The 273272-nt window shown below is 33.3% G+C and overlaps 6 protein-coding genes and 3 long non-coding RNA genes across 11 annotated transcripts; 3 read left to right on the forward strand and 6 right to left on the reverse strand.

The window, feature by feature from the left end:
* Positions 1–35253: 35253 nt before the first annotated feature.
* LOC145334704 (putative peptidoglycan muropeptide transporter SLC46) lies at positions 35254–95740 on the forward strand. Its single transcript, XM_080180278.1, has 21 exons — positions 35254–35366; positions 35818–35919; positions 37692–37754; positions 38490–38548; positions 40507–40624; positions 40958–41087; positions 41693–41802; positions 61667–61723; positions 62167–62285; positions 63790–63848; positions 65196–65246; positions 65882–65986; positions 71317–71376; positions 73518–73569; positions 81552–81575; positions 82602–82671; positions 90914–90983; positions 91585–91620; positions 92032–92147; positions 92560–92633; positions 94215–95740. The coding sequence occupies exons 1-21, from the start codon at positions 35268–35270 to the stop codon at positions 94252–94254; spliced, it is 1614 nt and encodes a 537-aa protein (XP_080036404.1). The 5' UTR covers positions 35254–35267; the 3' UTR covers positions 94255–95740.
* Positions 95635–143215, reverse strand: LOC145334705 (uncharacterized). 2 transcript variants are annotated; one of them, XM_080180280.1, is made up of 8 exons: positions 115574–115644; positions 114993–115095; positions 113103–113237; positions 111437–111505; positions 107885–107956; positions 107209–107276; positions 96640–96692; positions 95640–95788 (listed from the first exon to the last, which is right to left on the reverse strand). In XM_080180280.1, exons 3-8 carry the CDS (start codon positions 113215–113217, stop codon positions 95671–95673), a joined length of 495 nt encoding a protein of 164 aa, XP_080036406.1. In that variant the 5' UTR covers positions 113218–113237; positions 114993–115095; positions 115574–115644; the 3' UTR covers positions 95640–95670. The 2 variants fall into 2 exon arrangements, with proteins under 2 accessions (XP_080036405.1, XP_080036406.1); XM_080180279.1 differs by lacking the exons at positions 113103–113237; positions 114993–115095; positions 115574–115644 and adding exons at positions 141418–141555; positions 143111–143215 and having other exon boundaries at positions 95635–95788.
* LOC145334232 (uncharacterized) lies at positions 119453–123494 on the forward strand. The gene is made up of 4 exons (XR_013884773.1): positions 119453–119504; positions 119754–119826; positions 120887–120962; positions 122372–123494. It is a non-coding gene; the product is annotated as an uncharacterized LOC145334232 (long non-coding RNA).
* On the reverse strand, positions 126991–137432 carry LOC145334724 (alkaline serine exoprotease A-like). Its single transcript, XM_080180310.1, has 5 exons — positions 137293–137432; positions 130995–131079; positions 130637–130725; positions 128332–128409; positions 126991–127173 (listed from the first exon to the last, which is right to left on the reverse strand). Exons 3-5 carry the CDS (start codon positions 130693–130695, stop codon positions 127107–127109), a joined length of 204 nt encoding a protein of 67 aa, XP_080036436.1. The 5' UTR covers positions 130696–130725; positions 130995–131079; positions 137293–137432; the 3' UTR covers positions 126991–127106.
* Positions 143216–147816: 4601 nt separating the features above from the next.
* Positions 147817–150913, forward strand: LOC145334153 (uncharacterized). Its single transcript, XR_013884735.1, has 4 exons — positions 147817–147941; positions 148198–148258; positions 148613–148688; positions 150442–150913. It is a non-coding gene; the product is annotated as an uncharacterized LOC145334153 (long non-coding RNA).
* Positions 150914–153162: 2249 nt separating this feature from the next.
* LOC145334009 (alkaline serine exoprotease A-like) lies at positions 153163–159811 on the reverse strand. The gene is made up of 5 exons (XM_080179285.1): positions 159745–159811; positions 156110–156194; positions 155752–155840; positions 154454–154531; positions 153163–153787 (listed from the first exon to the last, which is right to left on the reverse strand). The coding sequence occupies exons 3-5, from the start codon at positions 155808–155810 to the stop codon at positions 153721–153723; spliced, it is 204 nt and encodes a 67-aa protein (XP_080035411.1). The 5' UTR covers positions 155811–155840; positions 156110–156194; positions 159745–159811; the 3' UTR covers positions 153163–153720.
* A 16566-nt stretch (positions 159812–176377) lies between these two features.
* Positions 176378–178465, reverse strand: LOC145334010 (uncharacterized). The gene is made up of 3 exons (XR_013884669.1): positions 178345–178465; positions 177547–177639; positions 176378–176472 (listed from the first exon to the last, which is right to left on the reverse strand). It is a non-coding gene; the product is annotated as an uncharacterized LOC145334010 (long non-coding RNA).
* A 7171-nt stretch (positions 178466–185636) lies between these two features.
* LOC145334706 (uncharacterized) lies at positions 185637–245917 on the reverse strand. Of its 2 annotated transcripts, none has more exons than XM_080180282.1 (20): positions 245857–245917; positions 227641–227729; positions 226958–227038; positions 224296–224316; positions 223536–223612; positions 215044–215094; positions 213715–213815; positions 212853–212929; positions 209084–209136; positions 206298–206361; positions 204743–204874; positions 203659–203852; positions 203124–203225; positions 199596–199662; positions 196217–196280; positions 195893–195962; positions 193435–193478; positions 187851–187923; positions 187167–187239; positions 185637–185740 (listed from the first exon to the last, which is right to left on the reverse strand). In XM_080180282.1, exons 1-20 carry the CDS (start codon positions 245884–245886, stop codon positions 185638–185640), a joined length of 1566 nt encoding a protein of 521 aa, XP_080036408.1. In that variant the 5' UTR covers positions 245887–245917; the 3' UTR covers position 185637. The 2 variants fall into 2 exon arrangements, with proteins under 2 accessions (XP_080036408.1, XP_080036409.1); XM_080180283.1 differs by lacking the exon at positions 245857–245917 and adding an exon at positions 228597–228705.
* Positions 245918–258495: 12578 nt separating this feature from the next.
* LOC145333507 (uncharacterized) lies at positions 258496–267806 on the reverse strand. Its single transcript, XM_080178662.1, has 9 exons — positions 267636–267806; positions 266522–266816; positions 264908–265060; positions 264281–264483; positions 263389–263477; positions 262922–262966; positions 260970–261114; positions 260471–260562; positions 258496–260239 (listed from the first exon to the last, which is right to left on the reverse strand). Exons 1-9 carry the CDS (start codon positions 267693–267695, stop codon positions 260122–260124), a joined length of 1200 nt encoding a protein of 399 aa, XP_080034788.1. The 5' UTR covers positions 267696–267806; the 3' UTR covers positions 258496–260121.
* Between the last annotated feature and the right edge of the window lie 5466 nt (positions 267807–273272).

Below are 273272 nucleotides of genomic sequence, written 5' to 3' on the forward strand. Positions count from 1 at the left end.
AGCAATATTTTACCGTGAACTGCAGTAGATCCCAAAATTAATATGTAAAGTTTTAATAATTAAAATATAATATTTAAATTAAAAATAAAAGCAAATTTTGTTATTAAATATAAAAAATACTAAAATTACAACATCTAAAAAAATATTTTTTTTACTTTTTACTATTAGATATTGACGTTTTAATTAAAAATTACAAAGAATTTATTTTTTATTTAAAAAAATTTGTGCATGAAAGATGAATCCTTTCATTTCTAAAAAGGGAAATTTTTTTCATAATAAACATTCAGCTGATTCTGACCGCTCTTTGCTAAATATCGCTTTTCTTTTTATTCACATTACTATTTATGATTGACATACAAAAAGCCCTGGGCGGCTTTTGATTTTTGTATGCTAAATTTTCTTTAAAAAATTAGGGATTGGGAAGTAGTATTTTACCATGAAAAGGGGGTGAGTATTCATCCTCTTATCCTTTTTCCTTATGTGCGGCCCGGAACATTTTTTTTTCGTAAAGATTACTTTGACAAATTACCTAGTCTAAAATTTGCTTTTTTAACAATGTTCTATGAGCTATTGTTACTTAATATTTTAGAGCTTTTTTAATTTTAATTTGCTTATGATTAGAAATTAATGATTAGGTATTACAAAAAAGATTTAACATTAGGAAGATGAAATTATGTAACTATCTCTGTATTTTTATGTTTTTAGATAAATTAGTATATCATTCTTATATGTGCCATAGTTTTTTTTTTAGTTATTTGTTAGTGTAATAATCAGGACTAGGCAGCCGCACACCAGCCGCCGCCTGTAAGCCTCAAGGAAGTCGACCTTTTTAATTTAAAAATCAGCGGTTTGTCGCGCTTGACTTGCGGCTGCCAAACCCTGTTATAAATTATTATATATTTATTTGTTTGTTTTCGAGACAAATGTCAGCGAATATTTAAATAAAGGGTGTGCAAAAAAAATGCGGACTTTTTAAAAATTGAAATTGCGCGGCTTGTGTTTATAGTAGAAATATGTTATGCATATCGTTAGAACCGGTATGAACTCTAGTTTTAGGAAATATAAGAACGGATCCTGTGCTACGTATAGTTTAGGAGCTACGTGAAAAACCAGAAAAATTTAAAAAGAATATTGAAAAAAAAATAAACCTATTCTTAAAGCTTTTTAATTATTTGTATTTATTTGTCATAAAAATCTTATGTATGGGCCATGATTAAAGCTAAGATAGCATCTAAAAAAAACAAATACACTTAAGGATCTAAGAAAAGAAATAATTTCCGCCAGGAAAGAAATTGATGCTGACAAAGATTTGTGCAAAAAGCTTATTCATTCTATGCCAGCAAGAGCAAAGGCCATAATACAGGAAAATGGAAATCAAATCTTTAAAAATGATTATTAGTTATTCATTACTTCTTTGTTTGTTGTTAGTTTGTTGATAATTTAGCTAATTTCATAATTTTTCTTGAATTTATTGTTTAAAAATAAAAAATAAACTCGTTTTGCTATTTTTTTATTCAATCTTTTTTATACTTCAATATTTGATAATTTACTCGCAATTCAAGTTTTAAGGCAATAGGGACATTTCACCACGTAGCTCCTAAACTATACGTAGCACAGGATCCGTTCTTATATTTCCAAAAACTAGAGTTCATACCGGTTCTAACGATATGCATAACATATTTCTACTATTAACACAAGTCGCGCAATTTCTATTTTTAAAAAGTCCGCATTTTTTTTGCACACCCTTTATAAACACCATTTATTGTTTCAATTAAGTTTTGTTGGTTTATATAAAAAAAATTATTCTTTTGTTATTATTTATAGTATTTATCCTTGCTTAATTAATTATAACTATTTCTGTTATCATTTGATCTGAAATAAAAATTTAAACTTTTGTTTAAATCATTGAAACCGGACTAACGAACGGATGAACATTTTAAAATTATAAAGTATCTGTTCTATTAAAAATTAGTATAATATTTTTGCTTGTTTATTTACAAATGCCTTTCATTTTAGATAACAGATTTAACATTACTATAGAGTGCTTATTTCATTTTTGTTAGTGTTGAAATGTCTGTGTTCTTTTCATCCTTTGAAAAAGATTTAAGAAGCCAAAAAACGTAACTTTTTATTGGGTGCCTATTTTATAGCATTTTAACTAGCCTAGAATAAGAAAAAATAAGGTTCCAGCTATGATTCTGCAGGCTTAGATCCTTCAGCTTTCCAGGATACGGGTTATCAAAAACGTATTTCTTTACAAATTTCTCAAAATATATTTTCTTCGAATATTTTGTTGCTGTTTAATATTTGATATAACCTTTATAAAAACATCTACTACCTTTAATAGGAGCTGAGATAATAAATAGCTTATCAAGCCATCTAACTCTATTTTTATCCAAGATAATAATTTGTTTTGAATTTTGCTCATTCTATGAAACTCTATTTATGTTGATATCAGGAACCATTAATAACATTGTCTTATCTAGTCTTGTCAATTAGATACAGTAAAATAGCAGTGAACCTTTTGGTGAATATTTCCCCGAGATTTTGAACTCATTACTGGATGTAAGCACAGGAATCTTAATGGATAAGACAATGAACGATAAATTGACATACATCCTCAATGATGATAAACAAAATTATCCCTTCTCCTTCAGTAGATTAAAACTGTTGGTTAAAAGGTTGGAATCTATTAGTTTAGAAGCAACTAATGTAAAAGTACCCAAAGTTTTTAAGCCAACGATTAAGATAAAACTGGTTACAAAACTACATTCCAATGTCCACGCTATCCCGATTTGAAAAGTAGTCACAAACCTTCAATAGACCTATAAGAAGCATCACCATTTTAGTCTTTTGGTTAGTGAGATCTTTCGCTGCAAACATACAAACAAACATCCTGTTACTTTTATACAAGGACAATTTAATCATCTAATATGTATCACTTGAAATTTCATTCCTTGGACGTTTAGACATATGTTTATAAACAGAGCACCTTTATGATAAGCCTTAAGATGTAAAAATGTCCTTTATGTATGTTTTCATTCTTGTTTCATAATAAATTTCATGCTATAACTCCCCCCCACCCCCCGACAAGCATATTTTTTTATATTTTTCTTCTTAGAATTTTACTGAAATGCTCATCAAAAAGTTCGAGCTATTTTCTGTATACAATAAAGAACTCTGTTTTAATTTTACCCAATGCTCTTTCTTATGGGAATGGTGTTTCTTTAATGCAATCATTTTTACATTTATGATTTTTTAAAAAACTATTGCTAGTTCAAATTATCCAATTTGCATATGTACGATACGATTTTTATATGCTAATAGAAAACATTTGGCTATTTAATAAAAATATATTTTATTAAGTAGCTCAATAACTTAAATAAATATTCTATTTAATATCCTATCTTTGTTGACTTTCAATTTGAATGGACTATATAGACTTTAGTAAAATTAGTTGTATATAATAAGTTGTGTGCAAAAATATGCGAATTTCTCGTAAAAAGGGATTGTTTCGATTTTAATTATCTTGCTTACGTTTTAGTCGACTATAACCTATTTAAAAGCATCACTTTTATTAGGATGTAATTTTAAGGGTAAACTTTTTTTGATTTTTTACTGATTTGTGTTTTGCTGACATATTGTCGATTTGTATAAAGTTTAGTTTCACATTTATTTATATTTCAAGAAAAAAATGCTATTCTAATTATGAAGTCATCCTATCAGGATGTAAAAACACCTTAGAATGCACATGCAAGGAGAAAGGGAGGGTACATACATTAGGAAGTTTATTACAAAAGTCCCCAAAGTTTTATAATTTTCATTATTGGCTTGAAATCTTTTAGGACTTTTATCTAATCTTTATTGATTGGTTAATTAAGTTGAGTGTCCAAATTCTGTAACCACTAATCATAATTTACAGGAGGGATAATTTTGGGTATCAAAAATGTGGATATTTATCAATTTATCTTATCCCCTTAGATCCCTGATGCACATGCCTATGTTTAGAGCATGGTGTACATTCACTGCCACATACATAGTTCTTTATATTTTTCAGAGAGGAAGGGGACATTGGACTGTAAATTATACTAGTAATCAAAGTTTTTTATAACATTTTGTAGACATAAAATCTGGTGGTTGAAACTAAAAGTGTCTGAAGGGATAATTTTGTATATAGGAAATGTACAAAGATTATAGTTTGCAGTTTGAATCCTTTTTTTATATATAAAGTAGTAAGCTTTTTTGTTAGTAGATAAGGATTTCTCTTACCGCTGAACTTATTTGGTCTTCCTTTACAGTGAAGCTTCGTATAGGTCCTTGTATTGTTTTAGTCTATTTTATTTCAATAGATCAAGTCTGGGTATGGTTTTAGGCTATTTTTCTGCCCTTCCATATACCTTTAATATAAATATAGGTGCTAGGGGCGCAGCCGCTAGTTATTTGATAACGTAATACATGTACGGAAGTGAATTCATACCACATTGATAATATAATCAGAGATGAAAGGGACATTAGGCTGTTTAGAACACTAGTTCCCAAAGTCTTATTCGTTGACTTAACATTCTTGGGGACTTTTTTTTAACTTTGATTGGTTGGTTAATTTAGTTGAGTGTCCAAATGCTCCACCAACTTATTGTAATCTACAGAAGGTGTAATTTTTTGTTTAATTATCATTGGGATGTTCACCAATTAATTGGCCATTGTAATATCCCTTTAGATCCTTGGGAGATAAGTCTTGTTTTATTTTATTAAAACACAAAGATAAAACTAGAGATTCATTAGTCATTTTCTTCAACATGCATGCCATTTCGTTTTATGTTATAGCATAGCTACTCTATAATTATTTGAAACCAACAGGATGTCCATTAGTCTATCTGTTCCCCCCAAAAAAAGAATTTCTTTACTTGTGCTTTTAAAAACTAAAATTAGAAGTTGATTTTCCCTTCCTCTACCATTCTCCAAAGTGCCCATAAAGGCCTCTAGTTGAAGCAGTGCTTTCCCTCATATTAACCAACGATCAACAAAACCCCTCTTTATTTTTTTTAATTGAAAATAAATTGGGGGGATTTTTATCATGCCTAGCCTAAAGCTGTCTCTAAAAATTGTTAAAAACATGATAACTTTGCAAACTTTTATTCTTGTTAATAAGCAAAGACATTTTTTCTCATGTTATCATTGATTTGGATCAAAATTTAGGTAATTTCCATCCAACTGAAAGTGGCCCACAAACAAACCTACTTAGCGGTTTTATTCCGCATGGGTTGCGTATTTTTTTGGCCATGGCAGAATTTATTTAAAATAACTTAAAAGAGTGGGGGGGGGGGAGGGGCAATAGTCAACTCTACTGTTCGAGGATTTAATAACATTGATAAGATTCAGAAAAATAGTCTAAAACCATCCTAAGAGAGAGAGAGAGAGAGAGAGAGAGAGAGAGAGAGAGAGAGAGAGAGAGAGAGAGAGAGGAGGAGAAGGAGAAAGAGAAAGAAAGAGAAAGAGGAGGAGAAGGAGAAGGACAAGGAGAAAGAAAGAGAAAGAGAGAGAGAAAAATAAAAAGGGATAAAAAGAAATTTTTTTAGACAATGATAAAAAGAAAGAAGAAAAATGTTTATCTTCTTAACCTCTTCCCCCCTCTCCCCAAATTTAAATAAATTATTTGTAAAAACCAGAAGGAATGTAAGAAATAGTGAGGTGGGGTTAGGAAAGTGTTTACTAAAACGCTCAAAGAATTTTGATTGGAGCAACTAATCTAAAATTGTGTAAGTGCTATTTTTGAATTATGTTCTCAAATTCAAAAAGATACAAGGTTATAAGCAAAGCATCTCTATAATCAAGTCCTCAAAAAGTAAGAATGTCCTTAAACATTATCCTGTATTTTATTAGTTTTTGCAACCAGTTTACTTATAATTTTGTTCCGACTTTTACATCTATATTCTGCTTATTTAGTATTGACACTCTACAAATGTTTATGTTTATTTGTCTTACCGTTTCTGAGCTTCGTTTTTATGGATGTTGTCATCCTTGTTCTTATAATGTTAGTCTGTTAATGCTTACATCCATCCCTTCCCTGATAACCAGATGTCTAGAGGGATAAGACAATGGACGAAAAATGTATGTACTTCCAGAATAATGATGATTATACACAGGTCTCCTTAACAAAACCTTAGATTAAAAAAAATCTCCAAAGAAACGGACAATGGGGCCTTCAAATAGGGTACAGTGGTGGTCAGAATCCGTTGGAGATTAAATCTTAGCTGCTCCTTCTTGCCAGATATTGCAATTTGAAGTTTTGTGGTAAAAATGCCTAAAATTACATGGATTCCAAGGATATATGCATAAGTGAACACCTTGATTCATCAAATAAAAAGGGCGAGTTTAACATTTGAGGAGTTTAGATATCTCTTCATATGTAAACTACACACTACATCCCCATTCAAAACAATTTTTACTTCTATAAATGTTATTTTCAACTTAAATAAGAGTAATAAATAAGGTACTATAAGTTTAAGGAGGTTTGTCCAATTTACAACTTTAACCTAAAAACTATTACCCTTAAGTTTACACATGGCCCAAGTTACTTTTAGTAATTCTGCTACCTCCCCCCCCCCCCCAAACTCTCACAACCTACAAACTTTAGGGTGGAGAGGGGGGGAAGCATAATGATACTATTATGTGTTTTTAAAAAACTAATTGAAGTATAGTGAGAAAAATTTTTATGTAAGGTTTTTAGGCCAAAAGTTTGTACAAATTATGTTGACCACCTTCTCCTCCTCCCCCTCCCATTCTTCCTAACCTAATTGAGAGGGGAAGGGGGGTGGCAAAAGATCATTCCAATGTGTTTTAAAAGACTATTAGATATATATATATAAGCTTTTGGATTTGTATTGTTGTAGGACCCAAAGCACTTTTTCATATATTGCTGACCTCTTCCCCTCCTCCCATAAATCAAAAACATAACATTTTGTAAAGAGAGAAAGGGGGGAGGGTTGCAGTTGATAGGGTACTACACTGTTGTGTTACTAAGAGACTGCTAGAATTATAGCAACAAAGCAAACCTTTGAGATATGCTTTGGTTGGCCAAAAGTAACTTTTACAAATTTTGCTGAAACCCCCCCTCCAAGCCCCCTTTCCCTCCATATTGCTTTACAATCTCCTTCCCCCCCCCCCCCTCCAATTAAGTAATAGAAGCGAGTATAGCAATACCCTTGTGATTTACTTGGAGATTACTCAAGATATAGTGTGCTTTTGGATTTAAACTTTAGTAAGTCCATAATTACTTCATACTTGAACAAATATTGCTGGCTTTTCCCCAACTTCAACCAACCCCAACCAGAAAAATTATATTGCTGCATACTCCACCCCCATAAAAAAGATATTAATTTATTGCTTGCCCTCCCCTCCCTCTACAGCTACCTTCCATACAATCTCACAACCTGTGTTATACTCAGGAACCACTAAAGTAATAAGGAGCAAACTTTGGAATAAATCTTTTAGATTTCCAAATTTATTTATATGTATTACTTATTCAATGTTTGGGGAAGGAGCAATGGGTTGACAATATTTCTTTTATAAGTCCAATAGGTTGGACTACATTATGCAGCAAAATAATTGTACTAAATTGGGAGGGTTGTAGTTGGAATAGATATTTATAAAAGTAAATATTGGCCTATATAAGTTGAAATATCTCTAGAGATTTCCAAATGATACACAATATTATTTACCTATGCCACTAGCCACTATTTCCAACAGATGGGGGGGGGGGGGGGTATTCAGTAATGTTTGTAAAAGTAATATTTGCAAGAGATTTTGATGCCTACTAAAGTTTAAGTACTAAAGCTTATATATTTCTTTAGTGATATCTAAAGAACTCTGGTCCTTCACCCCCTTCCTATTAGATTTCTTAGAGGGAGGGGGGAGGGGGGGGGGGGGTAGTCAACAATATTTCCAGAAACTTTGGGCCTAAGAAACTTACATATAAATTTTTCTCACAATACTTCAAGTAGTTTTGAGTAAAACATAATACTATTACTTTGCCCCCCCCCCCCGCCTCCTCCCCCCTTAAATTTATGGGCTGTAAGTGGTGGGGTTGTAGGGGGGGGGGGGGAGGAGGTTGTGAGTATTTTAAGAATTAACTTTAGCTATATGTAAACTTGAACTGAGGATTTTTCCTACTGTACCAGGGTAACAGCCTCTAGCTTAAAGTTATAATCTGGACAGGACATTGTACCTTTTTCATTACTCTTGTTAAAATAATTTCTTAAAAGTTTTAAAATTATCTAAATGGGGAGGAACTGTGTAGTTTACATATACAGAGACATCTAAACTCCTCAAATTTTAAACTTGCCTTTTTATTTGATGAAAAAATGGTGTTCATGTATGCATATATCCTTGGAATTCTTGTAATTTTAGGCATTTTTACCACAAAACTTCAAATTGCATTATCTGGCAAGAAGGAGCAGCTAAGATTTAATCTCCAACGGATTCTGACCACCACTGTGCCCTATTTGAAGGCCCCGTTGTCCGTTTCTTTGGAGATTTTTTTAAATCTAAGGTTTTGTTAAGGAGACCTGTGTATAATTAGTGGTGGAAAAGTTTGGACCAACCAATCAAGCTTTTATATAAGTAAGTACCCATAGCTTTAAGTCATTTATGGGGAAGCTGGATTATAAAATTTTGGGCAGCATAGTAATTTAAAATCCAATGTTCCCTCCCTCTCATCCAAAAATTGAAGCAAAAGAAAATGATTAAATTCCCTCCACAGATTATGACATCATACGATAGAATAGTCAATGAAAGGCCAGTATAAACTGTAATTGACCAATGGTCAAATTTACGCTGGCCTCTCATTGGTTGTTTAATTGTATGACGTCATAATCTGTGGAGGGACTTTAATCATCTTTAAGCTTAGAATTATATTGTTTTTGAAGAACACTGGTTATCAGTTGTATGGATGCAAAAAGCACCTAGAAGCATAATATTTTTCTGACCATGAAACCAAGGCATCTATAGGAATATAAAAGTAAATACATCTCATAAACATGATGATTAACAAAATTACCCCTCCTTGAGATTAAAATTATTGTTTGAAAAGTTACAATACTAGCTTGGAACTGAACAATCAAAATTCAAGTTTTTTTAGTCTTTTAATGGTCCTCCCTTCTTGATTATGTTTTCAGGAATATTGGATTAATAAAAATGTATTCTATGCTAAACCGATTATTGTTAATCTTATAAAACAGACAATAATCCAATTCGTGGCCACTTTCACACCTCAGTAAAAAACTAACCTAAACAAGAAATTACTCACAAATGTTTCTAACAATTGAGCAATTAAAAAATCAAATTTTTTTAAAATAAATTTTTTGTCTGCTAGCTAAAGGGTCCTTTTTATTTGGAGGAGGTAGTTGTCTAACTATACCTATAGATTTATTGTCTTGGCTTACCTTTTCTATAATTATACAAGTATATCTTTCATTACTTATTCCTTTATTCCTGCTACTGGTAGTTGGTTAATGTCTTAATTGACAGCATCGCGTCAAATGCTCATACCATTACAATTGGTGAACCAACGTAGAGTTTACACAATTATACGAGAGATAAGACTATTTCATACAAACTAGTTAATTTGTTCCTCTTAATAGTTATTTATCGCATCGTATTATAGACAGCCATCATTCGCGGTTGCAAATTATAAGATCACAACTTGTAATAATTTCGGTTCCATCGGGATTCCTCCCACACGGGATTCCTCCCACTGAATTCCTCCCACGGGATTCCTCCCAAACGGGATACCTCCCACACGGGATTCCTCCCACACGGGATCCCTCCCACAGGATTCCTCCCACAGGATTCCTCCCACACGGGATCCCTCCCACAGAATTCCTCCCCAACGGGATACCTCCCACGGTATTCCTCCCACACAGGATCCCTCCCACGGGATTCCTCCCAAATGGGATACCTCCCACGGTATTCCTCCCACACGGGATCCCTCCCACGGGATTACTCCCAAACGGGATACCTCCCACGGTATTCCTCCCACACGGGATCCCTCCCACGGAATTCCTCCCACACGGGATCCCTCCCACGGTATTCCTCCCACACGGGATCCCTCCCACGGAATTCCTCCCACACGGGATACCTCCCACGGTATTCCTCCCACACGGGATCCCTCCCACGGAATTCCTCCCACACGGGATACCTCCCACGGTATTCCTCCCACACGGGATCCCTCCCACGGAATTCCTCCCACACGGGATACCTCCCACGGTATTCCTCCCACACGGGATCCCTCCCACGGAATTCCTCCCACACGGGATACCTCCCACGGGATTCCTCCCAAACAGGATACCTCCCACGGTATTCCTCCCACACGGGATCCCTCCCACGGTATTCCTCCAACACGGGACTCCTTCTATAAATGTTTCAATTTTTTTTTCATTTTCAAATTTTTGGGGTTGAGGTGACCTCCCACACCTCCTTAAAAATTTTTTTTCAAATTTTTTTTTTTTTCATTTTAAGATTTTGAGGGGTGAGATGACCTTCCACCCCCCCCTAAAAAAAAAAAATTTACAAATTTTTTTTTTTTTTTTCCATTTTCAATTTTGTTGAGGGTGGGCTAGCCTCCCACACCCCCAAACAAAATTTTATTTAAATTTTTTTTTCTTTTCATTTTTAAATTTTCGGGGTTGGGGTGACCTTCCACACCCCCCTAAAAATTTCATTTTCTTTTTTTTTCATATTTTTATTTTTTTTTTTTTTCGGGGTAAGGTGACTTTCCACACCCCCCTAAAAATCATTTTTTCAAATTTTCTTTCTTTTCTGGATTTAAAATTTTTAGGGGTGGGGTGACCTCCAAAACCCCCTAAACTTTTTTTTTCAAATAATAAAAAAAATTTTAAATGGCAAAAAATATAAATTTGAAAAATTTTTCAGGGGAATGTGGGAGGTTATCCCATCCCCCTGAAAAGTTTAAAATTTAAAATGGAGGAAAAAAAAATTTTTAGGGGGGTGTGGAAGGTCAGCCCACCCCCGAAAATTTTAAAATGAAAAAAAAATTTGAAAAAAAAATTTTTATAGGGGTGTAGAAGGTCACATATTTTCATTCATAGTTTGTCCTCTTATATAAACATAGTGTGGTGGAGGAAGTCACATCTATAGTAAACTGTTATATCCATTCATTCAAATTTTAAGTACTTATGTTTTTATCCCACCTTTTTAAGATTATGGGGGGGAGGGGAGGGTTGGGTTGCAATTTACTTTTTTAGTGATTGGTAGAAGAAATAAAAACTACATTCTTCTTCAGGGGTACAAGGAGACATAAACAGACATTAAAATTTAGAGTTAAACATAATAACAGATAATTTTAAAAACAGTTTTATATTTAATTTCAAATTCTAAGAAGGTTTTGTTTTATAAAATTTTCTGTAAAACTAAAATTAGACGGACTTTAAAGACTGCTGTTGTTTTCTCAGTAAGTTAAAATAAATAATTTTTACTTCTTCAAATCTTAGAAGAAGAAGATAACATGCAAGGTGGAGATGCTCAATTTTCAGAGAGAGGAGGTGAAGTCCGAGTGGAAGGTGGATTCCAATATGTGTTGAGGAAAGATAGAATAGGAAGAAATGGTGAGAGGACATGGAGGTGCCGCATGCAGAGGCAACATAGATGCTCTGCATCTATCAAAACAAAAATGGCATACTTCAGGGAAATGAGGCACCTGTACACTCACACACTGGAGATCCAGTGAAAAATGATGTTGTGAGAGTGCAGTCCCTCATGAGGTCAAAGGCCTCTTCAACTCTTGACACAACAAGATCTGTTCTTGCAGATTGCCTTGCAGGTCTAAGTCAAGATACACTGCAAAGGCTACCTAAGCGCCCATCTTTAGATGATAACATCAGGGCTAAGAGAAGAGTGGGCAATCCTGTAGAGCCAAATCCTCAGAATTTAAGCTTTGAAATTCCTGAGAAATACAGGAATGTTCTTCTTCATGACACAGGTATTGCAGATCCTAACCGCATTTTAATGTTAGGCTCCAGGGAGCTTTTACATGTACTGGATGATGAGAATGTGTGGTTGGGTGATGGCACCTTTGCTGTTGTGCCATCAGTTTTCTACCAGCTTTACACAATTCATGCTAAGGTAGGCAACAACTATCCTCCAATTGTGTATTTTCTTTTGCCCAACAAAGAACAAAATACATACATCAGGATGCTAGATGCCCTAAAGGAACTTCTGCCTGATTCTGTTCCACAAATTATGTTGCTTGACTTTGAAAATGCTGCTCAAAATGCATTCAGACTGGCGTACCCAAATGCTTCAGTAAAAGGATGCCTTTTCCACCTTAGTCAGTCTGTAATAAGAAAAGTTGGAGAACTAGGTCTAAAGAGCCAATTTGAAAGCAACCCAGAGTTCAACATGGCAGTCAAATCCTTAATGGCATTATCATTTGTTCCATTAGATGATGTGTTACCAAGATTTCATGAACTAGCTGATTCATTTCCAGATATAGAGAGAGTCAATGAGCTGATTGCCTACTTTGAGGTCACTGTGGGCTACAATTGAATCAAGACAAAAGTAAGTGCCGAGCCCTGGGACCTATGTAGGGTGAAAATAGACATAAATCCTTGATGATTCCAGGTGGAGACAAAATATTTTAGCGGGGTCTTTTGGTTTTTTTTCAATTTAAAGTTCTGAAAAAAAATTGAAAAAAATATGAAAATCTTTAATAAAAAACAAACAAAAAATAATTTTCAATATTTTTTTTTACTAAAAGATACAAACAACTTATATAAATACTATAAGCTTTAAAAAAATCACAATTTTCAAATTTAGACTTTCAATATAAAGATTTGTAGAAAAAACCTAACAACAAATTCTAACATATTTCTGATCAACATAGCAATAAAACGTCTTTTGCAAAATCTTTATCATCAAAAATAAATAGCACTTACTAAAGACTTTTCTTCATTTAAACCTATACTTTTCACATTAATTAACTTTAAAGATTGATTTTTTCTAAAAGAAAGGTTGCGTGATTTTTTTATTCATAATTAATTGCCTAATTTTGAGATTTAGATAAAAAAACTTTACTACTTTATATTACTGGATAATCTTCTAGCAGCGGCTACGCCTCTAGAGGCATATAGGGACCCTTAGATTGGGGGGGAAGAGGAACCCCCCCTTACAATTACAGTTTTTTTTAATGAAAAAGTTAAAAACATTTATTTTGGAGAGTTAATTCTCTTGGGATAGTGGTGGTACCCTTTCCTAAAATAGTTATAAACCTTACCAGGACATATAAAAAGCTACCATGTAAAGGAGAACCATAGTTCACAAAGACTCACATAGAACCTGTTACTTTATTATAAAGATACATATATACACAGCAACTCTACAATCAGAGTATGTCTGTTTGTTCATCCGTCTGTATAAAAACAATACAGAACATATTTATTTTGCTTTAGCGGCTACGCCCTTAGAGGCCTTAGGGGCACTTAAGAGGCGAAGAAGGGGTTGAATTCAACAACTATATTTTTATTTTAGGCTTAAAAAGAAAAAAAAATTTTTGTGTGTTGTGGTCCTTTTTTAAGGGGCGATTTCTCTTCTCTTTCTCAAAAGAAGTTATAAACCTTCCAAGGACCAGTGAGAAGCTACATACCTAGTAAAGTAAAAAAAGAACCATATCAGTTCTTAAGCATCAGAAAGATGGACGAACAGACATCAATCTATTTTGTATCATAAATAGTGCTTTAAAGCAGGGAGAGAAATATCATCTGGAAAAAAAAAAATTTCCTATCGTTTAAAAGTTATATCCCTGTATAAAAAAGATAGGATGTCCGTGTGTTTTTTCTGTCTGTGCCTAAAGTTCTTGCTAACCGCCGCGCTGGACCAATTTGGTTCTTCTTTATTGACCTATCTTTTAGACTGATAATAGGATCAACATATTAAGGAGTAGTTTAGTGTCTATTAATCCTTATATAAAAGTAACAGTTTCTGTGTCTGTCTGTTTGTGTGTGTGTGTGTGTGAGGGTGTCTGTCGGTACCGAAGATTCTTTGTAACCGCTTAACTGATATAGTTCTTCTTGTTTCAAGTTTTTCATGGTCCTTAGAACGAAGTTTTGAGTTTAGAAAAAAATTAGTTCCTACCCAACATTTAAAAAAAACTTTTTCTTTTACATACTAAAACTGAAAGTAGGGGAGGGGTCAACTTCCCCCCACTTGTCAAGGGCCCCTAGATGCCTCTAGGGGCAAAACTGCTAGTGATAAAATAATTTTTATCTTGGATTATAATTTAATTGTTCTTTTTCCATTTAATAAAATATAATTGTAATTATCAACCTCAATACAAAAATATATTAATCAGAGCGAGGTGGGACAATGGGCTGTCTATTAGACTAGTCCCCATAGTTTAATATAGGAATTTGTTATTCGTTGGCTTAACTACTTAGGGGACCTGTTGCGATTTTTGTTTGGTTGGATTATTAAATTAAGTGCCCAACATTTCAACCATTAACTGAAACATACAGAAGGGTTATCCATGTATCATATTTGGGAATGTAAATCAATTTAGCGGTCATTGTCTTATCCCTTTAGATCCCTGAATAGTAATTAAAAATGATCAATGGTTCTTTTTTTCTATGTAGCTTCTCATTGGTTTTTGGAAGGTTTATAACTTATTTTTGGAGGGTACCTCCACCATCCAGGAGAAATCAACCCCTAAAAAAGGACCCCATTTCACACACAAAAAATAACTTTTTCTTTTTAAGTCTAAAATAAAAATCTAGTTGTAGAATTCAACCACTTCTTTCCCTCTCAAGTGCCCCTAAAGGCCTCTAGGGGCGTAGCCGCTAGTACCAAATAAATATATTCTGTAATGTTTTTATACAGACAGATGAACAAACAGACATACTCTGATTGTAGAGTTTCTGTGTATATATGTATCTTTATAATAAAGTAACATGTTCTATGTGAGTCTTTGTGCACCAAGGGATCTCACTAACCACTGAACCAATATGGTTCTCCTTTACATGGTAGCTTCTTATATGTCCTGGTAAGGTTTATAACTATTTTGGGGAAGGGTACCATCACTATCCCAAGAGAATTAACTCTCCAATATAAATGTTTTTAACTTTTTCATTAAAAAAAACTGTAATTGTAAGGGGGGGTTCCTCTTCCCCCCCAATCTAAGGGTCCCTATATGCCTCTAGAGGCGTAGCCGCTGCTAGTAGAGTATCCAATGATATAAAGCAGTAAGGTTTTTTATCTGAATCTCAAAATTAGGCAATTAATTATGAATAAAAAAAATCACGCAACCTTTCTTTTAGAAAAAATCAATCTTTAAAGTTAATTAATGTGAAAAGTATAAGTTTAAATGAAAAATAGTCTTTAGTAAGTGCTATTTATTTTTGATGATAAAGATTTTGCTAAAGACGTTTTATTGCTATGTTGATCAGAAATATGTTAGAATTTGTTGTTAGGTTTTTTCTACAAATCTTTATATTGAAAGTCTAAATTTGAAAATTGTGATTTTTTTAAAGCTTATAGTATTTATATAAGTTCTTTGTATCTTTTAGTAAAAAAAGATATTGAAAATTATTTTTTGTTTGTTTTTTATTAAAGATTTTCATATTTTTTTCAATTTTTTTTCAGAACTTTAAATTGAAAAAAAACCAAAAGACCCCGCTAAAATATTTTGTCTCCACCTGGAATCATCAAGGATTTATGTCTATTTTCACCCTACATAGGTCCCAGGGCTCGGCACTTACTTTTGTCTTGATTCAATTGTAGCCCACAGTGAGGTAACTTACATCCAGGGTAGAGATAGAGGTGAAGGCCTAGCAAGAAATCCTCCTAGGTATCCCCCTCAAGTTTGGAACCATTTTACAGATCCAGCTGATAATGTTCCCAGAACCACTAATGCTGTAGAAGGTTACCACAATGGATTAAATTCACTCTTTCTCTCTAAACATCCCAGTGTGTGGAAACTCTTAGATGGGCTTATAAAGGACATTGCACTCCAACATAAGGTTTATGCTGACAATCAGGCTGTCAACAATCCTGCAGTTAGACAAAAATACAAATTGTTGGCCCAAAGACTTGCTTCAAAAGTTAATACTTATGCAGCAAGCCCAAATAAGTTGATCTATCTCAGAGCAGTAGCTAACATTTTTAGCTCTGTCTGATCCTATGAGGAAACAATTTTTTATAAAAAAAAAATAAAATTAAAAAAAAAATATAAAAAATAAAAAAAATAAAAAGATTTAAAAAAAAAGAAAAGCAAAAAAAAATTTTTTAAATTAAAAACATCAAAAATGGCTTGCTATTATACTTGACCTCCTCGTGGTGCAAGCTGGATAAGACAGACAAAGTATAAAAATCAAATGAAACTTTTTCAGACATATAGTCAAAATAAAAAACCTATATTTTTAAAATCTTTAGAGGACAATTTATAGAAAAAATTTGGAAATAATTTGGAAAAAGAATTTTAAAAATAAAATCTTGGTTTTCTTTTAAATAAATAACTGAAAAAAAGGGAAAATGTTTTTTTGTAAAATGAACCCATGTGGGAGGAATACAGTAGAAGAGATCCCGTGTGGGAGGAATCCCGTGGGAGGGATCCTGTGTGGGAGAAATCCTGTTTGGGAGGAATACCATAGGAGGTATGTGACCTTCCACCCCCCCTTTAAAAAAATTTTTTTTTCTTCCTCCATTTTCAAATTTTAAACTTTTCATGGGGATGGGGTAACCTCCCACAACCCCCTGAAAAATATTTCAAATTTTTATTTTTTGCCATTTAAAATTTTTTTATATGAAAAAAAATTTTTAGGGGGTTGTTGGAGGTCACCCCACCCCAAAAAATTTTAAATCCAGAAAAGAAAAAAAAATTAAAAAGATTTTTTTTTAGGGGGGGTGGAAGGTCACCTTACCCCCGAAAAAGTGTGGGAGGTCACCCCAACCCCAAAAATTTAAAAATGAAAAAAAAAAAAAATTATGGAGGTGAGGGAGGTCACCCCAACGCCAAAAATTTAAAAATAAAAAAGAAAATTGAATGAAAATTTATTTGGGGGTGTGGGAGGTCACCCCACCCTCAACAAAATTGAAAATGGAAAAAAAAAAATTTGAAAAAAAAAATTTTTTTAGGGGGGTGTGGAAGGTTATCCCACCCCCAAAAATCTTAAAATGAAAAAAAAAAATTTGAAAAAAAAAATTTTGGGGGGGTGTGGAAGGTCACCCCCCCCCCATGAAAATTTTAAAATGAAAAAAAAAAAATTTGAAAATTTTTTTTTACGGGGGTGTGGAAGGACACCCCACCCTAACAAATTGAAAATTGGAAAAAATTGAAACATTGTTGGGAGGAGTCCCGTGTGGGAGGAATACCATGGGAGGGAACCCGTGTGGGAGGAATACCGTGGGAGGTATCCTGTTTGGGAGGAATCCCCTGGGAGGGATCCCGTGTGGGAGGAATTCCGTGGGAGGTATCCCGTGTGGGAGGAATCCCGTGGGAGGTATCCCGTGTGGGAGGAATACCGTGGGAGGGATCCCGTGTGGGAGGAATACCGTGGGAGGTATCCCGTTTGGGAGGAATCCCGTGGGAGGGATCCCGTGTGGGAGGAATACCGTGGGAGGTATCCCGTTTGGGAGGAATCCCGTGGGAGGGATCCCGTGTGGGAGGAATTCCGTGGGAGGGATCCCGTGTGGGAGGAATACCGTGGGAGGTATCCCGTTTGGGAGGAATCCCGTGGGAGGGATCCCGTGTGGGAGGAATACCGTGGGAGGTATCCCGTTTGGGAGGAATCCCGTGGGAGGGATCCCGGTTGGGAGAAATCCTGTGTGGGAGGAGTCCTGTGTGGGAGGAATACCGTGGGAGGGATCCCGTTGGGAGGAATCCAGTGGGAGGAATCCCGTGGGGAGGAATCCCGTGACTACCAATAATTTCATGATTTTTTTTATATTCGTGGGATACGATGCTATACATGACTTTTGAATATTGATGAGAAATGGTTCTAATCTAGCGGATTTAAATCGGATTCGAAGCCATACTGGAAATAACTTTCTACAATGAAAATGTAAGCATCAAAAACTTTATACAAAATTTTTGAGATAATCATTATATATATATTTTAACATTTTAATAAAGTTTTAATGCTAAACTTTTTTTTGTGAAATTTATGATCAAGTTTAATATTTTAGTAAAATTCGTTTAAAATCATCCATTATTACTTTGTTAAATGCACAAAGGGCCAAAAATAAAATGTAGGGAGGAAGGGCGAGGGGACATTGGACTGTTTATTACACTAGTCCCCAAAGTTTTAACATTTTTTGGTTGGCTCAATAACTTTGGGGACTTTCATTGAATTTTGATTGGTTGGTTCAACATGTTGAGTGTCTAAATGTACGTTTCAACCACTAATTTTTTTAACAGAAGGGTTAATTTTGATTATCATCATTGATGATGTACATAAACTTATCGGCCATTATCTTATCCCTTTAGGTAACTAAAGACAAAAAACAGCTGGTTTTGGTTATATCACTTTTAATACTGTTACCTCTCATAACGTTTTAAATATTTTTAACATAATAGTCAGAAAAGAAAGAATGCTCTAACCCATTAACGGATAAAACTAGTAAATATCATGCAATCAAAAAGTTGATTAATATTATATGTTTAAGTTCTAAAAATACATAATTTAAAACTTTTTTGTCCAATAAAAATTGTTGTTGTACCATAGTACTGAATAGTTTGGCTAGGTAGTTATGATTGAGTAATTGGTTACGACGTATAGGGTCTGCAGCCGTAGTACCATAGTATCATAGTACTGAATAATTTGGCTAGGAAGTTAAGGTTGAATAATTGGTTATGACCTATAGGGTCTGCAGCAGCTGACTCTGTACAATGTAGCATAGTGCCGCATAGTTTGGCTGGGAAGTTATGATTGAGTAATTGGTTACGACGTATAGTGTCTGTAGTTGCTAATATTTTGTTGTAGCATAGTGCCGAATAGTTTGGCTAGGAAGTTATGATTGAGTAATTGGTTACGACTTATAGGGTCTGCAGCCATAATACCATTGTTCTGAATAGTTTGGCTGGGTAGTTATGATTGAGTAATTGGTTACGACTTATAGGGTCTGCAGCAATAATACCATAGTACCATTGAACTGAATAGTTTGGCTAGGTAGTTATAATTTAGAAATTGGTTACGATGTATAGGGTCTGCAGCCATAGTAACATAGTACCATAATACTGAATAGTTTGGCTAGGAAGTTATGATTGAGTTATTGGTTACGACGTATAGAGTCTGCAGCCATAGTACCATAGTACTGAATAGTTTGGCTAGGTAGTTATGATTTAGTAATTTGTTAAGATGTATAGGGTATGTAACCGCTAATATTTTGTTGTAGCAAAGTGCCGAATAGTTTTTCTAGGTAGTTATGATTAAGTAATTGGTTACACTGTATAGGGTCTGCAGCCATAGTGCCATAGTACCACATTGTGGAATAGTTTGGCAAGGTAGTCATGATTTAGTAATTTGTTACGATGTATATGGTCTGCAGCCATAGTACCATAGTACTGAATAGTTTGGCTAGGTAGTTATGATTTAGTAATTTGTTATGATGTATAGGGTGTGTAGCCGGCAATATTTTGTTGTAGCATAGTGCCAAATGGTGGTTCTAGGTAGTTATAATTGAGTAATTGGTTATGACGTATAGGGTCTGCACCCATAGTGCAGAATAGTTTGGCTAGGTAGTTATGATTGAGTAATTGGTTATGACATATAGGGTCTGCATCTGCTAACTATGTCGACAAATTGTGTCGTTTTTATGTCAACATAAGTTTGTTGTTTATATATATAACTATGTCAATATTTAAGTCAGTCATAAACATAACATTCCAATGAAATATAGTGGACCTAAGTATTGTCTAAAAATTTATTTCAAACTTACACAATTTAGTAATTAGTCAACATAAACAATTTAAATGCAAATTAATTCTGGATTTTGCCAGGGGTTGCGCGAAGCACACTCAAAAAATATTTAAGAAGGTGTAGACCTTGGCCAAGTGGGGTGGTGGACACCTTAATTTTGCCAGGAGGGTGGGAGGGGGGGGGGGGATTTACATTCCCCTACATCTAACTTCTACTCGCCTCTGATCAAGATTAAACCACAAGCTGACATTTTACATCAATATAGGTAACGACTAGCATCTAGCGGCTTTGTATTTGAAATATTAGGAAAAGACATAAAAATAGCCTAAACCAATCTCAGGACCTTTAAGGAATTTCCCTTAAATGGAGAACCCAATCAGTTGAGTAGATAATTAAATTCTAAGCTACAGACAAAATAAACTTGCTACTTTATATAATAGGAAGACAAATGCGGCTAGCTATCCTTTGTAAAAATGATTGATTAACTATATCTGAACAATCATATGTAAAAAGTTATCTCTTTAATTCGAATATAAATGATGCGCTAATTTATTGGCCAATTATACAGAAGCAAAGCTAATGTGTAACCAAAGAAATTATGAGATCTAAAGGGATAACAATGGCCAATAAATTGTTTTAAATCCCCAATGTTGATACACAAAATCTAAACGAGAAATTTGTTTCTCTTCTCTGTGGATGTACATGTTTCAAGATATATCATAGTCAAAGGTTTGATTTATTTTGTTTACTATAAATTCATTGCCTTAGGGCCAACAGAAAACGAAATTTAGGATCTCGCTAACCTCTGTTGAACTGATTAAGTTCATCCATTTTAAAAGAGCTTCACATAGATTTTAGATTGGTTTTAAGATATTTAATTTTCAATGTTATAATTAGAGTACTGAAATGGTTATAGCCTTTTTAGACTCTGTGAATACCGAGCTCCTAGGGGCTAGGGGCGCCACCGGTAGCAATTTTCTATCCTTATAATAAAGTAACAGGATGTTTGTGTGTCTGTGTGTATGTGTGTTTGTGTGTTTGTATGTTTGTACCGAAGGATCTCGCAAACTGCTGAACCAATCGGGTTCTTCTTAACAGGGTAGCTTCTCATAGGTCCCGGGAAGGTTTATAACTATTTTCTTGGAGGGTGGGACACCCCCAACCACCCCAAAAAATGAAAAATCCCCCCCCCCCAAAAAAAAAAAAAAAAAAAAAAAATTTTCTTTAAAAATCTAAAATAAAAAATTGAATTATTAAATTCGACTCTCTCCTCCTCAAGTGCCCCTAGAGGCCTCTAGGGGCGTAGCCGCTAGTAGATCATATTTCAGCAACTTAATCCATGCGCTCGATTAAGACGTTTTTCAATGATGATCATAAATCAGGGATAAGGAATAGCAAAGATACACCGACAAACCTCCTAACAAGACAACTTCAAAACTGGTTTTAATCTTATAATTTTTCCATTTAATATCCGCGGAAAGCTTTTTATAATATATAGATTATTGAAGATCCGAAAATAGAACAAAAATCAAAACCATGAAACAACCTATAAGTGGTTTTAAATAAATGTGGTAACATTTTAAAATCCAACTTGCCCCTGGCCTAATAATGTATCTAAAGAGAATGACAATAATAAATAAATTGATGTACATCCACAAAATAACCCTTTTGTAGATTACAATTAGTAGTTGAAACGTTTGGACATTCAACTAAATGAACCAACCAATCATATTTCAATAAAAGTCCCTAAGGTTGTTAAGTTTCAGAATAAAAAATGTTATTAAAAAGACTTTGGGGACTAGTATAATGTCCCCTCCCTCCCTGCTAGCCAATACTTTCTGTCCTAAATTGTTTTCATAAAACTTATCTCGCTCTCTCTCTCTCTCTTTAACATTAAGAGTTAGAAATTCTTTGAGTGTTTTATCAGTTACGCGTATGTGATATAAATTAATGGCATGGACAGAGCTTTGACAGGAGGGGCGTTATTGGATTAATAAAGAGGAAGGCGAGCCTTCAAAAATTAAATTTAAGAGGGGCGTTGATTTGTAAGACTCCTAAGCAATTTAGATAAACTTGTTTTACATATATTCATAGATTTGCTTCTGACAGCTTTTGAAATTGCAGTTTTATGTATAATTTTTTCCCCTCTTCAGGGAAGGTGGGGGGGGGGGGCACTAACCCTGTGGGCCCCTTACCCTGTAGGTGTCTAAAATAACCTTACAAAGCCTGTTCTAAAGTTAAAGGCAAACATTCAAAAGCTATGGCCTCTCCCCACTTTAAAATAAGGTGGAGGTTGGGGTTCTGTGATCGACTATCAAAAAGACCTTTTCGTGAAAGTGATTGTACACCTCTATTTGGGCGGCAAGCGCAAATCGTGATCGTTTGCGCAAACATTAACTTTTCAAACCATATACTTCCAGAAATAAAAAGGAATAAGACTATGGCCGATAAATTGATGTACATCCACAATGATTAAACACAAAATTACCCCTTTGGTAGATTGAAATTGATGATTGAATCGTTTGAACACTCAACTTATTGAACAAACCAATCATAATTCAATCAAAGTCCCCAAAGTTGTTAAGTCAACGAATAAGAAAACATTATTATAAAATTTTAGGAACTAGTGTAATAAACAGCCCAATGCACCCTCTACCTGTCTCTCTGTCTGTCTCTCTTCCTCTGTCTCTCTGTCTCACTGTCTCTCTGTCTGATATACTTCACTAGGAGAGAGAAAGTGAAAAAAAAAAATGTTGTACTGCAACATATAGCATCTTCTGACGTAATTCGGGATTTTTCGGCCAAAAGTTTAAAAATTTAAATCTTTAAAGGGGCAAATTTTAAAAACTTTGAATTATTATAATAATGGACTATTCAATTATAACGTCAATTTTAAGATGCACATTAAAGAGCTTCAATTATGATTATGATTATACTAGCACTAAAGTAAGATATGTAACAGCCATTGTCACAGAAATCATGATCAAAGATCATTCAATTAAAGAGACTAAACAAGAATCAAAATATTCACAACTAGAAAGCATATGTTTAAACAATAAATGTATAAATTATTAAGTATAGATGTATATTCCAGAAAACTACCTGGCCCAAGTGGTGGATACCCTTTTCTTTTGCTAGCACACTGCTATCCGTTCTTTCGAGGGGAAAAGGCTGTTTTTATATTTCTGACGCTATTAGATTATTACAAAGGCCCAATACAAAATCGGGACAGGGGTTTTTACTTTAACCTGTCACTTGATCCTCAGGCTCAAACCCCACAAAATAACCTCCCTTATTTTTAATTTTTTTAAAATCATTCTAGGGCCGGTTTGGGTTTCTCACACAGCGGGTACTAACCCTGCTATACTCTCTTAAACATACATAACCCAACCTAACCTAAAATAAGTTTCAAACATAAGTTTTTTTCTTCAAAAACGTATGTTGTTAAGACGCTATATTAATGAAATCGACATCTAAAAAAGGATTTAATAATATTCAGAGACAGAAATATTGCATTACAGATATACAGACAAAACCGATCACTTATAGAGTAACTCTAATTATAAAATTAAACAATTAATCAAAGGTCTTTATGCCTTATCTGTAAAACAGGCAGAAACAAAACAATCATATAAAGAGTAGTTTTGCTGTTGATAGATAACCTATGATTTAGTGAGGCTATAGAAACAATAGTAGATTGTAAATATATAAATCATTATTTAAACTGAAGCTCTTCTATAATTTGAGTCTGCATGTCCATTCATACTTAACAGTTAGCTCTTTTCGTTAATTTAGGCATGTTATAAATGTTATATCGATTTAGAACTTTGGATGATGATTCCTCTAACAATTATGTATGATTTATAAAGCTTAGCAACTCTTTAATCGTTACCAGAAATTTATCTGATTTTTGGAACAAAGATTCTTAGGACAACAAAATACACAATGTTAAGCGAAGCATTTATATAATCTAGTCCTAAAAATAAAAGTATGTTCTCAAACAGAATCCTGTATTTACACAACTATGCAACAAGTTTATTATCAAGTTTTGACACTGTGCAAGTATTTATAATAAATTGCTCTATCAAAGCTTGCTATCAGAGTTTCGCTTTAATGGATGTTGTCATCCTTTTTTATATAAAAGCGCAGCTACTCCATGACTAAAATTATACATCTGTACGGAGAGCTTTTAAGGAGATGTGTTGACACCCCCTACACCCCCCTTAGCACGCTACTGATGCCTGATAATCACCCTACTGCTTATTTATCTGCTTTTGTATTGTAATTGTTAACTTGGATTCAGGGATAAATAGATATACAAATTTGTATGATTTATATACAATATTTTTGTACCGTAATGAAAAAGCATGTATAAAAAAGATATTTTAAATATAAAAAAGCATAGGGTTGATCATGATCAACTGTTTTTCTAAAGTGTTTTTATGTTGTTTTTGTTTGGGTAATAAAGGTATAAGTATATTGTAGACAACTACCTACCCCAAACAACAAGAAGCAGAAAAAAATTGATTCCATTAAACTTATAAGCGGATATTAAAATTAAAATATTAAAACAAGTTTTGTTAGACCCGATAAGCTTGATACGCCAACTCGATTAATCTAAACATCTTTCTCTCCCTTATTTTTAGAAACTGCAAAAGCAAAAAAAAAATTACATGTTAATTAAGGAAATAAATAATAATTTATTGTCTTCTCCCTTTATCCCAGAAATGCATCCCAAGCACGCCATAACCTCAGGGACGGAGGGGACATTGGGCTTTTTATTATACTATTATCCATAGTTTTATTATAATGTTTTCTTTTAGAGAAGCTTTATAATATACTGGCCTACCATTAGTCAATTAAAATGTATACTGCCCCGCCATTGGTAATTTAGTCTGTGTATTTGCTCATCATTGGTCATATTTATTGTATGACGTCATTTTTTGTATAAAACCTATAAAATATGACTGCATTCTGGCCAACCTTTAGTCAATTAAAATGTATACTGGCCTGCCATTGGCAATTTAGTCTGTTAATTGGCCTATCATTGGTCATTTGTATTGTATGACGTCATTTTGTTATAGGCACTAAAAATGGCTTTATCTAGTGTCTCTATCCCATCTATCCGTGGCTCAAAATTAAAAGAAATATAAGGCTGATATTTAACACATCCCTTCTATCCGTGGTTCTGAATTAAAAGAAATATGAGGCTCATATTTGACACATCTCTTATATCCGTGGTTCTGAATTGAAAGAAATATGAGGCTGATATTTGTCACATCCCTTTATCCGTGTGGTTCTGAATTAAAAGAAATATAAGGCTGATATTTGACACATCCCTTCTATCCGTGGTTCTGAATTAAAAGAAATATAAGGCTGATATCTGACACATCCCTTCTATCCGTGGTTCTGAATTTAGGAAATATGAGGCTGATATTTGACACATCCCTTCTATCCGTGGTTCTGAATTGAAAGAAATATGAGACTGATATTTGACACATCCCTTTATCCGTGGTTCTGAATTTAAAGAAATATGAGGCTGATATTTGACACATCCCTTCTATCCGTAATTCTGAATTAAAATAAATATGAGGCTGATATTTGACACATCCCTTCTATCCGTGGTTCTGAATTAAAAGAAATATAAGGCTGATATCTGACACATCCCTTCTATCCGTGGTTCTGAATTTAGGAAATATGAGGCTGATATTTGACACATCTCTTATATCCGTGGTTCTGAATTGAAAGAAATATGAGGCTGATATTTGACACATCCCTTCTATCCGTGGTTCTGAATTAAAAGAAATATAAGGCTGATATCTGACACATCCCTTCTATCCGTGGTTCTGAATTTAGGAAATATGAGGCTGATATTTGACACATCCCTTCTATCCGTGGTTCTGAATTGAAAGAAATATGAGGCTGATATTTGACACATCCCTTCTATCCGTGGTTCTGAATTGAAAGAAACATGAGGCTGATATTTGACACATTCCTTCTATCCGTGGTTCTGAATTTAGGAAATATGAGGCTGATATTTGACACATCCCTTCTATCCGTGGTTCTGAATTTAAGAAATAATATGAGGCTGATATTTGATACATCCAATCTATCCATGGTTCGGAATTGAGAGAAATATGAGGCTGATATTTGACACATCCCTTCTATCCGTGGTTCTGAATTGAAAGAAATATGAGGCTGATATTTGACACATCCCTTCTATCCGTGGTTCTGAATTGAAAGAAATATGAGGCTGATATTTGACACATCCCTTTATCCGTGGTTCTGAATTTAAAGAAATATGAGGCTGATATTTGACACATCCCTTTATCCGTGGTTCTGAATTTAAAGAAATATGAGGCTGATATTTGACACATCCCTTCTATCCGTGGTTCTGAATTAAAATAAATATGAGGCTGATATTTGACACATCCCTTCTATCCGTGGTTCTGAATTAAAATAAATATGAGGCTGATATTTGACACATCCCTTCTATCCGTGGTTCTGAATTAAAAGAAATATAAGGCTGATATTTGACACATCCCTTCTATCCGTGGTTCTGAATTAAAATAAATATGAGGCTGATATTTGACACATCCCTTCTACCCGTGGTTCTGAATTGAAAGAAATATAAGGCTGATATTTGACATATCCTTTCTATCCGTGGTTCTGAATTAAAAGAAATATAAGGCTGATATTTGACAAATCCCTTCTATCCATGGCTCTGAATTAAAAGAAATATAAGGCTGATATTTGACAAATCCCTTCTATCCATGGCTCTGAATTAAAAGAAATATAAGGCTGATATTTGACACATCCCTTCTATCCATGGCTCTGAATTAAAAGAAATATGAGGCTGATATTTGACACATCGACTGCTCAATCTATTCCTAGGCTTGTTGCAAAATTATTCAGAGATGGAGGGGACTTTGGGTTGGGTTGTTTATTACTCTAGTCCCCAAAGGTTTATAATAACGTTTTCTTTATCGTTGGGGACTTGTATCAACTTTTGATTGGTTTGTTTATTAAGTTGAGTGTCAAAACGTTATAACCATTGTTTGTATTCTACAGAAGGGTTAATTTTGTGTATCATTTTAAACATTGATAAGACATTTTAAGACTTGATTATAGAAAAGCTTAGCTTACTACATTGTACCCAATCGTTCCAGGAATCATCAGTCCAAAAATCAAGCCAATAGAATAAGCATATCATACAAAAAAATTAAATGGTACGGTCGTAACAAATAAAAAGTTGAATACACGGATATCCATCACAAAAATACTAAATAAGTATTTGAATCAGATATGTATAAGAGATGTATACATTTGCTTAATGCAAATATATCTTTACACCTTTTTTTTAGTAGCGTAACTACTCTATAATCATACAAGACTTGTTGGATTAGTTTGAAACAAGCGGCTGAGCTCCTAGCATCTAGGAGATTTTTAGGAGTAAGAAAAACAGCCTAAAACCAACGTTGGATATAAAAATTAGGTAGCCTAAAACCACCCAAGGACCTATAAAAAGATTCCATTAAATAGAGAACAGAATCGGTTCACTAGTTATCGAAATCTTAAGGTACAGACAAAAAAAATACTACTTTATATAATAGGAGTATGAAGATCGTCTTTAAATAATGTACCAATCCTTATTCAAAAGTATCAGAATGTCTGTCCATCTTTATGTCTTATTCTATTTTCAACGCTAGTACATACAAAAATAGTAAAGTCTTAGTAAATTAACTGAAATTGCAATATACAATAAACAAGCAGCTCGCAATAGATATTTTACAATAGATGCACATTTCTTAATTAAAGTTATGTTCAACACTTTATGTGCTTTTTATAAGTTTGTACCGAATTATATTTACTGTTCTTTTTCACCAATTTGTAATTTTACACTTATCTAAAGTCCCTTAGATTGTTACCCACAATATAAGATTTGTTATCTTTAAAATGTTTTAAATATCTACACAGTGGGATCTTTTGCCAAAAAACGGGACATTTAGAGTAGACAAAAGTAAACTTCAATAAATAAGCTTGTATTTGAAGAAATGATGTAATTTCTTTTGCTTTAACTCGGAAATAACTTAAATTTTGCCTCTGTTAACTTCTAATGTGCATTTGGTAAGTACGTCTTGCTGTTTTGGAGGAGCGAAGCTACCCTATTTTTAAAAAATCTATAAAACTTCATAACTTTAGTTAGGATAGGAATATTTTAACAAAATCAACGTCTATGTAAATATTTCTTCAATGCAAACAATGTTTATGAACAAGAATATAGCGTCAGGTGCACCCATTTTGAGTCCCGGCATTTTTAGGTAGGTCCAGTATAAGTAAAATAGGACACTTATAAGGCATGTTTTCAAATATTTTTTTTACAGATATGAACAACAATAACATAATTTTCAAAACACTTTTGATTTTGTGTTAATACCTTTATTCTAGGTCTAGCTATCTTCATTTAAAGTTTGTATAAGAATATAAGCATAATTACTTAAATTATCTCTCAAACGTATATTTCTTTCTCTCTCTCTGATGCGTATATAATGTTTTTGCAATATTATAATTAATCTCCAAATTTGAATTTCTGCTGAACCAAAACCAGTAAGAACTACAAATTTTTTTAGAACACATGAAATTTAGCAAATTTAATTGCTAAAACAAAAGTATTTCTAAGTCATCTTTATTTAACGACTCCTTTATCCCTTAAATGTCCATTAAAACCGCGAGAACGGCAAAAATCGTTAAAAATCACGCCAACGGCGGCAAATAACAGCGAAACGGTTCGCCAGAGGCAAATGATGCATAAGTCAAGAAAGATCCGCCTTAATAAGTTTGAAAATATTGCAGAGATGACTTTGGGCTCTAAAATGACTCCTTCCCCCTCTAACGGGGAAAATTTGAAATTAACAAGAACGAAATTGTTCAAACCATGCAATGTAAAATGCTCAATTACTCAAAAACGGACAAGAGGCCCCAGGTTGTGAAAACTGTTTTATACACAATACATGTTGTATATTAATATTATTATTGCAAAACCCGGGGCCTCCTGTCCGTTTTTGGGTAAAATGGAGAAAACTGATTTTTTGGGGTTAAAAATCTTAATATTTTTGGTGAAATTTTCTCACAAAATGTCAATTTACACCACCAAAAAAATATTTTTTTTAAATTTTTTCTTTAATTAGACATTGGTACAGGTATCTGAAAAGTACCTCAATAAATTTTTTTTTTCATAAGATGAACATAAATGTATTTTTTGTTGCCTTGAAAAAATTGTGTAAAAAAATCTGGAAAATCATCAAAACTGAAAAGAAATTTTTCACTACCTTTTTTAAAAATGGCATAAACCCGCCAAAAATGAATATATTTTAAAAATTTATTTTCTAGCTGTCTACTTACAGCCATTATTAGGTCCTAGGATAGATAAAAGTCGATTTTAGATTTTTTGGATGTCCCGATTTTTTTCAAAAGATCCCACTGTGATCTATTAAATCAATTAACTTTTTAATCTAAAGAGCCTACTAAGACAAAGCCCAAATTGTGTTAAAATTGTGTCAAAATTAATCCACGTGACGTAATAAAATGAAGGGATTATCCATCTCTTTTTTAGGGGTCTTCTTTACCACTTCTCCTCTCATCTCCCTTATTTTATTACGTCACATGGATCATTTTTGACACAATTTTAACACAATTTGTCGCCTAATAAGATAAATACATCAATTTATCGCCTATTGTCATATCATTTAAAAATAAAATTATAAAAATTGTCAGTCTAAGAGTTATAAATCTATTGTATCAAAATGCAAAAATTGTTTAAATGCAATTGTTATAGTGCGCTATCAATTCCCCGTAATCAAGTTTTATATATGAATAAAATTTAACAATCTTTTATAGAAGTATTATGATAACTGTGTGTCTCTCTGTTTGTCTGTACCGATTTATATGCTAATTGCTGAACCAATAAATAACAGTGAAGCTTGTAATAGGCCCTGAAAGTTTAAAAATTACCCCCCCCCCAAAAAAAAAATAAATATTTCTTTTTAAAATTAAGACTGGTGGTTTAAAATCAGAACGAAGTTGAGAAAAGGTGCGCTTTTGCTGTTGTAACAATAGAGTTCAATCGGCTACGCTTTAGGTATTTAGGTGTATTTGAGAAGGGAGAGGGAGTCAACCACCTCCCCCCAAATTTGAATTTTATTTTTTAGAGAAAAAGTAAAAAACAAGGTTTGTGGCAGGGTAATTTTTTTTCCGAATTTAATCTTCTCCAAAATGCTATTAAAACTTCCCTGGACCTAATTAGAAGCAGCACTGAAAAGGATATTGGTCCAGAGTTTAAACAAATGCGGAATTTGATGCACACTAATTTCTATATTCAATTTGATATCACAATTAAAATCTATAAAATGTTAAAGTTTAACAAAACTTTTAGACAGGGGGGAAAAGATTTGCAATAATGTTTTAATCAGCAACAAGGATAGATTTGTTTTTAAGTAGCGCAACAGTAACATTTTGTTGAAAAGTTAACCTTGAACTCAAAAGTAAGGAAATTACAACAGCTTAAATTTCTTAATTAAAAAAGAACCTAAAAACAAAGGTTATTTAATAAAAGGGTTAAAGAAGCAAATATGCCTTTGACTGACTTATAGTCGACTATTCATTAACAAACAGGGTACATGCAAATTTCTTTAGCCCTTTAGCTCTAATAGGAGCTGATTTAAGGTGCGGAAAGGGGCCTGACTTTTAATGGTTGAGAGAGATAAATTCTGAGAGGTCTATTATCATTTACTCTTATAGCGGTATACAGCGTTGCTTAGTCAGTCAGCTAGAGAAGCAGATACTTCTAGAGATGCTACACTTCTGAAAATAACAAACAGTTAAATATAAGTGGATATTATAACAGGGGAAAAATTGTCGTCAATTTAGCTTGCTAACATAGAACTCATTCATTGTTCAGTTCTTTCATCCAGTAGGAGTGGAGGCGATGAGTAGAGGGGGTAGAGGGGAAAATCGTCATTTTAGCCCGCTGCGTATGTCACTTCGTTAGAGAACATGAAAATCTGGTATAAGATCTATATAATTATACTAGCGGTTACTAGGGGAACTTGAGGAGGGGAGAGTCGAATTTGATTCATTTCTTATTTTAGATTTTAAAAGGAAAAGTAAAAAAAGTTTTTTTTGGGGGGGGGGGGTTGGGGGTATCCCACCTCCAAGAAAATAGTTATAAACCTTCCCGGGACCTATGAGAAGCTACCCTGTTAAGGAGAACCTGATCGGTTCAGCGGTTAGCGAGAGCCTTCGGTACAAACACACACACACAAACATCCTGTTACTTTAGTATAAGGATATCTATTCAGTAAAAGTGCGTGTAGTAAGAATCACCAAATTTTTTAAAAATATTTTGAAAAAGTTATATTTTTGGAATATAGAAAACAATATTAAACTATACTGAGCTTTATTATATAGGTATTTTGCTTTTGTATTTTCAAAACTTTCTCGTCTACTGGGCATCGTTGGTTCTTATATCTTATTTTAGGGTATTTTATGTATGTAGTAAAAAAAATTTATAACCGCTCAACCGATTAAGTTATTCATTTTAGAGTAGCTTTACATAGGTCATGCACTTACCTACTACTTCGAATACCGAGCGCCTAGATGCTAGGGGCACATCTGCTAGTTCAATATAAAATCACGAAACCTTATTGCATTAATTGAAAGGTTAAAATTCACGAAACCTAATTCTAAAAAAACTTACACTAAGATTGTAGTTATTCTATATATCATGTCAGGCATAATGTAATTTAAAAAATACTTTAAAGAACTTTATGTATTACTAGTGGCTACGCCCCTAGAGGCCTCTAGGGGCACTTGAGGAGGAGAGAGTCGAATTTAATAACCAAATTTCTAACTTTAGATTTGAAAAGAATAAGTAAAAAAAAATTTTGGGGGGGAGAGCGAAATTTTTTTTGGGGGGGGTGCCGCCCCCCTCTTTTTTAATTTTAGTTAAAATTTCAACAAAAAAAATCGGATGGGGGGATTTTTCATTTTTTTGGGGGGGTTGGGGGTGTCCTACCCCCGAAGAAAATAGTTTTAAACCTTCCCGGGACCTATGAGAAGCTACCCTGTTAAGGAGAACCCGATCGGTGCAGCGGTTAGCGAGATCCTTCGGTACAGACACACAAACACAAAGACATCCTGTTACTTTAGTATAAGGATGAATGCATAGTTGATACGCTACAAGCAAACATTATTTAAAGACAATTTTTTAAGTAATATTTGATATTATGGTGGCGAATTCCTTTAAATTTAATATCTGGACCCCCCCCCCCCCACCCTCATTTAACCACCCTTATACTTCAGATAAATAAATAAAAATATGGGGGGTTGGATTCTTTGTTCTAACACTGCAGGGCATCCAAGTAACCAAACAAAATTAGACATAAATTAATAAACATTCATGATTTCTTAAAAATGATAATTAAGGAGGGGGGTTTTGTGTTCAACTGGCAATTTACGGCAAATGTATAATATTCTTGTAAAGTAAAGATAAGAAAGTGTATCGCGATAAAGATTTTCTAAGATAATGTACACTAAATTCAAATATAGGATAACAGTATCTTAAAGTTTTCAACGTGTGTATAATTGTTTATAGATTTATTTAAAGGTTTATCATAAATGAAAGAGTTTTTTGATAATTTAAGATTCCTTTGAAATCATCTGTTCAAAGGAATAAACGATTAAGATTTTTCTAATAATTTCAAAAGATAAGTGAAGATTTTATAAGATAAAAAAGTCGATTTTTAATAATTGGTAACAAGGAAGTAGTTTTCTATCCAAACCATGCGGGAGTCTTTACCTGCGGTCATAGGCGAGCAGTTTAAGCGGTGTCCACCCCCCTACAATCTTCTACACATTTTCCTTAACCAGGGTCAATGCCCCCCTTGTGCACAGTTAAGGGAAATGACAAGCAAAGACGTTCAAAAAAATGGCGCACTTCGCGTGTAAATTTACCAACTTTTGAGTTTGTTAATAAGTAGAAAATGGACATCAAAGGAGGGGGGTGGGGGGGGGGGGGTGATTCACCCTCCTGACAGTGAAATTACTGTTGTTGTCTGAATTACAATCCCCTTGATTTTGGTTTAGGGAAATATCAACCCGTGATAAAACCCTGTGCACGAAACTGGCGGCACTTTACTAACCATACGGGCTACTCAGTACCCAATATAACCTAACTTAACCTGACTTAACCCTTAACAGTCGGGCCCCTTGCCGCACCTTAATCAGTCGGGGGGGGGGGGGGCGTTCAACGCCCCCCCCTCATTATCTCAGTTCCTATTAGAGCTAGAGGGCTAAATTTTTTTGTGCAAGTCCCCTGTGTTATGGTGAAATTCCGACCTTAAGTAAGTCAAGGTCAATTTCCGCTGCCTTCATCCTTTTATTTAACAACCTTTGTTTTTAGGTCCTTTTTTACTTAAAAATTTCAAACGGCTGTAATTTTTTTATTTTTAAAGCTAGAAGAAATTTTTTTTTTGCAGAAAATGTTTATTTTATTTAAATTTTATATTTGAAATATCAAAACATAAGTTTCAGCGGCCGCAGCTGTACATGGCAGCTGCCAGCCGCCGCAGTCGGCGGTCGGTGGGAAAACGGCGGTGGATCTTTATGAAATTTTAATACATTATGTAGACATGTAAGAAAAGCTTAATTTTAAAATTTGAAGTCTCTAAGTCAAAAATTACGGCCACAGGAGCATTTTAAAGATTTCTGGAGACCTGGAGGATCAGGACCTGCAGGATGATACCTGGAACCTGAAATTGACTTGAACACCTGTATTTAATATGAGAATGTACTACTAGAGGATATTTTAGTATTTTGGTAAGATAAAATGCTTTGTTTAAATCAAAAACAAATTTTTGTTCTTTACCTGGATGACCCTGCCAGGTTTGCTGGCATCCTGTGCCCGCAAGGATGGAGATATTCAAAAAATTCCAACTCTCAGTTATGTGTCATACCCATACTTAAAAAGTCAAGCAGTTTGGGCTCTTTATCTTTCACACACAGAAAATCAGGGATAAGGGATGGGAAACCTGACCGAAAATTAGGTCTCGGCCTCCTTTTTAAAGTGATGGGGCAACTTTTCTTTTTTGCCTATAAAATCAACTCATTTTCGCCAGTTCATTATTGGCTGTAGGCTAATATCCAATAGCCTGAAACTTGCTTTTAGCATTAACCAATTATTAATAACAAACGCGTCCCCCAGTTCATTATTGGCTAAATTAATTCAAGCAAACATAAATTTCTGCTATTAGAAAGACAACAATGGAAAGTTTCTGCTATCAGAAGGACAACAATATATATGACGTTCAATCACATCAACTTATTATTAAATCTACACATTAATAAATGTCCATATAGCAAAACATAAATTGAGAGATCGTTTTTTGAAGACTGAGTAGGATTCAACATTTTATACTTTAGAACAATGTGAAAAACTCATTGTCTTTAGACAATTTAAAAGTTACATTTCATGTGGAATTGATAACCCACCTAAATGATTACAAATACAAAACTAGTTCAATATGTAAATAAAAGTGTACTGTGTTTTGTTAAAAAAAAATTTTCATTAATTTTGGTAAAAATTATTGCACACTTAATTGAACTTTTCTGTTAATATTTAACGTAAAATAAATTTTTTTTAAAATTCTTAATTTATATGTATGCTATGGAACAATTAGTTGATAGAATGTTACCCATGTACTTATTCAAATCTACTTAATTTATTTATTAAAGCTGGGGGGCTAAAGCGGTGTTTATTTCTAAATACAAATTTTGGGGTGAAGTAGATCCCCCCTAAAATGTTTGAAAATAAATCAGATTTAACCATCTCAAAAAAAACTTTTTTTTTAAATGGGGGGGGGGGGGGGGTTGGCGAAGTAATAACGGGATTCTACTTAAAGCCACTAACATATTGGTTCTTTGGAAAGTTTTTATTATATTTTATGATTGGTGAAATCAACTACCTGAATTCTATTCTATACTTTTTTTCTTTGCATTCATATAATAGCTATTTCATCATTGTTCATAGTTTTCAAATCTAACTACTGCGTCATCCCGAAACTAGTTTTTTAGGCCTAGTTGGAAAATAGGCCTGGAATAATATTTTCTCACGTTTCCCATCCCTTATCCCTGCAGAAAATGAGATAGAAAAAACCGGATGTGGGGGCGTTCAACGCCCCCCCCCCCCGACCGTTAAGGGTTAAAGTAATAAAGAAACAAAACTAAAACTACAAAACTACCTCCTTCCTCCAACTATTTTTTTACAATTAGGGCCTTGCATTATTTCAGATGGGTTGCTGTGGGGAGGATGGTTTGTGCTCTAAAATAAAATATGTTATAAATAATATCACTATTGAACCATGCCTACTATTTTTCTCAATTTGTCAGGTATATTATCTATCTATCTGTTTATCTATCCATCTATCTATCTATCTATCTATTTATCTATCTGTATATCTATTTATCTCGAAAATAAAATATGTTATCAATAATACCACTATTAACCATTCCACATATTTTTCTCAATTTCATATTTTTAATATTTTCAGGTATACTTTCCTTGCGTTTATAATATATATTATTCAATAATGGACAGTCTTCTCGCAGTGCACATAAATGCGCGAAAAATTCTTGTTTTACTCGTTTTCTTATGCTGCTTAACATGGTGTGCGGGCATGTTGAAAATCTGTTAACTTTGTCTTTTACCTTTATTTATTATTACACATCTCGCTTAAAACTTATCAATGAATATCATTTAAATGTACAGAATGGTCTGTTTCCGTGTCTATCTATCTATATATATATATCCATATATATTTCTTCCTATTTATCTATCCAGGGATTGTATGTGCTAGTGGCTCAGAACCTGTATATCCAGAAAGTTTGTCAAGTAAATTTGAATATCAGTGAAGAAATCTGTCTCAACATCACAAATCATAAGGTAATTAGATTTGTGGCGGTTTCCCTCAAACTTTCTAGTCTTAGTTCCCAAACCCTTATGTAGGAATATATTTATAACCCCACTGAGTTATGGCACCGCAGATTTAGTAAAGGCAACTCATGTATAGGCCCCGTAGGGGTTATGTATTGGAAAAATAAAACTCCCCCAATTTATTTCAAATTCTCAACCCATTCCCTCAAGTCCCCCTAGAGGCTTCTATTGGCGTATCCGCTGGTACGCATGAAAGTAATAGGATGTGTGTCAAAAAAATCTATAGCTTCAATTCCCCAACGTTTTAGAAAAGTTTTGTTGGAAAGGTAATGGTACCCACCCTAATATAGGCAAAAACCTTCCCAAAGCTAGATCCTTCTTTACAAACAGATAGACAAAAAATAATCCTTTTACTTTTATATTTAGTATAAATTATAAATACATTTCTACGCATCTTTTGACCGTTTTTGTTCTTGTTAAAAGCAAAGCTTTTCTATAATTAGGGTCGGTCCGTCCGTCCGAAATAGATAGCTTTTATTCGTTAATTTAGGCACGTTAGAATTGTCCTATCGATTTCAAACTTTGCATGGTGATTCCTTTAGTAGTTAGGTACGGTTTAGAAAGCGTAGAAACTCTATAATCATTACCAGAATGTCCGTACATCCATTTTAAACATGTTGATTTTTCTACTTTTTTACCAACAAATATTTATGTGATCTAATTATCCGTTTGATCTGATTTTTGGTATATTGATTCCTGGGACAACAAAGTACAATATCATAAGCGAAGCAACTCTACAATCAAAAAATGTAAGTATGTCCATAAACATTATCCTGAATCAAGCAGTTTTCAACATATTTACTTACAATTTTGCTTCGACTCTTATATTTTTATATTCTGATTATTCAGTTCAGACACTATACAAGTGTTAATGTCCGTTTGTCCTATCGTTTCAGTGCTTCGCTTTTATGGATGTTGTCATACTTGTTTTTATAAAATTTATTTGAAAAAGTTATTTAAAAGGAAAATACGCCAATATGAGTAACATAGAGAGAGGGGACAATGGACCTGGATAATTATTACACTAGTCTCCAAAGTTTTATGATAACACTTTCTTATTCGTTGGCTTAATAACTTTGGGGACTTTTGTTAATTTTGAATAGTTGTTTCATTAAGTCGAGTGTTCAAACGTTTCAACTACTAAATTTAATCTACAAAAGGGGTATTTTTGTAAATCATCATGGGAGTTGTACATAAATTTATCAGTCATTGTCTTATCCCTTTAGATCCCTGAAAATATAGCATCCATAGAAACAATTTGCGTCTAGTTCAAACATTTCTCAATCTTTTAACCTAAATTAAAGATTATATGTATTATTACATGATTTTTATGTATATTCTTAATTTCAAGATAAGAAGTGATATTTATTTAAATATTAATATATTTTTTATTACAAATAATATAACAAAAAAATTATTATAATGTACAGCATGACCCTAAATAAAGTTTTATAGTCGATTCAAATTGAGCCAAAGAAAAACATTTTTTAAACATTATAATATTTTCAAACATCTTTTCTATGGTATTTTATAGATAAATAGTTAGCAGAAGGGTAAATTATGGTATTAGTGGTATTTATCAATGGTAGTTTTCATAGAATCTACTACCTAAAAAAAAAATAAGGTGAATGTTATAGTAAAACGTAAATTATTTCAGAAAAAAAAATTTATACAACATAAGAATAATTTTAAATGATCTTTATATTATCAATAAATTGCAGGATGAACAAATAGAAGTACAACAGTATGTGTCTGTGCTACAAGGTTATAATCAAGTTCTACAGGTACAATAATCAAAGCGGTTTCCCTTAAAGTGCTTAGTCGAGTACAGAACCACCCAATTTGAAATCAATTTAAATTAAGAGAGGTTTTCGTGTGTTTCTTTTTACTTTAGGTTATATTAGGTACAGGATGGATCCCAAAGTTTAGCTACCCCCCGCCCCCCCCCTCCCCCACCCTCTGGGGTTAGGCATAAAAAAAAATTATATCCTTGCCTAATTTTGCATTTATTTCAATAATAAGCTCTTTAGGGGGGGGGGGGGGAATCCTCGCCAGGTACTTTGAGGGAAAGTACCCAAATTGCAAATATTACTTATAAATAAACCAAGGATGACGACATCCAAAAGTAGCGGAATACAAATAAATGGATGGATAATGTAAGTTTTTGAGCAGATATTTAGTCATAGAAAAGACAAAAGACGCAGACGGGATAAAGTGATATTACAAAACCATATATATATTGTCTTTTGTTGACTAATTAAGTCAACAAGACGAATAGGAATAAATTATAGAGTAGCCTCCTACACAAATTCCTGAGAATACTATAATTTGATTACATTTGAACAGTCCGTCTGTCCGTAATGGATTGATCTTATCGTTAATTTAAGCATATTCAAATTGTCCTCTGGAGTTCAAACTTTGCATGATAATACCTGTATCTGTTAGCTATAATGTAGGTAACATAGCAACTCTATAATTAATATCAGAATGTTCGTATGTCTATTTTATTGTACTTGTAGGCTGTACCTGCAGTGGTGTATGCCCTCTTTGCTGGCCCCTGGTCTGATATTCATGGAAGGTATACATAATCAGTGATCTAAAGGAATAAGACAATGGCTGATGAATTGGTGTACATTAGGGCGGGTCGATTTGCTATCTTTTTTGGAATTACACATATGTTCACATTGGCAAGGGTTACTGGCCCAATATAAAACAATGTGAAACCTAAAAGAGGATTTCTAAACCAAAAACAACGGGCGCGCGGGGGGTATAAAAAGTGCCCACTCCCTAAAAACTAAAAATTGAAATTCCTTCTAACACAGGCATGTTGCATATCAAAATGACCGCATTGAAATGCTGATTACGAATCAAAAACCCGTTTTGAAAAATATTGCTCCTCACTGTGGGCTAGAATTGAATCAAGACAAAAGTAAGTGCCGAGCCCTGGGACCTATGTATGGTGAAAATAGACATAAAACCAAGATGATTCCAGGTAAAACCAAAATATTTCAGCGGGGGCTTTTTGAGAAAATTAGATTTGAAAATTTTAAGTTCAATTTTCACCCCCTAGGAGTTGCCGCATAATCATGACAAGAAAAGCAAATATTATTTATTTTCAATTTTGAACAACTTTGCTTTTATGAAGTCCTTCTTTAAACCTCTCTATATATGATTTATTTTAGGCTGAATTTGTGTGACCTTTGCAAAGCAAGTGATAGAAATGGCCATTTATTAACTCCCTTCAGAAGTGGTTTTATGAAGAACTTTATAAAAGCAAAGTTGTTCAAAATTTAAAATAAATAATATTTGCTTTTCTTGTCAAGATTATGCGGCAACTCCTAGGGGGTGAAAATTGAACTTAAAATTTTCAAATCTAATTTTCTCAAAAAGCCCCCGCTGAAATATTTTGGTTTTACCTGGAATTATCTTGGTTTTATGTCTATTTTCACCATACATAGGTCCCAGGACTCGGCACTTACTTTTGTCTTGATTCAATTCTAGCCCACAGTGTCCTAGTTCGAGTAAGATCTCATAAAGTACCTAAAATAGCTGATTTAGTCAAAATTGTTCATTTTGGTAGGTTATTTGAAAATTATTTCAGAATGAATAACCATTTTTCAAAACGGTTTTCAGATCTGTAATCAGCATTTCAATACGGTCATTTAATATGCAACATGCCGGTGTTTTAAGGAATTTAAATTTTTGGTTTTATAAGGGGGCGGGCACATTTTATACCCCCGCGCACCCGTTGTTTTTGGATTTAAAAACCTCTTTCAAGTTTCACAAGGTTTGATATTGGCCCAGTAACCCTTGCCAATGTGAACTAATGTGAAATTCCAAAATCGACCCACCCTAGTGTACATCCTTAATGATGATACACAAAATCATCCCTTTTTTTGGTTTCCAGATAGTGGTTGTTGAGCCCAGGAATAAGTAATTTATAGCAAGACAATTCTTGAAGATAAAGTATTCTGAAAGCTAGATTTATCCTAAAAAGTCAACTATTATAGCTAACTTATTACATAAGGAAAAAATGATACAATAAATGCCTTTTCGTTCTAACCAATGACATAGCCAGATTGTTCCTACTATGTGGTCTCATTGGTCCAATTCAAATTTCCATCTACATATATTGTATCAATCTCTTTGAGAAGAGTGTCTTTGGGTTAGACCGATCAGAGCAAGGTGAGAGTCTAGTCCAATAAGGGAGTTGTACCTTCAACCAAATGAGAAAATAGTTTTTATGTTTTGACCAAGAAGAGGATAAAATTAAGGAAAGACATATAGTCACTTACACAGTGAATGTTATTGGAAGCTTTTTACAGTTCCCATAAAAAATTAGGATATACTGGCCTACCATTGGTCAATTAAAATGTATACTGGCCTGCCATTGGTAATTAGTCTGTGTATTGGCCTATCATTGGTCATTTATATTGTATGACGTTTATTTTTATATACACTATGAAGAGCTTCGTGTTATTAATTAAAACTTTATTTATGAATATTTATTTAAGCAATATTACATTATTTTTTTAGGCGGATGTTAATCATCTTTTCAACCTTTGGTTATATATTCAACAATGGAGTCTTTATCATCAACACAATTTGGTTCAAGGAGTTGAAAGCTGAATATCTTCTTTTCGAATGTCTTCAGGTATAAAAGCTGTTAGAAACTAGTGAGGGAGGGGACATTGAGCTGATTATTACACTAGTTCCCAAAGTTTTATAATAAATTTCCTTATTTGTTGGCTTTGGCTATGAGGACCTTTATTGAATTTTGATTGGTTGGTTCATTAAGTTAAGTGTACAAACATTTCAATCACAAATTGTAATCTACAGAGGGGATAAATTTGTGTATCATTATTGGGGATGAACATCAATTTATCGGCTATTGTCTTATCCTTTTAGATCCCTGGGTCAATTTAATAATCTTAATGCTCTATTCATGCTCAGTTTGAAATACATATGATAATTCTACCATGTTTAGGATTGTACAGGGGGCTATGTGGTATTTTTCTTGGCTTGCTACTCCTACATATCTGATGTGTCCACTAAGCAGAAAAGAACAAAAAGACTGGCATTTGCTGATGGACTTTTCCCCGCTGGATTCTTTTTTGGTAAGTATTTATCCTTGATGACCTCTTGGGGGTTTGCAGACACTTCGAGATTTGCACCACCAACTTTTTATTTCCAAGACCTTTGTCAGGAAGTCCTAACTGTGCATGGTTGCGTCTTTTTTTATTTTTGGCTAAGGCATTCCCCATGCCATAACTATTATTGTTGTGCATCTGACATAGCAGCAATAGGAACCATTTTTAACGTCTTTAGTTTTGACAAGTTGTTGAACCATCACCTACCAGATGAGGAGCGGATGCGAAACGTGTTAAGCCACATTCGCGAATATTTATCTTTGTTTTAAAGTTTTTTTTCTAAACAAGCAAAGCTACTCTCATAATAAGCACAGCCATTATTTATAAAATTGATGTTTCTTAGCTAGCAACCTTCAAGTTCAACAAGATTTTTAAATTGTCTGATTGTATGATGCTCTATTTACATCTAAGGTAAATTATCTTTTTGATTCAAAATGGTCGTTCAAACCACTAAGATCATATGCCCCAAAAATAGACTAACAAAAAAGGAAAGTAAGGAATCAGTAAAAAAGCTATTTAAAAGAAATTTTCTGGAAATTTCGTTCTGTTTTTAAATCTTTAAATAATTTTAGGTATGGCACTCTCTGGACCTTTGAAGGCTAAATTTGGTTTTCTGCCCTGCTTTGCTTTGGGTATAGCCATGGCTATGTTGTGCATGTTTTATGCCATTTTTGTACTAAAGGTAAGTCTGTTGTTTTATATAGTAACTAGCAGCTATGCCCCCTAGAGGCATTTAGGGTTTCTTAAAGAAATGGAGGGAAAAGCGACCATCCACCTTTTAATTTTTAAAAAGAACAGATTTTTTTGTTGGGCATTTATTTTAGGAGGGTGAAGGTACCCTCAAAATAGGACCTACCAGAAGATTTACTGTAAAGGAAAACCATATTGGTCCAGTGGTTAGCGAGATCTAAAGCTACAGAAATACTGACAGACAAACACAAGACAACCTATTATTATTATATCAGGAAAACGTGAAGAAATCCATTTTTTTTATAAATACTTATTTTACGTGGATAATGTAACACGTATGGATTTATTATTACTTTGATTCTACACCAGATTTTCATGTTCTATAATAAAGTGAGCTCTGTAGCGGGCTAAAATAACGATATCTCCCGTAACCCTCCTTTACCCCATCCTCCCCCCTTCTATTTGATAAACGGCCCGACCAATAAAGGCGAGGGGATATTGCAACCTAATTTGACGACAATTTTTCTCCTGTCATAATATCCATGTATATTCTACATCCACAGTAACACGTGGAAATGACGTTTACAATATAATTATAATTAGTTTCCATATAAAAACAACCATTAACAAGTCAAATTAACAAGAATGACTATAAAGGAAGCACAAAAACGGACAGGCAATTTCTATTCAACAATTTCTCTTTTTTAAGTAAAGCTTAGAACCTAAAATTATTTTTTTTGTATTTATATTTAAGCCCTGGGATGGTTTTAGGATATTTTTTGACCTTATACCCCCTTTAAATTTAAGTTCTCTAGGTGCTAGGGACGCTGCTCCTAGTTCTCTAATAAAAACAACCATTAACAAGTTAAATTAACAAGGATGTCAACATCCAATAAAAGTGATGCACAAAAAATCGGACAGGCAAACGAATTTTGTCAGGGTTCGGAAGCCGCGCCTCAGCCGCGCATAAGCCTCAGTTTTAAACCTACTTGTGAGCAGAAAAAGAAATTTTTGAAAAAAGGATTGTCAAATAAGGGACAGTTTTATACATCCAGCTAAATTTTATAGTGATAAAATGACGATTTCACTGAGGCTTACACGCGGCTTACGCGCGGCTTCCGATCCCTGAATTTTGTCAAGTAACATTATGAATCATCATTCAACACTTTCTTATAGAAATCGATGTATTATTACTTGGATGTTGCACCATATTTCCATGTACTCTAATAAAGTTATACTCACAGCTTGCAAAATAACGCTAGCTTCATCCTTATACGACACGGTTGGACCCTCAGATGTCAAAACTTTATTTTAGTGTTTGGCCAAAATGACTTTGCAATTGTATCTGTAAGTACGTCTAATAACACCCTTTGCTATTTTTAAAATCCTAGAAAATTATTTTGCAAGAAAATTGCATAAATTCGCAACCTTTTTTAGAACCACTACATAACTCGAGTTTTAAAACTTTTTATATAAAATCCTTTTTACAAAAAATATCAATAATTACTTAAAATTAAACCTGAAAGAAAAAAAATCTCATTACACGTGTTAATTTGCATGTTTTAGGTCTTTTTTTGAGGAAAGTATAACTTCCACATTTTTGACAATAATTATATTTTTTTAACATTTCAAAGTAAAATATAATAAAACTTAAACGATTTTTCTTGAATTATCAGTTGAAAATTTCATCAAACATGCAATTTAAGTGATGAAAATTTAATAAAATCATTTTTTGAATGTTTAGAATTACCAATTTTCTACATTTAAAACAAAATGTTAACAAAATTTAAAAACATTTTAACATATAACTTCAAAAATCAATAACATTTTATAAAAAGATGTTTCAAAAAATAAATCATTAAAAGGTATTAAAATGCATTTCAAATTACTTAAAATTAAAACGAGAACATCTTTTTACACTGTATTCTGTGGAATAGAGTTTAAATGACATGATTAGTAAATGAAATATTTCCTAAACTCATTAAGCCTTTTTGTGACTATATTAAAAATAATTTATTTTGTTTCATATTGTTTTTTTATTCAAATATTTGACAAAATTTTCCCTACGTCAATAAAATAAAGTCAGTTTTTTACTGTTTCCAGGTTTTTCTTTATAATTATAACAATTAAATATAATATAAATCTTCATTATCTTTTATTTGAATTATCATACACATTAAAATTCCTCTTAAATATCACACAACATATGATTGGGAAGTATAGCCATTTCTTGGAGGTATAATATTTACAAAAATACCATTAATTCTGTTTTTATCAGAAGTTAAAAAAATTGAACAATTCTAAAACAATGGTTGGCTGTCTAGATATTGAGTACACTAAGACTACGGCTCTGTTCTATTGAAATAACGTTGCAAAAAGAGGGGTTCTGAAAGTAATCTACCTAATTATTTTTAAAGAACCAACAAGTACTGTCAGTATCTTTTTTCTTGTAATCTAGCAGACAATCAAATCATAACACAATTTTCATGATAAAATATTCAGGTTTCTACTTCACATTTTAAAAAATATACTGATCAATAAAATGTTCAAAATTTTACTTTGTACTATTTGAAAAAATATGTTGTAATTCTTATTTTAAAGTTACATTTTTATCCCTGACAAAATCATAGACGACTTTTAAAGGCATCTTATCTAAACTTTTTGAAGAAAAACTTAAAAACGTTAATTAAGTATTAAAACTATTTTCTTCGATTTTTCTGAAGTTATTATCGCATTCTATGGGTTTTTTATTATCATTTACTTATATCGAAAGTGCCAAACATTGTACCCTAACTTATTCATTTAATAAAAAACCAAGCGTGACGAGTATAGGTAAAGCTAACTCATTATGGGAATGAAATAAAATAAAAAATAACTGCTTTTTCATAACAAAATCTGTACACTTTTTAACCAATAGTATGACCGGCTTCTTCCTCCACTGTTTTTTTTCTGTTGGCTGATTTAGTACGTATCTAGATTATATCTTTTCTATGTAGTCATTTATTAATAAGATTAGTACAAGTCCAATTTAAACTAAATTACTCAATAATTTATTAATTTTCACAGTAGTGGAAAAATTATGTCATTATTAATAAATTTCCATTGGAAAAATATATTTTACATATATATTATTGATCATGGAAAGAAAACAAAGTATCGGGTTTTGTTGTATTTTCAACGTAGCTTTACTTCTATTTAGCTCCTGCGAGGGGCTCAAACCTTGCGGGGTAATCATTAACATTTACCTAACCTAACTTGAAATAACCTATCAAAGCTACTGTGAAAATACGACGAAACCTGCTACTTCGTTTTCTTTCCATGATCCGATATTATTTTAATGTAAACCATTTCTCTTTTATAAAAGCATAAAATTATTTAATTAAATATTATTTGGATTAAACTGGTTCAGCAACCTTAATTTTTTTATGCTTTGACAATTTATCAGCCCTGAAAAATGTATTTTTGATAAAATTGAAAGGTATCACTGCAATGTCATACAGCCCAAGAAAAGAAAGGTTTAGCCATAAACTAAAATTTCCACCAACTTCAGCAAACAACTCTAGGATGTTGAAACTGGATTTTTGTTCCGTTAAAGTTATCTAAATTTTAAAAAAATATATAAATATAGATGTATGACAAGACATATATCTGGATTCCCCTGTTGGGGACGTTTTTCGTCTGCTAGCAAATTGCTTTTTGCTCGGCTGTGTAAAAAACCTTTCACTGTTAGTTGATCTTAGATTGGTTATAAAATTACATTTGAACTTTAGTTGTAATCTTCTAAAGTTCTTAGAATATAAAGAGTTATTTATCGCATCATATAATGACAGCTTTGCGCGGATATAAAAATAAAACCTTCGACCCCTTGTGGCTAACAAAAGTGGTATTAATTTTATTATTTTTATTTTAATATTCTTGGAAAATGGCTGAGAACTGGTTCTAATCCAGAGGATTTAAATCGGTTTTGAAGCCATACTAGAAACTGAATTACTTTATCATTGATGAGTATTTTGATCCAATGCATGTTATTACTTCCTCCGTTATCTGCAACCATTGATATCTTATAGGTAGTAGATACACAGGGGGTAGGACATCCAATATGAAGATATCTACAAATATAAATATTATAGGTGTTAGATACACAGGGGGTAGGACATCCAATATGAAGATATCTACAAATATAAATATTATCTACTAATTATATATCCTACTATAGATATCTTATAGTTAGTAGATACACAGGGGGTAGGACATCCAATATGAAGATATCTACATATATAAATATTATCTACCAATTATATATCCCACTATAGATATCTTATAAGTAGTAGATACACAGGGGGTAGGACATCCAATATGAAGATATCTACAAAAATAAATATTATCTACTAATTATATATCCTACTATAGATATCTTATAGTTAGTAGATACACAGGGGGTAGGACATCCAATATGAAGATATCTACAAATATAAATATTATCTACTAATTATATATCCTACTCTTATAGGTAGTAGATACACAGGGGGTAGGACATCCAATATGAAGATATCTACAAATATAAATACATATTATCTACCAATTATATATCCTACCATAGATATCTTATAGGTAGTAAAAAACTCGATTTTCTAAAAGAGTAAGATAACAAATCTCATAACCATTTAATATGTATAATGGGGTCTTTGATCAATCAGTTGTGGTACTGATATTAAACTTTAGTCCCCACAAATATTCTTTAACTTTATTTGGACACTATTGATCAAAGACAGATAAAGATATCTACAATACAAATACTTAACATAAATAAGTGACATTCTTTTTTAAAAGCGAAGCTTTTCTATAATTAGGGTCGGTCCGTACATCCGTCCGTCCGTACGTCTGAGACAGATAGCTTTTTTCGTTAATTTAGGCATGTTAGAATTGTCCTATCGATTTCAAACTTTGCATGGTGATTCCTGTAGTAGTTAGGTATGATTTAGAAAGCGTAGCAACTCTATAATTATTACCAGAATGTCCGTACGTCCATTTTAAACATGTTGATTTTTAACTTTTTTAACAAAAATTTTTTATATGATATAATTATCCGAATGTTCTGATTTTTGGTATACTGATTCATGGGATAACAAAGTACAATATTATAAGCAAAGCAACTCTATAATCAAGCCCTAAAAATGTAAGTATGTCCATAAACATTATCCTGTATCAAGAAGTTTTTCAACAAATTTACTCACAATTTTGCTTTGACTCTTATTCATTTATATTTTGATTATTCAGTTCTGACACTATACAAGTGTTAAGTTCGTGTGTCCAATCGATTCAGAGCTTCGCTTATATGGATGTTGTCATCCTTGTTTATCTAAATATCTATAAATAATAATCTTAATCCCCCCCCCCCCCATTGTACAAATATTTTTGAAATATCTATTTAATTAAACTAAACTATTACCTTCCATTTGTAAAGTTTCTCCAAAAATAGAAAATCTCTTGCCTTAAAACAAAAGTTTTTATTAGTTTAGTAATGCAACTTCTTTACATTTGGATATGTTCTATCCGTCCCCGAAGTTAAGTTAAGTCCAAAAAATGGTCCTACGACAAACGTGGACAAACGTCGGAGTGGACACTTAACCTAGCCCAACCTATTTTAGACCATCTTATAGGTTTTTTAAATGCCTAACCCCTGCAGGGGGCTTATTTGTTCATTCATATCTTAACCTAACTTAATCTGTATAGAAATACTTAATAAAGTTAATATTTTAACACTCCTGCGTTTGTCTACTCCGACGTTTGGGACTCCTGCTTTTGTCCTGGAACCCAGAACATAAAAGAGTTCTAGGATCTATTGCTCTCAGGGCAATAGCTAACATTTTCCCTTAAAACTTTCCAGGATTTACATTGACCCCAAAGTTTTATAAATACAATATCGTATTCGTTGGCACAAAAACTTTGGGTGTTTGAATAGTGATAACCAAACTTTTCAACTGATATTTTCAATCTAAAGAAATGTTAATTTTATTTTTCATCATTGGAGATGTATATCAATTTATCTCCCATTGTCTTATCCCTAAATGTCCTTGTTATTATTATTGTAATCACCTGATATTTTCAGAAACATTTTGCATTGTTCCTGGACAGCTATTTTGAAATAGGACACTGTCTTGCGGTTCATTTATACCAACTATGGAGGGTCGGCAACCTAATAATATAAATAAAAAGATGACAACATCCATAAAAGCGAAGCTCAAAAATCAGATAGAAGGACAAATGAACAATTGAACTTGTAGATTGGCAAAACTTTAAAAAAACAGAATATTAATTTAAAGGTTTTAACAAAATTGTATAAACTTGTTGCAAAATTGTGTTTTTCTAAGAATCATTAATCATGAAATCAGATGAATATAATAATTATAACTTAATTTTTTTTTAAATGAACGTACGGACTTTCTGCTAACCATTGACGAGCTGCTACGCTTTCTAAATCGAACCTAACTGTTATAGGAATCATCCAACAAAGTTTGAAATCGCTAGGACAATTTTAACATGTCTAAATTAACAAAAGGAGCTAAATGTTACGGACGTACAGACGGACCGACCCTAAAAATATTAGCTCATAGATTACAAGTAGCCGGTTCAGGAACAACTACCCCGCCCCACACAACCCCTTCTTTATTAGTACCGTTTAAACTTTTAAATAAATCCTTACCAAGAAGATTTAAACATTTATTGACAATGATGTTTTGAAAACATTGTTTGTAAGACTGGTTTTCATTATATTCAGTGCAATCTTTATTTGTCTCAGATCTGGTTTGTTTAATACACTTTAGTGAACTAATGGCTGTGACTTTAGCATCTAGGGGGAAGGAAGGGGTATTGGGACAAAGTGTCTCAAAAATCAGCACTCTGTCCACTGCAGGAAGGGCAGCAAACTAGCTTAAAACCGTCATGAGACTAAGGTTTAAAAGTGCAATAGCTTAAAAAGATTCCGTAACCTATGTGAAGCTACTTAAATTAGTATTCATATAGGATTAACATGGAATGCATCAAAAGCTTTGTTTAGGTCAAACTATCTAAAATTACATAAAAATACACAAATAATGAGGCCAGGGTAGTGTTAGGTGTTATAGTAACAAGGATGACAACATCCATAAAAGCGAAGCACTGAAACGGTAGGACAAACGGACATTAACACTTGTATAGTGTCTGAACTGAATAATCAGAATATAAAAGAAACGAAACAGTCGAAGCAAAATTGTAAGTAAATTTGCTCAAAAACTGCTTGATACGGGATAATGTTTCTGGACATACTTACATTTTTAGGACTTGATTATAGAGTTGCTTCGCTTATACTATTGTTCTTTGTTGTCCCATGAATCAATATACAAAAAATCAGATCAAACGGATAACTAGATCACATAAAAATTTGTTGTTAAAAAAGTAGAAAAATCAACATGTTTTAAATGGACGTACGGACATTCTGGTAATGATTATAGAGTTGCTACACTTTCTAAATCGTACCTAACTACTACAGGAATCATCATGCAAAATTGGAAATCGATAGGACAATTCTAACCTGCCTAAATTAACGAATAAAAGCTATCTATCTCGGACGGACGGACGTACGGACGGACCGACCCTAATTATAGAAAAGCTTCGCTTTTAATAATCCTAAAACACACGCGCATCCAACTAAATTTGAACATATTCTGAGTACATTTAAAAATGTTTTACCAATGTATCTCAAAACTTTTGGGGTCTGGATCGTCCATCCCTATTTAAAAGCAACAGAATGTATCTTAGTATTAAGTCTGATACCTCGCCCATTTTCTGGACCGATATGGTTCTTCTTTAAAGCCTATAACTATTTTTGGAAATAATTAAATAATTTCTTTTTAAAACTAAAATTGAAAGTTTGTGTTCGAATCACCCCCTTCCCTCCGTCAAGTGTCCCTAGAAGCCTCTATGGGCGCAGCTGCTGGTGTATAAATAAAAAGAGTATTATTTCCTGAATTGATTGACGGTGGCTTGATAAGTGCTTGAACCATAGCTTTTAGTCTTTATCAGTTTAATTTTCTCGCCTAATAAAAAGTACCAGTTTGTTTCTAAATAGCACAGGAACTTTCTATAATACAAAGTAGAACGATGTTTGTCCGTCTGTCACTTAAGATCTTGGTAACCACTGAACCGATCGGATTCTACTCTTCAGGGAATATACCTACTGGTCGTGTGGTGGTTTTAGGCTATTTTCTTGAGGGTTGGGACACCCCTAACTCCCCCAAAAATCAAAAATAACCCCCCCCCCAATTTTTTTCTTGCGTAGGTACCTATTTTTCCAAAAAAAAAATTCTTATGGGGAAGTTTTTTTTTTAATTTCCTCTTGGGGCAAAGCCCCTAGAGGCTAGTGGCAAAGCCTCTAGTATTAATATAAAGTGTCCGTCCGTCCGTATGTCTGCATGTATGACATTGTAAGTTAACAAATGAGAATTTCTCATTGGCTATTACTGATTGAGGTCTGAATTTTGATATGTAGATTCCCCTAAGTACTGTTGTTTATATTTGTGATTTCAAAATAGTTTAAAAATTTCTTCCAAGTCTTGGAGTTTTATATTATAACTTTAAAAATAAAGTCTTAATTTGAAATGTGTTACCTTCTTGAATTTGAAGATCAATCATTTGTATAGAAGGATCAACAAAAAAAACATCAACGTCTAATTTAATTGTAACTTTTCAAATTTTTATTGTAAAGTTAAATAGTTAGGTAATGAAGAGCCATCATCTGTTTGTCGACCTGTCTATGTATGAAAAAACGCCTAACTTTACAAAGTGTCTAAATAATCAGCCGTCATTTGACGTCATATAAATGAGGGATATGAGAGGAGAATTAGGGAAAAAAATTGACCTAAAGCTATCCTGGGACATATGTAAAGTTTTTCCTTTGAAGAACTGAACGTAATTATCGAATTCATAAGTTAAATACAAAAAATCTCACTACTTTACATACAAGAATGATTTGAAAATAATTTCAAACTAATTTTAACTAAAAATGGCTGAATGAATAAAATAATAATTTAAGCTAATATAAATAAATATTCAAAAATACTTATTAACATTCATCTAAGTAAATAACAATATATGAAATTAGTTTGAACTATTTTCATATATTTGCATTGTGTATAAAATATTATTTAAATAAAACTTTGGCGTATTTTCCCAAAGTGCTTTGCATGACCCCCCCCCCCCCTTAATTTTGAAATACGTTAAAAATTGCATTTGTTAAAAGCAGTTTAGGTAATCCTATAGGGTTATAGCACCGCAGGGCCCCCCTACAAAGGTTTTTTTTACAAAAAATTCTCGTTTTTTTTTGTATTTCAAAAGTGGGGGGATATTCAATGCTCAACATGAACTTTGTTGGAAAGCACCAAAAGTTGTACTAGAAAAAAATATGAATATATTTGAGTACTTTTGAAGAGTACTTTATACTTGTGCACACAGTACACAATGAATGTACAGACAAGGATGACAACATCAATATGCAGCAAAACACAAGAAAAAAATAATAAATTGACATATTGATATAGTAATTTAAATGCTCAGTGGTCATATATCTGATATGATTACATAGAAAATTACGATTTTTTATGTATAATAATGATGTTTTTGTAGTATGATCAACATACCAAATACATTGTATAAAAAGATACTTATTGGCAAAGGGAATCTGTATAAAAAAAACCATTAATCTTAAATATTAGTCGAGAAATTCACGTGTCTGCGTTACAGGTGAACATACAGACAGAGTTAGGGATTCAAAGTTTTAATATATAGTAGACTATAAAAGTTTTTTTTAATTTTTAATCAATATAATAGATTTGAAATCTGCAGGGGCGTCCAAGCTTTTTTTTTTGGGGGGGGTAAAAAATTTTAGGGGGGGGGGTAATTCGTGTTTGGGGGGGGTAAAATGGCGCGCGAAGCGCGACGAAATTTTTTTTTACCCCCCCCAAAATTTTTACCCCGGGGGTAAAATTTGATTGGGGGGGGTAATTACCCCCCCTAAAGTCTGTTGGGGGGGGTAAATACTCCCCCCAAATCTGTTGGGGGGGGTAATTACCCCCCCCCAAACTAATTTACCCCGGGGGTAAAATTTTTGGGGGGGGTAATTTAATTATGTAAAAAAAGCACCTACCTAATCTATTAAGTTAATAAGTACTATCTTATAACATAAAGTAGTAAGTAAGGTTTATTTGACTATAGCTTCAGATTTCATTACTTTTAATACTGAGTTCTCCTTTTTAGGAAAGCTTCACATAGATCCCATGATGGTTCCACACTATTATAGGTCAATCCTTTGAGTGGTTTTAGGCTATTTTAGAAAACACGAGTTCTTAGATGCTAAGGGCGCCACTACTATTCAAATATATAGTAGTATCTCATTCTTTAGAACATAAAAATACAATAATTAACTCACTAACCAATGAACCAATATGATTTTACTTTAAAGTGAAGCGTCTTATAGGTCCTGGTAAGTTTTATAACTAGTTTTGAGACACCCTGACATCCTCCCAAAAGAAATCGCCTATAGAAATTCTTTTTCATTATTTAATGAAATATTTAATTTAGTTAGGTATCTATTTTATGGAATCTTCAGTGCTTTACAATTACATCATAGATCCCCGGGATGGTTTTAGCCCTTATAAAGGCCCAAGCAAATAAAACATGATCAAACTATTAAATTTTTTGTTATCATGGTTAAGAACTGTTTTAACCGGTTGGACAGTAAAATTTTTATTTTAAGAACATTCAATTTGGGGGGGGTAAATACCCCCCCCAAAAAAATTTTTTTAAAGAACATTTATTTTGGGGGGGGTAATTACCCCCCCAAAATGGTTTGGGGGGGGTAAATACCCCCCCCAAAATCGTTGGGGGTGCCGTAGGCACCCCCAAGGAGGGGGTAATTTTTTTTTGGGGGGGGTATTGTTCACAAAATTTTGGGGGTGCCTACGGCACCCCCAAAATCGTTTGGGGGTGCCAATTGGCCCATTACCCCCCCCCTTGGACGCCTATGGAAATCTGCATAAAATTTTAGGGATTTTTTATAAAATTAGTTTTTTATATAATTCTTTATTTAAAGGCGCAAATACAAATTAAGTTAAATAATTTTGAGATCTGTGATTGGTGGATTGAAAACTACCTACGCTCTAATTGGTTGAATGATGTACGTCACTTAAGCTTCTCCAATCAGAGCGCAGATAGTTTTCAATCCACCAATCACAGATCTCAAAATTATTTAACTTAATTTGTATTTGCGCCTTTAAATAAAGAATTATATAAAAAACTAATTTTATAAAAAATCCCTAAAATTTTATGCAGATTTCAAATCTATTATATTGATTAAAAATTAAAAAAAACTTTTATAGTCTAATATATAGTTCTAAAAGTGTTAACAAGAGGGGGGAATACTTAACTGTAATCTGTATTATATATGTTTGATTATTGTCACAGCTAGCTACTCTATAGTAAAGATAAGTATGTACGTCAGTCTGTTAAAGATTGTTACATTTGTAAATGAAAAAGTGTCCCACGACCACAAAAGCTAGCGCTTCCGCTCGTCGTGGGTTAGATGACATTGCGTCATAACTAAAGACGATAAAAGTTGTTTCTACTACTGCTAGGTTAGGTGCGCGACATTAATGGTTATAGTAGGGTAGATGTTTGGCTCTAAAACAGGCGCCAATTTATCACCATGCAAAGTTAGGACTTCTCAGGCAAAGTCGATCAATTAAAAGGTTGTCTTTTGAATGTTACTTTACCTAAATATCCTTGGGTCTTTGAGGAAGATGACGTCATACAATAGAATAGCCAATGAGAGGACAGTATACACTGTAATTGACCAATGGTAAAATTGATGCTGGCCTCTCATTGGTTATTCTATCGTAAGACGTCATAATCTGTGGAGGGACTTTAATCGTCTTCGTGTTTGAGTATCGCATCCCATTAAAAGTGGATGATGCTCTGGATTCTCTGGATGATCACTTAAAGAATCTGAAGAGAAATCCGCCCTTAAGAGGTAAATAAAAAGTTACATTCCTGTGCTGGACTTGATGGTGACAGAATCCTGGTAACCAGAAACCTCGTAACATTTGCCTTTTGGGTGCCCAATCACATTCGTAAATTTAACATTGGCAAAATGATCAGGGAATTTAAGGGATAAGACTTCCCCTAAGATTAAAAACAAAAATACCCCGAGTGTAGAAAGAAATTACTGGTTCAAAAGTTTTGAAAAAGATAATTTGGAACCAAGGATTAACATTTGAATAAAAGTACCCATAGAAGTTTTTAACTCAAAAAATATAAAAAACATTGATAACAATTTTTGTTATAAAGTCAAAATTTCTACTCCCTATCACACAAAATTTTTGTTTCACCCAAATGTACCAATAAGGATCGAAAAGATAAAATTTTAAAATACATTATTAGAATTGCTTAATAACTTCAGATTAATCCTGTTACTTTATTATAGGGATTCTTTCTGTATAGATATATGTATAATCTAGAAAACTACCTGGATCCAGTGTTGGGGATCTTTTTTACCTGCTAGCTAATATTCCCAACGCTATTGGGTTGTATTAAAATACCCAATTGAAAGTCGGCACGAGGTCGGGACATACAGTTATTTAACCCCTTCCCCCTCTATTGTTTTTCTTTGATGACGTGATTGAGGACCTTCCTTTGTCCCAGGCATAGGTTTCATTTACTATTCCAGGATAAATCTAAAAAAAAGAATCTTTATAATTAGGCAACAGGATGTCTGTCTGTTTGTACCGGAGGATCTCGCTAACCGCTGAATTGAAATGTTTCTCTTTTACAAGGTAGCTTCTCATAGGTCCTGGGAAGGTTTTTAACTATTTTGAATGAGGGTACCACAGCACTCCAAAAATCGCCCATAGAAAAAAATGCTTCCCCTCCAAAAAAAATATTTACATTTACATTTTTAAATACTAAAATAAGAAGTGGGGTGGTTTTAAGATACTTTTTATTTTAGATAATTGTTGCAGTACTCATTTCTGTTAAAATTCAATAAAAAAATCTTTTTTACGGTTTTCCAGAATGGCTTTGAAACAGATTAGAACTGGTTCTCGGCCATAATGAGAATTTCTGTTTAGCATCGTATTACAGAATATTTCTCACGAAAATTAAATTATAAATCATAAAGTTAATACCTTTTTTGTTAGCCCGTGCCATCGGCAAATCGGGACTAAAAAACTGGGTCAAATATTATAATTGATCATTTTTATATCCGCAGAAGGCTGTCTATAATACGATGCGATACGTAACTATTCGTACCTTCAAATCTGAAGCATTATGTGGTTTCAGCAGATTTTTGAAAGATTCTATTGGACTCAAAATTGTGTTATTAGATGTTGTCTCCCAGCTAATTACATTAGTTCTGCTTATTTTTCCTGTTTTCAAAAGGATATTTTTTTTTAATTCTGCGAATCAATTTTATACTTAGATATTTATGTATAAATTGGTCTTTAATAGTCTTTTAGGGAAACTTTCTTTAAAAAAGGGAAAGTTTTAAAGCTAAAAAATCTACATTTATAACCTTACCTGTATTAAAATAGTCTTAGATTTGAAAATAATGATGATATTCATTATCGAAAAAATATTAATCATATAAGCGAAGCTACTCTATAATTTGCTCTGCTTGTCTGGCTGTCCGTAACACTAGAGGGAATTTGCAATTTTTTGGCTGTTATTTAAGATGGACAGCTGAAATATTTTGTGATGATTCCCTGTACCAATGAGCCTCTAGTATATAATTTACACGGTCCGTTGTTTGGTCGGTCATGCTTCAAAGACATAGACAGTTTTTTATTAAATTTTCGTGACTTTTTTATTCTACAATTTTGTTTATGTCAACTAATTATCTGCATTATAGCATACTTTAGCTGGTTGTTCCACGGCATGATTTCATTTAAAAATTACTGGCTACGCCCCTAGATGCCTCTAGAAACATTTTAGAAAATGGGGGAGGTCTACTCCTAACTTTTAACATTAGTTTTAAAAGGGAAAATATGGTTATATTATTTATTTTTTAAGGGGGGGGGGGGGGTGTTAATTTTTTCATGGAGTTAATGGAGCTATAAGAAGCTAAACTGTAAATGATAATCATTTCGGCTCAGCGGTTGGCGAGATACTTAGCTGCAGGCAAAAAAAAGCGTACTACTTTATTATTTAACAAGGATGACAACATCCATAAAAGCGAAGCTCTGAAACGATAGGACACACAGACATTAACACTTGTATAGTGTCAGAACTGAATAATCAGAATATAAATAAATAAGAGTCAAAGCAAAATTGTGAGTAAATTTGTTGAAAAACTTCTTTATACAGGATAATGTTTATGGACATACTTACATTTTTAGGACTTGATTATAGAGTTGCTTTGCTTATAATATTGTAGTTTGTTGTCCCATGAATCAGTATACCAAAAATCAGAACATTCGGATAATTAGATCACATAAAAAAATTTTGTTAAAAAAGTAAAAAATCAACATGTTTAAAATGGACGTACGGACATTCTGGTAATGATTATAGAGTTGCTACGCTTTGTAAATCATACCTAACTACTACAGGAATCACCATGCAAAGTTTGAAATCGATAGGACAATTCAACATGCCTAAATTAACGAAAAAAGCTATCTGTCTCAGACGTACGGACGGACGGACCGACCCTAATTATAGAAAAGCTTCGCTTTTAAAAATATTATTTTGATATCCTTTTCCTGCAAGAAAGTTAGCGAGTCCAGTAAAACCAAAATTACTGGCTGCATCATAGTTGAACTGTTGCGGCATACATACAAATATTCTTTAACAAAGCATTTAATGAACTTTTTTGGCGCTTCAGAAGCGCTGAAAAGTGTCACGTGTGACGTCATAAGAAACGTCTAAAAAGGAGGGATGAGAGAAGAAGTGAAAAAGGAATCCCCCCAAAAATGATGTCACACCTGACACTTTCTAGTGTTTCTGCGCTTGGAACCCAACCCCCTATCTTATTTCTTAAAAACGTTAACAATAAGAGAGGTAATTTTCTGTTTGTTTGTTTATTACTTTAGGTAAGGTTAGGTTTTCTTAAATTGGGTACAGTTTAGCCACGCAGGGTTAGGCAAAGGCATAGGAAAATAAATCCTCCCGAAGCTAGTAAAAGTGGCGGCATAGATTATGACTTTTTTAACAAAAAAATTTTATGTGATCTAATATTTCGATTGATCTGATTTTTGATATACTACTTCCTGGAACAACAAAGTATAATATTAAAAGCGAAGCAACTCTATAAGCAAGTCCTGAAAATGTAAGTATGTACATAAACATTATTCTGTATCAAGCGGTTTTTAAACTATTTTATTTACAATTTTTATATTCTGATTATTCAGTTCTGACACTATACAAGTATTTATGTCCGTTTGTCCTACCGTTTCAGTGCTTCGCTTTTATGGATGTTGTCAACCTTGTTATATAAAAAAGTTATTGATTTTCAAACTAGTAAATCCTAGGACAATTGGGAATAATGTAAAGAAAGTAGCTTCTTTTTAAAGCAACCTGAATTTTAAGTAATTACGATGGATCATCATTGAATTTATGTTCACATTTACAAAAAAAAAGAAAGAATTAATATTTCTTGAATATTAATCAGCACTTTATAGTTATTAACTAATTTATTTAGTAATTTTTATTTGTCCAACTGTCTAATTAATTGAACTTTGCTTTTAAAGATGTTGTCATTCTTGTTTTTTTTATTATATTTTGTCAAAAATACAACTAAAAAAACAATAATGTTTATAAATAACAGACAGAAAGTTAGTCAGTTGCTAGTTATAGCGTAGCTGCGCTACTTGAAATAATAAAAGCTTTGTTCCTTGGTTTTTCATAATCCAGCAGGTTTCTACTAGACATAACATTTACTTGCGGATTTTTAGAGATTTTTACTAAAATATTTCTAAGCTAAATATTTTGTAACTTTTTGGCGGATTTAATTTTCATGTGGCAAAAGTACGTTACATATAATTGAGTGACGCAAAAGCACAGCAATTCGTTTAGGGAGGGAGGGGATATTACAATGTAAATTACACTGGTACCCAAAGATTCATAAACACGATCTTTCATGGTTTGGCATGAAAATCTTTGGGCACTTGTAATAAATCTTGATTATGTGTTAAATTAAACCTGTAGTGGTTAAACTTTTCTATTATTAATTTTAATCTAGAGGGCAACTTTATAAAACGCTATTGGGGGATCATCAATTCATCGGTCATTGTCTTATAAGGTGGTGTGATAAATTCCACCCAAAAAAGTCCAACAGACCGACGTAAAACACCTATTTATCTAGTAAATGTGCTGTCGAAACTTGGCAATCTAATTTTACATTGTTTTTTTTGTTTTTATCAGGGATTTTCAGGGATAAGACAATGAACAATAAACTGATTTACAATCCAACCAAAATGCCCCTTCTGTACGATAAAAGTGTAAACACTACTAGTTTGAAAGCCACCAAAAAAAGATTTTAACAAAGAAACCAATTTTTTTTAGCTAACAAAAATATGAAAATATAGTTATAAAACTTTGGGGACAGCATAATTTTCAGTCCAATGTCCCCTCCCTGACTTGTAATTATATATAGCTTTCCTATAGTATTGTGTAGAGTAAAAATAAAAACAATAAGGAACATTAACTGGAGAAATTTTCTAAAACCAGAGCCCTTAATTAATACCAGGGATAGAGGGCTAGGACAATGCATTATACAATTTAAAGAAATAATGAAAAGAGTAATGTAAATTTAAATAGTTATTTAACGCATTTTTTTGGCTCCGAGGGGCCGAATTACCTGGGCGAATGCAACGGTGTTTAGTACTTTTTTTCATTTTTTTTGTGGAAAATTTGCTATACTAATGGTAAAAGAAAAGAAAAAGTTTTCTTTTTTAGCAAATATCTTAAATTCTTATGGCGAAACCTCTTGATATTTAAGAAGAAAAATGGCTTTTTTAACCAATCTTTAAGAATTCCATATGAAGATGATTAAAGTCCCTCAACATATTATAACGTCATACGATAAAATAACCAATGAGAGGCCAGCATAAATTTAGCCTATTGGTCAATTAAAGTGTATACTGGCCTCTCATTAGCTATTCTATCGTAGAACGTCATAATCTGTTGAGGGACTTTAATCATCTTCATTTCATATGCCCTAAAATCTTTCATTTAATCTAGTTAAAAAAACAAAAAAGTTTTGAACCAATGTATTACACTAAAACTTCATCTATACCCATTTAAGTTTTATTTTTATCGAAATCAACAAAGTACTAAATTATAATTTTTCATTGTCTTCTCCCAGTTTCCCTGCCTCCATAATAATAATAAATGAATGAAGTGTTTATTGGATAATAGTGCAGCCCAAACTGACTCATAATTTGATAATTTGTATAATATTAACTATTTCTAGTAAATAAACACTATTCAACCCAGGGAGTTAAATGGATAAGACATTGGCCGATAAATGGATGTACAGCCCCAATGATGATACACAAAATTACTCCATCTGTAGATTACAAATAGTGGTTGAAACGTTTGGACTCTCTACTAAATGAACCAACAAATTAAATTTCAATAAAAGTGCCCAACGAGTATGTAATATTACTATAAAACTTTGGGGACTAGTGTAATAAGTATAATAAACAGCACTATGTCCCCTCACTCCCCGACTATTTCTGGTAAATAACGAAACCACTCTTTAACTAATACTATAGTGTGTCCGTTCTTCCAACATATCCATAGTATAGATGTATATACAGACAACTACCTCCCCTCATTTTTTCAAAGACCTCTTTCGTCTGATTCTAGATTATTTTCTGCTACTTGGCTGTGTTAATACAGTTGGTTAATTTTAAATGACCCAATAGGAAGGTTGCACAAGACTGTTGCGATGGGGAGATACAGTTATTTAACCCTTTCTCCCTTTAGTGTTTTACTCTAATGTTCTTCCATAAAAAGCTAATCAGTAAAAAAGGGAAACATTTTTTTTCTTCAAGAAAAAACGAAACAGCATAAAGTGCCTCCAAAAAAGTGTCGTCATATAATACAAAGTACCCAGGGAATAAGGTAGGGGAGTCTCAGACTTTGGGTACTGGCTTGAAGGGAATATGCAAGAATTAAGCAGGTTCTGACTGACTTTGGGTACTAGCGAATCAAATGCCGCTAACTCAAATGTTAGTTTTGAATATAACAGACGAGTATCAATAAACTTAATTTGTTAAGAGATGGCTGGTTTTAACAATTTTTTTTCTCCAGAAAATATCATTTCATAGATAAAAACTTTATTGTGATATTTGTGTAATAAACAATCTAAGAACCCTTACAATTTGTGGTTATGGTGCTATGGGGTTGAGCGGGTTCCAGGGACGATTTTTCTAGTAATCAATTACAGAATGGTTACGTCAGTCTTATGCGCTGGAAATCTAATTTTTAAATGCATGTTTTTTTCTTGGAACTTTTTTCTTATTTTATAATTTTCTAAATTTTGATAAAACACCCTTTAAAATTTTCTTAACATATTCTGGATAAATCTGGTCTTTCAGCAAAAACTCTTACTGCCTTACTCCCTGCAAAGTACCAATGATAGAACAGTACAAATTGTAATTGACCAGTGGTAAAATTTATACTGGCCTCTCATTAGTCACTTTTATTGTATGACGTCATTTTTGGCGGTTCTTTACGCTGTTTCAGTAAAAACGTGTAAATTCATTGACGTTATATGCAAGAAAACACATATATTTATTTTGGAAAGTAAAGCTTTATGATTAAATTTTGTCCTTTTTAAAACTTTTTAAATTGCTTTTTTTGTTTTTCTTTCTTTTTTTAAAAAGGTGTTAATTGTACAATTCTTGAATTAGCATCCTTTTTTAATAACGTGGCAAAAACATGTTTTTGATATTTTTGAATACTTCTAATTATATCATATACTGTACAAAATAATATACATATAATATTTTAAAAATTTTAAAATTAAACATTTAATACTTTTAATTCTAATGGTGATTGAGACCCTAGCATCTATACGAAGGGGATTATGAAATACGTATTCTAAAATCGTCTCTAAAACTTAACCTATGTAAAGTTTTATTCTATACCTATATGAGCGATTACTTTTTCTGTTTTTTACCTTATGAATTATTTTCGACAGATTTTTTTAAATAAAAATAATGACGGAAGGAAAGGAAAGTGAGAGAGAGGGATATTTAATCTTTAAAAAATGATAAAAAAATGAAACTAGAGTCGTAGTAATCTTTATGTGTAGTAACTTTTTTTGTAGTTGGGTTGATATTCAGGGATTGGACAATTAGAGAAAAAATTAATATTCAATCTAGCCAATAGCGGGAAAATTTTAGAACGCCGCCTCTAGTTATTTAAACGAATATGTAATTTTTGAAAATTAGATTTTAACAAAGCATTTGATATTTTACTCGGAGTTTTTATAATTTGACAATATTTGTCGTCAATTTAGTATGGTAATAGACCTAATTACTTGGTCAGTTCGTTCATCCAGTATGAGGGGTGGGGGTGAGAGGGAAAAGTTGTTTTTGCCTGCTGCATGTATTACTTTATCAGAGTACATAAAAATCTGGTGCAACTTCCAAGTAATAATATATCGATTCTTAACACATACCTAATACATTGCCATTATTTAAACTTTACAGAAAAGTATACATAATGAGTTTGCAACTTTTTAGTATATTCTTTTATCTTAAAGAAGAAAACAGCAGTTTTTAAGATCTTTTAGTGCAAATATAAGTATTTCTAAATTTTAGGATTCAAGAAAACTGAGGCCTCCTGAAATCCTACAAGAAATGGAAATAATGAAAAAGGTATAAAATAAAAAAAAACAAATTGTTTAATTTAAAAATTATAAATCTTTTGAAACACTTTTAATCTAAATTTTAAAAAGAAAAAGAAACAAAATTTAAAGAGGATTTTTTTCTAGTGGCGATTTATCTAAAGAGGGCATTGGTACCCTCCCACAAAAAAAGTTATAAAACGTACAAGAACCATGAGAAACTTTACTGTAAGGGAGAATCATATCAGTTTAGCAGTTAGCGAAATATTTCAGTACAAACAGACAGAACTATAGACATCCTGTTACTTTTAAACAACTTAATGGAACCTCGTTATTGCTGCTCATATTTTTTTAACTAAATGAAGGAGATACGGAAAGTGTCATGTGTGACGTCATAAAAATATGTTTAAATTCCCACTTCTCCTATTATCCTTCCTTTATAGACATATTTTATCACTTTTCTTATCTCCCTAGATGAACCCTGAAAAGACTGAAGGCCCTGAGAAGAGTAAATGTGCCTCTCTGTTTGATGTGAACAATGTTATTGATGGATTCACTACAGTCTTCAAGAAGAGACCAAATAATATGAGAGCGTAAGTGCATTATGTTATAACTAGCAGCTGCGCCCCTGGCATCTAGGGGCTATATGGGTTGAAAAATAGCCTAAAACCATAATCAGACTTATTTAATTTATAAAGATAAAATAGCCTAAATCGTTCTCAAGACTTAAAACAAGCTTCACTGTACAGGAGAACCATAAATATGACCTAATTTTTCTCTTTAAAGATTCTCTTTAAACACCTCCCCCTTTTATATAAAGATGATAATTCCCCCCCCCCCCCCCCCCAACCCTAAGAGGATATAAGAAGTAAAAAACCCCGCAGGGGGTACAATTTTCTAACACTTCTTTCTTATTTAGTCTTTTAAAAGGATTCAAAATGCATGGACATATATTTTTGTAACCCTTATTTTATACATCCTAATTGGAACTGATGATCTATTTTTATAGTGAAACATATGTATTCCACCAATAAAAAGTTAAAGAAATAAACTGTGTTTGTACATGTAATAATACTTTATACAATAGATGTCTCTTTGTCAAATTGCAACTTATCAGGGATCTGAAGGGATAAGATAATAGCCGATTAATTGATGTATATCCCCAATGACGATACACAAAATTAATCCTTCTGTAGATTATAATTAGTGGTTGAAACGTTTGGCCACTCAACTTAATGCAAAATGAATGAAAGTCCCCAAATTTGTTAAGCAAACGAATAAGTAAATATTATTATTATCTTTATAGCGGCAAATTTAGGAAATGTAAAGTTGTTTGCTCAAATTTTTTGTCTGTAACCTAAGATCTCAAAAACTACTGAATCAATTTGGTTCTCTATTTTAGGTAAGCTTCACATAGGTCCTGTGATGGTTTAGGCTATTTTATTTTCAGGGTTAGGGCAACGCATGTGTAGTAGGCCCGGCATGGTTACAGATCCGGCTCTCTCAGTGATTAAAGTATCAATAACACCTCCACCCCCCCCCCCCTCCCATTAATCAAAGTGAAAAATAAGAACTTTAAGGGGGGAATCTAGGGTTGAGCCGGATATCCGGTGTGGCCGGATATCCGGCCATTTTCAATATCCGGCCGGATACCGGATATTGAAATTATCCGGCCGGATATACGACTATAACTTTTTTTATATTTTACACCAAAAATCTCTGCTTTTTAAAATTTTATATGGCTATAATTTTCTTATTATTGTAGCTAGAAGAACATTTTTGAATATGTTTATCTTTATGGAAATTTTATATATGAAATCTCAAAAGTTTATTAATAAATTTTTTTTGCTCCTTTAATATCTGGTAATTTAGCCGGTTATCCGGCCGGATATCCGGTAATTTGGCCGGATAACCGGATATTTGCCGGATATCCGGCGTTGGCCGGATATCCGGCCGGATACCGGATATCCGGCATTTGAAATCAGCCGGATATCCGGTATCCGGTATCCGGCCAAAAAAGTATCCGGCCCAACCCTAGGGGAAACACCAAGAAACTTATTTGTTGTGCTACATTTGGAAATATTGTTTCTGTTTTAGTTATATCATTATGCTGGCCTCGTGTTTTGTTCTCGAAATATTTCTAATCAATGGAAAAGGTAATAGTTATTCTAGGCATCGTATTATAGACAGCTGTCCGTGGATATTAAAATTTCTGTCATAAGATGCTGTACATGATTTTTCACTATGGTCGTGAACTGCACCAGATCCAGCAATTTTACTAAATGTACACATCGATAATAATTGTTGTACTTATCGCATCGTATTATAGACAGCCTTCCGCGGATATTGAAATGGAAAGTTCAAGGCCTGGGTAAACAAAACTGGTATTATTTTATCATTTTCATTTAAATATCATGGAAAACTGTCTGTAATTCAAACCTAAAAATGATTTTTCATTATACCTAAGAACCGTTTCTAATCCACCTGATATTAATCGGTTCCAAAGCCAAATTGGAAAAAAAACATTTTTTTCGATAATCAATTATAAAATACCTCCAATAACAGAAAATTTATAATGTATATGTACCTACGTCAATTGTAAATTGTAAATATTGGTTCGAAATGCTTTAATGACCTTACTTTAGAATTTAAAAAAAACTATAGAATTGATTAAAGAATAAGCTATTCAATATATTTTTTCAAAATTGTATTGAATAAATTATTTTCTAAACCGATTAATTTTGTATATTTACAAGAACGATATTTCCTAAGGTTGCGCAGCATTACCAAGAATAGAAGCAATGTAATAGATAACTAACATTCTACCTAGATCTATTATATAATTTACTGTGTTTGGCTATCCCAATAATTTTGAAACATTAAATAACCGAGGTGGTTGTACCAACAACGAATTTTTTTTTTTTTTTTTAAACATAAAACATATACATAATTTTCAGCTGCAGTTGAGGGGCAACTCTTAGTAGAATTGCTGACCTTGTTATGTGTTCCCTAAATATTTTTTTAGTTTTATTTCACTTGTTGGCTGTACCTTATACCTGGTTTGGAAGATTTTAATTTAACATTGACTATCCTAAATTTTTCTAAAACTTCCCTAAAATGGAAAACTTTATAGGCTATGAGACATAGCGAGATCTTAATTGACAAACAATAAGAAAATTTCTTCTTTATATAAGATTAGAGACCTCAAAGGGCCCTGGAGGAAAAAGAGGAAGGGGGAAATAGACCCCACCCCTGAGGTTGTAGATTTAAAAAGAAATAGTTTTAGCACCCTACAGTGACACTGCTTGGCAGGACTTTACTGTTGGTGTTTCTTTTCTAAGGGCGATTTCTCTTGGGAGGGTACCCTCCTCCATAAAACCTATAAACCATTCTAGCGCTTATGAAAAGTTACACTGCAAAACAAACCATGTCAGTTTAGAGGTTAGCAAGATCCTTTGGTACAGACAGACAGAGATCATGTTACTTAATTATATAATGTTTAGGTCCCACTCAGTACCTGTACTTTAGAAGGAAGTTTAGCTGGAATATGACCAAGGAAATAAACAATATAAATAAAAAAACTTATTGAAAGTAAAATAGTATGAAGATATTTGTATACTCTTTCAAGTTATAGTAAAACAAGAAAGACAACATTTATCAAAGGAAAGCTCTGAAATAGAACGACAAACGAACATTAACACATGAAGAGTGTCAGTAATGGAATAAGCTGAATGTATAAGTTTAAACTAAATTTTACATAAATTTGTTGCAAAATTTGTTTTAAATGGTTGTACGGACTTTCGGTAACGTTTATATAATTATTACACTTCCTAAATCATACCTTACTGTTATAGGAATCATCATGCAAAGTTTGAAATTGATAGGGCAATTCTAACATGTAGAAATTAAGGAAAAGAGCTAATAGTTACAGATGGATGAACTGACATACCTTAATTTTGGAAAACGCGACTTTTTAAAAAATAGAGGGGCTTTTTTTTCTTTGTATAATTTCTCTTGGGTGGGTGGACGTACCTTATCCCAGAATAGTTATAAACCTTCCCTGAACCTGAATAGAAAAATACACTTTACAGGAGAATTTCATGGGTTCAGCAGTTCGCAACACACTTAAATGATATAGAACCATAAATTTTCATATTTATTTGGAGATGATTTTAATATTGTTAATTTTAGTTCAGTTCCTATATTGGTATATTCGGATTTGTTGGAATTTTTGCTCAATACGTTGCTGTTCCATTCATGTCACAGAGGCTGAAAATGCATGATACAACGATAGGTATATCTTTAGAAGCGATGCTACTCTATAAGTAATAGTGTACAACATAGACGTCCAAGGGGGGGGGGGGGGTAATGGGGCGATTACCCTCCCCATTTAAAATTTACCCATACCCTGGGGGTGCCATAGGCACCCCCAACCATTTAGGACGGGGTATTTACCCCCCCAAAATAAAAAATCTCTAATAAAAAATATTTTTGCGTGATTCGCGCGCATTTTTAATACTATATATTTAATAAAATTTAAATTACCCCCCCCCAAAAAAAAAAATTTACCCTAGGGGTAATTTTTTTGGGGGGTAAACTAAATTTACCCCTGCCAACAGATTTCAGGGGGGGTAATTACCCCCCCCCCCCCCTAAGGAAATTTTTCCCCGGGGTAAAATTTTGTGGGAGGGGTAAAAAAAATTTGCGGCGCGATTCGCGCGCCATTTTACCCCCCCCCCCAAAAAAAAAAAAACGAATTACCCCCCCTTAAAAAAATGTTACCCCCCCCCCCAAAAAAAAAAAGAAGCTTGGACGCCCCTGGTGTACAACTCACTTTCATCATTGGTCTGTAATGCTCTCGAGAACATTACATTTCTGGGGAGGAAAGGTAGAAGGCAAGTTTTTACATGTGTAACTTCACATTAGATCTGTCATGAATCTTGATGCAATGAAGCAAGCCTTTTTGTAATTGTTGAAAATTATGAGTTTTTTTGTAGTAAAAGTTGTCACAAATATAGGTATTATTATTATCATGTACATTATTTGTTTGGTGGTATAATGTCCAATATATCTTTTTTTTCAATTTAAATCGCAGATACTTAAAATAATACAATCATACAGGGTCATTCAAGAAAAATGATTTTTTAAAAAACTTAATTATGCATAGAAAATAAAACAATTATGTAAAATGCTTTTTATATTTGAAAACCTATTATGAGACATTTATGTTACAAATATTTAAAAATTATTATTTCAACAAATTATGCCCAAAAAACTTTTTTTTCGAAGATTTATGGATTTAAAGGGTGTGCAAAAAATACACACATTTTTAAATTTCAAATTGCGTGACTTATGTTAATAGTAGAAAAATGCATACCGTTGGAATCGTCATAAGCTCTAGTTTTTGAAAATATAAGACCCGTTTTTGTGCTATTTGTAGTTTAGGAGCTACATTGAAATATGTGAGAAAAAGGTTGAAAAGTTTTAAGTAATTGGAACATTTTACCTCGTAGCTCTTATACTATACGTAGCACAGGAATGGTTTTTATATATTAAAAAACTAGAGATTATGACGATTCTAACAATATGCATAACATTTTTATACTATTAATACAAGCTGCGCAATTAAAATTTCAAAAAGGTGCGCATTTTTTTACAACTCTAAAATCAATAAATCTTCAAAAAAAAGGCCTTTGGAAAAACCGGTTTTTAGGGCATAATTTGTTGAAATAATCATTTTCAAATATTTGAAACATAAATGTCTCATAATAGGTTTTCCAAATATCTAAAGGATTTTACATTATTGTTTTATTTTCTATGCATAATTAAGTTTTTAAAAAAATCATTTCTCTTGAATGACCCTGTATATTAGATTTATTATTTTATTTTAAAGTATAATTATAGATACACATAGAAAGAATATACAGGGTGTTTCAAATAAAACTGCGTTTTCCGGTTTTGGGAAAAACCAGTAGGAGTATGAAATAAATAATTATATATTATCTATAAAAATATGGATCAATTTTGTAAAAGGTGTTTTTTAATGTCTGTAGGTATATCTTTAGAATCGAAGCTACTCCTAGTCTACAACTCACTTTGTTCATTGGTCTGTAATGCTCTCGAGAACATTAAATTTCTGGGGAGGAACGGTAGAAGGCTAGTTTTTACATGTGTAACTTCTCATTAAATATGTCATGAATCTTGGTGCAATGAAGCAAGCCTTTTTTTTGTAATTTTTGAAAATTATAAGTTTTTTTTATAGTAAAATTTGTCACAAATATAGGTATTATTATTATCATGTACATTATTTGTTTGGTGGTATAATGTCCAATATATCTTTTTTTTCAATTTAAATCGCAGATACTTAAAATGATACAACCATAGGTATATCTAAAGAATCGAAGCTACTCCTTTAAAGGACGCCTGCAAGAAATAACACGCTTTTACTGCTGAAAGACTGCCACAAGAAGACCCAATACCCCAAATTTAAAGCCTTCAGCTTCAATAACAAAAAAGTTCTAGGCATTTCAAAATAGCATTTTATGTACAATGGAATTTTTGAAAGATTTCCAATGCTCATAAAAGAAAAAACAATATTAAATTACGTCGCCTAGACACAAAATTGTAACCTTATCTTTGTCAGAAACTTAGATTGCCTGTAACTGATTACATTTTTACAATAAAAACACCACATTTCATTGTCAAAATCTATGAAAAAAATTCGATTTAAATTTCATTTTTAAACAAAAATCATAGCAGAAACAAAGGGGTAAACTAATACAAGCTTAGCTGTGATTGGTTGTTAAGCTGATTCAGCCTTCTGATTGGCTACAGTACATTCGGTACAACGCAAGTAAAACTTAATTTTTTTTAATGATTTTGACTATAAAAATGGGTATTTTTATTTAAAAATATAATTAGTTACTGGAAACCTAAATTTATGACAAAAATAAGCTTATAATTTTGTTTCTAGGCCACGTAGTTTAATTTCAAAGTTTTCAACATGAACATTGCAATTCTTTCAAAATTTTCATTGTTCATAAAATGTCATTTTAAAATGCCTAGAACTTTTTTGTTATAGAAGCTAAAGGCTTCAAATTTTGGGTATTTAGTCTACTTATGGCAGTCTTTCAGCAGTTAAAGCGTGGTATTTCTTGCAGGCTTCCTTTAAGTACTAGTCTACAACTCACTTTGATCATTGGTCTTAAATGCTCTCAAGAACAATAAATCTCTGTGGAGGAAAGTTATAAGGCTAGTTTTTAGTTTTTACATGTGTAACTTCTTATAAGATCTGTCATAAGTCTTGATACATTAACCCATTAGTGCCGAACCGGGCATCAAAACCCGGTTCCGAAAAATGGAAAAAAAAACGGTTTCCGGCTTCATAATTGCATCATTCTCAGAATGAATCCCCCCTCTACTACCCTGACTTTCATTTCCCCCTGGAGCAGGCAGTTTAGCTTACTTCCGTTTGCTGGTATAGCTCAACAAAATTTGAAAATCATGAAAATTCAAAATACCCCTTCTAACTTTTTTGTTTTTATAGTAAAGTCGCTGATTTTTTTTGTGAAATCTAATGTTTATTGACAAGTACATCTATTTGTGAATTCGTTTTATTCAAATTATAATTTTTTATGTGATTTTTTTATCGTTTTTTTACGCCCTATTATGACCCGGTTCGGCTTGGCCATAAATACCCGAAAATTTTAAAACCCGGCTCGGTTTCGGTTTTTATTACCCGGTTTTAACTTTTCAACCAATAAAAATAACAGTTTACGTCATTAGTAAGGGTTTGAGCCACCCTAATAACCCTAGTAATCTCTATAGGTGTCACCCAATAGTTTTATGCTCGTTTTCTGATATGTAACACCCAAATTTTATATGTTCTTTTTTTTGTAGTGTGTGTCTTTTAAAACTTCGAGCAACGTTTTTTTTTACCCGAAAACGGCGGCACCTATAGCCGAAACACTAAATTTGAAATAAATCGCTTCGTATTATACTTGTAGCTCTTTAGATTACATGAGGTTGTGTAGTTTTCAATTACGGATCGTATCAAAGTTCTACAAAGTGTTCATCTCACTTTTGGCGTTCAAAAATTACATTTTTCGATTTTTGGTCAAAATAACCGGGTTTATACAGGTCAACCGGGTTTTAAAACTGGGGGAAAGCACCAAAAACGGGTGTTAATGCCTGGTTGGTATTTATGGCCAAGCCGAACCGGGTTTTTTTGCAACTTTCCTGTGCACGCCACTAGAGCAAAACAAAAAAATACGAATTCCGTTTTGACCATTATAAAGCTTCCCTGAAACTTACAGCTCGATCGGCCCATAAAAGTGGCGCTCGGCACTAATGGGTTAAAGCAAGCCTTTTTGTAATTTTTGAAAACTATAAGTTTTTGTGTAATAAAGTTGTCGCAAATATAGGTCGATTCTTCACTTTATTGTTTTCTAGAGGCAATTTCACTAGGAAGGGCGGGTGTACACTCTCAATAGACGTTTAAAAGATTCGTTGTAAAGGAGACCCATAGAGGTTCAGCGTTTTTTGAGGTCCTTTAATACAGACAGACAGAAAGGTATCCTGTTACTTTTATATAAGAATAAACAATTCTTTTGTGATATCCATCAAAGCAATTTTTCTCTGGTTCTGATTTTAAATGTCTTCTTCCAATGACTTAAAACTGAAGCAGTTTAGATTTAATTTTTAAAAGCGAAGCTTTTCTATAACTAGGGTCGGTCCGTACGTCGGTCCGTCCGTCCGTACGTCCGTCCGTACGTCCGTCCGTATGTCCGTCCGAGATAGATAGCTTTTATTTGTTAATTTCGGCATGTTAGAATTGTCCTATCGATTTCAAATTTTGCATGATGATTCCTGTAGTAGTTAGGTACGATTTAGAAACCGTAGCAACTCTATAATCATTACCAGAATGTCCGTACGTCCATTTTAAACATGCTGATTTTTCTACTTTTTTAACTTCAAATTTTTATGTGATCTAATTATCCGTTTGATCTGATTTTTGGTATATTGATTCCTGGGACAACAAAGAACAATAGTATAAGCGAATCAACTCTATAATCAAGTCCTAAAAATGTAAGTATGTCCATATGTCCATAAACAATATCCTGTATCAAGCAGTTTTTCAACAAATTTACTTAAATTTTGCTTCGACTCTTTCGATACTTTTATATTCTGATTATTCAGTTCAGACACTATACAAGTGTTAATGTTCGTTTGTCCTACCGTTTCAGTATTCTAAAAATTATTCTAAAATTTTCATTAGCGTCTACGCCCCCTAGAAGCCTCTACGGGCACGTAAGGGTGGTGAAGGGTCGACACAACTCCCCCCCCCCCCCCCCACCATTTTTAATTAGTTTTTGATTGGGCGAGGAGTCTTTCTTCAAGGGGTGATTTCTCTTGTAAAAGGTTCTGGAACCCTACTCCAAAATAGTTATACACCTTTCTAAATGTGAGAAGCTACATTGTAAACGAATCATATAGGTCCAGTGGTTAGAGAGATCTTTCGTTACATACAAAATAGAAACTACTTTATATAAAAGGATTATTAACTAGTCTATTTGACATATTGCTGGTTCTATGTCCTTTTCTACAAAAGTGTTCTTTTTGTAGGTTTGATTGCCATTTCTACCTGCATGATCCAACAAATAATTGTCTGCTTCACACCTGAAGGTAAACATCAGGGCTCAGCAGCCGCGCGTCAGCCGCGACCTAGCCTCAAATTCACACCAGTTTAGGATGATTTGAATTTTTTTTTGGAAAAGAGGGATTGCCAAATTTGGATCAGGTATAGACTTCTAATTGATTTTGAAAATTATTGGAGGTTGATTTTCCTGAGGCTTACAGGTGCTGATTCGCAGATACCGAACCCTGGCAAATATTACATCAATAATAGGTTTATTAACACCTAAATGGTTAATCAAACACACCAATCAGTGATAAAACAATGGACGATAAGTTAATGTACATCCCGATTAAGGATACACAAAATTACCCCTTCTGTAGGTTACAATTAAAACTTGAAAAGCTTCGACAATCAACGTAATAAACCAACCTAATATAATTCAATAAAAGTCCCCAAAGTTGTTAATCTAACGAATAAGAAAATATTATTATAAAACTTTGGGGACTTGTGTAATACACAGCTCAATGCATAAAAATCCATCTAAAGTCAATCTCGAAATGGGGATTTTGTAAAGGTACCCAAAGTTTTATTAACATGTTTTCTCATTTGTCGGATCAAAATCTTTGGGTACTTTTATTGAATCTTGATTGGTTAGTACACACTTTTCTAGCAATACTTTTAATCTACAGTTTTTATTTTTTACTCTTAAAGTTTTTGTCAAATTTAAATAAATATTTTCTTTTAAAATAATTTTTTTATCTAATCAAATTAAAAAGTTTAAAAGGAAAAATGTTACGAAACGAAGAAAAGTTTAATCAAGATTTATAAAAAGGAACATCTAAAAGAATTTTTTTATAAAATTTAATCCGTTTGGCTTATTCTTAAAAATCATCATTTTCCAAAAGTTTGGCTTCGAAACCGTTTAACATCCGCTGGATTAGAACCGGTTATCAGCGATATTAAAAATTCATGCAAAGCATCGCATTAAAGACAATTTTTTTTAATATAAAAATCATAAGAATAATACCAGTTTTTTTAGCTGGGGCCTTCGGCTACTCAGGGCTAACAGAACTGGTTTTAATCTTATCTTTTTTCATTTTATTATTCGCGGAAAGCTGTCTATAATATGATGCGATGAATAACTAATATTCGTTTGACTCAACAATAAAAAATGGAGCTTTGCAGCGGTATTAATCCTTAACAGTTTTGAATCTTTCCAGTCCTAAATAATTTAATCTTCAAAAAGTTACATAGTTATAGCCCTTTATCTTTCACATACAAAACACGAGATAGAAAATAAACGAGTACAATTATTCGAATGTACAATATCGAACAGAAGTTAAGCGAACAAAATACCATTCCATAGATAAACATTAGTTTGGCGTATATTGTGCCTGTATAAAAACAGCTTTACTACTTTTGGAAATAATCGTCTATGTTTTAGATACCGAATATGAATGGTTGATCTATGATGGTGGAATTATTTCTAATCTATTTTAAGGTACAGAATATGAGTGGTTGATCTATGTTGGTGGAATTATTTCTTATCTATGTTAAGGTACAGAATATGAATGGTTGATCTATGTTGGTGGAATTATTTCTTATCTATGTTTAGGTACTGAATATGAATGGTTGATCTATGTTGTTAAAATTATTTCTTATCTATGTTTAGGCACAGAATATGCATGGTTGATCTATGTTGGTGGAATTATTTCTTATCTATGTTTAGGCACAGAATATAAATGGTTGATCTATGTTGGTGGAATTATTTCTTATCTATGTTTAGGTACTGAATATGAATGGTTGATCTATGTTGGTGGAATTATTTCTTATCTATGTTTAGGTACAGAATATAAATGGTTGATCTAAGCTGGTGGAATTATATATGTATATCTATGTTTAGGCACAGATCATGAATGGTTGATCTATGTTGGTGGAATTATTTCTTATCTATGTTTAGGTACAGAATATGAATGGTTGATCTATGTTGGTGGAATTATTTCTTATCTATGTTTAGGTACAGAATATGAATGGTTGATCTATGTTGGTGGAATTATTTCTTATCTATGTTTAGGTACTGAATATGAATGGTTGATCTATGTTGGTGGAATTATTTCTTATCTATGTTTAGGTACAGAATATGAATGGTTGATCTATGTTGGTGGAATTATTTCTTATCTATGTTTAGGTACAGAATATGAATGGTTGATCTATGTTGGTGGAATTATTTCATTTCTCAGGCAAAATTAATAATATTCTTTTATCATCATTTCATCTTCAGACCAGAAAAATGTTCACTCAAAATAGCATACACGTCTTAGGGTGGGGTAAAGGCAGGGATATAAAGGGATAAGACAGTGGTTGTATAGTCCTATTATGTAAAGTAGTAAGGTTTTTTTATGTGACTTAAGATTTCAATAACTGCTGATCTGATTAAGCTATTAATGGTAATCTCCCCTTTCCCATTCCTTAGAATACAAGGCCCATGGATACTAGTTAACTGTAAATGTAAAAAATTAAATATTTAATTTATACATTTCGGCTTTTGAAAGACATTTTAGCACTGAGTAGTATATCAACAAAGGTTTTTGTTATACCTATTTAAGATTAAATATTTTTTGTTTACTCTATTAAAAATATTTTTTATTTTATTTTGAGATTTATCTATATATATCGTATTTACACTAATTATTTAATATTCTTTTTAATTTTGAAATATTACTAGATTAATAAAACATAAAAGACGTTTAGAAATTGTTTAGTTAACCCTTACAGATCGGGGGGGGGGGGGGGCTCCCAGAGCCCCCCCCCCCCCCTCTAGTTTTGTCAATCTCATTTTTTTGTAGGTAATATGGAGAGCTGCGACTTCATGACTTTTTAAGTTTAGTAATTATACGTCGGCAAGAGTTGATTTTATTAGGATATCTGGTCTATGTCGGTCGTGGTGTCCGGTCAAAGTCGGTTGGGTAGCACCAAAATTAGAAAAAATTCAAAATAAATCTTAACCCTTACAGATCGGGGGGGGGGTCATATTGACCCCCCCCTCTAGTTTTTTCAATGTCATTTTTTTTGTAGGTAAGATGGAGAGCTGTGACTTCATGACTTTTTAAGTTTAGTAATTATGCGTCGGCAAGAGTTGATTTTATTAGGATATCTGGTCTGTGTCGGTCGTGGTGTCCGGTCAAAGTCGGTTGGGTAGCACCAAAATTTTAAAAAAATTCTAAATAAATCTTAATTTCTACATTATGACTTTTGAAACCTAATTTTTTTTTGGTGAATACTAAGATATCAATGACCTTATGAGAAAAGTGGTGTTATGACCGTTTGACCGCACCCTGACCGACTTTATGGCCGATTTTTGTCCGGCTTTTACTACAGACATATATCATGAATATCGTGGCTTCTATTACAGCTAGAGACCTATAATTTTTTTTGGTAAATTCTTGAGCAACAATAAACAGATAAAAATATTAATAGGCGCCGCCAACCGCCGTTTTACCGCCGTAACCGCCGAAAATAACGGTTTCCGTTATTTGCCGTTTTTCGGCGATGATCAGAAAAAGTAATTTTTTTGTTATGAAAAATAAAAGTTCGTCCTAAAATTTGATCATCCTAGCTGCAAAATTGGCCGCTCTACAGCTGTTTTAAAATTTAGCGGCTGGCCGCTAAAAAGCGGCTAAGGAGCGGCCTGACCGCTATGACTAGAAAAAGTAATTTTCTCTAAAAATACACATGAACCACCAGAAAAAAATTTTACGTCTTTATCTGTAACAGAAGCCGAGATAGAGGGGGGGGTCAATATGACCCCCCCCCCGATCTATTAACCCATTAATGACAATAGGGTCTTAAACGACGCACAAATTCAAACCTATACTATCACTCTATTTTTTTATGCTGTCCTTTTTAAATGTGTGTAAATAACTGAATAGAGCTTCAAGTTTTGTCCTCTACATTGCTTGGCCTCTCACTTAATTCGATGGCCAGATGAAATCATATTTTCATGGCAGAGGTGGAAAAAATAGGAAAAAATTTCCACACCAGGTCTAACTTTTTTCTTTTAAAGAATTAAAACATACTTTTTTATAATTAATTATAGCATTTGTTATATATTTTTAGTTTCTGCTAAGTTTTCTTTAATTTTAGTTAGTTTACATACTTTTTTTGGATAAATTGTTGTGCGTCGTATTCGACGCATTCGGACTAATCATTTTAGCCATTGCGTCCTTTTTGACCTTATAGGACTAATCATTTTAGGATTTTACTGTATAATCTCCTATAATCTACTAGTTGCTACGCCCCTAACCTCTAGGACGTGTGGGGGATGTCAGGAAAATAGCTTAAAACCATCCCAAGGTATTTATAAAGCTTCCCTGATAAGTAAAACCAATTCAGACCTTCAATTTCTGTAATCTTTGGCTTGAGCCAAAAAACCTTACTACTTTATAGTATGGAATACAAACAAGCAGCGGCTACGCCCCTAGAGGCATCTAGGGCCCCTTAGATTGCAGGGGGAGTCAAATCCCCTCTTTCAATTACAATTTTTAAAAGAAAAAGTTTTTTTTTAATTTTGGGTTTTTTTATTTTCTAGGGATGATTTCTCTTAAGGGATGGTGGTGGTACCCTCCTTCAAAATAGTTATAAACCTTACCAGGACCTAGTAGAAGCTACCATGTAACGGAGCACCATATAGGTTCAGTGGTTAGCAAGGTCCTTTGGTACACACACAAAGACATACAATAACATGTTACTTTATTTTAAGAATATAAAAGTAGTAGCCCAGATAATCTACAACTAGGGTCTGTCTGTACGTCCACCTGTCTGTATTTCCATAATTGCATCCAAATAAATAATAGCTACCTTACAACTAGTGAATGTATGTATGTCTGTCTATATATCCATAATTACAGCCAATTAAAGACTGTAAATATGTTTATACCTCCGTAATTTTTATTGCAGCCTAGCTGTTAATATATTCATAAAAATAGCGCAAATACTCTACAATTATGGTCTGTCTGTACATCCGTCCGTCTGTACATATATAATTGCATCCAAATAATTAACAACTACGCTACAACTAAGAAATGTATTGGTTAGGGATCTAAAATAGTAAGTCAATGGCCGATAAATTGATGTACTTTCTCAGGGATATTATACCATAAAATCTTTCTGTAGATTACATTTAGTGGTTGAAACATTTGGACACTTAAAAAACCAACCAATCAAAATACAAATACAATTCCCCACAGTTGGTAAGACAACAAATAAGAAAAAGTTATTATAAAACTTTAAGGATTAACAGGGGCTGGGGGGGGGGGGGTGGGTTGTCATGTATTGGGTTGTTCAATATAATTGTCGACAAAATCATATTTCTTTGCTAAACATTGTAATAAAGTGAAAGGGTATCTATCTGTGTATCTGCTTAACTGATATGCTTCTTTTTTTTCTTTGTAGCTTCTCATAGGTCCTAAGAAGGTTTACAACTATTTTTGGGGAGGTTACCTCCACCCTCCAAAGAGAAATCGCCCCTTGAAAAAGACCCCCCAACACAAGAAAAAATAGAATTAACTTAATGAAATTAATTCTTTTTAAATAAAAAATATTGCTGTTGAATTCAATGACCTCTCCCCATCTCAAGTGCTCCTAAAGGCCTCTAGGGGCGTAGCCACTAGTACTAAATAATTATATTCTGAATTGTTTCATACAGACGAATGGACGTACAGACAGACACTGATTGTAGAGTATCTGTGTTATGTATCCTTTTAATAAAGTAACAGGATATACTTTCTACATGTGTCTGTGTGTTGTGTACCAAGGGAACTCACTAACCACTGAACCGATATGGTTCTCCTTTACATGGTAGCTTCTCATAGAACCTGGTAAGGTTTATAAATATTTTGGGGGAGAGTACCACCACCCTCCAAAGAGAAATCGCCACTTAAAAAAGACCCCCAACACAAGAAAAAATAGAATGAACTTAATGAAATTAATTCTTTTTAAATCTAAAATAAAAAATATTGTTGTAGAATTCAATGACCTCTCCCCATCTCAAGTGCCCCTACAGGCCTCTAGGGGCGTAGCCACTAGTACCAAATAATTATATTCTGAATTGTTTTATACAGACGAATGGACGTACAGACAGACACTGATTGTAGAGTATCTGTGTTATGTATCCTTTTAATAAATTAACAGGATCTAAATACATTCTACATACATGTGTCTGTGTGTACTAAGGGATCTCACTAACCACTGAACCGATATGGTTCTCCTTTACATTTTAGCTTCTCATAGGACCTGGTAAGGTTTATAACTATTTTGGGGGAGAGTACCACAACCGCTCTAGGAGAAATCACCCCTAGAAAATAATAAACCCCTCTCATTATTATTTAAAAATTTTTCTTTAAAAACTGTAATTGAAAGAGGGGGTTTGACTCCCCCCAAACCCAAGGGTCCCTGGATGCCTCTAGGGGCGAAGCGGCTGCTAGTATAGTGTTCCATACTATAAAGTAGTAAGGTTTTTGTCTGAAGCTAAAGATTATAGAAATTTCGGGTCTGAACTGGTTTTACTTATCAGGAAAGCTTTATAAATATCTTGGGATGGTTTTATGCTATTTTTCTGACATTCCCCACCCAACCTAAGGTTAGGGGCGAAGCAACTAATAGATTATACAGTAAAAGCCTAAGATGATTAGTCCGATATGGTACATAATAGACGCATGGGAAAAATGATTAGTCCGAATGCGTCGGAAACGACGCAAAAAAAAAACTTCTTTGGTATGCCACAAATCAAAAAATCTAAAAATACAAATGTCTTACAATCCCTTAAGGAAGCTGTGTTTAAAATTTCAAGTGATTCTGACGACAGGGGGGAAGTTCGGCACTAATGGGTTAAGGTGGGAATTGGGGCCCGATCTGTAAGGGTTAATTTCTACATTATGACTTTTGAGTATAAGGTAGAAACCTAATTTTTTTTTTGGGTGGGGGGGAATACTTAGATATCAATGACCTTCTGAGAAAAGTGGTGTTATGACCGTTTGACCGCTCCCTGCCCGACTCTATGACCGATTTTTTTTTCCGGCTTTTACTACAGACATATATCATGAATATCGTGGCTTCTACTACAGCTATACATTGTTTTGGTAAATCCTTGAGCAACAATAAACAGATAAAATATTAATTGGCGCCGCCAACCGCCGTTTTACCGCCGTAATCGCCGAAAATGGCGGTTTCCGTTATTTGCCATTTTTCGGCGATGATCAGAAAAAAGTATTTTTTTGTTATGAAAAATAAAAGTTCGTCCTAAAATTTAGTCATCCTAGCTGCAAAATTGGCCGCTCTACAGCTGTTTTAAAATTTAGCGGCCTGACTGCTATGACTAGAAAAAGTAATTTTCTCTAAAAATACACATGAACCACCAGAAAAATTTTTTACGTCTTTATCTGTAACAGGAGCCGAGATAGAGGGGGGGGGCTCTTGGAGCCCCCCCCCCCCCGATCTATTAAGGCGGGAATTGGGACCCGATCTGTAAGGGTTAAATATTTTGGAAGAACGTGTTAAGTAACTATTATAGATTTAAATATTATGTGAAGAATGTTGAGTGGAAGAAAAAAGGAATGTCATCACAGATTATTCGGTCTTTTGTGCAGGGAGAGGCAAATAGAGAATAAAATGGCCGTTGCTACAAAAGACCAACTCTACAAAAGACCTACACCTACAAAAGACCAACTTTACATAAGACCAACACCTAAAAAAGACGAACACCTACATAAGACCAACAACTACAAAAGGGTCGATTTGTTAAAAGAAAGGTTGTATCAGGTTCGGAACTATTCCGTTACGTAGCCAACACAGACTTTGGACAAACTGTCGGACGGAATTTGAATTTTGTCTTTGTGTTTTTATCGCCATATATATACCATTAAAATAGGAAGATTTTTTCTTTAAAATTGTGAATATTTTTATACAACTATTTCATTACATTGCATTGATACAAAAAAAATAATTTTCTGTTTTTTCTCGTAATTGTGTCGTTTATAATCTATTTATAGCATTCATGTTATTAATTTGATCAACACAGATATAATGGTAGACCATTTGTAGTTTTAGACCTTCCATCATTACGATTTTAGTAGGTGTTGGTCTTTTGTAGGTGTTAGTCTTTTGTAGTGTTGGTCTTTTGTAGGTGTTGGTCTTTTTTAGTGTTTGTCTTTTGTAGTGTTGGTCTTTTGTAGAGTTGGTCTTTTGTAGCAACGCCATAAAATGATCTACACAACATTGTATTATTTTTTTTAAAGTAAATAATTATAAATATAACCAGGACAAAAACAATCATGTCTTGGCCAAATTTCAGTTTTGTTGGCCCCGATGGGCGAAGAGCCGGGCTAACAAAACTAGTAAGTAATAATAATTTAGTTTGGATTTTAATTCTTCGTGAAAATTGTCTATAATACGATTTGCGATGCATAATATTTCAGTATGGCCAAGAACCTGAAGCCATACTGGAAGAATAACATTTGTCAAACTTTATGTTCTTTGTTAGTTTTTTTTTTGCATTTATGACACAGTACATGATAGTCATTGACAACAGGCAGTTAGGGGATATTGGGCTGTTTATTACATTGGGTCACAAAGTCAATAACGTTTGCTTATTTATTGGCTGTACAACCTTGGAGCTTTTATTGAATTTTGATAGGTTGGTTAATTTACTTCATGTCCAATCGTTTCATCAAAAAATCGTAATCTAGAGAAGAGACAATTTTGTGTATCATTATTGGGGATGAACATCAATGTATCGGCTATTGTCTTATCTCTTTGGATCCCTGCATTGACAAAGGTACATAAAGGAAATAAAAGTTTCTAAAAAAAAGTTTATAGAATGTGAAAAGTTCTTTGTCATGGCTATATGAATAATTATACAATGCATATTCCACTCTGGCTTTCAAACCGATCAAGTAGCGGGACAAAGTGTCCTAACAAATCAGCCATGTGACGTCATAAAAATGAGGGACATAATAGGAGAAGTGGGAAAGAAAACCCCTTAAAAAGAGATGGATAATCACATGGATGATTTGTAAGACACTTTGTCCCGCTACACCGATCAATATCATCTGGATTAGAACCGGTTCTCAGCCATACTGAAAAATCATGTATAGCATCGAATTACAGACAATTTTTCACCAATATTTAAATAGAAATTTGCACTAACCCGGTCCTTTCTTGAAAAGGAAGACTTAATCAGTTTTTACTTATTGAAATCATAAGCTCGAAACAAAACAAAAAACGTGCTACTTTTTAAGGAATTAGTTTAGCAACGCCTCTAGTATTTAAGAGCTTTGTATTCGAAGTGATAGGAAAAGCAGTAAATAGCCTAAAACCAAACCAAAACTTATCTAGAAAAATAGACTAAAACTATTTAGGCACCTATTTCAAGCCTCCATTTAATGGAGAACTCAATCAGTTCAGTAGTTATCGAAATCTAAAGCTACAGATTAAAAAACCGTATCACTTTATATAATACTAGCGGCTTCGCCCCTAGAAGCCTCTAGGGGCACTTGAGGAGGAGAGAGTCGAATTTAATAATTCAACTTCTTATTTTAGATTTTAAAAGAAAAAGTAAAAAAAAAATTTTTTTTTTTTGGGGGGGGTTCATTTTTTGGGGGGGTTGGGGGTGTCCCACCCCCCAAGAAAATAGTTATAAACCTTCCCGGGACATATGAGAAGCTACCCTGTAAAGGAGAAACCGATCGGTTCAGCGGTTAGCGAGATCCTTCGGTACAAACAAACACACAAACACACACACACACAAACATACAAACACACAAACACACACACACACATCCTGTTACTTTATTATAAGGATGATAACGATTATTTTCTCTATCTTTTAGAAGCACTTTTTTATCCTTTTTTGTCTGTTCTTTTTACCTATGCTATGAATTGCACATGTAGCACAACCAGAGAGGGATGGGACATAAGGCCGTTTATTACAATAGTCCCCAATTTTATATCAAAACGTTTTCTTATTTGTTAGCTCATCAACTTTACATACTTTTCATTGAATTTTGATTGGTTGGTTCGTTATATTGAGTGTCCAAACGTTAAAACCATAAAATTTCACAGAAGGGGTAAATTTGTGTATCATCATTGAAGATGTACATCAATTTATAGGTCTTTTTCATATCCCTTTAGATCCCTGAATATAAAAGAATATTGTTTAATATTTTAGTGTCACAATTACAACAGTAACAAGGTCAGTTTTTATTATTAGCAGCGCAGCTATTATTTAATTCTTACTAAAGGGACAAAGGTGTTAAATTGCCATCTCTTAAGTATAAACGTCTAATTATGAAAAAAAAAATCTTCCAAAATTTAAGAACAAATTCCACTAACAGTAAAACAATTAAACAACTTCATCCATAGGATAAATTTTAAAAAACAATAATCGACGTTTGTCCTTTTAAAATGTTTTACCTAATATTCTTATAGCCATCGCTTTTCTATAAAATTTTTAAACCAGTAACTCTCACCCTCCAGAATATGGCTTTAAACCCACTTATGGAAAGTTTCTAGAAAAAAAAACATTTATACTTTATCATTTCTGGATAAAGCTCATAAAAGATTATTTATTGCAAGAAAAAAGAGGTATATTGATATATAGTATTTCTCCAATATAAATATTTGTTTTAAGTCTTATTATTATTTACCTTTTTTATATAAAGAAATATTATATTATAATATACTAAAAAGGATGTAGCAATCAGTTTTATTTCTCTTTATATGCAACGTTAGAAGGTTTCTATGTTCTAGTTTTCAAATAGCTAAATAACTTTTTTGTGCTATTTTTGGTTTCGGTGCTATGTGTAGCTATTACTAGTTCGTAAGAATGGAGGGGGCAGTGATTGTTTCACATTCAAGTCCTCACTCAATGTCTAGTCGAGTACAGAGGTTGTTTAGGTTGGGTTTATGTAATACAGGGAAGCCCTGCATCATTAAGGCAGATCAGGTATAGGTCCTCGAAAGGTTAGGGTTACCCACATTGGTTAGACAATAGGGACAAAGAATAACTCCACTCACCCTTGATTTCATTTCAAATGGGCACTTTGAGGGAAATCACCAAGTCATGTCCCTACCTAATCCCATATTCACCAGTTACCAAAGACAGAATTTAACACACCATCGAAAGATGGAATTGGGTGGGACAGGAGAATACTTTCTGCGACCTCCATGAATTCTTGGTAGTGAATGAATTTTCACTGATTCCTATAACAATTTAAAGATCCTTGGTGACCAAATGTGTTGGTCCTCTGGAGGTTGGCAAGGTTTTCAGTATCATGGCAGCTTTCCAGGTATGTATTTATTTCAATCCTGTTGAACGAAGCAACTTATAGTGCCTATAAAAAAAGACGTCATACCATACAAATGACAAATGATAGGCAAGTATACATGGCTATTACCAATCATAAAATTTATACTGGCCTATCATTGGTAATTGTATAGTATAAGGTCATTTATTGTAGACATTATAAGCTGCTTCCTTTTTAACATTGTTGGTGATCTGCATATTTACCTAACAAATCAATCATAATGTATACTCCACCGTCAAAATTAAGGGGTTATTATACCACCTCTAGGATCCTATGTCTATTCTTAAAAAGTCTCGCCCTTCCCTGGTGGAACACTGTGCACGCCACTGGTTATAATGGTTAATTGGGTATAGTCCCATTCGTGGCAACGCACCTTAAGGGGCGATTCTTCGTATTTTTTACTCAACCTTTATCCTATTTCTAGCCCATGCGGGAGGCTCTAACCCTGCGGGTCCAATTATCTAACCCTGTGGGGCAATCACCTAACCCAATATCACCTAACCTAACCTAAAATTACCTATAAAAGCTATTTTTAAAATACGACGAATCGCGCCTTAAGAGACTAAAGGGACTATTCCCGGTTAAATTATTACTTGGATCTTACATCAGATTTTTATGTTCTATCAATAAAGTGAAACACGCAGCGGGCTTTATTAACGATTTCCTCCTTCCACCCCCTTTACCACATTCCCTCCTCTCCTACTAGATGAACGAACTGATCAATAAATAAATTTCATTTTAGCAAGCTAAATTGACAACAATTTTCCCCCCTGCCATAATATCCACGGATATTCTGCATTAATTATGGTTATGATTCGGTATTAATAATTCGGATCATGGAAAGAAAACAAAGTCATTCCTTAATTAGGACAGAAGTCACCTTCCTAGGAAGGACATAAGTAGCTTCCCTTATGTGAGAATTTGTTAGATGAAGGGCATAACTTGTCTCCCTTAACAAAGATTTTGCAAGATGAAGGACATAAGTAGCCTCCCTTCACCACACAGAACCTAGCTTTTTGGTCCTTCACATAGCAAAATCTTGCATAAAATAGTTTATCTGTCCTTCACATAGCAAATTCTTGCAAAACATAGCAAATTCTTGCAAAACATAGCAAATTCTTGCAAAACATAGCAAATTCTTGCAAAACATAGCAAATTCTTGCAAAACATAGCAAATTCTTGCAAAACATAGCAAATTCTTGCAAAAAATAGCAAATTCTTGCAAAATATAGCAAATTCTTGCAAAACATAGCAAATTCTTGGAAAACTTAGCTTTTCTGTCCTTCACATAGCAAATTCTTGCAAAACATAGCAAATTCTGGCAAAACATTGCAAATTCTTGGAAAACTTAGCTTTTCTGTCCTTCACATAGCTAATTCTTGCAAAACATAGCAAATTCTGGCAAAACATTGCAAATTCTTGGAAAACTTAGCTTTTCTGTCCTTTACATAGCTAATTCTTGCAAAAAATAGCAAATTCTGGCAAAACATTGCAAATTCTTGGAAAACTTAGCTTTTCTGTCCTTTACATAGCTAATTCTTGCAAAACATAGCAAAATCTTACAAAACATAGCAAATTCTTACAAAACATAGCAAATTCTGGCAAACCATAGCAAATTCTTGCAAAACATAGCAAATTCTGGCAAAACATAGCAAATTCTTGGAAAACTTAGCATTTCTGTCCAACACATAGCAAATTCTTGCAAAACATAGCAAATTCTTGCAAAACATAGCAAATTCTTGCAAAACATAGCAAATTCTTACAAAACATAGCAAATTCTGGCAAAACATTGCAAATTCTTGGAAAACTTAGCTTTTCTGTCCTTCACAGAGCTAATTCTTGCAAAAAATAGCAAAATCTTACAAAACATAGCAAATTCTTGCAAAACATAGCAAATTCTGGCAAAACATAGCAAATTCTTGCAAAACATAGCAAATTCTTGCAAAATATAGCAAATTCTTGCAAAACATAGCAAATTCTTGCAAAACTTAGCTTTTCTGTCCTTCACATAGCTAATTCTTGCAAAAAATAGCAAAATCTTACAAAACATAGCAAATTCTTGCAAAACATAGCAAATTCTGGCAAAACATTGCAAATACTTGGAAAACTTAGCTTTTCTGTCCTTCACATAGCTAATTCTTGCAAAACATAGCAAATTCTGGCAAAACATTGCAAATTCTTGGAAAACTTAGCTTTTCTGTCCTTTACATAGCTAATTCTTGCAAAACATAGCAAAATCTTACAAAACATAGCAAATTCTTACAAAACATAGCAAATTCTGGCAAACCATAGCAAATTCTTGCAAAACATAGCAAATTCTGGCAAAACATAGCAAATTCTTGGAAAACTTAGCATTTCTGTCCAACACATAGCAAATTCTTGCAAAACATAGCAAATTCTTGCAAAACATAGCAAATTCTTGCAAAACATAGCAAATTCTTACAAAACATAGCAAATTCTGGCAAAACATTGCAAATTCTTGGAAAACTTAGCTTTTCTGTCCTTCACAGAGCTAATTCTTGCAAAAAATAGCAAAATCTTACAAAACATAGCAAATTCTTGCAAAACATAGCAAATTCTGGCAAAACATAGCAAATTCTTGCAAAACATAGCAAATCCTTGGAAAACTTAGCATTTCTGTCCTTCACATAGCAAATTCTTGCATAAAATAGCATTTCTGTCCTTTCAATTTATGAGATCTTAAGCTACAGACAGAAAAACTTTGCTTTTTTGTTTTCAATAAACCAGGATATCATAACACTAATGGAGTAACAATGTTGTTTGCAAAGTACAGTTGAAGCTTTCTGACTGCCCTTGTACTATGTGTGTTAGTGTCTGTGTATGTTCTCACAGCTTTAGTGGCCAGGTGGAAATATTGAGAGCCAAAATTATCAATTTAAAATTTAGAAATGTAGATTCTCAACAAAAATGTAGTCTCTTGATTTTTTTACTAGGCTCATTACATATTTTTTTTTATTTTTTAGAATATATATTTTTTTTTGGCCACTTGTACATTATTAACTTTCTCCCGTTCCTTGACTGGCTATCTATCTATCAAACTTATTTCATAATCCTTTACAGTAGCCAACACATAAAATATTAGACCATAAGTATTTAATATGAATCTAATATTTCTACATATTTATTTTTGATTATTATATCAAACTATTTTTTTCTTCATAAAATATACCTATACAATTATCAATGCTTATATAAAAGAAACAGGAGAAATTGCCCAAGAAAAAAAAAATTAACTAACCCTCTCAAAGATAAAAATTTGGACATTTGTATTTGATGAAAAGTACACACCTCTCTACATAGAGCATAGGCATATTAGTGTCATAGCTGTTAATCTCATCTAATGCAATTCTCCATTTATCTGGTACAAACTCTAAAGATGGTTGACAACTTCATTTTCAGCGGTTCAAATAAATCAGCTGATAAATTATGTAACGATTGCAAGGGCTTACTTTGAACTTTTAGGAAAGCGGATAGAAAGTTAGATTTTTTTCTCCCCATAAATATTTAGAATTGAATAAATAAGAGTTTTTTTTTATTTTTGTAATACAAAATAAAACTAATTTACCATTCCATGAAAAATCATCCCTGAAAAAATACTTGGTTTAATTATTAGAGTTGTTGTTTAATCTTTTATCTTTATATAAACCCAGGGAGGGAGGGTACATTAGACTTTAAATAAGTAAAGTATTGAAAGGGGTATTTTAAATTAATTATACTGGGAATGTACACAAATTTACCGGCCATTTTCCCTAGAGATCCCTGAAACTTCTGTTCAAAACGAAGCTTTTCTATAATTAGGTTGGTTCTTTCTATATGAAACAGTTACCTCTTTTCGTAAATTTAGACATGATATAATTGTCTTATCAATTTCAAACTTTGCATGATGATTCCTATAACAGACCCTACTGATTTTAGAGCTACGCTTTTATGGATGTTGTCATCCTTGTTTAATTTTGTTTATACTTATACATGTTAGTATATAAATAATTTAAATTTAGATTATTTAGATAGAGAGTAGACATTGGTCTGTTTATTACACGTTAGTCCCAAAAGTTTTATAATAACGTTTTCTTATTCGTAGATTAACCAACTTTTGGAACGTTGATTTTTGAATTGGTTGGTTAGTTTAGTTATGTGTTTAAATGTTCAACCACTAATTTTGATCTTAGAAAGGATAATTTTGTGCATCATCATTGGGGATGTATATCAATTTTCGGCCATTTTCTTTCCCTTTAGATCCCTAATTAGATCATAAGATTATTCGGGAATAGTCCCTTTTGTGGCAACGCTTTAAGGGGCGATTCGTCGTATTTTTAAAATGGCATTTTAGAGGTTATTTAGGTTAGGTTAAGTTATATTGGGTTAGGTGATTGCCCCACAGGATATTTTATCTCCAATAATTTTATGATTCATAGTTCAGGAATATACGACGCATCGTATTATATTTAGCTTTCCGCGGCCATAAAAATGTACATATTATGCTTTATATAATTTTTCAGTATTGCAGAGAACCGGCTCTAATCCACTGCATATTGCTAGCAGACAATATTTAAATAATATTAATTTACAATCGACGCAATGTAATAGTACATTATTAACAAGAGGAAAAGGGGGGAACGTTTAATTAAAACAGTGGAAAAAAAACATTGTAAAATAAAAAAAAATCAAATCAAAATTCTATATTTTCAATAATAGAAAAATGAGGAATAGTCCCTTTTGTGGCAACACCCCTTAAGGGGCGATTCGTCTTATATATTTTAAATGGCTTTTGATGGGTTATTTTAGTTTAGGTTAGGTTATATTAGTTAGTGATTGCCTCACAGGGTGAAAAAAATAAAGAATCGCCCCTTAAGGAGCGTTGTCAGGAAAGGGACTATACCCGAAAAATTAATTAGAATTAAACTACTCCTTAAGATCTACCAATTGGAACTGTCACATGAAAAATAATTAATCTTCTTAAATATATTACATAAATTCTTTAATTCAATGCTAGGACAATGGATTTAAATTTTTCTTCTCCAGTGTTCCAGTTACATGAAATTGTGGAATAAAGATTTAATTTTATTGGTTATTTTAAATAAACACTGAATAAGATAATATAAAAATGTACTCTTTAAACCTTATTTACTATTGTTAGGTAAGTTCTCATCTTCTGTTAGATAGAAGTTTAAACAGTACATTACTTTCTTCCTTCTATACTATTATGAAATTCCTAGGTGGCCAAAAAAATATATTTTAAAAAATACAAAAAAAATATGTAATGAGCCTAGTAAAAAAATCAAGAGACTACATTTTTGTAGAGAATCTACATTTCTAAATTTTAAATTGATAATTTTGGCTCTCAATATTTCCACCTGGCCACTAAAGCTGTGAGAACATACACAGACACTAACACACATAGTACAAGGGCAGTCAGAAAGCTTCAACTGTACTTTGCAAACAACATTGTTACTCCATTAGTGTTATGATATCCTGGTTTATTGAAAACAAAAAAGCAAAGTTTTTCTGTCTGTAGCTTAAGATCTCATAAATTGAAAGGACAGAAATGCTATTTTATGCAAGAATTTGCTATGTGAAGGACAGAAATGCTAAGTTTTCCAAGGATTTGCTATGTTTTGCAAGAATTTGCTATGTTTTGCCAGAATTTGCTATGTTTTGCAAGAATTTGCTATGTTTTGCCAAAATTTGCTATGTTTTGTAAGAATTTGCTATGTTTTGTAAGATTTTGCTATGTTTTGCAAGAATTAGCTGTGTGAAGGACAGAAAAGCTAAGTTTTCCAAGAATTTGCAATGTTTTGCCAGAATTTGCTATGTTTTGCAAGAATTTGCTATGTTTTGCAAGAATTAGCTATGTGAAGGACAGAAAAGCTAAGTTTTCCAAGAATTTGCAATGTTTTGCCAGAATTTGCTATGTTTTGTAAGAATTTGCTATGTTTTGCAAGAATTAGCTATGTGAAGGACAGAAAAGCTAAGTTTTCCAAGAATATGCAATGTTTTGCCAGAATTTGCTATGTTTTGCAAGAATTTGATATGTTTTGCCAGAATTTGCTCTGTTTTGCAAGAATTAGCTATGTGAAGGACAGAAAAGCTAAGTTTTGCAAGAATTTGCTATGTTTTGCAAGAATTAGCTATGTGAAGGACAGAAAAGCTAAGTTTTCCAAGAATTTGCTATGTTTTGCAAGAATTTGCTATGTTTTGCAAGAATTTGCTATGTTTTGCCAGAATTTGCTATGTTTTGCCAGAATTTGCTATGTTTTGCAAGAATTTGCTATGTTTTGCCAGAATTTGCTATGTTTTGCAAGAATTTGCTATGTTTTGTAAGATTTTGCTATGTTTTGCAAGAATTAGCTATGTGAAGGACAGAAAAGCTAAGTTTTCCAAGAATTTGCAATGTTTTGCCAGAATTTGCTATGTTTTGCAAGAATTTACTATGTTTTGTAAGAATTTGCTATGTTTAGCAAGAATTAGCTATGTAAAGGACAGAAAAGCTAAGTTTTCCAAGAATTTGCTATGTTTTGCAAGAATTAGCTATGTGAAGGACAGAAAAGCTAAGTTTTCCAAGAATTTGCTATGTTTTGCAAGAATTTGCTATGTTTTGCAAGAATTTGCTATGTTTTGCCAGAATTTGCTATGTTTTGCAAGAATTTGCTATGTTTTGTAAGAATTTGCTATGTTTTGCAAGAATTAGCTATGTGAAGGACAGAAAAGCTAAGTTTTCCAAGAATTTGCTATGTTTTGCAAGAATTAGCTATGTGAAGGACAAAAAAGCTATGTTTTGTAAGATTTTGCTATGTTTTGCAAGAATTAGCTATGTGAAGGACAGAAAAGCAAAGTTTTCCAAGAATTTGCTATGTTTTCTAAGAATTTGCTATGTTTTGCAAGAATTTGCTATGTTTTGCCAGAATTTGCTATGTTTTGCAAGAAATTGCTATGTTTTGCAAGAATTTGCTATGTAAAGGACAGAAAAGCTATGTTTATTAAGGTTTTGCTATGTGAAGGACAGAAAAGCTAAGTTTTGCAACATGAAGGACATAAACAGCCTTCCTAATGTAAGAATTTGTCAGACAAAGGACATAAGTCACCTCCCTTAAGTTAGATTTTGTTAGATGAAGGACATAAGTAGCCTTCCTTAGACCAATTTCCAGTGACTTCTGTCCTAATTAGGAATGACTTTGTTTTCTTTCCATGATCCAATAATTCTATATCATCCAACTGCAAATAAAAGTTTTGATGCTTTCCTACAAGTGACCAGGGAGTAATGACAGCCCCACTCTCTCTGAAATAGATTGATACTAGGGGGGGGGGTATTTTTTTCTTATGCTTAACCCCTGTATGGGTACTAACATTGCCTTGAACCTTTACCTTTTAAAACATTACCTTAAACCTGCGGGACTACCTAGTACTCAATATAACCTAACCTTACTACCCCTTTATTTTCATGTTTTTAAATTAAGGAGGGGAGGGAGGTTTGTCAGGGCTCAAGAGGTTACTTTGAGAGATAGCGCCAAAGTTTCTTTTCAATATAGTACAAACTTTGTAAAGATAACAATAACAGCATATGTGCATTAAAACAAAATAATCATTTTTACAAGGAACACTAGAAAGATTAACTTTAAGATTATTGGAGGATTTTTTTCTATAATGTTATTAATAACAGTAGGTCATTGATAAAACATTAGTAAGATTCCAAGATTTTTTTTTTTAACATCTAATAAGAAAACATGAAATTTCAAAACTTAAAAAAAAACATTGAAACCAAATCATTATGGATATCGCTAAAACGAGAAAGCTCAATGTGTCATGTGTGACGTCATAAAAATATGTCTATAAAGGAGGGATGAGAGGAGAAGTGGGAAAGGACTCTCATAAAAAAGAGATGGATTTTTATGACGTCACACACTTTGAGCTTTCTCGCTAAAACTATCTAGTGTGTGTAAAAATGTCAATGCTTCCAAAACAATAAAAAAATAGATAATTTTAAATGTATTATCAATGTTTTTTAATAGTAGTGGAAAGACGAAGCCCAATCTGCAATCTGTCCTACTTTTGATTCCTGTGACGTCATAAAAATGAGGGATAATCCATCTCTTTTTTAGGGGTTTTCTTTCCCACTTCTCCTCACATCTCCCTCATTTTTATGACGTCACAGGAATCAAAAGTAGGACAGATTGGACTTCGTCGAAATATTACCTGAATCATTTAGGCTATGGTACCACTAGCGGCTGGACCTACTTATGCCAACATTTACAAATACACTGTCAAATCTTTTCCAGGTTTGTTATATTTTTTCATAGATTTTTTAAACCTTTGCCCAAATGCAGGGTTCTAAATGGATAAGATAATGGCCGATGAATTAATGTACATCCCTAATAATAATAAACAAAATTATCCACTGTAGACTACAATTAGTGGTTAAAAAGTTAAGATACTTAACTTAATGAACCAACCAATCAAAATTAAACAAATGTCTCTAAATTTGTTCAGACAACGAAAAATATTGTTATAAAACTAATACTAGTGTAATAAACGACCCAATGTCCCCTTAGTCTCAGAACAAATTATTATTTTTTCACGATGAAAAATACAAACAATTCTCCCGAACATTCAACAAGAAATTATATAAAACAAGAATGAAAACACCCATAATACATTATTATATGTATGCTTTTTATTATAAAATTTAGACTAATCATCATTGAAATTACTACTCCAAAGGTCAAGTGAATTAGATAATATAAAAAAAAATTAATTTTACAGAAATGATAGAACAATTATAATATGCCATGAATCAACAATAAGACCTTTTAGTAATAGACGGACAGATCGACCCTAAACATAGAAAGCTTCGCTTTTAATTAATTGTTTAAATTCTAGGTGCCTTCCTGTTGTTCAGTGCTGCTTTGTATATAGGTAAATTTAAATTATTGATATTTTTATATTAGTTCAAGAGGGAAAAATGGTGACAGACGGATGAACATATCGAGCTTATACACTATACTACAAAAAATGTAGAGCCATAAGGCAATATATTTTCGTTGTTTTGGTTCTTACGGTACTTGTATTTCATTGACTGAATAATGACGGAGTTTAATAAGGAAACAGACGGAAAAACGAAAATATCCTGCTTTTTTTACTACTATTAACTACTAACAGAATACAGCATTACAATATAATAATTTTGTCGTTTTGGCGCTTGTATTCATTTAAATGAAAAGGGGCGGAGTCCAATAAGGAAAAGGGTGTTAACAGATAAACAGACAGACAAAAGAACATATCCAGCTAATAAAGTAGCTCCGCTTAAAAAAATATATCATATTTTAGTCGTTTTGGTTCTGATGGTGCTTGTATTCCTTGGAATGAAAAAAGGCGGAGTCTTAGAAGGAAAGAAGGAGGAGGAGCCGACAATTTTCAACTCTGAAAAGCTAGTTGAAAAGAAGGTTAGTTTATAGGATGGGAGGGGATATTATGATGTTCATTACACTTGTCCCCAAAATTTTATAATAACGTTTTCTTATTGTTTGGATTAACAACTTGGGGGACTTATCATGAATTTTATTTTGGTTGGTTCATTTGTTGAGTATCCAAACGTCTTAACCCCTAATTGTAATTCATAATAGGGTTAATTTTGTGTATCATCGAAGGGGATGTACATCAATTAATCGGCCCTTGTCTTATCATCAGTTTATATCCATTAGTTTAGCCGCTAAGGGTACTTGAGAAAAGGGGTTGGGGAAGTTTTTTTTTTAAAGGGTGAAGGCACTCTGGACGGTTTTAGGCTATTTTATCGCCTCTACCTTTAAGTACTATGGGCCCAGCCGCTAGTGATATCTATGAATTAATTGTTTCTAGGAGCTGGGTGCTAGTTTATTGGGAGGAGATACAGTAGACACTGCTCCAATAAATGAACAACAACGATTTTCAAGGTAAAAGATCTATTTATTTAGGGGGGGGGGGGATCTCATCTTTATCCCTTGGGAGTCCCTTCATTATGCATAAACTCATGGGCTGCCAATCAGCCAATTAATTCTATTTGAAATTACCGACACAACCCAATCTTTCCCGATTTTGTATAATTTTTACGGAACACGATTCCAATGACGTCATATTTTTCTTTCCCGAAAAAGGGAAGGGGGGAAGAAAAAAAGAGATGGGAGAAAAGGGGGTTTTCCCCATCTCTTTTGAAGAGATTTTCTTCCCCCCTTCCCTTTTTCGGGAAAGAAAAATATGACGTTACTGGAATCGTGTTCCGTAAAAATTATACAAAATCGGAAAAGATTGGGTTGTGTCGAAATTACCGAAAATAAATTTTTTTAATGACAGAGAGTTGGTGTATTAACTTGTTTTTTAATGTAGCTGAAGGGAAGTGGGTAGGAAGGGGGGGGGGAATAAGTGAAAAGGGCTGTAGGGAAATTTTCACTTATAAGTGTTTGTCTGAATCATATTCCCTAGTCCCTGCATAAGCTTCTATCACCACTAGTAGTTCTAAAATGAAATGTAAGCAGGGAGGAAGGGGACATTGGACTGTAAATCACAATGGAACCCAAAATTTTGAAATGTGTTTTCTGATTCAAGTTTCATTAGATCTTGATAGGGTAGTTCAAACTAGCAGGATCCATACGGTCCACTAATGATTGAATTTATTATTAAATGTCTTATCACTTAAGATCCCTGAATGTAATGCTAGCAATTAAAGATGACATATACTAAAAGTTTTATATGTTTTTATTACATACATATTTTACAAGATCATTGCTTTGTAACGGAAACTATAACAGTTTAAATTTAGAATTTTTCCTTTCCTATCTATAATACAAAGTAGAATGCTGTCTGTCCGTCCGTCCGTCTGTCCGTCTGTCCGTCAGTCCGTCTGTCCGTCAGTCCGTCTGTCCGTCAGTCCGTCAGTCCGTCTGTCCCTTAAGATCTCGGTAACCACTGAACCGATAGGAATTTACTTTTCACCCCCAACCCCCAGAACCCATCCCCCCCCCCCAATTAAAAAAAAATATAAGCGAAAATTTGCGACCCATCCCCAATTTTTTCGGCTGTTTAGGTAATAAAAGATGTAATTATTTAGATATTCACATCATTTTTTGTTGGCACGTACCTAATTACCTCTTGTGGCAAAGCCCCTAGAGGCTAGGGGCGAAGCCGCTAGTATCTTAAAGTAACATAATGTCTTTCTGTATGTTTGTCTGCTAAGATCTCTTAAATGTTTGCCCCCCCCCCCTCCCTAAAAAGCAAAAACAATAATACTTTTTCTTTCTAGAAGACAATAAATGAAAAACCTCCCCCCTATTTTACTCTTTTTGCAATTTGACACAGCCAATATTGTCTTGTTGTGACGTCATAAATTTCGGGATAGGAGAAGGGAAGGGTGGAAGAAAAACTCTTTAAATGAGATAGGGTTATCCTTTCCCTTTCCTGAAACTTATGACGTCACAACAGGATAAAATGGGCGTTGTCTGCAATTTTGAAGGAAATATCTTACAATTTTTTTATTTTAGGTTCCAGGAAGAAATGAGAACGGTTGAGAAAAAACATTAGAACATTTCTGAAACAATCTGTTTTAAATTTAGTAAAACAAACTTTTAATAGATAACAATCAAAACTGCAATAAGAAGATTTAACTTCGTTTTTTAGTAGCGAAGCTACTCTATAATTCACAATGTCCGTCCGTCCGTCCGTCTGTCCGTCTGTCCGTCTGTCCGTCTGTCCGTCTGTCCGTCTGTCCGTCTGTCCGTCTGTCCGTCTGTCCGTCTGTCCGTCTGTCCGTCTGTCCGTTTGTCCGTCCGTCCGTCTGTCCGTCCGTCCGTCTGTCCGTAATTAATGAATTGGGGGAAACGTGATTTTCTCGGCTCCTATTCAGATAGATAGCTGAAATTTTTTTTTGAAGATTCTCACTATATATGCCCATCTAAAATATACAGTGTTTTGTCCGTCTGTTTGTTATTTGGGGTGCTAGATCGATTCCTAGATTTTTACGTTTTCGTGATTTTCTCAACTCCTTTTCAAGATAAAGGGATGTAATTTTAGGGATTAATTAATTTTATATTCTACACATTTTCACCAAGTTTTATTAATATTTTTTTATTAACTGGGGTGCTAGATCGATTCCTAGATTTTTTAGGTTTTCGTGGTATTCTCAATTCCTATTCAGGATTGGTTGTTGAGATTATCAGGGATTGAGTATGCTCATGTTCCACATTTTTTCATCAAGTTTCATTAAGATTTGTCTATTAATTGCGGTGCTAGATCGATTTCTAGATTTTTAAGTTTTCATGTTATTTTTATCTTTGGCCGTTTGTCTAAACATGTTTTTTGTGCTTCGCTAATTATGAATATTGTCACCCATCATTTTTCCACATTTTGTTTATATTTTTCATCAAATTTTCATGTATATTGATTGCTTATGTTTTTTTATGCAATAAATTTGTTTTGTATTGTAACAGAGATGATTATCCAAGTTATAAGACCTATAAAGATATCAGAATTAATAATAAAGATAAAAATCGTTTTTATTTTTTTTTATTGTGCCTCTAGTTCTAGTAAGCTAAATATTTTGTATGTATTTTTTTAATATCTAGTGTGTTTTATATAAAACTAGCGGTTACGCCCCTAGAGGGCTCTAGAGGCCCCTGTGGTGAAGGTGACCCCTCTACTTTCAATTGTACATATTAAAAGGAAAGTTTTTAAAAATGGGAAGGGTTCATTTTTTAGGGTGATTTCCCTTGGGAGGGTGATTGTACCCTCTCCCAAAATAGTTAGATGCTTTCCCAGTACCTATGAGAAGCTACCTAGGTATAGAAGGACCATATCTGTCCAGCGGTTACAGAGATCCTTTGCTACAGACAAAAATAGCTTACTACTTTATATAATAGGATATCTCTAAAAAAAACATCTCTTTTCTATTTTTCATAAAATTGACATTAATCCAAAATTATTCCACAAAAACCTGATTGTTCATAACACTTTATTATAGCACAAGTTAAATATTATAAATGTATAGTATGAATAAATAATTTTGTCTAAACTCTGGCTATTATTGCAAGCAGTTTCTGAACAATACAGCGTACAAACCCTGAAAAAGACAAGGACAATTATATCTATTAATAGCGCAGCAGTAAAAGCTCTTTATAGTACCTATAAAAAGATTACGTTATATAATACAAATGACCAATGATAGGTCAATATGCAAATGCATTATAATTGACTAATTGTAAAATTTATACTGGCCTATCATTGGACATTTGTATTGAACGACATCATTTTTTATTGGACAATAAGCAGGCCTTCGGTTCCTAGATGTCAAGGAGAAAGTCAAAGAGGCACTTAACTGCATTTAGGTAATATACAAATACGAAATTCTGGTTTAATCTTTTGAACACCAAAAAAATTACATAGTTGAAGAAATTCTAATTAGTTTCATCATCAGAACAATTTAATTAAATATTTCATTTGTATTTAAAGCTATAAAGATGGTGGTTAAATCCTTCGCAAAATAGTCTAAAACCTGCCCGTTTCTGAACAAATAGACATAAATAAATGTTGAATAGATTACCTTGGCTATTTAAAAAGATTTAATATATGTATGTTAGAACAATGATGACAACATCTATAAGGGCTAAGAATAATTTCAGTATCCAAAAATCAGATCAATCGAATAATTATATCATATCAAATTTTGTTATTAAAAAAAGTTAAAAATCAACATATTTTAAATAGACGTACGGACTTTCTGGTAAGAATTATAGAGTTGCTACGCTTTCTAAATTGTATCTAAATACTACAGGAATCACCATACACAGTTTGAAATCGATAGGACAATTCTAACATACCCAAATCAAAGAAAAAGCTGTCCGTTCCAGACGGACGGGCGGACGTACGGACCGATCCTAATCATAGAAAGGCTTCGCTTTTAAAAATACTTACACTACAGAACTCTCTCTCTGAGTATCAACTTGACAACCACTTTCCTTAATTTCCTACAAGTAATAGTTATTTCTCGCATCGTATCATAAACAGCTTTCCGCGGATATAGAATGTACAATTATAAGAATAAAACCAGTTTTTTTAGCCCCGAGGTGCCGATCGCGCGGGCTAAAAAAACTGGTTTTAATCTTATGATTGTACATTTTTAAATTCGTAGAAAGCTGGATATAATACGATGCTAGACATAGTTTTTTTTGTATGGATGAGAACCGGTTCCTATCCACCGGATTCGAATGAATACGAGAAAATGGTTTCTTAAATTTGGCTAAATATGAAAATATTTCATGCTAGTTGTCTCGCCCCTAGCCTCCAGGGGGAACCTAGTAAAAGTGTCTGACTCTGATTATGACGTAAAAAAAATTAGCCAATGAGAGGCCACTATAAATTTTACCATTATTAGTCAATTACAGTGTATACTGGCCTCTCATTGGCTTATTTTTTTACGTCATAATCAGAGTCAGACACTTTTACTAGGTTCCTCTAGGGGAGCGCGGGGAATGTTAGGAAAACTGCCCAAAATCACCCCCAAGACAGGTCAGAAAAATGGCCTAAATCCAAGCATATACATTGGAAAAGCTACTCTATAAAGTACAATCCAATTGGACGCGCAATTTCCGAGATCTTTAGCTTAAAACAAAAAAATATTATATTAAATTGTAGATGTTTGTACTTTGTATTGTTTGTATACTATTATTTGGACATTGCAATATCGCCAAATTGAGACAAAGCGTTTTTTATAATTAAGTCAGCTTTGATAAATTGGTAGGAAAAAACAACAAAGCAAATTATTATGTAATTCTTAACATTGTTCTATAATGTGTTTTCCAGTATTGGTTCGAAACTGGTTAATATCCACTGGATTAGAACCGGTTCTAAGTCACACTGAAAAAAATCATGTTTAGCATATTATCACAGACAATTTTCTACGAATATTAAAATAAAAACCAAAAAATTAATACCAGTTTTGTTAGTCTGATCCTTCAGCCCCTCGGAGGGTGGAGATGGATGATGGCTTGCACGTAGTTCCACCTGCCCGAGGGTCAATGAGTTCCAGAGCCATGCTGAGAAGGTCCTACCATGTCAGACGGGTTTGTGATGAGGCTCCAGTCTAACAGTCATCCCTGAAACTCCACAGTAATGGAGGTTGGCGCAGGGCTAATAACTCTGCCCGTAGAAAAACTTTATTACAGAAATACAACAAGGTACCCCTCATACAACCCTTGTAACAGAGGAAAGTATGGGAAATTCTTCTGATCCAATGACTGAGGCTGTTGGCAACAACAATATGACGTCTGGCTGGCAAACTGCTAGCAGACCAGGTAGACCGAGGCTCCTCAACTCTAGTAGATCAACCAAAATTTGCACATGGAACGTACAAACAATGTACCAGGCAGGAAGAGTAGAAAACATTATTAGAGAAATGACGAAGTACAAGATTGATGTTCTAGGCATCACTGAATCACGATGGACTGGAAGTGGTGACTTCAAACATCTCTCAGGCATGAGAATACTATATTCTGGCCAACAAGATGAGGCACTAGGTCACCACCAGGGAGTAGCACTTATCCTAACAGCCGATGCCTCCAAGGCTCTGATAAGTTGGCTACCACATGGCCCAAGAATAATGGAAGCCTATTTTAAAACCTCTAACAAGAGGATAAATCTGCGGCTAATATTAGTCTATGCCCCAACTGAGGATAAAGATGATGATGTCAAGAACAACTTCTATGACCAACTTGACAAAGTTTACAGGGATGGTCAAAAAGAGAAGGACATTACCATGCTCATCGGTGATCTCAATGCCAAAGTTGGTGATAACAATGAAAACATGGAGGAAGTTATGGGTAGACATGGACTTGGTTCCATGAATGATAATGGAGACAGACTTGTAAGTTTTTGTACAGAGCATAAGTTGGTGATAGGTGGAACCCTTTTCCCTCACAAGAAGATTCATACAGCCACGTGGAAATCACCAGATCAAGCTACTTTAAACCAGATTGATCATATATGCATCTCCAAGAAGTTCAGAAGATCCCTTCTTGATGTAAAAGTACAAAGAGGTGCAGATGTAAGCTCGGATCATTTTCTACTCTCTTCCATTGTTAAGCTAAAACTAAAAAAACAACAATCAGCCCAAAACCCAAGGATTAAATACAACATAAGTGCTCTTCAAGATCAAGACAAGCTAAATACCTTTAAGCTTGACCTTCATAATCGTTTTGAGGCCTTGACACCCACTGAAGATGATACTGTTGAAGAATCCTGGGAAGAAATCAAAACTGTCTATAATGAAGTCAGTAAAGAATATCTAGGTTTCAAGAAAAATGAAAAGCAACCATGGATTTCTCAAAATACCATCAACCTTATGAACGAAAGACAAGAGTTGAGAAAAAAAGTCCTTGATACAGAAAATGAGGCTGACAAAGCTTCTTACAATAGACTTAGCAAGGCCATAAAAAAGAGCGCTCAAAGAGATAAAAGATCCTACACTGAAGAACTTGCAACAAAAGCTGAGAATGCTGCAAGACAAAATAGGATGAAAGAGGTCTATGATATCACCAGAAAACTGACTGGTAAATTCAACAAATCTAGTTCACACATCAGAGACAAACAAGGTAATCTGTTGAAAACTGATGAAGATAATCTGAACAGATGGGCTGAACATTTCAATGATATCCTAAATGTACCCTCTTCTGAAGAAGAAGTTGATATCCCACCTTCTGAAGATACACTTGATATTCTCACTGAGCCCCCTAGCCTGCAAGAAATCAAGGAAGCGTTAAAGACTCTCAAGAATAACAAAGCTGCTGGTCCTGACAATATTCCTGCTGAAGTATTAAAAGCCGACATAGAACTCTCAGCCAAGTCCTTTTTACCCCTCATACACAAAATCTGGAATAATGAGATTTGTCCCGAGGACTGGAAAAATGGTCACATCACCATTTTACCAAAAAAAGGAGATTTGACTCAATGTGGAAATCATAGAGGAATCATGCTTTTATCAGTTCCCGGCAAAATTCTAAGCAGAATTATTCTAAGCAGGATCAAAACTAAAGTTGATGAAAAGCTTAGACCAAATCAAGCTGGTTTTAGATCAAATAGATCAACAATTGATCAAATTACAACACTTAGAATAATAATAGAACAATCTAAGGAATGGAACTCTCAGCTTTTTGTAAACTTTATAGATTACAAAAAAGCATTTGACTCACTGGACAGAACATCACTGTGGAAGATCTTGAGACACTATGGCATCCCAATCAAGATCATCAACATTATCAAATCTATGTACGAAGATGGTGGTGGTAAAGTGATGTTCAAGGGGAAACTGTCTGATCTGTTTGTTATTAAAACTGGAGTCAGACAAGGATGTCTCCTTTCCCCTTTTCTCTTTCTCCTTGCTATAGACTGGATCATGAGACAGTGTGAAGCAAGAGATGGTATTCAGTGGACCGTTACTGATCATCTTAATGATCTGGACTATGCAGATGATATTGGTTTACTCTCTACAACCAGACATCAAATGCAAAGAAAGACGAATAGGATTGCAGAAACTTCCAAGAAAATTGGATTAAATATAAATGTTCCCAAAACTAAAATCCTTAGAATAAATGCCACATCTCAAGAACCAATAAAGATTGGCGACATTAATTTGGAAGATGTTAGCACATTTGAATACTTAGGCAGTAAAATTGATGAATATGGTGGAACAAATGCAGATGTTAAGGCTAGAATATGTAAAGCTAGATCAGCTTTTGCTTGCCTAAACAATATCTGGAACTCAAGAACCATCTCTGTTCGCACAAAGTTAAGACTTTTTAACTCAAATGTCATGTCTGTTCTGCTCTATGGAGCTGAAACATGGTTTCTAAATAAAACCCATGAGACTAAGCTCCAGACTTTCATCAACAAATGCCTGAGAAGGATTCATAAAATCTTCTGGCCTAACATCATATCAAATAAAGATTTGCTTCTGAGAAGTGACATGAAAGATATAAGATCAGTGATAAAGCAAAGAAAATGGAGATGGTTAGGACATACCCTAAGAAAAAGTCCCCAATATATTACTAGGCAGGCCTTACACTTTAATCCCCACCAGGGGAAAAGGAAACCAGGAAGGCCAAGGAACACCTGGAGGAGAGAGTTGGAGAAAGAGATGATTGATTTGAAGATGGAATGGAGTGATGCTGTTGCCTTAGCAAAGGAAAAGAAGAATTGGAGAGACCTTGTCCGTAGCCTATGCCCATCATAGGGCTACCCAAGGCATAAGTAAGTTCAGCCCCTCGGAGCTAACAAAGCTGGCTTTAATCTTATCTTTAATATCCTTGGAAAACTGTATATAATATGATGCGATAAATAACTATTCTTCTATACTTAAAAACCTATCATTTTGAAATTCTTTAAACATTAAATTTTACGCCAAGCTATATAAATTTTGCTATTAAAAATAATTCTTGTAATAAAGTAACAGGATGTTTGTCTGTCTATTTGTAAGTACCGAAGGTACTCACTAACCGCAGAACCAATACGGTTTTCTTTTATAGTATAGCTTCTCATGGGTCCTTGCAAGTTTTTACGTTCCCCTAAGGCCTATAGGGGAGTAGCCGTCAGTCATAAATACTGCATAAAAACATATATAGTTTCTCTATCCCTTACAAAAAACTGGATAGGAATATCATTCTCATTTAAACAAAAACTCATTTTATGCTAAAATGTGGTTTAATTTTGGTTTTTAATTTTCATTTGTTTCCCTGAGGTAGTCATTTTTTTAATATTAATATCAAAGATAAAAAAATCTTCCAAATAAAATAGAAAAAAATCTTTGAGTTATTGGTCAATTTAAATTCAAAAATTTTTTCCTTGTAAAAATTAAATTTAAAAAAAAAAATTTTTTTAAATCTTCTAACAACAAAAAATTATCATAATCCAAGATGGCGTCAATACATGTAAAATAATATTTTCAAAACAAAAAATTTAAACTTAGATATCTTTTTTCACAGATTGAATTTTTAAAGTCGGTCTGACAGTTTTTCCAAAGTTGGTAAGATCTATCGGATGGAAAAGGTTTGAAACCGATAGAACATTTCTTTATACTAAAACATATTTTTATTAAATTAATGTTACCTAAATGTTAAATGATACCAGGGGAAAAAATGACTACCACGGGGAGAAAAAAAAAATATTTGCATCCACTATTTAAGGGGTCGTTTATGCGAGAATGTTTTTTTTTCTTCTATAAAGTCAACATAATTATATTATGTTATAATGTCATTAGACTGGTAATATTATATCAGCAATGACAACTTTTTAATAAAGCCAAATACCAAAAGAAATAATGTAAAAAAAAAATTTTTTTGATGCATGTCTATAATATGGTAACAATTATTATTAAAGTCGACAAAAAACCTTGAAATTTCATATCGATAAAGGTTTAACAGTGGGCATAGCTGACATATTATCTCATTTAGCTCATCCCTCCCCTCTTCCTGAATGAACGGTTCCACCAAAAAATGACAGGGGAAATAGCAAGCTAAATTAACAACAATTTTTCTCCAGTCATAATATCCATATTCTACATCCATTTCGACATTTATTCTACAACATTACAACTACACTTTTATATCAACATACTACACATTATATCTGTTTAACTCTTTTTCTTTATTAAATATATTATACGCTAGTTGTAGTTGCGCTACTAATGAACATAATCTTCCCCGTTAAGATTAAGTAAAAGTACCCAACGTTTTTTTTCAAGCCATCTAAAATGAAAAAAATATTTATAAATTTTGGGGTACCAATGAATTTACACTGGAATCATACTAGGATAAGGCAATAGACGATAATTGATATACATTCTCAATGCTTATAAAGTTACTCCTTTTGTAGAATAAATTATTTGTTGTTAAGCTAACCAAAAAGAAAAAACGTTTATATAAAATAAGTACCAGTATAAGTTACAGTCCAATATCCCTTCTCTCTCTGGCTTTTCCGTGTTATAGAGGTCCAGTTTGACCGCTTCTATGCTTTCGCGTGTCACTCAAGCTTGTTACGTGCGCAGAGTAGTATTTGACCGCCCCAGAGCTAGCGCGCCTATTTGACCGCCAATGCTCGTTCACAGCCATCATTTACATTTAAAAAAATGGGTATAAAAAGAAAAGAAATTCAAAATCTGATTTATCTACTCCACTATCTGACTGTCAATAGTATATTTTTTTGGAAATAGTCCCATTAAGGTTATTTAGTTGTGATATATGTTTAATTTCTATATCACAGTTGAATGACCTTTATGGATTTTAAATCAACATTTACATCAAGATGCTGAATTTTACAACAATATACCTATCCATCTACAATTTAGAACATAATTTAAATTTTGTCATTGCTCTATAGCGGAGAACGTAATTCAGTGATTATTTTATCGTTAAATCACTGGTTAATGTTCTTTGATATATAACAAATCATTACTGCTTTATTATCTACCATCTACACTATACATTCTATATAACTATAGATAAGGTAGTGTCTCTATAGTCATGGTTATATAATATACATGACTAGAGTAGACACTGCTATATTATCAACCATCTACACTATATATTCTATATAACTATAGATACGGTAGTGTCTCTATAGTCATGGTTATATAATATACATGACTAGAGTAGACACTGCATTATTATCAACCATCTACTCTATATTCTATATAACTATAGATAAGGTAGTGTCTCTATAGTCATGGTTATATAATATACATGACAAGAGTAGATTCTGTTTTATAATCAACCATCTACACTATATATTCTATATAACTATAGATAAGGTAGTGTCTCTATAGTCATGGTTATAAATATACATGACTAGAGTAGACTCTGTTTTATTATCAACCATCTACACTAAATATTATATATTAATTATAGGTAAGGTAGTTTCTCTATAGTCATGGTTATATAATATACATGACTAGAGTAGACACTGCTTTATTATCAACCATCTACTCTATATTCTATATAACTATAGATAAGGCAGTGTCTCTATAGTCATAATTATATAATATACATGACTAGAGTAGATAGTGCTTTATTATCAACCATCTACACTATATATTCTAAATAACTTAAAATAAGGTAGTGTCTCTATAGTCATGGTTATAAATATACATGACTAGAGTAGACTCTGTTTTATTATCAACCATCTACACTAAATATTATATATTAATTATAGGTAAGGTAGTTTCTCTATAGTCATGGTTATAGTTTTTTCATATTAAATAATAATAAACAAAGACAGAAACTGGCCGGGTCAAAAATCAAATTGCGCAAAGGCAGCTTCCTCCCCCTATGTCGGTATTTTTTCTCCACCCCTTTTATATTACCACCCGGGTCAACCATTTTTCAAGACGACACTTTCGGCTTCTTTGACCTCACTGACACCTCTAGTGAATATTAAGTCTTGTTGTCAAAGGGATAAAGGGGAAGGGATGCTAGGGACGGATTTCCCGGGAAGCTAGCAACAACAACAACGCATGCCTATAACATATGGGTCGTATGCTCGTCAAATACATTGTTGTATAAAAAACGAATGCGTGTGTTTACGTTTATGTGTATGTTTTTTGTGTTTGTGCGTATACAATAGCCTCACTGGCCACCCATAGCTCCTTAGCCTCCCCAATTTGCACGTTTCCTGCCCTACTCCAATACTAATATTAATATCATCATACTACCCAAAATACTACCCAAAATATTCTAAATTCCTGGAAATGATAAAGGTTAAATTGAAATTCAACGAATTTTTCTACACATATTTTTTCAATTCTTTAAATATGTTTTACAAAATCTAGCCCAAGGTCAATTTTTTCTTCATTCTCTGCTTTAGTCTCCACAAAAAACTTCAATATTCTAATAATTTTAAAAATGTCTTAACGATGCCTTGAATTCAGAGATCGAATCACCGCTACACAATTTACAATTTTAATCAAATTAATTTTAGTTGACACTGTGGGTCATGACTCGGTCACTTCTACAATGACCGAGCCAAACTTAACCAACGATTTCACTAGGAACCCCGCCTCCAACCCCCCCCCCCCCCCCCGTCAACCCACCAAAGGGAAACCAACGGTCATATGGTCACACCGTGTTCTTTGACGCTTGGATCTGGTGCACGTCGCCTTTTTCAGGATAAGGACAGCACGGTGTGTGGACTAACCAAATGGCATGTCGGTCCTATGGACCATAATCACAGCAGTGATTGGTGTGATATTGACATATTATCACAACCACGACATCCCCTATAGGCAACCAGTAGATACATGATATATGGATGCAATTATACTTTAAAGATAACTTATAAATTTAATTGTAAATTGTAATAGTACTCTTGTAAACGGATGGACTAACAACACGCACAGTGTTTTTACTCTATCCGTATAGCCACACGGCTATTTTCCATTGCAATCATTGTATTCTTCTGTTTTTCCGAAATAAATTATTATTATTATTATAATATACATGACTAGAGTAGACACTGCTTTATTATTAACCATCTACACTATATTCTATATAACTATAGATAATATAGTGTCTCTATAGTCATGGTTATATAATATACATGACTAGAGTAGACACTGCTATATTATCAACCATCTACACTATATATTCTATATAACTATAGATACAGTAGTGTCTCTATAGTCATGGTTATATAATATACATGACTAGAGTAGACACTGCATTATTATCAACCATCTACTCTATATTCTATATAACTATAGATAAGGTAGTGTCTCTATAGTCATGGTTATATAATATACATGACAAGAGTAGATTCTGTTTTATAATCAACCATCTACACTATATATTCTATATAACTATAGATAAGGTAGTGTCTCTATAGTCATGGTTATAAATATACATGACTAGAGTAGACTCTGTTTTATTATCAACCATCTACACTAAATATTATATATTAATTATAGGTAAGGTAGTTTCTCTATAGTCATGGTTATATAATATACATGACTAGAGTAGACACTGCTTTATTATCAACCATCTACTCTATATTCTATATAACTATAGATAAGGCAGTGTCTCTATAGTCATAATTATATAATATACATGACTAGAGTAGATAGTGCTTTATTATCAACCATCTACACTATATATTCTAAATAACTTAAAATAAGGTAGTGTCTCTATAGTCATGGTTATAAATATACATGACTAGAGTAGACTCTGTTTTATTATCAACCATCTACACTAAATATTATATATTAATTATAGGTAAGGTAGTTTCTCTATAGTCATGGTTATATAATATACATGACTAGAGTAGACACTGCTTTATTATTAACCATCTACACTATATTCTATATAACTATAGATAATATAGTGTCTCTATAGTCATGGTTATATAATATACATGACTAGAGTAGACACTGCTATATTATCAACCATCTACACTATATATTCTATATAACTATAGATACGGTAGTGTCTCTATAGTCATGGTTATATAATATACATGACTAGAGTAGACACTGCATTATTATCAACCATCTACTCTATATTCTATATAACTATAGATAAGGTAGTGTCTCTATAGTCATGGTTATATAATATACATGACAAGAGTAGATTCTGTTTTATAATCAACCATCTACACTATATATTCTATATAACTATAGATAAGGTAGTGTCTCTATAGTCATGGTTATAAATATACATGACTAGAGTAGACTCTGTTTTATTATCAACCATCTACACTAAATATTATATATTAATTATAGGTAAGGTAGTTTCTCTATAGTCATGGTTATATAATATACATGACTAGAGTAGACACTGCTTTATTATCAACCATCTACTCTATATTCTATATAACTATAGATAAGGCAGTGTCTCTATAGTCATAATTATATAATATACATGACTAGAGTAGATAGTGCTTTATTATCAACCATCTACACTATATATTCTAAATAACTTAAAATAAGGTAGTGTCTCTATAGTCATGGTTATAAATATACATGACTAGAGTAGACTCTGTTTTATTATCAACCATCTACACTAAATATTATATATTAATTATAGGTAAGGTAGTTTCTCTATAGTCATGGTTATATAATATACATGACTAGAGTAGACACTGCTTTATTATTAACCATCTACACTATATTCTATATAACTATAGATAATATAGTGTCTCTATAGTCATGGTTATATAATATACATGACTAGAGTAGACTCTGCTTTATTATCAACCATCTAAAATTTGTATATTCTATAAAACCATTGCATTGATAATGTAGTCTTTATAGATTTAGTTATCTATACTACCAAGTAGAACGATGTCTGTCTGTCTATCTGAAGCTTAAGATCTCAGTAACCACTGAACTGATTCAGGGAATATACCTATTGGTCCTGTGATGGTTTAGAGGCGAAGCCGCTCGTATAATATACATGGCTAGAGCAGGCAGTGTCTTCTTGACACTGTTTCTTCCCCGTCTCTTACCTTTGAGCAGTTTCGTTGCATGGAAAGAAGTTGACCAGCTTCATCGTTAAAATTTGCATCGGAATCATCTGAATCAAGATTAGTTTTTTTTCATCAAAACTTACGCCTTTTGAATTTTAATTACCAAACTGAAAGTAATATATTGCTGTATAGCCATAAAATAAATATTAAAAACGTCTAAATACAGTTGGAAAGACCCAAAAGACACAACCTAATTTAAACATGATGTAAATTTGTTAAAATATGCACATACTTTCTTTATTTTGTGCTATTTACGGACGTAACTGTCTTCCATTAGGATCGGTCGGTCCGCAAGTCTGTTAGACATGTTAGAATTGTCTTATCGATTTCAAACTTTGCATGATGCTTACTATGCAAGGTACTATTTAAAAAACTTAGCAACTCTATTAAAGTTTCTAGTATGTCCGTACGTCCATTTAAACATGTTGACTATTTCATCAAGGTATAACGTTATAAGCGAAGCATCCCTATAATAAAGCCCTAAAAAGGTATACATGTCATTAACAATATCCTGTATCTAAGCAGTCTTGCAGTTTTTTTACTTACAGTTTTTCATTCTGCTTACTCAGTTCTAACACTCGTGTAAATGTTCGTTCGTCCAACCTTTTATGAATATTGTCATCCTTGTTCTAAAAATTATTTGTGTCTATAGTACCTTGTAAGTTTGGAACATAAAGTTTAGTTATACTACAACCAACATGGCCGTCCTTGCATTTGGTAGCTCCACCTAAACAGAAGTTATCAGTAATACTAAGTAATACGATGTCCGTCTGTCTGTTTAAAGGTTAAGATCTCGTTAACCGCAAGACCGACAACTTATATACTGAACCTTTTTAAAGCAATTTTCCGGGGGGTTAAAAAAAAGAATATAAACAACTAAGGTGTAGCACCGATGCTGTTAAATTTGGTTCAATCTAAATTCCTCTAAAGGCGAAGCCACTCAGGGATTTAAAGGGATAAGACAATGGCCGATAAATGGATGTACCTCCTCATTTATGATAAAAAATTACCCCTTTCTAAGATTACAACAAGTGGTTGAAACGTTTTGACACTCAACTAAATAAACAAATCAATCAAAATTCAATTAACCCCTTACAGTCGGGCCCCTTGCCGCACCTTAATCAGTCGGGGGGGGGGCGTTCAACGCCCCCCCATGTTATCTCCGTTCCTATTTGAGCTAGAGGGCTAAGTCCCCTGTGTTATGATGAATTTCCGACCTTAAGTAAGTCAAGGTCAATTTTCGCTTCCTTTATCCTTTTATTTAACAACCTTTGTTTTAGGTCCTTTTTTACTTAAAAATTTTAAACGGCTGTAATCTTTTTTCTCGTATTCATTCGAATCCGGTGGATAGGAACCGGTTCTCATCCATACGAAAAAACTATGTCTAGCATCGTATTATATCCAGCTTTCTACGAATATAGAAATGTACAATCATAAGATTAAAACTATTTTTTTTAGCAGGTGACTTCGTCACCTCGGGGCTAAAAAAACTAGTTTTAATCTCATAATTGTACATTCTATATCCGCGGAAAGCCGTTTATAATACGATGCGAGAAATAACTATTATTTTTGAAGCTAGAATAAAAATTTTTTGGCAGAAAATGTTATTCTTTATGTAAATTTTAGATTTCTAATAACAAAATATAAATTTCAGCGGCCGCAGCTGTACTTGGCAGCTGCCAGCCGCCGCAGTCGGCGGTCGGCGGGAAAACGGCGGCGGATCTTTATGAAATTTTAATACGTTATGTAGACATGTAAGAAAAAATTAAGTTTCAAATTTGAAGTCTCTAAGTCAAAAATTTCGGCCACAGGAGCCATTTGAAGATTTCTGGAGACCTGGAGGATCAGGACCTGCAGGATCATACCTGGAACCTGAAATTGACTTGAACACCTGTATTTAATATGAGTATGTACTACTAGAGAAAATTTTAGTCAAAAAAATATTTTTGATCTTTACCTGGATGACCCTGCCAGGTTTGCTGGCATCCTGTGCCCGCCAGGATGGAGATATTCAAAAAAATCCAACTCTCGGTTATGTGTCATACCCAAACTTAAAAAGTAACGCAGTTTGGGCTCTTTATCTTTCACACACAGAAAATGAGATAGAAAAAACCGGATGGGGGGGCGTTCAACGCCCCCCCCCCCTGACCGTTAAGGGTTAAAGTACCCAATGTTGGCTTAACAACTTTGGGTACTTTAGTTAATTTTAAATGGTTTGTTAATTAGGTTGAGTGTCCAAACGTTTCAACCCCTAATTTTAAACTACAGAAGGGTAATTTAGTGTATTATCATTGGGGATATACATCAATTTATCAGCTATTGTCTATTCCCTTTAGATCTCTGGCTTGTAAAAGCAGAGTACAGTTTAAATATAAATGATACCACACAGACCAAAGTTAATTAATGAATATTAATCTAAATATGTTAATTAACATTGACAAATTAATTAATAATTAATAACCAGATATAGAGTCAGGAGCATTCGCAACCCCCTCACCCCCCCCCCCCCCACCCCTTTCTTCTTCACATTCTTCTTTAAACCATTAACATAAAAGAATAGAGGGGGCATGTACCTCTGCCCACATTACGGGGACATAATTCATTGTGTTCATCCGTCTAGACGTGCGGCCAAGAAAAAAGATGGTTTTCTAAGCTTCTAAAAGAGATAAAATCAGAAAATTTTTGTGAATATTCCTATGATATGATCCTTGCATAATGCATATATAGTCTTAACATTATTTTGTCTATCAGTCTCTCTGTTATAATATGAGAGTCATTTCATTTTTAAAAAGGAATTAAGGTTTACACGAATACTTGTATATCCAACTTTGCACTGTCTGCTTGTCAATAATGCCATCGAAGAATTTCAATTTATTTACTTCTTTTTTCCCCGATATTTTACTAAATAGCTCCGAAGCCCTGGATAAATATTATTGTTTAATTATAAGTTCAGATTTGATAAACTCAAACTTTTACAAAAAAATAATTGTAAATAACATCCTTAAAAGCAATGCTTTGGAACAGTATATTAAACGATCATTAACACTTGTAGAGTGTCATTACTGAAAAAGCAGAATATAAACGTAGCAGTGTAAACAAAAGTGAATTGTTTGCAAAACTGCTTGAATACAGGATATTTTTAAGGACATGATTATCTTTTTAGGACTTGATTATAAAGATGCTTCGCTTATAAAATTATACATTGATGTAATAGGAATCATAAATCCAAAAATTAGATGATAACTTTTTGAAATCGTTAGAAAAATTCTAACATGACTAAATTAACGAAAATAAGCTAACCGTTACGGTCGGACGGACCGACCATGTATAGAAAAGCTCCCCTCTTAAAAGCGAATGAAAGAAAGATATTCTAAAACAGAATTAAAACACAATTTAGAATTTCATTTTATGTTCCGAAAATGCATAAAGACCTGAAATTAAAATATATCATAAAATGTGGAGAAAATAAAAGTAATATGCATAGTTTAAATTAAAATATGAGACGATTTGAACTGCACTAGGTTTGTAGTATAGTAGCTACTTTTTAAACGCGAGGCTTTTCTATAATTAGGGTCGATCCGTCCGTCCGTTAATTTATACATGGTAGAACTGTCCTATCGTTTTAGGATACAATTGCAGTATGATTCCTATTAGGTTAGTTACGATTTAAAATTTAAATAAGCTGATTTTTTATCTCTCTCTCTCTCTCTCTCTCTCTCTCTCTCTCTCTCTCTCTCTCTCTCTCTCTCTCTCTCTCTCTCTCTCTCTCTCTCTCTCTCTCTCTCTCTCTCTCTCTCTCTCTCTCTCTCTCTCTCTCTCTCTCTCTCTCTCTCTCTCTCTCTCTCCCTCTCTATCTCCCTCTCTCTCCCTCTCTCTCTCTCTCTCTCTCTCTCTCTCTCTCTCTCTAAATAATAAACCAGAGAGAGAGGAGATAATAAGCTGTTATTACACTAGTCCCCAAAGTTTTATATTGACATTTTCTTATTATTTGGATTAACAATTTTTGGGACTTGTGTGAATTTTGAATTGACTGTTCATTCATTTCAACCACTTATTTTAATCTACAGAAATGGTAATTTTTTCTATCATCATTGGATATGTACATCAATGTATAGGCCATTGTCTTATCACTTTAGATCGCTGGAAATAAACAACCCTTTGTCCCCTCGCTCTTGAAAACTAGTTGCTGCGCTATTTCATATTATACCTGGATTAAATACACAAGAAGGATTTAAATAACTATCACATTCCACGCACTGTAACTCTCCCGGAGGCTCTAGTAGAAGAAAAAAATATGATAATTAGATTAAAACTTTTTATACATAGATTATAACATAAATAGGGATTTAAAAAGATAAGACAATGGCCAATAATCCCCAATGATGATTACCCCTTTTGTAGATTCAATTAATGGTTGAAACGTTTAGACCGTCAACTAAATGAACCAACCAATCACAATCAATAAATGTCCCCAAGGATGTTAAGCCAACAAATAAGAAAACGTTATCAAAATACTTTGGGGACTAGTGTGATAAAAAGCCCAATGCCTCCTACCTCCCTGGCGCTTTCATACAAAGTACACTGGTGAGCATATTAATTTCCCCCCCCCCTAATTTTTTAAATATATGGAAAGTAGGGGGTTGGCTTTCGTTTGTTTAGGTTAGGTTATATTGAGTACTTGATAGCCCTGCTGGGTTAGGACACCTCATGTAAAGGCCCTGCAGAGTTTATTGTACTTTTTATTTCAAAATTGCATACCTATAGTTCGTAGCATTTTTACAAATTTAAATTTTTGTTATGTATTCTTTACATTTGCATTGTTTCAAAGACCTCTTAAACAATGATCTCAAAAAAGATTGTCCTTTTGCATATCTTAGCCGTTTTTCAAGTTATTTTTTTTGGCAAAAACATGAAAATATAAATTCAGTAACTAAATGTTTTCTTCTGCCAAAGAAATGGGATTTTTTGAGTTTATGTTTATAGGAAATTGTGCATCTTTTTTTACTCCGTAATTACAAATTATCTAAAGGTTAAGAGGAGAAGTGGGAAAGAAAACCCCCCAAAAAAAGAGATGGAAAATGGACGTATTTTTATGACGTCATACACTACACTTTCCGCTGTCCCGAATTTTATCTGATTAAAATACATTTTTTTCTAGAATAGCTATATCCCCTCCGATTGCAAAATGAAAATTGAGTTTGATGCTTTTAGATCTAATAGGATTAGCTGCATGTGGTTTATTGATAACTTTGCACCAAAAGTGGACAAAAATTTGCCCTATTGATTGTGGGTTAACAATGGACTAAAATGGGTCAAAAACTTATATTACGTAACAAAATTTTTCTAAGATGATGGGGGTAATACAAGTAAAATTGTTTTTGACACTGGAGGGCGGGGGTGCGGCTAAAGTGATTAAAGGTTACAGCTGCCAAGCCCTAAATAATTATCTTTAACATTATTTTAAAGTTCAGACATTAGAAAGAATAAAAGTTGGTACATGTCTAGAAAGTTTTCTTAGGATAACTTGAACGTGAACAACATGTTTATCTTTTAAATGGATATATTATTACTTGGATGTTGCACCAGATTTTCAGGTACTCTATTAGAGTGATACTCGCAGCTGGATGAAATAAAGATACCCCATATGCACCCCTTTATAACATCCCTTCTCTTTCTACTGGATGAACAAACTTACCAAAAAAAGGAGGTCCATGCTAGCATCCTAATTGACGTATTTTCCTAGCCATATATCCACGTATATTCTCTAACCATTATCTTTTACATGTTACCCTGTTATATTTCTGATTTAAAGCTAATCTTATTTTTCTGTATTACAAAAATTATTGGTTAAAAAGTTTAAACACTTCTAGTACCTGTGGGTGGAATAAGGCCGTGTGCAGTTCTTGAGATACAAATGAACAGAATTATGTGAAGTAGGACATGTCGGTTATGCAGCATATTGTCGTGTGTCTTCACTCTTCTTACCATACCGTATAACAGTCACAAATCTGGGTTATAACAATGGTTATGTATAAAGGTTGATAAATAAGGTTATTCTATATTAAAACAACAATTTCATCTAAAAAGCAAAGATATTTTTGATAGTATGTTTGTTTTTTAAAGTGAAGCTTTTCTATAATAAGGGTTAATTCGTGGATCCGTAACAGTTAGCGTTTATAGTTAATTTAGGCATGTTAGAGTTTTCCTATTGATCTAAACTTTGCATTATGATTCCTATAAGTTAGGTACGAATTAAAGCGTAGCAACTCTATAACCATTACCAGAATGTGCATAGGCTGGTTTTTTAACTTTTTTGACAACATTTTTTGTATGATATAAATGTTAGATTTATCCTATCAATTTAAAACTTTGCATGATGATTCCTGTGAAAATTAGGTACATGTTTAAAAATGTAGCAAATCATTAATAGTTACCAGAAAGTCTGTACATTTAAAATATGTTGATTTTTAATATTTGACAACATTTTTTGTAAGATATGATCATCATATTCATCTGATTTTTGAAATAATGATTCTTAGGACAATAAGGTAAATTATTATAAATGAGGCAACTCTATAATATCTTTAATTAAATCCTAAAAATAAAAATATATCCTTTTACTGTATCATATATTTACACATTTTTGCAACAAATATATGTATAATATTGTTTAGACTTAGAAATTAATGTTCTGACACCTTACAAGAATTATCGTTTGTTTGTCCTTCCCTCAGATTTTAGAACTTTTATGGATGTTGTCATGGATAAAATTTTGGAGATCACAAGTTTTTTATGTGTTTAATATAGGCTGCAATATTAGTTGTATGATATTTGTAAAAAAAGTTTGATGCTTTCCCTCAAAGTGCTTAGCAAGCACAGAAATCTGTTAACTTCTATTTTTGAAATACATTATTTTCACCCTAGATAATTCATCCTGCATTCAAAGAAATTTCTAGTAGACAAACATTTTTCTTGATCAGTTACTGCGTTTTCATTAAAAAACATTTTACTAGCCTTTTCCTAAGAAAATCATCTATTTAAAGCTAACCAATTATGTAAATGATATAAAAGGCTTCCCTCCTTTACCAGTATGTGTACATTTTCTAACTAATAATTATGTCTAATTGTTCTTACACTGTGTTCGTATTGAACACAGTAATAGTGTCTGACTGATTATGACGTAACAAAAAAAAATAGCCAATGAGAGGCCGTTATTGACCAATGGTAAAATTTATAGTGGCCTCTCATTGGCTAATTTTTTTTTGTTACATCATAATCAGTCAGACACTATTACTGTGTTCTTTGTATTGGCCAATTACGCGATGAATGATCTATTATTTCTATATTTAATACTGAAATACATACAATTACAATTACCTCGTGAGGGCGGGTTTCTCCTTCGATTTAAGTGATCTTTTAGAGAATACAGAGCATCATCTACATGTAATGGGATGCGATACTCTAACACCCATGGATATTTGGTTAAGTAACATCCATAAGACAACCAACCCTTTGATTGCACGACCTTAGTCTGATAAGTCCTAACTGTGCATGGTAGTGAGTTGCGAGTTTTTATAGGCTAAGGCATTCCCCTTACTCTTAGTATTTATGTCACGCACTTGACATAGCAGCAGTAGTAACTATTTTTAATGTCTTTAGTTATGATGCGGTGTCGGTCCGAGATTCGGACCTATCATCTACCCGGCGACGAGCGGATGCGCTAAGTGTTGAACCACGATCGTGGGTACACCCAAATACATAACCTTGAGATTTCAGTATCAGCATGATTATAGTGACATGATGGGTCTTGGGGATTTTCGGTGTAAGGCCAGTAGGATCTATTTAAATCTTCTCAACTTATCATTTCTGAATTTAAATAGGCGTTAATTCATAATTCTTATTTAAAAGTAACAGGATGTGAGTGCATCTGTAATCTGTATGTCTGTAGCCAAAATCTCGCTAACCACTGAACCTATTTGGTTTTCCTTTACTGCATACAACGAAGATAAAACGTTTTTTGAAGTAGTTTGTTTGTTCATCATACATGAATTTTAAGTATTTTAATAAGATTTTGAAAACATCATGGATCTTAAGGGATAGGACAACGGAAAATGCATTGATGTATATTCCCAATGATGATAAATGAAATCACCCCTTCTCTGTAGATTAAATCTATCAGTTTAAAAATTTGGATACTGTTAGTCTAACGCAACCCATCAGGGTTCATTAAAAGTACCCAAAGTTTTTGAAGCAAACAAAAAAGAGGATTTGTTATGCAACATTGGGTGTAATTTACAGTTCAATGTCCCCTCCTTACCTGGAAAACATAGTACATTTGTTTTACCTATCTAGACATATAAATTCCTACCATACACATTATACATTATTTTCATTCTAAATAAATCTGAAATACACAGTTAAGAATTTTTAAGTTAGAATAAGAAGCTTTGTATTGGTTCTGGTAAGATTTTAAGATTTTTTTGTGGACATCTAAATCCCCCTACCCCCTTCCCCCAATTCATATTTTTTAATTAGTTGAAAATGAAGGGAGTAGACTTTTTTTATATTACTAATATCGGGGCTTACTGTTAACAAATAAGATTATAAACAAAACAAAATCTTACTTAAGTAAGACAAATTTAAATTTATGATACTTAAACATTGTTTAGAATAAAGCATGGATGACAACTATCATAAAAGCGAAGCTCAAAAAATTATATAAAGAGACTTGCTAACAATCACAGCAGCAAGACTTTTGATATAAAAGCTTATTTAAAAGTAGATGTTTTAAGAAATTTTTAAACATTTATAATATTTTATACAACTGATAGAATTGTCCTATTGATATAAAATTTTGTGATTATTTTTCTCTTATTTTGTCTGGTTACATTCTTTAGTGGAGTCTTATCTGCTTTTTGAAGTGGGGATATCACACCCCCCGAAAAATAGCCTAAAGCTCGCACCCTGTAAATTGTAGAACGTTCAGTCCAGCTCTTTACTAGATCATACTACACACTTTCATATACAACTTACTACTTTATAGTAAACAAGCGGCTGCACTCCTATCATTTAGAGGCCTCTGTAAAGTGTTAGATAAGGAAAGAAGAATAGTCTAAAACAATCCCAATCATTAAATCTAAAATTAGAATAGCCTAAAACCATTCCGTGACCTATGTGAAACTTCCATAAAATATAGAACTCAATCTGTTTAGAAGTTATTGAAAAAAAACCTTACTACTTTTTAAACAGGACTAGTGGCTACGCCCCTAAAAGCTTCTAGGGACATTTAAGAGGAAAGAGTCGACCCCCCCTCATTTTCAATTTAAGTTTTAAAATAAAAAGTAAAATAGTCGTTTAGGGGATGTCATGTTTTATTTTGAGGTAGGAGGTACTCTCCCAAAATAGTAAAAAACCTTTCCTGGACCTATAAGATGCTTCACTGTAAAGGATAACCCCTGGTATAGCGGTTAGAAAGATCCTTCTCTATAGACAAAAGAAAATCTTACTACTTTATATAAAAGATGATAGTTTTTCACATGAATAAGAGTGTTGTAGAATAGGAATTGGAGTAACCTCTGTGAGTCTGTATTCCTTCGTTGTCGGAGGTTAACTAACCTCTCAGAATACACATTCATTCATATATGAAGATATTCTTCGACAAAATGATCAGGCATCTAAAGGGATAGGACAATGATGAATTGATTTACATCCCCAATTTTGATACACAAAATTATTTCTTCTGTAGATTACAGTTAGTGGTTCAAACGTTTGGATACTCAAATTAATGACCGACCTATTAAAATTCAATATAAGTCTCCAAAGTTGTTAATCCATCTAGTAAGAAAATGTTATTGTAAAACTGTTATAACAGTAACTGTTAGCTCTTTTCGTAAAATTTGGACATATTAGGATTGTCCTATCGATTTCAAACTTTACATGATTTCTAGTACAATGTTATACGTGTATGCAATCAGTTTTGCAACAAATTTACGTATAATTTTGTTTCGACTTATACATTTATATTTTATTTATTCAAAGAGCCCCCCCCTCTAGTTTTTTCAATCTCATTTTTTTTGTAGGTAAGATGGAGAGCTGTAACTTCATGACTTTTTAAGTTTAGTAATTATACGTCGGCAAGCGTTGATTTTATTAGGATGTCTGGTCTGTGTCGTTCATGGTGTCCGGTCAAAGTCGGTAAGGTAGCAAAAAAAATTAGAAATAATTAGAAAAAATTCTAAATAAATCTTAATTTCTACATTATGCCTTTTGAGTATAAGGTAGAAACCTAAAGTTTTTTTTGGTGAATACTTAGATATCAATGACCATCTGAAAAAAGTGGTGTTATGACCGTTTGACCGCTCCCTGACCGACTTTATGACCGATTTTTGTCCGGCTTTTACTACAGACATATATCATGAATATCTTGGCTTCTATTGCAGCTAGAGACCAATAATTTTTTTTGGTAAATCCTTGAGAAATAATAAACAGATAAAAATATTAATTTGCGCCGCCAACCGCCGTTTTACCGCCGTAACCGCCGAAAATGGCGGTTTCCGTTATTTGCCGTTTTCGGCGATGATCAGAAAAAGTATTTTTTTTGTTATGAAAAATAAAAGTTCGTCCTAAAATTTGGTCATCCTAGCTGCAAAATTGGCCGCTCTACAGCTGTTTTAAAATTTAGCAGCTGGCCGCTAAAAAGCGGCTAAGGAGCGGTCTGACTGTTATGACTAGAAAAAGTAATTTTCTCTAAAACTACACATGAACCACCAGAAAAAATTTTACTTCTTTATCTGTACCAGGAGCCGAGATAAAGGGGGGGGGGGGCTCTTTGAGCCCCCCCCCCCCCCCCCCCCCGATCTATTAAGGTGGGAATTGGGGCCCGAGCTGTAAGGGTTAATGTTCGTTTGTTCTACCGTTTCAGAGCTTCGCTTTTTTTGGTGTTGTCTTCCTTGTTTTATTTCAATTTGTGGGGGGGAGGATTGCCCCTTTGAAAAATGACGATAAAAATGAGATAAAAATATGAGGAAAAAATTTGTACTTTTTTAATACTTAGAATCACATGTTGCTTGTAAACATATAAACAACTTAAAATTAAAATAGCGTACAAAGCCCACGCTTTCCCTTGGTTACCTCCCCCAAAATAAGTGTTAATTTTCACGTGACCTATAATAAGCTTCACTAAAAAGAGAACCCCATCGGTTCAGCTTTGAGCAAGCTATAGACAGATAGATAGGGTTGGGCCGGATACTGGATACCGGATATCTGGCTGATTTATAATGCCGGATATCCGGTTCCGGCCGGATATCTGGCCAACGTTCGATATTCGGCAAATTAACGGATATCCGGCATTAAAAATCAGCCGGATATCCAGTATCTGGCCGGATATTGAAAATGGCCGGATATCCGGCCCAACCCTACAGACAGAACAATTATCCTGTTATTTTTGTATAAGGAATTCGTGGGAGGAAAAATGAAGGTGGGACAAACGTCGGAGTGAACAAAAAAACCTTCTTCCCTCCTAGAATTGCACACACCCTTGTTTAATTGCTGTGCACGCCACTGATTGTATTATTTTGTGAAATATCAAAGTTGTTTACACAAGTTTTATAATTTGCCTTCAATAAATTAACATATGTTATTATTAAGTTTTTTTTATGCATCTTAAACTTTATCAGTTTTGAAACAGATTTTAAACAGTCTACATAAAAACAAGAACAGCTATGTACATTATTTTTAAAAATATTTCAGTGTATTTTAGATAATTTCTGCTAAATTTGCAATCTAAAAAAATATTATTATTTTTTTTCCGTTAGATTAATTGAAATGTGACGGACTATTAGAATTAAAAGCTGCTTTAGAAACAATGAAGTAATGTGAAATTAGACGAAGCCCAATCTGTACCACTTTTAATTCCTGTGACGTAATGAAAATGAGGGATTCTCCATCTCTTATTTATGGTTTTCTTTCCCACTTCTCCTCTCATCTTCCTCATTTATAAGACGTCACAGGAATCAAAAGTAGTACAAATTTGGCTTCCTCTGAAATTATTTTAACATTTATTTTTATTGAGTCTTTTAATTATTCCCGTATAGTATTTATGTATTTAAATTAATTAGACCTTACTAATACTTCTACTTTCATACATGATTGAGGTTAACATCCCCCTAGAAAACCCCCATGCATTTCACTGTTTTTGATTTACAAAAAAAATAATTTCAGAAGAAAAAATGAAGTCTGTTACTGTTTTGTTAATTTGTTTTGTCATTTCTTTTCAGGTTAATTTTACCTTTGTTAGAGAGGGAGGAGACAATTGATTGTAAATTACACTAGTGCCCCAAAATTTAATGACGACGTTATTTTCTTCATTACTTCAATAACTTTGATTCAATGATCAAACAATGATTTTTATCTTTATAAAGGGTAATTTTGTTTATCATAATTGGGGATGTATCTTGTATAATCATTGTCTTATCACATAAGATTACTGGCTATGTTGATTTTGAATGAAATGGTCCTTGTTTTAGATTTTCAATTGTATGGGAGCACAGGAAACACAGGGAACAATTACAGACGTTGTAAGAAGTCCGTGTCAATCTGGTAACCATGTTTGATTTTATCAAGAATAAGAAATTAAGAATATCCAAAGTGACAAATAACTTTTTTATTTTACTTTCAGTCAGCCAGTTAATATCCCTAAAATAAAGTAACAGGATGTCTATCTGTAACGAAGGATCTCGCTAACGGCTCAACTGGTATGGATTGGTTATACCACCATCCCGAGAAAAATCGCCTCTAGAAAAAAATAACCCCCATCAAAAAATGTTTTTTCCTCATTTTAAAATCTAAAATTAAATTGGGTTATCGAGTTTAACTCCCCCCACTTCAAGTGCCCCTTAAGCACTAGATATGATTTCAAGAGCAATCTTAGAGTATTAGATTAAAGTAATGTTTTTGTAACAAAGGCTATACGTCCAATAATATTGATGTTGTTAATAGTTATTTCTCGCATCGTATTATAAACGGATTTCCGCGGATATATGTAGAATGTACAATTATAAGATTAAAACTAGTTTTTTTTAGCCCCGAGGTGCCGAAGGCATTGGCTTAAAAAAACCGGTTTTAATCTTATGATTGTACATTTTTATATTCGTAGAAAGCTAGATATAATACGATGCTAGACATAGTTTTCTCGTATTCATTCTAATCCGGTGGATAGGAACCGGTTCTCATCCATACGAAAAAACTATGTTTAGCATCGTATTATATCCAGCTTTCTACGAATATAAAAATGTACACATATTAGATTAAACTAGTTTTTTTAGCCGCGAGGTGCCGAAAGAACCGGTTCCTATCCACCGGATTCGAATGAATACGAGAATAGTTATTTCTTGTATCGTATTATAAACGGCTTTCCGCGGATATAGAATGTACAATTATAAGATTAAAACTAGTTTTTTTAGCCCCGTGGTGCCGAAGGCACCGGCTAAAAAAAACTAGTTTTAATCTTGTGATTGTTGATTTCTATATTCGTAGAAAACTGGATATAATACGATGCTAGCCATAGTTTTTTCGTATGGATGAGAACCGGTTCCTATCCACCGGATTCGAATGAATACGAGAAATTAATTTAAAATTTTTTTATGAATCATTTTTACAGGATGTTTTCGATTTGAACATAAGACAGAAAACTATGCAGAATGCTTTGATAACAGATTGAACAACAGAAAGGGCAGGTAATATAGATTGATAGGGTTTACATAATGAATTCAAACAATATATCCAGAGAGAGAGAGAGGACAATGGGCTGTTTTTTACACTAGTTCTCCAAAGTTTTATAATAACGTTGCCTTATTCGTTGGCTTGACAACATTGGAGACTTTTATTTGACTTTGATAGGTTGGTTCTTTCAGTTTAGTGTCCAACGTTTCAACCACTAATTGTAATCTACAGAATTGGTAATTTTGTGAATCATCATTACGGATGTACATTAATTTATCTGCCATTGTCTTATCCCTTTAGATCTCTGACAGTTTAATTGGTTTTCAAATCAGGGCTAAGCAGCCGTAGCCGCATTCAGCGGCAGCTGCACAATCATCCAGGGATCTAAAGGGATAAGACAATTGCCGATAAATTGATGTACGTCCCCAGTAATAATACACAAAGTTACACCTTCTATTGATTAAAGTAATGGTTGAAACTTTTAGACACTCATTTAAGTGAACCAACCAATCAAAATTTAATAAAATTCCCCAAGTTTCTTAAGCCCACGAATAAGAAAACGTTATAATAAAACTTTGGGGACTAGTGTAATAAACAGCCCAATCTTGTTTAACTCCCAGCAACCAGTCACAATAAGCCCAAGTTACTACTAGCCATGTCTCAGCTGCAGCTATTCTAATCCATGTTCAGCCGCATAATTTAAATTAGTTTGTACGTCCGTATGTCCATTTAAAACATATAATTTTTTACCTTTTTATGAACAATTTTCTATGTTATACATTATATATTTATCCTATTCATCTGATTTTTGAAATACTGATTCCTTCTATAACAATGTACACTGTTATAAGCGAAGCATCTATATAATCAAGTCTTTAAAATGTAAGTATGTCCTAAAATAAAGTCCTGTATTTAAGCAGTTTTGCAACAAATCTATTGACAATTTTCTTTATATTTATACATTTACATATATTCTGCTTTTTCAGTTATGACACTCTACAAGGGTTAATGTTCATTTTTCCTACCGTTTCAGAGCTTTTTCTTTTACGGATGTTGTCATCCTTGTTTTACTACTTTTTAGTAGCAAAGCTATTTTATAATTTACTTGTTCTGTCTGTCCGTCCTACAGTCTGTAACATTATGGGGTAATGTGGTATTCTTGGCTGCTATTTAAGTTAGACAGCTGAAATATTTGTGATGATTTCTATAGCAATGAGCATCCAGTATATAATTTACTTGGTCTCTCAGCCATGCTACAAAATACAACTTATAAAAACACAAATGAAAGGTTGCGTGATGTTCTCACTAGTAAATTTTTACTACCATCTTAATATCTACATAAAATCGCCTTTTCCGTTATTTATTCACGAATTATTTTGGTGCTTCGCTACTTATGTATATTGTCATCATTGCTTATTTTTAGGTTTCATTTGAAAAAATGGGTGAAGAATGAAAAATGGAACAAGCTTAATTTGTATAAATGCTAGACAGGGAAAAGGAAATGAAAGTTAAATTTATCTTTACTCCTTCTTTTCTTCCCATCCTTTCATAGAATGTACTAGCGACCAGCGCCCCTAGCATCTAGGGGCTGAGAATTAGTCTAATAAAAATAGTCTAAAGCCATCCTGGGCCCTATTCAAAGCATCCTTATAAAGGAGAACTTAATCAGTTAAACAGTTATTGAAATCTTAAGCTTCAGACAAAAAACTTAGTACTTATATAATAGGGTTAGAATTTAAATAAGTACTGAGCCGATAAAAAGTTCAGGAGAGCTTGATTGACATAGGTCCATAGATAGTTTTTGTTTTAGTTATACTCCCTAGATAACCCTATAATTCTAGGGGCGCATCCCATAATATATTTAAAAGTAGTTACCTATATAAAATTTCACAAATATAACAATTTTGGGTAGATTTTCAAAAGCAAAGTTTTTCTATAATTAGGGTCGGTCCGTACGTCCATCCGTACGTAACGGATAGCTCTTTTCGTAAATTTAGGCATGTAATAATTATCCTATCGATTTCAAGCTTTGCATGATGATTCCTATAGGAGTTAGGTACGAGTTAAAAAGCGAAGCTACTCTATAATCGTTACCAGAAAACCCGTACGTCCCTTTTAAACATTTTGCTTTTAAACTTTTTTAACAACAAATTTTTATGTAATAAAATTATCCGATTGGTCTGATTTTTGGAATTTTGATTCCTAGGACAACAATGTACATTGGTATAAGCAAAGCATCTCTATAATCAAGTCCTCAAAATGTAAGAATGGCCTGAAACAATATCCTGTATTTAAGCAGTTTTTCAACAGATGTAATTACAATTTTGCTTTGTTTGACTTTAATGCATTTAAATTCTGATTATTCAGTTCCGACACTCTACTCAAGTGTTAGTGTTCATTTGTCCTAACGTTTCAGAGCTTCGCTTTTATGGATGTTGTCATCCTTGTTTTTATTGTAAAATTCCTGTTAAATATTATTTTTAATATGCAAGAAGTATATAAATATTAATTTTTTACTTATTGATTAATAATAAAATTTTGAAAATGTATGTTTTTTATTAAAGGGTGTGCACAAAATGCGGAACAAAAAATTCAAATTGCGCGGCTTGTGTAAATAGTAGAAAATGTTTTCATACCGTTAAAACCACTACTAGTTTTCAGAAATATAAAAACAATTCTTGTGCTTCGTATTGTTTAAGAGCTACGTGATAAAATGTTCCAACTGACGTAAAACTTGACTTGCGAGTAAATCAAGAAATAACAAGGATGACAACATCTAAAAAGCGAATCTCTGAAACGGCAGGACAAACAAAAATTAACACTTGTAGAGTGTCATAACTGAATAATCAGAATATAAAGGTATAAACGTAAAAAAATTGTAATTAATTTGTTAAAAACTGCTTAATTACAGGATTATGTTTACGGACATACTTATACATTTTAGAAAAAAAGCCATCCGTTCCGGACGGACTGATCCTAATCATAGAAAAGCTTTGCTTTTGTTAAAAAGCCAAGGGGGTGCAAAAAGTGAACATTTTTAAATTCTCATTGCGCGGCTTGCTTTCATAGTAGAAAAATATAATGCATACAATTAGAACAGCTAGAAGCTTTAGTTTTGGAAATATAAAAGCATTTTTAAAAGCGAAGATTTTCTATAATTAGGGTCCGTCGGTAACGGTTTGATCTTTTAGTTAATTTAGGCATGTTAGAATTGTCCTTTATATTTCAAACTTTGCCTGATGATTCATATAAAAGTCAGGTACAATTAAGAAAGCTTAGCGACTCTATAATCGTTACCAGATAGTCCGTACGTCTATTTAAGTCATGCTGATTTTTAAACATTTTTACAACCTTTTTTTTGTATGTTATGATTATCTTCAACTGATTTGTAATAATGATTCTTATGTCAACAAGGTTAAGTATTATAAGCAAGGCAACACTAAAATTACATCCTAAAAAATTAAAGTATGTCCTTTTACTGTATCCTATATTTACGCAATTAATGTTCTGCTGATTAAGTTCTGAAACTTTACAAGAGTTATTGTTCGTTTGTCCTTCCTTCTGATCTTAGAGCTTCGCTTTTATGAATGTTGTCATCCTTGTTTGTGGTTTAATTTCGTAGTTACGTGGAAAAAATGTCCCATATGAAAAATTCAAGAATATATTAAAAGCAAAGCTTTTCTATAATTAGGGTTGGTCCATTAGTCCGTCCGTACGTAACGGATAACTTTTTTGTTAATTTAGACATGTTAGAATTGTCGATTTTAAACTTTGCATTATGATTCAAGTAATAGTTAGGTACGATTTAGAAAGCGTAGCAACTTTATAATTGTTACCAGAATGTCCGTACGTCCATTTTAAACATGTTGATATTACAACTTTTTTAACAACAATTTTTTTGTGATATAATTCGCAGAATAGCACCCGATAAAATCCCATTTCCCTCTAACTCTTTCTTACTGGAGACGGGCGGACATTTCGAATTTTAGCGTTATAGCTTCGCTTTTAGTAATTGTTAACAATTTAATTGATTTTTAGGTCAAATTTCAAAAATGGTTTTTCTCGTATTCATTTGAATCCGGTAGATAGGAACCGGTTCTCATCCATACGAAAAAAACTATGTCTGGCATCGTATTATATCAAGCTTTCTACGAATAAAAAAATGTACAATAAAAAAAACTGGTTTTAATCTTATAATTGTAAATTCTATATCCGCGGAAAGCGGTTTATAATACGATGAAAGAAATAACTATTTTCGTATTCATTCAAATCCGGTGGATAAGAACCGGTTCTCATCCATACGAAAAAACTTTGTCTAGCATTGTATTTCATCCAGCTTTTTACGAATATAAAAATGTACAATCATATGATTAAAACCAGTTTTTCTAGCCACGAGGTGCCGAAGGCTAAAAAAACTGGATGTTGTTATCCTTGTTGAAATAAAAAACTAAGAGGAGCGTCCTTTTTAAAAAAATAATAATTATTTCTTAACTAAAGACGACATGTCCAAAAAACAGAAATTGTAGACAACATTTGATTTCTCCAAATTTTAAGCCAATTGTGCTATTACTTGCAGAACATCACCTTCTTAAATTTTGTCCTTGAAAGAAAAAAATAATCAATAAAGGGTTCGGGGTTTGAAATTTTGTTTCTGTGGGTAGCAAGAATTTAACAGAACACAGTAGACATCCTGGTACTTTAGTACTTTACAAAACAATACAACTAACAATAAAATTCTAGATTGAGTGTTATAAAAAAAGTCGTCTTATTTAGAACAATCTATTAATAAAAAATCAACAAATTAGATAAATTAATTCATACACGCAAGCAACATATATGATGTAGACAAAAAGAAAAATCATTTTAAGATGATTGAAATGGAATAAAGATTATTAAATGTTACTGTAAAGTCAAACTGTCTTTGAAATACAATCTAGTGAAAAAAATCAAATAAGTTTCAAAAATGAAGATTTCTATAATATTATTTAACCCTTACAGATCGGGCCCCAATTCCCACCTTAATAGATCGGGGGGGGGGGGGGGCTCAAAGAGCTCCCCCCTCTATCTCGGCTCCTGGTACAGATAAAAACGTAAAATTTTTTTCTGGTGGTTCATGTGTATTTTTAGAGAAAATTACTTTTTCTAGTCATAGCAGTCAGACCGCTCCTTAGCCGCTTTTTAGCGGCCAGCCGCTAAATTTTAAAACAGCTGTAGAGCGGCCAATTTTGCAGCTAGGATGACAAAATTTTAGGACGAACTTTTATTTTTCATAACAAAAAATTTACTTCTTCTGATCATCGTTGAAAAACGGCAAATAACAGAAAACGCCATTTTCGGCGGTTACGGCGGTAAAACGGCGGTTGGCGGCGCAAATTAATATTTTTATCTGTTTATTATTGCTCAAGGATTTACCAAAAAAAATTATAGGTCTCTAGCTGTAATAGAAGCCACAATATTCATGATATATGTCTGTAGTAAAAGCCGGACAAAAATCGGTCATAAAGTCGGTCAGGGAGCGGTCAAACGGTCATAACACCACTTTTCTCAGATGGTCATTGATATCTGAGTATTCCCAAAAAAAATTTTAGGTTTCTACCTTATACACAAAAGTCATAATGTAGAAATTAAGATTTATTTAGAATTTTTTCTAATTTTTTTTGCTACCCAACCGACTTTGACCGGACACCACGACCGACACAGACCAGATATCCTAATAAAATCAACTCTTGGCTGCGTATAATTACTAAACTTAAAAAGTCATGAAGTTACAGCTCTCCATCTTACCTACAAAAAAAATGAGATTGAAAAAACTAGAGGGGGGGGGGCTCTTTGAGCCCCCCCCCCCCAATCTGTAAGGGTTAAGACAAGAACAAGCTTTTTCATAGATAGCAACACAATAACAAAATAACGGCTACATCGTACACATAGTCAGACAGACAAAAAAGAAAGACAAACTTGGGTGTTACTTTTACAATAAAAAACGTATATAGTTTCAAATTTATATAGGTAACTTTATTTAGTGTAAAAGAGACAAAGAAAAAAAAAGTGCAGTTCATGGTGAAATATTGCTGGTAACGAATGCTTCCTGTTTCTAGGGATTATTACAAGATTCCTGGATCTAGCATTACAGGCAATAATTCTTGTTTTTTAGTAACATATTATCTAAATTCAGCTTCAAATCCAACTTCATCATAACTGCTGTATCCATACAAGACTATGTAGTACCTAGAAAATAAAAGCTAGAAATAGCACATTGAAAGCGGCTAAAAAGCAGCCAAGAAATGGTCTGACGGTTTAAGTTTATAAAATTATTATGAATGCGACTGAAATAGTATCTATTTTAAACAGGTGTCTAAAGGGATAAGACAATTTGAGAAATTAATCAGTCGGGGGGGAAGGGGGGCGTTCAACGCCCCCCCCCCCTATTATCTCAGTTCCTATTAGAGCTAGAGGGCTAAAAATTTTTGTGCAAGTCCCTTGTGTTATGATGAATTTCCGACCTTAAGTAAGTCAAGGTCAATTTTCGCTTCCTTCACCCTTTTATTTAACAACCTTTGTTTTTAGGTCCTTTTTTACTTAAAAATTTCAAACGGCTTTAATTTTTTTTATTTTTAAAGCTAGAATTTTTTTTGCAGAAAATGTTTATCTTTATGTAAATTTTATATTTGAAATATCAAAATATAAATTTCAGCGGCCACAGCTGTACTTGGCATCTGCCATCCGCCGCAGTCGGCGGTCGGCTGAAAAAGGCGGCGGATCTTTAGGAAATTTTAAGTCTCTAAGTCAAAAATTGCGGCCACAGGAGCCTTTTAAAGATTTCTGGAGACCTGGAGGATCAGGACCTGCAGGATCTTACCTGGAACCTAAAATTGACTTGAACACCTGTATTTAATATGAGGATGTACTACTAGAGGATATTTTAGTATTTTGGTAAGATAAAATGCTTTGTTTAAGTCAAAAAAATATTTTTGCTCTTTACCTGGATGACCCTGCCAGGTTTGCTGGCATCCTGTGCCCGCCAGGATGGAGATATTCAAAAAATTTCAACTCTCAGTTATGTCTCATACCCACACTTAAAAAGTCAAGCAGTTTGGGCTCTTTATCTTTCACACACAGAAAATGAGATAAAAAAAAGGGTAAAGGGTAGGCCTACAGGGATAAGAAACCGGATGGGAAGGGGGCGTTCAACGTTCAAAAAAATATAATATGAATTCTTTCATAAACTATTTTTTTAAGTGTTCATACAGACGGACATCTGCCCTACCACCCCCCCCCACCCCCCCCCCCTAAGTATTCTTTATTTCGCTTGTTTGCTATACCTTATTTCTGATTATTTACTAAAAATAATTCTAATCTTGTAATTTTGTTTATCAAAACTTTTACCTTCCATATCTTGGTTTATCAATGACTATCTGTTCTTGATTACCATCATGGGCACTCTTTTCATCATAGTCGCGTTTCCTTTATTGGATATATTATTAAATACATCCTACTGGATAAACGAAATGACCATTAAATGAGGTCCATATTATCAAGCTAAATTGACGATAATTTCCCCCTGTTAATATACGAACATATATCCTATATCTTTTTTTCTTGTATTCATTCGAATCCGGTGGATAGGAACCGGTTCTCATGAATACGAAAAAACTATGTCTAGCATCGTATTATATCCAGTTTTCTACGAATATAGAAATGTACAATCATAAGATTAAAACTAGTTTTTTTAGCCGGTGCCTTCGGCACCACGGGGCTATATCCGCGGAAAGCCGTTTATAATACGATACGAGAAATAACTATTCTTATATATATATGTAGATAGATAATTTAGTGTATAGATTTTGGAATGAATAGATGGTCTGATAGCTGATAGGATAGATAAAAACATAGATTGACGGATGGATGGATAAATGTTATCATGAATTTAAAAATATATAGATAGATGAATGTATAGAAGTAGATTATATATCAATGATTCAATATATCTATGATCTAGTTAGGTAGCTAGATGTTTAAAGATAATATAATTATTAGATTAAAGCATATAATGGTAAATCTATTATAAAAAATAATTTTAGTTAAGTAAATATTAGAAGCTTAGTAATATGTCGTCTTATTTTATAACACATTTTTAAGATCAAATAATCAATTTTAAAGATCAAATAATCAATTTTAAAGATCAAATAATTAATTCTTTAATCTAATCAATCAAAATTTTACCCAAACACGGTGATTCCTGTAGGGTTAAGTACAATTTAGAAAGCCTAGTAACTCAATATACATTATCAAAAAGTCCATCTTAAAGCTATCACTGTTTCAAAAACAATATTTTATATGATACTAGCGGCTTCGCCCCTAGCCTCTAAGGGCTTTGCCCCAGGAGGTTTAATCAATAAGAGATATAAGTTTTCCGGAATTTTAATGTAGGGAGTAGATTTGAAATCTGCATCAAATTTTAAGGATTTTTTATAAAATTCGTTTTTTGTATAATTCTTTATCTAAAAGCGGAAATACATTTTAAGTTAATTAATTTTGACCAATAGGATAGTTGGATTTTAAACTACCTGCGCTCTAATTGGTTGAATGATGTACGACATCCAATCAGAGCGCAGATTTTTTAAATCCACCAATCACGGATGCCAAAATTAATTAACTTAATTTGTATTTCCGCTTTTAGATAAAGAATTATACAAAAAATGAATTTTATAAAAAATCCTTAAAATTTGATGCAGATTTCAAATCTACTCCCTACATTAAAATTCCGGAAAACTTATACCTCTTATTAATCAAACCAATTTTTCGTATTTTAGATTTAAAAGAAAAATAAAAAAAAAAAATTTGGAAGGGGGGATTTTTTTTTTTGGGGGGGGGGGTTAGTCGACCCCACTATTTTAATTTCAGTTTTAAGAAGAACCTATGAGAGCCTACCCTGTAAAGAAGAACCCGATCGGTTCAGAGGTTAGCGAGATCCTTCGCTACAGACAGACAAACAGACACACAGACATCGTTCTACTTTGTATTATAGATAATCATACCCTTCCCTTGATTTTTGGAAAATTCTATAATCAAGTATCGAATCTTTAAATGTAAGTATGTTCATTTTAAACTTCCTGATTTTCTAAAACTTCTAAAACAATGACAACATCCATAAAGCGAAGCTTTAAAATTAGAAGAAAGGACAAACGAACAATAACTTTTGTAGAGTGTCAGAACTTAACAAGAAAAACATTTTAGTCTAAACAAAATTGTACATAAATGTATTGAAAATTGCATAAATGTAGTGTGCAGTAAAAGGACATACTTTCATTTTTAGGATTTAGTTATAGAGATGCTTCGCTTATAATATTGTACCTTGTTGCCCTAGAGATTATTTTTCCAAAAATCAGATGAATAAGATAATTATGTCATAAAAAAATTGATGTTAAAAAAATCAGCATGTTTAAAATGAACGTACGGACTTTCTTGTAACGATTATAGAGTTGTTACTCTTCCTAAATCCTACCTTATTGTTAAATGAATAATCATGCAAATTTTGAAATCGATAGGACATTTCTAACATGTCTTACGTAACGAAAAGGGCTAACCATTAAGGACGGACATAGTGAATTATAGAAAAGCTTCCCCCTACTAAAAATTAAGAACGACTAAATGAGAATGCGTATATAAAAGAGAGTTTATAAATTCTTACGTTGGATAGTCACCAAATCTAACATAGACGTCCACATCTCCTGTACCTCCGTTACACATTATATTTAGAAACGCTGCGTTGCTAGATACCTAGATAGATAGATAATTAGATAACAAACAATTGATAATGTTGGCTAGGTCAACTGCTAGATAAAAAGATGGATAAAATAAAAAAAGTACTAAATATTTAAGAAAATGGATATATAAATTTTATTAAGTTATAGTGTTTAGCCAAAACAGTATATCAGATTTTCTTTGCGGTATTCTATTTAGTTTTTATTCTTAGATAGAAATATAGATAAACCTCCAGATAGATAGATATGTATATAGATACATATACAGACAGATAGATAGTATACCTGAATATAATATAGTTTAGCAGAGCCACTATAGCCAGATTTTCCATAAGGTATTCCATTTAATATTTCTTCGGCTGTATACCCTCTAGATTATAATATTTTTCTCGTATTCATTCGAAACCGGTGGATAGGAACCGGTTCTCATCCATACGAAAAAACTATGTCTAGCATCGTATTATATCAAGCTTTCAACGAATATAAAAATGTACAATCATGAGGTTAAAACCAGTTTTTTTTAGCCGGTGCCTTCGGCACCTCGGGGCTAAAAAAAAACTAGTTTTAATCTTGTAATTGTACATTCTATATCCGCGGAAAGCCGTTTATAATACAATGCGAGAAATAACTATTAAGGGATTCCTAGTACAATATTTCCTAATTTCTTTTTCACCAAATGATTAGAATAATCCTATCAAGTGTACTTCTGAATGTCGATTCCTAGGACAATTATCGGGTATAGTCCTTTCCACGACATCCCTCCATACAGAGCGATTCTTCGTATTTTTAAAATGGCTTTTTATAGGTTATTTTAGGTTAGGTTAGGTTATATTGTGTTAGGTGATTGCCCCACAGGGTTAGGTAATTGGCCCCGCAGGGTTAGAGCCCCCCGCAGGGTTAGAGCCCCCCGCAGGGGCTAGAAATAGGAGAAAAGCTACTGTGAAAAATATGAGGAATCGCTCCTTATGGAGGGATGTCGTGGAAAGGACTATACCCCAATTATCTACAATGTTGTAAGCATAGCATCTCTATACTCTCGTTTATCTATAAAACAAAGTAGAACGATGTCTGTTTGTTTGTTTGTGTGTTTGTTTGTCTGTTTGTTTGTAGCGAAAGATCTCGCTAACCGCTGAACCGATCGGGTTCTCCTTTACAAGGTAGCTTCTCATAGGTCCCGGGAAGGTTTATAACTATTTTCTTGGGGGGGGGGGAACACCCCTAACCCCCCCAAAAATAAAAAGTACCCCCCCCTCAAAAAAAAAAAAATTCTTATTAAAACTAAAACTAAAACAGTTGGGTCTACTAACCCCCCCCCCCCCCCAAAATAAAAATCTTCCCCATTTTTTTTTATTTTTCTTTTAAATCTTAAATGCGAAAAATTTGTTTCATCAAACCACTTGGGGCAAAGCCCCTAGAGGCTAGGGGCGAAACCACTAGTTCTATTATATAAAGTAGTAAGTTTTTTTGTCTGTAGTGAGGGATCTCTCTTACCACTGACCCGATATAGTTCTCCTTCTTATTGGTCCACGAAAATGTTTTTAAATTGTTTTTAGGACGGAATCTCAACACCCCCCCCCCCCCCTAAAAAAAAAAATTGACTTTAATCCCAAATTGAAAATAAGGGAAGGGGGGAAGCTTTTTACTATACCACCTTGAGTGAACATAGAGACGTAGTCGGTTGTCTTAAAAAATAATAGTTTTATTATTCATCCTTTTAACAACAAATATCAAAGTAAAGATTCACTTTTCTTGTTAAAATCTAAAAATGTTTAAATTTGCATATTTTAAATTTACCAAATATATATTTAGATTTTAATTAGTTCTTAAGAATTTAAAACACTTTAAATTTATTTTTGTCTGCAAAGCATTTCAATAAATAGCCCCAAAAATTATTTATTTTTTTGTTAAATTGTTAACTTATTAATTTAGTTCTTTAAACAAGGATGACAACATCCATAAAAGCAAAGCACTGAAACAGTAAAACAAACGGACATGAACCCAAAATAATCAGAATATAAATGTATTAGAGTCGAAGCAAAATTCAAAATTCAAAGTAAATGTGTTGAAAAACTGCTTGATACAGAATAATGTTTATGGAAATACTTACATTTTAGATTAGATTTAGATTAGATTTATTATTCTTGGGTGTACATACATAGAAAAAAAAAAAAAAAAATAATAAATGAATTAAATGAATATTATATACATTTATATATACAGTCAAATTTTATTGATATGATTAATTTATAAAAAAATTTTCTTCCCAAATGGCAGTTTCCTAAAAAACTAGGAAGTATGCAGTAATGTGTATTCACACATTGTTTTCATACAGGCCATATAAATAAGACAAAAAAAATAGAAAAAAAGATAATAAGCAATAAATAAAATCATATTGGAGAGGAAAGAATGATAATAGGAAGGATTGATTAGGACATACAAGTCTCACACCATTATTGCAATAATAGAAATTAAAAAAAATTTTAACAAATAGATTTTGATTGATTTATCAGATTTCAAACAATATTGAAAAGAAATATAATTTTATCTACATTCTTGACATAATGGGTTGTTACACACTAAAGTTAAGCTTGATAACAAAGATTCTTTTAGATTTTTTATAAATTTTTTTCTTGATTGATTGTGGGTTAATAAATCATTATTACAATGGTTATTCCATAATTCTTGGAAATGATACTTAGGAAATCTTTCAATAGATTTAAACTTCGGTTTTTTAACATCAAACATATTAGAGTTTCTAAGATTTCTGGTATGTAATTGATTACGGCGAAGCCATGTACCTTGAAAGGAACTTGGTAGCTTACTGTTTATAAAATCATACATAAATAATAATTTCAAATAATTAGCTGATTCATGTAAAGGAAGGACATTCATTTTTTTAAATAAAGGCATTGTGTGTGAGATGTGTTTCTTACTAAAAACAATTCTTATTGCCTTTTTTTGCAATTTAATTAATGGGTCCATAGTAGATTTTAGACCACAACTCCAGGCAGGTAAACAGTAAAGTAAATGACTATTTATAAGTGAGTGAAAAAGCATTTTTTTGCTATCTAAATTCAGTATATGTTTAGCTCTATTTATAAGAAATAAGGAACTAGAAATCTTTTTACGTAGATGTTCTACATGATATTTAAAATTTAAAGAAGGATCTATAAATACACCTAGGAATTTAATTGCAGGAATATTGCTACTTGAATTGACATAATTTAAGATTTTTATTTTCTCAGGATCAAACTCATTTTCATTGTTAAAGTTTAGCTTAATATTAAGAGCATTCCAATCAATAGTATTTTCATTTTTATTAAATATCATGATTTTAGTTTTATCAGGATTTAAGCTCATTTGATTACTCCTAAACCAATCAGATATCTTTTTAAGTTCATTGTTTAATTTCAGTTTTATCTCTGTAAAGTTTTTACCAGAAATTAAAAAATTACTGTCATCAGCAAATAATAGGGTAAATAAATCAGTACAGTTTTTAAGATCATTTATGTAGATTAAAAATAGAATTGGTCCTAAAATAGAGCCCTGTGGGACACCTCTATCTATGTTCAGCTTTGTTGAGTCAGTGTTGTTTACATGTACAAATTGCTGTCTATTACTTAAATAATTTTTAAACCATTCAAGTTCAACGCCATTAATGCCAATTTTTGACAACTTTTTAATTAAAATAGAGTGTGGAATTGTATCAAAACATTTTGCAAGATCACAGAAGACTCCAATTACAGTTTTATTATCATTTTTTGCTTCAGCTATATAATTTAAGAGGTGTATCACGGGGTGTATTGTAGACTTTTTTGATTGAAATCCATACTGATGTTCAAAAATGATATTATTTCTAATCAAATAGCATGACAGTTGTTGATAAATGACTTTTTCTAAAACTTTTGAGAAAATAGCTAATAAACTTATCGGCCTATAGTTTGATGGATCAGCTTTTTCATTAGAATTATTCCCTTTTAACTTAAAAATAGGTATAACTTTTGCGATTTTAAATTCAGAAGGTATTTTTCCAGTTAAAATAGTTTGGTTAATGACATGAGAGAGAGGAAGGGCAATAACAGAAATTATTTTCTTCAAAAAAGAATTTGACAGGCCAAAAATATCCATACTTTGTTTATTTCCCATTTTTTTAACAATATCTATAACTATATTTGGGTTTATTGTATGCATTTTAAAACTGGAATTATAATTAGGTATATAGCTACACGGATCAATGTTAGAAGGATTTATTTTAGATGATATCTTGCTTGCTACAGAAGTGAAGTGTTCATTCAATTTCTCAGAAATTTCTGCATTATCTAAATATATAGCATCATTAAACTTCAATTCATTGATACATGTTGCTTTATCTTTTGTTTTTCGGATTGCATCTCTAATAATATCCCAAGTTTTCCTCAAGTCAGATTTACATTTTTTTAGCTCATTGCAATAATACAATTTTTTAGCTGTTTTTATTGCACGATTATAGACATTTCTATATCTATTATACATCCTAATATTATCAGCAGTTGGTTCATTAATACTTAACGTGGACAATTCAAATTTTTTATCTCTACATCTCATTAAACCATCAGTCATAAATTTTTCAATTTTATGTATGTTCTTATTAATTCTAATCCTTTGTAAAGGAAAAGAAAGCTCATAAAATTCATTAAAAAGCTCGTAGAATTTATTAAAACAATTTTGGGGTTCTAAACTGTTAGTTACATTTTCCCAATTAACATTTTAGGACTTGATTATAGAGTTGCTTCGTTTATAATATTTTACTTTGTTGTCCTATGAATCAGTATACCAAAAATCAGATCAATCGGATAATTAGATCACATTAAAATTTGTTGATAAAAGAGTAAAAAAATCACAGTAATGATTGCAGAGTTGCTACGCTTTCTAAATCGTACCTAACTACTATAGGAATCACCATGCAAAGTTTGAAATCGATAGGACAAATATAACATGCCTAAATAAACGAAAAAAGCTATCCGTTCCGGACGTACGGACGGACCGACCCTAATTATAGAAAAGCTTCGCTTTCAAAAAGTTGTGTAATCTAAAAGCGTGGAAACTTGAATTAGGTAAAGTTCCAATAGAGTTTCTTTTATAAAACATTGGGTAAAAGTATAATTTGGTTGGAGTAAGTTGGGAGGGAATGCATTTTGAATTATATTAATAACCGAAGTTCAATAATAATTATTTCTTTCATCGTATTATAAACCGCTTTCCTTCGGCACCTCGGGGCTAAAAAACTAGTTTTAATCTTATGATTGTACATTTCTATATTCATAGAAAACTGGATATAATACGATGCTAGACATAGTTTTTTTTGTATTCATGAGAACCGGTTCCTATCCACCGGATTCGAATGAATACGAGAAAACACATTCTCGCATTTGTTAGCACGAAAACTTTAGGTACTTAAAGTAAAGTTTAAATGGCGGGTTCAAATTAGCATGCAAAGTCAAAACTTTTTCAATTTAGAAAAGGAGTATTTTTGTTTATCCTTTTTGGGGATGTACCTCAATTTATCGTACATTGTCTTATCCCGTAAGATCCCTGGATAACGCTCTTTGGGTGTGTTTATGTCCTTGGTTTGTTTACAAGTAAAAGTGTCTAGTCTTTAAAAATGCAAAATGTTATTTGTTATTTTTGTTTAAGTGCTTTTAAATTAAGGCATGAATAAAAAATTTTCATTTTTTGAAATTAATAAATTCTTAGTAGTAATGTTTGTTAATTTTAAGAAGATTTTTTTCTTTAAGAATAAGAGATCGTGTTTATAAAACTTTGAAAACCAGTATAATTGGTAGAAATTCGGCTGTTTATTACTTTCGTCCACAAAGTTTTCTTTTTCGATGGCCTTAGGCACTTTTATTAAATTATGCGATACCTTTTTCGTTAATTTATGCACGTTAGAATTAACCAATCGATTTCAAATTTTGCATGGTGATCCCTGTAGTAGTTAGCAACTCTATAATCGTTACCAGAATGTCCGTACGTCCATTTTCAACATGTTGATTTTTTTTCAATTTTTTTAACCACAAATTTTTTCATGATCTAATTATCCAATTGATCTGATTTTTGGTATACTGAATCCTTGGACAACAAAAGCAATATTATAAGCGTAGCAACTATATATTCAAGTCCTAAAAAAGTAAGTATGACCTTCAACATTATCCTATATCAAGCAAATTTTCAATAAATTTACCTACAATTTAGCTTCGACTCTTATACATTTATATTCTGATTATTCAGTTCTTATACAAGTGTTAATGCCCTTTTGTCCTAATGTTTCAGAGCTTTGCTTTTTTTTTATGTTGTTATCCTTGTTTTTTTTATTTACGTCAAGTTTAGCTGTTACCAAATATATTTTCTAGGCCGCTAGATAGTGTTAGATATGTTTTTTGGTGATTTTTTTAGTAGGGAGGCAGTACCCTCCCCTAAAATGATTGTAAACCTTCCAAGGACTCATGAGAAGCTACATGTAAAGGAAAACCATATCGGGTCAGCAGATAGCGAGATACTTCTGTACAGACAGGTAGACATTCTGTTACTTTTATAAAAGGATTACCCGTTGTTGATGTATCCATAAGAAGAGTAGGCAGAATACACTGGATAGGCTTGTCTAGTTTGTTTTAATTATTATTCAATTTTATCCTTCAATGAAAAAAAACCTAGAACGCTGTTAGGTCGACCCGTGATCGTTGTCTTAACATGGCACGCATCCGCTCGTCATTGGAGTGGTCATGAGTTCCAATCTGGGCTCAAATAACGTTTTTAATTAGATGTATTAAAAATGATTCCTTCTGCTGAGGCAATGCCTTGGCCCAAACCAGGTACAATTGATTGAAAACCAAAGTAAGCACAGAGGTAGTGCAAGCAAAGAGTTGGTTGTCTATTAGGTGTTGCTTAACCTAATTTTTCAAATGTTTTTACTGAAAAGAAGAGATTTGCTCCCTTTTAGCTACCCTTTATTGTTAAGTTTTTATATCATGTCTTATTATAGGGCTAATGATACCAAGTATGAACCATTCCAAAGTGAGGTGCGTAGGAAGAGTTTCATCATGACCAGTAGAAGCCTTCCTTGTGAAGTACACATTTGAAACTATGCCAAGCACCTATATCAAATATTTCAATCTTTGTTTGTTTATTATTTTTTGTGTAAATAAGAGTTTAAAGATATGTTTTTTTATTTGCAGATTATAAACATAGTCTGGGGTTAAAAATATTGTTTAACCTGTTCTTATTTTTTAGTGTGTGAAATGTCATTTTGTGTACTGTTAAGAGTGCTTCTGTGGTAAGACAGCAGCATACGGACAGGCATTACACAGAGTTGCTACGCAGCGGCTTATCAAATCAAGCCTTCAGCGCTAATCCTATTATTACCAGTTCACCCCTGCCCCTCCGGGGCCGTGCTGAGACCCCACAGGCAGCGGTCAGATTGGACCGTGGGACTGGTGAACTGGTGGGACAACGCACCAAGGATGCCATCCAGCTCTCTGCTCCGGAACAAAGGTTTGGGGAGTATCTTGTCATCCCAGAAGGCCTGTATGCGCACAGGCCTGGCTCCGCCAACGTGTTCCGAGTACTGGTGGTAAATGAAGGGGAGATGCCTCTCCTGCTGAACGCCGGCTTCCCCGTGGCAGGGGAGCTGGTGAAGCCCGACGTCCTGGAGGTCTCCGACCAGCCTCCCACCCTCACCTCCACTCCTTCCAAGAGCCTGCTGAACCCCCAGATATGCAGCAGCTGTGGGCAGACCTTGAGATGGAGGAGAACGAGTTCCTGCGCAAGGACCCCCTGCTCAAGAAGGAGGTCTGGACTATGCTGTAGGAGTACAGAGACGTATTCTCCAACTCTATCCCCGGGCTGCACCGACGTCGTAGAGCTGCAACTTCGCCTCAAGCCAGGGACCCAGCCGATCCGCCAGAAATTTTGTGATTTGAACCCCCGGCAGGAGGCTGAGTTGGAAAGCCAGCTGGATACCTGGTTGAAGGAAGGAGTCATAGAGCCTTCGGACTCGGCCTGGAGCAGCCCCCTGGTGCCCATCAAGAAGAAGGACGGGAGCACCCGTTGGGCGGTCGACTACCGGGCCCTCAACAAGTGTCTTGAGCTAGACAGCTACCCCCTGCCCAAGATCCAGCAGCTGGTAGAACAAGCCAGGGGAAACCGCGTCTACAGTGCCTTAGATGCGGTGGCTGCGTACTACACCATCCGAGTGTCCGAGGATAGCCGGCCCTGCACAGCCTTCACCACCCCTAGGGGCTTGTACCAGTGGAAAAGAATGCCCTTTGGCCTAGCCACCGCACCTTCTGTCTACTCCAGGTTCATCGCCGGGGTTCTAAACCCATTGGGCACGGCCAACCTCCAGTCATACCTGGATGATGTCTTGTCTTTCCACAATGACACCTGGGCCCACCTGGCTAGGCTCCGAGAAGTCTTGGAAGCCCACCGTAGGGGAGGAATCCGCCTCAAGCCCTCCAAGACCAAGCTGTTCCGCGCCAAGGTAGACTATCTGGGCCACACCCTCAGCCGCAACGGCATAGCCATGCAAGAGGATTACATCGACCGCATCCTCGACTGGCCAGCCCCCAGCACCCCCAAGGACCTGCTGGCGCTCCTGGGGTTCTTTGGGTATTACCGGCTGTTCATCCCGGAGTACGCCGACCTCACCTACGAGATGAATCGGCAGAAAACGGCCAGGACACTGACATGGACAGCTGAGATGGAAGCCCAGCTGGTACAGCTCAAGGACAAGTTCCGCCAAGCCCCGATCCGAGCGCCACCCATGTTTGACCTGCCAGCCGTGTTCCAGCTCACCACGGACTACAGCAGCCGGGCCATCTCTGCCATTCTCAGCCAGTGCCAGGACGGCAAGGAGAGGCTTATTGCCGCCGTGGGGTGCAAGACGACTGACCCCGAGACCCGCTACCCGTCCTGGAAGGGAGAGATGGCCGCCATCATGTATGGGATCCGGAAATTCCACGGGATCCTGTCCTACCGCAGCTTCCAGATCAACACTGATTCCTCGGCCTTGCTACAAATGAAGTCACTGAATGCATCCACAGGGATGGTAGCCCGCTGGCAGGAGGAACTAGCGGCCCTAGACTTCACCATCTGCCATCGTCCTGGCACCCAGAACACCAACGCTGACGCCCTCAGCCGCCGGGAGGATGACAACATGCCGGCCCCATCCGCCAAAGAATTAGCAGAGCAGGCCGAGTATCTCCACCACCTTTGCCAGCTAGGGGAGCCCGCACCTGGCAGACCCTCCACAGTACGGCTGGATCCAGCACGAGTCTTGGAAGCCCAGACCCAGGATCCCCTCCTGCTCCATGTCCGCCAGTGGGTGGCTGATGGGAAGCCCCCAACTAAGGCTGAGCTCCGGGGCAAGGACCGAGACGAGCAGCAGTGCGCCAGCCGCTTTGCAGCACTTGGACTCGACGAGCATGGCTGCCTCACCACCACTGACAAGACCCTGACAGGGGAGAGAACACGGTACCTGCTGCCTTCGGCCCTCCGGCAGGACGCATTCTTCCTGGCCCACGGAGCCCCCATGGCTGGACACCATGGAATGGACGCCACTATAGCTCGCGTTGCCATGCACTTCTGGTGGCCCAACATGTCCCGCGACATCCGCCTGATGGTCCAGACCTGCCCCGAGTGCGTACAGAAGGTCACCAAGGAGCGGTTGAAAGTAGGGATACACGTGCCCTCTCGGCAGGGGTATCCACAGCAAGTCTTGTTCATTGACCTGGTGGGGCCCCTACCAGAGACGCCAGCCGGGAACAGCTACATCCTCACCTGTCAAGATGGGTTCAGCCGGTTTGTCAGCCTCTACGCCATCCCCAACAAGCGCACCCTTTTGAGTTGAGATAAAGTAATTATAAACAGGAAGGAAGGGGACAATGGACTGTTTATTACACTAGTCCCCAAAGTTTTTTAATTAAGTTTTATTAATCTTTGGCTTAAAAACTTTGGAGACTTTTATTGAAATTTAATTCGTTGGTTTTTTTAATTAATTGTCAAAACATTTCAACCACTAATTGTAATCTACGGAAGGGTAATTTTGAGTGTATATTGGAGATATACATAAATTTATCAGTCATTGTTTTTATCCCTTTCGATCCCAGGGTTATAAAAGTTTAAGTGTCAGCGTAATTTACAGTCCAATGTTCCCTCCCTCCCGTGTTCTATGTTATGATTAGAAAATTATAATATTCGATAACTACCCAAGTTATTAATTGTGAAAGCTCCCAGAAAGTAGGGGGACTTTGGACTGTAAACTAAACTTGCACCCAAAGTTATTTTATACCTAGTGTAAAAACTTATTAACCAATAATTTTTACAGGTTTTTTTCATCTATCATCATTGAGGATGTCCATAAATTTATCGTCCACTGTCTTATCCCTTAAGATACCTGCAAGAAGCTTCTACCTGTACCTGTGCAGGGATCTAAAGGGATAAGACAATTGCTGATAAATTGATGTACATCCCCATTGATGATACACAAAATTAACCCTTGTGTACATTACAACCTAAAGGTTGAAACGTTTGAATACTTATCTGAAAGAACCATCAAAATTCAATAAAAATACCCAAAGTTGTATAGCAAACGAATAATAAAACGTTATAATTAAACTTTGGGGACTAGTGTAATAAACAGTCCAATATCCCCTCCCTCCCAGCCTAAATGTACCTGTGGGTGGGATAAGGCCGTGTGCAGTTTTTGAGATACAAATGAGCAGAATTATTATGTAAGGTTGGGCAGGTCGGGCATGCAGCATATTGTCGTGTGTCTTCACTCTTCTTACCATTCCGTATAACAGTCACAAATCTGGGTTATAACAATGGTTATGTATAAAGGTTGATAAATAAGGTTATTCCATATTAAAACAATAATTTCATCTAAAAAGCAAAGATATTTTTTATAGTATGTCTGTTTTTTTTAAGCGAAGCTTTTTTTATAAATAGGGTTAATTCGTCCGTCCGTAACAGTCAGCTTTTATAGTTAATTGAGGCATGTTAGAGTTTTCCTATTGATTTCAAACTTTGCATTATGAATCCTATAACAGAGATACGAATTGGAAAGCATAGCAACTCTATAACCATTACCAGAATGTGCATAGGCTGATTTTTAACTTTTTGACAACATTTTTTGTATGATATAAATGTTAGATTTATCCTATCAATTCCAAACTTTGCATGATGATTCCTGTGAAAATTAGGTACATTTTTAAAAATGTAGCAAATCATTAATAGTTACCAGAAAGTCTGTACATTCATTTAAAATATGTTGATTTTTAATATTTGACAACATTTTTTTTGTAAGATATGATCATCATATTTATCTGATTTTTGAAATAGTGACTTTTAGGACAATAAGGTAAATTATTATTAATGAGGCAACTCTATAATCTCTTTAATCAAATCCGAAAAATAAAAATAAGTCCTTTTACTGTATCATATATTTACACAATTTTGCAACAAATTTATGTATAATATTGTTTAGACTTAGAAATTAATGTTCTGACACCTTACAAGAGTTATCATTTGTTAGACCTCCCCTCAGATTTTAGAACTTCACTTTTATGGATGTTGTCATGGATAAAATTTGGGAGATCACAAGTTTTTTTATGCGTTTAATACAGGCTGCAATATTAGGTATAATATTTGTAAAAAAAAAGTTTGGTGCTTTCCCTCAAAGTGCTTACCAAGCACAAAAATCTGTTAACTTAAATTTTTGAAATACATTTTTTTCACCCTAGATAATTCGTCCTACATTCAAAGGAATTTCTAGTAGACAAACATTTTTCTTGATCGGTTCCTGCGTTTTAATTTAAAAATATTAAACGAGCCTTTTTCTAAGAAAATCATCTATTTAAAGCTAATTAATTATGTTAATAATTATGTCTAATTGTTCTTACACTGTATTCGTATTGGCCCATTACGCGATGAATGATCTATTCTTTCTATATTTAATACTCAAATACATACAATTACAAGTACCTCGTGAGGGCGGGTTTCTCCTTCGATTTAAGTGATCATCTAGAGAATCCAGAGCATCATCTACATGTAATGGGATGCGATACTCTAACACCCAAGGATATTAGGTTTAGTAACATCTATCAGACAACCAACTATTTGATTGCATGACCTTTGTCTGAGAAGTCCTGACTGTGATTGGTAATGAGTAGCGCCTGTTTATGTGTCAAGCCATTTCCCCTAATCTTAATGTTTTTGTCGCGCACCTGACATAGCAGCAGTAGAAACCATTTTTAACGTCAGTTATGACGCGGTTTTGATCTGAAATTCGAACATATCATCTACCCGGCGACAAGCGGATGCGCTAAGTGTTGAGCCACGATCGCAGGTTCACCCAAATACACAACCTTGAGATTTAAGTATCAGCATGATTATAGTGACATGATGGGTCTTGGAGATTTTCGGTGTAAGGCCAGTAGGATCTATTTAAATCTTCTCTACTTATCATTTCTGAATTTAAATAGGCGTTAATTCATAATTCTTATTTAAAAGTAACAGGATGTGAGTGCATCTGTATGTCTGTAGCCAAAATCTCGCTAACCACTGAACCTATTTGGTTTTCCTTTCCTGCATACAACGAAGATAAAACGTTTTTTGAAGTAGTTTGTTCATCATACATCACTTTTAAGCATTTTAATAAGATTTTGAAAACATCAGGAATCTTAAGGGATAATTTTCTTAACGGAAAATTCATTGATGTATATTCCCAATGATGATAAATAAAATCACCCCTTCTCTTTAGATTAAATCTATCAGTTTAAAAATTTGGATACTGTTAATCTAACCCAACCCATTAGGGTTCATTAAAAGTACCCAAAGTTTTTGAAGCAAACAAAAAAGAGAATTTGTTGTATACAACATTGGGTGTAATTTACAGTCCAATGTCCCCTCCCTCCCTGGAAAACATAGTGCATTTGTTTTACCTCTCTAGACATATAAATTTCTACCATACACATTACATATTATTTTCATTCTAAATAAATCTGAAATACACAGTTAAGAATTTTTAAGTTAAAACAAGAAGCTTTGTATTGGTTCTGGTAAGATTTTAAGATTTTTTGTGGACATCTAACAAATATCCTAAAGCTAGAACCCTGTAAATTGTAGAAGGTTTGGTCCAGCTCTTTACGAGATCATACTACACACTTTCATATACAACTCACTACCTTTATAGTAAACTAGCAGCTACGCCCCAGCATCTAGGGGTCTTTGTAATGGGTTTAATGAGGACGGAAAAATAGCGTAAAACCATCCCAATAATTAAATCTAAAATTAACAGCCTGAAACCATCGCGTGACCTATGTGAAGCTTCCCTATAAAGGATAACTCAATTAGTTTAGTAGTTATTCAAATCTTAAGCTACAGACAAAAAAACCTTACTACTTTATATAATGGACTAGCGGCTACGACTCTAGAAGCCTCTAGGGGCACTAAAAGTTTTCAATTTGAGATTAAAAAGAAAAAGTTAAAAATATTGTCTTGATTGGGAGGCATTTTGTATTAGGAGAGGAGGGTGAAGATATTCTCCCAAAAAATAGTTAAAAACAATCCCTGTACCTATAAGAAGTTTATCTGAAAAGAATAGAAGCTAAATTTTAGCTTAAAACCATCAACACTAGAATCTAAAAATGAAATAGCATAAAACCATCACTTGATCTACCACTGTGAAGCTTACCTGAATTAGAGAACCCAGTTAGTTCAGTAGTTATTCAACTCTTAAGCTTCAAACAAACAAAATCTTACAACTCTGATGAATTGAGCCATACTGATGAGCCCTAAAAGGGCGAAACCCTGTGTCTATGGATATATATGCTCGTTCGGTCAGGTATTAGGCTAAACTAGAACACTCTAGAAAAACCATACTAATTAGCCATAAGTGCAAGGCCCCTCAACTACTCATAAGTTGGTTGAGCTCTCTGGTCGAAATTTCATTCCTTACTCGTCATGGGGTAATGGCGCAATGGGTAGGGTGTTAGCCTGGTAATCTAAGGGTTCCCGGTTCATGTCCCGCCACGTGCAAAATTAACTCTGATGAATTGAGGCATACTGATGAGCCCTAAAAGGGCGAAACACTGTGTCTATGGATACTTTATATAATAGGATAGTTATTCACATTTATAAGAACCTCTGTGTTGCTTCGTGGACAGAGGTTTACTAACCTCTCAGAATACACATTCATTCAATGTATGTAGATATTCTCCGACAAAATAACCAGGGATCTAAAGGGATAGGACAATGACCGATAAATTGATGTACATCCCCAATTTTGATACACAAAATTATTTCTTCTGTAGATTACAGTTAGTGGTTCAAACGTTTTGATACTCAAATCAATGACCGACCAAAATATAAGTCCCCAAATCCATCTAGTAAGAAAATGTTATTATAAAACTGTTATTACAGTAACTGTCAGCTCTTTTCGTAAAATTTGGACATATTAGGATTGTCCTATCGATTTCAAACTTAACATGATTTCTATATAGTACAATGTTATACGTGTATGTAATCAGTACCGTATAATTTTGTTTCAAGTTATACATTTATTTTTTACTTATTCAGTTCTGACACTCTACAAGTGTTAATGTTCGTTTGTTCTACCGTTCCAGAGCTTCACTTTTTTTGGTGTTTTCTTCCTTGTTTTATTTCAATTTGCGGAGGGAAAGATTACCCCTTTAAAAAATGAAAATAAAAATGAGGTAAAAATATGAGGAAAACATTTGTATTTGTACTCTAGAATTTGAAATGTCCGTCTGTCCGTCTTAGTTTGGGGGAAACGTGATTTTCTCGGCTCCTATAAAAAATAAAAGGCTAAAATTTTTGACAACATTCCTTATCATTAAGGAGCACAATTAACTGTAAAACATCAATGGCGGTAGGACAGCTTTTTAGCAGGTTTTAGGCTATTTTTGTATTTTTTTTACATTTTTCTTTATATCTTTGGTGTTGATGGTCCGATTTCCAAAATTTTTTCAGTTAAAGTATTAAAATTGAATCTCAAGAAAACAACTATGATGGTCAGACTGCCTTTAAGCAGGTTTTAGGCTATTTTTGTATTTTACACATTTTTCTCCATACCTTTGGTGTTTATGCTCCGATTTCCAAAGTTATCAAAATTAAATTTCTTGTCGTCTTAAGAAAACACCAATGGCGGTCAGACTACCTTTTTGCAGGTTTTTATATTTTTCACATTTTTCCTCATATCTTTGGTGTTTATGATCCGTTTTTTAAATTTTTGTAGTTGAAAATACCAAAATCAAATTTCCCGTTGTTTTGAGCGTCCGTCTGTTAGTCATAGTACTGAAATATAAAAATTTAAAACAAATGTTGAAAAGGTTTCGGGATTTTTTTCCTAATATACATGCTTTTGACAACTAATATATAAATTCTTATACATGTTTTTTTGTGCTTTGCTACTTATGGATGTTGTCATCCTAGTTCATACTTAGAATCACATGTTACTTGGAAACACATAAACAACTTAAAATTAAAATAGTGTACAAAGCAGGGGCGTCCAAGCTTTTTATTTTGGGGGGGTAAAATTTTTTTAAGGGGGGGGTAATTAAAATTTTATCAAAAATTTAGTATTAAAAATGCGCGCGAAGCGCGCACAAATTTTTTTTGTTAGAGATTTTCTATTTTAGGGGGGGGTATTTACCCCCCCAAAATTATTTGGGGAGGGTAATCGCCCCCCCCCCTTGGACGTCTATGGTACAAAGCCCATGCTTTCCCTTGGTTACCTCCCCAAAAATAAGTGTTAATTTTCACGTGACCTATAATAAGCTTCACTAAAAAGAGAACCCCATCGGTTCAGCTGTAGGCAAGATCTTAGGCTATAGACAGACAGATAGGGTTGGGCCGGATACCCGGTTCCGACCGGATATCTGGCCAACGTTCGATTTCCGGCAAATTATCGGATATCCGGCATTAAAAATCAGCCGGATATCCGGTATCCGGCCTGATATTAAAAATGGCTAAATATCCGGCCCAACCCTAGAGACAGAACAATAATCCTGTTACTTTTGTATAAGAAAATTGGGGCAGGACAAAAGCAGGAGGGACAAACGTCGGAGTGAACGAATAACCTTCTCCCTTCTTTACACCCCCCTTTTGAATCGCCGTGCACGCCCCTGATTTTATTATTTTGTGAAATATTCAAGTTGTTTACACAAGTTTTATAATTTGCCTTCAATAAATTAACATATGTTATTATCAAGTTTTTTTTATGCATCTTAAACTTTATCAGTTTTGAAACAGATTTTAAACAGTCTACATGAAAACAAGAACAGCTATCTATAATACAAAGTAGAACGATGTCTGTCTGTCCGTCTGTCCGTCTGTCTGTCCGTCTGAAGCTTAAGATCTCAGTAACCACTGAACCGATTGGGCTCTACTCTTCAGGGAATATACCTACTGGTCCTGTGATGGTTTTAAGCTATTTTCTTGGGGGGTGGGACACCCCCAACCCCCCCAAAAAATGAAAAACACCCCCCCCAAAAAAAAAAAAAATTTTTTTTTACTTTTTCTTTTTAAATCTAAAATACGAAAAATTAGGTTGATCAAACCTCTTGGGGCACAGCCCCTAGAGGCTAGGGGCGAAACCGCTAGTGTCATTATGAAGCAATAACAAGCTTTCTCACTTTTTTAGATAAACTTGTAATATTTCAGTGTATTTTAGATAATTTCTGCTAAATTTACAATCTAAAAAAATATTATTAATTTTTTTCCATTAGATTAATTAAAATGTGACGGAACATTAAAATTAAAAGCTGCTTTAGAAACAATGCAGTAATGTGAAATTAGACGAAGCCCAATCTGTACCACTTTTAATTCCTGTGACGTAATGAAAATGAGGGATTCTCCATCTCTTATTAATGGTTTTCTTTCCCACTTCTCCTCTCATCTCCCTCATTTATATGACGTCACTGGAATCAAAAGTGGTACAGATTGGGCTTCGTCTGAAATTATTTTAACATTTATTTTTATTGAATCTATTAATTATGGGAGTATAGTATTTATTTAAATTAATTAGACCTAACTTCCACATTACTTGATTGAGGTTAACATCCCCCTGGAAAACCCCCATGCATTTCACTGCTTTTGATTAAAAAAAAAATAATTTCAGAAGAAAAAATGAAGTTTGTTACTGTTTTGTTCATTTGTTTTGTAATTTCTTTTCAGGTTAATTTTACCTTTGTTAGAGAGGGAGGACACAATGGATTGTAAATTACACTAGTGCCCAAAATTTAATGACGACGTTATTTTCTTCATTGCTTCAATAACTTTGATTCAATGATCAAACAATGATCTTTATCTTTATAAAGTTTAATTCTGTTTATCATAATTGGGGATGTATCTTGTATAATTATTCTTCCATTGTCTTATCACATAAGATTACTGGCTATGTTGATTTTGAATGAAATGGTCCTTGTTTTAGACTTTTAATTGTATGGGAGCACAGGAGACACATTGTTCAGTCAGAATTCCGTGTCAATCTGGTAACCATATTTGATTTTATCAAGAATAAGAACATCAAAAGTGATAGGTTCAAATCTCGGGACGACATCGCGCCATAACTAAAGACATTGAAAACGGATCTTACTGCTGACATGTCAAATGCGCGACTTAAATTTTTAGAGAAGGGGATCGCCATTGTACTCATTGCCATGCATTAATTGGACATCTCAGACAAATGTTCAAGAGCAAGCTTAGAGTATTAAATTAAAGTAATGTTATTGTAACAAAGACATATACGTCAATAATACCGATTCTGCTAAATTAGAACAGACAAATACAAAGAAACATCCATCCTTGTTTTTTTTGTAAAAACTTATTATGAATCATTTTTACAGGATGTTTTCGATTTGAACATCAGACAGAAAACTATGCAGAATGCTTTGATAACAGATTGAACAACAGAAGGGGCAGGTAATATAGAGTGAAAGGGTTTACATAATGAGAGAGAGAGAGGACAATGGGCTGTTTTTTACACTAGTTCGCCAAAGTTTTATAATAACGTTTCCTTATCCGTTGGCTTTACAACTTTGGGGACTTTTATTTGACTTTGATAGGTTGGTTCTTTCAGTTTAGTGTCCAACGTTTCTTCAACCACTAATTGTAATCTACAGAATTGGTAATTTTGTGAATCATCATTACGGATGTACATTAATTTATCGGCCATTGTGTTATCCCTTTAGATCTCTGCATTTGTTGCAAAACTGCTTAAATACAGGACTTTATTTTAGGACATACTTACATTTTAAAGACTTGATTAAATAGGCTTCGCTTATAACAGTGTACATTGTTATAGAAGGAATCAGTATTTCAAAAATCAGATGGGCTGTTTATTACACTAGTCCCCAAAGTTTTATAATAACGTTTCCTTATTCGTTGGCTTGACAACATTAGGAACTTTTATTTGACTTTGATAGGTTGGTTCTTTCAGTTTAGTGTCCAACGTTTCTTCAACCACTAATTGTAATCTACAGAATTGGTAATTTTGTGAATCATCATTAAAGATGTACATTAATTTATCGGCCATTGTCTTATCCCTTTAGATCTCTGACAGTTTAATTAGTTTTAAAATCAGGGCTAAGCAGCCGTAGCCGCATTCAGCGGCAGCTGCACAACCAACCAGGGATCTAAAGGGATAAGACAATGGCCGATAAATTGATGTACGTCCTCAGTAATAATACACAAAGTTACACCTTCTATGGATTAAAATTAATGGTTGAAACTTTTAGACACTCATTTAAGTGAACCAACCAATCAAAATTTAATAAAATTCCCCAAGTTTCTTAAGCCCACGAATAAGAAAACGTTATAATAAAACTTTGGGGACTAGTGTAATAAACAGCCCAATCTTGTTTAACTCCCAGCAACCAGTCACAATAAGCCCAAGTTACTACTAGCCATGTCTCAGCTGCAGCTATCCTAATCCATGTTCAGCCGCATAATTTAAATTAGTTTGTACGTCCGCATGTCCATTTAAAACATATAATGTTTTACCTTTTTAAGAACAATTTTCTATGTTATACATTATATATTTATCCTATTCATCTGATTTTTGAAATACTGATTCCTTCTATAACAATGTACACTGTTATAAGCGAAGCATCTATATAATCAAGTCTTTAAAATGTAAGTATGTCCTAAAATAAAGTCCTGTATTTAAGCAGTTTTGCAACAAATCTATTGACAATTTTCTTTATATTTATACATTTACATATATTCTGCTTTTTCAGTTATGACACTCTACAAGGGTTAATGTTCATTTTTCCTACTGTTTCAGAGCTTTTTCTTTTACGGATGTTGTCATCCTTGTTTTACTACTTTTTAGTAGCAAAGCTATTTTATAATTTACTTGTTCTGTCTGTCCGTCCTACAGTCTGTAACATTATGGGGTAATGTGGTATTCTTGGCTGCTATTTAAGTTAGACAGCTGAAATATTTGTGATGATTCCTATAGCAATGAGCATCCAGTATATAATTTACTTGGTCTCTCAGCCATGCTACAAAATACAACTTATAAAAACACAAATGAAAGGTTGCGTGATTTTCTCACTAGTAAATTTTTACTACCATCTTAATATCTACATAAAATCCCCTTTTCCGTTATTTATCCACGAATTATTTTGGTGCTTCGCTACTTATGTATATTGTCATCATTGCTTATTTTTAGGTTTCATTTGAAAAAATGGGTGAAGAATGAAAAATGGAACAAGCTTAATTTGTATAAATGCTAGACAGGGAAAAGGAAATGGCAGTTAAATTTATCTTTACTCCTTCTTTTCCTCCTATCCTTTCATAGAATGTACTAGCGACCAGCGCCCCAAGCATCTAGGGGCTGAGAATTAGTCTAATAAAAATAGTCTAAAGCCATCCTGGGCCCTATTCAAAGCTTCCTTATAAAGCAGAACTTAATCAGTTAAACAGTTATTGAAATCTTAAGCTTCAGACGAAAAAACATGGTACTTTCAATAAGTATTGAGCTGATAAAAATTTCTCCTTTTTAGGAAAGCTTGACATAGGTACTTGGATAGTTTTTGTTATAGTTATACACCCTAGATATTATAATTCTAGGGGCGCATTCCATAATATATTTAAAAGTTACCTATATATGTAGAATTTCACAAATATAATAATTTTGGTTAGAATTTCAAAAGCACAGCTTTTCTATAATAAGGGTCGGTCCGTACGACCGTCCGTACGTAACGAATAGCTCTTTTCGTAAATTTAAGCATGTAAGAATTATCCTATCGATTTTAAGCTTTGCATGATGATTCCTATAGGAGTTAGATACGAGTTAAAAAGCGTAGCTACTCTATAATCGTTACCAGAAAACCCGTACGTCCCATTTAAACATTTTGCTTTTCAACTTTTTTAACAACAAATTTTTATGTAATAAAATTATCCGATTGGTCTGATTTTTGGAATTTTGATTCCTAGGACAACAAAGTACATTGTTATAAGCAAAGCATCTCTATAATCAAGTCCTCAAAATGAAAGAATGTCCTAAAACAATATCCTGTTTTAAGCAGTTTTTCAACAGATGTAATTACAATTTTGCTTCGTTTGACTTTAATGCATTTAAATTCTGATTATTCAGTTCTGACACTCTACTCAAGTGTTAGTGTTCATTTGTCCTAACGTTTCAGAGCTTCGCTTTTATGGATGTTGTCATCTAGGGTTGGGCCGGATATCCGGTGTGGCCGGATATCCGGCCATTTTCAATATCCGGCCGGATACCGGATATTGAAACTATCCGGCCGGATATCCGGCTCTATGATTTTTTATACTTTACACCAAAAATCTCTGCTTTTTAAAATTTTAAATGGCTATAATTTTCTTATTATTGAAGCTAGAAGAACATTTTTTCTGAATAAGTTCAACTTTATGTAAATTTATATAAAATTTCTGAAGAAATTTTTTTTTACTACTTTAATATCTGGTAATTTGGCCGGTTATCCGGTAATTTGGCCGGATAACCGGATTTTTGCCGGATATCCGGCGTTGGCCGGATATCCGGCCGGTTACCGGATATCCGGCATTTGAAATCAGCCGGATATCCGGTATCCGGTATCCGGCCAAAAAAGTATCCGGCCCAACCCTATTGTCATCCTTGTTTTATTGTAATTTACCTTATTCCTGTTAATTATTAGTTTCAATGTGGAAGAATTATTTTATAATTCTGTATTTATTCATTTATAATAAAAATATGTGTTTTAATTAAAGGGTGTGCACAAAATGCAGAACAAAAAATTCGGGCATAGTCCCTTTCGTAATATCGCTCCATAAGGGGCCATTAGTCGTATTTTTAAAATGGCTTTTTATAGGTTATTTTAGGTTAGGTTAGGTTATATTGAGTTAGGTGATTGCCCCACAGGGTTAGGTAATTAGGCCCGCAGGGTTAGAGCCCCCCGCAGGGGCTAGAAATAGGAAAGATAATACGATGCTAGAAATAACTACTCTAGGATTTTAGGGTCAGTTCATCCTTTTTGTTTGACGTCTGTCTTCCTCTTTATTTATACGGGTTATAATTGTCATATCGATTTTAAATTAGGTACGGGTTAGAAAGCTTAACAACTCTATAATTAATACCAGATAGTCCTTACATATTAAATATAATCCTTATACTAAAGTAACAGGATGTCAGTTTGTCTGTGTGTTTGTACCGAAGGATCTCGCTAACTGCTGAACCGATCGGGTTCTCCTTTACAGGGTAGCTTCTCATAGGTCCTGGGAAGATTTATAACTATTTTGGGGGAGGGTACCACCACCCTCCGAAGAGAAATCACCCCTAGATAAAAATCCACCCCTAAAATTTTTTTTACTTTTTCTTTTTAAATCTAAAATAAAAATTTGGTTATCAAATTCAACTACCCCCTCCTTAAGTGCCCCTAGAGGCCTCTAGGGACGTAGCCGCTAGTTGATTCATAGTTGATTAAATTTTGAAGAAGAAAATTATGTACATATTTCATTCTGTCACGTTATAAGAGTTATTGTTCGTTTGTCCTTCCTTCTGATTGTAGAGCTTTGCTTCTATGGATGTTGTTATCTTGCTTCTATGGATGTTGTCATCCTTGTTGAAATAAAAAACTAAGAGGAGTGTCCTTTTTAAAAAATAATAATTATTTCTTAACTAAAGACGACATATCCATAAATTAGAAATTGAAGACGACATTTGATTTTCACAATTTTGTGTGGTATTACTTGCAGAACATCACCTTCTTAAATTTTGTCCTTGAAGAAAAAAATAATAAATTAATGGGGTTTAAATTTTTGTTTCTGTGGGTAGCAAGATTTTAACAAACCACAGTAGACATCCTGTTACTTTAGTACTTTGCAAAACAATACAACTAACAATAAAATTCTAGGTTGAGTGTTATAAAAAAAAGTCGTCTTATTTAGAACAATCTATTAATAAAAAATCTACAAATTAGATAAATTAATTCATACACACAAGCAACATATATGATGTACACAAAAAGAAAAATCATTTTAAGATGATTGAAATAGAATAAAGATTATTAAATGTTACTGTAAATTCAAACTGTCTTTGAAATACAATCTAGTGAAAAAATCAAATAAGTTTCAAAAATGAAGATTTCTATAATATTATTTAAGACAAGAACAATCGTTTTCATAGATAGCAACACAATGAGAAAATAACAGCTACATCGTACACATAGTCAGACAGACAAAAAAGAAAGACAAACTTGGGTGTTACTTTTACATTAAAAAAAGTATATAGTTTCAATTTTATATAGGTAACTTTATTTAGTGTAAAAGAGACGAAGAAACGAGATGCTTTATGTAAAAATAAAAAAATAAAGTCTCGGGTCTAGTGCAGTTCATGGTGAAATATTGCTGGTAACGAATGCTTCCTGTTTCTAGGGGTTATTACAAGGTTCCTGGATCTAGCATTACAGGCAATAATTCTTGTTTTTTTAGTAACATATTATCTAAATTCAGCTTCAAATCCAACTTCATCATAACTGCTGTATCCATACAAGACTATGTAGTACCTAGAATATAAAAGCTAGAAATAGCACAATGAAAGCGGCTAAAAAGCAGCCAAGAAATGGTCTGACGGTTTAAGTTTATAAAATTATTATAAATGCGACTAAAATAGTATCTATTTTAAACAGGGGTCTAAAGGGATAAGACAATCTGAGAAATTTATGTACAATTGTACATCCCCAATGATAATACACAAAATTACGCCTTCTGTAGATTACAATTAAGAGTCGAAACCTTTGGGCGCTCAACTTAATGAACCAAACAACCAAATTAGCCCTCAAAATTGTTGAGCCAACGTATAATAAAACGTTATATAAAAATTTGGAGACTAGTCCAATAAACATCCTATTGTCCCCTCCCAACCTGATTTAAAAAAAAAATAAAAAATATGAATTTATAAACTATTTTTTTAAGTAACTCATACAGACGGACATCTGCCCTACAACCTTACCCCCCCCCCCCCCCCCCCCCGAAGTATTCTTTATTTCGCTTGGTGTCTCTACCTTATTTCTGATTATTTACCCCCCCCCTTTCAAAGTTTATTTCAAAGTCTACAATTCTTGAGATTTAAAAGGATTATAAAATTTAATATTGATTGGGTTGTATCATTGTCCATACTTATAATAATTTTAATCTTGGCATGGGGTAATTTTGTTTATCAAAACTTTTACCTTCCATATCTTGGTTTATCAATGACTATCTGTTCTTGATTACCATCATGGGCACTCTTTTCATCATAGTCGCGTTTCCTTTATTGGATATATTATTAAATACATCCTACTGGATAAACGAAATGACCATTAAGTGAGGTCCATATTGTCAAGCTAAATTGACGATTATTTCCCCCTGTTAATATACGAACGTATATCCTATATCTATTTTTCTTATATATAGATAGATAATTTAGTGTATAGAATTTAGAATGAAAAGATGGTTTTATAGATGATAAGATAGATAAAAAAAATAGATTGACGGATGGATGGATAAATGTTATCATGAATTGAAAAATATATAGATAGATGAATGTATAGATGTAGATTATATATCAATATATCTATGATCTATATAGAAAAATAGTTAGGTAGCTATGTGTTCAAAGATAATATAATTATTAGATTAAAGCATATAATGGGAAATCTATTCTAAAAATTAATTTTAGTTAAGTAAATATTAGAAGCTCAGTAATATGTCGTCTTATTTTATAACACGTTTTAAAGATCAAATAATCAATTCTTTAATCTAATCAATCAAAATTTTTAGTCTCAAAAAATTATTACCCAAACACGGTGATTCCTGTAGGGTTAGGTAACTCAATATACATTATTAAAAAGTCCCTTTACAAGCTATCACTGTTTCAAAAACAATATTTAATATGATTTAATCATACCCTTCCCTTGATTTTTGGAAGATTCCATAATCAAGTATCGAATCATTAAATGTAAGTATGTCCATTTTAAACTTCCTTTTTTGTGATAGAACTTCTAAAACAATGACAACATCCATAAAGCGAACAATAACTTTTGTAGAGTGTCAGAACTTAACAAGAAAAATATTTTAGTCTAAACAAAATTGTACATAAATGTGTTGAAAATTGCATAAATGTAGTGTGCAGTAAAAGGACATACTTTCATTTTTAGGATTTAATTATAGAGATGCTTCGCTTATAATATTGTACCTTGTTGTCCTAGAGATTATTTTTCCAAAAATCAGATGAATAAGATAATTATGTCATAAAAGAATTGATGGTAACGATTAAAGAGTTGTTACTCTTTCTAAATCCTACCTTATTGTTAAATGAAAAATATTGCAAAATTTGAAATTGATAGGACATTTCTAACATGTCTTACGTAACGAAAAGGGCTAACCATTACGGACGGACATAGTGAGTTATAGAAAAGCTTCCCCCACCTAAGAATTAAGAACGACTGAATGAGAATGTGTTTATAAAAGAGAGTTTATAAAGTCTTACGTTGGATAGTCACCAAATCTAACATAGACGTCCACATCTCCTGTACCTCCGTTACACATTATATTTAGAAATGCTGCGCTGCTAGATACCTAGATAGATAGATAATTAGATAACAATAAAGGTAGATTGTTGGCTAGGTCAACTGCTAGATAAAAAGATGGATAAAATAAAAAAAGTACTAAATATTTAAGAAAATGGATATATAAATTTTATTAAGTTATAGTGTTTAGCCAAAACAGTATATCAGATTTTCTTTGCGGTATTCTATTTAGTTTTTATTCTTAGATAGAAATATAGATAAACCTCCAGATAGATAGATATGTATATAGATACATATACAGACAGATAGATAGTATACCTGAATATAATATAGTTTAGCAGAGCCACTATAGCCAGATTTTCCATAAGGTATTCCATTTAATATTTCTTCGGCTGTATACCCTCTAGATTATAATATTTTTCTCGTATTCATTCGAAACCGGTGGATAGGAACCGGTTCTCATCCATACGAAAAAACTATGTCTAGCATCGTATTATATCAAGCTTTCAACGAATATAAAAATGTACAATCATGAGGTTAAAACCAGTTTTTTTTAGCCGGTGCCTTCGGCACCTCGGGGCTAAAAAAAACTAGTTTTAATCTTGTAATTGTACATTCTATATCCGCGGAAAGCCGTTTATAATACGATGCGAGAAATAACTATTAAGGGATTCCTAGTACAATATTTCCTAATTTCTTTTTCACCAAATGATTAGAATAATCCTATCAAGTGTACTTCTGAATGTCGATTCCTAGGACAATTATCGGGTATAGTCCTTTCCACGACATCCCTCCATACGGAGCGATTCTTCGTATTTTTAAAATGGCTTTTTATAGGTTATTTTAGGTTAGGTTAGGTTATATTGTGTTAGGTGATTGCCCCACAGGGTTAGGTAATTGGCCCCGCAGGGTTAGAGCCCCCCGCAGGGGCTAGAAATAGGAGAAAAGCTACTGTGAAAAATATGAGGAATCGCTCCTTATGGAGGGATGTCGTGGAAAGGACTATACCCCAATTATCTACAATGTTGTAAGCATAGCATCTCTATACTCTCGTTTATCTATAAAACAAAGTAGAACGATGTCTGTTTGTTTGTTTGTGTGTTTGTTTGTCTGTTTGTTTGTAGCGAAAGATCTCGCTAACCGCTGAACCGATCGGGTTCTCCTTTACAAGGTAGCTTCTCATAGGTCCCGGGAAGGTTTATAACTATTTTCTTGGGGGGGGGGAACACCCCTAACCCCCCCAAAAATAAAAAGTACCCCCCCCTCAAAAAAAAAAAAAATTCTTATTAAAACTAAAACTAAAACAGTTGGGTCTACTAACCCCCCCCCCCAAAAAAAAATAAAAATCTTCCCCATTTTTTTTTATTTTTCTTTTAAATCTTAAATGCGAAAAATTTGTTTCATCAAACCACTTGGGGCAAAGCCCCTAGAGGCTAGGGGCGAAACCACTAGTTCTATTATATAAAGTAGTAAGTTTTTTTGTCTGTAGCGAAGGATCTCTCTTACCACTGACCCGATATAGTTTTCCTTCTTATTGGTCCACGAAAATGTTTTTAAATTGTTTTTAGGACGGAATCTCTAAAAAAAAAAATTGACTTTAATCCCAAATTGAAAATAAGGGAAGGGGGGAAGGGGGGGAAGCTTTTTACTATACCACCTTGAGTGAACATAGAGACGTAGTCGGTTGTCTTAAAAAATAATAGTTTTATTATTCATCCTTTTAACAACAAATATCAAAGTAAAGATTCACTTTTCTTGTTAAAATCTAAAAATGTTTAAATTTGCATATTTTAAATTTACCAAATATATATTTAGATTTTAATTAGTTCTTAAGAATTTAAAACACTTTAAATTTATTTTTGTCTGCAAAGCATTTCAATAAATAGCCCCAAAAATTATTTATTTTTTTGTTAAATTGTTAACTTATTAATTTAGTTCTTTAAACAAGGATGACAACATCCATAAAAGCGAAGCACTGAAACGGTAAAACAAACGGACATGAACCCAAAATAATCAGAATATAAATGTATTAGAGTCGAAGCAAAATTCAAAATTCAAAGTAAATGTGTTGAAAAACTGCTTGATACAGAATAATGTTTATGGAAATACTTACATTTTAGGACTTGATTATAGAGTTGCTTCGTTTATAATATTTTACTTTGTTGTCCTATGAATCAGTATACCAAAAATCAGATCAATCGGATAATTAGATCACATTAAAATTTGTTGATAAAAGAGTAAAAAAATCACAGTAATGATTGCAGAGTTGCTACGCTTTCTAAATCGTACCTAACTACTATAGGAATCACCATGCAAAGTTTGAAATCGATAGGACAAATATAACATGCCTAAATAAACGAAAAAAGCTATCCGTTCCGGACGTACGGACGGACCGACCCTAATTATAGAAAAGCTTCGCTTTCAAAAAGTTGTGTAATCTAAAAGCGTGGAAACTCGAATTAGGTAAAGTTCCAATAGAGTTTCTTTTATAAAACATTGGGTAAAAGTATAATTTGGTTGGAGTAAGTTGGGAGGGAATGCATTTTGAATTATATTAATAACCGAAGTTCAATAATAATTATTTCTTTCATCGTATTATAAACCGCTTTCCTTCGGCACCTCGGGGCTAAAAAAACTAGTTTTAATCTTATGATTGTACATTTCTATATTCATAGAAAACTGGATATAATACGATGCTAGACATAGTTTTTTCGTATTCATGAGAACCGGTTCCTATCCACCGGATTCGAATGAATACGAGAAAACACATTCTCGCATTTGTTAGCACGAAAACTTTAGGTACTTAAAGTAAAGTTTAAATGGCGGGTTCAAATTAGCATGCAAAGTCAAAACTTTTTCAATTTAGAAAAGGAGTATTTTTGTTTATCCTTTTTGGGGATGTACCTCAATTTATCGTACATTGTCTTATCCCGTAAGATCCCTGGATAACGCTCTTTGGGTGTGTTTATGTCCTTGGTTTGTTTACAAGTAAAAGTGTCTAGTCTTTAAAAATGCAAAATGTTATTTGTTATTTTTGTTTAAGTGCTTTTAAATTAAGGCATGAATAAAAAATTTTCATTTTTTGAAATTAATAAATTCTTAGTAGTAATGTTTGTTAATTTTAAGAAGATTTTTTTCTTTAAGAATGAGAGATCGTGTTTATAAAACTTTGAAAACCAGTATAATTGGTAGAAATTCGGCTGTTTATTACTTTCGTCCACAAAGTTTTCTTTTTCGATGGCCTTAGGCACTTTTATTAAATTATGCGATACCTTTTTCGTTAATTTATGCACGTTAGAATTAACCAATCGATTTCAAATTTTGCATGGTGATCCCTGTAGTAGTTAGCAACTCTATAATCGTTACCAGAATGTCCGTACGTCCATTTTCAACATGTTGATTTTTTTTCAATTTTTTTAACCACAAATTTTTTCATGATCTAATTATCCAATTGATCTGATTTTTGGTATTCTGAATCCTTGGACAACAAAAGCAATATTATAAGCGTAGCAACTATATATTCAAGTCCTAAAAAAGTAAGTATGACCTTCAACATTATCCTATATCAAGCAAATTTTCAATAAATTTACCTACAATTTAGCTTCGACTCTTATACATTTATATTCTGATTATTCAGTTCTTATACAAGTGTTAATGCCCTTTTGTCCTAATGTTTCAGAGCTTTGCTTTTTTTTTATGTTGTTATCCTTGTTTTTTTTATTTACGTCAAGTTTAGCTGTTACCAAATATATTTTCTAGGCCGCTAGATAGTGTTAGATATGTTTTTTGGTGATTTTTTTAGTAGGGAGGCAGTACCCTCCCCTAAAATGATTGTAAACCTTCCAAGGACTCATGAGAAGCTACATGTAAAGGAAAACCATATCGGGTCAGCAGATAGCGAGATACTTCTGTACAGACAGGTAGACATTCTGTTACTTTTATAAAAGGATTACCCGTTGTTGATGTATCCATAAGAAGAGTAGGCAGAATACACTGGATAGGCTTGTCTAGTTTGTTTTAATTATTATTCAATTTTATCCTTCAATGAAAAAAACCTAGAACGCTGTTAGGTCGACCCGTGATCGTTGTCTTAACATGGCACGCATCCGCTCGTCATTGGAGTGGTCATGAGTTCCAATCTGGGCTCAAATGGCGTTTTTAAATAGATGTATTAAAAATGATTCCTTCTGCTGAGGCAATGCCTTGGCCCAAACCAGGTACAATTGATTGAAAACCAAAGTAAGCACAGAGGTAGTGCAAGCAAAGAGTTGGTTGTCTATTAGGTGTTGCTTAACCTAATTTTTCAAATGTTTTTACTGAAAAGAAGAGATTTGCTCCCTTTTAGCTACCCTTTATTGTTAAGTTTTTATATCATGTCTTATTATAGGGCTAATGATACCAAGTATGAACCATTCCAAAGTGAGGTGCGTAGGAAGAGTTTCATCATGACCAGTAGAAGCCTTCCTTGTGAAGTACACATTTGAAACTATGCCAAGCACCTATATCAAATATTTCAATCTTTGTTTGTTTATTATTTTTTGTGTAAATAAGAGTTTAAAGATATGTTTTTTTATTTGCAGATTATAAACATAGTCTGGGGTTAAAAATATTGTTTAACCTGTTCTTATTTTTTAGTGTGTGAAATGTCATTTTGTGTACTGTTAAGAGTGCTTCTGTGGTAAGACAGCAGCATACGGACAGGCATTACACAGAGTTGCTACGCAGCGGCTTATCAAATCAAGCCTTCAGCGCTAATCCTATTATTACCAGTTCACCCCTGCCCCTCCGGGGCCGTGCTGAGACCCCACAGGCAGCGGTCAGATTGGTTCGTGGGACTGGTGAACTGGTGGGACAACGCACCAAGGATGCCATCCAGCTCTCTGCTCCGGAACAAAGGTTTGGGGAGTATCTTGTCATCCCAGAAGGCCTGTATGCGCACAGGCCTGGCTCCGCCAACGTGTTCCGAGTACTGGTGGTAAATGAAGGGGAGATGCCTCTCCTGCTGAACGCCGGCTTCCCCGTGGCAGGGGAGCTGGTGAAGCCCGACGTCCTGGAGGTCTCCGACCAGCCTCCCCCTCGCCTCCACTCCTTCCAAGAGCCTGCTGAACCCCCAGAAATGCAGCAGCTGTGGGCAGACCTTGAGATGGAGGAGAACGAGTTCCTGCGCAAGGACCCCCTGCTCAAGAAGGAGGTCTGGACTATGCTGTAGGAGTACAGAGACGTATTCTCCAACTCTACCCCGGGCTGCACCGACGTCGTAGAGCTGCAACTTCGCCTCAAGCCAGGGACCCAGCCGATCCGCCAGAAATTTTGTGATTTGAACCCCCGGCAGGAGGCTGAGTTGGAAAGCCAGCTGGATACCTGGTTGAAGGAAGGAGTCATAGAGCCTTCGGACTCGGCCTGGAGCAGCCCCCTGGTGCCCATCAAGAAGAAGGACGGGAGCACCCGTTGGGTGGTCGACTACCGGGCCCTCAACAAGTGTCTTGAGCTAGACAGCTACCCCCTGCCCAAGATCCAGCAGCTGGTAGAACAAGCCAGGGGAAACCGCGTCTACAGTGCCTTAGATGCGGTGGCTGCGTACTACACCATCCGAGTGTCCGAGGATAGCCGGCCCTGCACAGCCTTCACCACCCCTAGGGGCTTGTACCAGTGGAAAAGAATGCCCTTTGGCCTAGCCACCGCACCTTCTGTCTACTCCAGGTTCATTGCCGGGGTTCTAAACCCATTGGGCACGGCCAACCTCCAGTCATACCTGGATGATGTCTTGTCTTTCCACAATGACACCTGGGCCCACCTGGCTAGGCTCCGAGAAGTCTTGGAAGCCCACCGTAGGGGAGGAATCCGCCTCAAGCCCTCCAAGACCAAGCTGTTCCGCGCCAAGGTAGACTATCTGGGCCACACCCTCAGCCGCAACGGCATAGCCATGCAAGAGGATTACATTGACCGCATCCTCGACTGGCCAGCCCCCAGCACCCCCAAGGACCTGCTGGCGCTCCTGGGGTTCTTTGGGTATTACCGGCTGTTCATCCCGGAGTACGCCGACCTCACCTACGAGATGAATCGGCAGAAAACGGCCAGGACACTGACATGGACAGCTGAGATGGAAGCCCAGCTGGTACAGCTCAAGGACAAGTTCCGCCAAGCCCCGATCCGAGCGCCACCCATGTTTGACCTGCCAGCCGTGTTCCAGCTCACCACGGACTACAGCAGCCGGGCCATCTCTGCCATTCTCAGCCAGTGCCAGGACGGCAAGGAGAGGCTTATTGCCGCCGTGGGGCGCAAGACGACTGACCCCGAGACCCGCTACCCGTCCTGGAAGGGAGAGATGGCCGCCATCATGTATGGGATCCGGAAATTCCACGGGATCCTGTCCTACCGCAGCTTCCAGATCAACACTGATTCCTCGGCCTTGCTACAAATGAAGTCACTGAATGCATCCACAGGGATGGTAGCCCACTGGCAGGAGGAACTAGCGGCCCTAGACTTCACCATCTGCCATCGTCCTGGCACCCAGAACACCAACGCTGACGCCCTCAGCCGCCGGGAGGATGACAACATGCCGGCCCCATCCGCCAAAGAATTAGCAGAGCAGGCCGAGTATCTCCACCACCTTTGCCAGCTAGGGGAGCCCGCACCTGGCAGACCCTCCACAGTACGGCTGGATCCAGCACGAGTCTTGGAAGCCCAGACCCAGGATCCCCTCCTGCTCCGTGTCCGCCAGTGGGTGGCTGATGGGAAGCCCCCAACTAAGGCTGAGCTCCGGGGCAAGGACCGAGACGAGCAGCAGTGCGCCAGCCGCTTCGCAGCACTTGGACTCGACGAGCATGGCTGCCTCACCACCACTGACAAGACCCTGACAGGGGAGAGAACACGGTACCTGCTGCCTTCGGCCCTCCGGCAGGACGCATTCTTCCTGGCCCACGGAGCCCCCATGGCTGGACACCATGGAATGGACGCCACTATAGCTCGCGTTGCCATGCACTTCTGGTGGCCCAACATGTCCCGCGACATCCGCCTGATGGTCCAGACCTGCCCCGAGTGCGTACAGAAGGTCACCAAGGAGCGGTTGAAAGTAGGGATACACGTGCCCTCTCGGCAGGGGTATCCACAGCAAGTCTTGTTCATTGACCTGGTGGGGCCCCTACCAGAGATGCCAGCCGGGAACAGCTACATCCTCACCTGTCAAGATGGGTTTAGCCGGTTTGTCAGCCTCTACGCCATCCCCAACAAGCGCACCCTCACGGTGGCTGAGGCCTTACTGCACCGCCACCGGATGTCCCTTGAAGATCCACTCCGACAATGGGATGGAGTTCACTGGCCAGGTATTCAAGGAACTGGCCTCCAAGCTTGAGATTGGCCTGACACATCCACCGCCCTACAACCCGCAGTCCTACCGAGTCGAGAGGTTCCATCGGACGCTCAACACAGGCATGCGCATGTTCCTGGACCGAGACGACAACAACTGGGAGCCGCACTTGCCCGCTATTGCCTTCGCCTACAACACCAAGACCTGCAAGTCCACGGGCGTGACCCCCTTCCTGGCCTACTTTGGGAGAGAGGCCAAGCTCCCTGTGGACTTGGTGCTCCGGCTGCCGGACACTGAGTATGAGTCAGTCCCAGCAAACGTCCAGGCCCTCCTGCAGCGATACCATGCCGTGTTTGACACAATCCAGCAGCGAGAAGAAGGGACCATCCGAAGGAGCGCGGCAGCCTATGAGGGAACGGCCTGGTCTGGTATCTGGCCCTCACTTGGTGCCAGGGAAAGCAGCCAAGATTACCAAGAGATGGACCGGCCCCTGGAAGATAGTGAGCCAGGCGACAGACGTCATCAGCCCCGCCTCTCCGACAGCCAGGATCTCAGAAATCACCGCGCATATTGGCCGACTGCGCAAATACACAGGAGATGACACCGCCCAGCAGATTCCAACGGACATTCAGGATGACTTGGACGGCGACGAAGACGCCACTGAGCTGCTGGCCGGAGCCGCGGCGGTGCCATCCAGTGGACCAGTGCAGCTCCCCGTGTATCAGCCGGCTGCCGCAGCAACAGAAGCCCACGTGACCCGGTGGAGGAGAACCTGCAGCACCAACCCAGCGAGCCACCGCTGGCGCCACCGGCCACAGAACCACCCACTGATGCAGTTTGGAATCCCGACGCGGACATGGAGCCCCTACCTGCCAGCAGCGAGCCCCCAGGAGGAGAAGTTGCCACTGAGATGGAAGTAGCAGCCCCCGAGGGTGAAGCAGAAGCGATGTGCCCCCTCCAGATGACCGCCGTCCCCATCCGGGTGGGAGCCAAGAGGCCGAGTAACCTGGACAAGACGGGCGCCCCTATGGAGTTCTACGCGCCTACTACCATTGTTGTCCCTCCCCTGGGAGCCTCTAGAGTGAGCCTGGGTCTCCGTGTCCAGCTGCTCGCCAAGACAGAAATAGTCCTGCAGACAAGGCCTAACTTCCGGGGCCGTGCTGAGACCCCACAGGCAGCGGTCAGATTGGACTGTCTAATAGTGGGAGGGCCGCGGCCACTTTACAACCCCGCGCCCCAGTCAACTATCCTGCCGGGAGATGCTTGCCTTCCCCCTGACTGCAGCTTACCCCACAAATGCCTACCGCCGCAGGGCTCCGCCCTCGTCTCCCCACACCCCCTTCAACCTAACCTATTGTTATCATCTATTTTTGTATATATAGTAATAATCCTATCGTAAATGTATTCAGTTTTAAATATATCTTTGTAGTAGTAACTACTGCTAGTTCTTTATTGGTAGAATCTTTAAGGCTAGGGGCTCGTTTGGATTCGAACTCGCGACGGTAAGCTGAAACGCTTCAACTTACCACACTTCCATAGCTGCGCTAATGTCTTAGGTAACTTTTTCATTGGTTGTTGCAACCAAAGTTACATTGTCATGGACAACAGCCTCAACTCTACGTTGTTTATGACGAGGTATGTCTTTAGGTTTGTCTGTCCATTATAATCTCAATTACGGCTGCATGGGTAAAAGCTTTTCATAATAGATTCTTGAAAATTTTTGTTCTCAAACAAATAAAAGTTAAAATAGCTATGCAAGAGGATAGTGTATGATAGCACAAAAATTTGTCTATAATACCATACTAGTTTTAATTTTTCAGTACAAATCATAAATGGTTCTAATCAGGGAGTAAGGGAGGGGACAATGGGCAATTAATTCAATTTAAGAGTTTTTGAAGAAAGGCCATGAAAACCAGAATAATCCCGAAAATATGGTGGAAATTGTAAAGTGATTGTTGATTAAATCTAGAAAACCATAAACTAAGAAAAGAGTTCCAAGAAAAAAAGCAATCATTTGAAAATAAGATTACCAGTATTACAGACTGACATAACCATTCTGTAATTAATTACTAGAAATATCTCCCTGGATCTCTTCAGATGACAGGGAAAGAGAAAAGAGATTTGGGGGCAAGTGATGTGAACACGGAAAAAAGGGGCAGGCAGGCGTGTAGCTGGATGGGCAAGTATATGACCCGCACGCCTTCCTGCCCCTTTTTATCTTGTTTATTTCCCCCACCTCCCTTCTCTATTTCCCTTTCTCGTCTACTTTTAAAAAGGAGGTGGGGATGAAGGGAGTGAAATATAGTATGGGAGGGGGGCCGTGTATTTATATTTGAACTACTCTCTGTCTGCAAAACTATATATATTCAAAACTAATATAGCGAGTAACGGCATTTCTTGCGCAAGTCCCCAAACTCAGTCAGAAACTGCTAAATTCTTGCACATTCCCTTTAAGCCAGTCCCCAAAGTCTGAGACTCCTAAAGATTGAATATTCGATCCATTGTAAATAATTAAATGTATTCAATTCACTAAGTTCCATTAACATTATCTTTCGTACCCACAGTGAATTTTTGTAAACTCTCTATACTAACTTAGAACTAGTGACTTCCACCATCCAGCTTAATATAAACATTTTTCTTTTTAAAATAACTTGATACAGTGAATTATTCGCCCTCTCTCTTTCAGACACAGCGAAATGGCCGACAACGAAGGCAGCGACAATATCAAGGATATTGTTTTTCAATATGCGAACCGCTCCAATGGCAGCATCGGCGCCACAGCTTTGATTAACATCCTCTCCAAGGTAATGAAAGGAGAGAGCAATTTCGACTCGGCAGATCAACTTATGAGGATCGAAAAACTAGAGAAGGACTTGGCGACAATCAAACAGAGAGGAGACAGCAGCGAGACGACGGTCCAGGGCATTCAGGACAGTATTGACAATCTGAAAAAATCCATCAAGAAAGCGGACTCGGACCTCAAGAACAAAATGGATGAAATGATTATCCATTATGATAACAGGATTGGCAAATTGGAGCAGCTCTCTACTCTTCAAATACTCCAGCTGAACAACCGGGAAAGAAGAGACCGCTCGTTCTCAATAAAAATTCACAACTACGCAGACTACAAGTCAACTGGCCAGCCACAGATGTCGGATATCTTCGAAAAACTACTTAAACCATGCCTCGAGGACGCCTTCACCAGTGGAGATCTAGATGAGGTTCCCAACTCCTGGATGCAGTGCATCGAATACGGGCATCCACTCGGCAGCATGAGAGACCGGGATGTGGCAGCTCCCAGGAATTACATCATCCGTCTTCGTTCCAGATATTACCTAGATGCGATCCTCAAGTTTAAGAAGACTCATGTTGACAGTCTAAATGAAAGTAACAAGGCCACCAGCAAATCTTATGCGGAATCTGTACGCTCCGGTAAGCTCTTCCCGTGCAGGGTGGGAATTGACACGACGGCACTGGACAGAGACGTGCTCTCATGGCTATGCCGCCATCCGGAGGTCCATAGAGCATACCTACGCGGCCAACGCATGGTTTTCAGCTTGGTGAACAAACCATTCCAATTTTTCACCGTTCAGAATCCGTATGGCCGCTCACTAAAGGAACTGATCTCACCACCGATCGATGAGAAGCAGTGGATAAGAAACAGGAACAAGCAGAGTCCATTCGCTCAGCCGGCATTTGTTAACGGCAGCCTCAACAAAGGCCACCTAATGGACATGAACAACCCGACCAAGATTAATCCACTCCTAGTCGACCCGGAAGATGAGGAGGGGGACGATGAAATCATCCAGATCGAGTCAGCCAACGAATCTACAGCCCCGAAGAACAACAATAAGAGGAAGCATGACTTTACACCACTCAAGCTCTTCAACGAAAGTAGCAGGAGCCCGGCCATGAAGCAGCTTAAGTTCAATACGCCCATCCACAATAGATTCGAGGGACTAGCACCGGAAGTATCCCTAGATGCCATGGACCAGTTGCAGCGCCAAAGTCCGCTGGACAGCCTTCACAGGCGGACGTTGACCACCAGGGAGGAGATTTCAGATGACGTGAATAATATTAACGACCAAATCTCCAAAAAATCTGCGGTCAGAGAAATTGCGCTATCACTCGTTGAGAATGAAGTAGCCGGCATCCTATCAAAACCGAATGACCAGCAGGAATCAGCCCAAGATGCTAGAGACGTCACAACATCAAGAGACGTATCATCGTCTCGAGAAGCATCCTCCAGGGATGTATCCAGGGATGTATCCAGGAATGTATCAAGGGATGTCTCCAGGGATGTATCAAGGGATGTCTCCAGGGATGTATCAGTACGAGACGCATCGATGTCGAGTGAAGAAGATACACCTAACACCCAGCAGTCCAAAGGGTGTATACCTAAAAAGCAGAGGAAACAACCAGCCCGTAGCTCACAGACCACACGCAGCGGACAACCAGCCACCAACAACTGACCATCTGATTAATCAACCACCTGCGGTTTATTAACCGTCGGGAGGAGTCACTCCAGTAACCACCTGCGGTTAGCAGGGGTCCAGCAATTTACTGCGGCCAGCCACCTGCGGCTAGGTTAATCCACCTGCGGTACAGCAGTGTGCAGATCATACCAACATAACTAGCCACCTGCGGCTTATTAATTCCACCTGCGGAAACAGCAGTGTGCCACGCTACTATACTAGCCACCTGCGGCTCATTATTATCTCCACCTGCGGAAACAGCAGTGTACTATTAGCCACCTGCGGCTTAAGCACAAACTATGATATTACGGCAGGTGTCACAAACAATCACCAATAACTTTTGCCATCTGCGGCACTAAAACCAGCACGAGTACCAGCATACCAGGTTAAACTTATTTAATAATATATAGTATAATAATGCCACCTGCGGCGGAAGTGCCACTTGCGGCAGAAACTTATTTACTGCAGGTGTAAAATATAATGCTTTTACATAAACATTTTAGGCCACCTGCGGCAATCACAGCCACCTGCGGCTATCGCAATTCAATTTTCATAAATTTAAACATTTGGCCACCTGCGGCAGTTAACATAATCTTCATATTATACCGAAACATTTGGCCACCTGCGGCAGTTAACGCCAATTATGGCAGCAGTGGATTAACCTATAGTAAACTCAATGCAAATCTAGTAATATAGTTACAATAGTCATTTCTAAGTAAATATTACTATCTTTTCCTATTTATTTATCCTTCCATAGTAACTTAAAGTTCTTCTTAAGAATTTACTTTTATCTTTAATATAATCATGGATTTTTATTACTAAGTTAAACTATTGAAAAATTACTAGCATATTTCAATATTCCTCTCGTTTTCATTTTTCTCTCTTTTCTTTCTTTTTCGCAATATCAAACGCCAAACTAAAGTCAAACTTACACAAATAAACTTAATCTTAATTTTGCACACTAAACCAGTAAATATCATGTAACTAATTTTGTTGTTCCTTAATTACAAACCCAAATATTTGCAATCGTATTGAAAATATAAGTTTGATTCATAGTATAAACATATTTTTTTTTTTTTTTATATTTTCTTTTATTTCTTTTTCTTATTCTAATTTTTTGTCTCTTACCATAGATTTAAGGAACGTTAGTTATTAAGGGTTTAATAATAATATCAAATTGTGTACCAACACATTAACATAGTTTTAAGGAACGTTAGTCATTAAGGGTTTAATAATAATATCAATTTGTGTACCAACAGTTTTTTTTTTTTTTTTTTTTTTCCTTCTCGTATTATTATTATTTTTTACTTATTATTGAATGTATCCAACACGAAATCAACGGCTTAATTAATTATTAATTATAAATTAAATTACTTGAATTTAAATTAGCTTAACTTAATCTGAATTTAATTATATTTTCTAAACTCAACGGCGTCCCAGGGAGGGGGGGGGGGGTTGGGGAACGCAAATACCGGGAGGCTAGAATGCTACCCATCACCACAGAACCAACTGAAACGACCTCGGGGAGGGAGGGAGAGGGGGGACTAGGGAGCAGAGACCATAGTAGATATGTTGGGACTACTAAGGAATTAATTTCTTTTTCGGAGTGTAGTATTATGAGCATGTTAAATAAGTTCTTCATTAGGAAATTTTATTTAAATGATCGAAAATGACGATAATATAGAGATGTTGAGAGGAGTAGCAAACGCGGCAAACAGAGTAATTAATATAGCAGATAATGACGTTGACAATATTCACAATCTCATAAACAATAGTATAGACGAGCTTAATAATGATATTCGCCTTAACCTTAATTGCCAGGTATTATACGGTACCAACTATTCAGATTTCATAAGCGATCTCAATTTACCTACATGTAAATATTATAGTGAAGAAGACATAAAAAACTTCATTAACGCGACAAATACAAAATATTTATCCACCTTTTCAATCAACGTGCAGTCTATCTTGAGTAAATTTAATGACGTCACATTATTCATAGATAATATAAACTCGGGAAATTCGAAACTGAATATATTAGCCATGCAGGAAATATGGCACTCGTTTGATCTTACTTTTAATGGATATCAATATATAAAGAATAATAGGAGGGCAGGGAATGGCGGAGGCGTAGGTTTTTTAGTCAGCAAAGGAATATCAGTAACGAGATTAAATGATGATGAATTTTTCAAAGATAGGATTTACGAATGTCTCACAATTAGTATTACAATAAGTAATCAAAAGTTTACTCTATTAAATGTTTACCATCCCCCAAAGACACCTAACATGACTAGGAGCGCAGCGGTTAATGAATTTTTATCGATACTTGAAGCACACCTTGACTTTTTGGACAGAAACAATACTCCAGTGATCTTATTTTCGGATTTCAATATTAACCTTTTCAAGATGAACCAACCTAATTCTGAAGCAAACTCATTATTTAACAGTCTAATTTCGAATGCGTTTGTACCCACAATAAGTAGAGCCACAAGAACTACAGACAACACATACTCTTTGATTGACAACATTGCATGCAAAAATATAATTGGTAAAGTTGACTTATGTGGCATAATACCCACAAATATATCGGACCACCATATGTTAGTCAACCTAATACAATTGAAAAACCCACCTAATAATAGTCAAAAGTCTAAATCAACTTATAAAAGATCCTTCAATATTGAAAATTTAGAGAAATTTAGGACAGCGCTAGCGACTACGGACTGGAGAGAAGTAATGAATGAAAAGGTAGATGTAAATAAAGCGTACGCAATTTTTATTGAGAAGTTTTTAAGAGTCCTCGATCAGAACATACCTAATAAATTAGTTAACAATAAAGAGAGATCCACACCGATTAACCAACATTTAACTAAGGAACTTAAGAAGAGCAGACTTAAAAAGAAGCAATTATATCTAGCACGTAAAGACTCACCGGAAGCAGCAGAGAATTACAGGATTTTTAGAAACAATTTTAATAAGGCGAATAGGGCAACCAAAAAACTTCACTATAGAGAGAGAATACTAGATGCTGGGGGAAACTCCAAAAAACTTTGGGACATTTTGAAAGACACTATGGGAACCTCCAAGAAAGACACACGGATAGAGTATATTGAAGTAGACAATGAAAAAATATACGATGATACAGAAATAGCCAATAAATTTAACGAATATTTAGCTAACATAGGCAGGAGTCTCACACCACTTTTACCTAAAATCAATAGTAGTACATTTCAACAATATCTCCCTCCCCCGGCAGAAAATACATTCTTCTTAAGACCAATAACAGAAAGATTCTTACTGGAAGTATTAGGTAATATGAAACACAAGAAAAGTTGTGATGACAACGAAATAAGCCTATACTTAGTCAATTTTGTGAGAATAACAATAATAAAGCCTTTACTCCATATAATAAACTTAAGCTTTGCAACGGGGACAATGCCAGACGGACAGAAAATAACAAGGACAATCTTAATCCATAAAAGCGGACCATTCTATCTTTTAGATAATTATCGAGGAGTATCTCTTATTAATAGTTTTTCTAAAATACAAGAGAAATGCATTTACATACAATTAATGGAGTTTTTGCAACATCAAAGATACTTTAACAAACTTCAATATGGGTTTCGACCCGGCAGATCTACTTTTCATGCAATACTACACCTAATCAACAAGATCACTGCATGCCTTGCATCTGGTAGAATAGCAATGGTTGTTCTGCTAGATGTAAGGAAATGCTTTGACATGTTAGATAGGTCTATCTTATTAAAAAAACTAGAGAATTTAGGGGTTAGAGGTCATGCACTTAAGTGGTTCAAGAGTTACTTTAAAGACAGACGACAAAGAGTTTTTTATAAAGGAATTAATTCAAGCAGAACAGAGTTGATCGACTGGGGGGTGCTTCAAGGATCGATACTAGGCGTCTTACTTTTCCTTATTTATATTAATGATATAGATTCATGCTCTGACACCCTTTTAAGCTATTTATTTGCGGATGATAACTGCGCGTTTCTTGAAAGCGACACGCTTGCCAATCTCATTAATCTAGCAAATACTGAACTGCCTAAGCTGTTAGCTTGGTACAGTAGTAATAAATTATTATTACATCCGAAAAAAACGAAAGTCCTCATTTTCGGATTACAAAGAAACGAACGCTTTTTAGACAATATCAACCTCGGTTTATTAAGAGATTTTCCAGTATATTTTGACATGAATGATGAAGGACAGAATGACCCAAGCAAAATAACAAAATTAACTCTTACCCCCAACGACAATGAAAAATTCTGTAGGCACTTAGGCGTCCTTATTGATAACAAACTTTCATATAAATTTCACTTTGACAACTTAAGAATTAGAATAAGTAAAATTATATTCACAATGAAGATGATGAAAAACCTTTTACATAAGCGGCATCTCATTTTAATATACAATTCCTATTTGAAAAGTCTGTTGGACTACTGTAGCCCCCTATTTGTTGATTTGCCTAACGCACGCATTAAACCAATTATGAATTTACAAAAGAAAGCAGTTAGGATAATCAGCAAAACCGACAATAGAGCGCATACTAAGGATCTTTTCATTGACCTAGGTATCCTCCCATTTAAAAAACTAATAATATATAATACAGTCAGATTCATGTACCTTTATAGGAATAAAAAAGTACCCGCAACATTTGACAATGCATGGAAATTAAATAGGGACGTGCGGACTAGAGGGCTTAGGAATGACAATGATTTCAACATTCAATTTACAAATAAACAGTACATCAAATCCCTCCCACTTTTTTCTTTCCCCAGCGTATGGAATAGACTACCAGCAGATATCAAGTCGCTTCAGGATAAGAATCTATTTAACAGGAAACTTTTCCTACATCTTTTACTTTCAGAATAGTCCAAATTTTAGATATCTTAAGCTTTTTCGTATATATAAACATAAAGTCTGCCTTTAGCGGATCTATTGTTATCGGTCAATTGTAAATTAGTTCTTTTTCAAATCTCATTTTCGCATAGGAAATTTACGCATTTTTACAAATCGATACGCATTTCTTACAAATTGATACGCATCCTATTCTCCCTTTTCCTTTTCCTTATTCTTATACTATTCCTATTACTGATTTTTCGATAAACAAACTTGAACGAAGTATAGAGTAACGTCGCAACCTATCACAAACATATTTTGCTGGCTTGCGCTATCTTAAGTTTTAAAAAGCTCTACCTTAGCAAACGATATCCTAACTTAAATCTTTCCTAATCTCATACGTCCTACTAACACCTTTATAATAAGCAACTAGGAGCCATTGTTAATTGTTAATGGCTAACGGTTTTCATAATTCAATTTTCAATATGAAACTTACGCATTTTTACAAATCGATACGCAGTCTATTCTTTCCTACTACTACTTACACTACCAATTTTTCGATAAACAGATTTGAACGAAGTTTAGAAAAACGTCGCAACTTCTCACAAACATATTTTCTGCTAGTTTATGCTACTTTAAATTTTTAAATTTTTAAATCTTTAAAACTCTACTCTAGCATAAGATAATTTAAAAACTTTTCCTAGTTCTTACACGTTATACTCCTACTGTATTTAAATGAAATTCATCAACATAATAAAATAAGTACCTACCTATCAGCAATTTAACAAATTTAAACAGACAATTAGCGAACTATAGAGAAGCTTCGTGCATAAACTTGAAACTATATTTTCGTAAGTACGCAATTTATAAGTAGTTTTAAATTAGTTTCATTGCTTATTTTTTTTTTATCAAGTATTTATAAATACACTTAAATTACATTACGCCGTTCAACATTTCAACATTTAGCCAATCCGTTATTATTAGGAATAAGTACCTAGGACTTCAAGCTAATTAAATAAAACATTAATAATTTTTCGTAAACGGTTACATAGCAATCAAATGCCTTCTACCTCATTAAGCACGAACATACTTCACCAAGAATAGAGTAGCGTTGCAATACAACTACAATAAACATAAACAATAATATCTTTTTGTTATATATATATATTTAAACTTATAACGAGAAATTTACGATAATTAGTTTACGATGGATTTTGTAATAAATTACGATGATTTTCATAGGACATTTTTGGCACTCTAGACTATATAATGGTGTTTAATGAACTAGTCGCTGACTGATGATATTTACTGGCAACTATGTATATTTAATGATGGTAGGTACTAGTTGAGGATCTCAACACTCAGGTTGTGGGCCCCCTCGACAGCAACCTCAACGTCTGAGTCGGAGTCGACTGTAATGACGGAAGAGGCCTCTCCTTCCTCCTCCTCCCCCTCTTCTTCTCCTTCTTCTCCCTCCTCTCTCTCATCTTCTTCTCCTTCTTCTCCCTCCTCTCCCTCTCCCTCCTCCAGATCTGTACCGGAGAGCTCGTCCAGGTCTCCTAGGTCAGCCAGACCGCCGCCGCCGCCGGAAGACAAGTTTGTATCCAAGGACCACTCTGGATTATACCAATCCGGAACATTCTCCTGGTTGGCGGCAGGCTCTTCATCACCGCTGAGGTCAACTGTGCGCTCGAGGTTGAGTGCAATGTCGTACTCGGCTAACGCCACTAGGACGTTTTCCTTGTAGCCATTGCACCTGGCCTCGAGCAGCTCCAGCTGTTCCTCGTTCTCTGCCTGCGAACGTTGTGATGAGGGCAGGGAGTCCTGTAGCACCTGGAACAGGCCGACCCCGTCATTAAACAAACGAATGGAGTCGTTGTTTATGACTGACTGGAAGCCAGACCGGTACACAAGCTCGCATATCTTTTTAAAGAACTTATGCAAAACTTGACTGCTCCTGTACCAGCCTGGCATCAAGTCGGGGTTCAAAGCGGGCTGCGCTAGGAACCCCATGACCTGGGGGCCGACCTGAACCGGGTTGTTCGCGTCGACTGCGTTGGCAGGGGCGACGTTGTTGGCGTTCACGTCGGCGACCTCTGCTGGATGGGGATCTTCGTCCATCGCCTCGACAGCGGCTAGCAACTGATGTAAATTGCCAGACATCACGATATTTAAACAATCAGCAGACGTAATTATTGTAAAATTGCACAAGCAGAGCAGATTAAAACAGTATAACTTCAGGATGTGGATTAGGCAACGGTCAGTAAACAATTAAACGGAAATGCAATAACTTTGTCGATAGAATTTCTTAGCAACAAATTAACCAATAAAATAATAGAAACCCCCCACCCCCAATAAAATGCACCTTTTTCATTGCGCAATTTTAATAACTACCCCTTTTTTAGCTTAGTAAACAAGTGGTCACGTGAGGACGTTTGCGCAAAGGGACATTTCCCCTAAGGTCATCAATCTCAATTCCCCCCTTTATTATCATATATAAATAAACACCCCAACCACTTCAACCTGACACATACTACCCACCAACGAACAGACACAAGCGAACACACATGCACCCAAACATACACACATACTTAGATATAGATTAACTTAATTAATTAATGATGATGAAATGTTACACGTGTGTGCCTAATTGTATGATCAAAGAAAGCGTTCAAACTACTTAACTGTTTGCTCGTTTATCTGTTTAACGCGTCTACTTTTTGGCGGTAAAACTCTTTGTCGGCAATCTTTTGTCGGCAAATTTTTTGTCGGTAAACTTGGTCAGTAAATTTTTGTCGGGCAGCCTTGTCGGCATACTAAATAAAGGGGTCATCATACATTAAGTAGACTAATTTTTGAGTTTTGAAATCTTAAACTTATAACAAGGACGATACGAGCCCAAATGCCTATGAATGACAATAAATTATCTACAAAAATTATTTACTTCTTACTTATTACTTATTACCTATTATTTATTTATTTATTATGCTTGCTACTTGCTACAAATCTCGCATCTCGCATCTCAAATTTTAAACTTCAAATTTCAAATTTCAACTACAAATTTTAATTTTAACGTCAAATTTCAAATATCCAACTTGTATAACAAAACTTTATGCTCTCATAAACTACACTTCACACTTCTACAGCCTAAACATTATATTTTAATTAATAATGAGTAATCCCAATACTCACTTACTTACTTATTATCTAACATTACATTTAACTTAAATTACCCTATCCCTTAGTCCCTTTAGTCCCTTTGAACCCAATCTCCCGGAGGTCGTCGACGTGGTCCTCGGTCATGTCATGCTCTTTGACGCTTGAACCTGGCTCACGGGCCAGGCCCAGGATAAGGACAGCATTGACATGTGAACTAACGAAGCAGCCCGTCGGTCTTTTAGACTATAATCACATTAGTGATTGGGTATGATTATTTCATATCATATCCACGACACCCCTGTAAGGGATCAAGAAGTCTAGATATAGCGTTGGATACAATCATACAATATAATCATTTCAATCATGTAATATTTACTGTAACTAGTATCATTGTAAAACGGAAAGGGCCAACAACGTATAGTTGTCGACCATTTCCGCATAGCCAGTGGGCTATTAACCAATGCAATAATGTATCTACTTGTTGAATTCCGAAATAAATTATTATTATCCCTTACTCCCTGGGTTCTAATCCAACGGATATTAACCGGTTTGGAAGCCATACTGGAATGCTACTGGAGGGAGGGGACATTGGGCTTTTTATTACACTGGTCCACAAACTTTTGTTATAACGTTTTCTTATTTGTGGGCGCATCAACTATGGGGACTATATTGAATTTTGATTGGTTCAAATTAACTGTCCAATTGTTTCAATCACTGATTGTAATCTACAGAAGGGATAATTTTGTGTATCATTATTGGGGATGTACATCAATTCATCGGCCATTTTCTTACCCTTTAAGATAAATTTGAATAAAATCCTGTTAGAAATTGGAACTTTGACTATCCATTCATCTCTGTTCTCATCAGTGTGACTTGTGGCTCCAGACCTATAGACAGGACATGTTAGAATTGTCCTATTCATTTCAAACTTAGCATTATGATCCCTATAAAAATAAGGTACATAGCAACTCTATAATCGTTACTAGAATGTCTGTACGTCCATTTAATATTTTTACTTTTCTGACAACAAATTTGTATCATAATTATCCTTTTCATCTGATTTTTAGAATACTGATTCCTATTACAATGAGGTAAAATGTTTTAATTGAAGAGCATTTTTATGATCACGTCATAAAAATGAAAGTAAGTCCTTAACAGTATCCTGTATTTGACAGTTTTGCAACAATTTTACTTATAATTTTGTTCAGTTCTGACATTCTACAACTGCTAATGTTCATTTGTCCTACCTTTTCAGAGCTTTGCTTTTATATATGTTGCCATCCTTTTTTTACATTTTATACATTATGTGAGGATACCAGATATTAAAGCCTTTATGTGACCTTTTTGTTGTAAAATGTTACGGATAAAAATAGATTTATCTATTGGACTTTTGTTATTTCATATTAATTGTAATAAAAATACGTCATACATTAACATTTTTTAGAACCCTAGCTACTCGATAATTCACTTTGTTTATCCGTTAGTCTGTCCGCCAATCCAGTCGTGAGTCCGTTCGTAGCACATATGGAGAAATTTCATTTATTCGACTGCTATTTCAGATAGACGGCTGAAATTTGTGGTGATGATTTCCTGTACCATTGAGCATTTAGTAAATAATTTAATTGGTCCTTCGGCTTTGCTACTTGTTGTCATCCTTGTCTTTACATTAATCTGTATTTTGTCTGTCTAGCAACTATTAGAATTTTATTTGGAGCACAATATCTTAGTAACGGGAAGGCTTAGTTCTCAGCCATACGGATAAATCATGTATAGCAATGTATTACAGAAATTTTCCACTAATATTAAAATAAAAATCATAAAATTAATACCAATTTTGTTAGCTCGGGCCTTCGGCCTCTGTGGGCCAACAAAACGGTTTTAATATTTTTTTTATTTTAAAATCTTCGGAAAGCTGTCTATAATACGATACGATGAATAACAATGATGTAAATGTATAGTACCAAGAATGTTGATATCCATAGGTATTGACTCCAGGCACCCGGGGGATTTGTAGATCTGCGGCGCGATTTGTTGAACTTCCTGTCTGGCCAAAACTAAAAAGTATATTATTATTAATAATTTTGGTGCATTTCCTCAAAATTCCTCATCAATGTGACACCCTTATTTTGAAATAAATTGAAAAAGATGAAGGGGGTGGGTTAGTTTTTTTCCCTATCTATACATTACCTAACCTTGTAAGGGTGTGAGTCTCCTTCGATTTTTAAGAGATCATCTAGAGAATCCAGAGCATCATCATCCGTTTGTAATGGGATGCGATACTCTAACACCCAAAGATATTAGGTTAATTAACATCCAACAGACAACCAACCTTTTGATAACACTACCTTTGTCTGAGAAGTCCTAACTGTGCTTGGTAATGAAGTGCGCCTACTATGGGCCTACTCTAACTATTTATGTCCTGCATCCATAAGCCCCTCACCCCCTTCGACGACTATGAAAAACCCCCAATATTTCTTTTCGCTAATAAGTATTTTCGGCTATTATGAAAGGTATGCCGAAGAAAATGCACACTCTAAATCAGGGTTCAGCATCCGCGCCTCAGCCGCGCATAAGCTTCAAATTTATACCCACTTAGATTATATAGATATATAAAATATAGATTGTCTGTTTAGGGACAGGTATAAACATTCAGCTCAATTTTAAAAGTTATAATATAAAAATTTTACTGAGGCTTACATGCGGATAGCATGCGGATTACATGCAACTATCTTGCGGCTGCCGAGTACTGCCCTAATTACCTGAATAAGGAATAAGCGGATAAAGATCCCACGCAAAGCAAAGCATTAGTTAGAAATAAGTTCATTAACACCATACACCACATTTTTACATAAATATAAAGGTACAAAAATTCTCTGAAATATTTTTAACAGCGAGACTTTTCTATAATTGTCCTATCGATTTCAAACTGTGCATGTTGATTTCTGTAATAGTTAGGTACGATTAAAATAGCGTAGCAACTCTTTAATCGTTACCAAAAAATCCGTACGTCCATTTAAAACATGTTGATTTTTAATTGTTTTGACAACAGTTTTTTTGTGTGTGATACAATCATCCGATTGATGTGATTTTTGGAATACTGATTCCTATAACAACAAAAAACAATGACATAAGCGAAGCATTCTTTAATCAAGTCCCAAAAGTATAAGTATGTCCTTAAACAGTATCCTGTATTTAAATAGTTTTGCAACAAATTTCCTTATTTCGACTTATACATTTAAATTCCACTAATTCTACAAGTGTTAATGTTTGTTTGTTGTTCATTTTAAGAGCTTCGCTTTTATGGATGTTTTCATTTTGTTTTATAAGAAGCACTAGCGGCTTCGCCCCGAGCCTCTAGGGGCTGTGCCCAAAGAGGTTTGACCAACCTAATTTTTCGTATTTTAGATTTAAAAAGAAAACGTAAAAAAAAATTTTTTGGGGGGGTATTTTTCATTTTTTGGGGAGGTTGGGGGTGTCCCACCCCCCCAAGAAAATACCTTAAAACCATCACAGGACCAGTAGGTATATTCCCTGAAGAGTAGAGCCCAATCGGTTCAGTGGTTACTGAGATCTTAAGCTTCAGACGGACAGACGGACAGACAGACAGACAGACATCGTTCAAAGAATAACAATAAAAAGCCAAACAATTCACTGTTTATCTAAATGATATAATCACGAAACCTATGTAAAAGATATTTGTTGGCAATTTTTGCATGAACGAAAAACCGACAGAAAGTAAGGGCATCATCACATAAAAAAAATAGCAAAATAACTTAAATAGCAGCCGAGAAAAACAATATTTTCTCTATAACGTTACAGACTACTTCACTACTAAAAATATTCATTTAACAATGGGTGATTTATCGTGGGATGGGGGAGGGTGAAGGAATGGTGAAGTAAAGGGAATCATGCATTGTTAAAAATCAATTATAACATCCCCAAAATATAACACGATAAGAGCTATCGGTCACGTATAGACGGACGAATGTTAGTACAGACCCTAATTATGTAAAAAGCTTCGCTTTCTATAATCAAATGTTTTGCCATGAAACTACTAAAACGTTGTTGACTATCTGTCATACTGACGGACGAACGGACACACCTTTGTGATGAAGTAACTACGCATATATACATAATAACACAATTGTTAGGTAGATGTTTTGTTATAAACACGAGTAACAAGTCTAAACTACAAACTATAATTTCAATTTTAGATATCTATAAACATACACAAATGGATATATTATTACCTGGATGTTGCACCAGATTTGTATGTACTATAATAGATTGATATTTACAGCTAAAATAATGATACATCCACCCTTCCCCTTTTACCAAGTCCCCTCTCCTCCTACTTGATAAACGAACTGACCAATACACGAGGTCCATATAAGCAATCTAACTTGATGACAAAATTTCACCTGTCAATATATCCATGTATTCTAAATCTATTATTACACAGGTGTTTAGAAAGGAAATAAAATTATCTAAAAACATTTTGTAATGTCCTTATCATAGATATAGTTCATATAGATTGTTTTATTTAGTTGTTAATAGTTATTTCTCGCATCGTATTATAAACGGCTTTCCGCAGATATAGAAAGTACCTTCGGCACCTCGGGGCTAAAAAAACTGGTTTTAATCTTATGATTGTACATTTTTATATTCGTAGAAAGCTGGATATAATACGATGCTAGACATAGTTTTTTCGTATGGATGAGGACCGGTTCCTATCCACCGGATTCGAATGAATACGAGAAAAGCTTTTCTATAATTAGGGTCGGTCCGAACGTCCGTTTGTAACATCGTTAATTTCCGCATAAATCTTATATAAACTTGTTATTTTAATTCATGTTTGTATAGTTAGGTTTAAGGTTTAAAAAGCGTAGCATCTCTATAACCACTAACAAAAAGTTTAGAAATCACATATAAATAAGATAATCTTTAGCTCATCGTATTTACTTGATTTCTGGAATATGGATTCCTCTGATTACTAGACATAATATTCAAAAGCGAAGCAGATCTATAATTATCTGAGTACTTTAGTTATTTCCAAGATCATTCTGGACACAAATTCACATACATTCAGCTAAGTTTATTGTTTTAAGTCTTTCTATGATTAGGGTAGGTCCGCTCGTCCGTCCGTCCTTCTGTCCGTCCGTAACGGATAGCTTTTTTCGTTAATTTAGGCATGTTAGAATTGTCCTATAGATTTTTAACTTTGCATGATGATTCCTGTAGTAGTTAGGTAATATTTAGAAAGCGTGGCAACTCTATAATCCTTACCGGAATGTCCATACGTCCATTTTAAATATGTTGATTTTTAACTTTTTTAATAACAATTTTTTTTCTGTGATACAATCATCCGATTGATCTGATTTTTGGAGTATTGATTCCTATTACAATAAGGTATAATGTAATAAGCGAATCATCTCTAACACCAAGTCCTAAAAGTTTCAGTATGTCATTGTCCTGAAACAGTATTCTGTATTTAAGAAGTTTTGCAACAAATTTACGTATGGTTTTGTCAAAACTTATATATGTATATATTTTGTATATAAAGTTCTGACACTATACAATAGTCAATGCTCGTTTGTCATAATCATTTCAGAGCTTCGCTTTTATGGTTGTTGTCATCCTTGTTGTTATTATACTTTATTGTTATTTTCTTTTATTGCTTATGAACATATTTAGTCTAAAATAAGAAAAAAAAGATAAAAGAAAAAGAGTATGATTTTAAAAATATGGAACCTAAAAGAAAAATAAATATAGAGGTAGAAAGAGAAAAAAGATGAGAGAAAAAATAGATTGTGTACCATTTTAATTTAAATTCATCGCGCAATTCTGTTTACGTAAATTGATGGTTTCTAGCTAACCAATTATCTCGCCTGAAAGAACCTTCTATCAAATACCAGTAACATTTTATATTACTTTGTTAATCTAAATATATTTTTGAAAGCTTAGCTTTTCTTTATTAATGGTTGGTCCGTACATCAGAACGTATAGCTCTTATATCTATGTATGTCCTGTTATGCCCTGATGTTATTTATTGCACGTTAGAATAGTCCTATTGATTTTAAACTTGGTATGTTGATTTAAAGTTAAAAAGCGTAGCGACTATATAATCATTAACAGAATATACATATGGCCATTTTTTAACGCAATGAAATAATGCGATTTTTGTATCAACTTTTACCAAGGGTCAAAAATGTTTTTAAGCCAAAGAATAAGAGATCGTATTTATAAAACTTTGGGGACCAGTGTAATTTACAGTCCAATGTTTACCCCTTCTTTGTAGTCAGAAAATCAGGAAAAAATATTTCGTGGATTTTTATTTTTATAAACAGTTTTATCCTTGTTTTTTATATCATTTTATTTGTTATTATAATATTTTTTTTTAAATTTTTGTTGCGTTAACAAACTATATTAGAAATTTAAAACTTTCCAATGCAAAGTTTATTTATAAATTCTTTATTGTTTCTAGTAGCAAAGCTACTCTTTAATTCACTTTGTATGTCAGTCCGTCAGTCAATTCATAATCTTATGGGGTATTTGTGATTCTCTCAGCCTCTATCTAAGATAGACGGCTGAAATATTTTTGATTCCCTGTATACATGAGCATCCATTATATAATTTACTTAGTCCGTCGGTCCGTCAGTCATAAAACCAAATATCAAAATTAAAAGTAAATAAAAATGCGCAAGGAAGGTTTCGTGATTGTTTTCCCCAATATATTGCTATAACAATTCACCAAATACTATTTAAATCTCCTTAAATTATTATCCAAGATTTTTTGTGTTTTTTTCTACTTGTGGATGTTGTCATCCTTGTTATATATATGATGTAAATGACAGAATTTTACTTACATATCCTTTTTTTAGTACACAGGTTCTATGCTAGTGAGTAGAAAAAAGTTTCTATTATGAGATAAACATGATATTTTAGAATTTCTAGGGATCTTTAGAGACTGACCATGGATATTTATTGAAAATTGTCTGTAATACGATGCTTTGCATGAATTTCAGAACATCTGAGAACCGGTTCTAATCCAGAGGAAGTTAATCGGCTTCGAAGCCTTAATAGAAAAAAAAATTATCCAATTTTTTTGTTGTTGTAAATGTTAAGTATTTATCCAAGAACATCCAAGGAGGGAGGGTAAAAGGGGTGATTACCCCCCCCCCCTCCCCAACCGTAGGCACCCCCAACCATTTTGGAGGGGGTATTTACCCCCCCCCCCCCAAAAAAAAAAAAAAATTAAAAATCACTTACAAAAAAAAATTTGGCATGCTTCTCGCGCATTTTTACTACTTTTTACATTATTAAATTACCCCCACCAAAAAAAAAATTACCCCACCGTTAAATTTTTTTGGGGGGGAAGGTATACAAAATTTACCCCTGCCAACAGATTTCAGGAGGGTAATTACCTCCTCAAGCAAATTCCCCCCCCCCCTCCAAATAAAAAAGCTTGGACGCCCCTGTATTTATTTAAAATTTTTAAAAATACATACCTTTTTGGGTAGAAAAAAGCTTAAACTTATGAAAATTTGTATTAAGCTTACCTAAAACATTGTGATTATTTTAGGTAAATTCATTTTTGTATACCCCTATGGATGGTGGACAAACACAGAAGCACATACAAATACTTTATTAAAAAGAATGCTATTATTAGAATCTATATTATACTAAAAGGTCTTTGTAAAATGTTTTTCCCGTTATCTGTATCAAATACAAAACACATATTTTAAAGTGTGTAATCACTTTCCTATATATAATATTGTCATATTGGAATAGTTATTTATCGCATCGTATCGCAGGACCAGGAAAATCTTCAGCAAAAAAAAAGGATTCTTCTGCAAAAAAAAAATGTGTTTTTTTTGTTTTTTTTTTGGAGGGTTAGGGGTGTCCCACCCCCTAAGAAAATAGCCTAAAACCACCACAGGACCAGCAGGTATATACTTTGAAGAGTAGAATCCAATCGGTTCAGTGGTTACCGAGATCTTAACCTTCAGACGGAAGGACGGACAGACATCATTGTACTTTGTATTATAGATAACACAAGCAGTGACGTTCACATGAGGGAGGGGGGGTGGGATGCGCTTCCCCCCTTGAAAGGAAACGTTTTGTAGGGGAAGGGGAGAAGGAGGATTTGAAATAGATTTTTTCACCATCCACCTCTTCCCTTAATGACAGTTTAATAAATCTGAGGAAATTATGACTTATGACACAATATATAAATTAGGGCTTAATGCAGAAGTGATGATTCACTCCCACATTTTCTAGTGATGGATATCTAAAATATATCATAACAAAGCAAGGACCATTCCTATACTCAAAACAAGTAAAATTAGATTATATAGATTTTGTCCAGGAACAAGAGGGATAAGACAATGTCCGATAAATTACATACATCCCCAATGATGATACAAATACTGCAACTTCTGTATATTACAATTATTGATTGTAACGTTTAGTCAGGTCACTCAACTTAATGAACCACCCAATCAGAAATTATTAATAGTCCCCAAAGTTGTCAGACCAACGAATAAGTAAACATTGTTACAAATCTTTGTGGACTAGTGTAATAAATAGCAAAATGTCCCCTTCCTCCCTAAATTTTGTCACCTAATTCCTATCGTACCTACTTCATAACTCAATTTGTCCACATGTCCGCCAATGCATATAATGAATGTTATCAATTTCGCGTACTTTTGTGGGCTACCGACCACTATGTTGTCAATTTTCTTTTTGATACTTATCTTAGTTTTGGTCTACCTCCTTCCCTCCTTCATAATGGAAACTATCCATGAAGGTCTCTTTAAATATTTACTTAACCTAGAATTAGAGCTAAATGTATATTTATTTCTCTCCACAGATTCGTGTGTCCATATGCAATAACAGAGAAACCACCACAAATTCATCCTGTGAGAATAATTTAGCTGTTTTACGAATACGTAGTTGGAATTAGCCTAATTGTAAAATAATAATATACGCCCTGCGCCATTCTTTTACGCTATTTCCAGGGAACGTAAGGATAATCAGAATAATTATTATAGACAGCTTTCCGTAGATATTAAAATGAAAATTAAAGGATTAAAACTAGTTTTGATAGCCCCGCCCAAGGGTCTGAAGGTCAAAACTCGAAGCCATATATTTTATCTATTTTGTTTCATTAAAATCTACAAACCTTCCTTCCATCCAGTATTCAAATATTTATTCTTACAAAACCTATTCATCGTCAATTGACCCATCCCTATATTTCTGACTATTTGTAATTGGGATTTTGATTTATTTCTGAGTAAAACTTTATATTCCACCTATACTAACAATTTAATATTAGTTTATTGCATCGTATTTATAGACAGATTTCCAGGGATATCAAAATGAAAATCATATAATCAAAACCAGTTTTGTTACACCAGACCATCTGCCCCTCGGGGCTAACAAAACTGGTTTTAATCGTTTAGAAAATTAATTTTCCCTCCTTCCCCCATTCTCCTTACATCATTACAAATAGGTTAACGTAATCTATTATTACAGCATTAAAAACCTACATACAAACCTTTGTTACAGAGTAGATACACTTTGGAGGGAGGGGATATTGTGCTGTTTATTACACTTGTCCCCAAAGTTTTATAACTACGCTTTCTTATTGGTTGGGTTATTTACTTTGGGGACTTTGATTTAATATTGATTTGTTGGCTCATTCAGCTAAGTTTCCAAACCTTACAACCACTAACTGTAATCTATAGAAGGGGTAGTTTTGATTATCATCTCTGGGGATGTACATCAATTTATGGGCCATTGTCTTATCCCCTTTATCCCTAATACACACTATCTATCTATAATACAAAGTAGAACGATGTCCGTCCGTCTATCCCATAAGATCTCGGTAACCACTGAACCGATCGGATTTTACTCTTCAGAGAATATACCTACTATTTTCTTGGGGGGTGGGACAACCCAACCTCCCAAAAACCAAAAACCCCCCATCATTTTTTTTTTAAATTAGGTATTTAAAATACTGGCCGCTAGTAACACATAAAACACAATAATTATTGAATAAGTTTATTAAGATTAACAAGTAGAATAGTTACATTATCTTGGGATCCTTTGTTCAGAGAATCTTCAGCCAAGTATCGGACTGCTTTCCCATCCCTAAAACAATAAATGTATAATATAGATGAATAATCCAGACAACTACTGCATACAGTGTTGGGGACTTTTTTTATCTACTAGCAAATTGCCTTTTTGCTGTACGGACTTGTCTGTGTTAATATTCCCGAATTTGTTGGCTGATATTTAAAGACCCAATTGAAAGTCGACACAGAATCCACGGGGATGGGACATACAACTATTTAACCCATTCCCCCTCTATTGTTTCACTCTAATCAAAAAACAAAACAAGTAAATATATGACAATTTTCATAAGTAGTAAATCACATAAAAATCATGTAAATGGACTTTTTTTTATCAATAATGATTTCTAGAACAACATCGTACAATATCATAAGCTAGGCATCTCTATGATCAAATCCTAAAAAATAAAGTATGCCCTGTAACTGTATCCTGCATTTACTCAATTTTCCAACAAATTTTGTTTCGACTTACAAATTAATGTTCTGCTTATAAAGTTCTGACGCTCTACAAGAGTTATTGTTCGTTTATTATTCCCTCTGATATCAGAGCCTTGCTTTCATGGATATTGTCATCCTTGTTTTTGTATGCATACGAAGAACTACATATGACACCCTCTAATGGTTGACGGAACTTGCTAAGACATTACTTTTATATGTGTACCACTAGCGGCTACGCCCCTAGAGGCCTCTAGTGGCACTTTAAATGTTTTTTTTTGTTCAAGTCTATACAATACCTCTTTATGTTTCGATCAAGTCTCTCAAATATTTAAATTTTTTCGACTTTTTCTTATTTCTCTTGGGAGGTTGGTGGTACCCTCCCCCAAAATAGTTATAAACTTTTCCGGGACCTATGGGGAGCTACCCTGTTAAGGAGAACTCGATCGGTTGAGCTATTAGCGAGATCCTTCAGTACAAACATACAAACACACAGACACACAAACAGACATCATGTTACTTTATTATAAGGATAATATGTTCATAGAATAACTTCATCTTTTTCCTTTTTTTTCGCTGAAATAAAACCGATTAATGATTAATAATCGCTTAAAAATAGTTATTAATTGCATCGTAAGACAGACAGCTTTCCGTGGATGTTAAAATTAAAAAAAAAGATTAAAATTAGTTTTGTTAGCCCCGAAGGACACTAGCCTGGGGCTTACATAACTGGTATGTATATTATTTTAATATCCGTGGAAAATTGGCATAATATGATGAATTTCAGCATGACTGGGAACTGGTTCCCTCTACTTTCAATTTTAGTTTAAAGAAACAAAAATCAAAATGTTAGGGGGGGGGGGGGTCGAGGTAACCTCTCTAAAAAACCTACCCTGGATCTGTAAGAAGATATAAAGGAGATCCATATCGGTTCAGCGATAAGCGAGATCTTGCGCTACAGACAGACACTAACAAACATCCTGTTACTTTTACATTTAGGATTCACTCACTTTGATGAATTATTGATAAATTCTGCTACTTCATCATTTGAATGTGTGTCCCATAGTCCATCTGAGGCTAACACTACAAATAAACAAAGCAATTATATTCAACTAGCGGCTACGCCCCTGAAGTGGGAATGGAAGTCGACATCCACTCATTTTTTATTATATTGTTTTAAAGGAAAGTTTTTTGGGAAGTAATTTTTTTCTTGGGCGAATTCTCTTGGGAAGGTGGTGGTATCCCCCCCCCCCCCCACCAAAAAAATAAATAATAATAATTATAAATCTTCTATGGACATATGAAAAGCTACACTGTAGAGGAAAATCATATGAAATAAGCGGTTAGCGAGATGCTTCAAAAATAGACCTTACTTCCTTATATAATAGGATAGTAAGGGTAATTACTAATAAAGGATTCATGTAGATATATTGACAGGGGAAAATTTTTCACCAATTTAAGTTGCTAACAAGAACATCATTTATAGTAGGAGATGATGGGGTGGGGTAAAGGGAGGTGGATAGGGAATATCGTTATTTTAGCCATCTGCGAGCCATTACAAAAAATTCACCTGTCTATCTCAAATAAAATTTTACATTTAGCCTCAGCGAAACAATCTAACAGACACACTTGATGGACTGACAGACAAAGTGAGTTATAGAGTAGCTTCGCTATAAAACATTCCAAAGGTATACCTGCAAAATCTAGTTTTAAGTCCTTTATGTTGAAAGACAAAATATCCGGATCTGCTACTACCACTTTCTTATCCTTAAAATAAATATTTTTTTAGGATAAAAATAATTTGGATGGGGCTTTCCCAAAAAGTGCCAACTAAGCCAATATCTGGGGGGCAAAAAAACCTACGGGTAACCCATTTCTCAATATGATCTAGCCTTACCTGACCTACAGAAAAATCTACCCACCCATTATTTTCAATTTATTTCAAATAAAGGATGGGGGGGGGGGGCTGGTTCTTGAATATGCTTTTTAAGGGAAACCACCATGTTTTTACATATATTTTTATACACAATCGCCCACGAAAAAGATTAAAATCCTACATATTTTATATATCATTTAGGTTGATAAATACGCCTATACAAAAGTACTTCATAATAAATTTAGAAAGATTTAGGCTTTAGATACAGAGAAATCTTCACAATAATATTTATACCCAATAGATTGGAAATAGGATGTAAGATCATTTGCTTGTATTGCTAATTCATTGGCCAGTTCGTTCATTAAGTTGAAGGGGAGGGGATGGGGGTAGAGTGTGTAGATGAGGGGTATCTATATTTTAGCCAACTGCGAGAATCACTTTGCAGAGTGCATTTATTAAGGTGCAACATCTAAGTAACAATAAATCGAGTAAATTTGAAAGGAGATGATGTTTTCGGTTATATCCAATTACATATAATATGAATAATTGGTTTCTAAATTAAATCTTTCGTTGGATTTAGGCTATTTTTCTATCCTGCCTCCACCTTTAATATCTGCCAAAGAAAATATTTTATCCACTAATGTAACGGGTGGGCGTACATTATTAAGCCCAACTAAAAAAATACGTTCTAGACAAGCAAACTGTGTATTATCTGGATGTATTTATTGATCCAGTGCAGTTCACGGTAAAATGTTCCCGGTAACGATTATCTCTTTGAACTTTAAAGGCTGGTAACCGCCAAACGGTGAAATGTACAGGTTATGCTCAAACTAAATTTTATTCGTCAAAAGAAGCTCTACAAACAATTTGAAATAGCCATTAGTCTATTTTACTTATTTTACGCGGTTTTTCTTCAGTAAAGCTTTCCCTGTGTATATTATTTGATTTGGCCATTCCAGATTATTTGTAGACCTCCGTATACCGCTTATAACGTTGTCGGGCATGACAGGTACGTTCAGCCGTTTTGCCGCAAGCGCCTTTAAATCTAACAGATTTTTAGAGATACTCGTTACCAGAATTTTTACTGTAGACTGCACTAGATCCACAATTATTTCCAGGTAAATTCTTCAGAAGAATGTCATAAACACATTTTTTTGTTCGTCAGTTAGAATCCTTCATAATATTCATAAATACAGTCGGGATAGAGAGATTTTTATCCTTATATAAAAGTAACAGGATGTCTATGTGTCTTTCTTGGCAATGGATTAAGAATATACGTGGATATTGTAACACTTTTTAATTAAAAGTAATAAAATTTAAGTATTAAAATTGTAGATAATTGTTGTGAATTAAATAAAATTTAATCTCTATGACGTAAATAAAAGAAATTACCCACACTTGTAAAATGTGATGTATTATTGTAATATTTTGTATTTGTGGAGTTAGATTATAACCATTAAATAGATTACACTGAAATATAATATAGAAGAAAATTATTTTGTTACCATCATTAGCGGCGATTATTACAATATTATGACAGGGCAAAAATTGTGGTCGATTTAGGTCGCTAACATGGACATCACCTTGTTCGGAGGGGAAAATGGGATAGAGGGGTCGTTTTTTCAGCCAGCTACAAGTTTCACTTAATTGGAGTACATGATAACCTGGTGTAATAATAAAACCATGTTAGTTAGAAAGCTTAGCAACTCTATATATCATTACAATAAAGTTCGTAGGTCCATTCAAAAATGTTGATATTAAAACTGTTTTGACTGCGATGTTTAAATAATTATCCTGTTTTTCTTATCTTCGGTTAATGATTCTAAGACAACATGGCACAATGTATAACCAAAGGATTTCTATAATGACACTCTACAAATGTTACCTTCATATTTTATAGCTTTGATTTCATGAATGTTGTCATTCTTGTTCTTTTTTTTTAAACGAAGAATCTATGATATTAATGTACAAATTAACAAAAAGTGTTCTAAAAATAGTCTTACAATGAAGTTTATAATAACATTTCTATTATTAAAAGAATAGACCATATTGGATAATATCTTTATAGACATGTCTATTCTGATTTTCTTACATTGTTTTTATCGTTCTTCTTTGTCATATTCTTGCGGCTACACCCCTAGATGAACCTTTGTTAGACCCGAGGGGCCGAAGTCCCAGGCTAACAAAACTGGTTTAATGATTTTTTATGTTCATGGAAAATTTTCTGTAATATGATGCTATTATGCATTATGGCTGCGAACCGGTTACAATCCAGAAAAGTAATATCTAAGTTATAAGACATTAAGAATTTCATCCAAATGCCATTGCACATGATACCATACACAAATCAAAGAAAGACAAGTTATTTTTCGATCTACAAAAAAATGTAAAAATGCCTTTATTTAAGAAATGTTATCAGGTAGACAAACGAGAATTGATGTTTTTTTTGTGTAAAGAAAAAAACACAAGCTTATTTATTCTATGTTCCTTTTGGTTTTTCATATGACGTAATTTTATATGACTTTTTGTTCGAATAAAAACTATATATCAAGTTATCAACTAAAAAAATTCTTATGTTTTTACAAATGCATTTTATCATTAATTTATAAATTGATAAGTTTCTTACTAATGATTATGTGGGTTAAGTACTTTTTAATTAATTTAGTGTGTATTTCAAATCTTAGCCTCCATCACTCCATATATTTATGTAATACCTAGCAATTTTTCTTTGAATATCTTCTTAAATTCTTCATATAAATTGAGATTTTTAAAAAATTTTTACACAATAATTAGAGTCCTTTTGTTGAATAATATCTTCATATGATTTAGTTCATATTTTGTTATCCCATTTAAGCCTGACCAAATCTGATCTTTTTCTTCCCGAAGTGCAATTTAACTCAGCATTTCTATTTTATACGTGTAATGCATGTTTATTTGTATAATATATATAAACTAGCGGCTACGCCCCTAGAGGCCTCTAGGGGAACTTGAGGAGGGGAGTGGCGAATTTGATAGCCCAATTTCTTATTTTAGATTTTAAAAGAAAAATTTTAAAAAATATTTGGGGGGGGGGGGGGGTTTCATTTTTTGGGGGGGGGTTGGGGGTGTCCCACCCCCCAAGAAAATAGTTATAAACCTTCCCGGGACCTATGAGAAGCTACCCTGTTAAGGAGAACCCGATCGGTTCAGCGGTTTTTGAGATCCTTCGGTACAAACACACATACAGACACACAGACAAACATTCTGTTACTTTAGTATTAGGATATATGTAGAATATACGTGGATTTTATGAAAGAAGAAGAATTGTCGTCAATTCAGCTTGATAACATGGAACTCGATTATTGGTCAATTCGATCATCCAGTAAGGGGTGATTGGATGGGGTTAAATAGTAAAAGGGTGGAATACTTATTTTAGCCCGCTACAATTTTAACTTTATATATTAGAGAACATGAAAATCTGGTGTAAGATCCAAGTAATAATATATCCATTCAGATATAAGTTCAATTAGTAGTGTATATAATGTAGGATTAATATCAGTATGCATTATTCATATTTTTCACATTTGTTCTTCTTTTAACATTTAATTGCAATATATCTCGTATTCATTCGAATCCGGTGGATAGGAACCGGTTCTCATCCATACGAAAAAACTATGTCTAGCATCGAATTATATTCAGCTTTCTACGAATATAAAAATGTACAATCATAAGATTAAACCAGTTTTTTTAGCCCGTGCCTTCGGCACCTCGGGGCTAAAAAACTGGTTTTAATCTTATAATTGTACATTCTTTATCTGCGGAAAGCGGTTTATAATACGATGAAAGAATTAACTATTCCAGTTTATCTACTTCATCGATAAATATCCACCGAAGTAGAACCTGTTCTCAGTCATACTGAAAACGCATGTATAGCATCGTATTACAGATAATTTTTCACGTATATTAAAATAAAAATAATAAAATTAATATTAATTATAATGTTAAGATTTTTGTTAAAAGTTTTTTTTAATGGATGTTTTTGTATTTGTTTTTAATTACATGGAAGTAGTCTTGTGTGGGAGTTTAAAGTGTGTTACATATGTATACATTTCAGCGTCTAGTAAAAACTGTAATAATTAAACATACAAAGTTTTTTGTGCTTAAAATCTCTTAAAGTTTGTCTTTTATATCTTTGTCCGTTTGTAGTGCTACCGGGGAAATTTTTTTTTATCTTCAGATGTCTCTATCCTATTATATAAAGTAGTAAGCGTTTTTTGTCTGTCCCGAAGGATCTCGCTAACTGTTCAACCGATATTGTTCTCCTTTACGGTGAAGCTTCTTATAGGTCCTGGGAAGGTTTTAAACTATTTTTGGGAAGGGTGTCTTCACCCCCCTCCCCCAAAAAATATTGTTTTACTCTTTTGAACGAACACAAATTTAAAATGGGATGAGGTTGAATTTTCCCCCTCCTACCTTCAGTACCCCTAGAGGCTTCTAGGGGCGTAGTCGCTAGTAATAAAAAAGGTACTAATTATGAAGTTTTGACTTTAATAAAGCTTTTAAAGAAAATACAGTTTAAACGGTTTATTAAAACCACCATCTTTATTTTTATATTTTAGATTCAAGCATAAGATGTAGAATTTGAAATTACAAATTTTAAGATCTTTTACTATATAAGTAACTAGCGGCTTCACACTTAGAATCTAGGGGCTTTGCCCTAGGAGGTAATTGAAAAAATAAAAAATTAAGTACCTCTGGTGCTGCCACCACTAATTTTAAATTATTTTTTAAAAATTGAAGGGGATTTTTTTTGGAGGGTTGAGGGTGTCCAACCCCCCAAGAAAATAGCCTAAAACCAACACAGGACCAGTAGGTATATTCTCTGAAAAGTAGAATTCAATCGGTTCATTGATTACTGAGATCTTAAGGGAAGGACGGATAGACATCAAGCTACTTTGTATTATAGATACTCTAAAAGTTTCTAATCTCATTGTATTACAGACAGCATTCCGAGGATATTCTAATAAAATTATACGAGGCTTTAGATGATTTTTAGTATGACTAAGAACAAACATATATTAAACAGTTTCGAAGCAATACTGGAATTAATTATTTTATAAGATTTTAAAATAAAATTCCCTTGATTTTTAACTTATTTTAAAAAGGAGGGATAGTTTATGTAAATCTTCTCGTTAAAATAATATCATTGATAGAAACTAGAAACAATCCACAAATTTTTCAAGATAATATTTTCAAGTTTAATGACCTTTACTTAAATCTAAATAACATGTTTATAATATTAATATTTTCTTAATATACTTTTTAATGTCAATTACATTAAAATGCCTATCAATGAAGAAATTTTCTTAAAAACCTTTTTATCCATAATTTGAATATTTTGAACACTAAGAAATGATCCTTACCTTTAACGGATAATCACCAAGAGCCCTGGAGGTTGCAAGAATTCCTAAAAATAGTCAATAATTAGTTAAATATTGGCTTACCGTCACGAAGGTGTCTGATTCGAGTTGAGACCACATCGCATCATACTAGAGACGTTAAAAGTTGTACCTTCTGATACTATGTTCGGCACGTGTTAGTTAGATAGGGTTGGCAACATGATCCGTAAACAGGCGCAACTCATTACAAGTAAAGACACCCAGACAAGGGTCATGCAATCATGTGGTTTGGTTATATTTTGAGTATTTCTTGATCCATGGGTTGGCAACAAGTTAGAGAGGTCTTCGCCCTAATGAGGTATTATTGTCTTTGCATCACCTTTACAGCTGCCAGGTTTTATAGCAAAGTCAGCTGACTAATATTAGGGCTACTGTAAATGTGCCATGTTGAGCACAAAAACTATCCCCGCCCCCTCTTAATATTTTAGGTCAGGTTAGGTTAGGTTAGTTACAGGTAACCCTGGCTAGAGAACCGCAGGTGTATTCTCCAAAGGTATGAGGCCCTCCGCAGAGGTTAAGCATAAGGAAAATCATGTAAAGTTAGACTGTTCTTAAAACAACATATTCCAATTTACCAAGTCCTTTTATAGACATTTTATTTTTTTTATCAAGTTAAGCAGAGCATGTCTATACCCCCTTTTGGCATGCTCTACCTTATTTTAAAAACCGAATGACTTGAGAAAATAGACATACAGACAGACGTTAAAGTACTTTGCACTAGAGATATATGAAACTTAGTATGGCTTCTATAATATGAGAAGATATTTCATATGCTTAATTAAAATCAGGGATCTAAAGGGATAAGACAATGGCCGGTTAATTGATAACATCACCAATGATGATACACCAAAATACCCTTTCTGTAGACTAAAATTAGTGGTTTAAACGTTTGAACTTATTGAATCAGCCAATCAAAATTCAATAAAAGTTCCCAAAGTTGGTAAGCAAACGAATAATAAAACTTTGAGGACTAGTGTAATAAACAGCCCATTGTCCCGTCCCTCCATGATTTGTAACATAATAGTCATTCCATAAAACTGCACTTAAAAAATACTTGAGAAATATAATTGATATTTTTAAATAATTGACCTCATTTTTGGCATTTAGACGAGTTTGCAAAAATCATTAGCTTTTCAACCGAAAATAGATTTAAATATTCAAATAGAGTTAAATAAAAATTGATTTAGATTTTTTATATAAAGAAATAGAATTTAGTGGAACATGAAAGTAAAATAATAGAGGTGGCATTCTTTACATGTAACTCTGCCCACATGGCTATTCTATTGGTCTTTGAAATCAGCTAACTGTATGGGAAATATGCACACAGCAGAGTCCCTAAAAAAGAACAGACGAAATGGGTCTCCAGGTTATTGTTTGGATTGTACATCTATACATTTATTATTGGAACTAATGTCATTTTAGTACAAAAAGGACATAGGTTGTAAAAGGGTTGGTCGTTTTCAGATCATTCATTCAGTTTTTCTGATCATTCATAAAAAAAAGAGTAAGCATGAAAACCTCAAACGGCTGTAAAATGGCAGGATTATGTGTCTATATGTCTATTTAATACAAGTGTTTGTGTATTGTGTTTAGGACATTGCAGCTAATTTTTAAGCAATTGCAGCTGCAATTGCAGCCGCATTTGCAGCCGTTCACAATTCGTAGCACAAAAAGACAGCAATAAGTAATAAAGCAGCCGCTACCAGCCCACTCGGACAAATTACGGCTACAGCTGCCAAAAATTCGAACTTGCAGAAAACCAATTTTTTCAACAATTCTTAATATTTCGTTCCAGTTGCTTTTTTTTAAATAGTAAATTTTTAGCTGTATTAAAAAGTATAATCATTAAAAAGATTCAGACTGCATTTCGCTTTAAGACTTAAAATTAATCTTCTTTACTTTATTAAGTGTCTTCAATGAATGCAAATGTTATATTAAAATAAAAGATCAATTCTTTCCATTAACTGCTTATCTTTTTGGACATATATGTACTTATGTTAAGAGTATGCGAAGGAAAGGGTATTGTCATTTTTCTAATAGCGAATCTTTTCTATAATTAGGATGGGGCTGTCCGTCAGTAAAGGATAGTTCTTTCAATTAATTTTGCCATGTTATTATTGTCCTATAGATTTCAAACTTTACATGATGATTCCTATAGCAGTTAGGTCCGATTTAGGAAGCGTAGCAATTCTATAATCATTAACATAAAGTCAGTGCTTTTCGACAACTTTTTGTATGATATAGTTATCCTTTTATCTGATTTTTGGAAAAATGATTCCTAGGACAACAAGGTACAATATCATAGGCGAAGCATCTCTGAATAAACTGACGAATAAACGAGTTTCATGTTAGCAAGCTAAATTTTCATCAATTTTTGTCTTGTGATAATCAGATAATATCCACGTATAATACATCCATTTACCTTGAACTCTCCAAACACCAATAAGAGAAATAAAGCCACCAGCTGCTTCAATCCTTCTCTTCTCTTTTAACTAAAATTGGATTTATTTATTGCATCGCATTATAGACAGCTTTACGCGGATATTAAAATGAAAAAATAAAAAATAAAACAAGTTTTGTTTGGCCAGAGGGGACAAAGGCTCAAGCTAACAAACTCTTATTAATTTTGTGAATTTATAATAATAACCCCTATAATTAAATAAATTATTTTGTACCGGCCTTTCAGAGATCATATGGAACAAACAAACAAAAATCTAATATTTACTAATTTAAAATCTAAAGTTACCTGAGATGGTTTGTGATCAAAAGATAGAGGCCCAACTTGTCCATTTTCAGAACAGTAAACTCCCCTAAAAAAAACGAAAATACTGAAGGCCTCTTTTTTTGTATTTCTTTTAAGAGGGTGGTAATACCCTACCAAAAAAATATTTATAGATCTTCCCAGTACCTATGAGAGGCTACATTGTACATGAGAACAGGGGCGTCCAAGCTTTTTTATTTGGGGGGGGAGGGTAATCTTTATTTCATAGAGGCATTTTTTTTATTTGGGGGGGGGGGTAATCACCCCTTTACCCCCCTCCCCCTTGGACGTCTATGCATGAGAACCATATAGATCAGCGGCTATGGTTATCCTTTGGTACAGACAAACACACAGTTCCTGTTACTTTTAAAAACAGATTTGATAAGTACATAGATATAAATTTGTGTAATTAAGATTCTAGTCAGTCAGCTGATAACAGGTTAATAAACTTTTTTTGTAAATTTTATAAACATTTTTGCTTATTCCTTATTGCTATTTTTATCGCATTTCTTAAACTTATTTTGATAAATATTATTGGTTGACAATTTATAGGTAAAGTAAACATAAAATTGTCTTTATAAGTAATTTTTTATAAGTGTACTTTTGTCAACATCCTTATGATGAAGAAGTATGTGTGTATTAGAAAGGATGTCCACCTCTTCATTTACTTGTAGCAAAGCTAGAAATTGCATGGCTGTACATCTGTCTGACAACCTGGAGGAGGGAACTCCTAGGTGAACTGGAAGATGAGAAATTATCATCTTTAAAAGATGCATCTCCTCATGCAAAATCCAAAGAAAAATGGAGAACCATTGCGCGGGACCTATGCTCTAAAAATAAGCGATAACTGGGGATGATGATGACCTCTGTCTGACTATCAATTATTAAATGCTTATAACTGTATCTATTTAGTCTGAATCAACTAAGAAGTTTTTATCTATTCAATTACTCTCCTATCTATTATATTTTTATTTCATTTTAAACAAGCAGACCACAAGAAAACAAATTCATATAGGCAATATTAGTTTTCTGCAGATTGCAAAATAAAAAAAATCGTTAGATTAATTTGAGTTTTGCTCTGAGAGGGCAAAGGTCTAGAGTTAGACCAACAAAACTGGTTTTAATTTTATGATTTTTTTTTATTAAATTAGTTATGAGAAATTGCCCATTATGCTAAACAATACATGATTTTTCACTATAGCCCATAATCGGTTCTAATCTAGAGCATATTGATCGCTTTTGAAGCCATACTGTAAAATACTTTATTTTTTTGCTATTGCATACTACACCACCTATGGATAAAATGATCCATGTTACAAATAGAAGAAAAATAAAACTTATTCATATCAATGACCTAGTTTTGCATAACAATATTTTTTTCAACACAAAAAAATACCCTATTTATGACCAAGTACTGACATCAAATATTTATAATTCTTCAAAACTTTACAAAAAAGTTTTTGGTGTTTGCACTTTGTACGAGTAAAACGTATGCAAATTTAGCGTTAATCAAACAAATTAAGTACACATTTCTGCCCTTGTTTGGAGAAACTTCTTCTTCTTAACATGAACCAACTTTTTTATAACATTTTTATTTGTGGAAATTGTTTTTCTAGGACTTTTACTTTAAAAGAACATAATATATATACCATCTCCCGCCCCCCCCCCTGTCTTTAGACTACAGTTCTACAGGCTGAATATATATTTACTTTTATGTAAAACTAGAGTTGGCTCAATATAACTATATCGCCATTGCATTGGCTAGTTTTCTATAAGTACATATCTATTTATCTATTTCTCAATAAATCAATTTTCCTCCCCCGCCATTACTATCTAAAAGAAAGAAGTAAATATTTATTAATTTAAATGATTTTAAAAAGATTTTTTCAATTATATTTTTTTCACATTACCATCACCAAAGGGTTAATATGATTAAAATTTTTGTTTTAATATTTTAACACAAAGGAAGTGTCGCCACAATCGAATTCTTTAAAAATAGAGTTTTCTTAGATTTACTCTATTATGAACAAATATTTTTTATTTATGAAATAAGGATTAAATACTTCAATGTAATTCAAATATCTACATAAAGCGAAAAACTTAATTCATTCCATAAACAAATAGAATAAAGGTCTTATCGCTTTGGTCAATGAGAGTTTATTATGGATTATTGGAGCACTATGAGTTTTAAACACTTTACCATTGGAAGACTCGAGCTCGTTTATAGATGTTTATTTTCTATATAGATCTTCATGGATCTTGATGCAATAAAGCAGGCCATTTTGTAAATGTTAAAAATTGGAAGATTTCATTAAATAAAAGTAATCTCAAATATACTTAGTAAATGAGTTATTGAGTTTTGGATAGTTAAAGGAAAACCTTATTCAGTATAATTATATTCATTAATATTTTCCAATAACAAATTATAATCAATTATGTGTAAACAGTTATTAAACCTCTGCCAACATGGATGGTTGGGGTAAGTTTATAATTTTAGTTTATTTTGCTTCACTTATCATGTTCTTTGTACAATGCAGAACAGCTTTCCTATGCCTAATTGATCCTCCTCAAGTCGACAATACTTACTACAAGAATATTGAAGATGTTGAATTTCCTATCATCACAATTTGCCCAACCTTACAGGTTATCAATAATAACCTTATGTTAATTAAATGTATATTTTTGTTTATCCTTATATGATATAGTTTGAAATATTTAATAATATGGTATTAAGTAGGGTAAGTTAATTATAATTATTGAATTAGGTTGAGAATAATTAAATCATCTTAGCCTGTTAAAATGTCTTTAGGTATTTAGAATGTAAGTTTATTAAATGTAATTTTTCGAAGTTAACAAAAAAGTTGAAAGTTTTACAATAAATAAATATTTTTATTGCGTTAAATAGTTTTTCATGAATAGGTACCAAGTATTCAAATTGAGTTATTTTGATGTATATCTGTTGAACCTAAAAGTTTTAAACATCAAAAGGTTATAAAAGATTTGGTATGACTATAGGTTTGAATATTTTAAAATAATTTTCATCAACATATCAAATTAGCAAGGATCATTAAATTTCCAAAATAAGTTGGATATTTGGTTATTGGTTTTACTTAATTATAGTTATGTATCCAAATATCTATGTAGATACTGCAGTTAATTTATCATCCAACAATCAAACAATGTTCAATTGCTGTGAATAAGAAAAACTTAATCACTGACAGTTGTAACTGTTGAATGTTAAAACAAAAATTATGAAATTAATACCAGTTTTGTTAGATTTGGGCTTACAATTTTATTTCCATTACTTTTTAGTTTAATATCCGAAGATAGCTGTCTATAATACGATGCAATAAATAACTTTTACCTGCTATCTCCAACATTTGCAACCCAGAGAGTTCCTTTGTCCAAGATGGCTATCAGCAATGTTGTACCTATAAAAAAAAAGACATTCATAAAATGACTCTTAAATGGGGTATTTCCATCGGTCCATCATTTATTCACGAGGGTAAGAAATATTCATTCCTAAACAAAAAACTGGACAGGAATATCATTCTCATTTAAACAAAAAACTCATTTTTTATGCTAAAATGTGGTTTAATTTTGGTTTTTAATTTTCATTTATTTCCAAATATGAAAAAAGCAGATTATTTTCTTTCTTTTAGTAATTAATAAAAATTATAAAATCTTCCAAAAAAGATTAAAAATCTTCTAAAATCATACCAAGGATATAAATGAGATACCAGGGAAATAAATGAATATTTACATCCACTATTTAAGGGGTTGTTTATATGGGAATGAATATTTACATCCACTATTTAAGGGGTCGTTTATATGGGAATGATATGTTATAAAAACACACTAAATAAATATCCTAAATTTCTAATTACAAATTGAGTTAGATGTAAAGTTGTAGATCTTGATGGACGAAGAAATGAATGGTTCAGAAGAAAATCGTATTAGTCAACATTAAATGCAAGACTACTCCTAAAGATATTCCTTCCAGAAAAAATTCACACGAAAAATGAGGTTCCATTCCGTTGCTACCTGTAATGCAAAGTAAAATGTTTGTAATCTGTATGAAGATTAGAATCACAAACCACTGAACTGATTGGGCTCAATTTTTCAGAAAATATTCATACTGATCATGCAAAGGTTTTAGGATATTTTCTTTGGGTATTGGGACAGCCCTTTCTTTATTGAATTGAGTATATTTTTAGTAATAATGGCAATGTTTCTTAAATGTGGTTTACGTGTGAGGGTTTAACCCAACCCATTTACTTAGTTGAAGCTCCTAGAGGCAAGCGGCGAAGTCATTAGTATTCCTTATAACACTTTATTTCTATTTCATCGATGTTTATGTTTAAGGAAAATTCACTGTATTTCCTTCATTATATTTAGCAGTGTAACAACTCTATGATAAGGATTAAATTAAATTTTGGATAATGACTTTCCACTTAATCAAATATCATAAAAATTAAAATATAAAGTAGTAATCTTTTTTCTTGGTTTTATTATTTAAAAAGATTGAATTATTGGAATGGTTTAGGCTTATTTCTGTCCTTTTAATCCCCCCTCCATTTACAAAAGGCCCTACAGAGTAAAACTCAATGGGCTCTATGAGGATTAGTTGGTTGTTGCTGCGCTATTCATGAACAGGAACAATATAGTGTTATTCTATCGTTTAAAATAAAGTCTGAATTGTAGAGACATATTGAAGGACAATTTAAGTAAGTGACTTGGTTACTAATTTATCTCAGACAATGAATGAATAATTACATGGATGTTGCACAAAATTATCATATACTCAAATAATGGCTAAAATAACGAATACCCAACATCCATCCTATATACCCGATTCTCTTCCCTCCTACTAGATCAAGGAACTGACCAATAAAAGAGGTCCATATTTGCAACCTAAATTGATGACAACAACATATCCACATATTATATATCCATTTCTCAGACGTTCTTCATTGTGTTAAATTTGTATTGTTAAATTTACTTTAAGAAAAAACAAAAATTCAAATTTCTATTATTTAATTAACACTTATATAACAGAATGTCTAAGTATCTGTTATTTCGCTAAGAGTTTGTAAAAACGTTTCAAAAGTTCCAGGAAATTTTTGGTCATAGATATTTAGAGGGGGAAATCATAAGAGCATTCCCCCGTTCTTTTTACTTTTTTAAAAAACTAAATTTATATGTTGAAAATGAGTACTTGACCCCCCCCCCCTTCCCTTTCCACTCAACTTCCAAGGAAAGCCCCTAGAGACCAGGGACAAAGCCAATACAGGAAGTAAATTTGAATGTATTATAGTAGATTTTTTACAGTTTTCAGTTAGCACTTATAAAGTATGTTTTATATGTTTACAAATGTTTTCATTTTACTTATTGATGAATTGCAGAAAATAAAATTGTTCACAAGAGATTTAGAGGAAAAAAGTTTGTTGAAAACATGTTTTTACATTGTTTGTTATTAACAGGAAAATCCGGCAACAATGGATTTATTATTACCTGGATCTTACACTAGATTATCATACACCCTTTTTTACACCATCCCATTCTCTCCTTCTGGATGAACGAACTGACCAATAAATGAAAGGGAAATAGCAACCTACATTGACGACAATTTTCCCCTGTCTTAATATCCACGTATATTTTACTTCCATTCTGGCAATTTTTTCATAATATTTTTATTCATTGATAAATACTCATGTTCTTTTAAAAATTTTTACAGGGCAGAACAAATCTAAAGACTTCAGGCAAATAAAGAATTTCAAGTTTTATAATAATTACTTATCTCATCGTATTAAAGACAACTTTCCGCTGATATTAAAATGAAAAACAATTTTATGATTTTTATTTTAATATTCATGAAAATTGTCTGTTATACAATGCTAGACATGATTTTTTAATATGACTTAGAACCGGTTTTAATCAAGCGGATATTAAACGGATTGAAGCCATACTGGAAAATGGTTCTGGAGAATGGGATAACTTGATTTAGCAGGCAGGTAGGGCAAATTAAAAGTGAGTCACACTAGAACCCAAAGTTTTTTATATAAGCACGTTAGGTACTTTTAACAAAATTTGATTGGTTGGTTTCAAACGAGTACTGTAATTTCAATCATCATTATATACAGTGTGTTTTTTTATGAGAACTTTTTTGAAAGCAATTTTACCCCACTTATAGTTATCAGAATTTAATGATTAATGGCTTATTTTCTTTGTTTTTTAAGGCAATTAATAGAACAACAAAAAAATATTTCAGTTTTTTATTTAAAAAGTACAGTAAAATCTAAATTTCAAAACTTAGGTGTCAACATATAAAAATGGTTTTAGCGCATTTTTCTTTAAAAAAATGGATTTTCTGTAGTCGACTTTGGGGGGCCAGTAATCCCTCCCTGGTTGATATATGACCTTCAAACTTTGATATGTTCTAGTACATGTCCCTAATAGTATCTGTATACATTTTTAGCTCTATATCTCAACTTTGAAGTGTTTAGCAGCCATTCTTGCAAAAGGTTGATTATTTGAGCAGAAGAAAAATGCGCTAAAACCATTTTTAGATGTTGACACCTAAGTTTTGAATTTTAGATTTTACTGTACTTTTAAAATAAAAACTAAAATATTTTTTGTTGTTCTATTAATTGCCTTAAAAAACGAAGAAAACAAGCCATTAATCATTAAATTCTGATAACTATAAGTGGGGTTAAATTGCTTTCAAAAAAGTTCTCATATAAAAAACACACTGTATGTATATCAATTTGACGTCCATTGTCTTATCCCTTAAGATCCCTGAGATTTACCAAGAAAAATTTAATGAAACTGAGCCATACTGAAAAATCATGTATCGTATCTTCTTATTGACAAATTTCAATAATCTTTTTACCTCCAATGGCACCAGCTTTCTTGGCTCTTTTAATTAATTCTTTATCACAAGCCAATATTTCCTCCCTCATTAACTTGGCATACAATAATTCACCATTGCTTCCTAAATAATATTTAACAAGGATGACAACATCAACAACAAATTGGGCAGTTGAAAGAATAAAGCTTATAGATCAAATATATAATTTCCATTGTTAATTTAAGTTTAAATACGAAAAACATATAACTTATGAAATTATTGAACAAAACTTTATTAAAACTATAAAATAAAAAAAATACCGTTTTTCTTTACTTCCCATATAAGAAAAAAAAGCTAAATTTTTTGGGGGGGTGTTGTTCCATACCAGATTTTTTTTTCTTGTGGGAAGGCACATTTACCACATTTATATTTATAAACCTTCCATGGACTTATAAGAAGCTTCATTGTAAATGACAACCATATTGGCTTGGCGGTTGGTGAGTCCTTAAGCTACAAACAAACATACTATTACATTTATTTAGAGATAGTAAAACAAATTCTTTTAACAATTTCTTACCTATATAATCTACAATTTGGGGGCCTTTGGGCTTCTCCTCCCCCTTTCCCGCCTTTTCTGATTTCATCTTCGTGGATTTTACAAACTTTTTGGTTCTTTTTGTGATGGGAGTTTTACTGTTGTTCTTTTCCAGCTGATTTGGCATTGGTAGCTCCTCCAGGCATTTACGTCCAGACGTTAGGACAATCTGCTCTCTAGTTTACAAAAGTTTTAAGATAAGATCATTATTAGACCAGCGTTAACTGGACGGTTATAATGGTGACAATATTATCAGGCAAGTTTGTATCTATCAGGGAGGGAAGAGACATTTGCATGCAATTGGTACCAAAAGGGTAGAAATGTTCCTCTCGAATGAGAATTAGCTGGTACTTTCATTTAATCTTAATTGGCTGGTTCAAAATAGAATTGACCAAACTTTTAAACTGTTCTTTTGGTAACTAAAAGAGGAAAGCAAAACACTCAACTTATTTTGAAGGGGAAAAAAGGGTAGGCGGCGTAGGGTTATTTTGTTAGTTTATCAATTTAGGTAAGGCTAGGTTAGGTTCTTATGGGTAGTGTGTAGTCCTGTAGTATTACATCACTGAAATTGTAAGACAAACGAGCATTAACACTTGTAGAGTATCAAAACTGAATATGCAGAATATAAATGTATAAGTCGATAAAAAATTGTATGTAAATTTGTTTTAAAACTGAATGAAAACAGGGTATTGTTTAAGGACAATTTTAGGACTTATAGATATGCTTCACTTATATCATTGCACCTTGTAGTATTAGTAATCTGAGCTGGATCTTTAAATCATTTCAATGGTGCGCTAAATCGGGGTGCGCACCATTGAAATGATTTAAAGATCCAGCTCAGTATTCCAAAATCCGATGAATAGAATAATTATATCACATGAAATGTTGTTGTCAAAAAGGTTAAAAATCAACAAGTTTTAAATGGACGTACGAACTTTCTGGTTACGATTATAGAGTTGCTTCGTTTTATAAATCGTACCGAACGGTTAAAGGAATCTACATTCAAAGTTTGAAATCGATAGGAAAATTTTGAAACTTATAGGACAATAGAATTAACTTTTGTTGCCTTGAAATTGTAGATTTTGTATTGGCAGTTTCATCAGAATATGTAGTATCAGAAATTTTATACTCAAAATCATCTGATTTACATCGAGCTTCAGTAGTTTGACCCTCAGAACTACTTGATTCTGTTTTCAATCTAAAAATAAATGATCATCAAATTTAAATTATTCTTCCTTGTTTTGATAACGCGTCCGCTATATATCAGGGGGGTGAGAGGTTTTTTGTCATGTTAAAAAATGACATATTAGGTGCGTGAAAATTTCAGTATATATTGGGGGGGGGGGGAGTATTATCTTATCATACACAGAAAGATCTTCAAGACAATTTATCTAGCAATCAAAGGGTTGGTTGTCTAAATATTATTGTCAAGCTGAATATTGTATGAAGTAAGAGAGGGGACAATGGGCAATTAATTTAATTTAAGAGTATTTGCTGAAAGACCTTGAAATCCAGATTAATCCAGAAAATATGGAGGAATAGTAAAGGGAGAGTTAATACAATACAGAAAACTATAAAATAAGAAGAAAGTTTCAAGAAAATCAGACAGACGTAACCATTCTGTAATTAATAACTAGAAAAATCTCCCTGGAACCCATTCAACCCATAGCCCCATAACCCAAAATTTAATTGGATTCTTAGATTGTTTATTAAACAAATATCACAATAAAGTTTTTATCTATGAATAATATTTTCTGTAGAGAAAAAAAATGTTAAAACCAGCCACATCATAACAAATTAAGTTTATCAATACTTGTCTGCAATATTCAAAACTAACAAACGAGTTAGCGACATTTTGTGCGCTAGTACCCAAAGTCAGTCAGAAACTGTTAAATTCTTGCACATTCCCTTTAAGCCAGTACCCAAAGTCTGAGACTTCTAAAAATTGAGTATTCGATCCATTGTCCCCTCCATTACTCCCTGTAAATATTGCCATAACTATCCATCCATTTAGGTATTACTATTGGTAAGAGAAATAAACTAGCAATAAAAACAGGGATTCTAAGGGATAAGACAATGGACAATAAATTGATGTATATCAAAATTAGTGGAAATCTTAGAACATTAAAAGTTTGTGATAAATTCACTGAGTGAAAAAGTCTTTGATACTTCTTAGTTATTTATTGAAATACTAGCGGCTACGACCCTAGAGGCCTCTAGGGGCACTTGAGGAGGAGAGAGTCGAATTTAATAATTCAATTTCTTATTTTAGATTTTAAAAGAAAGAGTAAAAAAAAATTGGGGGTGGGCGAAAAAAATTTTTTTTTGAGGGGTGTGCCCCCCCCCCTCATTTTTAATTTTAGTTGAAAGAATTTTTTTGAGGGGGGGGGTTAATTTTTTTGGGTGGTTGTGGGTGACCCACCCCCCAAGAAAATAGTTATAAACCTTCCCGGGACCTATGAGAAGCTACCCTGTTAAGGCGAACCCGATCGGTTCTGCGGTTAGCGAGATCCTTCGGTACAAACACACAAACATCCTGTTAGTTTATTATAAGGATATTTCGGTGGACATTGCACCCTCTTCAGTCTAAATGACATAAATCATATTAATACAAATCTTACCCGTTCATTTCAGTTGAACTTAGAGTCTTGCCTCCGTTCCAATATTTTTTTACACAAGAAGGAACTGATATACAAAATTTATGCTATTGCTGTAAAAAGAGTGGGTTAATTGTCTGTTTGTTGTAAAAAGGATATATATGGTGCATTATTTGCCAAATGTACCACTTTTCTGCACTACCTCTCCGATTTTGTTAATACTCAATATTTTGGTCCGTTGGGTCATTCAAGGATGCTGGATGGCCAAAAAAAAGTTTCAGAGTCCCTGGATGTCTAGATATCTAGCTATCTATGAAGGTAGGTAACAAAAATGTAAAAAACACCCATTTTTTCACAATTTTAAAAATTAATTTTTTCATCAATCTTACATCCAATCTATACATTTTATACACCAAAATGATTGTTTATTCATGTAAAAAGCGCACATAATGCTATTTTGGCCAAAACTCTAATTTTACAGGGTGTCCAACAAAAAGTGTATTTTGGATATCTAGCGTAATACCCAAAATACCTGTCCAAAAAAAATCATTTTTTTTGGCTTAAATCCTGTGTTTTATCTGTGTGCATATGTGGCATATAACAGTTCAGACCACCCGGGACTATAAGGTTGTCAAATTTCACTTTGGGACACCCTGTAAATGTGATTTTTGCGTCTGTAGAGCTAAAACTTGGTCCAAATTGGCTATTTTTTTCAAATTACTCTAATATGTGTCTTAATATGTTTGGCCATAGTGTTTTCTGACCAGATCAATAATTTCATATTTTTTGGACACCCTGTATTTTCAAAAAAAGAGAAAAAAAAATTTTGTTTTTTTTATAATTTTTTTTCTATTTTTAAGTTACTTAAAACTGTCATATAGAAACAGATTTTGACTAATAACAATAATATTTGCCTATTTTACAAATTTTTACACTTTTGGGACACCCTGTGCATGTTTTTGAAAAATTATGGTTTTTGCCCATTTTTTGGGGGAAGGAGTTGTTTTAGGGCCATAGACTATTTCTTCATTTTTGTAGAACTTTTCAAGACACATCATTTGTTATTTATGCAAAAACCGCAAAAACCGAACCGTTTTGCGGTTATTCACCGCCAAAGGCAGAATTTTTTACGTTTTTTGCCGTTCCGGAGGTTTTAATGGGCATTTTTGGTAAGAAGACGTTGATTTATCAAGATAACTGTGAAATACTTTTATTTAGGTAATTTAATTTACTAAATTTCATGTGAAGTAATTTTTTTTGTATATCCAACCGATTTTTGTCAAAAGGAATTTCAAATGCACATGATTTATGTTTCTTTTATCACTTATGTCATAGCAATTATTTATGTTATATTAACTTCATTTTCTTGTTTTAACAATTGAAATCCATCTCGACGAAAAACGGTTAGCTGCACAAAAAATTTTACTTTATATGAAATTTAGTAAATTAAATTACCTAAATAAAAGTATTTAAAAGGAATCTTGATAAATCAACGTTTTCTTACCACAAATGCCCATTACAACCTCCGGAACGGCAAAAAACGTAAAAAATTCTGCCTTTGGCGGTGAATAACCGCAAAACGGTTCGGTTTTTGCGGTTTTTGCATAAATAACAAATGATGTGTCTTGAAAAGTTCTACAAAAATGAAGAAATAGTCTATGGCCCTAAAACAACTCCTTCCCCCAAAAAATGGGCAAAAACCATAATTTTTCAAAAACATGCACAGGGTGTCCCAAAAGTGTAAAAATTTGTAAAATAGGCAAATATTATTGTTATTAGTCAAAATCTGTTTCTATATGACAGTTTTAAGTAACTTAAAAATAGAAAAAAAATTATAAAAAAAACAAAATTTTTTTTTCTCTTTTTTTGAAAATACAGGGTGTCCAAAAAATATGAAATTATTGATCTGGTCAGAAAACACTATGGCCAAACATATTAAGACACATATTAGAGTAATTTGAAAAAAATAGCCAATTTGGACCAAGTTTTAGCTCTACAGACGCAAAAATCACATTTACAGGGTGTCCCAAAGTGAAATTTGACAACCTTATAGTCCCGGGTGGCCCGAACCGTTATATACCACATATGCACACAGATAAAACACAGGATTTAAGCCAAAAAAAATGATTTTTTTCGGACAGGTATTTTGGGTATTACGCTAGATATCAAAAATACACTTTTTGTTGGACACCCTGTAAAATTAGAGTTTTGGCCAAAATAGCATTATGTGCGCTTTTTACATGAATAAACGATCATTTTGGAGTATAAAATGTATAGATTGGATGTAAGATTGATGAAAAAATTAATTTTTAAAATTGTGAAAAAATGGGTGTTTTTTACATTTTTGTTACCTACCTTCATAGATAGCTAGATATCTAGACATCCAGGGACTCTGAAACTTTTTTTTGGCCATCCAGCATCCTTGAATGACCCAACGGACCAAAATATAGAGTATTAACAAAATCGGAGAGGTAGTGCAGAAAAGTGGTACATTTGGCAAATAATGCACCATATATAAACTTAAGTCAAAACTTTAAAATCTTTTTTAAATTGGGTTTACTTTCAAAGATATATTTAGATATATAGATATTTTTAGACTCCTACATCTGTCTGTTTAAACTAAATATTATGCATACATTAAAAATATATTAAAAGCTTAACTTTTTTAGGGTCTCAAATAATCTTTTCATGAAAAACAAGTTATTTTGAAAAAAAGTTTCCATTACTTAATTATTAATTTAAATTTTATTTTAAGAAATCACAGTTGTATGGGTTTGATAATATTAAAGGCTCCAGCATAAATATTATTCCTTCGCCAAATTCCTCTTTGAATAGATCTGTTTTTATTTCAATACTTTTCTTACTGAAACCATTTTTGATTCTACATTATTGATATTTTGTTAACCCTTACAGCTCGGGCCCCAATTCCCACTTTAATAGATCGGGGGGGGGGGGGGGGGGGCTCCAAGAGCCCCCCCCTCTATCTCGGCTCCTGTTACAGATAAAGACGTAAAATTTTTTTCTGGTGGTTCATGTGTATTTTTAGAGAAAATTACTTTTTCTAGTCATAGCGGCCAGGCCGCTCCTTAGCCGCTTTTTAGCGGCCAGCCGCTAAATTTTAAAACAGCTGTAGAGCGGCCAATTTTGCAGCTAGGATGACCAAATTTTAGGACGAGTTTTTATTTTTCATAACAAAAAAATTACTTTTTCTGATCATCGCCAAAAAACGGCAAATAACGGAAACCGCTATTTTCGGCGGTTACGGCGGTAAAACGGCGGTTGGCGGCGCCAATTAATATTTTTATCTGTTTGATGTTGCTCAAGGATTTACCAAAAAAAATTATAGGACTCTAGCTGTAATAGAAGCCATGATATTCATGATATATGTTTGTAGTAAAAGCCGGACAAAAATCGGTCATAAAGTCGGTCAGGGAGCGGTCAAACGGTCATAACACAACTTTTCTCAGAAGGTCATTGATATCTAAGTATTCACCAAAAAAAATTTAGGTTTCTCCTTATACACAACACAAAAGTCATAATGTAGAAATTAAGATTTATTTAGAACTTTTTTTCTAATTTTGGTGCTACCCAACCGACTTCGACCGGACACCACGACCGACACAGACCAGATATCCTAATAAAATCAACTCTTGCCGACGTATAATTACTAAACTTAAAAAGTCATGAAGTCACAGCACTCTATCTTACCTACAAAAAAAATGAGATTGAAAAAACTAGAGGGGGGGCTCTTGGAGCCCCCCCCCCCGATCTGTAAGGGTTAAAGAATACATTTTTTAATTTGAATCAATTAACATACTTTAAGTGAAAAGGTATTATGAAAAGAAAATTATTCTTATTTTGTAACAGGATCTGTGTCTGTATGTAACGAAAGAACTTGCTAACCGCAAAACCAATATGATTCTCCTTTACAATGTAGCTTCTTATCGGTCCTGGGAATGTTTATAACTATTTTGGGTGAGAGGAACACCACTCTACCATTAGAAATTAACTCTATTAAAAAGCTCTTCGAATATTTTTTTCTTTTTTTCTTCTTGAAAGTTGAAGAGGCGCGTCTCACTTCCGCCCACCCCCCACACTAGATACCTCAAAGGCGTAGCCGCTTGTAACTTTATATGTAACCTATAATACGTATTTAAGCCCTTTCGGTTGTCAAAACAAACGGTAAATCTGTAGGTATTTTTTTTTCAATGCCTAACACCTGCGGTGAACTAACCAATATAACCTAACCTAAACTAAAAGTGAGATTATGAGTTATCAGCATTAAACAGGGTAAATTGTGTAAAAGTTCTTTAGAATACATGTCCCTAAAATATTTTATAAGTACCAAATTTAATATTTATAAATTACCAAAAGAAAATTATGATTATGAAAATTAGCTTAGTGATTTTCAAAATCAATAACAATTTGCAAAAAAAAAACTCTTTTACGTCTTCTTATACATATTATTATTCATGTATCAATTTATAAAGTACTTTGAAACTTACTTTAGCTGGAAAATCTTATATGAAGCGGTTTTATATAAGGCTTATAAAATGTGATGAATTGGGCTTTTAGATTTTTTGATTAGCAAAACTTTTATTAAAACTTGAAAACATTAATATTTCGAATGACATGTGATTTTGGTACAGCTGAGGTGGATTCTTAAAAATAATTTGCCCCACTAATCGCTTAGTGCAAACCAGTGCCCAAAATAACCTAACCAAACCTGACCTTCCTTATGTTAAACTTATTTTATAAATAAGGGAAGGGGATTCTAGGTTTAAAATGAACTTATTTACAGCTTGTTTTAAATTATGAATAACTTTTTAAAAATCTAAGTTATCTCTATAACTTAAGTCATGTGACTTATGATTATAAAAGCTCTATTTTATAAAACAAATTTTTGGTCTTTTTATCAATTTCTTGTTAATAAAATTTAAAGTTCTGTAATATTTTTGGTTTACAAATTTTCAAATTTGATAAGCATTTAAAAACATTCAAATGAATAGAGATCAGGGGCGTCCAAGCTTTTTTTGGGGGGGGGGGTTATTCGTGTTACCCCCCCCAAAATTTTTACCCCGGGGGTAAAATTTGATTGGGGGGGGTAATTACCCCCCCTAAAGTCTGTTGGGGAGGGTAAATACTCCCCCCAAATCTGGTGGGGGGGGGGGGGCAATTACCCCCCCCCAAACTAATTTACCCCGGGGGTAAAATTTTTGGGGGGGTAATTTAATTATGTAAAAAAAGCACCTACCTAATCTATTAAGTTAATAAGTACTATCTTATAACATAAAGTAGTAAGTAAGGTTTATTTGACTATAGCTTCAGATTTCATTACTTTTAATACTGAGTTCTCCTTTTTAGGAAAGCTTCACATAGATCCCATGATGGTTCCACACTATTATAGGGCAATCCTTTGAGTGGTTTTAGGCTATTTTTCTCCTCCCTTTTTACCCTTTAGAAAACACGAGTTCTTAGATGCTAAGGGCGCAACTACTATTCAAATATATAGTAGTATCTCATTCTTTAGAACATAAAAATACAATAATTAACTCACTAACCAATGAACCAATATGATTTTACTTTAAAGTGAAGCGTCTTATAGGTCCTGGTAAGTTTTATAACTAGTTTTGAGACACCCTGACATCCTCACAAAAGAAATCGCCTATAGAAATTCTTTTTCATTATTTAATGAAATATTTAATTTAGTTAGGTATCTATTTTATGGAATCTTCAGTGCTTTACAATTACATCATAGATCCTCGGGATGGTTTTAGCCCTTATAAAGGCCCAAGCAAATAAAACATGATCAAACTATTAAATTTTTTGTTATCATGGTTAAGAAAATGGTTTGGGGGGGGTAAATACCCCCCCCCAAAATCGTTGGGGGTGCCTACGGCACCCCCAAGGAGGGGGTAATTTTTTTTGGGGGGGGGTATTGTACACAAAATTTTGGGGGTGCCAAATGGCCCATTACCCCTCCCCCCCTTGGACGCCTATGATAGAGATGGTTTCATACATATTGCATATGTATGTATGCAAAAAAAGCTATAATACTTATTTTTGTTCAGGTAAGGTAAGGGTTAGAAAAGCCCCACAGAGTTAGTACAATGTACAAATACGGCCTCTTAGGTTATAGTCCCATGATACCCCCCCCCCCCACTCCCAATCAAAATTGAAACATTAGAAAAGGGGGGGGGGGGGGATGTAGTCTTGAAGTTATAGCCAATTAATCCTTTATTTGTAGCAGTTTGACCTTAAAATAGCCTTTCATCTAAATATTACTAGACAATTATACAAATAAGCTTAGACATTCTTTAGCTAATTTAATAAATCAAGAATCTTGGAATTAATATATTAAGTTTTTATCTGTTGATGAACATATGTAATGTAAGATTTTGAAATTCAGTTTTCTTTTCGAGAAAGCTTCACATCGGTTATTTGCAGGTGCTTAACTATTTATACTATTCAACAAGTCTTTAAAGAAATATTATCTTAACACCCCCCCCCCCCCCCATAAAAAAGAATACCCCCTGCCCTACGTCTGAGATAGTTTTTCATTTAGTAGAATCAAAATTCCTGGTGATAATTTTAATTTGTCTGATTTTATTTTCTAACTGCTTCAGTAACACAGAGTGCACGTAGTTGACACAAAACTAAAATAAAAATATTATTCTAATTTGTTTTTGTAACTATCTACCTGATAGATCTTACTTATTATTAATATTTAACTCTATAAAAAACAGCTTTCTATATGAATACATTATCATTTTGCTAACTGTTTGTATATCTGACTATCATTCAGTCTAATTATAATCTATTCTATTTATCTACATTTCTTTTAATTTCTCTATGTATCTATATATTTATATATATCTTTATATTCATCTATCTATCTAAAAATTCATCTATCTATCTGTCTATTTATCTATCTATCTAATAAATAATCATATTTATCTTTTTATCTATCAATCTTTTTTTTTATCTATCTTTTTAATTAATATATCCAACTTTTCTATCTAAATATATATATCTCTAATTTCATCTGTCTAGCATATCAGCAACCAACCTCTCCACCATGTCCATCCATAACAGTAAAAAGATGAACATCTTGTCTATCTATCTGTCTATCTAACTATCTATCTATCTATGTGCAACCCACCTCTCCACCGTGTCCATCCATAACAGTGTAAAGATGAACATCTTGTCTATCTATCTGTCAATATAACCATCTATCTATCTATGTGCAACTCACCTCTCCACCGTGTCCATCCATAACAGTGTAAAGATGAACATTTTGTCTATCTATCTGTCTATATAACTATCTATCTATCTATGTGCAACCCACCTCTCCACCGTGTCCATCCATAACAGTATAAAGATGAACATCTTGTCTATCTATCTGTCTATATAACTATATATCTATCTATGTGCAACCAACCTCTCCACCGTGTCCATCCATAACAGTGTAAAGATGAACATCCCCTGTTTCTGTTTTAATCGTTCTTGTCTCCGCTCTGTCCTCATTGCAGGGACGTCTACCTAAAGAAGCTGATGTCAAATGTTTTTATGGGAAATGTACCTTTATGGCAAATGTACCTTTATGTCAAATGTACCTTTATGGCAAATGTACCTTTATGGCAAATGTACCTTTATGCCAAATGTACCTTTATGCCAAATGTACCTTTTTGTAAAATGTACCTTTATGTGAAATGTACCTTTATGTGAAACGTTTTTTTGTGTAGTTTATCCATATCTAAAATATACCTTTATGTGAAATGTTTTTATGTGAAATGTATCTTATGTGAAATGTATCTTTATGTCAATTGTACCTTTATGCCAAATGTACCTTTATGTGAAATGTACCTTTATGTCAAATGTACCTCTATGTCATTTGTACCTTTATGTGAAGTGTACCTTTATGTCAAAAGTACTTTTATGTGAAGTGTACCTTGATGTGAAATGAGTTTATGTGAAACGTATCTATGTGAAGTGTACCTTTATGTGAAATGAATAATGTGAAATTAAGAATTAAGGAAGGCCCATACCAAAGACTTATAAAATGGTATTGATCGCTGAAATGTCTGGCACGTGACACTAATAGTGAGAGTAATGGACAATCCTGGCCCGTAAAAAAATTACCATACCCAGTTCTAACTCTCAGACAAAAGTAGTCCAATCAAAGAGTTGGTGTTGTTACTTAACCAACTTCATCGGGTGTTAGAGTATCAAATTCAATAACAAGTGTATGAGTTTTGTAGATGATCGATATCGAAGTAGAATTTCGCGCTAATGAGGTAACTAACTAGTCAACATGTCCCTATCCCAAAATAAATAAAATTGTTACCCTGAGTACTGTGAATATAACAGTGGTGACCCATCTTGCTCCATTCAAAACCTATCTATCTATCTATATATCTATCTATCTATCTATATATCATTCTATCTAACTTTCTATCTATCTATCTATCTATTGTTACCCTGAGTACTGTGAATATAACAATGGTGACCAACCTTGCTCCATTCAAAATCTATCTATCTATCTATATATCTATCTATCTATCTATATATCATTCTATCTAACTTTCTATCTATCTATCTATCTATTGTTACCCTGAGTACTGTGAATATAACAATGGTGACCCACCTTGCTCCATTCAAAACCTATATATCTATCTACTTATCTATATATCTATCTATGTATCTATCTATCTACTTATCTATCTATCTACTTATCTATCTATCTACTTATCTATCTATCTATTGTTACCCTGAGTACTGTGAATATAACAGTGATGACCCTCCTTGCTCCATTCCGAACCTAAATGTTAAAACATAAAAGTATAATAATAGATGGGGCATGAGCTATATGTAACTCACCCACTGTTTGGGGACCCTAATAATGGATTATTCTAATATGACGTCATACGAGATACTTTGGCCAACAGTTTTCGGATCATGGAAAGAAAACAAAGTCATTCCTAAATTAGGACAGAAGTCACCTTCCTAGGAAGGACATAAGTAGCCTTCCTTAAGTGAGAATTTCTTAGATGAAGGGCATAACATGCCTCCCTTAACAAAGATTTTGCAAGATTGAGGACATAAGTAGCCTCCCTTCACCTCACAAAACCTAGCTTTTTGATCCTTTACATAGCAAAATCTTGCATAAAATTGGTTTTTGGTCCATCACATAGCAAAATATTGGAAAACTTAGCTTTTCTGTCCTTCACATAGCTAATTCTTGCAAAACATAGCAAATTCTTACAAAACATAGCAAATTCTTGCAAAACATAGCAAATTCTTACAAAACAAAGCAAATTCTTGGAAAACTTAGCTTTTCTGTCCTTCACATAGCTAATTCTTGCAAAACATAGCAAATTCTTACAAAACATAGCAAATTCTTGCAAAACATAGCAAATTCTTACAAAACAAAGCAAATTCTTGCAAAACATAGCAAATTCTTACAAAACATAGCAAATTCTTGCAAAACATAGCAAATTCTTACAAAACATAGCAAATTCTTGCAAAACATAGCAAATTCTTGCAAAACATAGCAAATTCTTGGAAAACCTAGCTTTTCTGTCCTTCACATAGCTAATTCTTGCAAATCATAGCAAATTCTTACAAAACATAGCAAATTCATGCAAAACATAGCAAATTCTTGCAAAACATAGCAAATTCTTGCAAAACATAGCAAATTCTTGGAAAACCTAGCTTTTCTGTCCTTCACATAGCTAATTCTTACAAAACATAGCAAATTCTTGCAAAACATAGCAAATACTTGCAAAACATAGCAAATTCTTGCAAAACATACCAAATTCTTGGAAAACTTAGCTTTTCTGTCCTTCACATAGCAAAACCTCACAAAACATAGCAAATTCTTACAAAACATAGCAAATTCTTGCAAAACATAGCAAATTCTTGCAAAACATAGCAAATTCTTGGAAAACCTAGCTTTTCTGTCCTTCACATAGCTAATTCTTGCAAAACATAGCAAATTCTTACAAAACATAGCAAATTCTTGCAAAACATAGCAAATTCTTACAAAACATAGCAAATTCTTGCAAAACATAGCAAATACTTGCAAAACATAGCAAATTCTTGCAAAACATACCAAATTCTTGGAAAACTTAGCTTTTCTGTCCTTCACATAGCAAAACCTCACAAAACATAGCAAATTCTTACAAAACATAGCAAATTCTTGCAAAACATAGCAAATTCTTGCAAAACATAGCAAATTCTTACAAAACATAGCAAATTCTTGCAAAACATAGCAATTTCTTGCAAAACATAGCAAATTCTTACAAAACATAGCAAATTCTTGCAAAACATAGCAAATTCTTACAAAACATAGCAAATTCTTACAAAACATAGCAAATTCTTACAAAACATAGCAAATTCTTGCAAAACATAGCAAACTCTTACAAAACATAGCAAATTCTTACAAAACATAGCAATTTCTTGCAAAACATAGCAAATTCTTACAAAACATAGCAAATTCTTACAAAACAAAAAAAATTCTTGCAAAACATAGCAAATTCTTGGAAAACTTAGCTTTTCTGTCCTTCACATAGCTAATTCCTGCAAAACATAGCAAATTCTTACAAAACATAGCAAATTCTTGCAAAACATTGCAAATTCTTAAAAAACATAGCAAATTTATGCAAAACATAGCAAATTCTTACAAAACATAGCAAATTCTTGCAAAACATAGCAAATTTTTACAAAACATAGCAGATTCTTACAAAACATAGCAAATTCTTGCAACAAGGGTCCTAAACTCAAAAACAAATTTTCAGCGCAATCCGACTGCCGGTTCTTGAGATACGGTGACCTGGTGTCCTTGGTACTGACGGTAAGATTTGGGAAATGGTTTGAATCCTTAGTAAATTTGGCTAAGTCCAAAAATTCTTTGACAATTATAATATTTTCAACCTGGTGTCCTCTCAGTAGGTACGCTTGGTGTCACCTGGGTATTTTTTCTTCAAAAATTTGACTAAGTGTCAAAATATTTTTAGACTTAGCCAAATTTACTAAGGATTTGAACCATTTCCCAAATCTTACTGTTCATACCAAGGACACCAGGTCACCGTATCTTAAAAACCAGTGGTCGGATCGTGCTGAAAATTCGTTTTTGAGTTTAGGACCCTTATTGCAAGAATTTGCTATGTTTTGCAAGAATTTGCTATGTTTTGTAAGAATTTGCTATGTTTTGTAAGAATTTGCTATGTTTTGCAAGAATTTGCTATGTTTTGTAAGAATCTGCTATGTTTTGCAAGAATTAGCCATGTGAAGGACAGAAAAGCTAAGTTTTCCAAGAATTTGCTATGTTTTGTAAGAATTTGCTATGTTTTGCAAGAATTTGCTATGTTTTGCAAGAATTTGCTATGTTTTGTAAGATTTTGCAATGTTTTGCAAGAATTTGCTATGTTTTGTAAGAATTTGCTATGTTTTGCAAGAATTAGCTATGTGAAGGACAGAAAAGCTAAGTTTTCCAAGAATTTGTTATGTTTTGCAAGAATTTGCTATGTTTTGCAAGAATTTGCGATGTTTTGTAAGAATTTGCTATGTTTTGCAAGAATTAGCTATGTGAAGGACAGAAAAGCTAAGTTTTCCAAGAATTAGCTATGTTTTGCAAGAATTTGCTATGTTTTGTAAGAATTTGCTATGTTTTGCAAGAATTTGCTATGTTTTGCAAGAATTTGCTATGTTTTGTAAGAATTTGCTATGTTTTGTAAGAATTTGCTATGTTTTGCAAGAATTTGCTATGTTTTGTAAGAATCTGCTATGTTTTGCAAGAATTAGCCATGTGAAGGACAGAAAAGCTAAGTTTTCCAAGAATTTGCTATGTTTTGTAAGAATTTGCTATGTTTTGCAAGAATTTGCTATGTTTTGCAAGAATTTGCTATGTTTTGTAAGATTTTGCAATGTTTTGCAAGAATTTGCTATGTTTTGTAAGAATTTGCTATTTTTTGCAAGAATTAGCTATGTGAAGGACAGAAAAGCTAAGTTTTCCAAGAATTTGTTATGTTTTGCAAGAATTTGCTATGTTTTGCAAGAATTTGCGATGTTTTGTAAGAATTTGCTATGTTTTGCAAGAATTAGCTATGTGAAGGACAGAAAAGCTAAGTTTTCCAAGAATTAGCTATGTTTTGCAAGAATTTGCTATGTTTTGTAAGAATTTGCTATGTTTTGCAAGAATTTGCTATGTTTTGTAAGAATTTGCTATGTTTTGCAAGAATTTGCTATGTTTTGTAAGAATTTGCTATTTTCCTTCACATCAGAAAAGCTAAGTTTTGCAAGAATTTGCTATGTTTTGCAAGAATTTGCTATGTTTTGCAAGAATTTGCTATGTTTTGCAAGAATTTGCTATGTTTTGCAAGAATTTGCTATATTTTGTAAGAATTTGCTATGTTTTGCAAGAATTTGCTATGTTTTGCAAGAATTAGCTATGTGAAGGACAGAAAAGCTAAGTTTTCCAAGAATTTGCTATGTTTTGCAAGAATTTGCTATGTTTTGCAAGAATTTGCTATGTTTTGCAAGAGTTTGCTATGTTTTGTAAGAATTTGCTATGTTTTGCAAGAATTTGCTATGTTTTGTAAGAATTTGCTATGTTTTGCAAGAATTTGCTATGTTTTGTAGGAATTTGCTATGTTTTGCAAGAATTAGCTATGTGAAGGACAGAAAAGCTAAGTTTTCCAAGAATTTGCTATGTTTTGTAAGAATTTGCTATGTGAAGGACAGAAAAGCTAAGTTTTCCAATAATTTGCTATGTTTTGCAAGAATTTGCTATGTTTTGCAAGATGAAGGACATAAGCAGCCTTCCTAATGTAAGAATTTGTCAGACAAAGGACATAAGTCACCTCCCTTAACCCTTACAGATCGGGCCCCAATTCCCACCTTAATAGATCAGGGGGGGGGGGGGCTCAAAGAGCCCCCCTCTCTATCTCGGCTCCTGGTACAGATAAAGACGTAAAATTTTTTTCTGGTGGTTCATGTGTATTTTTAGAGAAAATTACTTTTTCTAGTCATAGCAGTCAGACCGCTCCTTAGCCGCTTTTTAGCGGCCAGCCGCTAAATTTTAAAACAGCTGTAGAGCGGCCAATTTTGCAGCTAGGATGACCAAATTTTAGGACGAACTTTTATTTTTCATAACAAAAAAATTACTTTTTCTGATCATCGCCGAAAAACGGCAAATACCGGAAACCGCCATTTTCGGCGGTTACGGCGGTAAAACGGCGGTTGGCGGCGCAAATTATTATTTTCATCTGTTTATTATTGCTCAAGGATTTACCAAAAAAAATTATAGGTTTCTAGCTGTGATAGAAGCCACGATATTCATGATTTATATCTGTAGTAAAAGCCGGACAAAAATCGGTCATAAAGTCGGTCAGGGAGCGGTCAAACGGTCATAACACCACTTTTCTCAGAAGGTCATTGATATCTAAGTATTCACCAAAAAAATTACAGGTTTCTACCTTATACACAAAAGTCATAATGTAGAAATTAAGATTTATTTAGAATTTTTTCTAATTTTTTTTGCTACCCAACCGACTTTGACCGGACACCACGACCGACACAGACCAGATATCCTAATAAAATCAACTCTTGCCGACGTATAATTACTAAACTTAAAAAGTCATGAAGTTACAGCTCTCCATCTTACCTACAAAAAAAATGAGACTGAAAAAACTAGAGGGGGGGGCTCTTTGAGCCCCCCCCCCCCCCCCCGATCTGTAAGGGTTAAGTTAGATTTTGTTAGATGAAGGACATAAGTAGCCTTCCTTAGATCAATTTCCAGTGACTTCTGTCCTAATTAGGAACGACTTTGTTTTCTTTCCATGATCCCAGTTTTCTAATTTATCCCCTTTTCTAAAGGCACTATAAAGATCTTCCTTATTTAAAAAAAGGTGTCTAGCTGGCTGATGGTGTTGATTATGTAGTGAGGGGGGGGGGGGGGAAGTTAACACAGCCAGGAAGGAAATAACTATCCCTTAAATTTTTAAAACTTTTTTTAAAAATCTAATTTAAAGCGATGTTCTATCTGGCTGCCCAGTCTTTTGATGTAATAGAATGGAAAATAATAAGTAGAAATATTATTCAATAGTGTACAAAAAGGTGCTTTCCTTCATAGTGCTATCAAGCACTACACCTCCAACCCTAATTGAATAAGAATAGTGTACAAAAAGGTGCTTTCCTTCTTAGTGCTATCAAGCACTACACCTAAAACCCTGATTGAATAAGAATAAATTACAATTAAGGGGTTGTGGTTAATTTTTCACCTGTTCTTAACCCATGTTGGGCATACATATACATACTTGCGGTGCAATGACCAAGTACCTAATGTAACCTAACAAAAAAAAAACTAAACCAATAAACGAAAAATTGCATACTCCTTATTCCAATTTATTTCAAAATAAGTTGGGGGGGGGGGGGAGGGGGTGAAGGTCAGTCTATCCTTTACGCTTATTGAGAAATTACACCCCAAAAAATATGCAAATGTAATTTTGTACATAAATTTTATGGGCCTTTTTACTCTATTATGTAACTGTCTGTCTTAAATACAGGGATCGTAGGGGATAAGTCAATTGACGATAAATTGATATACATCTCTAATCATGATAAACAAAGGTACCCCTTCTGTAGATTTATTTGTAGAAAAGTTTGATCACTACTATGCAGTTAGAAAACCAAGCAATAAAACTCTCAAAGAATAGAATTAATAAATACTAATTGTGCTGGATGTGTTTTGTTAATTAATATCTCATATATGGGTTAAACTCCTAAAAGAAATTTACTCCACAAAAAATTTCTTTTAAAACTTATGGAATGGTAGTAAGTCATAAATAAAGCTGTTTTAGCTTCCAATAAACGCATTACTTATAGAGATAATTGGTCTTTTTAAAAGCGAAGCTTTTCTATAATTAGGGTCGGTCCGTCCGTACGTCCGTACGTCCGTCCGTACGTCCGTAACGGATAGCTTTTTCCGTTAATTTAGGCATGTTAGAATTGTCCTATCGATTTCATGGTGATTCCTTCAGTAGTTAGGTACAATTTAGAAAGCGTAGCAACTCTATAATCATTACCAAAATGTCCGTACGTCCATTTTAAACATGTTGATTTTTTTACTTTTTTAACAACAAAAATTTTATTTGATCAAATCATCGGATTGATCTGATTTTTTGTATATTGATTCCTGGGACAACAAAGTATAATGTAATAAGCGAAGCAACTCTATAATCAAGCCCTAAAAATGTAAGTATGTTCATAAAAATTATCCTATATCAAGCAGTTTTACAACAAATTTACTTACAATTTTGCTTTGACTCTTATAAATTTATATTATGATAATTAAGTTCTAACACTATACAAGTGTTAATATCCGTTTGTCCTACCGTTTCAGTGCTTCGCTTTTATGGATGTTGTCATCCTTGTTGTGATATGAATTATAACATTTAATTTTGACCATTTCTTAGAAACTTTTAGTATTCATAAAATTTTAGATAAAAGCAAAATATTCAAAAAAAGTTTTTATTTCAAGTTGGATTAATTTAGTCATTTTTCCTCCTTTTTATCAACAAGGAAAAATGTTAGTTTTACATAAATTGTATACAAGGATGAATACTTTCATAGGGAATAAGTAGGGCATGTCATCAGAATATATAAATAAAAAGAAACCATGAAAAAAATTCGGCATTTTTTCTTCAAAGTAGTTTTTGAGCAAATAACCCACTTTCCTTGTTATTACATAAATTAAAAAAAGGGAGGAGGGGGTTATATGCATGGGGGCTTATGCATTCTTTAACTAACCCTGCGGGGTCACACAGTACCCAAATATGACCTTAAACAACCTAGCCAGAGACAAGAAATAAACCCCAATAATTTCCCCTACTTATTTTTGATTTATTTCAAATAAGAACAGGGGGGAGGGGTCTTTGCTTTACCAGGTACTAGTGAAGGAAACCACTGAAAATCGGCACAAAAGTCAAAGTAAATAATGAAATGGAAAAATCAAAAAAGAAAAGAAAAAGAAACCAAAAATTGAAGGGAAATATAATTGAATGTTCATCACTGACAAATTTGAAAGGTCAACGAATAACTGTATTGGTGGTATCGATGTATAAACCAGAGCTGGATCTTTAAATTGTTTAGTAGTGCGCTAAATCAGGGCAATCCAGTTCACCCCGGTTTGGTGCGGCAATGACACTCGTTGAGTGTACTGGGCGCGCTGGTTCGCCCATTCCATTTTGATTTAAAGATTGAAATCTAATAATATCTAGGTGCGCTAAACTGGATCGCCCCGATTTAGTGCACCACTAAACGATTTAAAGATCCAGCTCAGACAACTACCTGACCTAAGTAGTGGAGATCCTTTTAGTTTCAGTTTTAGCTTTCTGTTCTGTTATAGGGGCTTGACTGTTTTTATATCTCCGACGCTATTAGCTGATAATTGCAATACAAAATCGGAATAGGATATTCTCCCTGTGCGCAGAGATGTATAAAGCTAATGCCCCCTCTATTTTTATAATTTAATGAACAACGGACAAGGATGCTGTGAGTATTGGTGCAAAAAATATGACGTAACAAAAAAAATTAGCCAATGAGAGGCCGTTATTGACCAATGGTAAAATTTATAGTGGCCTCTCATTGGCTAATTTTTTTTGTTACGTCATATTTTTTGCACCAATACTCACAGCATCACGGACAAGTGATACAATTAGATTAGTTTCGCTGCTAGAAATATGAATTATTCAGAGCTAAACTGTCAATTCCAAGAAAATAAGGAAATCCTACATAAAAATATTATCATTCTTTCATTTCATATTCATTTTAGTATATTACCTAGTGTACAGATAGAGACATAATCTTTAAATCTTCAATGCTTGAAAATGGATCCCCGTTTAAAAATAAAGACAAAAATCAAAAGAAAAAAAACATAATAAAATTTGTTTCAATTATGATAATTTTGATAATTATGATGACTTGGAAAAAGCAAACTATTAATTTGATTGCAATATGTTAAGAGTAAAACCAGTTTGTCCCCGGCTAACAAAACTGGTTTTTTAATCTTATGATTTTGAATTTAATATTCCTAGAAAATTGTCTGTAATACTATGTTATACATGATTTTTCAGTATGGCTAAGAACCGGTTATAATCTAACGAAGGGATACTGGAAAACCTATAATTTTTTGATTCAGGTTTCACAAAAATTGGATGATATTTCATGGTATTCAGGAAGAAAATGTTTTAAAAATTGTACCTTGATCAAACTGTGAAGAAATGTTGAATGAGTTGAGTAGGGTAAAGTTTGTTATGGAGTTGAACCAGCAACTAATTCTGATTAGTCAGGTAATGTCATAAAACCCACCAGGTGTCTAGTTCAATTTGGGGTTTTCCCCAAAGTGCCTAGTCCATCACAGAAACCCCTACCTTCCCTAATTTAGAGTATTTTTTTTCATGGTGTTAATTGTCACCTTAAGGTAGGGTAGGTTAGGTTATATTGGGCAAAGAGTAGGCCTACAGGGATAAGAAACCGCAGGTATGAATAATTTGGTTGGGTCCCTTTTAAAATAAAATATTTAAGATTTTGCCGTCTGTCAGTCTCTCTGTCCTTCTGTAACATAAACGTTTTCTCTCGCTATAGAGAAAGTAATACGTTTACTCTTTTTTCTTCTTAGTCCCATTTTTCATTCCATCTTTCCTCTCTCTCTCCTTCTTTTCCTCTCTCTCTCCTTCTTTTTATTTCTCTTTCTCTCTCTCTCTCTCTCTCTCTCTCTCTCTCTCTCTCTCTCTCTCTCTCTCTCTCTCTCTCTCTCTCTCTCTCTCTCTCTCTCTCTCTCTCTCTATTTCTCTTTCTCTCTCTTTCTCTCTTTCTCTCTCTCTCTCTTACTCCACTCTCTCTTTTTTTCTTTCTGTATCTTTCATCCAACCTCTTATGTTAAGCTTATCGCTTGAAATAGCTTCCCTCAATTAGACGTATTTTGCCTTGTTAATTTGGATTTTATGGCATTAAACCATTCCTGTTGTTGTTACTGGTCAACCTGAAATAATCAAAACAAAGTAAATTTTAATTTGTTGTAGGTATTGCATCTATATGAGTAAATTTTATTATTTTTTTCTGCTTGGGATACGTCGATCCCCAAAGTCTTTCTTATTATAACGTTTTCTTATTCGTTGGCTTAACAATTTTGGAGACTTTTATTGAATTTTGATTGGTTGGTTAATTCTGTTGAGTGTCCAAATGTTTTAACCACTAATTGTAATTTACAAAAGGGGTAATTTTGTGTATCATCATTGGGGATGTACATCAATTTGTCAGTCATTGTCTTATCCCTTTAGATCCCTTTATCAAAATACAATAGAATATCAGTATGTCTATAATAAGTCAGCCCCGACTACTTTATACAATGTCGTATAGTCGAAATAAACCATTGATATCATACACAGACACAATGCATCAAGTTTTGAAAAATTTTGAATTATTAAAACCAGTCAATAAAAAATTATATGAACCAAGAATACTTATATTTAAAATTGGAGATATAAATAAATATTTAAAAATTCCAAGTGGATTGATTTCCAAAATGGAAATATGATAAGTGGAGAAAATTTATCGTCAATTTAGGTTGCTAAAATGGAACTCATTTATTGGTCAGTTTGATCATCTACTAGAAGCTAATATGATGGGGTAAATGAGGAATATCGATATTTTAGCCAGCTGGCAGTATCACTTTATTAGAGTACATGGAAATCTGGTGCAACATCCAAGTATTAATATATCGATTCACTCACCGTTATGTAATTCAAGATCACTTACACGGATATAAAATAAAATGTTATTTTTAAATAAATAAGAAAATCATTGTTTATATATTAAGCAATATTTTACAATTTCAAGAGAGCTAGTCTTCAAGTATACTTTACAAATTAAAAAGGATGACTACATTCATAAACAAATTTTTTGTAGTATGAATGACGGACAAGTTAATTCTATAATGGATTTTAATTGGAATAGGGGAAAAAATTATGTAATACAATCTTAGAAATAGAATTTCCCCATAGCGACGATTGACAGACGGACAGGCTGATGGATAGACGCACAGGCTGATGGATAGACGGACAGACAGACAAAGTTAATGAAAAAGTAGTTTCACAACTAACAAACAACATATTTCAAATGAAAGAGGAGGGTGTAAGGGGGGGGGGGGGTTAATGCAACCATCTCGTAATCAGTGAGCTAATGGCACTTAGAATTCGAATTTTGATCTGGAATTTTGCATGAGTAATCCTTGGTAGGTCTATTTTCCCTAAATTGAACAAAAAGTAACGGCTAACGGCTGGCGGCTCAGCAGTTTAGCCAATTTTAAAACTATTTTCAAGGGAAATCATCACGAAACCTATCTCTACAGAATACTCTAGGCTGCTCCAAAACGTTTTCAAACGGTTCTAGCCGCTAGTTGCTGGTATTAGAAATCGAAAAATGTTTTTTTGTATCATTTCACATGATTTAAAGCAAAAATGTGTTTCAAAAAGTTGATTCCTACATAATTTATGGCAGATTTGCCCTAAAAATAGCCAACAAACGGCTAAACGGCTGAGCCGTTAGCCGTTACTTTTTCAACTTTTTGTTCTATTTAGGGAAAATAGACCTACCAAGGATTACTTATGCAAGTTTCGGATCGAAATTCGAATTGTAAGTGCCATTTGCTCACTGATTACGAGATGGTTGCATTAAACCCCCCCCCCCTTATTTAAAGCAAAAATTGAAAGATCTACTTTTCAACCGGTTGAGGTGTCAAATGCATTGTAAAAGTCTTGTTATATGTATCTTTTAAAAGATCTATATAAGTTAGGCTCAATAAATTTGATGGACAAACGTAGATAAACAAATATTTATTAACAATGAATTAAATAGTTAACATGATCTAAAAGTATAAACAAACAAAAACTTTATTAATCTATCCCCAAATTGCTTAAATACAGGATACATAATATGAACATATTTAAACTTTAATCTATAATACAAAGAAGAACAATGTCTGTTTGTTTGTTTGTTTGTCTGTCTGTCTGTATGTTTGTTTGTCTGTCTGTTTGTAGCGAAGGATCTCGGTAACCGCTGAACCGATCGGGTTTTCCTTTATAGGATAGCTTCTCATAGGTCTCGGGAAGGTTTATAACTATTTTCTTGGGGGGTGGGACACCCCCAACCCCCCAAAAAAATGAAAATTACCCCAAAAAAAAAAAATTCCTTATTAAATTTTTTTTAAAAATTTAAATAGTGGGGTCGACTTCCCCCCAACTCCTCCAAAAAAAAGACTTCCCCCCCCCCAATTTTTTATTTTTTTATTTTTCTTTTAAATCTAAAATACGATAAATTGGTTTGATTAATCCTCTTGGGGCAAAGCCTCTAGAGGCTAGGGACAAAGCCGCTAGTATTTGATTAACGTAATAGTGCTAGGAATCGTCATTCCAAAAAAAATAGGATGATTATTTAGGATATGGTTTATACAAAACCTAATTTTTTTAAATTTTACCTAATTGTACAATATTCAACAATCCTAGTTTGAAATAAATGAAACATGAATAAATTAACAACCCAATATATCCAATACTGACGAACATACTGTCAGACGTACCCTAATTATAAAACTGCTGTGCTCATAACAAAATAATTAATCTAACCTGACTAATGAAATGACAAGTAAGGCAGTGCAGATTAATAATAATAAAACTTCTTTTGTATTTACAGCTTCAAACATCCGCCTGAAACAATAAGAATTATATATTAGTAATGGTTTGTGTGTCTGTCTGTCTTGCTAAAGTACCTAAAGTTGGTAAGTATTATAAAACTTTGGGGACTAGTGTAATATACAGTCCTCTGTTCTCTCTTTCTCTGGTAAATAGGTAAGGTTTGTCGGATCTACTGCAGTTCACGGTAAAACATTGCTGGTAAGCAATATTTCCAAAAGTCTATGAATTTTAAAGGCTGCTAGCTGTCAAAACGTACAGATCATACCCGCACACCATTTTAAGCGGCATAAGAAGGCCTACAAATAATCTGTAATAGTCAAGATCCAATGTTTCACAGGGAATGCTTCACTAAAGAAAAACGCGTAAAATAGGTCTTTTTCGCGCATTTCTCTGCACTGCGAGATAATTATGCATTATTGATTTATGGCTATTCTAGATAATTTTTAGGCCTTCTCATGCCGCTTAAAACATTGTGCGGGCATGATCTGTACGTTCAGTGGTTTGGCAGCTAGCAGTCTTTAAAATTCATAGATTTTTGGAAATATTCGTTACCAGCAATATTTTACCGTGAACTGCAGTAGATCCGGTTTGTCTTTACGTCATTTTGTATGTACCTGTACAGATCCGGTGATTGAAGAATACTCATTATGGCATGAAAATTGCTTAACATTGATTCTAGAACAAGTAATACTCCTTCTTCTTCCTAAAAAAACAAAACAAAATTATTACTACAGCGCAAACCGCAACTCTATGCATAATTGCATCTAATTCGAATTCAAGAATCATCTAGAAAATCCAAAACATCATCAGCTTGTAATGGGATGCAATAATCTAAGATAATGATAAGATATTAGGTTAAGTATCATCAAACAGACAACCAACTCTTTGATTGCACAACCTTTATCTGAAGGTCCTAACTGTACATGATAATGAGTTGCTTATGTTTGCGGAACAAGGCGTTCCCCAACTATCACTATAAGTTTCACCCTCAATGAATAAACACGTTTTTAACCTCTCTAGTATGGCGTGGTGTGGTCTAGACTCGAACTCAACACAGCAAGAGGGCACGCTATCATTTCTGCTAATGGCGCTAAAATGCATAAACATTATTACTAGGAACAGAAAATGCCAAAAAAAAGCCCTAGAATCAGAAGAATCTACACACAAAAATTAGACGTCTATGCTTTATTTTGTATTGGATCTTCAATTGAAAATTCAGCTGATAGCAAATAAAGTAAAATTTTTAGTTTCTGGAATCATAATAAAGTAAGGTTATGCTCAAGAACAACTAGCAAAATGTGGACTAAAATCTGTCAATAACCCAATAACACATATATAATTTCCCCCTATTTCAACCATTTAGTGTAAAAGTAGCCCTAATAATAAACTTGAACACAAAAGCTTCTAACAGCTCAATTGATAACGTAAAGTTTAATAAAATCAGTTTTCTTCTGCTACTAGAGAGCCCCTGCTATTTGAGGAAAAGTAGTTGTCTGGATCATACTTTTATTACAAACATCAGTTATAGAGTAGTTGCGCTACTTATAAATGTATATAAATCATTTTAGACCTCTTATGCTTTTAAATTAACTGTCACTTCCGCTGTAGTAAAAATTACATTTTAACTCACAAACACCAAAACAAACACTTGATGATTAAATGAAAAAAAAGCTTAAAACAGATGTTTTAATTAGTGTTTATACAAAAAAACGAAAGTTTCCTTTAAACCTTTAGTGGATAAATCTACTCTTGTAGGTTAGGCAAGGTAAAATAATGATTTGGAACACTTAGGAAGGAAGAGGTCAATGGGATGCTTATTACTCTAGTCCCCAAAGTTGGCTAACAACATTTAATAACTTTTGTTTGGGTGGTTCATGAAGTCGAGTGTTTAAATGTTTCATTCACTAATTGTAATCAATAAAAGGGATAATTTTTTGTATTATCATTGGGGATTTACACCAATTTATCGGCCATTTTCTTTCAAGATCTCTGGGGACTAACAAAACTGGTTTCAATTCTATAATTTTTCATTTTAACATCCGCGAAAAGCTGTATATAGCAATATCCGTTTATCATTGCTTGCTTATATAAAATTTTAGTCGTTTTACGTGAAACAATTTTGAATTACATAATTTGTATTTGAAACTGTTATCATTATTTTATATGGACTTTATTAAGCAAAAAAGATAAATATTAAAAGGAAACTATGTAGTTTAAATAATAATGAGGCGAAAGGAGTAGAATAATAGCCTAAAACCATCACAGGACTCAGATTTAAAATTAAAGAAAACATTAAAGTATCCCAGGGCCTAAAAATAGCTTCTTAAAAAGGAGAACTCTTTTCTTTCTTATATTTTAACCACCTTATTTATAAGATTTCATTATTTAAATCTTTCTTTTATTTTACTTTTTTTAGTCTTCAATCAAAAGAAATATGAAAAATAATCTTATATAAAATTGATTTAAAATAAAGCTAAATTAAGAATGATTTTTCTCGCAAAAAAAGGTTTCTTCTTTATGTTACTATGTAGAAATAAACTTTTAGAGCTTTTTTATATACCTATTTCTAATAAAACAAGGATGACAGTATCAATAAAAGCGAAGCTCTGAAACGGTATGACGAACGAACACTTATAGGCATAATATAAAATCGATTAAAACATATACTTAAATAATGCTAACCGTTACACCGAACGGACATACTGACATAACATAAATTTTAAGATCGTCTCACTGAAAATATCTTAGAGATAAAAAGAAATAAAATTATATAAGTGAACTTTTTTGCATTTCTTATAAGAGATAAATAGTTTAATCACAAATTAGTAATGTACCAAGGATGACAACATTTTTATGAGTAAAGCTAAAATATAAAACGGCTGGATAACCCAATAATTACTAAATGTATGATAGTATTGAGAGCTGCTAATTACGGGATATTAAAATTGTCCTTTCGATTTCAAACTTGGCACGATAATTCCTGTATAGTGTAGGTATTTTAGAAAAGCGTAGCAACTTTATAATCATTACAAGAAAGTCCGTATTTTATTTTAAAAAACTATTCTATAAGTGATATTGTTATTACATTCATCTGATTTTGGGAAGAATGATTCTTAGAACCACAAGGTACAAGCTAAACATCTCTATAATAAAATAAAAACAATGTAAATAAAGTCCTTATGTCCAATATGTATAGGCAGTTTTACAGCAGTGTGTATACAATTTTGTTTATACTTGTAAATGAATATTCTGCTGACACTAAACTGGGTTAATGTTCATTTGTTCTAAGGTCTGATTTAGAGCTTTAATCTTATGATTTTTTGAAATATATAAAGTTTTTTTCTTTTCCAAAATATTGAATTATTGCAGGGCTCGGCAGCTGCTCGTTAACCGCGTGTTAGCCTCAGTGAAATCGTTATTTTAACTTTAAACTGTAGCCAGATGTTCAAATCTTTTCCAAAATAGAAAATCCATCTTTTCGGAAATTACTTGCTTTGCAAACAACTGGATTTAAATTTGAGCCCTGATTTATTATTCTTGTCGCTGTAATTATTGTAGATACTAGCGGCTGCGCCCAGCCATAGCATCTAAAGGAGCTTCGACAGGCAGAAAATTCATTCAAAAACTTGAATCTTATAATGAAAAAGACAAAAACTTGTCATATGTGAAGCTTCTATAAAATGGAAAAGTAAAGACACATCCTTAATGTATAAAGGTTTGATTTTATAAACAAAAAGCTGTGTTCTCAAATATTCTTGTTTAAAGAAAATCAGGATAATTTGCAATATGTCGCTTGTCCAAGGACACTTTCAATAAAAATCTTTTACATTTTGCAACATAATTTTTACTGTACATGTTTTAATTGAATAAAATGTACTCTTTGAGTTTTAAGTTTTTTATTAATTCAAAACTAAACTGAATTAAACTGAAATAATCTTGAACCTCTTTTAATTATTAACTGTGTTATTATATAAATTAGAAAGTTTTTGTTTGAAGCTTAAGGTTTTAAAAACTAATTGTAGTATTTTATATAAAGTACTAGCGGCTTCGCCTAAAACCACCACAGGACTAGTAGGTATATTCCCTGAAGAGTAGAATCCGATCGGTTCAGTGGTTGCCAAGATCTTAAGGGACAGACAGACGGACAGACAGACATCATTCTATTTTGTATTATAGATATGTAAATACAAAAAAGTAAAAATAAAAGAATAACTAAGTAGCAAGGCAATGTTAAGCTTTTATAAATCATATATGACAGGTAGAGGAACGTATGTATAATACAGTAAAATACTGTTCTCGTTCTGGCATGTTTTGACCGATCATAATAACTAATAATATGATTTCTCGTATTCATTCGAATCCGGTGGATAGGAACCGGTTCTCATCCATACGAAAAAACTATGTCTAGCATTGTATTATATCCAGTTATCTACGAATATAGAAATGTACAATTATAAGATTAAAACCAGTTTTTTTAGCCGGTGCCTCCGGCACCACGGGGCTAAAAAAACTAGTTTTAATCTTATAATTTGTACATTCTATATCCGCGGAAAGCCGTTTATAATACGATACGAGAAATAACTATTATAAAGATTTTTTTACGCCGTAATAATTTTTTTTATAAAACTAAAATATTCTGTTTTCTAAAAACACTGTCACGAGCAGCGTCAAAAAGCATTTTTGCTGACTCCTATTGACGCATTTGATACTTGATTTTTGCTTATTTAGGATAGAGTAGGCAATTTTTAATCAGCTGTTTATATCTGACACACGATACAGGGAGGGAAGGGCATTGCACTGTAGATTATTAAGGTACCCAAAGTTTTATAGATACGAAATCTCATTTGCTTAAATATTTTTGTACTTTAATCCTGATTGGTTGAAAAAACTAGCAGTTTCCAAAATTTTTAACCTATAAAGAGAGAAGGAGGACATAAGCCTTTAAATTATTAAGGTACCCAAAGTTTTATAAACACGTAATCTCATTTGCTGAAACATTGGAAACTTTTACATCCAATAACTATACTCTACAGCAGGGGTAATTTGTTTTTAATGAAGGGGTGGGGGTATACATTTATTTATTGTCAAATATCTATCTCTTAATTTTCATTTCGTTCTAGTTGGTCTCTCAGTACAAACTTAATTTCAAAATGCCTCTAAAAGGCTTAATTCTCAGCAGCTAGTGTCAACTATATATATATATATATATATATATATATATATATATACATAGGTTGCTTTGACTTTTAATCTATCTATTATTTCTATTTAAAAAAATAATTATGTAAAACAAAATAAATAAAAAAAACACAAAAAAAACATTATTTTTGTGTCAGTGATGATACTGTTTGACAACAGAGTTAAAGTGAAATTACCAGTACTATATAGTAAGCTATAAAAATTGGAAAGAAAAATTTTAATGAATATAATAGATTTGAAATCTGCATAAAATTTTAAGGAATTTTTATAAAATTCGTTTTTTTGTATAATTCTTTATCTATAAGCGCAAATACAAATTAAGTTAAATAATTTTGACATCTGTGATTGGTGGATTGAAAACTATCTGCGCCCTGATTGGAGAAGCTTAAGTGACGTACATTATTCAACCATTTAGAGCGCAGGTAGTTTCCAATCCACCTATCCTATTGGTCAAAATTTATTAACTCAAATTGGATTTGCGCTTTTAAATAAAGAATTATATAAAAAAACGCATTTTATAAAAAAAATCCTGAAAATTTTATGCAGATTTCAAATCTATTATATACATTAAAATTCTTTCCAATTTCTATAGCTTACTATATAGTTAATCCCAGGGCTTGGCAGCCACTCATAGGCCGCGTGTAAGCCATAGTGAAATTGTCTTATTACAGTGTGTTTTTTTTTATGAGAACTTTTTTGAAAGCAATTTACCCCACTTATAGTTATCAGAATTTAATGATTAATGGCTTATTTTCTTCGTTTTTTAAGAGAAATTATGAAACAACCAAAAAAAATTACAGTTTTTGTTGAAAAAGTACAGTAAAGTTGAAAATTAAAAACTTATGTGACAACATCTAAAAATGGTTTTAGTGCATTTTTCTTATGCTCAAAATTGGATTTTCAGTAGTCGACTTTGGGGGGCCAGTACTTTCTCCCTGATTGAGATATGGCCTTCAAAAATTCTAGTACATGTCCCCAATAGTATCTGTATAAAATTATATAGTCCACATAGAATGAACAAAAGTTTATTTGTAAAACATCATGTTTCATGCATTAAGCAATCTTCAGTTACAATTTAATACTGACACAAATATTAGAATTAATAGATTTTTTCAATTAAATTTAGAGGATTTTTTAAAATATTGAAATTACAAATAAACATAATTTTAAAAAAACTATCTTGAAACGCCAGTATCAGGTATCATTAGCAGCCAGGTGTTCAATTATAGCTCTATAGCTCAACTTTGAAGCGTTTTGCAGCCATTCTTACAAAAGGTAGAATATTTGAACATAAGAAAACTGCACTAAAACCATTTTTAGATATTGACACCTAAGTTTTAAATTTTCAACTTTACTGTACTTTTTCAACAAAAACTGTAATTTTTTTTGGTTGTTTCATAATTTCTCTTAAAAAACGAAGAAAATAAGCCATTAATCATTAAATTCTGATAACTATAAGTGGGGTAAAATTGCTTTCAAAAAAGTTCTCATAAAAAAAACACACTGTATAACTTTAAAATTCAGCTGTATGTCTAAACCTATTCCTAATCAGTCAATCCATTCTTTCGGAATTTTATTTAGCACACAAACTAAATTAAATTTGAGGCTTAAGCATGGCTAAGGTGCAGCTGCCGAGCCTTGGTTAATCCTTAGATTATCACACGAAGGTTAATACAGTTTAAGTTTTTAACTAAAATTAATTAATTCGTCTTAAGTGGATATGGAATATACATGGATATTATAAAAGGGAAGAAAATGTCGTCAATTTAGTTTGCTAACATGTTATTTGTTGGTCAGTTAGTTCTCGTTTTGGCCCACTGCGAGTTTCACTTTCTTAGACAACATGAAAACCTGGTGTAACATCCAAGACGTAATAAATCCATTGCTGGAATTATAATAACATAACTGTATAGTATCCAGGGAGTAAGAGAGGAATATGGATTAAATATTCAATTTTTAGGAGTCTTAAATTTTGGGTACTGGCTTAAAGGGAATGTGCAAGAATTTTGACTTTCGGTACTAGCGCATCAAATACCACTAACTCGCTGTGTTAGTTTTGAATATAAAAGCAGATATATTTCTTTATGAGATGGATGGTTTAAATTTTTTTCTCCAAAAAATATAATTTCAAAGATAAAAACTTTATTGTGATATTTGTGTAATAAACAATCTAAGAATCCTTGAATTTATAGTGACATTTAAACTTTTGGAATATAGGTTGAATGAGTTCCAGGGAGACTTTTCTAGTAATTAATTACAGAATGGTTACGCCAGTATAATGTACAATTAATTTAATTTTTGAATGAATGTTTTTTGGTATTATCCTCTTAGAATTTTTTTTTTCAATTTTGAAAATTTGAAAAAACTTAATTGTAAAACTTAATGGACAACTCAGTGTCTCCTACAATCCTGAGATTAAATTAGTTTTCATTTCTTTATATCCGAATTTTAATTCAAATTGAAATAGTTTTTGGCATTCATGAAATAAACCCAACAAAAGAAATAATTAATTTCTGTTCTGCGACATTAAAACTATGCAATTTGGTATTTTAGCGGCCGAAGCCGCTTTTATTATTTTTGATTTAGAGAAAGCTGCAGCCAATTCAAGTTGGGCAATTTTAAGGAAGCCGCAAAAGTAGTCTAGCAGATTTTGTGAGGCTAAAGGCGCTGCCAAAATGCTACTTTAATAATAATCAGTTTATTTTAAATGTTTAGAGGTACATTTTTTATAAAATTGTTATATAGGCACTATACTTTTACAGTAGTGACCTAACTTTTTCACCATTGCCTTCAATCTACAGAAGGGGTAATTTTGTTTATAATCATTGGGGATGTACATCAATCTATCGTCCATTGTCTTGTCACTTAAGATCCCTGAAAGTTAATACATTTCATCTCTCAATTAATTTGTATTCAGATTTATATCCATAATGAATAAAAATGAATCTAGGATATACGTGGATATATAGACAGTGGGAAATTTGTCGTCAATGTAGCTTGCTAACATGGACCTCATTAATTAGTCTGTTCTTTCATACAATAGGAGGGGAGGGGATAGGGGTATTTTAGCCAGATGCGAGTATTCCTTTATCAGAGTACATGAAAATCTGGTGCAACATCCAAATAATAATATATCTATTTATAAAGAAGAAAACAATAAAAAATATGTTGTTCTTAAGAGGCTTCTCTAACATATTAAATTACATCTTATATAATTATTAATTTCTTTAAGTCAATTGTATTGAAATCCAATAAATACATGAAGTTAGGATATTAAATAGGTTATAGTTTAATAGTTCGACTAATCTATTTTTTAGTCGAGATGCTTCTCAGTATGTGGTTCTCTAATTCTGATGATCATATGAGTCAAAAAAAATTTATAATTATTAAATAATACCTTATTTTGTGAATCAAATAAAATGAATGCTTAAAGCACCTTAATCTATTCTACGTCTTTACTCTACAAACATAATACATGTTCTTATTAGTAGCGAAGCTACTCTATAATTCGAAATGTCCGTCCGTCCGTCTGTTTGTCTGTCTGTCTGAGACAAAACGAGATTTTCTCGGCTCCTATAAAAGATAGACAGCTGCATTTTTTAGTGAAGATTCTTATAACATATGCCAATCTAATCTATACATAGTTTTGTCCATCTGTCTGTTATTTTGGGTGCTAGATAGATTCCTAGATTTTCATGTTTTTGTGATTTTCTCAACTCCTTTTTAAGATAATGGGCTGAAATTTTCAGAGATTGCTTAAATGTACATTCTACATATTTCTATTAAGTTTTATTTCGATTTTTCTATTAATTAGGGTGCTAGATCGATTCCTAGATTTTTAGATTAATGTTCATTGTATGACACTGCTTCGCTGTTTATGAATGTTGTCATCCGTGTTAATCTTTTTTTGATGAGAATAACTTTATTGAGATTATAAAGTTAACAATATCTTCATGTACATATGTTGTTCCTTTAGATCTCGATAACGCGATGATTTTTATTATAGGGTTTATTTGGGTCAGAGGCGGTTTTTAAAAAAGCCACCCAAAAAGTTTATAAACAGATAATAATGATTGGGGATATTGAGATAAACCCAAACTCCTCTAATCTTATAAGAATTCTATCTATCTAGACGAAATATATCTCATTTTAGAAATAATATTTGGATATTTTAAATGGATATGTGATTAATTAATAGTTTTTCCTCCTTTTTAAAACGTTAACAAATTGTTTTTTTGCACAATCTTTTTATTTATATAACCTGCAAAATTTCTTTGACTTTGTTAATTTCTGCATAATTTGAGAAGCCAACATAATTCACATTGTTGATCTCTTCTACAACTTCCAAAGACAACTAGTACATACATTTATACATATTCTTCTAGTACACAACGAAACAAGAATGAAAACATTCATTTAAGCGATGGTATGCTCTAAAAATTATATAAGGTACAGAGATTACTAACAATTGTAGAGTTTCAACGCTTTTGATAATTACTTTGATCGAAATTACCTAAAATGCTAAATGATGAATTATGACTAATTTAGATAAAAAAAAAGACACATTTTAGGATCGAGGCACATTTTAAGGCTTGCAAAACTATGGATAGTGGATTCATGTCCACCCCCATACATCCCACATTAGCACCCTCACAAAAGTCCACACCCGCTGACACATCGCCTTAAAAAAGGGGTGTCAATTAAAAAAAAAATACAGACACCAAAAAAAGTTTTTCTCTATTTATTCGAATCCGGTGGACAGGAACCGGTTCTCATCCATACGAAAAAACATGTTTAGCATCGTATCATATCCAGCTTTCTACGAATATAAAAATGTACAATCATAAGATTAAAACTAGTTTTTTTAGCCCTGAGGTGCCGAAGGCATCGGCTATGCGATGCGAGAAATAACTATAATATACCTTTTCTAAAGCTCACAAGCCAACTATCCATTTTGAGGGCGTCAAAATTTATATCTGCGCTTTGCGACCCCATGGCAAAACCCTGTTTACGTCACTATATGTTACAGAAACGTTTTTCTCGTATTCATTCGAATCCGGTGGATAGGAACCGGTTTTCATCCATACGAAAAAACTATGTCTAGCGTCATATTATATCCAGCTTTCTACGAATTTTAAAAATGTACAATTATAAGATTAAAACCAGTTTTTTAGCCCGTGCCTTTGGCACCTCGGGGCTAAAAAAACTGGTTTTAATCTTATAATTGTACATTCTATATCCGCGGAAAGCCGTTTATAATACGATGCTAGAAATAACTATTACAAACGACTAGACAGTGGAACATTTGTTATAGAGTAACTTTGCTACTAAAACAATCCAATCCAAGTATTCATTACACACAAATTTTATGCAGGGAGGGAGGGAGGGGACATTTGGGCTTATTACACTAGTCCCCAAAGGTTTATGATAATGTTTTCTTATTCGTTGGCTTAACAACTTTTGGGACTTTAGTGATTTCTGATTCGTTGGTTTATCAAATTGAATGTTCAAACCACTAACTATAATCTACAGATGGGGTAATTTTGTGAATCATCAATAAGGATGTACATCAATTAATCGGCCATAGTCTTATCCCTTCAGATACCTGAATTTTATGAGAATGCAGAGAAAACAATGAGAATGAAGACAACGAAATTGAAGCCAGTTGCGGCTGCTCTATTAATATGTCATGTCCGTCCATCCATCCGTCTATCCGTCACTTCCTTACAAAAAATCAAACGGATTTTTGATGTGGTATTAAAGGAAGATTGCTGTTTTTTACCTATGATAATCCTACATATTGTAACATATTACAGACAATTTTCCAAGAATATTAAAATAAAAATCATAAGGTTTGATTAGCCATGGCCTTCGACCCCTCGGTACAACTGGATTTAATCTACACTTCTAAATTTAAAGTTATCTATAATACGATGCAATAAATTGCTATTACAATTTTGTAAAAATTTGACCATAGTGTAAAACATACACCTGATTATATAAGACATATTAAATGCAAATCCTTAAGTAAAATTAATTTTACAATTGTAAGAGGTCAATAGGATCATTATATTTTATTAAAAGCGAAGATTTTCTATAGTTATGGCGGGTTCATCCGTCCGTACGTCTGGAACGGATAGTTAATTTAGGCATGTTAGAATTATCCTATCGATTTCAAACCTGCTCTAACCGTCTATCCTGTTTCCTATATAATCTAACTTAACCTAACATAGTAAAAACAATTCCCACTCCCCTTCATTAAAAATTTATTTTTCTAAGGAGAAGGGTTTCGGAGTTCATCTAGGCACTTTGAAGTAAACAACCAAACATTTTTTTTACAAAGTAGATTTTTGGCTAAAATATAAAACCTAGTATACAGTTGAACCTAAAAGCTAATGTTAATTTATATGCCTATAAGGTTACTTGCTTTGGTTCATGCATAGTCCCTTTCTGTTCTTTTGATTTTGTAGAAAATTGTGCTATTGCGTTAGAATGGAAAAACAATACCATCCCCGCCACGAAATAAACTGTATAAATTGACCAATTTTAAAAGAATATGTAATTGCGTTAGAATGGGTAAACAATTAGGGAGGGAAGGGATATTGGTCTGTATATTCCACAAGTCCCCAAAGTCTTATTATAACTTTTTCTTATGCGTTGGTTTAACAACTTTGAGCTTTCTATTAAATTTTGATTGGTTGGTTCATTTAGTTGAGTTTCCAAACGTTTCAACCATTAATTGTAATCTTTTTAAGGGGTAATTTTGTGTAAAATCATTGGTAATGTACATAAATTTATTGGCCATTGTCTTGTCCCTTTAGATTCCTGTTAAAGAATACCACCCTCGCCAAAATTGTTTTACTAACAATGTTATCATGCTACACAATTAGTCTACTTAAAAAATGCATTTGATATTATTTTTATATGAAAAACGTCTAGCCATAAAGAATAAAGATATACGTAATTTCAGAAGAATAGATATTTTTTTTATAAATTTTCCTATCGGTAACATTTTGTTTTGAAGGAAAATAATAGACATATAACAAAATAATATTTGCACCCACATGAGGGAAACAGAAAATGACAGATAAATTAATGTACATCCGCAATGATGATACACTAAGCTACCTCTTTTGTAGATTACTTTTAGTGGTTGAAACGGTTGGTCCATTTTAATAAACCAACCAATCAAAGTTCTATAAAAGTCTCCGAGGTTGTTGAGCTAACAAATATAAAAAAATTATACTAGTACTTTGGTTACTAGTGTAATAAACTCCACAATGTCCCCCCCACCCCCCCCCCTCCCTGATCAACCCTCTTGTATTGTGAGATTTTCTATGCAACCATCACCCTACCTGCTTGGGTAGTTTTTTGGCGTATTTTCTGTAAATGTTAGAGTCATGGGGGACGTAGGTTGCGCTAAAATTCCTTAGAGGTGTGAGTTTTAAGGCTTAAAAACAGTAGTAGAACGATAATATTCACTAAATATAAATATGAAATTTTTTGTCTATGGTTCGATTCAATAAGGAATCAAATACACATATTTAGTGAATATTATTGTTCTACTACTTTTTTATGCATTATAACTTACACCTTTACGGAATCTTAGCACAACCTACCTCCCCCTTTATACTGACTGTTTGGTAAGATATATAAGTTGGAAAGAATTTTAATGTTAGAGGGAGATTTGAAATCTGCATCAAATTTTAAGGATCTTTTTTTATAAAATTCGTTTTTTGTATAATTCTTTATCTAAAAGCGGAAATACAATTTAAGTTAATTAATTTTGGCATCTGTGATTGGTGGATTGAAAATTATCTGCACTCTGATTGGAGAAGCTTAAGTGTCGCACATCATTCAACCAATTAGAGTTTCCAATCCACCTATCCTATTGGTCAAAATTTATGAACTTAAATTGTATTTCCGCTTTTAGATAAAGAGTTATACAAAAAACGAATTTTATTAAAAATCCTTAAAATTTGATGCAGATTTCAAATCTCTCTCTAACATTAAAGTTCCTACCAACTTATATATCCTACTGTTTGGTCATAATTAAGAACAGTTTGACTTTATAGGCGCATTTGACTAAATTGTATACAACCTTACGGAAAATACTCCCTTTATAATATTTGGCCCAATATGTCTATTGTCATATTCCTAAGAATTAAGGAAAACTATTGTATGGTCGAGTTATACAGAAAACAATCGGAAAAATCCAGACAAACATTCCTCATAAACATTAATGGTTGATAATAGAAATATAAGAATAAAAGCATATTCTGAACCCTTTTTTCGTCAAATCTGAGAAGGAACATTTCTAGCAGACAAAGGTATTGTCTACTTTTGACTCAAGCTGATGTGGATTCTTAAAAAATGATAGACTTGCTACTAGATAGTGAGGCAAAATTATTTTTGTGAAAAATCATCCAAAAGCACATTAAAAATCTATAAAAATTAAACAAAATCATATGTTAATAACCCTTTTAAGATTTTATTTGATTTTTGAAAAATTTTTCATTCGATTTTGGAGGATTTTTCACAAAAATAATTTTGCCTCACCAGCGAGTAGCCAGCCTAACTATTTTTAAAGAATCCACCTCTGTTTGAAGCTTTAAAAGACGAAATTTTTGGGCAATTAAGTCTGATTCCGCAAAGCTTTCTACTAAGAAAATATACTGTTTACAGCTGACTTTTATCTATGTATGAAATGAAAAAAAAACATGCGTTTGTAACAAAATGTGTACACAATTTCAACCAATGAGATTAAATGTATGTACCGATACTCAATCAGACACTACCTCTCTTCCTTAGTACCTTTATTTGGTTGATGTACTATTTCTCAGGGAGGCAGGTGGCATTGGGATAACTATTATACAAGCCCCAAAAGTTCATAATAAAGTTTTATTATTCGTTGGTTTAACAACGCGTTTCATTTTTCTCTTAATCTTGTCAATTCTTGTCTTTTCTTTCACAAACAACACAAATTGTTTTAGAGCTTTAAATGATCTATTGCAAAATATGGTATGTTTGTTATTTATGAAACAATCACAATAAGAATGAATTTTATTACTAAAAGCTTCCGGATTTTTCATATTTTGACTTGCGGATTTTTTTAGGTTAAAAACACATTTTTACAGCTTTTTTTCAAAAAAATATACTCAAGTGCAAATGCAATTTATTCTTTAGGCTATGCGCTTATGATTTAAATAAAGACGTGGGGCTCTCTATATAGGTATAGATAAATGATATTAGTTCGGATTTCCAGAGTATTCCTCTTTGTAGCTAAAAAACCTACATCTTACTAGTGAACTTTTGGGACTTCCCTTGTATTGAGAACTGATTAGTTAATTAATTAAATTGAGTCAAAACGTTTCAATCACTAATTGTAATCAACAAGAGCAGTAATTTTGTATATTATCATTGTGGATGTACATCAATTTATCGATCTTTGTCTTATCCCTTTAGATCCTGAGCCCTAATAAAAATGTACTAGAAAATAAACCAAAAAGTATTATACAAGGATAAATAAATCCATAAATTCTTTTTAAATAAACAGATATTGAAGATACTGTTCATACTTTTAGAATAGAAACACCTGAAAACTTACAAAAAAAGTTACTGTATACCCAGAGATCTAAAGAGATAAGATAATGGCCGATAAATTGATGCATATCCCCAACGATAATACACAAAGTTACCCCTCAGTATATTACAATCAGTAATTTAAACATTTAGACACTTTGCGTAATAAACAACCAATCACAATTCAATAAAAGTTCTTAAAGTTGTTAAGCTAAAGAATGAGTGAATAGTTATTTCTCGCATCGTATTATAAACAGCTTTCCGCGGATATAGAATGTACAGTTAAAAGATTGAATTTAGTTTTTTTAGCCCGTGCTTTCGGCACCTCGGGGCTAAAAAACTGGTTTTAATCTTATGATTGTACATTTTTATATTCGTAGAAAGCTGGACATAATACGATGCTAGACATAGTTTTTTCGTATGGATGAGAACCGGTTTCTATCGACCGGATTCGAATGAATAAGAGTCCAGTCTATAAAAGTTCTTTTAACAAGTTCTCTCTCCTGTCTGCCTAAAAACTTATTAAATCTCATAAGGAAAAAGGATAAGAGGATGAATACTCACCCCAATTTCATTGTAAAATACTACTTCCCCCCTACTAAAATAATTTGTCTGAGATCGGTTTTTAATAAATGCCGCGTTTTTTCGACAATTTTTTAGACATTGATTGATTGAACGAAGACGATGGGAGAGTATACAACATAAGAATTCAAAATTTTAAAATTATTATTTTAGCCATTTGTATAATATCTAATACAACTTAAATCCATTTTCGCTGCATATTTATTAATGCGTCTTTTTAGAGCTGTGTTAGACATTATACAAATGGCTAAAATAATAATTTAAAATTTTGAATTTTCAAGTTTTGTATACTCTGTTAAAATCGTACGGGGCATTGATCTTTAAGATGGAATAAGGTTTTTAGCAGAGTATACAACTAAAGTATTCAAAATTTTAAAATTATTATTTTGGCCATTTGTATAATGTCTAATACAGATCTAAAAAGATGCATTGATAAATATGCAGCGAAAATGGATTTAAGTTGTATGGCTAAAATAACAATTTTAAAATGTTAAATTCTTATGTTGTATACTCTCCCATCGTCTTCGTTCAATCAATCAATGTCTAAAAAATTGTCGAAAAAACGCGGCATTTATTAAAAACCGATCTCTGCTATTTATCTAAACCGTCCGCGGCTTTTTGCATCTTAATCATAACCTATTCTATATATGTAAAAAAAAATAAAAAAAAATTTATCTTATTAATTATTATTATTTTTCTGTAATTTATTATGTTTTAAAAAAAATTTAAAGAAAATATTTAAAATACAATTTGATTTAGAATCTTAAAAAACAAACAGCCGCGGACGGTCGTAGTGCAGCAGAAAAGTATGTTTCGCCTAGTTTGAAAATAGGAGGGTTCACCTTTTATGATCAAAAATTTATTTTTTTTCAAATTAGCCTAAATGTAATATTTAAATCTAATTAACATGATAAAACTTTAAAATGTTTACTAATAAAAAATTAATAGTTTAGCTCTCAGCCACCAGGTTCGCTAGTTGTCTACTTCAAAGACATACATTAAAACTAAGGCTAAATATTAAATAAAAAATTTCATAACTGAATAATCTAAATAAGTGAATAATCTGTAATGTTATCTACGCTCTTTCTGAGAAAATACTCGTTTTTACAATATTTTTAACATTTTCAAGTGATGTTATTTACCCCTCAGGGCTTGGCCCTTTAGTGACAAAAATCCAAAACAAGAAAAATACAGGCAAAATAAAAATTGATGAACGCTTTGATATTCTAGTTCTACATCCAAAGCTAGATGGCACTGAAAAACTGATTATTATAATTTACAATCAAATGTTCATATTAAATTTGTAAAAACGTTTATTTATTAAGAAATAAAAGTTAGATAGACTGCAATATAAATCTTATAAGCTAATAATGAGTGTTATGATTAAAGTCAGTAGCAAAGTCATGGAAAATTAATAATGATAATTTTATATTCTTTCATCAGGTTTCATCAGAATGGATGATAATTCAAAATATTTCTATATCATCCTATAAAAATCAGATGTATGCTTCAAACAGCAACTACAATCGTCTTGAAATTACATTTAATTTTAAGATATTCCCATTTTGAAAAGTGGTGGAATAACATTAAAAATTCAGCGCGGCAATTGCTCAATATAGGCCTCTAGGCCCACTGCCTATTTTAGTCCTTCAAATACCTCGATTTCTCTCTTTTATTATTTTCTCTATGTTAAATCTATTAAATCTTGATTGGATAGTTTAAATTAGAAGTGTCCAAACATTGTCACCAATAATTTTGATCTATGAAAATAACTATTCTGTTCATCAATATTTCGTCTTATCCCTTAAATCCCTGATAATTTTGAGATATTGCGCATCAAACAAAAAGATATTTTACGCATTTACAACAAAATACTCTTGTTATAAATATTAATTTTGGCGAAATAAAATATTTATTTCAGATTTCACAGTTAGAAGGTTGAATAAATTTTTATAGAAGAAGAAATATAATCTATGATTACGGTTTTGACCCTCTAAAAAAGATAAGGGTTCTCATGTTAATGATATCATCAGGTCCGAAATTATTTTTGGGGTATAGTCCCTTTCGTAACATCGCACCTTATGGGGCGATTCTTCGTATTTTACAGTAGCTTTTCTCTTATTTATAGCCCCTGCGGGGGGCTCTAACCCTGTTGGGCCGATTACCTAACCCTGTGGGACAATCACCTAACCAAATATAACCTAACCTAACCTAAAATAACCTATAAAAAGCCATTTTAAAAATACGACGAATCGCCCATTATGGGGCGATGTTACGAAAGGGAATATTCCCGATTTTTGTACCTTACCATTTCATTTTGGTCTTTCTTGGCAACGAGGGGAAAATGGAAACATATTTTACCTTTTTTATTGAGGCAAAACCGTAATCACTAATTATATTTCTGCTTAAAAAAACGATTTTACTTTCCTAACTATTTTAGTTTTCAAACAGTTTTATTTAAACCTATACTATACTGATTTTTAAAATATAAAAAATGTATTAACCCCAAAATATTACTAAATATGTTCTTTTGACATTTAGATAGCTTTTAAAATTATTCATGAATGAAAATTTATAGGTATACACAAGGATGACAACATATATATATGGCGCACAGCTAATTAAAAATTTCAAGAATATCACTTTTATGACCTTAAATCAAAGATTTTCACCGACTACGCCTTTTAGAGAAACCGAAGCCTTACTGGAAAATCATTTAAAGCATCGTATTACACAAAACTTTCATTCACATCTCGGGGTTATCAAAACTGATTTTAATCTTATAAATTTGAATTTAATATCTGCGGAAATCTGTCTATAATACGATGATATAAAAAACTATTCTCACATAACTAGGAAATAAAATCTGAAAAATCTATTAAAACACCTGTTTTTAATAAATCTTTGAAATACTTAGATTTGACGTGTTTACAAATTTAAGCTTGCAATTTTGATATTTTAAAGTCTATTCAAGAACATTTATTACAAGAAAAGTTGACATTAGCCATAACTAGAAGATACTTTTTTATAGATTAAAGTATGGCGAAATAACAGTAGTAAATTTTGTTGATTTATTCTTTTTGGAATTTTAAATTGCTTTACTGGGCAACAAAAAAAGGATATAAATTTTATATACATACATTACCATTACATTATATTATGCATTTTTTGGCTTTTTTGTATTAATTATGACGAAATAACCCTCTTTTAAATCATGTTCTTTATATGCCTACTATTTAGTTATATGTAGTTTTTACGCCCCTAGCTTTGAAAAAAAAGCCTAAAACATACTTAAATATACAATAAAATATCCTTAAACCATATCGGGACACAATTAAAGCTTCCCTTGAAAGGAGAACTCAATCAGTTCAAACTTCAGTATTTATTGAAATCTTTAGCTTAGGACATAAAAATCTTAGCACTTTATATAATAGGATGGGATATGTACAAGTACATTAATGTTTTACCTCATCTAAAATTGGTTTCGAGTATGCCATTTTCTTTCTTACATTTTTTTCTGAAACTTTAATATTAATATAACTTATAGAGAAAAAATAACATAAATTGTTATACAGCAATAAATAGCTTTTCAAGGTGTTATGTCATATTGATAGAGAACATCTGACTTACCATGGAACTGATATGGTTCTCCTTGAAAGATAAGGCCAAAAGAGAAGGTTTTCTCTGTTTTATGAAAGGGTTACCTTCATTCCCCTCAAATTTTATGTGTTACTTTTTCTTTTTAAAACTAAAATTAAACGTATATGGTTGACTTCCCCCCTCAAGTGCTCCTATATGATTCTTGGGGCGTAGCCGATAGTAAGATATACAGTAGTAAGAATGAAAAAAAGTCGAATTAAAAAAAAACATAAAGTAAATAATTAATTTAAAAAGCAGCTAAGCTTTTAAAAAATCGTTTGTCATTGTTTTAAAGTGAAGTTAATTCTGTAGGTGCGTAATTTTTAAGCAGGTCTTTATACTTACATGTCATTTTTTACTCTTTTAATGTAGGTTTATGTATGTCCAATATATATAAAAATAGGTATAAATAATTAGAGTTACTATTATTTTACTAATTATTTTAATATTCAAATTAAAAGGCAACTGCAATCGCGTAAGTCTTTTTTTATAAGTTTGTAATCATAGATTATTAACAATTAGCAGCTGTGGGACAGTAGCCTCTAGGGGTACTTGAGGAAAGGGGGGTTTGGAGTGAGAGAATTATTTTTTATCTATAATACAAAGTAGAACGATGTCTGTCCTTCTGTCCGTCTGTCTGTCGGTCTGAAGCTTAAGATCTCAGTAACCGCTGAACCGATTGGGCTCTACTTTTCAGGGATTATACCTACTGTTCCTGTGATGGTTTTAAGCTATTTTCCTGGGGGTTGGGACATCCCCAACCCCCCAAAAAAACTAAAAAAACTATCCCCCCCAAAAAAAAATTTCTTTCTAAACCTAAAATTGAAATAGTGGGGTCGACTACCCCCCCCATAAAAAAAAATCCCCCCCCCCAAATTTTTTTTTTTTTTAATTTTTCTTTTAAATCTAAAATACGAAAAATTGATTTGATTAAACCTCTTAGTGCAAATCCCCTAGAGGCTAGGGGCGAAACCGCTAGTAAGATAAATACTATGAATAGCTTCTTTGTTCAATAGAACCAAATTAGTAAAGCAGTTTTATATAAATGATAAGTTTTTTTTGTGTAACATTGTATGGATACTTTTTTGCATTTAAAAAATTTGTTCTTATGATATTTAACCTAAATATGCTTCACCTAAAAATGTACAATTTTGCACGTAGATTAAAAAAAAACTTTTAAAGATGATATTTAATTGAACCAAATTGATCTTTATAATTTTAGGTCAGTAATTATGGATAATTCAAGATATTGATTTTCTGCAAATTTGCATAAATTCTTCATTATCCATTAAAATAGATAAATTTAAAACCTACATTCTTTGTAAATCCTTTAGGGGGATGAAAGGGTTGTAAACTAATTTGATTGAAAATTATACAAACCCTTTAATATGATTCAAGCAATGACATTAAAGTAAAACAACAGAGAAGAAATGGGTTAAATAACGAGGACCTTTTGCTGACTTTTAATTGGGTCCTTAAAATATCAGCCAATAGCGTTGGAAATATGAACACAGCCAAGTCGCTACAAAAGAGCAGAATATAATTTGCTATTAGACTAAAAAGGTCCCAAACAATGGATCCAGGTAGTAAACATTTATTAATATTACTTTGTAATGTGACAGCTAATGTATCTAATTCTTATATAATAAATTTCCCTAGCAACATATAATTCCAAATTGACCGAGAAAATTTGATCATAAAATGTTTAAAATGTCAAACGAACAAGGATGATAACATCCATAAAAACGAAGCTCTGAAAAGGTGAAACAAATGAAGATTAGTACTTGTAGATTGTCAGGACTAAATTAGCAAAATATCATGTATCAGTCTAAACAAACAATTTTTAAATATAAATTGAAAATAAGGGTGGGGATTCTTGGCCACAGTGGAGGGCCCTAGCCCTGCAAAGCCACAGTGGAGGGCCCTAGCCCTGCGGAGCCACAGTGGAGGGCCCTAGCCCTGCAAAGCCACAGTGGAGGGCCCTAACCCTGTGGAGCCACACTGTACTCATTAAATAGGTACAAACAGACATAATGAGTTATAAAGCAGCTTCGCCACCAAAAGTATATTAGCTGGGACAAAGAGTTTGAAACACGAACATGGCAAAAAATATTTGCATTGATTAGGTCAAATTCAAGTCTTACATATTGTGCCTTTAATTTGTTGTCAAACAAGGATGATAATAACAACGAGTTGAAACGTTTTCTAAATTGTACCTAACTTTTCCAGGAATCTTCATGCTAAGTTTGAAATCAATAAGACAAATCTAACATGGGCAAATTAACAGACGTTCAGGGGTTTGCTTTTGTTAAAAGCATGAAAAATTATGTTTTTAGGCATAGACATCATATCATATCAAGCTAAAAATAATTAGATAAAATAATTTTTATTCTTTAAATTGATTAAATTATTTCTTGTTTATTTTATGATGAAAAAAAAAGTTAACAACATTTTTAATTTCACTAATAAACCAGTATTTTAGTGCTTTCATTATAATTTTCTGTTCTGGTGTTGCGCTACTTATAGACAAAATTGATCTTGTACTGTTGTCATCTCCACCTTTGACAATGGATATAGAATATTCGTGGATATTATGACAGTGGAAACATTTTCGTCAAAGTAGTTTAACATGGAACTCGTTTATTGGTCAGTTCTTGTATCCAGTATAATAGGAGGGGATATGGTAAAAAGGGTGGATTTTTATCCCGCTGCGAGTTTTACTATATTAGAAAACATAAAAATATGGTGTAAATTCCAATGAATAATATATCCACTCTTTTAATGTTAAAACATCTATTTGATTATCTGTGCAAAAGAACAACACTTTTTTTGGCATGAGAAAATTAGCAACTTTCATGATGCAACAAACTATCATTATCCTTTATTGAGGTATACTCCAGGGATCTAAAGGGATAAGACAATTGCCGTTGAATTGGTAAACTTCCCCAATGACGATACACAAAATCATCCCTTTTGCAGATTACAATTAATTAATTGCCTCTAAAGGTTAACCAAAATAACCACTATGATATATGGGCAAGTTTTAAGCTATTTTGCGGTTGGGTGCTTTTAATCTTGTTGTATTTTAAAAATTTGGTTTTCTTAGAATCATAGATAAATACAAATAATATTGAACCAATAAATAATTCCATTATCCATGGGATGGTTTTAGGCTATTTTACGAACACTCACTCACTAGATGCTAGAGGCACAGCCGCATGTATAAAAATAGTGCTTTTGAAATAATTTTTTTGTGTTTATATATATATTTTTTGAAATCTAAAATAGCGTTAAATTATTGTTGCTACGCCTAAAGGCAAAACAATTTTTTTTCAAAATTCTAACTCAAAGATTATCTGTTTATCTAACATTTTTTTTAAATCGACCTTTCAGATTTTAGTCCCTTTCGTGGTAACGCCTCTTAAGGGGCGATTCGTCGTATTTTTAAAATAGCTTTTTATTGATTATTTTAGGTTAGGTTAGGTTATATTGGGTTAAGCGATTGCCCCACAGGGTTAGGCAATTGGCCCCGCAGGGTTAGAGCCCCCCCCCCCCCCGCAGGGGCTAGAAATAGGAGAAAGGCTACTGTGAAAAATACGAAGAATCGCCCCTTAAAGTGCGTTGCCACGTAGGGGACTATATCCCAGATTATTATATCTTAGAAAATTGATATTTGTGTACACTGTACACTGTACAGTAAGAGATATAAGTTTTCCGGAATTGTAATGTAGGGAGTAGATTTGAAATCTGCATCAAATTTTAAGGATTTCTTATAAAATTCGTTTTTTCTATAATTCTTTATCTAAAAGCGGAAATACAAATTAAGTTAATTAATTTTGGCATCTGTGATTGGTGGATTTAAAAAATCTGCGCTCTGATTGGATGTCGTACATCATTCAACCAATTAGAGCGCAGGTAGTTTAAAATCCACCTATCCTATTGGTCAAAATTAATTAACTTAAAATGTATTTTCGCTTTTAGATAAAGAATTTTACAAAAAACGAATTTTATAAAAAAAAATCCTTAAAATTTGATGCAGATTTCAAATCTACTCCCTACATTAAAATTCCGGAAAACTTATATCTCTTACTGTACAGTGTACATAAAAAACACCATAGTTTTATCCTTATTTAAACATTATTATAAATATAGGTTAATCATGTATTATTTATTTAAGAATTGTGTAGAAATGAAATGATTCTTGGTTGTTGGGGACACAACATTTATAATAAGAGAAGGGGGAATGCCTTGGCCCCAAAACAGACGTAACTCAATATCATGCACAGTTAGGGTTTCCAGCCAAGATCGTGCAATCAAAGAGTTGATTGTCTGATGGGTGTTACTTAATCTAATATCCAAGGTTGTAGTTGTTGCCATTAAGGTGTCATGGACATCAGCATCGCCCATATAAGATAATTTAATAGGTACACGTTCTAATTACCCACCCTTAAAAATCAATTTTGTAAGACCTAGCTATAATAATATCACAATAATAACGAGTCTATTATAACATTATTCTTTACGTAAGTTATTAGTTAAAGTTTCACTTTCTCAATGTTGTAATAATGGAAATATAAAATACGTGGATATTATGACAGGGGTAAAATTGTCGTCAATTTAGGTTGCTAACATGGAATATTTTTTTTAATCAGTTCGTTCATCCAGTAGAAGGGTGTGTAGTAAAGGAGGTGGATGGGGGTATCGATATTCTAGCGCACTGCAAGTTCACTTTATTAGATAACATGAAAATCTGATGTAGCATCAAAGTAGTAATATTATATCCATAGTTATTTACTTTAACCTTTTATAATCTGTACAATCACATAAATAGATTCTTTTACTCTTATATTATAGATTTAATTTGTAATAAATACTTAATTAATCAGTAATTTCTTTTTTTTTCATTAAGATAGAGATTTCGGAAATTATTCGTCCGAATATTTGGTAATTCAGAATAGCCTATTAGAAATCTTGGGTTGGTTGTATATTATATTCCTGACCATCTAGTAATTCATAATAAACTAATCAGAACAAAAAGGATTACATATTAAGCTTTAAAAATTGAAAAGAATTTTAATGAATATAATAGATTTGAAATCTGCATAAAATTTTAAGGAATTTTTTTTATAAAATTCGTTTTTTGTATAATTCTTTATCTATAAGCGCAAATACAAATTAAGTTAAATAATTTTGACATCTGTGATTGGTGGATTGAAAACTATCTGCGCCTTGATTGGAGAAGCTTAAACTTAAATTAACTTAAATTGGATTTGCGCTTTTAAATAATGAATTATATAAAAAACGAATTTTATAAAAATCCTTAAAATTGTATGCATATTTCAAATCTATTATATTAATTAAAATTCTTTCCAATTTTTATAGCTTATTACATATTAGCCTTTAACTAGAGATTTTTAAATCTAACAAAAAAATCTAACAAAAAAATCTAACAAAAAAAATTTGTTACAAGATTATTAAGAAATTAAAAAAAATATTTTACAATTAAAAAAATAATACAAATAATACTAATACAAGTACAATCTAATAAAATAATTTACAAAAATAATTCCTCCGTCGCAAAAATATTTTTTTCTTCATCAATTTTATAAATATCACATAAATAATATAGGTCACTATTTATTGAAATTTAAACACAAAATATTGCACTTTTAAAGCATTGAAGGTTATTTTGATACGAAATTAATAAGATTGAGTAAAACTTTTCAAAGAAACTAACCCCAAACTGTGCGCGCTATAGAAATAATATAGGTGACTAGTTCATTAGTAATATTAGAATTTTTTTTAAGCGAAGTCTTGTCTTTCTAGAAATAGACTGTACTCTAATATATAAAAAGTCGTACATACATTTTCAAACTATAAAAAGCAATTTTTATAACATTTTGATATAATATGTTAAAAAATCTTAAAATTAATTGTTATTAGATAGTCTATTTTGTATAAAACAGAAAATTTATTACACTGTTCCTCAAAGTTTTATAATAACGTCTTCTTATTCTTTGGCTTAACAAAGTTGAAGATTCTAGTGAATTTTCATTTGTTATTTCATAAAGTTGAGTGTTCAATCGTTTCAACCATTAATTTTAATTTACAGCAGGGGAAATTTTGTGATCAACATTGGAGATTTACATCAATTTATTGGCCATTGTCTTATCTCTTTAGAACCCTGTCTGACTAACAAACCCGCTCAGCATTTCTATACTTCTAAAGGGAAAGCTGAAATATAAGGCACAAGGTAAAACACATGCATATACACACAGGAAAAGTTTTACGGGCTATCTATCTATCTGCTTTGTCACCTATCTTTCTATCTATCTATTTCATCTGGTATCTATCTACTTAATTATATCTATAATACAAAGTAGAACGATGTCTGTCAGTCTGTCTGTCCGTCTGTCCGTCTGAAGCTTAAGATCTCGGTAACCGCTGAACCGAATGGGCTCTACTCTTCAGGGAATGTACCTATTGGTCCTGCGGTGGTTTTAAGCTATTTTCTTGGGGGGTGGGACACCCCCAACCCCCCCAAAAACAAACCCCCCCCCCCCTTTTTTTTTTTTTTTTTTTTTTTTTTTTTTACAAATTTTACGAATTTTACGAATTTTATAAAATTTACGAAAGAAGGTGTATCAACTTTTTTTTATGGCTAGCCGGTTCTTTTAGTAAGTAGTAGATGTAAAATTTTTCATAGAATTCAGATATGCAATCGGTTTTTTTGTAGACCTCTTATTTTTTAAGTAATTTAAGTTTTTTAAAAAAATAATTAAGTCGGTTTTAAGGTACTAAAACGCAACAAAATAAAAGAAGAAAATGGCCAGTAAGAACAAAAATAGTAAGATCTTTAATTTGACACCTTACTTTTAAAATTCTGTTGAGTAATTATTGAAAAAATCTATTTTTTTAACCTCGGTTTAATAAAAACTTTAGACCTAAATATTTTCTCAAACAGACATAAAAAACAAGGGTTCTTATATACCTTTAGAATCAGAAAAATATTACGAATCCATTGTAAGCAAAATTGAAAAAAAAGTAAAAAAATAAAAAAATATAAAAATGGCCAATTGTATTTTTTGTTCTGGCAACACTATCATCTTCCCTTTTTTACCCCCTCTTTACCCCCTCTATACCCCCTTCCCATTTTTATACCCAATTCAAAAGTTAAGACGTTGCCTGTACAATATAATATGATATTTTCATATAATTCCTTTTATTGTAGTTTATATACTATATTGTAAACTTTTTTTTCAATTTTGCTTACAATGGATTCGTAATATTTTTCTGATTCTAAAGGTATATATGAACCCATATTTTTTTACTTGTGAAATGATAAAATTGAGTTCAAAGTTTTTATTCTCGTGGGTTTAAAAAAATCGATTTTTTCAATAATTACCTGACAGAATTGAAAAAGTAAGGTGTCTAATTAAAGATCTTACTATTTTTGTTCATAATGGCCATTTTCTTTCTTTTTTTTTGTTGCATTTTAGTACCTTAAAATCGACTTAATTTTTTTTTTAAAACTTAAATTACTTAAAAAATAAGAGGTCTACAAAAAAACCGATTGCATATCTGAATTCTATGAAAAATTTTACATCTACTACTTACTAAAAGGACCGGCTAGCTATAAAAAAAAAGTTGATACAACTTCTTTACGAATTTTACGAATTTCGCGAATTTAATCGCAAAATGTTTACCTGCTGGGTAGGTGCGAAAATTTGTGATCCGTTCTGCTGGGTAAGTAATAGAAGATGTAATTATACCTCTTGGGGCAAAGCCCCTAGAGGCTAGGGGCTAAGCCACTAGTTATATCTATAATGCAAAGTAGAAGGATGTTTGTCTGTCTGTTTGTTTGTTTGTCTGTCTGTCTGTTTGTAGCGAAGGATCTCGCTAACCGCTGAACCGATCGGCTTCTCCTTTAAAGGGTAGCTTTTCATACGTCCCGGAAAGGTTTATAACTATTTTCTTGGGGGGTGGGACACCCCTAACCACCCAAAAAAAATTAAAAATACGCCCCCCCAATAAAAAAAAAAATGTTTAAAAGTTTCTTAGGCTAGGGCGAAGCCGCTAGTATATATATATTATATATCAAAAGATATTTATGTATCTTATAAGTCATCTATCTATTTCTCTATGTAATCACCTATCTGTCTATCCATCTAGTTATCTAATAGTCTTCTATCTATTTCTCTATTTGGTCACATATCTATATATTTAGGTCCTACGACAAACGCAGGAGTCCCAAACGTCGGAGTGGACAAACGTCGGAGTAAACACTTAACCTAACCTAACATATTTTAGACAATCTTATAGGTTTTTTAAATGCCTAACCCCTGCGGGGGGCTTATTTGTTCATTCATATCTAACCTAATCTGTATAGAAATACTTAATAAAATTAATATTTTAACACTCCTGCGTTTGTTCACTACGACGTTTGGGACTCCTGCGTTTGTCCTGGAACCTATATTTATTCATGTATCTATTTAGTCACTTATCTATATATTGAAGTTACATATTTATAAATCAACTGTATATCAAATGTCTATAATCACCTTTCTAATTACATATTACATCTTAATATCCGTTTATTAAAAGCGAAGCTTTTCTATAATTAGGGTCGGTCCGTCCGTCCGTCCGTCCGTCCGTACGTCCGTCCGAGATAGATAGCTTTTATTCGTTAATTTAGGAATGCTAGAATTGTCCTATCGATTTCAAACTTTGCATGATGATTCCTGTATTAGTTAGGTACGATTTAGAAAGCGTAGCAACTCTATAATCATTATCAGAATGTCAGTACGTCCATTTTAAACATGTTGATTTTTCTACTTTTTTTAACAACAAATTTTTATGTGATCTAATTATCCGTTTGATCTGATTTGTGGTATATTGATTCCTGGGACAACAATGAACAATATTATAAGCAAAGCAACTCTATAATCAAGTCCTAAAATGTAAGTATGTCCATAAACATTATCCCGTATCAAGCAGTTTTTTAACAAATTTACTTACAATTTTGCTTCGACTCTTATACTTCTATATTCTGATTATTCAGTTCAGACACTATACAAGTGTTAATGTCCGTTTGTCCTACCGTTTCAGTGCTTCGCTTTTATGGATGTTGTCATCCTTGTTTTTATATTCATCCATCTATCAAGTCGTATTTGTTACATCATTAATTTTCTTTAGAGATATCTACCTTTTTAATCTACAATCTATTCATCGCTTTTTAGATGCTTTACATAAGGTAAAACTGTTTTTTTATGAACTAAATATTTTTCTTGATTTCTTTATCTATCTATCTATACATGATGATATCTATCTATCTATCTCGCACAGAAACAAACACACAAGGCTATATATTGACAAACAATTTGACACAATATCGCCCGCTACACAGTAAACAAGGATGCCAACACAAGTATGAAGCGTAGCCAAGAAAAATCAAAAGAAATGAGCAATAAACAGATGGACAAAGAATGCTTTTGCACAAAATACCTTGTTGAGCAATGGTAATCCCCCCCCCCCATCTTATTTTTAAGATGAATAGAAAATAAGAGGATGTTTTTTATTTTTCTGTTTGTTTATTTTATTAGGCCAAGTTAGGTTAGGTTACAAAGGTTAGCCCTTCGGGGGTTAGGCTGAGGGAAGAAAACAACATTGCATACAAAAAATGAACAGTGCTCAATAGGCTTTTTTTGTGTAAACACCAGATAAAGTAAAATACTAGATTAACTCTTTATATGAAAATTTTCTTACTTTAAGAAACAAATCCTAAGCTACAGATAAGTCGCTGTCTATTTTATTGATAGATTTAACTCTTAGGGTGGTTTAAGGCTATTTGCTGCTCTTCCTGCACCTTTGACTACAAATCCCTTAGATGTTAGCGGTGCTGGCGCTAGTCTAAAAAATGAATTTATACTTAAAATTATACAGAAAAGTAAGACGAACGTGCAAAGTAAGATAAAAGAAGCTTCGCTTCTAAAAACTAACAGAAACAAAAACACACAACCCCACAAATGGATATATTACCACTTGGATCTTGCACCAGATGATGTGAAACTTGTAGCTGGCTAAAGTAACGATTCCTCTCTTACACTCCCTTTACCCCATCCCTCCCCTCCTACTGGATGAAAAAACTGACCAATAACTACTTCCATGTTAGCAACATAAATTGAGACAAAATTTTTTCCCTGTCATAATATCCACATATATTCTACATCCATTACAGTATCACATGAGATATATAAATTGAAAGAAGCAAATAGACATACAGACGCACTCACTTCTTGCTTTGTAGCGCAGCTCTTATATAATTAGGACATTTAAACAATAGAATTTCACGTCTGTATGTCCATTTTTAAGAATTAAGAGGAATTAAGTATTTATATTTTCTACAGTAAACATGCTTCACAATCTCTTTTTATTATTCTCAGCATTTTTTTGCTGTGCTAATTATGTATAATATTGATCTTTTTTATGCACTTTTATGTAACAAAAGCAAAAAAATTAGGCCATAACATTTTTGAAGGTTTTGCTTAACAGTTTTATAAACACGATTTAATTTGTTAGCTCCAAAAATTTAAAGTTGTTTACTAATTTTGATTGGTTAAAATATGTTAAAACCAGGGATAAGGGATGGGAAACGTAGGAAAATATTATTTCAGGCCTATTTCAAGCCTAGGCCTATTTCTAGCCTAATAAACCAGTTTTGGGATGGCGCAGTCGTTCGTATAAAACGCTAATGAAAAAGCTGTGTGTGTGTGTGTAGATAAAGTATAGAATCAAATTCAGGTAGCTAGTTTAAAGTAAAAAACATAACTTTTTATAAACCTATATATTAATTGCTTTTGTTAAAATGAAGTTTTTTCTCTCCCAAAATTTTTTTATCTTTTACTTTGGTAATTTGAATTGTCAGAAAGCTATCGTTGGGTTTCCCTCAGACAGATTTTAGTTTGTATTATTTGCATTTTTATTAATGAGTAAAAATTTTATTTGAAAATTTCATTGCTAATTAAAATTCAAAATAAATAAATTAATATGCACTTGAGTAACATTCTATCAAGTTCTTTGGATACTATTATGTAGTGATATATTTGTACTGTGTTGTATTGTACATATCTTAGGGTTAAGGTGTTGTATCAATTCCGTATTAAATTTTTTAAAATTCAAAATACAACATCTAATTTATAAACTACCAAATGAAAATTCGTAGCTACCTTCTTTCCAAAAAGTAATCCCGTTATTTTTGTTTTTTCTATATGGCCTTTATTAATGTTTAACTCTAAGCAGATTTAATAATTAAGCTGATGTGATCTAACACCATTTATATTTATTTTTTAGTAGCAGACGAAATCATTATTTTTTCTAGAATTGTCTGCTTCTAAAATTTCCTCCAATTGGTGATTGGTTGTTAAAAACAGGCTGATTCTTATTGGTTTAGAGCAATAGCTACTTGGGAGCGTCCGCCAGTTTGATAGGAATTTGTAATAGTTGCAATATCCCTTTAGAATCTAGGCCGGGACCTAATTAATGGCCAGGTTTCCTATCCCTTATCCCTGGTTAAAACTAACAATATCCAAACTTTTCTACCATTAATTTGTTAGAAGTGTTGATTCTTTTTTATCTCTGTTGTGTGGATGTACAACGATTTACCCGCGACCTTGGCTCAACACGTAGCGCATCCGCTCGTCGTCGGGAAGGTGATAGGTTCGAATCTCGGTTCGACACTGCGTCATAACTAAAGACGTTAAAAATGGTTCCCACTGCTACTATATCAGATGCGTGACGTAAATAGTTAGAATGGGGTGAATGCCTTGGCCCATAAACAGGCGCAACTCGTTACCCTGCACAGTTGGGACTTCTCAGACAAAGGTCGTGCATCTCAGAGAGTTGGTTGTCTGATGGGCAAATGGACGCTTTACACCGCAATCATAAGTGGAGTATGTGTCAAGGTGCATGGAGAGAGGTCTATTTACCTAGTACCTGAAGCAACACCAAGCCCCCTAGAGTCTTAACATCTTAACATGTACAACGATATATCGTCAATTGTGTTATCCCGTTATATCTCTACGTAAAATAAATTTTCATAACATCGAATGTTATTCAAAAGTCAAACTGTTCTTAATTGAATTTTACTCTATAGTTAACTTGAAGGGCTGTTAATACACTAGACTCCAAAGTTTTATAGTAACGTATTATTATTAGTTGACTAAACATTTTTGGAGACTTTTATGTAAGTTGAGTGTCCAAACCTTTTAACCACTGATTGTAATCTATAGAAGGGGTAATTTTGTGTATTCACATTTATCTGCTATTGGCATATCTCAGAAACCATTATTTTTATAATGCTACTTTGTTCCAGGGCAGGTTTTAGGCTATTTCTGGAGAAGAATTTGTCAATCCAATTAAGTATGTTAACTTTATTTTTCATCTTGAATAAAAAATGGAAATTCAAATATGTATATTTTAACATTTATTAGAACTACTTATAATTACATTTATAATAATAATATAATGATCAGAAAGCAATTTTTTTTACAGATAAGGTACGAAATATTTTTTTTATGATAATTTGATAATATTTACATTAATATATAATAATCAACTTGATAAAAATAATAATCTTTTTGTGGTTCATGTACAAAATTAATTATTTTTATATAATATATCTGAAAAACATGTAGTTTAGTCTTTTTCTTTGATATATTAAAGGAAAATTTACATTTATTATAAAAGTTTTAAACGCGACAGGGGGATACTTTTATCACAATTAAAATAATTTAAATTATAAAATTTATATTTTTCACTTTTTCTGTAAAGAAAATGTAATGCATTTTTGAATTTCATTACAATTCTTTAATTTAATTAAATTAAAATATTTGTATCAATTTCAAATTAAAGATTTTAATAGAATATACAAAATTCTAATTCAATAATAGTTATTTTTCACATCGTATTATAAACGGCTTTGTGCGGATAGAATGTACAATTATAAGATTAAAACCAGTTTTTTTAGCCCCGAGGTGGCGAAGGCACGGGCTAAAATGATTGTACATTTTTATATTCGTAGAAAGCTGGATAAAATACGATACTAGACACAGATTTTTTTTGTATGGATGAGAACCGGTTCCTATCCACCGGATTCGAATGAATACGAGAAAAAATTTTTATCTAATGACAAAAAACGTACTAAACACTATATATCACTTACTAGCGGCTACGCCCCAGGTCTAGAGGGATTTTTGAGATGTGAATTTCTCTTTTGGGGAAAGGGTGGGGGGAGTAGCCTACCCCAAAATAGAACTTTCCATGACCCACATGAAGCTACCCTGTAAAGAAAAGGCATATCAGTTCAGCGGTTAGCAAGATCCTTCTGTACACACAAATACACATCCTGCTACTTTTATATAAGGATTACATTAATTAAATAAAAGGATCGTCAGCAGTTACAAGCCACAAAAAAAACATCATCATAAATCTTTTATAATAGTTTAAAGCCTTATCCTGTTCTAAAAAAAACCTAAATTATTGGCTTTGTTTTGGCTTGTTAACAGCTGATAAACCCAAAAATTAAATATATTAATATACAATTAAAGGTGATTATATTAAAAATAGATGTATTGTATTCCCTTTAAATCTAAAATATTTTGAACATTTTCTTTGAACTATTGATTTTTTACTTTTATTTCAAATACGCAATTAAATTTGAGCAATTTTATAAACTTAAGTTTTCATTATTCAAATTTTGTTTTTAAAATTTGTATACAAAATTTATAATATATTTTTAGATATAATTTTGATATTAAAACAAAAACTATAAATATCATAAGTAATACTTTTTTTTATAATCAACGTTTAAAATAAATTTTTAGGATTTTTTTTATTTTTAAAAATTTTATCCTCGAAATTTAACAATTTTTTTCTTCCATTTTTTAGAAAAGGTGAATAAATTAGGTGAAAATAAACCATATTTAACTATTGCACTTTAAAATTTCTGCTGAAACTTTGGGAAACATTAAAAAATCTAAACATGTTATTAATATTGAAACTAAGCTAATGAAAAAATGTACATTAAATATATAAGTTTACTTTGAAAAATAAAGATTATTATTTGTTCTTAAATTTTTCTTAAGTAGAAGAATATTGTTTTTCCAGCTAACCTTTTCAGGTGAATTGCTCTGTGATGGCTGGTTTATTGAAGATCTAAATATTATACTATATTATTTTTTTTTCATTTTGATTTAAAAAAAGAAAAAGTTAAACAAATTTTAGGGGGGAGTGGGTAATGTTAAAATTTAACAGAGGAGAAATTTTTTAGAGACGATTTCTCTTTGGAGGTTGGTGGTACCCTCCCCCAAAATAGTTATCAACCTTCCCAGTGCATATGAAAAGCTAGAACTTGGAATTGATTGAGAGAAATGACCATAACTTTACCTGGGTAAACTTGGTGAACCATAGGTAGCCAGATTCTGGACTAAATGACTTGGAATTGTCTGGGGGTAGGGACCATAACTGAAGGTGGGTTTCTAAAATAAAATAAAAGGGTTATCGAAAAAATTATTTATTTTTCACACATTAAAAGATATGGAAGACAAAGTACGTAAAAGTACATATATTTGCATTAGTCAAAGACATCTTTACACAAAAACTGTATGCACATATCTTTAATGGCAGCTGAGTAAATGATATTTCATCTAGAAATAATTCATCTGAACTACAGTTTTTAAACTTTAGGTACTTTTATCAAATCTTAAAACCACAAGCAGAATAATAGAGTGTACAAAAGACTTTATACGGCTTAGAGACGCGTTAAACCACGGGGTAATACTGACATTTAAGAATAAAGGTGGAGTGAGTTATATTTACCACTGCTCACAGGTTGAATTATACATCTAGCTATGCTTATACAGTTATCATTATGTCTTTATCTAACCTGAAAGACATATGAAGAGGCGGGCGACGCGTTGATCAACTTCTTCCATGACAGCAGATTTTTATCATTTGTATTTTCTTGTTTTCTGGGCGACAGGTGTTCCGTCTTTGTCTCGTGTTCCTTATCCATGTTGAATCGGGTATGTCTAAAAAAACGCGTTATTGGTAACATGCCGATTTGCTGTCGGGGAGGTGTCTGAGCACCACTGTGTCATACTAGAGACTTTAAAAATTGTACCTAATGCAGCTAGCGTTGGCGTGTGACATCAATTGAAAGATTAGAGAGAATGCCTTGGCCCATAAACAAGTGCAACATCATGTAAAGTTTAAAATCAATAGGACAATTCTACGTGTTAAAATTTAGGGGGTAAAAATCGTTACTAACGTATGGACGAACTGAGGTACCGACCCTAATAAAAGAAAAAGATTTCGCTTTGAAAAAGATAAATAACATTTTTTATTGATCTAAGACACCCTGCTAAATGTCATGCAGTTTTTACATCGAAAACATATATAGTGAAAATAACAATTGATTATAGTTATGTTTGGTCAAATATTATATTTAGTTAGCTCATTAATAATTGATTTTACTAAATCAAGTTATTTTATTTTCTCGTATTCATTCGAATCCGGTGGATAGGAACCGGTTCTCATCCATATGAAAAAACTATGTCTAGTATCGTATTATTTCCAGCTTTCTACGAATATAAAAATGTACAATTTTTTTAGCCGGTGCCTTCGGCACTTCGGGGCTAAAAAACTGGTTTTAATCTTATAATTGTACATTATATATCCGCGGAAAGCCGTTTATAATACGATGCGAGAAATAACTATTCTCGTATTCATTCGAATCCGGTGAATAGGAACCGGTTCTCATCCATACGAAAAAACTTTGTCTAGCATCGTATTATTTTCAGCTTTCTACGAATATAAAAATGTACAATCATAAGATTAAAACCAGTTTTTTTAGCCCGTGCCTTCGGCACCTCGGGGCTAAAAAACAGTTGGCTTAACAACTCTGGAAATTTATTGAATTTTGATTTGTTGGTTCTTTAAGTTTGATATCCAAACGTTTCTAATTGTAATCTACTGTAGGGTTAATTTTGTGTATCATCATTTGGGATGTACATCAGTTTATCGGCCATTGTTTTATCCCTTTAGATCCCTGCATTATGGTCTCTTTCAAAGTTTGGTGAATCATATGACCCCCACTTTAACCACTGAATGGACATCTTTAATTTAATACCAAACAACAAATTGCAGAATTAAAAAATAAAAGGGGGGGGGGTAGGTTAGTAGCAGTTGAAGGAATAAAGCCGAGTAGACTTTGTACAATCCTATGTCATATAGATCGCCTACAGATACATAAATTCAATGACGTCATATATTGCGGGTTTTAGCATATTTACATAATGCAAAAATATTTTGAAAAATGCAATTTTTAAATTAAGTTAAATAATAAATAAATGTATTTTTTTTAACCAAAATATTTTTTTTGTATATTTCCTCATGAATTTTTAATAAAAAAACTTTTTTAAAAATTCCATTGGCCTAATTCCTACGTGAAATAACGATTTTAATATCATCTATTCCCCTAAGACCTATGGCAACCTTCCCTAAAATGTAGGACTCAATTGGTTCGAGATATTAATCATCAGACAAAAAACGTTACTGCATCATATAATGGGATAATGAGTGCTTCCAGTATGGCTGCGAAACCGATTATCTTCCAAAATGGATTAAAACCGGTTCTCAGCCATACAGAAAAATAAAGTTTAGCATTGCATTACAGACAATCCACCAATACTAAAATGAAACTCATAATATTTATACAAGTTATGTTAGCCGGGCCTTCGGCCCTTTGGGTCTAACAAAACTGGTTTAATATTATATGTTTTCATTTGAATATCCGCGGAAAGCTGTCAATAATACTATGCAACCAAGAACTATTACCTGCCACGAATTTTGGTGAGTGAGCCGTGGATAGCCAGGTTATTGCCTAGTTTTCATTTGCAAGTTAACTTTTTGTATAAAAAACTACTTTGATGACAGAAGTTTATCTGTCTGTTTGTATTAAAAGATCACAGTTACCGCGCTGGTAGGATTTTTTTTTAATGTTTTAATAAGCATAGTTTATCTTATTTTATATCCAAGTCAGATTTTTTTCTAATTAGACTGTATTAAGCTTTTTAATTTTCTTCAAAACATTAAACCTATTTTTTTAAACACAATTGTGAATGAAATAAAGTTATATCCTTCTTCTATAAATGTTCCAACTACCAAATGCAGAAGTAGTTTGGGGATTCATTCTTTTTATTGCACAGATATTTTTTTAAATCTAAAGGTTGCGTGATTTTTAAATGAATTTTTTCAATATTTCACTATATAAAATGTAAAAAAATTCAAAAGTTAACCACTTTCCTAATTCAGAATTAAGTATAGTAGCTGGTCCAAAGGTATAAATAGCTTCTGGGAGGTCAGGTTCCTCTATATCTGTATCCACTTTTACCTGTATGGATGTATCAATATATATGAATAGGAAGATAGGTATTATTAAAGAATAAAAGAGATAGACATAAAGAATATAATATATATTAGGGTTGGGCCGGATATCCGGCCATTTTCAATATCCGGCCGGATACCGAATATTAAAACTATCCGGTCACATGATATCCGGCTGATTTGTGACGCCGGATATCCGGTAAATTGCCGGATATCGAACGTTGGCCAGATATCCGGCCGCAACCGAATATCCGGCATTATAAATCAGCCGGATATCTGATATCCGGTATCCGGCCAAAAAAGTATCTGGCCCAACACTAATATATATAAATCAATTATAGATGGAAAAAGGATGAATAAATCCAAAGTTATATAAGTGAAAAAAAATTATATTAAAACATCAGGAAGCGATATTAAGTCTTGTAAGAAAAGAAATATTTAATTTGATAAAAAAGTAAGGTATAGTTTTATTAAAGTCAATGAATTGAAATCTATGATTTAAGTGAGGGAAATTTTAAAAGTAAAAGTACAGCATAAATCTTAATCAATAATAAATAAATAATAGTTATTTATCGCAATATATTATCGACAGCTTTGTGAAGATATTAAAATGAAAATAATAATATTAAAATCTGTTTTGTTAGCCCCGAGGGGACGGAAAACTGGTATTAATTTTATGATTTTTATTTTAATATCCTTGGAAAATTATCTAAAATACATTACTAAATATGATTTTTCAGTACCGGTTCTAATCCAGCGGGTATCAAAAGTTTTCGAAGTCAAAATGGAAAAAAATGCAAATAAACTCACCAAATCCCTGTATCTTTCAGCACTAGAGACATACAAATCCGAATCCTCCCCCTCACCATCAAACCAGGTCTGACTAGATTTATCCTCCTCGGGGGGTATCTGTCCCAGGGGCCTCACCCCCATTATTGGTGGCGGGGCCTTCAGGATGGGCAGCCCGTCGGGTAGGATGTCGAATATTTGTCCATGCCCCCGTAGTTCTGTATCTAAATTTTAAATATCATATTAAAATTCGAATCCGGTGGATAGGAACCGGTTCTCATCCATACGAAAAAACTATGTCTGGCATCGTATTATATCCAGTTTTCTACGAATATAGAAATGTACAATCATAAGGTTAAAACCATTTTTTTAGCCCGTGCCTTCGACACCGTCGGGGCTAAAAAACTGGTTTTAATCTTAAACTTGTACATTCTATATCCGCGGAAAGCCGTTTATAATACGATGAAAGAAATAACTATTACTTTAGTTAGAGAGAGAGAAGTTTACACAGGAGAGAGAACAGAGCTGGATCTTTAGCGCACCATTGAAATGATTTAAAGATCCAGCTCAGGATTATGTTAAAACAGACACAAGCAGACACAAACAGACCCTTCGCTGCTTAAAAGATGTTAAAATATAATGTATTACCTAAATCTGGTAGGGTGTGGTTGTTATGGGATGTGAATGAAGTGAAAATGTTTCCTGGATTCTGGAGATCCAGGCTGGAATCCTGCAGCCCATGTCCAGCTGGATATCTGAGGTGGGGCGGCGGCTGCAGCGGATAGGGAGGATAAAAGCTACCTAGATTAATACACATTTAGGGTTAGTTGTTTTCGGTATTATGTAAATTATTGAGCCTCATGGCAAAGGTATAGATACATTTTTTATATTTAGGGATCGACCATTTGACTGTAAACTATACTGGTACCCAAGTTTATTAAGTAGTTTTGATTATTGTAATTCGGGTATACATTAAGATATATAAGTTTTCCGGAACTTTAAAGTTAGGGGAAGATTTGAAAACTGCATCAAATTTTAAGGATTTTTTATAAAATTCGTTTTTTGTATAATTCTTTATCTAAAAGCGGAAATGCAATTTAAGTTAATTAATTTTGGCATCTGTGATTGGTGGATTTAAAAAATATGCGCTCTGATTGGATGGCGTACATCATTCAACCAATTAGAGCGCAGGTAGTTTAAAATCCACCCATCCTATTGGTCAAAATTAATTAACTTAAAATGCATTTCTGCTTTTAGATAAAGAATTATACAAAAAACGAATTTTATAAAAAATCCTTAAAATTTGACGCAGATTTAAAATCTCCCCCTAACATTAAAATTCCGGAAAACTTATATATCTTAGTATACATTTCTTTTAAGGGATGATTGGTTATGTTCAAACTTTTTCAGACAACTAATCCTTTGATTGTAAGACTTTATTTCAGAGAGTTATATCTTTCCATAAATCTTATTCCATACTCTTGCCAAGCATCTTACAAAGCCAAACAGGAATTTTTAAAAGCTAAGCTTTTTAATAATTAGTGTCGGTTCGTACGTCCATACGTTAGTCTATAACGGTTAGTTCTTTTCGTTGATTTAAACAGGTTAGAATGTCCTATCGATTTCAACTTTGTATGCTGATTCCTGTAAAAGTTAGGTACGACTTAGAAAGCGCAGAAACTCTATAATCGTTACCAAATAGTCCGTACGTCCATTTAAAACAAGCTTATTTTTTACTTTTTTCATGACAAATTTTTGTATGTTAAAATAAAGATATTCATCTGATTTTTTAAATACTGATTTCTAAAAACGTCAGTACGTCCTTAAACAGCATCATGTATTTAATCAGTTTTGCAACAAATTTACGTAAATTTTTTATATACTTTTGCATTAATATACAATTCTACCTTTCTACAAGTGATAATGATCGTTTGTCCTTCCTTTTCAAAGCTTCGCTTTTGTGGATGTCGTCATCCTTGTTAAGTGATAAATTTGTTTTAAAAGACAATTCGTTCAAATATAAAGTAAATTTTTCTTTATTTCTAAAAAAATAGCTTTAAACCTGTCAAATTTAGTGCAACATTATTGGGAATGAACCTAAATTTAGCAGCCATTGGATTAACTCTTTAGATCCTTATTCTAAACGTGTTTTTAACCCTTTAAGACTATATCACTTCGGGGCGCTTTAAACCCTTATCTAACCAAACCTATAATATTATTATCCCACCCCCCACCCGAACAAAAAAATGGCATTTATCTTACCTGGTGGAAGTCCTATGGGTAGGGCACCACCATCCAAGCCAGCGGTTCTTTTGTCTGACAACAATGGCAGCGAATTTGACTGTGGATATGAATTTTCTGGATAATTCCCCTGGGCTGAACTGCGGGGATAATTTGTCTGGGAATAAATGGGCCGGGGAAATGTTGGCTGGGGTAGATTTAGTCCGGGGTAGAGGGGTCTATGCTGCTGGGGGTAATTTAAATTTTGGGTGTTTAGTTGTGTGGATGGGCTGGCTTGGCTCAACAGGATGGAATCTCGTTTGGAAAATGGTTGTGCCTAAATAAAAAATAACATATACAAAACTTCTGATGTGGAAAACGATGACAAATATGTCCGTAAATAGCGTAGCAATAACAAGCTACAGAGTTTTAAATACAATGATTAACTATTTTTTTTGCCTATAGTCTAAATTATTTGTTGGTATTATTAAAAAATCACAACTTAAAACAGTTGCTAATCGGACGTTGAGATAACTTAGTTATAAAGTGGCTGCGCTTCTTAAAAGTTTTTATCTCTAAATGTTTTGCAGCATATATGGTTGAGTACAATTTTGGGACATTAAATTTAATAGCTCTGCCATTAGATGCATTTGCAGTTTATCTCTACTTCTAAAAATATTTTTTTATTCTTAAAAAGTCTCACTTAGCCTATGAAATCACCTACATGTAACCCATTCTAAATATCTCATTTGGATGCAACTTTCTTCTAGCGGCTGTCTCTAAAATCTAGAAGGGAAGGGTAGAAAATTGTCCGAAACCAACCCAATACTTAAATCTAAATAATAATATAGCCGAAAACCATCCCAGGACCTATGTGAACCTTCCATAAAATGGAGAACTCAATCAGCTTAAAATTCCTAAGCTTGCAGACAAAAAACCTTACTACTTACTACATTAACACCTGTATTTTTTTTCGACGAAGCCTAATCTGTACCACTTTTGATTGCAGCGACGTAATAAAAATGAGGGATTCTCCATCTTTTTTTAAGGAATTTTCTTTCCCAGTTCTCCTCTCATCTCTCTCATTATATGACGTCACAGGAATCAAAAGTGGTGCAAAAGTGGTACAGATTGGGCTACGTCTTTTTTTACTAACCTTTGTAAAGATGAAACTTAGAGTCGCAGAGTAAGCTACGATTATGCTGATATAAACCATGTGCGCGCTCTAATTAGCTCTAATGTCCTGTTTTACAAAAAAAAATTTATGAGTAGTTGGTCAAAGGTTTATCGAAACTTAAACGGGTCCGTTGGTTTTCATTCCTTTTATACTCTAGGATTGCTCTTAACCTGTATTAGGTTTACACCTACCAACCAATTTTTACCCCCTCGTAAATGTCTCTATTTATCTCTTTTAGTTATCTAAATATTCGAGATTTTATTGAATTAATACTCACTATTTCTCTTTCTCTCGCTTTTTCGCGCTCTTTTTCTCTCCCGCTTGCTCCCTCTCTCTCTTATCTCACACACTCACTCTCTCTCTCTCTCTCTCTCTCTCTCTCTCTCTCTCTCTCTCTCTCTCTCTCTCTCTCTCTTCTCTCTCTCTCTCTCTCTTTCTTTACCTCTAATACTTTTTTTCGTATACTGAAATAAATTTTTTCTCAATTTTTGTTTTTCTTTATGCCCGTATTGAAATTCCTGTAATGACAAGGAATAATCTTGGATAATTTAAAGTCTATCTGTTTGTTCGTCCGTCAGTATGTTCATTTTACTAACTCAATAATAAGGTTGTTCTTTTCATGAAATATGTATACTAGTCCTGTGATGTGGTTTTAAGCTATTCCTTATTAGATGGGACACTTACGAAAATATCCCCCACCCCCAAAAAATTAGTAGGAAAAGCTGAACATAAAATAAATGATTTTTAAAAACGAATCATTGATGCAAGGGGTCCACTCCCGCTTGTGGCGAAGACCCTAAAGAACAAAGTTAAAACAATTCTTAGTATTATTATTAGTAGTAGTAGTAGTTGATTTATTTTCTAATATTAAAAAAGACAATAAAATAAAATACGATGAAATAAGCATACATATTTTTATAATTATAGAATTTCATATTTGTGTTGCTTCTGCAGTTACATTGGCAGCTAAAATGTCGCGTGAGCGGTGTTGTCTCTAGCTGTTGAAAAAAAAACAACTTCTATGGTGTCTGAAGCAAGAAAAAAAGTACATATGTACATTTATATCAGGTCCCGTTTTCCCGCGTGCAGCTCTGTAGTCCCCCCCCCCCCCTATTATACACTTGAATTGTGTATATTAAAAAAGAAAAAAAGTTTAGTCAAACGTATATTTTTTATAATAATGAATTATAAGATAAATTTTGTACATTTTCTAATATTCAGACTAATATAACTTTTTGAAGATTTTTTTTCTATGATATCACAGCAGCATAAGATATACTTATATAAAACTTAAATTAGGTATCTTTAGTCGCAGCTATGAAAGGATATCAATTAATAAGCAGGTGAAGCCACCGGCACTAGTATTTAAACTATCTGCTTTTTTTGTTCGCAGTCGCAGCTGATACTTATGATTGATTTTATGTAGCTGCATGGATAAAAAGACAGGGCTCGGAAGCCGCGGTTCAGCCGCTGTAGGACTCAGGGAATGATGTGTTGACCTCAAACGACAGCTGATTTTTATCGAATTTATTTCGTTGTTGGTGTAAGCTACTGCAAAGCTCTAAAAATCTGTAGTCGCCCATACTTATTTGATCATTGTCAACAATCTGCAGTTAACCCTTACTTTTTTCCCCAATCCTTTTTCCCCAATCCGCCTTTTTAAAAGCGAAGCTTTTCTATAATTAGGGTCGGTCCGTCCGTCCGTAACGGATAGCTTTTTTTCGTTAATTTAGGCATGTTAGAATTGTCCTATCGATTTTAAACTTTGCAAGGTGATTCCTGCAGTAGTTAGGAACGATTTAGAAAGAAATTTTTATATGATCTAATTATCCGATAAATCTGATTTTTTGCATACTGATTCCTGGGACAACAAAGTACAATATTATGAGCGAAGCATCTCTATAATTAAGTCCTAAAAATGTAAGTATGTGCATAAACATTATTCTGTATCAAGCAGTTTTTCAACAAATTTACTTACAATTTTTCAACGATTCTTATACATTTATATTCTGATTATTCTATACAAGTGTTAATGTCCGTTTGTCCTACCGTTTCAGTGCTTCACTTTTATGGATGTTGTCATCCTTGTTTCAAAGTTGTTATCGGCAGCCGAGCTGTGATTTTACCTTATTTACTTTTCCCGTACTTTTTGTAAATCAAAGTTTATTGCATAACAGGATTAATTTTTTTGATATTCATAGAAATGAAAAATTTTAATTGGCTTTACAAGGATTTTTAAAGTCATGAAAATATCTGTCATACACCGCTGTCAATCATTATACAGTAATTTTTCACCAACAGAAGAGGTAGGTTTGTTTATTATAATTGGGGCATGGTATGTACATTATTTTATCGTCCATTGTCTAATACCTCCTCAAGTTTCCTGACTATGTAGGCCTTAAATTTGTGAAGGGAGGTAGGGGACAATAATACTGATACCCCTCTTAAAGTTTATATACTCACTCAGTCAATTATTTGTTTATGGTCAATTTTGATTGGATTGTACAAACAATCTAATAATACAATGTAGCTTGATGTTCGTCTGTCCATCCTTTAAGATCTTGGTAACCACTGAACCGATCAAATTCTACTCTTCAGGGTATATACCTAATGGTCCTGTGGTGGTTTTAAGCTATTTTCTTGGGGGGTGGGACACCCCCAACCCCACCAAAAATGAAAATCCCCCCCCCAAAAAAAAAATACTTCACATAAACTATGGAGCAGCACCAGAATTTTTTTTTTTTAATTACCTCATGGGGCAAAGCCCCTAGAGGCTAGGGGCGAAGCCGCTAGTAATCTTATAAGGTGCAATTTTGTTTCTAGAAAATTGGAGGTTAATTATTTTATGATCCAATGTTCCATCCCCTAAGATCCCTGTAAGTTTTATAAACTTGAAATAAATTTGAAATTTTTATTAAAAAGTAAACAAATCATAATTGCTTAAATTAGTTGGTTATGGTGCAAAGTGATGTCACTATGCATTCTTTCCATATTTTAATGTATTTCTATTTATCTGCAACAATATCAGTTCAGGCTCAGGTTTGATCTATTAAAATAATTAGGAAAAAACCACAAATATGTACCCCATACCATAATAAACTAAACCCCGAACCACTCCATTATGCAATCTACATTTTCCTGGATATTTTGTCTACGGTAGTCCATAAGCGTACAGCTTTACAGTACATTGTTTCTATTTGTTAAAGCAACACGTATGATAAAAGAAAAAGATTCTGTTTAAAGTAAAATGCTTATATTTCAATTAAAATCTATATTTTTGTATTTCTTACCGATCCACTTCATTATGCAAATCAAAAGAAAATCAATGAGAAAACGGTTGTTTTGCCCTTTTCTCCACTTTTAAAAATTAATTCTGATAAAATAACAATTTTTTAAGGGATTTATGCATTAATTATAATGAAAAACAGTTTAAGGTAGATTTTATTGATTTTTCTAAATAAGAAATAATTGAAAAAAAGAAATTCTATCCCTATCACTTTAGAGGACAGCTGCCGACCCCCAGTCTTATGAATGAAGCTAAATACATGTAAAAAATAAAAATTTGCCTGAAAAGTATACAAAAATGTTTTTTGATGTGTTAAAATAATCCATTTTAAAATCTTGATTTTGAGGATGATGTCCTTTAAGATGCTCTTACTGGTGGTGATGGTGAGCTAAATGTTATCAAAGTGCATGCCCTTGAAGACAACTTATATATTGAACTATGGTCCAATTTTTGTAGTCATAGCAGCCTCCAGCCAAGCAATATTAAAAAAGAAAAAAATTGCAATTTTAATAACTAAAATTCATAAAGTAAATAAATTAGTTTTTAGATAATGGTTATATTTCATGTCGAGAGGCTCCACTGGAGGCTGCTATGACTACAAAAAATGGTACATAGGTTAATAGACAAGTTGTTGTAATGGTCATGTACTTAGATAACATTTAGCTCACCTTCACCACCAGTAAGAGCATCTTAAAGGCCATCATCCTCAAAATCAAGATTTTAAAATGGATTTTTTTAACACATCAAAAAACTTTTTGTATACTTTTCAGGGTAATTTTTATCTTTAACATGTATTTAACTTCATCCATAAGACTGGGGGTCGGCAGCTGTCCTCTAAAGTGATAAGGATAGAATTTCTTTTTTTCAATTATTTCTTATTTAGAAAAATCATTAAAATCTACCTGAAACTGTTTTTCATTATAATTAATGCATAAATCCCTTTAAAAATTGTTATTTTATCAGAATCATTTTTTAAAAGTGGAGAAAACTGCAAAACAAACGTTTTCTCATTGATTTTCTTTTGATTTGCATAATGACGTGGATCGGTAAACAATAAAAAAATATAGATTTTAATTGAAATATAAGCATTTTACTTTAAAAAGAATCTTTTTCTTTTATCATACATGTTGCTTTAACAAATAGAACAATGTACTGTAAAGCTGTACACTTATGGACTACCGTAGACCAAATATCCAGGAAAATGTAGATTGCATAATGAAGTGGTTCGGGGTTTAGAAAATTTGCAAGGACTTGTGAGGTTTCTAACCACCTTTTCTATCCATTGGCTTTTCAAACTCATGTAAAGAATTGATACATTTTTAATTCTTATCATTAATATGTTAAGGTAACCCTGACAGATGTGGAGATACTGCTCATGATAGAAGCCACCCCAAGATGGCCAGCTCAGGCAGAACTTCAGGAACAAATTCTTTAATTTCAATCAGATAATCTAAATTTTTTGTAATCTGTATTTCTCCTCCCATGCTTTTAAAAAGCCTTTCATGCATGATAATGTAGATTGTAAAAGTCCAATTTAGAAGAGCATCAAAAGCCTTGGGCACATTAAATTTTGCTTTTTTAGCCACCTTTCATACCTTTAAATTCAACCTCAATAGTCTTTACTTTTGATTAGCAATTGTTTCCAATTCATTAGCAATATGCTATCTAACTTATTTAGTCAAACACTTTACAATAGCCAAATTGGGAAACATCATTCTGAGAAGTGGAGAGCATATACATCATTGCACTGCTTATTTTGACTAAACTGCTTGATATATGAGTACAAATAATTCTGATTTCATTTCACTGCATCCTAATTTGTCATAATTTCTAGAGTATGGGTTTGCCAGCCCGAAGACCTCTGTTACAGAAATTGAGATAAGGGATGCTGTGGTTGTGTCAAGCTTAGCTGAAATTGGAGACGAAGTGAGACCCAAAAATATAATAGTTCAATGGATTATCAGAATTTATTAAAATATTTAATGTATGAAAATTGTTTGGTTTGAAATAAATTGGTTTTAATTTTTTTGTTAGTGTGTAAAACCATTTAGTGAGCCAAAAATGTATTTAGTGCTTCTAATCTCACATATCTCCTAACTAACTAACATATGATTTTTTTTTCAAAAGGGATTTGTGATCACTCCGCTTGTTTAAACAATTTAAAAACTAAGTTCAAACTTTTGTAACCTATCATTAAAGGTAAAATAACTTATATATAGATATTTATTTTTAAGAAAGACATAATAGTTAGCATGATAATGATTTTTACATTTAATAATATAAATGAAGTATGATTCAAAAACATTATTATTATTTTTCAAATTATTTAT

The sequence above is a fragment of the Acartia tonsa genome, chromosome 12, assembly GCF_053477335.1.
Source record: "Acartia tonsa isolate MP-2025a chromosome 12, ASM5347733v1, whole genome shotgun sequence".
Lineage (NCBI taxonomy): Eukaryota > Metazoa > Arthropoda > Copepoda > Calanoida > Acartiidae > Acartia > Acartia tonsa.

Coding starts and splice junctions, on each gene's coding strand:
- LOC145334704 (XM_080180278.1), top strand. CDS start 35,268: ATGGGTTGCTGTGGGGAGGATGGTTTGTGCTCTAAAATAAAATATGTT. Junction 41,088..41,692: donor CCCCGCTGGATTCTTTTTTG/GTAAGTATTTAT, acceptor AAATAATTTTAG/GTATGGCACTCTCTGGACCT. Junction 61,724..62,166: donor AAATGGAAATAATGAAAAAG/GTATAAAATAAA, acceptor TTATCTCCCTAG/ATGAACCCTGAAAAGACTGA.
- LOC145334724 (XM_080180310.1), bottom strand. CDS start 130,695: ATGTGTAACGGAGGTACAGGAGATGTGGACGTCTATGTTAGATTTGGT. Junction 128,410..130,636: donor AGATTTGGTGACTATCCAAC/GTAAGAATTTAT, acceptor TATCCAATAAAG/GAAACGCGACTATGATGAAA. Junction 127,174..128,331: donor GATAAACCAAGATATGGAAG/GTAAAAGTTTTG, acceptor TTTATTTTCTAG/GTACTACATAGTCTTGTATG.
- LOC145334705 (XM_080180279.1), bottom strand. CDS start 141,535: ATGGTAAGAAGAGTGAAGACACACGACAATATGCTGCATGCCCGACCT. Junction 107,277..107,884: donor TTATGTTCCAAACTTACAAG/GTACTATAGACA, acceptor ATCTTGATTCAG/ATGATTCCGATGCAAATTTT. Junction 96,693..107,208: donor TGCAACGAAACTGCTCAAAG/GTAAGAGACGGG, acceptor TATTACTTGTAG/GAAATTAAGGAAAGTGGTTG.
- LOC145334009 (XM_080179285.1), bottom strand. CDS start 155,810: ATGTGTAACGGAGGTACAGGAGATGTGGACGTCTATGTTAGATTTGGT. Junction 154,532..155,751: donor AGATTTGGTGACTATCCAAC/GTAAGACTTTAT, acceptor TATCCAATAAAG/GAAACGCGACTATGATGAAA. Junction 153,788..154,453: donor GATAAACCAAGATATGGAAG/GTAAAAGTTTTG, acceptor TTTATATTCTAG/GTACTACATAGTCTTGTATG.
- LOC145334706 (XM_080180282.1), bottom strand. CDS start 245,886: ATGGCATACTCGAAACCAATTTTAGATGAG. Junction 227,730..245,856: donor CGAAACCAATTTTAGATGAG/GTAAAACATTAA, acceptor TTGTTTTTTTAG/GAAGAAGAAGGAGTATTACT. Junction 223,613..224,295: donor TTGACCAGTAACAACAACAG/GAATGGTTTAAT, acceptor CTGACTAATCAG/AATTAGTTGCTGGTTCAACT.
- LOC145333507 (XM_080178662.1), bottom strand. CDS start 267,695: ATGGTTTATATCAGCATAATCGTAGCTTACTCTGCGACTCTAAGTTTC. Junction 264,484..264,907: donor CCACACCCTACCAGATTTAG/GTAATACATTAT, acceptor TTTAAAATTTAG/ATACAGAACTACGGGGGCAT. Junction 263,478..264,280: donor CTGAAAGATACAGGGATTTG/GTGAGTTTATTT, acceptor ACATCCATACAG/GTAAAAGTGGATACAGATAT.